At 38.7% G+C, this 288358-nt stretch overlaps 5 protein-coding genes and 1 long non-coding RNA gene across 16 annotated transcripts; 4 read left to right on the top strand and 2 right to left on the bottom strand.

Moving 5' to 3' along the window:
* Positions 1–105878: 105878 nt before the first annotated feature.
* On the bottom strand, positions 105879–115505 carry LOC148214177 (uncharacterized). The gene is made up of 3 exons (XR_015798420.1): positions 115368–115505; positions 113488–113755; positions 105879–106955 (listed from the first exon to the last, which is right to left on the bottom strand). It is a non-coding gene; the product is annotated as an uncharacterized LOC148214177 (long non-coding RNA).
* Positions 115257–127775, top strand: FOXD3 (forkhead box D3). 2 transcript variants are annotated; one of them, XM_088153736.1, is made up of 2 exons: positions 115257–115790; positions 116041–119880. In XM_088153736.1, exon 2 carries the CDS (start codon positions 116142–116144, stop codon positions 117456–117458), a length of 1317 nt encoding a protein of 438 aa, XP_088009862.1. In that variant the 5' UTR covers positions 115257–115790; positions 116041–116141; the 3' UTR covers positions 117459–119880. The 2 variants fall into 2 exon arrangements, 1 of the variants encoding a protein (XP_088009862.1); XR_015798419.1 differs by lacking the exon at positions 115257–115790 and adding an exon at positions 126538–127775 and having other exon boundaries at positions 115999–117812.
* A 6995-nt stretch (positions 127776–134770) lies between these two features.
* ALG6 (ALG6 alpha-1,3-glucosyltransferase) lies at positions 134771–171662 on the top strand. The gene is made up of 15 exons (XM_088153316.1): positions 134771–135622; positions 138110–138211; positions 145205–145289; positions 148296–148385; positions 150086–150174; positions 154796–154878; positions 157840–157904; positions 158231–158425; positions 158910–159045; positions 160673–160758; positions 161105–161189; positions 163993–164063; positions 164524–164592; positions 164727–164925; positions 165476–171662. The coding sequence occupies exons 2-15, from the start codon at positions 138130–138132 to the stop codon at positions 165671–165673; spliced, it is 1533 nt and encodes a 510-aa protein (XP_088009442.1). The 5' UTR covers positions 134771–135622; positions 138110–138129; the 3' UTR covers positions 165674–171662.
* On the bottom strand, positions 171051–214100 carry ITGB3BP (integrin subunit beta 3 binding protein). Of its 5 annotated transcripts, none has more exons than XR_015798348.1 (10): positions 213977–214100; positions 207552–207594; positions 202801–202936; positions 197230–197305; positions 191431–191509; positions 190102–190195; positions 189263–189322; positions 176931–176984; positions 171969–172865; positions 171051–171635 (listed from the first exon to the last, which is right to left on the bottom strand). XR_015798348.1 is itself a non-coding variant. In XM_025170673.2 (9 exons), exons 1-8 carry the CDS (start codon positions 213982–213984, stop codon positions 176932–176934), a joined length of 549 nt encoding a protein of 182 aa, XP_025026441.1. In that variant the 5' UTR covers positions 213985–214100; the 3' UTR covers positions 171051–172865; position 176931. The 5 variants fall into 5 exon arrangements, 3 of the variants coding, with proteins under 3 accessions (XP_025026441.1, XP_088009441.1, XP_015744602.1); XR_003085383.2 differs by having other exon boundaries at positions 171969–172044; XM_025170673.2 differs by having other exon boundaries at positions 171051–172865.
* Positions 214089–247366, top strand: EFCAB7 (EF-hand calcium binding domain 7). 6 transcript variants are annotated; one of them, XR_015798347.1, is made up of 14 exons: positions 214089–214163; positions 219672–219859; positions 224332–224543; positions 224710–224796; positions 225397–225589; positions 227190–227314; positions 229514–229655; positions 230037–230146; positions 234583–234737; positions 234974–235107; positions 240709–240857; positions 243477–243552; positions 244621–244728; positions 244827–244842. XR_015798347.1 is itself a non-coding variant. In XM_007421259.3 (14 exons), exons 2-14 carry the CDS (start codon positions 219673–219675, stop codon positions 244899–244901), a joined length of 1887 nt encoding a protein of 628 aa, XP_007421321.1. In that variant the 5' UTR covers positions 214089–214163; position 219672; the 3' UTR covers positions 244902–247366. The 6 variants fall into 6 exon arrangements, 4 of the variants coding, with proteins under 4 accessions (XP_007421321.1, XP_088009438.1, XP_088009439.1 ...); XM_007421259.3 differs by having other exon boundaries at positions 243477–243686; positions 244827–247366; XM_088153311.1 differs by lacking the exon at positions 214089–214163 and adding an exon at positions 218986–219238 and having other exon boundaries at positions 243477–243686; positions 244827–247366.
* A 4650-nt stretch (positions 247367–252016) lies between these two features.
* On the top strand, positions 252017–288149 carry PGM1 (phosphoglucomutase 1). Its single transcript, XM_007421258.3, has 11 exons — positions 252017–252326; positions 269553–269715; positions 271948–272094; positions 274256–274381; positions 275016–275206; positions 276950–277104; positions 280939–281054; positions 282481–282616; positions 284630–284813; positions 285896–286030; positions 286967–288149. The coding sequence occupies exons 1-11, from the start codon at positions 252081–252083 to the stop codon at positions 287054–287056; spliced, it is 1689 nt and encodes a 562-aa protein (XP_007421320.2). The 5' UTR covers positions 252017–252080; the 3' UTR covers positions 287057–288149.
* The last annotated feature ends 209 nt before the right edge of the window (positions 288150–288358 follow it).

The raw sequence follows: 288358 nt of genomic DNA, 5'->3' as shown, positions 1-288358 counted from the left end.
TTTTTTAGTTTATGTTTAAAACACAGGGAAGAATAATAAGCAGCATTTGTTAATTATTGCCTAAGATGTGAAAATAAAACATAGCTAGGAATAAATATGCATATGGGCTGGTTTGTTATTGAAAGCAGATAAAAATTTGCAAGTAATTTACTCTCATTTATTGTACTGCACAGAGAAAGTCAGCCAGAAAATATGACATTTACAAATAACAAATATTCTTGCTCTCTAGCTCAATTCTAGTAGAAAGCAAATAGTGATACAGAATAATTAATATATTTTTAAATGTACAATCTGGCTTTCCCATAATTAAAAATAATTGCAAGGTAGAATTCAACCTACTCAATAAAGTTTTGATGATGTTGAAAATCCTGGATATCGTTAGCCCTAGTGGTGGGGTAGGTGACTCACATGCCTTATAACCTGAAGAGCATTTTTAAAGCAAAAGAGTGAATATTCTGAAATATAGCAAAGAAATTGAAACTTGCAATCACATGAAAGAAGAAGTCAATTTATGAAGTATAAAGTCTCTTATCTTTCTAAAGCTAAATACAATGCGGAACTTTATATACTAAGCTACCAATAATTCTGCAGAGCCAACTTTGGCATTGGTCTTCTGGTGTCTTTGAAAGAAAGACAGGGTGTCACAGTCTTCAAGAGACATCAGCCCATTGGTTAAGTGTGCTGAACAAGCTGTGTACACACACAAGGTGTGTTTGTTTCTGCTGGTATGAATGGAGGCCCTATTGAAGTGAGGAGTGTTATTTTAACACCTAGTTTTGTTTTGAGTCTATGGCAAGTTCACATGAAACTGTCTTTCTGCAAAGAAGCAAATCCATCTGTGTTTTCTCATCTGCAGGTGTTGTATTTCCCCCCCTCCCACGCGTTTTTAATTAAACACGTTAACTAATATGTTGGTATTTGGTAAAGGGATGTGAATTATAGCCAAGACAAATCATGAATGGTAATGAGAAGCCCCATGAGCACCTGATGTAGCATCAGCCTGCCCTTAATTACTTTTGCTGATTAGCAGTATCACAAAAATTATAAAATCATGAAAAGTCAGTTCTTTGTGCATGCAAAGTACACAAGGACATTTCTGGCTTCATTATGAGAAATCTAAACTTTTTCAAGAAGATCAAGGCTAAAAGAAGTACTTTTTCTGATAGATGTTTATTTTTTAGCAAGGGGCAGGAATACATATGCAGTGAATAGTCTCTTTTTTCCAATAACTATTTCCATAATGCAAGTTCTGAATATCACATGTCACATGGAGATGATACGGCAGATAACAAAATTATGAACCAAATCATAAAAGTACCATACTGTAGAGGTTATCTTTGATGTGGGGTATAGAAACTTACTGGCTGTACATGTAAACTATTAGAGGCCTGGTCAAGTAAGTATGTATTGCAAAAGTGTGCATCAGATTTATTTGAATTGCACATCCCATATTGACTCAGACTGAATCTCTGGCTGCATGAGATGAAATAGCGTCTCTACAAAATGGTCCAAGCCAAAGTAGGAAACTTCAGGAGTGATGGAGTGCTTTATAGTGCTGGAGAAAGGTAGACACTCTTTTTGTAGAAACCTTTATGTCCTTTCCCTTTCTTCATAAAATGTTAGGGTGGAAAGAGAAAGGAAGGAAGAAGGGTTGAAGATAGGTCTACTTTCCAATCACAGGGAATAGTTCATAAGGGATGTTCCAGCCTGTCCTCTGGTGAAGTTTTTTGCCTTCGATAAATTGGGATGTATGGAAATGACCTTCAGCGCCCATTGCAATACATTGTTTTACTCTAATCTCTACTGAAAATCTGTGGAAGATTTTAGGGATTTATGATTTACCATCTTTAAATCATAGAACTTGCCATAGTTGAACATTAGTTTTTCTGTTTTTAAGGACTATCCAAAAATTAAAATACTTGTTTATCTAGCAGTCTTCCAAGGAAATTTAGTGTAATTCTGACTCAAAGAAGAAATAAGGAAAAGCTGTTGCTTTGTAACTGGGCAGGTTCCTTGCCAAAGGACACTTTTACACTGCCTATAGTTTACCATTCTACTCTCTGTGTGTAACAAAGGGATTAATTAATCATGTTCACTACCCAAATTTGCAATGGCTTCCTTTGCACAAAATGTTCATATCTATTTGTCTAAAACTTGGCATGATTCATGGCACTTCCACAAGGGGGTCTTTGAACCACTTCAGAATCAACTCTGCTTCTTTGTGTTCTCATACTGTTGTCTGTGTTCAGCAACTGAGCTTGATGTATTTCTGCCTCACCTGTAGTATATACAAAATCAATAAACTAAAGTTTTCTGTTTACTTCACTGAAACTCTACACAGATTGTTTGTTTGGCAGGAACTCCTGCCTCGCCTCACCTTCTAGTTTCTCAGCTTCGCAGATGTAGCATTTTGTTTACAGGTCCTTCAAGGGGAAAGGTGTCTTGGCTGCTTCAAAGGCCCTCCCCCAACAGCTGCTTAAATTTCCAACTGCACGCAACTAGACAGATGCATGTCATGCAGCTGAGTCCACTTTAAAATGCAACTAACATGTACCTGGGTCATTCTGATTCTTTGCAGGTCCTTTCAGTATTCTGGGATCCATAGTAGTTCAGATGAAGGTGAAAGGTGTAAAATTTACCAGAATCCTCTGCAAAATCCTCCAACTGTTTCTCTGAAATTGCAGTTGTTGAGAGTGGTAGTTTGGGAAGGGGTGGTTTTGTTTCCTCAGAGGTATTTCTATAATGTGTGAACATTTCATAGGAACATGTCCTGAAAAAATACAAAAAATGTATGCAGAGGCTGAATTAGCATCCTATTCAAATGTGTATAGACTACCTTTGCACAAAGCCACCTCGTCAGTTGTTTGAAATTTGGTAGGATTTCTTTCCATTGAAAAGGTAACAAGGATTGCAAAAGTAATCTAATTATTTCTAAGAACAATAGTTACACTTTCCTTAAACACACACACTCACACAAACCATATGTATGTATGTATGTATGTATGTATGTATTCATTCTTCAAAAATGCCTAATTTCAAAACCCTTGCACCTATTCATTGGTAAATGTTTATCTTTTGGTAAGTGTTTACTACGCATTCAAGGTTAACCCTATTCTGTTAAAGGTGAAAAAATTATGGTTGTGTTGTTTTCCAATGCTGGTCAAAGGGGAGTATGAATCTTTCTTGGGAAGCAATCCAAGTTAAAAAGAACAGCTTTTGATTAGTCCAAATCAAAGCAGGCTATTTTCTAAAGTACTGGATTGAACCTCAGGTTGTACACTGGCTACAAGCTTAAGATTGCACAGGGAGAGGGATTCTATCATATTGAATGAACATTAACTTGGACAAAGCTAGTATCTTGTCTACTCATTAAAAATTATTGCTCAGTATAATGTGAAACAGATGACAATCAACTTATCTAGCATCTGTCTATAAATCAGTAAAGTACCCAATGCCAGTGTAGATGTTTTAATAAAAGAGAATATATGTAGCTCAGGGTTGAACTGTCTAGTCCTTGGTGCTCTCTGACTGCCTGACCACTCAACCCACTACAGCACAGCCAATACAAGCTATGAAAAGGATAACACTACCATACATCAAAAACATCTCAGAAACAACCAACAGACTATTGCAACCAACATGGCATCACTGTAGCACACAAACCAACTAAAGCCCTCCCAAATATCTTAAGTAAACCAGAAGACCCAGTAGCCCAAGAAGAAAAAACAGTCATCTACAACATATAGTATAAGGACTGTAACAGCCACTATGTAGGACAGACAGGCAGAAGACTAGCAGAATGCATCCATGAACACCAACTAGCAGTTAGAAGACATGATGAAAACTCCATAATCTCACAACACAGAGACAGATTCAACCATAGTTTCAACTGGGAAACTCTCAGCATCCTAGACCAAGCTAAATCCAAAAATGCTAGAGAATTCCTTGGCATTCAGACAAATCAGCCATTAATAGACACATAGAAATAAACCATATTTATACACCATTCAAAAGAGACAATAAAAAAAGCTAAGAAGGAAACAAAAATACCAAAACACATTATCTCCAACAGCCAATATCCAGATAAGCAGGGATTAACACCAGGCAAACAATCAGGTAGAAAACAATACCCTAATCAAGGAACTACCAAGGAGAAAATCACACCCCCACCAACACTGGCAGGGCAAGCTACTGTATATAAACAGGGAACAAACCCCACATGCACTTGATGATGTTACGTAGTTGAGTAGTGAAATGTCTGCAAGCAAATAACCAAGCTCGGAGAGCACCAAGACTCTGTAGATGTTTTAGCATTTCTGGGTACAACTTGCTTCAAGCAAGATGTTAAAAGTTGCACAAGTGTTTGCTGAGAAAAGGAAATTACATAAGTATTTTTTAGTTGATATTAAACCAAATAAGGTAGCAGTTCCATGCATTGTATGCTTTTCATTAATTCCCATAGGTGTATATGCTATCCATTCATTCATTCTTTTACACGCTGACCAAAGTGCTGTAGAATATAACATTGCTTGCCTGCAACAAAACAGACTGTCTGTTCGACACCAGGAAGCATGTTTGTTTTTTTTAAATCCCAGTGTCAAGAACAAGTATAGCTGGCAAGACTCAGTGGCTATTTTAGCTATAGTGACAGAGGCATCATTTTCTGTGTATGTGTTCAAAGCAACATATATCACAGAAAATAATGAATGGGATTGTGATTGTAAGGTTAAATTTCTGTCAAGGAGCTGATGAGTCATTAAGACCCTCAAGCTTCGCTCTCACAGTTTATTGCCTCATCATCACCACAACTCTGTGATGGAATTGTAGCCTTTTAATTAGCAGAGGCCCATTCATTATGTCCTAGATTATTACACACCAGAAAAAGGAAGGAAACTTCTGAAATGTAAGACTTGTATTGCATTTTTGGACACTATTGTTAAGGTATTTAAAGTATTTAAATGCTTGTACTGACTGAAATACATCTTCAATCCTAAACAAACTTTTTATGTTAACCTTTATGTATGTGTTAAAAAAAAAGTTCCTGAGAAACTCTACTGTGTTTCACAGAACACTTTCTGAAATCACTTTTATGGAAGTTTAGGACCTGGAAGTGATTTGGAGGTTGAGGAATTAGAAGCTATTCATCTTAGTGCTTCTTTCAATAGAGAAACTGTAACAACCCTGTAGTTATAGAAAAAAAAAACCCTACATTACTCAGATAAAATCACTTCAATACATATGAAACTACAAACCAAAAAGATGTATAAAAATCCAAAGTATGCTGTACCAAATTCACTGAATCAAAACAGTTTTCAGAATATATTAAATGTTTAATAATAATAAAACTTACAAATCAGTAGAATCCTATACATGTACACTCCCAATAAATCCTGCTGTTGATCCAAAGGACTTAGTTTCAGACAATCAAATACAGAATAGTATCATTAAATAAGAAAAAAATACTTGAAAAAGTTTTAACTTGGTGTTATGTACCTGTAAAACATAACACACAAAGACATTCTGACCAGTTCAAGAAACAGGATCTGTGAATAAAGAATGCATACATCTTGAGTCCAATGCAGCCTTGTTTTTATGTATTTTATTTAGAAAGATAGTTTAGTCAGTTAATTAGGCCAACAGTACGAAACATATTCTATCCAGTCAATTCTACCTAAATCTTGAATTCACGTGTGTGCATGTTCACATCTGTCAATGCCTCACTGAACTATATTTAGTAGATAGTTGTGAAATGTATAGAGCTCAAATGTATTTGATCTCAAAATTTCCCCACAAATATTCTGCAATTAGCTCTGAGCAATAAACATTTTTATATATTGTATCTTTGACAATTCATATAAGAGCATGTGCAATAGCAATCAGCATTAGTCAAAATGTTTCTATATTATTGAATAAATATCACAGTCCAGATTTCAAAATTTGAAAATGACACACCCAGGCTCAAGATGAAGGACCTGGGTAAGACAATGTATAGTTTCCTTAAAAAATAACAATGTAAAGGAGACACACAAACACACCCAAATATTCCTCCAAAAAGCCAATTACAAATACTGTTGAATGCAAGATTAAAATTATCAGATAACTGGAGAAAATGGAGTAGATGGAAATGAAGTAAGTATGAAAACAGTAATGCAGAGATATTACAAATATAATTATTCATGTTTAAATACTTCCAGATCTGTTCATAGACATTTATAGACAGATTTTGATGTTGCTGGGATTGGGGATTTGTGTATCTATCTTGCACCACATTGCTCCTAAAACTGAATGAAGAAAAAATCCAAATGGTCCAATGAAGATTTTAGCATGTTCAGTAGATTTGGGCAGAATGATTTTTGCTATGAGTAAAAGAAGATAGGTATCATTCCTTAGGAAAATAATTTTTGAATCAATAGAATTCTCTAACCAGCAATTTTGAAAATAAATGGATAAAACTTTGCCAATATGTATATGACTGATTTATTATATTGTACACTCAGGAACAGAAAATTATTTAAATATACAGTTTGGTTGGAAGATCAAAATGCATGATATGAGACTTCAGAAATTCTTCTTTTTGGAATTTCTGATAGTATGTGAAATAAAACTTAACAAAGAGCAAACTTTATTGAATCAACATTCCTGTAAATTGTTCTTCCACACTGAACTTTCTTAAGTGCACCCTCCATAACTTAGTAAGCTACACATGCCTGATTAAAGTAGAATATTCTAGGAAGTATTAGTATACTGAATATTTCCATTAGAAATTTCAGGTGGAAATCTTATACATTTCCTTGGGGGAAGAAGTAATCCTATTGATTTGTGTGTTGATTGATTATGTACTATCAAGTTGGTGTTGACTCTTAGCAACCATATAGATAAATTTTCTCCAGAATTGTTGTATATGGGATAAGAGAATGATAAATACATTCTAATGAATGGTTAAATTGTAAGAAACTGAACTCTGTAGGTATGTGTGGCGTAGAGACAAGGCTATATACCAGGTATTTACGATAGATTAATTTGAATTTTAAGTTGGTTCTTACAGAATTGACAGGATGAAGTTCATATAAAAATAGATATTAACATATAGTAATATCTGCAAGAAAGTGAAGGCATCCCCATAGAAGATGGATGGTAGCAGAACTATCAGGCAGCTACAAAGTTTGTAGCTCAAGAGGATCTACAAGATAGGTGTTGAGAGCTCTGATCTTTTACCCTATGGACTCAGTCTTGCTCCTACACTAGACCACATGACCAAAAATATAATATGCAATCAGGCCTCCAGAGTAGTTGGTTCATTACATTTTGGAGGCTTCTAATTTACACACGTTCATTCATACTCTCACAGATGGTAAGTCAACACTGCACATTATCTCTTCAGTTCAACATAATGGTCTCTTAAGAAGGCTATTCTCTAGAAACTATTAGAAAATCAAAAGGTATGATGCAAAGAGGAGTAAGAGGGTTTTTTTTCCTTCACTCAAGGAAAAATAACTGATAGGGCAACTAGGCAACTAAAACTAACTGGACATAGCAACTAGGAATTGCCTACTTATTATTTATTTGAGGATAAAGTAAGACATGAGGCCACCTTAAAACTAGGTGAGTAGCCAGTCCAAAATGGACAAGACACCAAATGGCACAAGCAGTTCTTAGGAGTGGCATTTCAAAACACAAAGAGAGGGAGCAAGAGAAAAAGTATGAAATATTGACAGAAGAGGAGAGAGACAATGGAGAAGGTGGATGAGAACTGATTAAAGAAAGGGAAGTCATATTTTGGACAGTGGACAAAACTTAGTACAGAGAAAATGAATGAAAGAGAAAAATGGAAGCCAGAGAAGGGAAAGGGAAAAAGCAATACCATTTGGCAAAAAAAACAACAACAACTATGATATACATTTACTAACGTTTTTACAAAATCATAGACAAGTGGTTTAAAAAAGTACAAAGCACAGGAACAGTGAAATTCTGTTTCTGGCTGGATTGGGAAACAGGTGATAACTATGCAACAGCCCCCTAGGTTTCTCTTCTGAAATCAGGAATTAGGATTAACATTTGGTGCAGTTCGTTACAGTGCTAACTAGCCATTGAAATGCAGCCCAAGAGATTTCTCATTCTCTTATACTATGGAGAGGCTGTATGGACCATGGAGAGATTTAACATACAATCATATAGTAAGTCTGAGAGCTCTGTCAATTGAGAATTCTAAAGGATTCCATACAATTAAGCCCAAGAATTTGGAGAAAATAATCCTCATGAATGCTGTGTAAGAAAATTGGGTAGAAGAGTAAGGAAACCACAGATAGAAGAAGATAGCCAGAGATATTTACAATTCAGTATGTGTACTTTACGTCCTGTGTAGCTTTCTCTATCTACCATTAAGGGAGGCTTTGAAATTGCCACCAGAGTTTCATAAAGTGGGGCTGAATTCTCATGGGAAATGTAATGTGTAGCCAGCCTGTTCTTCATCCCTGATTGATTTTAGGACTACAACATTAAAGATTGTGACATCTGCATGGGTTGTGCTTTCAAATTTCTTCCCAGGTTTTTGCGCCAGTTTACAATATGACCATCACAGCCTTGCGGTAGTGTACTTACTGATAAATATAAATAAATATTAAGAAGGAAACAGAAATAACTGGGAAGAATGGGGAAGAAGAAAAGTCAATAACAAAGTAGAAAGGCAAGAGCATACTAAATTCTTCATTTAGCTGCCACCACCCCAATTTGATACAAATGAGATCTCCTTTAATTTGAAAGAAATCTCCCTCTTGAATGCTTTGAAAAGGTTAAAATGCAATTTTCTGAAACTAAGTTATTAGACAGAGGAGTATTAACCTTTGAGCCCTACAGACTTTTACTCTTTTTATCTCCTTTTCATTTTTGTTTGTATGTCTGTTCATTTTTTTTTCTGTGATCACCATCCTGTTGCTAGGTAACAGCTGTTTTGTGCACAGGCACGTGAGTCTATCCGTCTCTTGGCTTTGTCAGCCTGGCCCAGGGTACCCACCTCCCTAGCGCTTGCTGACGGCAATACAGCCTCTTACAAAAAGGCATTTATCATGGCCCGGCACAGTAATGGCCACTCTGTAGAGGGGAAATTGAGCTGACCTGAAGGCCAAAGCTGTTAGGTAGACTGGTGGGAAGGGTAAAAGGGTCACAGCACCCTTTCCCCACCCACTTAGTGGGCAGTCAGCGGTGCCCTGGTTTTCACTAGCACATCCCAAGGCTTTGCACCTGAAATAAATGTTTATTTGACATTATCAATAAAAGAAAAAAAATACAATTTCAAGAAACCAGATATGGATCTAACTGAGACAAGCAGCAGTCTTGTACACTGCTATTCTGCTTAAATGCCACCGAACCCAAGGAACTGAAATTTCCAAACCACAAAGGAATTGAAATGCACTTATGATTTTTTATCCTTACCTTGTCCTAAGGAAAAAAATGATCATTTCTGCTTTTTCCATCATCCTTTATTTTTTTAGAAAATAGGTCCAAACCAAAATTACCGTTGTTTGGTTCTGACCAGTCAAAGCCATCTAACTGTCAAATATTTTGGAAGGAAATTGTTGTTATTATTACAACTACTATTATTACCATTTATTTAAAAAAAAGAAAAACAAAATCCAACCATCTGCTCTTTGAAAAAAATCCTTTGATTTCTGCCTCCTTTCACTCAATTAGGAAGAATGAAACAAGCCCTGCTCTTATTTTTATGTACTGACACACTTCAGATGAGCAGGAGTTGTGTAAAATGTTTTTTTTAAAGGTAAAATACCTTTAATTTTGCTTATTTTAACAATGGCCAAAGTCATATTTATTTGCCAGCTAATATGAAAAATGAATAATTGTAATTATAGTAAATACTAAGTTTAGAAAACTCCGTGTGTTATATGAAAGGGCCAGATGTATGCATTAATTAGTTTCATTTGTAAATTCCATAAATTATCACACCATACGAGATAAGCAAGATTATCTCACTTCCAGAATATGGTACTCATAAATGGTATGCGTTATTATGGTACTCATAAATGATATGAATTCCCCACAACAGGGCTATCTCTTTATAAAAGCTCTATAATCGATATATCCATTGTGAGCTTCTCACAAATGCTTTGAGACTATGCAGGGTTATTATTTAGCTACCATTCAATTTTAATGAGAGTAGCAGATCAAAAAAGCATCACACTACTTCTGTACACTGTCTACCACCTCTATGTGGAAGAACCAGGAACAAGAAGCACCTTCATATGAGTTGAGTGCAGGCCTTGCTACATGTGTGAGCCTCAACCATCACTGGATTTTCTATACCAATCTTTCTCAACCTTGAAAACATTTTCAGGGAACCCCTACATAACAATGATTATATCTATAGCTGAGTCACGACATAAAAATTCCCCACTGCTGTGAGGGCTAACATTGTGTGGTACGTGAAGTTAAAAAACTGCATTTATTTTTGTAACTATGAACTCTCACTAGTGACCTCTCACAGAACCCTAATGAACCCCAGTCAAGAAAGGCTGGTCTGTATTATGTAATTTAGGAGTGTAAAAGATTTACAAGAGGAAAGGCCCTTGTTGTGAACATGCTATCCAGATAATTATAGTGAGGCCTCCAAAGTTTAAAAGAAAGAGTTAAAAGCCATCTATGGCAGCAAATATTCGTACTTGTTAGCAGATAGACCACTGTCATGTGCAAAAGCTAAAGTATATGCTTTTAATGCTTTTTAATTTTAATGCTGTATTAAAAATGTAATCCGTTTGTGTGGATGTAAACTCATTAAGAACATGTGATTTTCATGGACCCATAACTGCTAGAATCCACTTCCAAAGATTAAGAGTTAGTGACAGTTTATTCATTAAAAGAACACTAGCTAGTGTATTCAGTTATAAGGCAGTACGGTATACTAAACTGACAGGAAGAGTGTCTTATTTTTCAAGCTTTCAAACAACAATATTTTAGCAACAAAAGGGGCTGAGAGTCAATCTCAGTTTTAGTATATCCCCCAGAAAGTCATCAAATAAGAATGTGAACTTTAAAATTGATCAGGATTAATTTCGCTGACACTGTATCATAACATATCTCTCTTTGGAGACCCATTTGTTGAGCAGCAGATGCAAAGAAAGTAAGAAAAAAATCAGTATGCAAGAAGGCAATTAGATTTTTACCATTGATAAAATAGAAACATGTCTGATTTATTAAAGCATTCACAAGTAGATATAGCGTAAGATTTGTTTTAAAAGCCCCTAGATTGCAAAGAAGTAAACATAAAAATAATCTCTACCAAGTTATCAATAAATTTAACATTCCAGTAATACGCATTTCTGTGAAAGAAATTTTCATTTACTAATTTCCTGAATCCTAAAGCAAGAGATGATCTATTACATGCATATTGCCTGCATAAAACCTTGTATTCTAATACTTCTAATATATTCTAATATGTCCCTGCTTTCTCCAGATTAAAAAATATTTTAGGTATAAAGCACCCTTGAACCTGAATACGGGCACCATCCAGGCTAATGTATTCTGCACAGAAAAATATATTCAGCACATTTTTGTGATAGATTAACTTAAAACTGTATAATGTAGAGTTATTGAGAGGGGCCACTAAAGTGACTTTTTCAGTTTTGTGTTAACCACGTGTAGAATGTGTATTTTTAATTAAATTGCTATAATGATATTCCAGTAACACTTTAATCCAGCACCACGTATTGTGAATTTGTCTGGGTTCTAGTCAACTAGAAAGTGTTTAAATTAATTCTTACATATATACCCAAAGCCTGCTGAAGCAACCTACAATGAAACAGGATACATACCATACGGTTTGACTTAAACTGGTTAGTTAATTGAATGCCTACAAAATTATTGGAAACTAAACTATTGTCATACATTTATTTCATGCTGGTCTGCAAACATCTGGTGCCGGTCTTCATAGCTGGTCAGATCTTAGAGATCTGGCTCTTGTTCCACTGCATTAACACGGAATATCCTCAAAGGCGTCCAGCCCAACCTCCCTTACAGGTGGTGAAGGACTGTTTGCTCTGCAACAAAACTGCATTTGCCAACATGGATACCAGCATATGTATTGGGCCACCGGGCAGTTGCCTGATTATAGGATGAGAAACCGCAAGCCAGTAATTCACTGTCATTCGATAATTTCCACTGTAACCTCTTTTTTGCCTCTTTTTCAGTGGCCTTGGTAAGCCTCTTATCAGGACTATTTTTGTTGTTGGGGATAAGGACTAAATACATATCAAAGTAAAACGATTCTACAAAGTACATGTGTAGATGTGATCCCCACTCTAGGCATTGAAGACACTGAAAAAAAACCTAGTAGGCAAGAGGGGGTGGTCGCCACAACCACTCAGTCACATTCAGCATCCTCTGCCCCAGATTCTAGCACCAAAATTCAAAAGTTTTATTTAGATGTAACTTCAGTTCCCTCACAAGACTCTCCAAATAAAATTTAAAAGCTGAGCCATACACTTTGCAGCATTTGAAGGCGACGACAACAATGAACGATTGAAAGGACAGGATATAGGATAAAGGCAGATCCTGTTGCAGAAAAAAATTCCTAACATAGGATGACCAGATTTTTGAGAGTGAAAATGGGGACACATTAATTGTTATAAATGTACATACTTAATTTCCCAAGAGACCCAGGCAAAAACTACAAAACAAACACACACGCACACACAAAACTCAACGCAACCTGATTTGATCAAATTGTTTGTTAGAATGTATTATCTCCCAAAACAATACCCCTAAAGGTTGGTAATCATTGTCCTATACTTTTGTTTTTTAAGAGCATATTGTAGACTACAGAACAGCCACTGTGATTGCAGCTGACCCTCAAGATAAGCAATGAATTTAGGGTTGCCAAATCCATTTGGTTCCTCTTATGTGTGCAGGTATTATTCATACTCAGAAAATCTCCTCTACAAGTACATTCATACCAGGCAGACACATGGCAAATTGGACTAGAAGCCGAATGATTTTGAAAGTAATGTCCATATTTCCAAAATGAGTAAAAGGTTCTGCCTATCATACATCTGCTGCTTCACCACCACCACCACCACCCCGTTTCATTCTGCTACATTGACTGCACAATATTTCTTTGCATCTGTTAGTTCTTCAAATGAATATATTGCACTGATATAACCATTTTGCAGTTACAAACTACAGATAATGCTTTTGCTCTTTCCAAACAGGGATCTTGTCTAGTGGGGTCGACAAGGAAGTAAGAAGTTTGTTAAAATGTGCTGCCTATTGCTGGAGCCAGTTCTTATGAAAAGTAACATTTGAGAGCTGAAAAGGACTTCAGCACCCTGCCCACTGCAACATCAGCCAGAAGCCAGCGAGTCTTGGTCATGTTGAGAAGCAGATGACATTCCAGATCACAACATACCTTCAACTAAGTGGTTCTGACAGTGTAACATGGACATTTGTGTAGATCTGGATAATAAAGAACTCAATGACAAGATGTAGCTTGCCAGCCACACTTTACACAGCAATGTGGACAATGTGAACTGCACACCCCACTCCAGTTAAAGAGTTTCAGGCTTTGCTTCTTTCAGTTTCTGGAAAATATGGTTTTTTTCCCCCTTGCTCTTAGTTTACCACCGAAGTTAATATTTGTGCTCTCAGCAAAAAATCCAATCACTTTTTTCTTATAAATTGTATTTTCCAAGAGTCCTTCCATATTTCTCCAAACAGTGTGGCAGAGGTTTCAGCTGACAGAGAGAGAAACTTTAAAATGGTTACCTTTGCTGGCTCACAGTCTCAACTTCTTTTCTGCTAGAAGTATCAATTGACACAGTGTCACTTTTCAGGACATCCATGGCAAAAGGTTCAAAATACACTTCCAGAGCTTTCGTTTTTGTACAAGCTCAATCAAACTTCTCATCATACCGTTTTCTAATTAAAGCAGAACTGCAGTCCACTGACCAAAAGCTGTGGTTGAATATCACAGCATGGTAAACAAATGTGCCTTCAGCTGCTGCCTCTCTTAATCCATGAAGTAGATCCGGTTTTCCATGCCCATCTCCCATTCCATCAGGTGTACCCACAACGTGATGAACGAAACAAAACCCAGGCACTGATTAACTGATACCATTTCTACAACAATGGCTTCCTATCGCACCACTGCTTACTCTACCCCAAGTCCTTGCATAGACAAAATGAGCAGCAAATGCAGAGGGAATTTATCACACAGCAGTTCATGCAAAGCTACTGTTGTTCCTGCAGGTTTAGAGGTCTGCTGCTTGCAGATGAGGAGACTCCTGCTGCCCACTCTGCTATTGTCAGCCAGCTAGCCAGGATAGGCTTCTGAAAACCAGGACATTTTTCTGATTTTGGAGGATGTGCCTGGCACCCAGGATGTCTTCAACAAAACTGGCATTGTCCCAACGAAACCAGGACATCTGGCCACCCAATCATAATAAGGCAGTTCAATGGTGGGACTAACTCTCCAGAGAGATGGTAGGCTCCTCTTCATTAGAACTGTTTGGGTAGAGGCTGAATAGTCATCTCTTATGGATGGTTCCATTTGGATTTCTTGCTGGCTGGGGAGTTCTGGGAGTTGAAGTCCACACATCTTAAAGTTGCTGAGGTTGAGAAACACTGCTCTAAGGCACCCAACTAAGTCTCATTCTGCAGTAGGAATCCAAAAACTGGGCTCCTGGGTCAGATGTGGCATGGTGGGGTTGCCCGTCTGCCCCACAATGTCCCTTCACTCCCATGATGCCACTTTTTTTCTTCCTCCACACCTACCTGCTGCTCATTTTTAAATGGGGTTCTCAATGGCCTTCTTTTGTCCCTTCTGCTGCTTCTTCCACATTTCCATTTTCCTCTGCTTCCCCTAAAACCTTGTGTCAAAACTTTTGGGAGTGTGCAGCATGACTTCACACACACGTACAGCATGGACAGAGCTTGTAGCACAGTGCTGCTTCTATCATTTTGACAAAAGTGTTGGATTCTGCAGGCATGATATCTTGATACCTCCCCCATGCCCACCTGTTCCGTTCCAGGTTGTGTATTCTCCCGCAACCTCTCCACCCTACTTTCCCATAATCCTTACCCATTCACTCACCTTCTCAAAGGTTGCAGGATTATTTATTTATTTATTTATTTATTTGTTTGTTTGTTTGTTTGTCTTAGTAGAGAAAGGTATGAACAGAGACTCCAGAGCATGGAAAGCAAATATTGTAGATCTGAAGCATTTTTATCCTCCCCTTTAGCAAAAAAAAAAAATGGCTTAGTAGTTAGACAGTTCTTGCCTTCCAACATTCAGTAAAAAAGACTTGATGCACAAGGAAAAGTCTTGTGGAGGGAGGAGGAAAAAGCAAGGTTAGATATCATTTCATTTTTTAAACAATCAGTTGGGATGACAAGAGTTAAGGCATCTGATGTTGTATAGTATAGTTTTGACAGGAGTCAAGTTATGAACTTCCTGAAAAGCACTGAGTTTGTTTTGTTGACAGTAATCCAGTCTGGTGCATCGTTTTCCACCATACCAGCCCAGGATGTTGTTCTGTTTTTTTAACTGCAGTAAAGAAACAGCTTGTAGCCCACAGTTGGCAATATCCATATTGTGCAGCTCATTGAAGGGGAGACAATATTTCCAACAAACTTGTGACAGAAGCTCAGGAAACACTGTCAATATTTTTTTTCCATAGCGTTAGTTAATGCTAGAAAAATACAGCTGTCAATTCTCACATAACAGCTGAGATTTGGTAGTTTGTAATGAAATACAAGCTGTGTTAAACGGGAGGCATTTTAAAACTGTTGCTTCAAATACATGTTGCTAAAACAGTCAAGTCATAAGCTTCATATGCTTAATAGGTTGTTTACAGACTTGCATACCAGAAGTCCAAATTAATGGGAATATATACTGAAACAAAAGAATGAGTGATATTCTTTTGATGTGAACTATATACGTGCTTTCCTTTTAGAGCAGTTAAGTGTTTTTTTTCCCCTTGCTGAAGATTAATGACAAAGTTTAGAATGTTTTTCTTCACATTTGCCACTCATACATAACCTTTGCAAAAATGTATATGGAAAATGAATGGGTGTGGGCATGCATTCTGATTCAATTATTTATCTTACATCCCATAAAATTTTCGAAGTGCTAAGTAATGCCACCCTACCACCAGCACTCTATTCTTTTCGTGTCTTCTTTATTGGGTAATTCAATTACAGGACAAGCCTTGGGAATTAAAGGTATTTTAAGTTCCGGAGCATCTCTTTAGAGTCTCTGGAAGGTCCCTTTAGAAATGCAGTTGTTAGTATGTGGGGTATACAATTAATTTCTGCGAGGATAAGCCTTGCTGGCATGACTTCAGTTTCAACTAGACTCAAATTGACCTCGCAAGGGCATCCATAAACAAGGACGTCCATTACATCATTCCTATTTTCTCAGTGCAGCTCATTTAAATATAAGCTAGTTACATTATAAAATGATGTCTTTTCTTTAAACAAGCATCAAAATTTAAGAGGTGAGTACAGTATCTGAAAGTGCTAATAAACCTGTATTGGTTGTTGAACCAATAATATGCCAAATTGAATGAGAATTAAATACCAAAATATATGAATAAACTGGATGGTATTGAAAAGAGATGTGCAAAGAAAGTTGTGAGTTTGTCTATTTGTTCATAACATTTGCACCTTGTTCTTGTTATGAAAAATTTGGGATAGCAGACCACCAAATCATTGTACAACAGAGCCTTCTAAGAGAGATTTTCCTAAGCAAGCAGTTAACAAATTAAGGCTTAAATTCTATTTACATTTACCTGGGAGTGGATCCTTTTTCATTTAATCAGACTTACAACCAGACATCATTTTAAAGCCAACTCTTCAAGATGAGTTCAGTTCCTGGTGACTTAATGAACTTGGACTTGTTTTGGCATAATACAAAGGTGGTTTTTCTTTGCCTTCTTCTGGGATCTTGTTTAACTTTGATAGACTGGAATCTGGCATTTCCTGGTGGTCTCCAATCCACCAGATCTGACCCTGTAGAGACTAAAGAGGATGATCTTCATGGAGAAAGAGAAGATCCATTACCAAGGCAACAAGAAGAAAAACATTGCAGAAGCCTAGACAAGCGGGGAGGGTGTGAAAACATCTCAGGCAGGCACCGCCCTAATTCAGACAATAGATAAAAGGAGGGGAAACACAGTCAGGCTTACAAGATTCTGTTACTGTAGCCAACCTTAATAAAAGTTGTTTTAGATCTATGTGGCATCTGTTTCTTGATCCATTCTGTAGACCCTGCTTAGTTTTTCAAAATCTTCCAAGGTTAGCTAGATACTACCACCTAGCTGGGCATAGAAATCTATAGGGACACATAGTTGATGTCTTAGGAAGCATCTGAATTCAGTTCATCCAGTCCAGCATTTATGATGGTACCCAAGATTTGGTCCTGCATGAGAATTATATCTCTGTAATATTTAGGCCTTGCTGTATAGCATTGGTGCAGAAATATGCACTGCACTGAACTTTATCCAGTCCAAATGGAAAAAGTAACCGCTTTTGGTTTCTTGATAACAAGCAACTGCTTTGAGAACTGTCTATTGCAGCTTCTCTGTTGGAGTAATGATTTTTATTTTCCTGGGATCGTGCTGCCGTGGAAATCATTGTACGAAGTGAATCTATGCTGTCAGAACATTGAAAATTCCTGCGTGCCATACCATTCCCCATAGAGTGTGTCTATATTCCTCAAAGACCACAGACAATAATACCCAACCATCATTTGTAGAGTTCTGATCATCTACATTTTGCACTAGAGCAAGGATGGGCCATCCATCTTCCACAGGACACTCCCGTCTCCCTTCAGATCGTGCTACTCAAATTCAATGACCAAATGCTGAAATAGCAGTACCTGTTGGGGGAGGGTGTTGTTTATGATTTTGCGGCAGAAACACATGGAAATAACAAGCAATATATGTTCAGCGTGCAGTTATGCTTTCAACTTTTTTTAAACATTCTACAAAGGCAAAATGGGGGACAGCGGGGAGAGAGAGATTTTGTCCATCTATCTTTGTATTTGACTATCAGATGCCAGATTTAATACAAAGTTCTAATCTCCAGTTTGTTGTAGTGGTTAAGTCACCAGGCTAGAAACTGGGACACCATGAGTTCTAGTCCCACCTAGGCACGAAGCCAGCTGGGTGACCTTGGGCCAGTCACTTTCTCTCAGCCCTAGGAAGGAGACAATGGCAAACCACTTCGGAAAAACCTTGCCAAGAAAACTGAAGGGAGTTGTCCAGGCAGTCTCCAAGAATCAGACACGATTGAATGGATTAAAAAAAAAAAATCCATGCATTAAAGCATAACATTCCTGAATTTTGGATGCTGGAAGATTGGGAAATATTAGCCGATGTCTGTATGGAATATTAATTTAAGAAAAAAAATATTGTTTTGGCATCTTTTTATCACATTTCTGTCCAGTGCAATAAAGCTGGAACCCAAGTATGTCCATAATTTTAGAACTCCTAATTTTTTTTTCTCTTTGAAGATTGATTAAATTGATTACTTTTTCTTAGACATACTGCACTTCAGGCTCATTTTGCTTTGTAATTAAGAAGAAAGCCAGAAACATCATTTGGACATTAAAAATTTAATAGATATATTTTTCTAGCTTTATGCATTAGCACAAGACAGCCTATTAATGAAATAAGTCTTCCTTCAGGGTCAATTTAGATGGGCTGCAATCTTCTACAAATATATTGCAAATGAGGATAATTTAATGGTCTTAAAACTAACTGCCAAAAAAGACTGGCTTAACTCCCCTGACAACACCACTGAAAAGGGAGGTGGGGTTTGACACGACTAGCACACTCTTTATAATTAACAAAATATTTAATTTTGATCCTGCTGAATTATATAATTGCAAATATTATCTTCTTGTTTAGGTCTGTCTCAGCCTTTTTGACCCGGGAGGTTAATTCTGACTAAGGGAAAGCTGAGGTTTGCATTAGAAAGTCAATAAAACTATAGCTAGGTTTTAATTTCCAAAGCCAGGGATCACAAGGATCTCAAATGCTGAAATGAGGAAAAGCTGACTTTAATCATACAAATGATGGGCTTGAAGATTTACAGTTCTGTAATTACTGGTAAAGGAAAGGGAAAGTGTCTTAAAAACTAAACATAGGATTACATAACCTTTTTGGGATTAGAGTCAGTGAATCTAATGCCGTGAATTCTGGCCCATGAAAGCTTGTAGCTGCAATAAACTATAGTGTGGAAGTTACGATGGGCATAGACAGCTTTTAGCCCTCTGCTTACCATACAGAACAGGATTCAACGTACAGCAGTGTTAAACTATTATTCTTAGGTACAGGTGGCTTTTTATGTGAATCCAGCCACTTAGTCAGCAAATCCAGCCACTTGAGTCAGCAAACTCAGGATAAACAAACCATGACTTAGCATAAGAGTTGCACCCAGCCACTGAATAATACAGGAACTGTAGGTTTTTTGTTTTATTTTTTAATAAATAAATAAATAAATAAATAAATAAATAAATAAAAATAAAACTGTAGGATGTAGGATATCTGACTTTTTTCTAAGAAAAATATTCTTACTACGGACCTTTCTTATTTTTTTTACAAAATCTTTATTGTAGCTGAGACATACATTACTAGTGCTCCTTTAGCCTGCTAATGCTGGCCAAGACATTTGGCTGCCTGTGGTTCAATGGCAATTTGAAACCAGATGCATTACTTCATTACTTATTTTATTTTAGACATTTCTGCTTTAGCATAGCTGCTGAATCAGTTTAGAATTGTTAGCAAAAAGAAAATGTTTATATTCATACGCAAATGTGAATTTTTGGATAAGATTAGAGTGCGTATGAGAAGACCACAATTGTCAAAGTATTTTTAAAATTGTAAAGTTATATGACATGTTAAAATTTGGATGCATCCCCTTGAACAAGTGAGCAATTCTAGTGATATGTCTCTACGGATCTTTGTTGGGGCATTGCTTTCCTGGTAGCCATGATGAATCAAGAGCATCTTTAAAGAAGGCTGATACACTGCCCACATTGTTCCCCTCACTTGAACTACTTAAAAGTGTAAACCTTTGGGCCTCACCGGAGGCACTTTGCGCTTCCCTCTGTTTTATGGCACAACCTTAGATACAATAATGCAAAAAGGTCAAGACATCATGTAGGCTTTGGCATTAGACAGCAGAACACTAATTAGTTTTAGAGACAATGACGTTTTGTGTACTCATTCTAATATTTTGGTGGTTAAGTTTTGCTTGAAGATGAAGATTTTGCAAAGTAGACAAAGAATCTTCTATTTGCTGTTTTCCTTTCCCTATGATACTTTAAAATGCCCATGAGAGATTTTTTTTAATGTTACCGGATTCCTTGGAAGCCATGTCCATTACTAATGTAAAAGAAATACAAAAGTGGTTGGTTTGCTCATCATGTTGGTATGCTTGATTAGAAACAGGGCAAGTAGTTTATTATGTATGCTTACCCCCGTTTAGATATATTTACTTATTTACTTATCTATTTACATTTATTAAAGCCACCCAACTCCCACAGATTCTTTACAGTAATATAGGTGTTGATTCCAAGATAACTATTATTGAATGGTTCTTATTGCCCTCCAGATGCCTGGGACATCAGCTCCTGTGATTCCCAGACATTCTGCAAATAAGGTAAAAACCACATAACCCTTACACAACAGCTAATTATCAGGACACTCAGGGTAATCCTGCAATTTATATGGATACAGAATAGTCTTTTTTAAAAAATACGAAGATGTGAATCTCAAGAAATGTTCCAGTGGTAGCTCAGAGGTGCAGGATATTAATAGATTAAAAAGGAAAAGAGAATGGATAATCAGGAGGAAGAGACCCAATGACATAAAAATAATAAAGATAACTATTTCTGGCTTTAAGAAAATTGGGGTTGTTCACAACTTTTTCCAGTTGTGAGCACTGCCCCTTGCAATATCCAGTTTTACTGTTAACAGGATTCAGTTGCAACATGAATGAAATTGTGTCAATGACAATGCTTATGTGGTAACCTGCAAGGGATGAAGTAGCATCTTTTATGGACTGGGGAAGGTTACAGTTCTTTTCCAGATCTGCAGGGATGGGTTATGAGGACACAAACTGCAAAAGGCCAGGTTCTAGTCACCTGAACCCTGTACAGTACTAGAGTTTTGAGGAGGAAAAGGTAGGGGAGCAGTAGGAGAAAATCTAGATCCATTTTTATGGTCTCTCGACTGGTAATTTCATATTTGGTACCCTTTTGTACCCAGGGAATGGATAAAAAACATGCAGCTGTGCTTTTAAAAACTTACCACGCAATAATAGCAACTTTGTGAAGCAACTGTCTGCAAGCATCTGCTGAAATAAAGAGTCATTGTCAACTTTCTAAAATTAAACAGGAGTTGAATAATCTTCTCTGCAGAAAGAGTTATACTCAGAAGGCGCCATGACTGAAAGGCTGGGCCTTTATGACTGCCAACTTGTCCAAAGAAGACAATTTATTTATTTATTTACTTACTTACTTACTTACTTACTTACTTACCTGTCCATCGATTCATTCTAATTGTATGCCACCGAATAAATAAAGACTCACAGCAGTTTACTGCAATCCAATAAAAACATATAACCAATTAAAATGACCATGGGAAGCATCACTGAAATCAAAATCAAGGCCTCCCCTGATCATCCAACACACGCTACTGTTGACTTCTAATGCCCTTAGGTCCTGTCTATTTGACAGAAATGCCATTCCTATTATGAATTTTCCCAGTTACTTAGATCAGCAGGAGGTGCTATTCTGAAGATCTCCACCTCTGTCAAAAACCCTGCTCTTGAACATACAGAAGGAGCCTTCTCCTGCATGGCTTCCAGACTATAACATTTAATCCCTAAGTAGGTGTGTTTCATCTGTTGCTCAGTATTTAAGAAAATGGCACCCCCCCCCCCAGCAAAGAAAGAAACAACTCTTTCACCATGCTTTTCATTGTTAGTTGCACTGATTTTGATTTTAATTATACTGATTTTATTTTTTTTCTTGGTTTTAATTGTATTGCTTTTATTCAGATGCTTTATCATTTGTATTTTTAATTGCTGTTAGCCACCTAGACTATTGTATAAACAGAAAGGCAAGATATAAATTGAATATAATAAATATTGTTACTTACCTGTATAGAAAGGATATCTTACAATATGATTGGCAGGAAGTGAAATATTGTAAGTTGTACCTACTAAATTTTAGCAGAGAGAAGGAAACCTTGTTTAAGCATAATGTCAGATTAAAACAGGAAAGAGTTTCAAAATGCAGTGAAATTAGAACATTTAGAGTGTGAGATAAAAATTGAAGAGTTAATTAATTTGAGTAATAAAGAATGGAGGAGATTCATAAGCTAAAATACAGGGCAAATGTTTATAGTGGATGAGGATATTCTAGTTCAGATAAATTTCTGAGTCAGAGACAAAGTTATATCCTAAAAATCACACTACCGCAAGATATAGACATCAAGAAATATAAAATAACTCCAGCCTGTTAGAACTGATAGGAAAATTGTAGGGCTTCAAAAAAAAAAAAACACCCCAATACTTCAAGCAAACTATACCAATAAATCATATACACTGAGTTCACAGGACTTATAGAAATCAAATAAAGACATGAACCAAGAGTATTTTTCTAAATTCAAAACTGATTACATTGACTCCTTTTTCATTTTCCCAGAAAGAATCCACATGAAATTATTGGATTAGGGAACTGAATTAGCAACTCCTATTCTAGTTTTTGTGTAACAGTGGAGTTGTGTATGTTCTCAAAGTTCACCCGTCTCTGGCTGATCGCAAGAGAATATAAGGAAAAGTGATACAGCCAACATACTGTAGTTGTGGTATCACAACTACCACAGTGGAAATATAGACAGACTGTTGTTCTTGGATGCAAAACATCCTGTATTACTTTTTTAAAAACCCAATCTAGACCTACTAGCACAGACATCCATAGTATCTATCAGCCCTACAGTATCCAAAGTTTTCATCAACAAAACAGTGTTGTGCTGTTGTGAGACCTGCCCTTTCATCCATGCATGCAATGTCACAAAGGGGTAGAGCTTGTGGCTTGACAGTGCAACACTGATTTTGCAATAGCCACACATACTGACACAGCTTCAATGGTTCTAATCCAAATATATCAATATTGTGTGTGCCAGCGTGTATGTGTGTCTGAAAACACATTGTAAAAGTAATCATAGGATCCATATGGCAGCACAAATGAGTCTCCTATATGAGGAAAAGATCCTTTCTGGTGAACAAGGGCTTCCCCGCTCCCCAACAATGCCCATTAGTTAGGGCTACTGTATCTGAGCTGCAAAGAACAGACAACCACTAGATGGCACCAAAGAGACTTTTTAAACTCTAGCTATTTCCTGCCCTCTAGCAGCCATTCCAATGTTTGCAGCTCAGATACCATAGCCCTACTTGAAGCATACGGTATTCCAGAGAAATTAGCCATGCAAAGCATCTTATTTCCCTGTTACCTTTGCAATGGACATGTAGGAACCTAGACTTCTCAGGTCAACACTCCAGATGGCGTTCAGTATTCAGCAATTGCCGCCTCTGAATAATATCCTTGCTGGGACTGTCTTCCCGCATTACTGCAAATGTCAAGGAACAGAATGGAAAGAGTGTTGGATGGCATCTCATGCTTTAATGGATCTTTGGAAATTGCTTTTCCCCCTTCCTTCTCCAGTTTACATTTCTTTTTGTTTTATCCATTGTATGTTTTAGGGAGCAATATAATAGATCACTGGGAAAGAATGTGCTTTGTAGTGCATCACAATGCAGTAAGCGTCTTGTTAACTAACTCAATATTTTTAATTACTCGCCTTTATTATTGGTGAGGCAAAATGTAGAGTCAAGTTTCAAATAATACCTTTTATTGGGTTAAAGCTGGAATATTGACAGTCAAGCTTTAGAGATACAGAAAACTCCTCTGCAGGTCAGAATGTGATTGATTCTGAAAAAAACCTATATTCAAGGAAGCTTGTTTGTCAATATTCTGCATTTAGTTCAATAAAGGTAGTCTTTCAAACTTGGCTCTGAAACTTGTCTATAAAGAAAATATTTGAGCTTCCAATGGCTTCATGCTTATGACTTGTATTGGATGCCTAATTTGTTGCATGACATCACATATTTGAAATTTACCTTCCTAATAAAAGTGTAAATTATCAGCATGTCGGGGTTAACATATCTATTTAAATGAGCAAAACTGTTCCAATTCCATGAATCTATCTTATAAAATAGTGTGATCAAAATGCCAGATTGGTTTTTTCACTAAATTATAACTTTATGGTTCAAGTGTTTCTATATCAGCTTTAGAATCACACCTATTTCATTTTGGGAATGCTCTGACATGATAAAGAGTGCACTCTGTTCTTCTCATACAACAGAACTCTAGATCTGTTGCGTAATGACATAACATTCAATACTTTATGGTGCACAGTTAAAAAGGTTGGGTAGGATCTAAGTCTGTCAGTGCAATAGGCATTCTTTTTTTTTTCTCCCAATGACTATTTTTCACATGCACTCAAAATCTGATCCAGTGGAGAACATGGAAGCCATATGGAGAAGTAGAATCCTTTTTTTCTATCGTATTGAGAGAAACTGCTTCAGCTTATGGAAACATATAATTGGTTCTCCCCTTTGGGTGTAGCTGGATAAGCCCAACAAAAGAAACGGTAAAAAATCCCGCAACAATTAGTCATAAGCAAAAGTGATCAACAGGACAGATTCAGAATTGCATTTTTCCCATTTATATGAACATCCATCCAAGAATGTAAATTACATCCAGATTTTGTTCAGAACCTAGTCATACTCAAATCTATCCACTTCTTAAAATATCCTCAAAATATATGGAAGTATAACTTTGATAATTTCCTAATTCACCATTTCCTTCCATGTTTGGCTGGCAGTGCTCAGGACATCCCGAAATATACTTTTGCTCTGATTATTTTCCATTTGCTCTTCTACCATCTTAAAAATGAGGGCCTCTGAAGGCCATATATCCAAGACTGGAAGAGGTTGTAGATTGTGGATTCTGCTTTAGGTATAAGGTGCAAATTCATGATGCAAGATCTCATCATAAAAAAGAAGATTAAGTACAACCAATACATATTCAGACAGCAAAATTTCTGATCTAGAGGTAAAAATAGAATGGAGACAGAGGGTGTGAACTGATATAGTTCTGCTCCCAGTATTGCACTTGTTCGGAGAATGGTGATGAATATCCTTATGATTTGCTATTCTCATTTTCATATGACTTAACAAAGCCTCAGAAATACAACAGACCTATTTAATGGAGAGATGATTTGCATATATATTTTCAAAAGCAATGCAATAGCACTTCATGACTCACTCCTCAGTAGGCACAAAATTTAGAATAACTCTGTTTATCTGTGCAAACTTTCCTTAGCCTGCTGCAACTCCAAATGTCTTTACAGTTACACATGGGTGTTTGGTAGAATATCCCAAGTAAAGTAGACAAAGACTTATTTTTCCTCCTGTCTACAAAGGACTCCAAATCTTTATTATTCAGCACAGCTGCCTAGAATAGGCCACACTGGTGCTTTTGTTTAGTGATTCAAACTGAGTGGGAGTGAATACCATTACCCCTTAAAACATAATTATCTTATTCTTTTGATTTTTCTGCACACTATAATCTAGTTGTGGCCATATTTGGAACATATCCGGCTTGGTCTAGAAGGACACAGGAATAATTGATATCATTTAGATCATAATTAGCCTTGCAATAGCTGGATGTAAAGCAAAGAAGAAAACATTAAAATTTTGGTTTGGGGGATTGTGACAAAAGGCTTTTTAAATGTGTGGAAGCATTTTTATTGCCTGACTCATGTCTGAAGGTCTCCACTTTCCAGAATTCTTCTACTCTAGTGTATACGCGTGCGTGTGTCTGTCTTTGACAATTAAACCTTCACATCTCTTAGTCTTCTACCACATTCAGGTGCATATTTCTGGCCATTGTTTTCTATTACCAGAGACATATAATTTAAGCACAGTGGTTGTTTTAATTATGATCATAATTTAAAATCATAACTATAATTAGGAGAGTATCATGTGCCAATATATTAGTTTATTTTTAATTGAATGAGTACACATGCATAAACTTTTGACGTTCAAGTCCGTTAGTCTTCTGCCAGCTGGTTATCTGTCAGAGAAATAAAGTTAAATTATTGACTTCTTTATTTTGAAAAAAACCTCTTAATTTCACATGCTCTTTCTTTAAAAAATATAGCATCATTACAAACATTAAGAAAACAAAAGTGATAGAGTTAATAGAACTATAACATTAATTATTGAATGAGAAATAATATCCAGTGTCACTGGATGAAGCCCAAATTGGCAATAAGAAAGTGCAATATAAAAATGCAAGGTGACAGTAACCAGTTCAAGCCTCTGTTACAACAGAATATTCGTCAGAAGTCTCTAAAATGCATACAGAAAAAAGATGCTTCTTTCACCCCTGCCTAAAATAATTTGCATTATTTTCTTTATCTTAGCAATTTTCTCTAACCTGCAACCCTTCAGATGTGCTAGGAATACCAGTTTCCCCAGGATCCCCAACACATCTGGAGGACACCTGCTTACAGAAGAATGTCTTAAAATATTGATCTTGAATGTTGAATGTTTAGCAAATGAAAGTACACAGTATAAACTATATTTTATTGCCTATTTCCTGAAAGTTAGGGGGAGGATGGTTTAATCAAACAAACCTTAAAATGATAAAAGCTGTATGATATGTACGCATATATATATTGCTATTTATTTATCATTATTAACATTTTCCCTAAAGGGTTGCTGGAGTTCCTATTTTAGATAAGGGAAGTAGCAAAAAATAAAAAGCCATCTCTTAGACAAATGGGATAGCCAGTTCCATTTTGTCTTTCCCTGACCAGGAAGGGTTCATTTCCCCCTCTGACTGCCAATAACGGTAATGGCTAGTCCCCAGACTAATCAAGATTCGGGGACCATTGGATAAATTGCAGCCTATTGCAAGCTTCTTTATTACCAATGAAAACAACTACCTCCCTGGAGGGTCAGAGCAAGGCTGTTGGAAGGAAACTAAAAAAGTCCCCATCCTAATGTATTAGGGGATAAATTGGCTTTAAACGGGAACAAGTTCAGCCGCTGAAATTCTTGTAGACCCATCCCTTTCATCCCAGTGAATCTTGCTAAAGGCAACTCTGTGGGAATCTACCTTAGAAAGAAACACTGCAGCTTTGAGGTAGCTGGCAAGGAGCCTGACACTAACTCTTAACTCCATCTTCCCATCCTACTGCTCTGCAGAAGTGTAGGACTACAAGCACCATGACCTCAGCAAGAGGCAGTCAATGCCAGCTTCTGTTAAAGGATGTCGTAATGTAATACATGGATGATTGGAAAAGGGTTCTTGTACAAGAGATACAAGAAAATGAAATGCTGTGACTTTTAGCTCATTTGCTCAATGCTACATAAATCACTTATGTAAATCACTCTCTGTGAGAGCTGCGTGGTGAAGGGTGGGATGTGTGTGAGTACATGTATACATTCATGCATATATATATATGACTGTATAAGTAGATCAGTCCGACTTTATATGAAAAAGGCCTTCAACCTTTTTCTTATTGCCCCCATCCTCAATCCCTTTTATCCTAGCCAGTCTATGTCCTACTTCCACCTATTTATCAATACCGGTCCTATTCATGCTTTGGGAAAGGCCCATCTAGCAGCACTGGGGGAGGAGGGAAGGAGGGCTTTCAGAGTGACAAAAGCAGTGGTGCTAAACTGGAAGTTCCCCCCTTTTCTACATGCGATGCAGCACTGCTCGCACACCCCAAAGGGGCAGAGCTTGCAGCATGACACCGCAATGCTGCTTTCGATGTTAATCTCATCGTGCCACTCACAGGCAAAATGTGGCTTAACTTGGGACAATTACTTTTCCTTCTCTTTCTCTTGAATATTTATAGCCTGTGTTTCCAACAGCATATTGCTTAAAGTAGCTAATAATAATAATCATCATCATCATACATAAAAACACGCTAAAGTATTTTTTAAAGTTTACCATGATAAACATCTGCCTAGTCATCCAGCTGTGAGTTGTAAGCAAATCTTAATTTAGGCTACTGTGAGCTGAAATAACCATTTAATAGTGTGTTAAACCCTACTTACAACTGATTCCTAGATACAGTTACCCCAAAACAAGATCCGCTGAGGCAAATATCAGCAAATAAGCAGGTAGAAGATTGCAGTTTAAATAATGGTGTTTTCTGGAGATGGATACTCCCTCTTTCCTTTCCTTTGTGACTGAAAACAAAGAACAAGCCAAAAGAATTTCATCCATAAAAACCATTCTAATAATCAATTAAGATGATCCTGAGTTCTTGTTGGCATTGTGCAAGGTGAATCTTATAAGCCAAGTGAAAAGGTTGGCAACTGAGCTCAACAGGAGCAATGGTATGTACCAATCATTAAAAATGGTTGTCTTGGGCCACAGGAATTAAGGTGGCATGAAAGAAAGAGAACAGGATAGCAGGAAAAAGCAATGACTTATCAGAATATCAGGATGAACGGAGGAAAATTGATGATAAAATGGATTTTCCAGATTGCAGAAGCATTGTACAGTAAATGGAACATTTACTTCATTCAGTAAATGAAGCTAGTGTAACAAAAACACCCCGAGGCTAGGAAGTCTCTCGTGAACATTAAATTAAATGATTAACTCAAGCAAAAGGGTTACCAATGGGAAAGAAGGCACAAAGAAAGACAATGATCATAACAGAAGGAGGCCTACAATGGGTTGGTATCTGTAGAACATAATATAAAGGCTGTAAAAGAAACATTCTCATGGACCGTTGCCTCTGAAAATATCTAGAATCAGCATTGCACAGTTTATATCTTAAATATGAAACATTTTCATTATGAATAATTAGTATTATTTCTTTTGGATAGTTGGGTTTGACTCTGGGTCTTATTCCTTGAGAAGCACTAGGCAGCTTCCAACAACCTTGCCTAATTTCCTAGAAATTTAAGGAGGTTTTCCAACAATATCAGTAATAGAATTTCCCATGTATAGCAAAACAGCAGAAAAAGCCATGTAGCAATGTAAAATGTTTTAAACACTTTTCTCTTTTTAAGAAGATGGAGTATGTCAAATAGCAAATAGCAAATTAAACTTGCTGGGCCACCATATTGAAAGAGTGATCGAAAATAAGATGACACCATTGTGAAGGAATCAGTTGCATCCCACAAGTGAGAGCACAGACTTGTGTACCTGAAAACACTGCTATTTTGTTAAGAAACAACTGGCCTTTGGTCATGCTGATTGGGACTGATGAGAGTTGTAATCCTGGACAGTTGTACATCTGGAAGGTACCATCTTGAGATAAAAAAAAAAAGGCAATAGGAAAAATGGTAAGAAACAGCCTACATCTGTAGCAACTACAGTGCTAAGCATGGAGTGGCTTTAGATTACTTTTATATTGTTTTCCATTTTACTGAGGAAAATTGCTTTTTCCAGAATAATTCCATTTTACTGGAGAAAATTGCTTTTTCCAGAATAATACGATTTGATCCATGATCCTTCTTACCCATTCTTGGCTAGTTCTTACCCATTCTCAGCTGGTGGCTCATGTGCAATATGATCCAGATCTATTCAGAATTTTAATGTTCCTTAAAATTCAATGAGGCTTATCCCCAGCTAAATGAATATAGGATTTCAGCTTACATCTAAAAAAAGATTATTTTATTTTGTTTTCAGATAATTTGAATGATGATTATCAAGATCTGTCTCTGTCTAAGCTTGGATCTTTCTTTCTTTCTTTCTTTCTTTCTTTCTTTCTTTCTTTCTTTCTTTCTTTCTTTCTTTCTTTCTTTCTTTCTTTCTTTCTGCCATGTCTCAGGCACAGAAATAGCAATATTTGCAAGAATGAACAAATATTTAATTTGTGAAAAGAACTTGGCCAAGTGGTTGATCATATGCTCTGCATATCAAAAGTTCCAGGCTAGACATGCAGTTCAGGAGTTAGGACACACCCCTACGGTTTAAGGTTGTCCTACTATAGCCATATGAGAGTCCTCATTTAGTGACTGCCTCGGACAGCAACTGTTCAAAGTTATGACAGTGATGAAAAAGTAACTTTGCGACCAATCCTTGCATTCATGACCTTCGCAGGTCTGTAAAGCAATGGAAAGCTGAAGTAAGATCATAACCATAAGCATGGTTTCACTTAGCAATCACTTCACTTAACAACCAAGTTAGCGGTCCCAATTGTGGTTGCTAAACAAGGACTATCTGTATTTTGGGTAGAAATTCATAGGACCATTATCATGGCTTCAGACTGATTGCTATGAGTCAGAGAATTGTGAGAGAGTGCTTCTCACCAGGGCCATTAGCCACCTGTGAGTGGTGGAGTGCATGTCCTGTGGAATATAAGCAAGCATATTTCTGAAAGCGGGAGATAAAGATGAGAATAGGGAAAATTGACAGCTATCTGAAAGAAAGCTGTAGGATAGAGAAGGAGTTGCTGTTTGTGAGAGCATCAAAACTGTGAGCTGGAGATGGCTAGAGAGAGAAAAGAAGAAGAAAACAGAAATCACAAAGTCCATGGAAGATAAGTACCTCAAAATTCAGGAGACATTCCCAGAAGAAAGAGAATGAAGTACTGAACTAAGATAGGGAGACTGTTGTTGGAGATTGTGTGTGTGTTAAAGGCAAGACTGGAGCACAGAAGCTGTAATCAGCAATCCAGCAGACTGAAAGCCTCAGAAGTTCCAGGCAAAGTTGACCTGGGAGTGAAGATCAGAGTGAGGACTATTTTGCGGCTTCCCCAACTGACTGTTAGGCAGAGTCCATTGAGAGTGGTGATAGCTTCCAGGCCCCAAAAAAGGAGAAGCTGCAAAGCAGCAATGTAGAATTCATGAAGAGCCAGCACCAGAAGAAGGCCAGCAAAAGAGGTTCCTAAATTCATTTGGAGGAGAGTTCCCACTGAAGCCATGGAGAGATGGGAGATGAGTGAAGGCTGAGAGGGAAGGAGGTGTCGTATCAACAGGAGACAAACAACTGCTGTCTTTATGGTGAGCCGCCAACCTCAGACCCAGACGCTTGAAGAGAAAAGCTGAAGGAGACAGAACGAATGATTCTGGGGAGAGAGGGAGAGAGGGAAGAAAAGAGATAGTAAAAGTAATAAAAGTCTAAGAGGTGCAAGCAATAAAGGAGTCAAGAAAGTGCTAACAAAGACAAACAATCAGGGAGAGGTGAGACCAGGAGGGGTGATATGAAGAACTTAATGTTCAGGTGGAGATAGATACTAAGTTCAGAGAAAGATTCAAGGTTAAAAAAAAAAAAGTATTTTTAGTTAAAGGCATTAGGTTAAAATAAGATAAAAGTAGGTAATCAGAGAAGTTTTAAAAATGACGCAAATAAGAATTCAGTCTTTTATTATGTGAACTCCCGGTATATTTGGTATATAATTGTACAGTAAAGCACTTTTGGTAATAAAGACTGTCTTTACCCTCATCCCTTAAGCCAGATATTCTTCTGCCCACTGCAATTTTATTATAACAATCCTGTGAAGTAGATTAGACTAGTAGCAGGCTAAGAATAGTAACAGTGACCTTGATACTGAGAAGGTTTTGACTCTGGAAATCCTGTCCTCACTTTTGTGTGCAGATGAGTTCATATTAAATATTTTTTGAACTGTACACAGGTAATACAGTTGAAGCTGCACAGTAGTTCCATGTTATTCCCTAGGATAGGGAGATAAATTTAAAACATAGGGTGTCTCCAACCCTTTGGGTGCATTTGAAAATTTGGGGAACACGCAGAAAGTCCTTGAACTTGCAGATGCATAAAGTGGCTGCAAAGGAAGACATAATCAGTTATGAATCATCAACTGACCATACTGTAATCCTACTTGCCAAGTCTAACCGTCCCCCCCGCCATACAAAAATCAGATACTCCCTATTAGTCCTTTCTCTGAGCATGTAGACAGTCTTCAAAGTACTGGACAGATTTTTTTCTTAATCCTCATAAAACCTATGGAGCCCATTTGGAAAGAGGCAGCAGGGAACTTCTGCTGGATCCCTGTGCTTTCTCTGAGTAGAGGAAGCCCTTCCATTCTATGTGTCCAAACTATCTTGGATCCAATCCACTTATTATTCATTTTGTGGACTTTCTTAATAGTCCTAATCAATAGAGCATATTCAAGCAATGCATACATTTGAATCCAATGCTATCTTTCATCAGTATCTCAAAACGTATGGCAAACTGGCATACTTGTGAATGAAAAGCAAAAACAAAAAGGAGCAGAAATTACTGTCAGTTTTTTTAAAAAGGCAATTTGTAGCTTAAAGGTCAGAGGCAATGAAATTAATCCTGTGTGAAAACTGGCTTCCCCATTCCTGAGAGATCTCTACGATACCTCAGGACTGTAGGATTGCTCAAACCATCATTGGTAATAAGGTTAATGTTGGCCGGTCCTACTTAACTTATCGAGAATTATATGAGAGGAATGGTCAGAGAGCAAAAGGCAGTTAACGGGAATATGCTAAAGCTGATTCTCCCTTGCAGCAAGGAATATTAATTGTCATCAAGGCACCTCTAGCTGAACAGAGAGCAGGGGAAATCAAGGAATATTGGAAAGCAGTTGCCTTCTTGTTAAAGGGCTAAGCCACCTCAAATTTCCACCACACCTCCTGTCTGTGCTCCTGCTCTCTGAAGATGCCGGCGAAATGTTGGGAAACAAACTTCCAGAACACGCCCACACAGCCCGGAAGACCCACACCAGCCATCGTATTCCAGCCATGAAAGCCTTCGACAATACATGTTTCCACTTCCTTTCCCCACCATAACTACTATGTCCTCACCGCAGCTATTCTCAAATCCAAAGCTGCAGCTTTCGATTTGGACCAGGGCTTGGACCATTTTTAGTCAAGCACCATAAACCTCCAAAGGTCCAAGATTTGGGTTGCCACGGAGAACACTTCACAAATGATGAGTTGTTTCATAGGGACTAATATAAGTTAGGAGACAAAATAGTAATTTCTATATTGCACTTTACAAATAGTGTGTTCAAAGCAACTCAGGCAATAAAGTTTAGATACAATAAGCAAACTATATTAAATTACATTAAATTAAGTTCCTGCTAACTTTTTAAATGAGCGTAAGAGAAGCCAACTGATTAGTTATCACTGTATAATACAATAACATTGACATTATATTCATATAAATCATTTCATTCAACAGTTTATATTGGGAGACCCTAACAGCAGAGTAACTACTGTTACTCTAAAAATCTTGTAACTAAAAAACTTCCTGAGATATAAAACACTTACTAACTACAGTATTATTATGTTGATGCCTCCAGCATTTGGTTACAAAGATGGTCCAGATATTACATGGAATAATTCAAATTTTTAGAAGCCTCAACCTGCTAAAAGTCACTGTAAATCCCCAAGTCCCTGTTGGGATGGGGAGAAAATTATAAAGATATTTATCCAATATAAAAAAATTTGAAGGAGTAGACAAGATATTTCCTGGGATGTTGGTGCAGAGAAGATACGACTAGGATCTACCATGAATCAAAATATCTCTCTGTATATAATCCTGCTCGAGTATTATAATCTGCCAAGGGGACTTTTCTCTGTATCCCATTATGGGGAGTAGTAAATTATATGGAGATACAAGAAAAGGATTTTTTGTGGGGTGGGGAGAGGGAGTTGAACCGCAATTGCAGAATATCCTCCTCAGTGTCAAGGGCAGCATGAACATTTGCTCCATTTAGTAGTTCAGTCACTGTTTTGTTTTTATACAAGTGTATTTATTTGAATTCATTGTTTTCTCTTATTATTTTATATTACACTCCATGTTAACACCTATTGATACAACCAATATAATAAATAGATTTCATTAATTAACGTGTCTCAATGGAGGGAATCATCAGCATTCTTTACACAGTCTGAAATACAATATTCTGTTCAAGGATTTCTTTGTGTAAAAAAAAAATGTTTCCAAAAGTTTTTCAGTCAATGCATTGTAGATTCTTTGATGATACTCAAAGTACATGGGAGCAAACAAAGGAGCAATAAAGTAGTGCTAGAAGTCAGCACTGCAAGCCCAACCACCAGGTGGTTGGGAATTGTATGACATATGGATAGCTTAGAAGAAGTTCAGATGGCAAGAGGAGTGATTGAGTGGATGCCAGCAGGGAAGAGGCCACATGAAAGACCAAATCCAAGAAATTGGGTCTATGTATCCAGAGCTTTAGGTGACAATGTTAGAGCCATGTGATAAATGAATTGGTTCTCAAACTATCAATGATGATGGATAGGGCCAGTGGGATTAGTAGCCAGGAGTGCTGAAATGCTTTTGGAAGAGAAATCCAGAAATTCTTTTGCCTTAATTTGTTCTTGCTCTTTTCTTCAGAGGGAAAATACCCTAAGCTATGGGTCAGATCAGATATCTCCAGGAGGAAAAAAGTGTGGTTGCTTGAAAAGAATATTAATTTTCTATTTAAGAATACTAGACATTAACCAGTAGATCCCTAGTTCATGTTTTCAAGTAAGGATTCCAAGTGCCAGCTCCAATTACCAAAATCTGTGCAAAAACGATTCTGTTGTCAACTGTAGATATTAAACAAATATCTCAGAAGGGTGCCCATTTTGCTCACTCTTCCAGTATTTAATCCTGCCCTTTTTAAGGAGCATGGATATCCATGTCAGAAATGAGGAGATGTGCATACAGTGGTAAGGCTCTGACAGCTGAAGTCCATTGTAAATCCCAGGTATCAACTGGGAAAATGTATCATAGTGACTTCTTCATGATGCCTTGGTGGTCTTCAAAAGATCACAGCATTGCTGAAACATGCCATGTTGTCTTGCAACCTGACTGTGTCTGGATAGATGCCTTAGGACTTCTATAAGAGCCTGTGAAGATGGTTTTCTCTGGGATTTGATTCTTTTTTGTATGTATTTATGCAATATTCATTCCACCTCAGTTGCTCCCCATGTAATTCAAATTGAGAACAAGGATATAGTTTAATTAAATTAACTTACCACATATTTCCAGGAAACATGTGCCTATGCATAAATATAATTAATCCAACATGCTCAATGAATATGTTTGTCTGAAACACAAAGTGATTGCGGGACAGGGGCATCACCAAGGATGGTCCCAGGCTTTGAAATGGCAGGCACAACGAGGTGATCAGAGCTACACCTCCTTTTACCATGCACTGCGTGCTTTACACATATATGAGTAGGGAGGGGTTTCGAAGTCAGTGATTGTTCCTGCAGTCAAAATTCAGCTCAAGTGCTAGAGAAAATGCTTCTACCTATGACCAGAATTCTGGGCAATCTACTATGGCTTGACCAGAAACTATATCCCCCCAACTAATATATTTTAAAAACACAAGAGCAGCAGCACATGTGTACCTTATACACAAGATACAGAAGTAACCTCCTAAGGTATTGAGGAAGCATCTGAGATCTTACTAGAACTTTCCCATTCTTGAACATATCTTGTTTCATGCATTACATGCTGCATTAACAATATTCATGCGCCCTGGCATGGCTGAGCAAAAATCCCACCCCCTCAAAAAATTTCGAATATCATTTACTTACGTACCTGCAATGTAATAACAAGCTTGCACTCAGTACTTAATAACCCTATGTTAAAGGATCAGGAAGCCAGATCTTAAATAAAATATTGTAATTAGTCGAAATTCAGGACTTGTAAGAAGAAATTCTGCAAATCAAACAAAAGGGACAATTCTTCAAAGTCTCTCCCATCCAACCCTTTTTATTTCAGTGATGATGGGCTACAATACCAGTGAATTAGAGTAGGGCCACCACCACAGCTGATACAGATGAATAGTTCAATAAGCTAAAGCAAATCTTCCATATCTTTTTTATTTATCTGTTGGCTTCTTCTAAACAGCCAAAACATAATTTCATTAAATCTGACACCATGTTCACCCTACTGCATAATATAACATTTCCATATTTAAACTCACCTTTGGTGTAGCTCATCAACTTTGCACTTGAGATATCATTGGTGAAGCAAAGCAATTCCCCATCGCGCTATATGCAGAAGAAGGGACAGATGTTAACCAAACACTAATATTGGGCTTTATGTCTTTCAAATGCTCACAGATTTATAAACAAATTAGCAAATAGATGAGGAGGTAAGGGATTGAACTGGGACCCACTTAAACATGCTGGGAAGGCAGATTCAAGAAGCAGGTGATGTGTCCCAAAGTGCCATAAATGTAAAAAAGCCATTTGGCAGGAATCTCAAAAAAGCATCCAAGATTAACTTTAGGCACCTGGTATGTTATCATTCACGTGTGCTGTGCATGCAACAGACCGGACCGGGGTGGGGATGCGCATGAAGCTTTCACCCATTAAATGGTTAATAGGTAAAGTTACCCATCCAAGGAACAGAAAATGAAGGTCCTCACTTTGATGGACAACCGCTCAGAGATCCCCAATGTCCCAAAATATTAGGTTTCTCTTCTAATAATGTTGGAAATATTGCCTACTGTCACGATTAATCTGGGCAGCAGCACGGCCTGATTACAGACGACGCAGTCACAGTGCAGTGCCTGTGATGCTTTCCACACCCCGTCAAATCTGCTACACATGCAGGGGTGAAGGCAAAAGAACTGTGATTCCAGGTTCCTAGGTGGCTAATAGATTGTGACATGAGAGAAGGAAACCTTTATTTTAAATCAAAAAACAAAAGCCAAGTAGCCACCCTTCAGGATGTGCTGAACTTCTTCAGTCTCCCCTCTTCCCCCACCCTTCTGGCCCACGTTGTCTTTTTCTTCTCCCTTTCTTGAGTGGAAAGTATTCAAATGCAAACAACTTTTGGCTGGCATCAAAGGAAAAGGGAGGTATTTGCAGATGTGGAGGAAGGCACAGAAAACATTTTTCAAATCAAAGGCTTGAATTATTACATGGGCTTTGAGAAGTTTTGCAGGCAATGTAGACACGCCATTGTGTGCAACTCAGAACAAGCTTCCCTTTCTTCCAGCAGGGGGGAAAAAAACAACCACCTCAGCTTTCTTGCAGCCCAATCTGTATGTACCAGGGAATAATCTATATTTTGAAATTCTTTGCATTGTCTGGAGTATGGGTGTCCTGTTTGGGCCCAACAATAGCAACATTGATTTTAGAATTTTAGAATTTTGGTGCACAGAACAAACTGCGGAACAAAAACCTCCCGCTCACAGTAGCACAACAACAGTGCTCTTATATAAACTTGCTTCTTTTCACTGTTTTTACATAGCCAGAGATCAATATGCCTCATTCATCTGGCATTATTAAAGCCATTTATTTGCCATTCCCCTTTTCTCTCTCTCTTGTTCTCTTTTGTTAATAACAAGCAACTTGCCGACAAAATTATGTCATCTTCCGCTCATTCAGGGGCAGCACGAGATAATTAGCTTTGTTGTCCCCTTCCAACAATTGAGCCTTGTTTATGAACTTACATTTATTAAGTGAAAGTATTTTGAAATGGATTGTACATTGAAGTTGGGTTGCCATGGGCAATGATCATCCTCAGAAAGCCGTGACCTCCCTGTTATGCAGCTAGTAACTAATTGAAATTATACAAATTACTCCGATTCTCTGTCTGCCAGTTTAGAGGCTGGTTCTGGTCAAGGGTCAAATGAGCTCCTATTCATGAAGCTATGTTTGAAGTGGCTGCTACCATAGCGAGGGATGGAGCAAGGAGGCTGTGACTCCTCTGGATACGACCACATACTGGGGGAAAGAGTGTTGTGGTGCTAGTAAGACAATAAGGCCCAGAAGGCTACCTTTATTTCACACATCAAAAGCTCTGCCTTGTCACTCAGCTTGGTTTCTCGACAGCAGTCTTGTACACACTTTATGGGCTCAGGATAATGTTGCATTCATCTGTTGAGAAGGTCCTTCATTATAGACTTAACTTGTTCCCCAATCACTGCATATTAAAAGAAGAGACAGGAAAGAAATGATGGAAATCACTCTTCATATAGCCCCCTGATTATAGTACTAATGATTTCTGTATAAATACAAGTAGCCACATTGTGATAAATGCCTACCAGTGAACTTCCCTTTGGGCTTCCCTAATAAAGTCCTAAGAGGAGCACATATGTGAAAATGTGCAGAAGAAATGAAATGATGAACACATAGTCAAATATCTCTTCTTCAGGTATTGTTGGAAAAGTGGGGGGAGGGAGTGGGAAAAGCACATGTATGAGGTATCCACACATCTGTTTGTTGGTTCCTCTTGTAATGGCCATAACCATGTTTGATTTTCAGCAGATAATCATGGGAGACTCAAAGACAATGTTGCAACATGTGAAAAATTCTCCTGGAGCTTACCAAAGGCTTGTCTAATCTCACATCCTACCATCTACCAGCTTTTGCCCTTCCTGTTGCCACGGATCCTAAATGTAGGTATATCTAGAGCCCCCTGATAGCTATTGACTGGTCTCACTAACTTTTAAAATTAATCTGCAAGGCAATTCCTTGCTCTCCCCTGCCACCTATTCTGCTTTTGTGCTTTATTGCCAAAACAAGCAAGCATTTTAAGCCCTCCCATAGAAGACCTGAAACGATACAGGAGAATTCTACTCTCTGAGGTGGCTGTCATCTTTCATCCTAAGGGAAACACACCAGTTGTGGCCCTCACTCCTTTTGATAGCTTCTTGAGGTCATTCGTCTGGCAAATTGCCTATGTACAGCAGCATGTTTTCTGCTTTTCTAAACAAATTAAAACCTAAGGAATGAAATGTTTGTGTTAAACTTCCAACAGGACTAATGCACCTACAGTATTCTACTTAAACTTCCTCTTCCCCAAATTTTAAGAAATGGAATGAAAATCCTAGATCTGCCCCACTAATGGCATCACTGCCCCACTGATGCCTGTTGTGTGGCCTTTAGACTTTTTTCTTTTTCTTGTTCTTCTTTAAAAGTAGCCTGGAGCATCCTGACATAGACGGCCAGGAATTCAAGAAAGACTCAGAGTTTTGGGGTTCCCATGCATTTGTGCAAAGACGAAATCCCTGAAAATGCCCAATGTCGATCACTGAAAATGAACTATGCAAATATCCTTTTCTTAAATTACTGCATCTTGAGCTTATGCTAGCAACATCCCACTTTCTCTTAGTAGTGAAGTTACTCTTGAAAACTCAAACCACAACCTATCGGCCTTCAACCTGCCATTACACTACTTTATTGTTTTAAGTTCCAGATAAGCAAAAGGTCAGCAACATATACGGTGCATCTTCCTTTAACAAAAAGAAAAAACCCTTACAGCTTGTCAGTTCAAGAGTAACGATGCTAAATGTTAATCTAAATGAATCTGGAGAAGGCGGCAATAAAAGTTAATAATTTACAGAGAATCTGTCCTTTAAGAAATCTTGACTGAATGCAGGGAATTCTGCTCACAGGCGTATTAAACATGCGCTAAATGCAAGAGTTTACAAGATGCAGTATTTAAAAAGCACCAGAGATGTTTCTTTTTCTTTTGTTTAAGCACCTACTAAATCTATCTGTGGTACAAGAGAAGCATCATATCACATGAACAAGACTTCAGTTTTGTGATAATGAAGATTTAACATTTTTTGAGTTTCCATATTACTGTCTGAAAGATTTGCCCACCTCATTTTATTGGTGTTATGTTCCAATAGATGAAGAGAGCTTTAGGGCAGATTAACGCCTTTTCATTGATTATATGTCTATAAAGTAGGCTCTCCCATAGTCACCAATATTCATGTTTTGAAACACCCAAAAGAGGGAGTGAGAAAGAGATTTAATACATCAAGGATGTGAGCAAATACATGGTAATAGGGAAGAGCTCAGACAGGGTTAGCATTACCTTTCACTAGGCTGTTGGATTTAGTTAATACTATAAACAGAATGCCACCCCCCCCAAAAAAAACCAAGTTCCACAAATCCATGATGCTAAATGGTGTAAGTAAGTAAATACAGTAGTTTAAATCAATAGCAAGCTACATCTAGTACCCTATCAATGGGACAGTACACTGTTCATTTTCCAGTCTTTATGTCAAAAGGGCCTCTGATGGCTAAAGGGGAGAGTATGGTAAATAACAATAAATAATAGAAGTAAATAATGTAAATCCTAGCTTTTAGCTGGGATTGTGAAGCTTACAAGTGGTATCCAGGCAGAAGAAGGTACATTGCGATCCAAAATCGAAGTGAATTTATTTGGAGAAATAACCCAGTCATCAGATAAACTTGCTTGTGTTTGTTCCTGGGAAGGAAAGAGGGAATCATCTGTAAACAAATTAATAGAGACCTGTATTATCATGATTTGCACCTTAAATTCTGAAACATAATCATGCTTGTCCAATACCAGGTGTTATAACTGGAAGGAATAACCTGTGACCTGATAGTAACATGGCTTTCCCAAGACCCCAGTTCCCCCTCCAAAAGTTTCCACTGAATTGCAATTCTTAATGCTGAGAGAAGAGGAAAATTATTAAATAAAGAGGAAGTAAGCATATTTACACAGTCAATTAAATACAATGGAAACCAGTTCTGTTCATTTGTCCCAGCACTTAAAATCTCAGGTTTGAGTGAAAGACTCTCGCTTTTTCCTACCCACAACAATTAATCTTAGAGTTGAATAGGAACAGATATACTGGGATCCAAACCTCAGCGTATTAAACCCTAAATCGGTTTTTCTTAGTTTGCTAGCTTCAAGGTATCGTGGGGATTCTTTCATTTAGAGGGACCACATTGGGAAGCAATTTAAATATATTCCATAGAGTGGGGGATCATTCTGATGGAAAATAATATTTTGTTTTCCATAGACTGAGGGTTTCTCATAAATGCTTTTAATCTGCCTGATAACTCAAGATCTCTAGGCACGTTGCAAAGTTTCTTAAAACATCAGAAGTGTCCTTTGAAAACAAAAATAAATGAGTAAAACAATGAAACCTATTTTTCTATGCAAGAAAGATAAAAGCCACTATTCCAGCATAGAACAGGCATTTAAAATAAAACTAGGTACAAAACTATAGAAAAGTCTAGAGGAATCAGGCATTTTTCATACCAGAATTATCTTTTGACTACTTTTGGAAGCGCTCATTTTCACAGATACCAGCAGTTCTGTTGGGGTTTCCAAGGTTCATATTGAAAAAGGATTCTGCAGAGGGATCAACGTCATCCCTACTTTAAAAGCAATCCTAGGCATTGGGCTATTACTGATGCTTTTTCCATTAAATTGATGAAACTATTTGTAGTTCGAGCTGCACACTTTACATCCAGAGCCAAGCAAAGTTCTCACATTTCTCCTTCTGGAGACCAGTGAGAAAATCAAGTGATAGAGAGCATGCTGAAGGTGACCTTTCAATCACAGGCTGATTGGCTTCTTTCTGAAATCTGGAAGCCACTGTCGATTACCGTAGCTAAGGTTGAGTCCAATTTTGGACCAATGGTCTGACTGAGTCTATGACAGTTTCCATGTTAATTTACACCTTCTATTTCTCTGCCATTCAAACATTTTGGATGATCTATTTACATACTTTGGCTCATTAGCAAATCTCATAATAGACCTACTACATATGTCTAAACACATAGTTTCATATTGCAGCTATCCCCCTATATCCTGCCACTCCAGTTGTTTAAAATCTATTCTGATCTTACTGAATAAAGTTACAAACCAATGCAAATCTATTTATCAATCAATTAATCACATATTGCCCAAGGACTTTAAAATTCATTTAATAGGGGAAACAAGATAGCAGCCACAATACTGTAGACTCCATTATTAACTGTGACATTAGTTTAAAAAGTACATCATACATATCTGTCATCTTTTGCAAGAATTTGAAGAAATAATTGCAAAACATAAATGTCCTTAGTTCAGTGGGATATCATCAGTTAGTAAATTAACTACCTAGGAATTATTTTTAGACATGTTATCAGATGGACAATGTCAGATAAGTTCAGTAAAATTTAGAGAGCCAAAAGGCCTCAAACATTAACAGTACAATTGGCTGCTGTTTAATGGCAGGTTATTAACACATACTTATTAACAAACAAGCAAACGCTGATCTTGGAAAACATGGTAGAAGGAAGCACTAACAAGAAAAACACACACTTCTCTTAAGCATTTTGGTCTGAATGGCAGGAACTGCTTCTGTTACAAAATAGTCCAGAATTGTTCAGCTGGATTTATCACAGGAGTGGAGAAACAATCCACATTTTATGCACTATCTCCGTACATCATAATCATGATGGACCATAAACTCATAAAAAAAAGAAGCGATGGTCCATCAAGTCAGTGATATAGTTTCACCCAAGCTTCCTAAACCCAGTACCTAGGTGTCTAATCTGCAATTTAAAGAGTTCTAAGTAGGTATTTACATAATAAAACAGTAACTATCTGAAAGAGCCTATTGTATACTGTGTCAACTAATCCCTCCCTCCTGAGAAGCTCTTCATCGCTCCTGGAGATGCTCTTTTTTATTTTCATTTGCTAGTTAGCTTTTTTTCTAAATCCCTCTTTTCTTCAAGCCCCTTGCCTTTACAATTATTACAGCCTCCAGGCATAAGGCGGGGGGGGGGGGCGGGATTGGAATCCCTCTTGATGACTGAGCATGCCAGTATCCTGAATTTTAAAATAAATCTAAATAAATCTAGTGTTCATAGAAGGGCAGGAGATATATTAAGTCTTCTCCTCAAAGCATAGTATTACACAACAAATGTTAATCTAATCATGCCTAATTTTCTATTATCCTTCCATTTTAAAAGCATCCCCCAAAACAGCTTGCATACATTATTTGTGCTAGAGTTGAAAGACAACTCAACATATCTAGGGTACATTCAAAGATAGATTAATAGGGCAGTATGAAGTGTTCTGCTAAGATTGTAGACAAGCACAAGTAGAACAGCTATTATGGGTAGGGCATAGGACATAAAACCTAATGAAGTCAGGATGAAATGCAAAACTATACACAACTCTGCAATGTCTTGTGGAATGGCTTATGCACAAGGTTAGCCAAAGACTTCTAGTTTAAAGTGACATCACTGACATTTGCACAAGATAAAAATAGAAAAGCTTTCTGCTAGAGAATATCACCATCAGACGCAATGCACTGTCTTCTTGAAACCATGACATACATTGCATGGCTTGGCCACAATAGAAGAAGTGTCTTGTACCAAGCAGAATTAAAGTGTATGATGATCCTCTGCATTTTGCCCCAATGATGTGTTTCAATCGTTATGTATATCATTTATTATGTTTGCCATCTTGAGTTATACACAAGCAGATATAAAAGATATTATTTAAAATCTAATAATAATAACAACCCAACTGTTTTTATGATATTAGGAGATAAGTTATTATTATTATAATTAATTAACTAAGTAATTGCTTATTTAAGTTATTGGCCACCCACACTCTGGGTGGCATACAAAACTAGAAAAAAAACATAAAAACAGCTAAAAACATGCAATCAGACAGATAGCCTGGACTAAAATGATGCAATAAACAACAAAATCAACTTTTGGCCTTCAACTAATAATAAACATCAACCCCAGGCCTAGGACCAAAGCCAGGTTTTCAAAGCTTTGCGGAACCCCAGAAGATAGAGCACTGTCCTTATCTTTGGGGGGGGGAGGTGCTGTTCTGGGGGGGGGGCAACAGAGAAGGCACGTTTCCATGGTCCCACAAGATGACAGTGTTTAATGGAGGGACCTGGAGCACACCCACTCTGCTGGAACATACTGGGTGAGTAGAAACATCATTTTTTTCCCAAATCACTAGATAACTTAGCTGAACATGAATTAAAAATACAGATGGTGGGAAAAGACACAGAGTGCATAATGTTCTTTCAACTTTCATACTGACCAGCTGGAAGGACTACTAATGGCTCACAATGTTCTTGACATTTTGAGGTCAACAGGAGTACACCCTTCTTTTGAGTGACATGGAGGGAAGTGCTCAAAAGAAAAATCATAAAGTTGGAAGAAACCTCTAAAAGGAAAAGGGAATTAAAGTAGGTATAATCATGTGGGAAAGAATAAATAATAAAATTAAATGTTCCTCCATGCCTTTGGGCCTTTTTATGTCAGTCTGCTGACATAGAACACTTCCACTGTCTCCATGGAAGTGCTTGTGGGATTAAAAAACCGTTTCCCCAGCTATTTTTCTTCTGGGTCTCTGTTTATTAAATCATTTGGCTCAAATTCAATGAGAGATGAAAATAGATACAAAATGAAGAAGCAGGCATTAACAATGTGTCTCCAGTCACACCTCCCAACGAATAATGATGGTATGTTTATGCTGCATTACTCTTGTCTAATCTTCACATTTACCATAATTATTAACTACTAGTCCTAAAATCTATAGAGTTATCATTATTGTTATTATTATGAAACTCAATCCCATTTTCATGTCATAAAGATAAACCAAATCTCATTTCAATTAGTTGCAGCAGGAGGGAATGAACTTTAAACAGACATTTAATTTCTGGGAAAAAAATTAGGAAGTTCTTCATGGAAATGTTATGGCATTTTGAAACAGATTAATAGTTCAGAATGAACACATCCACCCTGCAGCGATATGATGGCTGTGCTGTGATCGGAAGACAGGTTAAATGAGCAAAGCCAGTTGATACCACTGGCTTGGATCTAATCATATAGTCTTTGCTTTTTATGACTTTTATCTATACTGTTTTCTTATTCCTGCTACAGTTTAGAACTGTTTCAGTGGGTGATTTGATTTGTGTTGGTGAACTATTTGTTCAGTTATATAACTGGTTTATAAGGATGTTTTGGTGTAACACAAAAACTGGTGCCATGTTACTGTTAAAGAAGCTCTGGGGTATCTTTTCAAGAGTAGACAGGCCAGTTGACACAGTATATCAGGTGAACTAAAGGAGAAAAAACCATCAGGGCCAGTAATGAGAAAAGAGCTATTTACTGGAAACCATTATGAATGGTTGCCTGCACGATCAATCCATTTTGTTAGACCAGTCTCAGACTCTGTCATTACAAAGCCAGGAAGAACCACTCCATTACAGTTTCAGTGAGAATTAATCCATAGTGAGAATTAGTCCACAGTAGGGGGACTCTGGAAAATCAGGACCTTTAATGGAGGAGAATCTGCTTGAGTAGAGAGGTTATTCACTGGAGATATTCACCCCTACACATGGAAGAAGAAGAAGTGAGCAGAATGAAGCTAACATTCTAAGTGAACTGGATGAGAAGTCTTACATATCCTTACTTTGGAGTGAGAGATCCTGAGTTCAGTGGTTAACATGCATAGTTTTCATGGGGCTCATTCCTGATCCATGTTGAAAACTGCATTAAAAAACCCCTACTTCACAGCCCAATTGCCTCTTCCCCAGTTTTCACTCCAGCTTGCATGAAGTAAATGGGGCTAAATGTCCCAGCATCACAGTACCTAATGCATTATCTAGGTGTAAGCCACTGAACTCAGCGGGACCTCTTACAGAGTAAGCAGACATAGGTTTATACTATCGAATCAAAACTTCAACAATCTTTTTTCTGTGTATGAAAGTGCATGACAAGCATAGTTTGCCTCTGAGCGAATGTTTGCGCGCATATATATGTATGGAGATGGGTGATCTACTAATTTTAGAAATAGGACTCTTGCTTGTTCTTGCTTTTTTTGAAGTGTAGCCTCTGGCCAATGCTTGTTTACATCTCCATATATGCATACACATATACAAGTGGGTCAAATGCATACCTTTATGGAAGGAAAAATAATCTCCAGGATTAGTTTCAGTGGCAATCTTAACTGACAAGGTAGGGTAGTGTCCAAGACTTTTTCTGTGGGAGACAATCTTTCTAGGGGTGGGGATGTCTTTCTATGGATAAATACAGTCTAGTTTTTGGATTTCTAAATCTCATTGAGCCTGAGATACCTCTTCCTCACATGCTTAATTTCTGAGCGTGCGCATCTACTTCTCAGTTCTTAAGAATATTAAAGAAATGTTCCTTATGTATTAATCAGATATTTGGGCTCTTACATATTCATAATTGACTAACCTTAAGATGGTAACAATTCTACCCACAAAATACATACAAGGGCTACCCGGTAGCTTCGAAGGAGTGTCCTGCAATTTGTTCTGCTTCATATTTTTGGAGATAGTAATGCCTATTTGTCCCAGATGGGTTTTTTTTTCATTCAACATTCGGCAACACAATTATCACCCAAATTTCAGTGGGTAATGTAATCAGAACCGATACAGAGGTTTTCATGTCACAAACAAAAGATAGTACTGTTTTCAAAAGCTATACTGAAATCTCATTTAAAATTTGTCACCTAAATGACCATCTTCAGGGAGGGTGGGGGAGAATCTCTGCCTAGGGCTTTCCGAAGCAACAAATGATGCTCCTGCAAACAACTGCATTACATGGCTCGAAAAGGATATTATTCCTCTGGCTTCCAGAAAGCTATTGTTTCATTCTGATAATAGAAAACTAGTTTGCAAAGAGTCAAGAACAATTATTTCTCTCATAAGGTAGACTTGGGCCAGTGAAATTATTTACTTGCACTAATATTAGGGCTACCAGATCAGGGTTGCAAAAATCTAGACCTTGCTAGAAGGCAGGCAAAATCAGAAAAAAGTTTACTTCTTTGCTGGGCTCTTTTGATCATCCAGATTTTTGCAACCCAGATCTGGTGGCCTTCCTAATAACTAATTGATTCTGGAATCACTTCAGTGATTTCCTTCAACCGCAGCCTCACCTTATTAATTTAACTAAAGAAAGAAAAGAAAAGATTATTTTTGATATTCGTGTTGGATTTCCCCTGATCTTTTTTTCTGCTGGGCTGAAAAAGTATTTTATGATACTTACAAATCCTGCAGTTCTAGTCACAGGAAAATGTGATTTACTGTAGTTGTTCAAATAAAATGGAAGGGGAAAGTGTTATAGGCCTTGGGAACTACAGAGAACTGCCATTTAAACCTCCATGAAATTTCAAGGGGAAGAAGGTACCCTCCAGAGAATACATAAAGGAATTTCTCCCCTGAGAGTCATAGAGAACCAATGGCAATTCTTTAGGGTGACCAATTGCCAAAAAAGAAGAAATACGTCACTTAAAAAAGAATGAAAGAAAATGCAGATTTGCATAAAATTTACACAGGCTGATTTATGAAGAAAGACATATTGGAAAAATTAAAACCAGACCGCCTGCTGTCCAAAGCTACTGGGACATTTTTAAGGGTATGGCTCTCCTTTCTTACAGGTCTTAATCATTAAGCTGGTCTTAGATTGGGCATCCCATTAAATAAATGACACCTTCAAATACAGATTTGTCCTCTATCAAATAGGCTCCTATTATTCTTGAGTGATTGTTTTTGAGGAAATAAATATGCAAATTACTGCATATTTATATTGCTGTTAAAGGTTAATGTATACTCTCCAAAGTTGTAATTAGGATAATCACAGGGTAAGCAATCCGTTCGGACTGGTAGGTACATTTGAAATTTTGAAAGCGTGTTTTGGACTTTTTTCACAAAATAGTCATCAGCCATGAACAACATGGCTGCCATGGTGGGTGTGGCAAGATTCAAAACACTAATTCACTGGAGGGCATATGGATAAAAAACCTACCATTTTTATTTTCTAAGAATGCTCCTGAGGCTTTCTTGTAAATAAAGATAATAGTAGAGGCTGGTGCAGTTTTGCACCATGATAGCTTACCATATATTCATATACAGTGGTACCTCGGGATACGAACTCGCCTCGACTTACGAACCGGATCCGTGGCCATTTTCCCTGCTGCCACGCGGTTGCGGCTTCCTGTGGGCGAGGTCGCGGTAGCAAGGAGATGTTCGGTGAGGCTTGTGGTGTGTTTGCGAAGGTTTTTGGTGTGTGTGTTAGCATGGCTCCAAAGAAAATGCAGAGCAGGCTTGGCGGGAGTAAGGCTCTGAAGAGAAAATTGCCTCGGGTTGCGACCAAATTCGGGCGGAGGGCGGAACGGATTAACCAGATTTACATTGAACCCTATGGGGAAATTCACCTTGGGTTGCGACCAAATTCGGAGGGCGGAATGGATTAACCAGATTTACAATGAACCCTATGGGAAACTTTACCTCGACTTGAGACCAACTCGAGTTGCAACCAGAGTCACGGAACAGATTAAGTTCGTATCCCGAGGTACCACTGTATTCTTATTGAAAAGAATAATGAATACATTCAGCTGAGGAAGGCGTGGGCACTAAAGGACATGTCCACAGGCACATTGCTTTGTAAGAGCACCATGTTGTCTATTCCACCAGCACCCAAGTTCAAGCTTTGCCCATAATGCCCAAAATGTATTATATCTCAGACTATAGGCATTGAGAACTTGGGTTCTTGCAGAGGAATCAGTCCCTTGAAAGTGGTGTGAGGAGGCTGCTGCTGTGGCTTAGAGATACTGGCAAATGGATGCTTCTAGATTCTCTCTTGTTTCTCACACTTGTCACTTCTATATGAAAGTACCAAGACAAGCTCATACAGGGATTTGGACTTGCTGTCATTTATGCACAGATTATTCCCTGCTCTTCCATCTTCTTTTCCTACAATGGAAGGACTATTTGGAGCTGAATGAGTGTGAATAAGATAAAACTTAAAGCAGGCAACATGAAAATGCTCACGTTGAGTCTTTTGCAATGATTTACTCCGCCAGATTCACAGTTGCATACAGAATGTGCCTGCACCCCTACCACCACCACTACAATCTCATTCTATGCATCCATACAGTGAGAAAAATATCTGCAAAGGAGAACCTGCTGCTCTGCATGAGCTACGCAGGTCTCCCAATCATATGGAAAGCTCCTTTTACAGCTGAGCTTCTCCTTCACCCTCAGGAGCACAGAGCAAAGAAACAAGTTTCAGTTGAAGGTCTATTTCCATTAGAGTTCTTACTCCAGTCATTACCCATGTTTTTAAAACCTTCAGGATCAGTTGCTTGAATTCTTCTTCCTACAACCATGAAAAGGAGCATCATAATATCTACTTCCACTTTCAAATATGCTAACATTTACCATTATTTCCAAACTTCAACAATATTATGATTGGTCTAAACATATCCTTTTTATCATTCTGGCTTGTTGTCAACCACACTTTAAACTAACCATGTTTTTTTTTAGTCTGGACATTATGGGGAATCATAATTTATATAAACACAACAGTCAGTATTTCCAAATTCTTCCACCTAGTCACACCACATCATGAGGAACAACTCTCTGAGACTGTTCATATAGTTCAAAACTATGAGTAAAATGGTTCAATATCTGTACTTTTGAGGACTCTGAGGCAGGACAAGGTTTGAAAGAGTTGATTTTTCATACCAACAAAAAGCCATTGAGGAAGAAGCTGTGCTGGTAGATCTTCTGGTTGTATTCACCCAACATGCCCAAAAGCATGATTAAAAACCATCTTGCCACACACACCATATCACCACATGCATGATTTTAACTAATGTCTTAGGTTTATCATGTTATTTGAACTCAGAGTAGCTGCCATGGTAGCTTTATAAAAACTACAGTTGGTAATCACAGAAAATAAAACCATGGCACCCACTAATTAACCAAATGCACCATGTGTTTTCTGCAAAGTTCTGCCTGAAGAAACAAACCAACCCTACCCATAATCTGGTAATTCAGTGACAGAGAGAAAACTCTCAGGTGAATATCATGTCTTTTTGAAACCACTTAGAATTATTTGGGGAACCCCAAATCACATATTTCCTAGTAAAAGAATGATGTCTTTAGTTGCAGCATGACAAACAGAAATCCAATACATATAAGTGTTTGGCATGGAGATGTAGCATTTGAAAGAGTTCTCTAATAAATGTTTGCCTAAAGCACAGATCTTAGGTAATTTAGGTCAAAGATCAATATCTACTTTACTCTGGAGTAAGCATCATGGAACTCAGTGAGAATTACTTCTTGAGTAGTCATGGATAAAACTGAACTAAGACTTTGGTGTATATTTGTTGGCAACTGACAATCGAGAAAATCCATTCCATTCTAATTATTCAATGGAATAGCTATTTGACAAAACATATTATAGTTTTATAGTATAAAAATAGAATATTTGTTGCTCTAGCTGAAATTATGTCTTAAACAAGCTTGATTTACAGGAAGCAAGATCAAATGTTGAATGATTATAAAAATATTCTTGTTGGAATGCAATAACTGAAGTTGTTATATTTCAGTAACATTTTTGCTAATCAATTGGCCTGTAATTATCCTATAATAACTCTTATTAATTGAAAATTAAATCTGGACTGGAGCCACTTAATTTAAGCTGACTGCAACAAAAGAGAGTGTATGTCAATGCTAGCATAAACAAATCACTTTGAATGATAACTATTTAGTCTGTATTAGATTGAAATGGCAGTGGATATGAGGTCTTTGCATCAGCCTTATTATTCCTGTGGAATTGCATAGGAACTTTATTACCCCATTGCCCTAGCAAACAAAGTGAGAGGTTGCTAAGTGGAATCACTCATATTGGAACATGTGAAATGTACTGTGGGTAGTTAATGGTACTGTGATACTTTCACCACTTGTACCTAATCAGGGAACTAACATCCCCAGGCCACATCTTTTTTCTACATGGCTTTATGACCTAGCCTTTATCTCATCAACAGCCCATGAGTGAGACAAGTTTATGTAACCCTTAGTTACTAGTGTTTTCTCTCTTATAACACAATCCAAGGAGAGGTATGAATTATGTAAAATCTGTTTGGTTTTGTCAGGTGGGAAATCCAGTGACTCCAAATGTGAAGTAATGATAAATGGAAGATAGAAGAGGTATGGCTTGATACCATCCATACCAGGAAGAAAGCCTATTGTGGATTCTTGCCTTTAGGGGTTCTAAGACCACATGGAACTAAGGCATGGACCACGAGGATCCTATGGATGACCTGTGGCAGGATCAAGATAAAAAAGGTGGAACCCTCTAGTTCTGCTTGAACTCTCAGCTTCCTTCAATATTATCATCTTTGAGGGTTTGGAGTAAAGGGCACTATTGGGCAGTGGCTCTTCTCCTTCTTGGGGAGGCAGTTCCAGTTGGAAAAGAATTCAAACCCTAGGATCCTCCCTTGTGTGGACACTTAGGAGAGGTTTTACACTCTTGCCTCTCTTATTTAACTTTTACATGAGCCAGTAGGGGAGGTTGTCTGCTGGCACAGAATCGGATGTCATCATCTCAACTCCTGGCTGAACAGGAGATACAGTCAAGGTTCTGTCCTAGTGCTGGAGGTGGTAAAGGTCTGGATGGAGAGTAATCCCAGCAAGACAGACTGGCTTTATGTTTGGAAGCCTTCTTATGCCATTTTTAGTTCTGGTCAGGGTCATGCTTTTCTGTGCAGAACTGGTTTGTAATCTGGGGTCCTCCAAGACTCATGGCTCCTGCTCTAAGAGCAAGGCCTTTCCTGGATTGGGAGGTCTTGCTCACTGTCATTTATGCCTTTGTCCCTTCTTGTTTGGACTCTTGCCCTTGAAGGCCACCTGGAAATTACAGCTGGTCCAGAATGCAATGGCTCAGGTAGTTGCAGGCACCAGCTAGATTGCCCATGTAACTCCACTACTTTGAGAGCTGCACTGGTTACCATGGCTTCCATGTGCAATTCAAGGTTCTGGTTGTCACCTTCAAAAACCTACATGGCTCAGGATCCAAGTATCTTCAGGATTACCCACTCTCAGTAGCTTCTGCTTGACTAATAAGATTTTATTTATTTATTTGTTTGTTTGTTTATGTATTATTTATTATTAAATTTATGTGCCACCCATCTCCCCCAGAGGATGGCTCTGGGTGGCTCACAATTAAAAGATCTGGAAAGGAAGACTCCCTCCAAGTCCCTTCCCCTAGGGAATGTCATCTGCAGGGGCCAGAATAGCAGGCATTCTCAGCTGCTGCACCACTTCTCTGGAAGAGCACCCCCTCCCCCAGAGAGCAGACAACCCCAACTCTCTTGGGTTTTTGAAAAGCAATTAAAACCTGGCTTTTCCAGCAAGTCTTCAGGATCTAATGTGTTTGAATCTGATTTATCATTTGCTGATTAGTTATGAGTTGATCATCAGTGCATGAGATAGTTAATTTTATTTACTCTTTTGTTAAATTATGTTTTAATGTTATTGAATTTAGAGATATAAGCCACTCAGAGTCTTATGTGATTGGTGCATTATATAAGCCTAGTCACGAAGTACTGTAAGTGAGCAAGCAAATAAATTAATTAATGCTATTTACATGCATACATGAAATTGAATGTGAAAACATGTCTAGATGGACATTGGAAAACATGTCTATATGAACATAGATATAAAAGGATCTTTTCCAAAGGCATGAGATACACCAACAATCTTACATGTTTTAAGAAAGTAAGAAATTTCTATTTCTAAAGTGGGGAATTATAATTCATAAAATCATTCAAGGCCCCAGTTACAGACTTTAGTTTAAACACAGAGTTTAATTTAAGCACAAGTTACAATCAAGAGAATTGGAATGGTTATATATCTAGTGGCACAACTAGGATGCAACCAGAGGCACAGGTCAAGAGCCCAGATGCAGACTGAGCAAAGACAATTGATAGAATTCTTTTCCTCTGTTATTTTTCAAATGGGCTGCTATGAACAGAAGCTCCAGGCAGCTGGGTCCCGTATCTTCATTTCCCAGAGTGCTTGCGCCTGAAAAGTGGTACTTTAGAAAATGAAGGTGGTAAGCATGACTCTTAGATATGATCCTCAGCAGCTTGTTCATTCTTCCAAGAAGGAAGGAATGGAGGGAGTGGGGGAAGAAAGGAGGTTACTGTGGTTCTTTCAGATACTCGAAAGAAAGAAAGAAAAGGAAACATTCATTTTGTTTCCTGCCCACTCACTTACCACACAGTATGTGTAAATGATTTGTTTTATGCTGCTCTTCAATTCCAGAAGAGGCCAGAGGAACAATTAAAACAATCTTCAATAATTTTACAAAACAATCAACAAGAAAATCACCAGGTCTAAAGGACAATAAAAATGCAAACATTGAAAACAAAGTTCCTGGATGAACAGGTGTGTCTTACTTGCTGTTAAAAACAAGCAAGTTTTGGACCATCCATACTTCTCTTGGAAGTGAGCCCTGTAATAGGGACATGTCCTCCAAGCAGAATAGCACTAAGAAACCTATTCTAATATATTCTGTACCAAGCTAATCATAGGTCAATGTGACAGGCCTGGTCTCCAGCCCAGTGGTTCACTGGCTCTTCATGTACCCATGTAGACACCTGGACAAAACTGTTTGGGCTTTGGTTTGCTGGTAAGAAACTGAGAGGAGGGCTATTTTAGCTTCCCATAAGAAGCTGTCACAGAAAAGAGGGGTTGCAGGTGGACTGGTATCAGCATGAGATGCCACCCTGGCAGATAAAACATAATCAGAGATGATTCTGGGGAGAAGAAGCTGAGCAATGGAAGAGCTGGCTGACAGCTAAAGGACTACAATGGCTAAAATTGACTAGCACCTATTAAGATGGACTATTGGATTGTTGGTCTCTTTCCAGAGCACAGGCATCCACAGGGAGATTAACAGCATCAAAATGGCAGGCATGACCAGACAAACAAAGCCCTGCTTCATTTTAACATGTGTTCTAATGGAGCACACAAATAAAAGGGGGAGGGGCTTTGATCACCCTGGTCATGGCTACTATTATGCTATTGACCTCACCTCCTGACACTCCTGATCCTGAATAAGATTGGCTGGTAAACCTCAAATGGATTGAACAGTTGACACAACTGATGTCTAGACATTAAGTGCAGTTATAGGGATCAGAACAAAAGGATGAATGGTTTGATCCTATAAAATTAAAGGAAATGTTGAGCATGTTATTTAATTATTGGCTACTTGACTGAGCCAAAGAGCTGATCACTATCTCTACAACCATAGTAGAGAACATACTAATATGCAAAATACAAAGTATCATGAGGGGTGTACAGCAGATTCTCTGATCAGCTGATATCTTTGGGGAGGGCTAAACTCTCAATTGGATCATGTTTGAGCCTAAACTCTGGACTGGCCAATTTATAGATAACTCATGGCCTTTCCATATACCAGAAGGCTATCCCTTTAAGCAGTGGAGCATTTAATCAATGGGCATTCAGGCCACATTGACCTGCTAAGATGTTTGTGGGCCTGATCACCATGGGCAAAAGGTTCTCCAGTTTGCTATGAAGACATCTATCTGTGTGCAAATGGTACAGAGAATATGTACATATTGTTCTGAAGTGTTCAGATAGATTATCTCAGAGTAATCTTTCCAAAACCTCCTTGGTATTGCTATTCCCATTATGGATAGAGGGAAGAAGTTGAGGCAGAAGGATAGTAATTTTCTTCAGTGCACTAGGAACTGATAACCATTTTGTATGTGACAAAATGGGAAATATACGCAAGAATTATTCAGTACGTTTTAGTAGATCCAGGATAAGAATGGCAAGCCAATAATATCTTCAAAAAGAAGGAAATTCCGTATCTTTCTTTAATGTTGCCTCTGTACATTTAATCCTAATTATTTTAATAATAATAACAACAGACTTGATTTCCAAGCAGGTTTTTGTAGATAAATACACACACACATACACATACTGAAAAGCAGAGAAGGCCGCGCATTGCAGTGCCAATATTTCCTCCCTATCAAAATTGTGAATTGTGTGTGATGTCAAATGAAAGTTCCCATGCCTCCTGAGACACAAAGACAAACTTTAATTCTTTTACCATTGAACGTGTCCCTCTGCACACAGCTTTAGTAAATCATGCTCTGGCTGGGCTGTGTCCTAGTATTACCACAACTGGTCTAAGCGCTCGCCCTTCACCATTTTTACATCATGATTCATACACTCTGCCTGCACTTTTGGACTGCTTGCAATTGCTCTTGACAAATGGCTCATTGGTGTACTCTCTGCTTTACCTTTTCAAAGCGTTGCTATAGTTCAGAGATAAGTCAACTAATGTACACTCTGCTGCCACGCACAAAGTAAATCCCCAAGGTACACAAAAAAATCGATCCGATGCCACTTCTTCAGCAGAGCTCCTAGAGCCACTTAAGAACTGAGCATTTTGGTAGCTGAGGCAGAAAACCCGAATAGTGCTCAGCTATAAAAGTAAAAAATAATTAAACCCCCAAATAATTGATGGTTGATGTTTCTATCTGATCCCCTCAAAATTGTGTAATAGCAGGACTGGACTTTCATCTGCTTCCCGTGTCACCTTATGATCTTATGCCTATTTATTTATTTAGGTAATCAAATTTATTACAGCTACCAACTCCAGAAGACTCTGGGCAGCTTACAAAATCAAATAAACAGTTAAAAGCAAGTTTTAGAGTATGATCTTATACCAATTGTAATAATGTTACATTTGAGGTATCAATAGAAATCACACAAATATTTTCAATGCCTATATCAAGATTGGGCAAGCTGATACTCTTACAATATTCTAGATTTCAAATCTCACCAGCGCTAAACAGCATAGCCAATGACAAAAGATTGTGGGAGTTGTAGTCCAAACACCTGGAAAACATTTGGTTGCCTAGCCCTAGATCTCCATAAAGCTGGAGCTAACCTTGCTTTTGTTTTCTTCCCATAATAACAACATGCACAGCTGGATGCAACTAACACAATTTATTCCCCCCCCTAATGCAAACTAGGAGTTTAAATAAGCAGTTAGCTCCATTCAAACATGTGCTTGCTATAAAGTCTTTATAAATCATTTAAAAAATGAAATATACATTTTCAGTTCTTATACATTTTGTATAAGTATACATATACATATACATTTTCAGGCAGAAAGCTTGCTGAGTTTCTTCAGAGAAATCCTATTACATTTGTTTTTAGCTAAAAAAAACCCCAAAGCTATTATCCCCCAAGAATGATATATTTATCTCATATGCAGGTATGATGAACTTAGTGGTGGTTTATGTTTGCATTTTGTATTTGCAAAACACAATTTACAGAGGTTGTTTTAAGGAGCCTCAACTTGCCCAAAAGGAAAAAGATTCTCCATCAAATCCAAAGAATGGTGTGGGGGCCATCTTGGTATATGGTTCAACCCATTTCCTCTCTTCAAAACACTTGCTGTAATTTGCAGAATTCTTCTAATAGTGGGAAACTGTTCAAGGATCATCACTTCTATGCATAGCTTCTGTCTAACCATTTGCACAGACCTCATTAGTGTCACTGTTTATTGGATAACTGAAGGATGCATTTGATAACTGGCCCAAATATTCTTATTCAGACAGGCTGAAAAAGTGTTTTTCTGGCTTTTCCCATCCGTTTTCTTTCTTAATGGCTAAAGACAGGAGCATAGAAATAAATGTGTCTCTGCTTTCAGATAGCCTGTCCAATCCTGACTATATTTCGTTAGAAGTACATTCTATTAATTTTAATAGGTTTGTCTTCCAAATCAGTATATATAAGATGGCAGTGATATGTGCATATGATACTCCACTCATCACAAAGTGCTGCGTGCCTGTGTTGTAAAAATCAGAGCTGGAAGAGACTAAGCCATGGTTGGAAAAACTGGGGGGAAAAATGGGTGTATTGATGTTCCAGGCCACAGTTCCTGGTCACCTCCTGTTTACGTGAGGTCCTTTGGCCTGACTGTGTTTCTGCCCATCTGTGTGTAAAGCACAGTTCCTACAAGCTGGTTAGTAAGTTAGTTGGTAAGTTGGTAAGTTGGTAAGTTGGTAGGGTTTACATGAGCAATCTCTACAACGTTGCAGATAACATCTGCCCTGTATGAAGTGGTTCTATATGCCACCCAGTGGGTATTCATGCCCACTGTCAGTGATATATTTTCTGTGCATCAGGAAAAAAAGGAAAGACAATAATGCAGAAACATAGAGCACACATGAGTGGCAGCATCCCATAAACATAGTGAAAGTACAGCACTGATGCCATAATGCCAGTATATAAGTTTGTGAGGCAACCATACTTGAAGTTCTGTGGATAGCTCTGTCTGCCTTATCTTATCAAAGAGTGGTTAACGTGATCAAGGGGCTGGAACTGTTTAATTTAGGGGGAGAAAGTCAAGTCAAGGAAAGGCAAGATGTACTAATGGAGGGTGAGTCCATCAGTGGCTTAGTCTTAACCATGGAAAATCACTATATAGGTGACTTTGACCCTCTCTCTCTCTCTCTCTGCCCAGCCTACCTCACAGGGTTGTTGTGGGGATGAAATGAAGGAAGAAACCCATGTAAGCTACCTTGATCACTTAGATAAAAGACAAGTTATAAATTGAATCCATTAATAAATGATAATATCTATATACTACTATATAGCATATTAGTCTAGGTACTATAGACCAGCGCTTCTCAAACTTGGCAACTTTAAGATGTGTAGATTTCAACTCCCAGAATTCCCCAGCCAGCATGGCTGGCTGGGGAATTCTGGGAGTTGAAGTCCACACATCTTAAAGCTGCTGAGCTTGAGAAACCCTGCTATAGACTAAAGAACATGTGCTAGCTTTATCACTTCCCCTTTAGCCTCTTCAAACCCAAAAACGAGCTGGATGTCAGCCTGACCCCTTCCAACAGTGTTACCACATCATTGTCCCTCCTGCATCCCTTGGAGGCTGAAAGAAACCTTTTAAGAAGTGCTGCGCTACCCAACTGCCAGAGATTTCTGAGATTCTGAGATCCAAATATACATTTTGATTTCAGGGCTTAAATTAACTTTCTTGCCCCTTGCTTGAGTACTTACACTGTTAGATAGAAATGGAGCAGGATTGCTGATGAATGATTTGTCCCATTGCCCGTGGAGTATAACATCTGTAGCCAGTGTCCATTCTACTGAGCATTTAAATAAGCAGGGATCCCCAACTTCACGGAGAGAGCCTATCAGTATGAAGATCGCAGCACATCGTCTCTTTCCGATATTATACTGAATATGTGTAAGCAGAACAAGCGACAACCCTGTTGCTAAGTGGTTCCTTCAGTTAATTCTAACTCGTGTGTGTGTGTACTTCGAGTCAGCAGCATAGGATTTTCAGGCTTAAGGTGGACTTTGATGTTACGCAAGCAGGAACCCACCTAACAAGGGGACTTCCGGTCTTCTCACCTGCTCAAGATTGTCCCACAATAGGGGGATGAGCAAGAGGCTGCAGTGTGGGAAGGCTGACCGAAGTTGTTCAGTCAACAGATTTGGATCCACTGGATTCTGCTGCAATAGCAGTACGGTATTATCATTCTCATATTGTAGATGGGAACTGAAACATGGGAAAATTCACTTGCTTACCTTGCAACTTTCAAAATAGGGATGGAGTATATCCCCTCCCCCCTACCCTTTCCCATTATCCCACTTTGTATTTTCGCCGTAGAACCTGTTGCAAAGGCATTTGGGGCACTTGCTAGATTCATTGCCCATTAGCAGGCAAGCATCTTCAGTTCACATTTCTGCCCAAGGGCGGAGACACTGAGCAGCTCACAAATGAAAAAGAGGTCTGTATCTTCAGCCTGTTGCAGGACCTTATGGATGTCAATGGTTTATTATTTATTAAATTTAGGTATAGCCTACTTTTCAGGCTAACCAACGTTCAAGGGGGCTTACAACCCTCCTGGCTACCAGTCCTTAACTAATAAGGCGCACGTTGCCTTTGCTGAGTCCTCTGGGCCAAAGCAAGATGGTGGCTAAGGGGACAAAGATCATTGCTTGCATTAGACTGTCCAAAGAAAGGAATAGACAGAAGGCTTTTTATGTTCACTCATAAAACAGTTTTTGGTTTTTTGGTTTTTTAACTCTGCTGGCAAATTCCAAGTTTCCTTGCCAAAGCTTCTTTCATTATTTTCCCCCCTCAGTTCAAGTTCTTGCTCCTCCCCTGTTCTGTTTGTGGGCATGAAGGACCAAACAAGAACTAAATTAGCAATGAGTGAAAAAGATACTGCAAAGATGTTCCAAGTAAAAGCCTTTTTTAAAGAAAGTGGTATAAAAATGAAAAAGGATCATCAGCATCTATGTGTTTCATGCACAGTAATGTGAGTTATTTTCCAGTCTTTCAAAAGAAGCCTCTTTCTTTCATTTCCCCCTGATTTTTACAGTTCAATAAATATTTTCCCAAGCTCCACTTGTCAAACAAAAGAGTTTAGCCTCAGTGTTACTCCTCTGACAAATATCCTTATGGTGTGGCCCCTGTGAGCCATTGATAAACAAATTAAAATTCTGTCCCAGCGCAGAGCTCAGCTGGCCCATTTCATCTTGTAGTATAGGTTTGTAAAGGTCTGGGTGTCTGTCATCCTCCCCTAACCTTGTCTTTGTCAAAGGGATACAAAAGCCTGCATGCTTGGGGGCCTTACGATACTGATTAGTGTGAGTGACAAAGTGGAGAGCAACTCCACTCAGCCTTTCATAATAAATCCATCAAAGAGTAATAGAATTCCATCAATCCTGCATCGTCCCCAAGGGTCGCTATGCAGGGATGGAAAGTGTGTTCCGTTGGGATTGTACAACTGTTATTATTCAATTACACTCTTTTCTTCCTAGTTAAAGACCATGATATCATTATCACTTAATGAATACATATAATTGGATCTGGACTCTGTGTTTGGCTGATGAATACCGTTCACTATTCATTCAGTCCCAGCTCATCTTCTGACCATTTATTATAGACTTTTGGCTGAAAACCATGATGACAAAGGGAATTTGAAATTAGCTGAGGTTTCATTCAGTGCTCAGTTAGACACAAAGGCAAAATACAATCCAGATGCCTAAATGAAGCTGAGGCCACATGGAGAAGTTTTGTCTAACTTAATAGCGATTCATTTATATGAAATAGAAAGACACATACACTTAATCACGGGAAAGCTGTCGGCTTACTTTTTTCTTTTCTTTCTTATTTCCTCTAAGGAATCCCTTAACTTTATAAAACAGACAGCCCAAGAATGTTTCTACATACCATCCAATCCTGCTGGAAGAAAACTATTACGTAAAACCTAATTAGGATTATTACAAAAATTATTACTTGTTTCGGCATTACACCGACAAAACAGCAATCCCCATCCAGGTGCTGTCATTTAGACCTCAGAAATGTCTTACTATTCCAAACACCATTTTATGGCGAAAGAGCATTTAAATTGGAGAGAAAAGAACTTTCAGCCCCATGTATTTATTACAGCTTATCACAAGGCCATCATTAAGTTTCATCAAACAGTGTGCCCCCAAAGGAAACTCGCCCTCCTCTTCATATTGTTGGGAGTAAATGTAGCATACCTCCTTTGGATCACTGGTGAACAGGGCACCTCATTAATCCTAGTTAGTCAATGCTGCTGGGCACGCAGAGCAGCCAAATCCAGATGGTACCCACAGAGACTCTCTAGGCAGTTGGGGAATCACAGAGTATCACCTCAAGCCTTCCATACATCACTTCAAATTAAATTTACATTAAGTGCTACTCCATCAAAGATGAGAGAACCTGACATCTTTGGAAAATGCAGATGATAATCCATTAAATCCTATTATATACATGTCTTCTAATTTTATTTAAGCTCGCACATATCAAAGTGTGAGTTTGTGTTAAAAATTAAAGACTCTCTTACTAGAACAAAAGACTTTATGAACTGTTGACTTTGGGAAGTTTTATTACAAGATCAGACAATTCTCTCAAGACAAGTAGTAGACTCTCTCTTTCTCTCTCTCTCTCTCTCTCTCTCTCTCTCTCTCTCTCATTTTTCCTTGCCATAACATTTCTGGTTAATTATTTGTTCCTGGAATCAGTTTCCTAATCTATAGGCTGTCCACTTCAGACTCTTTGTTCTCTTTTCTAAGAACACAGCCTCTCCAGTTAATCAAATGTTATGAATGAAACAGTGGGACACATATTGTCTCTTTTTGCAATTAAGAAAATATTTACTGGCATCCCCTGAACTGGCAAGCGTAGGAACATGCTATAAAATCATCACAGTGAAAACGCGAAGGATTTAATTACCCCATTATCACATATGTTAATCTCTTTTTATTTTCATAGTCCTCGGTTGCAGTTACTTTTACTTTGATGAGTCTTTCATTTCACAACCCTAATTTTATAATTATTTTGATTTGCAATACTTGCATTTTTATATTTAAACTGTTGTATTTTACATTCATATTTTGGATCTGAAGTACTTGAAGCTAAATGGGAAAAAAATGGAATTTAAATGGTCATTTTTTGTTCAGTTATTAGGCAGTACATATTTCAAGGAACACAAACTTCTGCCCACTCATGACAAATAGTCAGATCAGCAGTTTCAAATTTTAAATTATATCAAGGTTATCTAGTAGTTAAAATCAGTGGTTTAAAATAACTGCCCTTATCAGATAGATTCACACAATATTATAGCTAAAATGTGGCTCGCTCATTTGTGGCTGGAGGATTCAGTTATTTCAGTATACAGTGTTTCAGTTGACCCTGGGTTAGCATATTACACAAATAGAGCCCTCTTGTCTGGGTCAGGTAGAAATATGATAGGTCATCCCTGAATAGATAACTGAATATGCTGCATAAAAACAAGGATTGATAAAATAAGAAAGGGTATATTAAGAATCAGAGCCAGTGATCAGCATACAGAGGTCAGATATCTGCCTGGACTTTATCTTGGCCAGACTTTATCTTAACCAGCTGCTGATAACTGTTGAATCACTCATTCAGATTTTGGGGTATGGGTTTGTTTTTATGGATTTTGCATAATTTTATGTAAACTGCCAGGAGTCCTTATGGAGCTGGAAGTATAAAAATGCTGTAAGATGGATGGGAAAGGGGAACCCAGGAGCACTGAATTTTAGAAAAACAGTGCTGAAGGCATTTTGTCTGTAGATCCCTGCCCCCGCCTCCCAAAACTGGAATTAGCACTGATTTAGACTCAAATCCAAAAAAACATGCCTTGCCTATGCTTAAAGAACCCAAACACCATTTATTCCTGCTGTAGCAGAATAATAATAATAATAATAATAATAATAATAATAATAATAATAATAATAATAATAATAATCCTGCAAATAGAAGTAGAATGTCTATGGCAAAAGAAAGCAAAGATAGTACCAATAGTTATAGTCACCTTAGGTGCAATCCCCAAACATCTGGAGCACCACTTGAAGACCATCGGCATTGACAAAATCACCATCAGTCAATTGCAAAAGGCAGCTTTACTTGGAACAGCTTATATTCAGAGGGCAGGCTGCTCTCGGGGAAGGCGCCCCTGGCGTTTGTTACGGGTGACATATTCCAGCCCTCTGTACTCAGACCCAGGTCCCAGACAGCAGATCCGTGGTGGCTCTGGCTTTCCGCTGCTGGTTCTTAACACCAGGTCAGTTAACAACAAGGCCCCCCTTATATGTGATTTGTTCACTGAGGAGTGGGCTGACCTGGTGTGTATTACCGAGACCTGGCTGGACCCTGAAGGGGGGATTCCCCTTTCGGAAATGTGCCCAGCCAGGTTTACGGTTTGGCACCAGCCGAGACCCCAGGGCAGGAGAGGAGGGGTAGTGGTTGTCATCTGGGAATCTCTGTTGGCCTTCACAGGCGCTGCTCCACAAGTGGCTGCCTTTGAGACCCTGTTCCTGAAGTTGGGTTTGCAAGAACAGTTGGGATTGTTGCTACTGTACCAGCCTCCCTGCTGCAATCTCCCTGCCTGAGCTGCAGGAGGCCATCTCGGGGCTGGTGGTGGAGTTCCCCAGACTTATGGTTCTGGAGGACTTCAATTTGCCATCCCTGGGATGTGCCTCGGAGGTGGCGTGGGAGTTCATGGCCACCATGGTGGCTATGGGCCTGTCCCAGATTATTCGCAACCCGACTCAGGACAGTGGCCTCACACCAGACTTGGTTTTCTTGTCAGAGCAGTGGCAATGTGATCTGAAGGGGGAATTACATCTGTCCCCCTTGTCACGGTCAGATCACGCCCTAGTGGCCCTCAGATTCTCCTATACTACCCCCTCCACAGGGAGGTGGGACCCATTCGATTGGTCCCCCCCCAGCAACTGATGAACCCAATAGGGTTCCAAAGGGAGCTGGGGGCTATACACCAGGAGCTGCTGCATGGTCCAATGGAGACCCTGGCTGCCACCTGGAATAGGAAGGCAGCTAAGGCCTTGGACAAGATCGCACCCATGCAACCTCTCTTGACTCATCAAACCCGATACTCCTCGTGGTTTATGGAGGAGTTGAGAGTTCTGTAAAGGATTAAGAGATGTCTAGAGCACCAGGAATCCTGGACCAAATCCCACCAAACACAGGCTAGAGCCACTATTGGCCTACCTTGTGGCGGTAAGAGCGGCGAAACGTCAACACTTCTCCGCTCTTATTGCATCTGCAGAATGCTGCCCAGCAGCCCTGTTTAAGACCACCCAATCTCTTTTGGGAAAGGTGGGCCCAGTGACCCACCTACAGGGCTGCACAGAGGAGTTTTCTGGGCATCTGGAGGATAAAATCGCTTGGATACGTTCCCAGTTGGATACCAAGCATGTGGCATGGCCTGTGGAGATGCCTGGGGTACACACTTACCCTGTTACCTGGAAGCAGTTTGATCCTGTTGGACCTGAGGAAGTGGACAGGGTCCTCTGGGCTGAAAATGCCACCACCTGTCAATTAGATCCATGCCCCTCCTAGCTGGTTAAGGTAGCTCGAGAGGTGATGTGTGGGTGGGTCCAGATGAAGGTGAATTCATCCTTGAGGGAGGGAGTGTTTCCAGCAGCCTTTAAAGAGATGCTGGTACACCCCCTCCTCAAGGAACCATCGCTGGATCCCACCATATTGGACAATTTTCATCCAGTCTCCCACCTCCTCTTTTTAGGTGTTTAAGAAAGTGGTGGCATTGCAGCTCCAGAGAATCCTGGATGAAATGGATTATCTGGACCCTTTTCAGTTGGGTTTCAGGCCCAGATATGGGATGGAAACAGCATTGTTCGCACTTTTGGATGATCTCTGGCGGGAGCGGGATGGGAGTAGTGCATCAATCCTTGCTCTTCTTGACCTCTCAGTGGCTTTCAATACCATTGACCATAGTATCCTTTTGGGTTGGCTCGGGGAGTTGGGGGCGAGTGGCACAGTCTTGTGCTGGTTCACCTCCTTCCTCCAGGGCCGGTCCCAATCGGTATTGATAGGGAGTGAGAGGTCCAGCTCACGGCCCCTCCTTTATGGGTGCCACAAGGTTCAGTACTTTCTCTGCTCCTTTTTAACATCTACATGAAACCACTGGATGAGATCATCTGCCACCATAGGATGAGGTATCATCAATATGCAGATGATACCCAATTATACATCTCCATCCCAGGTGATTTGAGTGATGCTGTGACTACCCTTTCACCTGGAGGCTGTGGGGGTCTGGATGGGAAGCAACAGGCTTCAGCTTTACCCTGGTAAGACAGAGTGGCTGTGGGTTGGGGGCTCCTCTGTATCCGGAAGTTTACCATCCTTGATTCTGGATGGGGTTGCACTGCCCCAGACAGACCCGGTGCATAATCTGGGGGTTCTCCTGGACTCATGACTCCTGCTCAAACAGCAGGTGGCAGACATGGCCAGAAGGGCCTTTGCTTAACTACATGCTGTGCACCAGTTACACCCTTTCCTGGATCAAGAGTCCATCCCGTCAGTCACTCATGCCCTAGTCACCTCCCATATAGACTATTGCAATGCACTCTACATGGGGCTACACTTGAATAGTATCCAGAAGCTACAGCTGGTTCAAAAGGCAGCCACGCGGGCAATTTTGGGTGCCCCAAAGATGGCACATGTTACACCTTTGCTGTGGGACCTGCACTGGGTGCCAGTTTGCTTCTGGGTCCAATTCAAGGTATTGGTTATCACCTTTAAAGCCCTACATGGCATGGGACCGGTTTACCTGAGGGACCATCTCACCCCCATTATACTGACCTGTCCCACCTGGTCACGCAGAGGGGGTATGCTACAGACCCTGTCAGCGAAAGAATGTCAACTGGCAGGGCCCAGAAGGAGAGCCTTCTCTGTCATGGCCCCTGCCCTATGGAAGGTGAGGCAGAGGTGAGGCAGGCCCCTACTCTCTTGACTTTCTGGAAAGCAGTTAAGACCTGGTTCTGCCAACTTGCATGAAAAAAGGGGCAACCAACCCTGGGGGTGGCTAGCACCTTGAAGATGCTTCTGTATGTTAATATCTTTTCTACCAACAGCACCTTGGAAGATATTATTATATATGTATGTATTTGGTTTTTATTGTATTTTTACTGTATTTTTATTACTATTTTTATTGTATTTTAATTATATTTATATGTTGTTTTTATTGTAAACTGCCCACAGTCACTTTCTTGTGAGATGGGCAGTGACTAAATTTGAAATATAAATAAATATCCTGCGACGATACCTTTAACACCATCAAACAACATCTGCCTATTCCAGGTCCTTGGGAAGGGCTTGATAGGTGGATACAAATGCCAAATCCAGTGTAAACATCTGGCTAACTGTGCAACCAAACATCATCATCATCATCATCATCATCATAGATCAGCTCCTAATTGACAAGATGATTTTGGAAAACTATAAGAGAAGGAAGACCAAATGTAGTTTGGATGTAGTTTGGATTGATTACAAGAAGGCATTCGACTCCCTGCCACGTGATTGGATAATCAAGTGCCTAGAAATAATAGGAGTCAGTTGAAACATCAGAAGCTTTGTGCAAAGATCAATGGCACAATGGAAGACACAGTTGCTGGTCAATGGTGATAGACTGGGAGAGGTTAACATCAAGAGAGGAATCTTTCAAGAAGACTCACTATCAACACGACTGTTTGTCACTGCATTGATTCCTCTGTCAACAATACTGAACAAGTCAGGCCACGGCTGTCAAACATCAAAAACATCTGCCAGGCTATCCCACTTCCTTCACATGGACGATCTGAAGCTGTATGGGAAAATCCCATCTGAAATGGAATTGCTGATCAACACTGTCCGAATATACACCAAGATATTGCAGTGGAGTTTGGACTGGACAAATGTGCCACCCTGACCATCAACAGGTTAAAAATAGTGAACACTGAAGGAATCAAAATGCCCAATGGAAATAACATCAAGAATCTGGATGAAGAAGTTCACTACAAATACCTGGGCATCCTTCAGGCTGACAACATCAAGCACACTGAAGTCAAGAAGAAGGTTAGTAGTGAATACATCAGAAGAGTGAAGATCTTAAAGTCCAAACTCAGTGGAGGAAATGCCATCAAGGGGATTAACATCTGGGCAATTCCAGGCATTAGATATACAGCTGGAATAGTGGACTGGACTCAAACTGAACTAAAAGCCCTGGATAGGAAGACCAGAAAAATAATGACAATGAATCATGCCCTTCATCCATGCAGCAACGTTGACAGAATTTACTTACCAAGGAGCATAGGTGGGAGTGGAATGTTGCAAGTACACCAGACAGTTGAAGGGGAAAAAAGGGGCATTGGAAGAATATCTGAAAGACAGTGAAGAAGATGCACTGAAGCTAGTACATCATGAAGGCTTACTGAATACCAAAGAGACCAAACTGGCCTATAAAAAAGAACAAATGAAGAATTGAAAAGAGATGTGGCAAGGCAAAGTATTACATGGCCAATACACAAAAAACCAGCAGGCCAAGCAGATAACAACAAGACCTGGCAATGGCTAAGAGCAGGAAAGTTGAAGAAAGAGACAGAGGAGCTAATTTTTGCTGCACAAGACCAAGCTTTAAGGACAAAATTGAGAAGACAGCAACAGACAGCAAATGCCACCTCTGCAAAGAAGCTGAAGAAACAGTGGACCACCTAGTTAGCTGTTGCAAGAAGATCACACAGACTGACTACAAACAACGGCATGACAAAATAGCAACAATAGTGCATTGGAATATCTGCGAGAAATGCAATTTGCCTGCGAGCAAGAACTGCTGGGACCACAAAACAGATAAAGTAATAGAAAATGGAGAAGCTAAAGTGCTCTAGGACTTTAGAATTCAAACAGACAAGCACCTGCCACAAAGCACCGCAGACTTAACAATTGTTGATAAAAAGACAAAAAAGCCTGGATACTGCAATACCTGGAGACAGCAGAATAGAAGAGAAAGAACTGGAGAACTGGAGAAAATCACAAAATATAAAGACCTGCAAATAGAAGTAGAATGACTATGGCAAAAGAAAGCAAGGATAGTACCAATAGTAATAGACACCTTAGGTGTAATCCCAAAACATCTGGAGTACCATTTGAAGACCATCCGCATTGACAAAATCACCATCAGTCAATTGCAAAACGCAGCTTTACTTGAAAGAGCTTATATCCTGCGACAATATCTTTAACATCATCAAACAACATCTGCCTATCCCAGGTCCTTGGGAAGGACTTGATGGGTGGAGAAAAATGCCAAATCCAGTCTAAACATCTGGCTGACTGTGTGACCAACAATAATAAATAATTTAAAATTAACCTGCTGGAGCTTCAAAAACACATCAAGAAGTGTATTGTGCTGCCCAACCTGAAGTTCATACATTATACCCATCCCCAGAACTATGGGTGTGGCTTACAGAGATCTCCAAACATTTTCCAAAGTTAAATTCTTAATGCATCTCTTAAGACAGTATTTCCCAACAAGATGCCCTGCACATATGTTAAATTACAGCCTGGCTTGGAATTGGGGGAGTCATCTCCCAGCACATTAGAGGACACAAGGATGGGGAAGTATGCCTTAAGATCATCAGCTGTACCCGATTTTTTTAAAAGTGATCTTATAGAGCCCTGGATAGTGTCACTCATGCCCTGAGTTCTTACTGTATGACACAAGAAGAGACATTCTTAATCACTTTTCAACAAATCTTGAACCTTATAAACCTTTGCTCAGTTGGAATTGTCCCCAAGTCCAACCTTGGATTAGCTTTTCATTGTTTAATGAAACAATTATAAGATATCAGCCATCCATGTATTTTCACATTAAGTATTTTAATCATGTTACAGTACTCTAATGAGTATATTGAAAGAATTTTTAAAGAGTAGGACTATGAATGAATTGGTTGTACTAGGTAAAGTAAAGGGCTATAGTTGAAACAGTTCATAGTCATCTAGTTCAGCTTGCTAGTTACAGCAGATATGCTATTTTTCTTCCTCCTATTATTTGAACAAGTTTTAGTCTTACTGAATTTTGAATATCACAATTGTGAAATTCTTTGGCAAGGTAAGCAAAAAATCCAGTCACCATGCTTACTACCTGAACCAGCAGTGCCATTTAAACAGGACTTTGGGGCAAAGGTCCAGAGTTACACTCAGAAGAATGACCAAGGCAGCCCCAACCCAAAAGAGGTAGCTTAACACATGTTGAAGGAAGTGTTATAATGGCTCAGAAGGCTTTTGCAAAACTCCATCGTGTACACCAGTTGCAACCACTCCTGGTCAGTAAGTCCCCATTCACAGTCACTCATGGCTAAGTCACCTCTTGCCTGGGTTACTCCAATGTGCTCTACATGGGGCTGCTCTTGAAAACCGCTCAAAAGCTTCAACTGGAGCAGAATGTGGCAACATGAGTAATTATGGGGACACCTCAGTTGCCCATGTAATACTGCTATTTTGCAAACTGCACTGGTTACCGATATGCTTCTGGGTGCAATTTAAGGCCCTGCTACTTGATGCAGGACCCAGCAATTTGCAATGCCGTCTGTTTCCAGTTGTTTCTGCCTATCTGGTAACATCTGACAGGTTGGCACACTCTGGATCTTGTTGCTTAAACAGTGTCATCCGGCAGGATCAGGAGATATGCCTTCTCTGTCACTCTGCCTGCCCTACGGAACAGCCTCCCCACTGATATTCAGATAGCCTGGCCCTGCCAGCCTTTCGGAAGGTTCTTAAGACCTGGATTTTCCTCCCGGCATTGGGTCAGATGGTGTCATGCCCACCTTGATTATTCTGCTTGTTTTAGACTGTGGTACACTTTATTTTAAATTCTTTAACGGTTTTTAATGTTTAAGTTATTGTTATGCTGTGTTTTTTTATCTGTATATCACCTTATGTCTTATCTGATTGGGCGGCCATATAATCTGATTTAATAAATAAACAAACAAACCTCTTTTGGGAGCAAAGCATAAAGAAATCATCCAGCTTCAGAAGACAATAGGTCTGCAAACCACTTATTTATTTCCGTGCATGTTTGCTTACTTTTTATACTCTCCACTCCTAACAGTGTACGGCATAAATCATATAATAAAACACAGAATAAAAATTACAGAGCAATATCATAAAGTACCTGAATTATACTAACATAAGTGCTTCTCAACTAAAAGAGCTAACCATTAAAAGCTCCGTTTGTTTGCTACGTTCCTAAATATTGGGCGGGAATAAACCAAATGGATCTCCAAGACAAGGCTGGGGTCACCACTGAGAAGAACTGATTTCTGGATCCCCCCACCAAATCTCCTGGGGAGGAAGAAAGCCTTAGCTTCCCCATGCGGGTTATGCCAGTGTTGTGCCATGGCTGGCTGGGGAATTCTGGGAGTTGAAGTCCACTCATCTTAAAGTGGCCAAGTTTGGACAACACTGGGTTATGCAAACCATATAGGTAGATTCGTCTTAAAGAAGATCATCCTGTATGTATTTGGGCACCAAGCTACCTAGGGATTTATGGGTCAAAACCAGCACTTTGAAGTGTACACAAAGACCTATTGTTATTCTTCTAATTTTTTAAAACTATTTTAACCATATTTTAGTGGTTTTGTTTTAATTATGTTGATTGTTCGGCTTTGTGTTATTAATTGTGTGCACCGCCCAGAGTCACAAGTGTGAGATGGGCAGCTATATAAATTTAATAAATAAAATAATAAATTATGAGGATAGTAGTGATTCAAGCAATATGGAGATCAGGAAAGAGGAGATTAAACGTACATTCATGTTTTACGTAGTCTTTGCGAAGGGAGAAAAAAGTAAAATACTAGCCCATAATACTGGACACATTTCTGTATATATCTTCCTAATGAAATCATCATCATCTGGCTGACTGTGCAACCAACAACAACAACAACAATAATAGCTTATATCCTGCAACAATACCTTTAATACCATCAAACAACATCTGCCTACTCCAGGTCCTTGGGAAGGACTCGATAGGTGGATAAAAATGCCAGATTCAGTCTAAACATCTGGCTGACTGTGTGACCAACCATAATAATAAATATCAGATTAGTATTTATTTATTTTCCTGTCCATGAATGATTTATAGGCCTTTCTCTTAACATTCTTTTCTTTTTCCATTTATTTATTTTTTTAAATAAAATCCTTCTTTAGAATCTAACTTAAACATGAGTTACATTATAGTTGACTTACATTATGATTAACTTTTATTCTTCACACACTTTATGCAAAGTGACAGAAGAAAGCAAAAGAAATATTATAAAGAGATACACACACACACACACACACAAACTTATCTGGAAACTGAATTCAGGATGTGCATGCTGCACTAAATATAAGGACCATGACTAGTTTAAATTTAGTGCAACTAATTACTTTAGTAGGATCAGCATACCAAGAGCAAAGGAAAGCTAACAGAATTTAATAGGTCTACCAGGCTACCATATTCCATAAAAACACATCTACAGGAAGCAACTATAACTGATGTTCCTTGTAAAGTACTACTAATATTAAAGAATAAGATATAGCATTATCTGAATCATAGGAAAAACTAAAGTGATATTTAAGTTCAAGAGTGGGCACACAACTTGAGCCTCTGTGTAAACTGCTGAGATTCTATATGGACATGGCAGGATAGAAATACCGTACTGTGATAATCAGTCAATCAATCAATCAATCAATTCGCAAGCAGGCTACCAAGCCCACTCTTTAGTTGCTGCTAATTTTGGTAAGTAAATTAAAAATAAATCAACAGTTTTAAGGAGAGGCTAGGGGCATCCATGTCTAGCACATTCTAATGCAAAGAGAGCTAATTCATAACCCTTTTAGGGAGCCTCCCCGCTGGCTCCAACAAAGAAACCGGCATAGTGCTTTGCAATGACTTCAGACAGGTGGAAACTGACAGGTACAAAAATAATTGCCACTAACCCTGGTGCTGTCATGGAGTCATAAAGGTTTACAGGAGTCAGGAGCAATCTAAGATTGATTCTATTACCTCTTCATTGGTATTTATTTATTTACTTACTTACTTATTTATAATAGATGTAAAGTTGATTCCTACACAGAAGTGCAGCAATCCAACAATTTGCTTATCGCAGATGGCATTCAAGAGGATCTACAGAGAAGTGCACGTGCAAAAAATATCCTCTTTTGTTTCCTTAAAAGGCAAGGCTCTGCGTATACCAGTAGGTATATGTTCAAAGTTGTCCTCTCTTTCAAATGCTTAACGAGAACTGCATGGCACCCTAACGTTATGCACAGCATTATATTCACATGGGCTCTAGATTAGGGCAAATAGCTGATTGCTGCTGTAATCAGTGAAGTTTGAGGTACTTTTGACCAGGTTAAGTTGTTCCCTCTTGCATAATTATCATCCTTGTGATAATCACGGCAATAATTTTCCAATTATAGGCCGATAAAACTGTTTTAATTTGTTAGGATTCATTGAGGTCAGTTTTATAAGTTCCTTATCCAAGAGCAGAATGGCAATTCATTGTCAAATGTTTTAATTATTCCAGCTAGTGATCAATGTGCATCAAGTAATTTTTTAAGGTTTTACATTAAAGGTCCTTGTTAGTCAAGAACATGGCACCTGAGATCCAGTTTTAGGGACTTTCATAGATCTACCTCCATTCACTTTAATCCTATATAGCTGCACAGAGCAGAGAGTCTTTACCCTTATTTTGTTGACTCCCTCTACTTTTTTCCCCACTACTAAGTTAAAGTGCCAAAAACTATACTGGTATGAAATGCGTTGCCCCCTTTATCAATCCTACTGTCATTGCATCTGTTCTGAGACACCACCAAATCATGGTGTCCTGGTCACACGTTGACACATGATAGGCAAAGTAATTAGCTTAATCCTCCCTGTCCTTCATCTTCAATACATCCCCAGATTGGGCGGTGTGTGTGTGTGTGTGGAATATCCACATCAGGGAAGTAGGAATGGGGCAGGTTTGACTTCAGGACATTGTCATCTCTATGTTCCATCCTATGTTCCCTTCTTAAACTCTATCCTGTCATAACTCAAGTTGAATACAGTTTTTAAAAATAACAGATCCAAGTCACAAGCTGTACTTTTATTGAGGACTACTCTCCCCTTCCTTTCCTTTCTGTATAAAGGCAACAAATACCCACTTCCAGATTCCTCAGTTTTGTTCAGGAGGCAATAGGTGGGTGGGGGCAGGAGCATCCATACAGGGGATCAAGGAAGTCAGGATGGCACCCAAAACTATATGATCAAAGCTGTTCAGAAACTTTTTTTTTTTTTTTGCTTACTCAGTTTAGGTATTAACTCTTGTTTTTCTGATGATAGTTTGATGCAATTAAAAAAAATGCTTTCTATGAATCTTGAGGAGAGCAAAGTCCTTAGCTTTTCTTCTTCCTCCTCCTTTTTGCCTTCTATGTATTCTCTCCCTCCCTCTGACTTTCAAAAGTTGATTCATGCATTTCTCCGGATGATGAGAAGGATCAAAAAGTTTAGTTTTGCTTTTTTATCTTTTTTATGTTTTAATAATTATTATAATAATGATTGTTTAGTATTTATTAATTAACTGTTTTTAGCTTTTTTGTACGCTGCCCAGAGTCACTTGTTATGAGATGGGCAGCTATATACATTTGATAAATAAATAAAAATAAAATATGTTACATCCCAAACAAGAACATTTCTGTAATGTAGTGAGAAATGAGATTGCACAGATCTGTGGAATGGGAGGCATGGGACCCCAAGGAACAGATATACTTTATTTCTGCTAAAACTTTGTAGTCCATGTAGCCCCCTTGCAACTGCTTCACACTATATTGCAAGGTTGCATTTTATTTTACAAACAGCTTCTGTCTACATGTTGGATTAGTCCAGTAAATTGTAAGAAATATGCCAACATATTTGCCTCTTTTCAGCAGTATGGTTTATGCACCCACTTATGCCATATTGAAAAAGCAATGGTATAATTGCAGACAGAAATGTCAGGCTAAAATGTTGGCTTACAGTGCAATATAATCAGAAAAACCAGTAAAATATAATGTTTGCACACATTAGAACAACAGTCCTAAATATTAGAACAAAAAACAAACAAAACTGTATTAAAGCTGTGGTGCTAAAAGATCTATCCACAGAAATGGCCATAGATAGCAGTTTTAAAGGAGCTTACAATCTTATGGAAGTTTGAGGCATGCTCCTTGTAGATGTAGTCAGTGTGTGCATAAGCATATGGATTGCTTTCAGACTTGACCTATTGTGTTTGAAAGACTTCACTGGAACCTTATTCCATTATTTTGGATGTACTGTATTTAATCAGCCACAATCTGAAACAGTATAGCCCAACAAAATTATCCTTCATTTTAGTTATTTGTGAAACTAGGACCTATTATTAATAGCTTTTATGTTATGATAAACATGAGTCAAGCTAGAAGCTGCAGGAATAGTGAAGTAAATTCATCCAAACGTTTGGAATTCTGGACTCTCCATATCCTTGGTCATCAGATCGCAGTGCAATACATGCACTGACTAAACCTATTAAGAGAATCCCTGCACTGACAGGCTACTACTGTGAAGTTGTATGGTGAAGATGTAAGTGAGCAGATTTGCCTCCTCATGCAGGCCCAGGCATGTATTCCTATATAGCAGCCTTCCCCAATGGTATGCCTCTCGTAATTGCCAACTAATATGACTGTTTTTATGGAAATGCTCAGTTATGGAAGGATGCTTAGAGGAGAGGTTGAACTGTAACTTCCATCATTTCTCATTGTGGTCTGGTGGGAATGTTTGAAAGACTGTTCCCTGCCCATCTAAACTTTAAAAGAACTGATAGTGTCTTGGGCCAATGCAAACCAATCTACAGAAGGAATTGAAAATGGCAGTGCATGCTACTTAGTGGAGCATCTGTATTTTGTGATACACCACACTCTGGATTATCTTTCAGACATAAACTTCAAACGTGATATACTGTATTAAAAAAAAAATTTGTAGGGTGAGGGGTGGGCTTGGAAATAATAAGAAATAACAATGGAAATTAAATTTGTTGATTGGTTCCCTCCAAGAAAAATAATGCATACAGTTTACATTGCTCATCCTTTTGTTGCTGATTAAGTAGTTGTTCAAGAGATAACAGCTGATCTTGGATCAAGGGAAAAAACACCATTCCTATTTCTGGAGGCTATCACACATGCTATTTTTCAGTCTCTTCCTCTCTCCATACTTCTCCAGTGCTTCCTCATATTAATATCTGATCACTAGACACGATAGAAATTGCTAGAAATCACATTATTAAATTTGCTTGAATGTTAAACTTTTCACCAGTGTTTATCAGGGTTGGGAAAATTATTTTTTTTTCACGTGACTGTAATTAAAAACAACAAATAAGAGTCACATTCCCTAAGAGTATAATTACGCTCATATAAGGGAGCTGTAATTGAAAGACAGAAGATGTTTCATTCTGTATTAAAGAAGAATTTCTTTCAATGGGCTTCCTGCAGCTCATTAGCTATTCCCTGGATGGTTCTCCTAAGTAATTAGATGTTAACAGGATTTTCAACAGATCACAGCAATCTCAGTGGGTGCCAATAGGATTCACTCCCTCTGGCCTTATGAGCAGAGCAACATGGATAACACCCACACTGGGAGTTAATAGGGACCATTACTGAGCCTTTTTAAATGAGTTACATTAATGCACTTAAGCTAAATGGTTCTGTATATGATTAAATATTAACATCTGCAAAATATGAAATCATGATATGCAATCAAGGTTTGTTGTTTTAATTTTTCCCAGCATAGGGTTTCTAGCTTTCTTCAGCTGCATAGGAAGATGTTCAGTGGATGGGATGTGTTAAATTGTCAAAACTTAAACAGACCATCTTGGCCAGTTGCCTTCTGGGTGTGCTTAGTTGGTTCAAAAGAGAAAAGGGGAAGAGAAACATGGAGGGAAAATGGCTACCTTTTTAGAATTCCTTCACTGATATATAGGAACAATGCTTTAATAAGGGATGTTGGCCACTCAGATAAAGTAGATTTTGTTATAGTCCTCATGCAAAGCAGTAGTGGAATCACTGCCAGTCAATTAATAATGTTTCTGAGTAAATACTGGAAAACTTTGCTTAAGGATTTCACTAATCCCTCACTATAGTGGCCTGATTAGGCTGACTTGAAAATTTCATACTAGAATCTGGAGATAGGTCTCAATTCAATAGGGCACATATTTTTTTTTATTTATTTATTAAATTTATATGCTGCCCATCTCCCCCAGAGGGTGACTCTGGGTGGCTCACATAAGCATATATACTTTATGTGCTGAAATTCTATGAAACATGTATCTATGCTGAATATATTCTTAAGTGACACTTTGAGTCACATCACAAATCTCCTTGGATAAATTTACTGGTGCACAAATACAAGGAGTGAAATACGCAAGAATTCTAATTATTGTGGTTCTGATTATTTGGTAATTCTGTAAAGTACTATTACTATTGGATAATAGTTTACAACATATGTGACTTTTTAAAACTTTTTAAAGATATTGCCATTATTTTAAATTTGCTAGATAAATCAAGGATTTCTTTAAATATATAAATGTGTTGTGTTCTCCTCCGATTCTATTTCACTACAATTGTATTCATGTCTGCTCAGAAGTAAGCCACTACAGCAATAGTAGTAGTAACTTTTATTTAGTGTGTGCTTGTAACCCAGCACAGAATGGCTAAATTAACTCAAAAAGACTTATTCCCAAGTCCACTGAATTCATTCTGGTTTACCTCTGAGCAAAAATACACCTGATTGTGATTATTATATTTTAATACTTATTACTGAGAAGCTTCCAAATAAGACTGTTGCCCTGAACTAAAACTGAGGCAGCAGATAGATAAAACATGTTGTGCTCAGTGATGCAATATCCCAGATTTATACTTGGCAACCTTAGAAGATGTGAAAGGAAATCAAATAGATTGCTGGAATTTGTTAGAGAACTGTAATTGAGACATCCGTAACTGTAAGAGAAACAGATGTTTAATTCGCTGTTTCAGATGATTCAATGGAGTGTAATCCTGTGTCTTCTACTGGCTGGGAATGATGGGAATGGTAGCCCAACACGCATGAAAGGTATCAAATCAGAGCAGACAGATTGATGGCAAGGTCTTTGTAAAATATAGAATCTCTTATTGATCAAACCATCTCAATATCATGAAAAGAAAGGAATAAAATTAGTGGATCTAAAATCTGCCCATTAAGATTCTATATTGCTAAGATCAAAGCATAACCAAAATGAAATTGGTCAGTCAGCCATAAGAGTTTTAAATCTATTTTGCATCTTAGATGCAGGTTGTTATAAGTAAGAACTCAAAAGATTTCAAAATGCCCTTAATATTTCCTTGAAGCTAATTTTGTAATAAAATAAAAAGTAGCTTACAATAAAAATGAACAATATGATAATCAACAACAACAAATGCATTATGGAAAGAGAAAAGCAATAGCAAAATATCAGGATCAAGGGACAGCAGCAGTAAATTAAAAGGTAACAGACTTTTTTGAAATATTATCAAAGATAAAAGGGGACAACAGCAAAAGCCTGATGAATATTAATCAGAAGGGAGATGTACAGTTGTGGTGTCACCACCAAGAAGACCTGTCCATTGTTCCAACCTGATAATTTCACATAGTACTAAGCAATGATATGATTTGGTCTGGAGCTAATGTATAGTTTGCACTCAGCTATTGCAGTTAAGCAAATATAATTGTGATTTAACATGATATGGGAACCCAGACAATGTTGCCTTATTTAATAAACCATGATTAAACAACCCATGGTTTGGTATACCAGGTGGATCCAGTCATAGAATTCAAGATTTCTGATGAATTCAAGTTAATATGGAATAAACGTATAAACCACATATGGAACAGATGGTTGATATTGAAACAAGCAATTTGTGAGTTTAATAGATATGACGGTTTTCTGCATCCCATCAAAACTTGTAAGTCAAATAAGAATAATATGCCTTTTTTCAACGGAGACATTTGAGAATCCAGCAACAGTGCAGGATCCAAGCGTGTTCCTTTCATATACTGTAACCCATTCAGGATCGGACAAACTATGAACTCCTCAGGGTTGTTATCCTATAATCTTCAATCTCATCTGGATTAACTTTTAGATCATTTAACTTCATTTCCCTATTAACTATTACACATCCTGTCTGGGATAGGCACTGCTCCTAGGCTTGGCAATAGGCAGCAGAATTCAATATCTGCTAAAGGTTGCAGACTGAGCCTATTCCTACAGGTTCCTAAAATACATCTTGCTGATTTCAGTGAGATTTATTACCAGGTAATATGCACGGAATTGCAATCTTAGGAACCAGAAAATAACTCTATAGCAAAAGTAGCAGTGCATCGGCTGTACCTCTCTTAAATTTAGATTTTGGAAATAAACTGGTACTTAACTTGCCACTCTCTTATAGGCAGCTCTCTATGATCTTTCCTTTTTTCATCTCTCCTGTGATTAGACAGGCCATCAGATCTGATGAATGGGAAAGAAATATTTCCACACAATATCATAGTTTATTGCATTTATATCACACCTTTTCTCTGAAAGCTCAATGTGCCATCCATGTGGACCTTCCCTAATTTTATCCCCATAGGAATAACTCTGTGAAAAAGGTTGGGCTGAGCAAGAGTGACTGATGCAAAGTCACCTAGTGAGGTTCATAGTCAACTGGAGCAGTTCAAGGGTAGAAGTTGTATTCCATCCTCATCATTCCCACACCACTGCTCCCAGTGTGTTATCCTCTCTGCTAGTTCTCCTTCTCCTTCTCCTTCTCCTTCTCCTTCTCCTTCTCCTTCTCCTTCTCCTTCTCCTTCTCCTTCTCCTTCTCCTTCTCCTTCTCCTTCTCCTTCTCCTTCTCCTTCTCCTTCTCCTTCTCCTTCTCCTTCTCCTTCTCTTTCTCTTTCTCCTTCTCCTTCTCCTTCTCCTTCTCCTTCTCCTTCTCCTTCTCCTTCTCCTTCTCCTTCTCCTTCTCCTTCTCCTTTTTTTATCATTTAACTCCTTTTTCCTTTGAGAATATTCATCTTGGCAAAACAGAAGGAGGAGGAGGAGTTGGGGGGGAGGGAGATATCCAACATCATGTGAGAGAACTTGCATAACAGGACTTGGTTTAGTTCTCCTCTCTGCATCCTCCTTAAGATCCCTCAATTCAATTCCCCCCAACTGATCTCTCAAAATAGATTGAGAGTATATAAAGTGTAGGGGGCAGAAGATCCTAGTTCTCCAGGGATGACCTTTCCAATGGTAATTGGTCACAATTAAACACATCATCATCATCATCAAGCAAATATAACTAAAATTAAATCAAGTTTTTTTAATTTCTTTTAAACATAAGAACTGATGATTTCTGAGAGATAAAACAAAGGGGGGGAAAATGAAGCTGCAATCCTGTACTCATATACCTGAGAGTAAATCTAATGGAACTCAGCAAGGATTACATCTAAGTAAGGCATCCACTGGATTCCAATACAAGCCCATCTATTCTTTTCTGCTTTGTGTATACTTTGTATACGTATCACAGACTTCCCCAAAATAATTCTTGACTGTTCAGAGAATCACCATTTTTACAGTGTAAGTTTTATTAGTAACACACATTCAGTTCTGTCATTTATGATAAATAATGTTTATCGATGTTCACTTCCATCAGTGGAATAGTGTCTAATAGTACATCAGCATTAGCCCATTTTCTTTGCACATTTCATGTGATGTGCTTTTTAAGTTACATGCCTGATTAAAAATTTAAACATTATCACCATCAGTGTTAAAATATCCTGCCAGCAAAGCTATAATTATGCTTATTCTATCTGCTCCAAGCAGAAACTGACATTTCTGGGGCAGATTTGGCTGAAGGAACTATGCAAAAGCTACTTTTTAGAAGGAAGCTATCCTCACACTGGCAAAAAAAAAAAAAAGCCACCCCTAACCCTACTGAATCTACAGAAAAGGAAAAAGTGATGCAGATGTTTTTTCATTGATGTATTTAAAAAAATATTTTGTATAATTCTGAAATGTTAAGAACTACAAGAATTTTCTTCCTAAATCAAACCAAGAACATTTTCAAGCCCTGTGCACTTTTTCCAAACAGTAGTCAAATGCTGTAATTGGAAATGCATCACAAGCAACAGGTCCAAAAGGCAATGGTCACCCATCAACTCAACATCTGGAATACAAAGATGTATTATAGTCTTCTTTAACCCAGCACCATCCAGATGTATTGCACTACAAATCATCACTTGCAGGCAGCGATACTTATTTGGCAGGCAGGCAATGGGACTTTTGGTCCAAAAACAAATGGAAAACATCAGATTATGGAGGGTTGCTGTGCTGCTTTAATACCTGGGGATTCCATACTAATTACCTGGATAATCTAATTAACAACCAAGCTAGTTATCAGTGATACTTCTATAAATGCAGGGTTTATAGCACAATAATGTACACATGGTAAAATTATGGACCAGAAAACATTTCTATTGTTTGCCTGAGCTTCAGTGTTTCAGATTTAACTATCTGAAGTTCTGTCCTCTAAGCCTTAGCTATCTTCTGTAAAGTTATATTATCCATGGACTGATTTCCTGTCAAAACATAAAGGAGCACCAGTCCTCAAACACATTATTCAACATTATACAGCTACAAAATTATAATGAAATTTTCTTCATCCAGGAATTAGAAAGATAGTTATTAAAGATGTAGTCCTACTGGGATTTATTTCAGAATAAATATATGTTGTACAGGGGATTACTCTTTGGAAGAGAAAAATGTCCAGAAGTAGCAGCATCTAGGCTGCCAACTGGTATAAAACAGAAGAATTATATGCTGTATTAAAAGAGCTCCACAGATTGGCAGTTGTTTACTGGGCATAATTTAAGATATAGGAGAAATGGCTATATCTGAAAAATGGCTTCTATCTCTTTATGAACCTAAATAAGCTTCAAGAACTGCAGGACAAGCTGTTCTGATGCTCCTGCTGTCAAATGCTTGTCTAACTGGCACAAGGAAAGGCTTTCTCTCTCTCTAAAGCGCTATCACAGTTGTAAAGAGGCATCTCTTTCACTAGATTTTAACTGTCCATTAATTGAACATTAGTAGTATTTCATTTTTAATTTCTTTTATGTTCTTTTAAATTTTGCTAGCTGCCTTGAATGATCATCTGATGGTGGGAAACTGGCCATTGATCATAAAAGTTGGGATTCCTTGGGATTGGAATTCCACAATACAGGTAGTCCTCATTTAGTGACTGCCTTGTTTAGCAACCCTTCAATTACAACGGTGATGAAAAAGTAAGTTTGCAATCATTCCTTGCATTTACAACCTTCTCAGGTCTGTAAAGCAAAGGAAAGCTGAAGTAAGATTGCAAAATTGTGATGTTCCACTTAGCTTTGCTTAATGACCAAGTTGCCAGCCCCAATTGTGGTCACTAAATGAGGACTACATCTATCTGGAAAGCTATTCACACCAATTAAAAACTACTCTTCTCATGGACCAAAGAAAAAGATGATGGTAAAAACAAAATTATTGTGGAAAGCATAGTGTGTCTTTCAATGAAAGGTGAAGGAATGAGGATATAGAGTAAGCGTATATTCCTAATGAAAACTATGCCTGTGTGTGTGTGTGTGTACGTATGTGTGTCAATTATTCCACCAATTAATTCTCATAAAATCTGTAATTTTATCAGAGTCACAGACGCTCACAGACAGTGGGAAACCACCTTCATTTCACAGCTAAATAAATACTCATTTTTCACAGCTTCTAAAGTAAATATTCTATAGAACATTATATTACAATCCAACCCCTACGTTCCATTCACAGCACTTTTTAGCCTAGAGAGTACACTTAGGAGGGAAAGGCTGTATAGTTCAGTAAACACATTTCAATAAAGCAATTTAGTTCATTAAAGTCAGGCCATTACAGTAAATCAAAATCTTCATTGGGATTGAAGAGTGTATACAGTTGTTTGTTTGAATAGTTAAGCTAGGCAAGTCAATTCTCCTGAAGGTCAAAGACGCCATTGGTTCCACATTTAGTTATAAAAAAAGAAACAGCCCGCATCATAAGATAACATCATATTATCTCAACCTGATCAAACAACTTCCCCCTCCCTTGCTTTTCCCATCTCTGTTTGATCATGTTAGGAAGCTATCTCGTATTAAATATATTGGATATTTTGAAAATATTTCACATAAAACAATCTCAAACTGAGTGGGGATTTGTTTGTTTGCAGAGATATTTTTATTTTGTTTTTCCAGTGAACACTGCAAAGCAGTACTATTGGAAGTTTTTGTCTCTTTAATTCCATGCTAAGGATATCAATTGCTCCATATTTTTCAGGTTCCATTTAGGCAAATGTTGGGAGAAAGGGGGGATATTTTCTTTCCGTTTTAAGAGGTTCTTTCTTGCTTTTCCCATGTCAGGGGCACTCATTAAAAAATAATTTTGTTGCCATTATACATACACTATAAGACAAAGTCAGAAAATGGTGTTTGCAGAACCTAAAAAAAGGCAATGCAAAGAGAGAGAGGTACAGGTGGTGATGAAAAGAGAATCAAAGGAGTTAGCAGAAAGAGAGAGACAGAGGAAAAAAAAGAGAGATTATCTTGACCCCATTGCTGGCTTTGGCCCTGCCCACTGACAACATATGACCAAGAAATGCAGCCCTTACACACACACACACACACACACACACACACACTCATCGTTTCTTCAGAACAAGGTCAAATTAGATAGGAATGGGGGAGATATATGTGATTCAGTTTTTCCACCATATCTGTCATAGTCACCACCATCACTGCCCCATAAACACAGCACTGAATTACTGTTGTTATTCCTCATGTGAAAGGATGTTGCTCTACAGAATTGCTATCATTTCTGTTCATGCAAATGAATATCACAGTCTAATCGACCGGAAGTTGACTCCAATGATTCAGGTCCAAACTAAGGACCTATATTGTTGTAAAATATATGCTGTTCCAAGTAGGGTAGTCTTTTGCAAAGTTAGTGGTATCAAGTCCAGTACATTTAAAATTTGTAAACAGTTGATCAATCCTTTTGGTATTACACCAAGAGCTCCAATTACCATCAGTCTAACAACTGATTTCTTTTTCCTCCATAATCTTTCAACCTTAATTTGCAAATCATGATATTTTCTCCAGTTGTTTTTCAATTCAACTGTTTTTAGATACTGCCACCCACATGAATCATACCTTCTTTTCTATAACAGTAATGTCTGGTGTATTATGTTCTAAGTGCTTATTATTTACATCCCACAACATTTTGATGTCATTTTGCAAAATTTTCTCAGGTGCATGGCCCGACTAGTTTGTCCAAACAATAAAGCTGAACATCCTACATAAATTCCATTGGACACTTTTTGCAACCCTGTGATGGTGATGGTGTTGTTGTTGGTGTTGTTATTCATCTCCATTACCTTCATCATCATCACGCCCTCTCCCATTTAAAGACAGGTAATGACCGGCCCATGATTTCTCTCTTTGCCTCATATCTGATCAGGAATGCAGTCTTTACTAACATTCTGGTTATTCCATTAGATTTAAGGAAGGAGATTAATTTTTCCCTCCTTAACTTTCTCATCACTGAACTATTAGCAACTGGAAGGGATTTTAATTAAGAAAAGCATGCAAAGGAAAGGACTAACTCCCCCGCCCCCCGCTGCCAGCTTCTTATCCTGGTCCATTCTATTTCCACCACCACCACCCCCAGCATGAAAATGCTCATTGGGGATGTCCAAGACCACACCATGTTGTGGCTGTATCTGACATCAGTGAACTCCATAGCCCAGATGTTCTGGATACTGACAGATGCTTTGAATGTATGTATTTATTTGATTTTTTTATACTGCTGCTATCTAGCCAAGTTGTGCTTTTGTAACTACAGAGAAACAAGCAATTTCAGGAACATGCAGAATCAGGACTCTTATTCATGATTCCCAACAGAAGACAAATTATAATTCCATGATGAGGAAGTGAAGAGAAGCTCCTTGCTGCAAGAATGGGACCGTATTTATTCTCTCGTTTTCCCAGGCTGCTCTTTTCTGTTTGTGTTTACTTCTTCTTAGCACAGGTTCCAGGGTAATCTTTTCAATATTTAATGGGGGGGGGGAGGAAGCTCACTTTTCCTTACATAGTTTCCATTATTTTGTCCAAGATCTATTGGTTTCAGCAGAAAATGTAGGACCAAAAGGGAGCAGAATAAAAGACGTTATTCTTTCTTACAATACACAAATGGAGATGAGTGGAAAAATACTTGTATCTGCTTCACCTTGTGCAAGGTTCCTCCCATCAGTTTTATAGTTAAGGAACAGAGCACAATGCAGGAAATAATACCAGTAACCTGATATCAGCTGGGGAATTGGATATGGTCAGGAGGAAGAAGATAGTCAGGGATGATGTCCACTGGAGTTGGGGGGGGCAATAAATTTAAATAAAGAAAAATCAATAATAAAATATTTATCTGAAGGTCTGGTGGGCTTCATTTGGCTCATACTTCCCTACCCTGAATAGCAGAGCTAGAGGACCACAGTATCATAGTTTGTACAAACTATGATGCTGTGGTCCTCTAGCTCTGCTATTCAGGGAGAGGCACCTCAGCTGCAAGCAGGCATCTTCATGCTAATCAAGCTATATGTCTTAGCATCACACAAAGTGGGTTTCAGTATCAAAGTTCCTCAAAACGTTTCTATTTAGGCAATGGCATTAATCATTCTCCAGTCAATAGAGAATAGCTCCTGGCATTGCTTTCCTGGCCCTGAATGTATTTCTCCTCTGTAGGTATGTCACCTTTGCTAATGCATTAATGCACAGTAATGTTCCTAAATAAAAAGCAGCATAACAAGAGAATATAAGAAGGACCCTGCTGAACCCTCTGGTGTCTCTTCAGATCGTATAAATCTTTCATTGGATCAGGCCAAAGGCTCATGTGGTCCAGCTTTCTGTGCCACATGTGGAGCATCCAGATGCATTCAGGAAGCTCACCAACATAGACAGAAGAGCAATAGCAATGTTGCTCTTAGCAGCTGATAGGCAGTAGTATGCCCAGTCCTTCATAAATTGGTCTACCTCATTTTAATTTTTTTTTTTAATTACTAGAAATCACCACTGCATCTTCCATCATTTAGTCATGCCTTCCTGAGTCAAGCAAAACTCATGGCGACTGTTTCTTGAGAACATTGCTATAGTAATTTGCTGCTTTCTTCCAGGATGTTTTTTTGTTTGTTTGTTTGTTTGTTTTGATGTCCCAGTCTAGTCAACTGGAATTTCCAGTTGGTCCCCCAACTACTTACTAGGGTCAATTCTGCTTAGCTTTCAAGATCAGCCAAGGTGCTGTCATCTGCTGGGGTCTAATTCTGTCTTGTATGAAGAAGTTTGTTTCCCTTTCTTTGCTCTGAATGACAGCGTTTCATTTTTGTGCATGATGCTGACTGCCAGCAGAGTGAGAGAGGAAATAAAACTTCTTTCTTCCCATATTTTTACTACACTGCACACACTTCTAGCAGCCAAATTAGTCATTGCTAAATAATGAAAATATCTACATAATAACTCAATGATAGATGACGTGATAGGATGTGGTCTATAGCTTTGTTTGAAAAGGTCTCATACCAAACCATCATATGACAAGCCAGACTAGTGAATCATGGTTTCACAAGGAATGGTGGGATTTCATTCTTTATATAAGAGAGAAGCATCCTGGCAATGGCTTGAATCAAAAATTATGGGCACGTTAAACTGTCCCAGCACCATGTACATGTTTGAAATGTAAATCAAGAATAAAACTTTAAAAATTGTTACACCACACATGATTTTATCTCTTTGTATCATATCTTTCCCCTAATCTGCCTTCACACCCAAACTAAAAACCAGCAGTCACTCTAGTTGTTCCTTTAGTCTCCTAACCATTTGGATGAAGCTTTTTTGCACCCAAGCTTTCGTTGATATTTTTGTTCAGTCATGAACATGTGACTAGTCTATAATATAAGCTATGTAATATAAGCTATTAATGGTCCTTCTGTCTTGATTTCTCATTTATAATAGGGCTTTGCTTCACTCACTGGCTATTTGAGAAGAGGAAAAGACAGACTGTAAAATGCTTAAAAATGATGGACATTAGAAATGATGGATAATGTTCAGTCTGGGTTTGAAACAATCAGAATTATGTCCTCAAATTGCACATTGGCTGTCTGTATTTGTTGGGTTAGTTTAAACAAACTTCCTCCTTGGTGGGGCTATTTTAGCAGAGCAAATTTGTTTCAATGGGGATGCAAAAAGACACACTTCCTGAAACGCTGTATTCACAAAGAGGAGTGAAGTAATCCATTTGCATTCAGAATGATCTAGGCTGGTGCCCCAAAGCTGTGTACCTGGCATCAGGAATTAACACCATTGAAGATGTGCTAATCCATGGTTCCTTTCACACATCACTGAGGCTTAGCCAGGAACTCATCAGCTTCATCAGTTGCATAGCAGAACCCCACCAAGGTTTACTCATGCTAATGGAGTTATAGGCACTTCCCCTTTTGCAAAACCTTAGCTACTGTTGATCACACAAATCTGGGTATGATTCAAAAACAATGGGAACTGCACCAAACCCTCTGTGAATGCCATCTCTCCAATTCTTCACTGTTCAATTGTTTCTTGTTGTGGTGGTTAAAATCTGGAGAAGTTGTCCAGTTCAAGATTCAGTAACATGAATGAATCTCCATTCATTTCAGTGGGGTTTGTGTAGCAGATGTTATTGGAGTAAGAATAGAAAACTGTTTCTAGGAGGAGCTAAAGTATTGTTATTAATAACTACTTCTTGAATACAACGATTGGGATGAAAAGTTTATCAATCTGTCATCCATCCTGAATCTTGGGATGAGGTGACCTATAAATCCAATCATCCATTCTCTATTCACATCAGAATAATTGTTATACCTCAGAATATGCTCACATAAAGACATGGTTTGCATATTACAATAAGCCATGTTTTCTTAGCCATCATTAATTGAATAAATCATAATTAGTTTATTGAAATCATAATTAGCACAACATGCTAAGCCACAGACCATGGTTTATAAATCACACTGGCTGGATTTAAACAACATTCTAAGCCAGAGTGTTGTTTAATTATGTTTTGGTATTATGTGTGAACTGGTCAATATGAATTATGTACTTGTCTTTTTGGATGCTTGTATTTCCTGTCTAAAATATTGTTCTTGAAATTTGGACAAAATTATGTACCTTCTATTATTGGAAAATACAGCAGACTGGGACAAGTGGTTTCTAGATCACTTTGAAACATTGAGCCTTCGATAAGGATACATTAAGTGGCTCAACTACTATGAACTTGGGAGACATCAATATTTTGGAGTCTTGCCTAGAGAATGACCATTACGTGGACCAACCTCAGAAGGTAGCTGTTTACAGTTCCTCCTGGTACAATTCTAAAAGGCATTTGGAAATGAAAGTGCCAAATTAAGCCTCAACCATCATAACCATTATCAGTGTTCTAGATCTGATGAAAACAAGAAGTTAGTTACTTGTCCAGGGTGTGACAAAATTGCTGGTTAGTGCAGGGTTATTGAGCAGACTTTCCACAGCAGGCAATACGCTTGAGACCAGTAAGTTTCCGGGGCATAGAAGGTGAGTGGTCTCGGCATGCACAACGACAGATGGCAGATGAACCTCTTTGTAATAAACACTCTGGACACAGCTGTCCAGGATTGATAGCCTGCAAAGAAATGGCTCTAGTACAGATGATCTTGGCCACTGAGGAAATTCTGGCAGGGTTCACTGAAGCAGATGTGCCAAAGTTTTCACAAGGCCAAATTGCCTACTAGGAAATGGCGGCGGGGGTTGGTGGGGGAAGGGGCAGGGATATGGCCAAATGATGGCTGAGAAACTTCTTGCAGGATTCTAAGACCAAACCCCCAACATGCTTTGCCAGAGGAAAGATACATAATAGCAGGTGCTCAAAGTTGCCAGAATGAAACATGGAAGACATGGAGTCTGAGGCGACATCCTAAATATAGTATAGGCCCTAGAATTCAGTCCTCAGATATATCAAATCTGGCATCACTAAGCAAAGGCCACAAGTTCTATTTTGGGGCAGAGTACAAAGGTGTGGGGCCTATCTCCAGTCGTAAGAGTTCAGTCACATGCGTGTGTTTTATGAGTAGGGAAAGCTGAACTAGATAGCAATTGCAGGTATTTACAGTAATGTCATCTTGTAGGGCCACATTTGAAGAGCCCCTGTGCAAAAAGCCATTTAGTAGCTCTTCCAGCCAGTGCACTCTGGCAGAGGTAACCTAGTGGTGATGTGGAATAGTGACAGCCACAGAAACAATGTTTAAACAAGCTTAAGTTAGCTGGATCTAGCTGTCATTGTATTATTGTAATTGTATTTTATGTCTGTCCATCTACATGTATTCACTGTATATCTTGTCTTTCTTCTAAAAGTTCAAGGCAGTATGAATTGATCTCTTCTAATGTTATCTTCATAGCGACCCTGTAGCTGTGTTCACACAACATAGTAAACCCACAGCCTCACTTATCACTCTGCAAGACCAGTACATGAGGCAGGAAACTGGTTTATCCAACACACCCATTTCTGCCCCTTTTTCAGCTCCTCCAGATAGGCTCCATTTTCACAAGGCCTGGGGAACCCTAGGATATTATCTCTTCCATGAATGAAGAAAGACCTAGTAAACATCCCAATCAGCTGTTTTATCCCAAATATATCCAGAACTCTTACATTTACTTACTTACTTTTTCTGTTTGCACATGCCCTTCTTCCCCTACCCATCTATGACATAGTCAAGCTTATCTTGTGAACAAGTTCCTTTGGACTAACCACCAATTTTCAGCCCAGCTTGCAGGATCTGTTCTATGGTTGAGCAGGGGCTTGAAACTGTATCTCCTTGGTCTCAGCCCAGCAGCTTAACCATATTGACTCTCTTATCAAATCCCATTGAAATTCTTGTCATGGCATAGGGGAAATTAAAATGGGCTATACTCAGCTATTCAGTACTTCTTGGAGAGGCAGGTGGATGGGGGAGTATTTAAAGGAAGACCCATTGCAAATATCACCAGCAAGTCCATGTCAACTCTTGACAGTAAGCTTGCTTGTTTGGATAACCATTATTACATTATATCAGCTTTCCACAACCTGACTCCTTCCTGATGTTATGGGCTCCATATCCCATAATTCCCAGCCATCCATCTATATTCTTGTAGATTATAGGACCTGTAATCTGCTATATCTGAAGAGTGCTAGGTAGAGGAAGCTAGGCTAGATAGATATTCATTGGGTCTAAGGGCCTTATTTTATACAAATAGCCTTCTTCATGAAGATTGGCAATGCACCAGTCCACATGATTGTAGACCACGTGGAACTATGATCATTCCTTTAAATGCGGCTCTGGTTGGGAGAAGACACTGTACCTGAACATTGACCATGCGTATTCTTCTCTGTGGTGAATACAGAGTGAATTGTTATCTAAATGAATGTTTAACAAAGCAATAAACCTGCTTGAAAAATAAATTGACTGTACTGTAAGGTTATGCTTTGAGTCTGTCTATACTAGAAGAAAGGATCCTAGTCATTAGGTTTATATACAGTGTGGAACACCATGCTGCATAACAATTTAAGCAATTAGTGGTCTTAATTCTCAGGAAGAACTGCCTGCTAGTATACAGTATATTACTATAGATTTTGTTCACTTACAATAGTTCCAGTCAGCAAAAATAATTTCTGCTCTGTAACAGCATAATGAAATAATTATATGCAAGGGAGGACTTCTGATCTTTTTAATTATTCTATTCTTTTTTAAAGGAGCTATTTGAAAATGCACTCTCATAATTGATTGCTATAAATCAGTCAAAAGCATTCTAAGGATCATAAATATTCTAACTTTTAAAAGACAAAGAAATGCTAAATATTCAATGAAATCCTTCAACATTCAGAAAATTTAATCTAGGGTAAAAGGATAGAGTGCTCTTTTGAAAATAAAAAGTAAATTTGTTGTCCCGTGAAAAATGAAATATCCTGAATGTCAGTAACAGAAATGGAATTAACAAGAGATCTTTTTATTGTTTTTTAAGGTCATTAGGCTGTGAATTCTATAATTATGGAAATTGTCAGTCCAGTTCTGTAGAATGTTTGCTCCCATCCATAAGGTATTGAAATGTTCAATCAGTCTCTCTCTCGTGGGAAAGTTAGGTCATAACTGTAAGTGTACCAGCAAAATTGAATTAAGCAAAGAGATTTCATTAGTATTTATAGCCAGAAGGCATCTGTAAAAGTACAGGGCAAAGAAGTTATGTGGAAGTCAAAGGAGAAAAATGGGTTTCTGGTGACAAAGGCAAATCTGAAAGAGATATAAATGTATAGTGAATAAAGGCTATTGAACGCTGTTCGGAAGAAGGAGTTGCAAAGATGTCAAATATTGATTTTCTCGGGTATGCCGTTGGACTACATATGTAATTGTTTGGATTTGCTGTCTTCATGATACAACAATATTTGTTGTCAAAGGTTAAAAAGCAGGATAGAAAATGACTCCAAAAGTCAGGAACGTGCCGAAGAATTATAATAATTTTACAACAAAGTATCAGAAAGGGAAATGTATTCTTTTCTCTTATAATTAAATATTTCCAGAAAAAACATAAAATGTAACATTTAATTTTATAAAAGGTGGAACAGCATTCTAAAGATCATGGCAGCAGCTGTTGTTTGACCTTGATATTGAGGAAAACAGACTGTATTGATTGCAAATGTCAGTACAAACCCAACAGATTCCGCCTTTACCCCAGTGTGTCAGGATGTGTAAACCCACAAACTATGTTGTGGTATGGGCTTTGGTTTGCACATCAGAGTAACACCTGAACTATACAAAATGACTTATAAGTATTCTGTTGGATATTATTATCTATTATCTTTCTACTATTGATCCATTGTTACATTCCTGATAGGAAATTTCATTATGCTTCATATAAACAATACAAATTATATGTTAAAAATCCATATCTTTGAAGTAAAAACATGCAGTTTAACGTCTCTGCGTGTGTCTGTGCACATGTATGTGTATAGACATATTAAATTCATTCTATTAGTCCATGGACACAAACAACAATCTAGAATTCATTTTAAAACCTCTACTAGTTGCATTAAGAATGATTGAATTCACACATTACATTAAGCCAATCCATGATTTGCTTGGTTTGGGGTTAGCATATTGTATGAATCCAATCACTGTGATTTGTAAACCACGGTTTATGACTTAGTATAATATATACACCCAGCCACGAGTCTTATTCAACAAACCATAGCTTAATGTCGTGTGTGAATCCACATACCAGCTAGGACCACACATCATTTAATCATTCATTCATTCAGTATACATGCATGGCCTCCCACATGACATATGACTTTGGACAGTGAACAACAAATTAAAATAACAGAACAAAAACAAAAACAAAACCATAATATTGTACCTGAGGCAGCGTACACATCTGTATCAACAGCCCCAAAATGGGCTCACTTAATTTCATAGCTCAATATCTGGGGGAAGAGGGGGAAGCCAAGTTTTAAATATCTGTAAATCTGGCAGGAAAGCTAACTTCACTGGAACTTTCTAAGGAAGGGGTGGGGGATTGTATTCCAAGGGCCATCAAGGTTAGGGCTATCCAAATCTCACAGATGTGCTGTTCCAGAGGGCGGGCACAGTGACAGAGAAGGCATGTTTCCTGGGTCCCATCAGATGACATTGCTTAGTCAAGGGGACTTAGTCAAGAGGTCTGAGAACCTGTTAGAACTCATGGGGTGGGAAAAAATAATTACAAAACAGCAGTCCTGAAAATAACCCAGCCCTGTGCCATGAAGGGCCTGAACTGCACCTGGAAACTTACTGGGAGCCAGTACAGCTTGCACAGTAGGGGTGTTACATGGGCGTATTGAGGTGTGCCCATAATTACTCATGCCACCACATTCTGAATCAGCTGCAGTTTCTGATTGGTCTTCAAGGCCAGCCCCATGTAGAGCACACTGCAATAGTCACTTCCTAAGGAGATGGGCAGTGACCAAATTTGAAATATAAATAAATAAATAATCCAAATGGGAAGTGAGCAAGGCATGAATGACTATGAGGAGAAATGTGATCCAGAACTGGGTGCAGTTGACATACAAGATACATTTTTACAAAGGCCATCCTAGCCAGTTTCTCCCTGTCCAGGCCCCCATACCTACAGTGACCATACATCCTTTATTATAAAGGGCAGTCCTTTATTTCAGAAAGCTGTCCGTAGATTTATTTAGTTTAATTATTTATTTTCTTGGTTTTGCTCTTGAATTTTCCTTTGTAAAGCAAAGTTATAAACATAAACAATTACTTTTTTATCCTTATGAATCTCTTTCAGATTTGCCCCTTTTTCAGGGTTGTCCATTATTTTTTTCCAAGAAAATATGGTCACTCTTCCCTTCAGACCCTGAAAAAGAACCTCGACAACCCCAGTTGCCCAGCCAGGGTTCAAGATATACAATTGGGTATCATCAGTGAATTGTTGGTACCTGACCCCATGCCATCGGATGACCCCACCCAGCAGCTTCATGTAAATATAAATAGGCATGGGGATAGTATTCCAAAGGCTGCAGTCCTAAAGACCCTTATCTGGAGAAACCTAGTTAAACTCAGTGGGCTTACTTCAGAGTGAACAGTGGCTAAAGAAATCCATCATGGTTAGCAACAACGTGGTCTGTTCAGTTTTAGCTTAGCAGAAGCATGTACCCAGGCATTGCAGCTGTAAACCATGGTTTACATCATAGCGTGTGGTGTGAAGGAGTAACTGATTCAATTAACTAAGATTGAAGAACATAGCACAGTGTGTGGGTCTAGTCAGTGGCTATGACACTCTAAGCCATAAACTACCCAGTTGCATTTTAACCTAGTATCTCCCTAGACCATGGGATTAGCTTATGGTTCAGCATATCGTGCAAATCTAGGGCTACCAGATCTGGACTGCAAAAATCCAGAGGGCCATTAGATGTCAGCAAAGAAATACACAAGAAATTCTAACGTTTTGCTGCCATCTCCTGGATTTTTGCAGCCCAGATATGGTAGCCTTATACAACCTTCGCTAAACTGAAATAATTGAGGAAACGTGGTTTAATAAACCATAAGTAAACATGTTGCGCAAATATACCTAATCTCTTAAGGCATTTCAAACATTAACACACATTTCTCTACGGCATAGATTTTGTGGCCTAGGGCTGACTTTTGTGTTATTCTCAGTTGCCAGCTTGTTATACGGAAAGAAATTTGATTGTTTTTGGTCATTTTACAAGGGTGCTACTCCTCTGGAAATCCTTAAAAGTTGACAAAGCCCTGCCTTCTCAAACATCCTGGTGTTTTTACCAGTGAAAGAAAAGATGATTTTAAAACCCACAAACATCTCAATGGTGCTTTGCCAGATCCATTTAAGTGGAAAGTTGTCTAATTTAGCAAGCCATCAGCTTGCTATGCATTACAATCCCACACATTCTCTGAGCCTGCTAATCTTTCCTGCTTGTTCTGCTAGAACTAAAGAGGCTGGAAGTTTTTGGAGGCCTGCTGGCAAAATACAATGTTGCCTAAGCAAGCATTAAGAGATTATGGTAATGCTAGCTATGCTTTCCCTAAATATACGATTTCATTAATCATACCATATTGAGATAAACCTGTCAGTGGGCAGAGGAAACCAGAAATCAAATACTGTGAAAGTTCTGACAGAGTGTTAAATAGAAACCCTTTAAAATGGAATTTAATTTACTGTGATATTATAGATATTTATGCATCAATAGGCAAGTGCAAATTGAGTTCAGGGGTCAGCTGTGGTGCTTGAAAAATAAAAGCTCAGAATGAAACAAAAGGTGACAGTTACCTGTGAGAGAAATTAGAGTTTACTAACCCAAATATCAGTGTCCAGTGATTAGTATGGTAGAAGGCATAAAACCAGCTTGTAAACTGGGGCAACAGGATAGATACCTGTTAGGGAAACCAGACTAAAGGGTTGCCCATTCTAGTGCAAATCACGTGTAAACTTACGGTAAATTATGAAAGCAGGGAATGGCACAAATTATCTAGGAAGACACTCATTCCTTTATGGAAGGTGATACTTCAGGCCTAGTCAAGGTAACATCTGAGAGTTTTCACTCAGTCAGTTAGTAAACTCAGGTCCTGATACTATGGCATGCGCTGGCAAGAATCACTGTGATATGATGGTCTGGGTGTTCAGCTGGGACCACAAAGATCTAAAGTCACCTCTCTGCTATCTATGAGATCTCTTTCGTGACTATTGGTCATCCATTTAGTCTCTCGGTTTAATCCCTCAGGCTGCTTGTAAGGATAAGATAGGAAGGAATTCATAACTATGATCTCAAAACTTGTTAGAGAAAAAATAGGACTTGTGTCCAAACAAGGTTAATTTTGAATGGAATTCATCTGATCAAACAGTTGGCCTCACATATCACACAAAGCTATAATGTGATTTGTTTGACATAAAATTAGCATGTTTTGTAAACCAGCCATTGTGGTTTGTACATCAGTAGCCTAAAGTGTTGCATGAACTCAGAACCATGGTTAAAGCAGACCAGGGTTTACAAAAGTATGTGAAGCCTGTGAACCACTGTGTATCCAAATGTCAGGTAAAATTGTTTAGCTCTGCCTTGTTTGTGATAATTTCAATATTTCCCCTTTTTTCTACTATATGCACATTCAGAATAGATTTTTGTTTCTCCTGTAGTTTCTGTTATTGTTGATTCTTTGTTCTGTTTTAGAAGGAAACTTGAAACACATGTTACTTGAAAAATCTGAAAATCATGCAGTAATATTTTATCTGTGAAAAATAACCATAAGAAGAAAAAGAAATCAAAGCAATTACTGAGTCTCTTTTCACTAATGTACTGCTTTCTGTCCAGACATACAAAGAAAGCCACTGTTTAAGAATGATCAAAGTGAAAGAAGGGGGAGAAAGGATTACTGGAGGCTACCCAGTACAGTCTTATGAAAAGAAGCCATTTCTGATTCACACTGATTACCTGGCCTTTATAGGTAACCATTCTCAATTATAGGCAAACAGACATAAATCATATTGTATAGGCATAGCAGATCTATATATAATGTAACTACTTAAATCTAGATAAACTAAAACACTTTTTCCCTCTTCCTGTATCAGTTTTATTCTGAAGAAATGTTTCTTATAAATGAATGAAAGCTTAGGCTTTGTTCTTATAATAGGAATTGCCATGTTACAATGTATTATATAATTCACATTATGTGGTTTGTTAAGGGCAAACAGTTGGGACTGCTCCCAAAATATTAAGGATGCTATAAGATAATCATGGTGGTCTTGTTTAAAAGGTGGTAAAAAAAAGTTGTCTCATAGCAACAGGTGGTAAAAGTTATTATCTCCAAATAATTAAATGAACATGTATAGGCTGAGGATTCTGAGTTACACTCCAAAAGCCTCTGAAGATTCCTTGCCTCTAGGACTGTCCTTCCTTCCTTCCTTCCTTCCTTCCTTCCTTCCTTCCTTCCTTCCTTCCTTCCTTCCTTCCTTCCTTCCTTCCTTCCACAACATCAACACTGAGTAGATGAGATTTAATTTATTAAATGCGTACCTCACCTTCTTATGCAAGACTCACAGTGGCTTACAATTAAAAATACATATTCTAAAGCATAAAAATAAAAACAATTCAGTTAAACCCAGAGATTTATGGAAGATTCCCATGCAGAATGGGATTTATGGGGATTCCCATGCTTCTTCTCAGTCCCAAAGTCCAGCTGTTTCCTTACCTACAGCACCTCTGTGTTGTCTGGATTTAATTTCAGCTTGTTCTCTCTTACCTAACCCATTATCAAAGTTAGGCAATTTTCAAAGGTTTGGTTGTTTCCTTGGAGCAACATGGTAGGGAGCAGTAAAGTCAGCTGTCATCAGCATACTGATGGCAACCTATTCCAGAACTTCAAATGATCTCACCCAATGGTTTCATGTAGATTTCAAGAGCACAGGGAAGACAGACAACTTGTGGGATTCCATAGGTCCACAAGCTACAGTACATGAACATTAGTCCCCAGCATCATTTCTGGGAATGCCCTAGCAGGAAGAACCAAAATTACTACAAAATTATGCCCCCCAACTTCACCACACAGCCCAGGAAAATACCATGATCAATGGTACTAAAAGCCACCAAGAGATCCAGATAGATTAGCAGAGTCACACACACCCATCTATAGTTTCCAATGTAGGTCATCCACTAAGTGTATCAAAGGAATCTCAGCACTGTATTCTGAATGAAATCCTTATTGAAATGAGTCCAGATGATCAGTTTTACCCAGATACATCTGAAGCTGCAAGGCCACCACTTTTTTGCTTACGTTACCCAAGAATAGATTATTTGAAACTAGCCAATAGTTATTAAGTCTTCTGGATCTAGGAAGGGCTTTTTCAGTAAAATGTCTTTAATCATGCAGGGACATATTCCTCAAAGAGATATTAATCACCTCCTACAGAATCTTTAGATTGGAGTGGCATATAAACATGAGTAAATAAATAAATCTACACACTAAAAAGAAATTATATGAACAGGATAAGCAGTTGCCAAGGATACCTCAGTGACTTACCCCAACATTAAATCCAAGTAGATGCTCTTTCAACTGTCTATAAAGAATGATTAAAATTGCTCACATGAAGCCTCCAACTATTTTTGGCTCTCCTCCAACATTTGGGTGGAGGTGCCATACCATATGGAAGAACATCATCACCTGTTCTGTGTAGACACAGTGGAGGCAGACTACCTCTCTTCATTGTTCTCTCTTCCATGAAGTAGGATTGCAGACAGACCTTAAATGACCACTCCATGTTCAATCTGACCTGAGAGTTTCTTCACCTGCACCTCAGTCTCCTACAGGCAATCTCATTGGTCTCAGCAACCTAATAAACCAAAGTGCCACAAGTTCTGCTAAAGGGAAGAGGGCTCTTAGGAGTTACATAGTCAACCATCTGGGCCCTCTCTATGTATTGGCCAGGCTACAATAGCATCACCAACAAGAAAGGAAATTCCCCAAGCACATTAAGGAAACTATTCAAATCCATCAGCTGCTTGGATTAGAACATTTTAACCAGCCGTCCACCCCTACAGATTTTTATACCAATGACCAATCTAAAACTGAACCGAGAGTTACCTGACCATGACAACAAAGTTACAGGTAGCTCTTCCATTTTTGTATCACCAGCTCCAGCCAAGCAAAATTCCAAATCCAATGTACAGCCAGCCTAATGCATAGATCCAGATAGCAATTAGAAAAGGTCCATTATTATCATAATGGACATGAACTCCTGAACCATTCCTCACTGGAAACCTCATCTTAATGAAGTCCACCAGAACAAGAAGTGTAGGGCAGACTATTCCCATACCAGAGATCATGTGGGCTAGCTCAGGAAGAGAAACTGCTCTACAGAGGGTGGACAGTATATTAACAAGATTCATACATTGTCATCCAAACACAGCTACAAACACTCAAAATTGTCAGACTGTCAGATGCAGCTTCTGGATGGAACTTTCTAATTCTTCCAACTATGTCAAAAGAAGCTTCACTAGTTAAAGCTGCTAAAGATATAACAGCAGGATAGTAATTGAGGTAGCAAGCCTTGAAACAGTTATTTGTTTTGTTTTGACAGAATTATCCCTTTGTTAAATATAACTTCTCCATGCAAAAATTTCTGTTCTCTATGGAAAAATTGGTTCCAAGAGTTGATCAAGTACGAATTCAGACTTTGCAGGATTGAGCCAGAATGTATATATTCTGCAATTTATTCTCTTCCCAAATGACATCACACTAGGGCATGGGATTAGGACGTCTTTGTGAACAAAACTAAGAAAAGGATAGGTGTGGGGAGGGAGGTGGCTGAGCTTACATTCAGAATTTCATCAAAGTTTAAATTGGCAAGGTTCATTTATGACATATTGGCTATGTTCCCACAACAGGCTTATCCATGATTAACTGAGCCATGGATTATTCAATTAACCCAATGTTCTGAGTTTGATAAATATACTGAACCATAAACTAACCATAAGGGCTAGGTCTGCATAACATACTGGATTAAACTGTGGGTGGTTGATTTATGGTTCATATGTCATACATACAGTTCTGTGAAAAAGTATTCCCTTCTTTCTGGATTTTCTGAATGTTTGTATATCTTTGCTACTGAATGTTATCAGAACTTCCTGTGAGTCCTACAATGATATCAGGTGAATGAATAACATAAACATTTAGTGCTTGTTTCATTTATTTTATAAGCAAAATCAACAAAGTCAGCCAATTTGTGATGTGACAGTGTAAAAAAAAATTGCCCCTCTAGTTTAATCATTTCAGTTAAAACAATAAATAGGTCCAGTTTTGTGAATAATTTGTTGAACTATCAAAACTGATTTTGGCCAGCCCTACTCTATGTAAATCTTACAGATTTTGGCTCTTTCACCATGATGAAGTTCCCAGCACACAAAATTTAGAGGCACAGCATGTCCTATTCAAAAGAAATTTCTGAAAAGGTTCATTAAAAAGTCATTGATGCCTATTCTTCTGGAAAAAAATGCAAAAACATTTTTAAAATTCTGGGCCTCCACCAATCCGCAATCAGAGATACAGCCTTCAAATGGAAATATTTGGGACCATACAGAATCTACCTAAGAGTGGTTATCTGTCAAAATTACTCTGAGATTATTCAGGAAGTCGCAAAAAATAACATCCAGGGATTTGTAGACCTCTCTCTCCTTGACTGAAATCAGCATTCATGGCTTCAACATCAGAAAAGCACCCAGAGTCGCTTTTCAATGAGATGGGCAGTGACAAATTTGATAGATAGATAGATAGATAGATAGATAGATAGATAGATAGATAGATAGATAGATAGATAGATAGCTAGCTAGCTAGCACTGGGCAAAAATAGGATTCATGGGAGAGTAGCAAGATGTAAGCCATTGCTTACTAAGAACATTTATGTTTGTATCATGTTGGCCAAAAAGCATCTGGATGACCATCCAGACTTCTGAAGGACTGTTCTATGGACAGATGAATCAGAAGTGGAAATTTTAAGGCTATAAATGTGTCATTATGTCTGCCAGAAACCAAACATTGGATTCCACCATAAGAACCTCATATTAGCCATCAAACATGGTAGGTTTGGGGATGTTTTGCAGCCTCAGGACCTGGATTACTTACCTTCACTAAAGGGAGCATGAGTTCTGTTTTTTAACAGAGCAGTCCACAGGAGAACTCTCTGTCCATCAACTGAAGCTGAAGCCCAAGAAGGTTATCTAGCAAGGCAATAATCCCAAACATACAAGCGAGTCTGCAAGAGAATAGATAATTCAATGTTTTGGAATGGCCAAGAATCTGGATCTAAACCCCATAGAAATATTGTGTTAAGATCTGAATGAGCAATTCATGCTAGAAAACCTTCAAATATTATGAAGCTGAAGTATATCATGGAGGAATGGGCCAAAATCTTTACACAATAATGTGAGAGACTGATCACCAATTACCAGAAGCATTTGACTGAAGCTAAATGTAATGAAACTATTTATTGAACCTAAAGAGGTGACTACTTTTTTACACTGGCACATCCCATGTTGGATGTCTATTTATGAAATAAGTGAAATGAGCATCAAACCTGTTCACCCAGACTCCATTTATATATCAGTAGGACCCACATGAAACCATAATTGCATTCACTGGCAAAGAAATGCCAACATTCAGAAAATCCAAGAAGGGACTGAATATTCTTTCACAGAATAATAGCTTATGTGCCAGTATTTGCAAATTGGTCGCTATATCAAGAGAACGAAGAAAAAGTATGTAGTGAGCTGAGGAGACAAGCATATCCTATGATGTGTGAATCCGTTTCAGTTTTCCTTTGCCTCCCGGGTTTGTAAAAATACAGGCATGAACAAACATCCTACAACTTTTCAATTTTACCTGTTTGAGCTTATAGTGCAATCCTGTAATAATAATAATAATAATAATAAATGTATAGTACATCCATGCAGATGTAACTCCCATTATTCAGTTGGGATTTTTCCTGAAGAAGTTATTAGAAGATTGCGACATCAACATTATTTTCCTTTTTTTTTTCATCAAATGCTCCCCATATCAACTGTAAATTTACCAGAGTATGAAAAATTATGTAATCCCCAGGATATAACATTTAAGAACTATTTTTGACCAATAAAACCACAACAATACATGGGAACAGAAAGAGTCCCATTATTTAAGTACTCTACTTGGAATTAATTTGCCCATGTGTGTAGATCATATGGTAACTGCCAACTGAAGACTTGCATTTGCAAATGAGCCATGTAATATTGCAGGGGGAACTTTCATATGCTTTATATACACTGCTTTTTAGCAGAGCCATGAATCATTACAGAAGGCTGCACTGCTATACACAGTCTTCTCCAACCTGAAGGATATACATTGAGTGTGTTGGAATGGAAATTCCCAATAATCCCACCCAGCTAAAGGTCATGTTGGTGGGAATCCTGAGAGTTGCAGTCCTACCACATCAGAAGAATACCAAGTTAGGTTGAAAGCTACCGTCCATATTTGTACTTCAGTCATTTTGAATTCAGTGTAACTTATTTTTCTGAATAGGAATGTATAGGATTGCTCTGAATGTACTGTCTAATCAGGTAGAAAGAAATTCACTGAATATCCATCTGTCCTAAGTTTACTTCACACTGTTATGTTCTCAGTGTGGTTTGTTTATACTGATTCTGGTTTTCTACAGTAAAAGTTAATATTCCAAGCTACTGTCATGGAGATGGAACCTCTACATGGTATTTTGCCTGCCTCTGTAATTTCTAGAATGATTGTTATACCTAACTTAAGATTTCTAAGTATTTTTCACATAGAAGCTACAATTTCCATCTCAATGAACAACAGGGCAGTACTGACCAAGAAGTAGTACTGTAATTTGAACAGGTATTAAGCATTCTCACAAAAATATAAAACGAGCCACCAATAAAAACAAATCAAAACTGAACAGCAGAAAACCAATCAGCAAAGAGCTGCTTTACATTTATTTAGAACATCCAGGCCTGAAGGCATTTTCAGCATGTTTGAAGCAGGAACTGTTTCTTCTTATCATGCCAGGACTGCAAACTTGGATCACTTCCACAATGCTGCCAGTTCTGGGTTGTGAAGTGATGTAGCAGCTGGTCTGTTTTGAAATACCCTCCCTTAATGGTTTTCAGAAAACTTTGAAAATGAGTGATGTTCCATCTTTCGAAAGTAATATTTGCAGCTCTGTCATGGGTTTGAAACTCCTGGAATTATACCTCTAATTACTACCTTTTTCCAAGTCAAGTAATGGAAAGCATCACTTTAACCAGCCATCCCAAAATTGGTGCCTTTCTGATTGTTGGATGTCAAATTCCATAATCCCAGCTGAATAGTTTATGTCTGGGGATTATGGGGAGGGGATAAATCCAGAACACCTGAAGGGTCCCAGGTTGGTGCAGGATGGTTTTAGAATAAACAACTGGCTTTTTAAGCCCTGTTCCTTTATAAAAAGTTAAAGAGAGTCTTCTACCTTTGATGAATCTCCCTCCTTTTACATCTTTACAAAAAAAAAATTCAGGATTGGAAATAATTCTTTCAAGGAGGATATGCTAATGTATCAAAATTTCTACATACCTTCAGTAGCATTTCTCCATCTTTCCTGATGGTGATCACACTCTAAATTTACCTGGACATCTTCATAACCAGCTATTTAACAAGCACATCTTGTGTATGAGCAACCTATTGAAATCCATGTTCAGCTAGGAAGCTAACTAGGACCATAATCTTATGTACAGTTTTGGCAAAGCAGATACTCCTGAATTGTGACTAACTTCCAAGTAAACATGGTGTGCTTTTGGCTGTGTGGTCAGCATCTGTCCTGAATGGCTATGAATCACTGGATTGTTCTATTTTAACTTCTGATTTTCTTAGGATTTTCTTAGAATTCATTTTCTTTTTGATTGGGCTCTATGTTGAAGAATTTAGGGCTACAATGGTGCAATTCTAACCACATTTACTTCCAAATGTGTTTCCCTTTCATCTTTGGGGACATTTCTGAGAAAACATGCATGCAATCTAGTTGCTTTGATAAGAAGGTTTGTGAAACAAAGCTGGGAGCTGATGTTATGTTCATGGAAATTTTTTACTCAGCATGAATTAATATTGACTTGTATTGTATCCCTTTTATGTTTGTGTATGTATTCAGAATCTGTCTATTTATGGGCTTAGCATTTCAACACATGCTCTGTTCTGGGTAATAAAAGAAACTAAGGATGTTCTCAATGTGGCAGTGCTACAGGCTCAAAAATGTATTTGGAAAAACACACACAAAGCTTTCATTGACTCCCAGGGAAACAAGGGAACATGTGAAAGGGCAGAGCTGTCTGCATTGGAACTTTGGCCTGCTGCTCTCAAAGGACTATAGGAAAAAAAAATTAGTGAGAATGGGAAAGCGGGGAGGAGAGGGGAGGGGAGGGGAGGGGAGGAGGGAGAGAGAGAGAATAGAAGGGAAGGGAAGGGAAGGGAAGGGAAGGGAAGGGAAGGGAAGGGAAGGGAAGGGAAGGGAAGGGAAGGGAAGGGAGGGAGGGGAGGGGAGGGGAGGGGAGGGGAGAGAAGAGAAGAGAAGAGAAGAGAAGAGAAGAGAAGAGAAGAGAAGAGAAGAGAAGAGAAGAGAAGAGAAGAGAAGAGGATTTAACAGCCAGCCAGCTAAAGCTAATCTTAGAATTCCACAAGAATATCTGAACATCAACAATATAGTTTCCAGTATTTCACATAGCACACTACCACAATGCAAATTCATACACCCTCTGAAAAAAAAATTTTTTAGATTTGTTGAGGGAGGAGTTTGAGGTTTTTTTTAATTGCTGGTAAGAAAAACTTTAGTTGTCCCATCTTTCTGATCTAGTATATCCAACCCATCCTCCAAAAAGAAAACAAACAAACAAACAAAAAGGAATGAATTTTAGTTTTGACAAGGACATGGGAGTAGATTCCTCGTGTTAAATTCCACATGTAAGTTCAAGTTGCCATGACATTGAGGTTTAGCTCCTGTCTTATGTCACATCTAAGTACAAGTTCAGTTTGTACTCTGTCGCCCAATATGAGACCTTGGGAGTGATGAGAACTGGCATCAAGGAATTGTCACTAGGAAATATCAGCCATAAATTCACATGGTATTAGTCTTAAGGTAAGCTATTACTCTTTCATCCTAAGTCCCTTCTCTGCAAAGGAGATAATATTATTCCTAATTGTCAAGGTTGTGACAAGGATTACTTTAATCATTTCATATGAAGTGATTTCAAATTATGTATGCTATATATAGCCATAATGCCATATGCCTCACATTAAAGCAAATAATTACCAAAGCCTACTAGTGAATACATGCGCGCGCACATGCACACGCACGCACACACCAATAAACATATATGCATATGCTTATATTCTAAGAACTGGTGGCAATCTGCTTCTCCTTTTGGAGTATGAGATTAGCCCACAGTGAGATATCAGGGATTTTCCTCTCTAGACACCAATCGGGTCCATCTCTGTTTCATTTTACCAGTCTTGAGTTTCCAGTGAAGTTAAGGCTGAAAGATTTTCTGGAAAAAAAAATATACATTTGTGCTCATCCTAGAGTAAAACAAGGGTCAGATAAACGTATTCCTCTTTTTTCTTCTTTTATTATATTATATCATTTCAAAAGTATAACTTTGCTGCATGGACTTGTAGAAGAAAACTATGCATGGATACTATTTATGTACAACCATCTCCAAGCAGTGGGATTGTCCAGGCCTGCCAAAAGCATGTTTCCCTCACCTGTTCAATAACTGATGGAGGCATAAGAGATGTCTAGTTGTTGCCCATGACTAATGTGTCTATACTTGGATTTTCAGTCATTGCTGTGTCCCAAAGTTGAAAACAGGCTGGACTTTTAGCAGCTGGATGGTACGTTTCCAGAACTGGAAATGATCTTTATCTGTTTGTTTCTTCTTGTCAGCAAGCTTTGGGAGAGTCTCTGGTGTGACCTAGTATCTGCTCCATACCTAATAAGGGCCAATAATTTATTCAATTTATATCTAGCACATTCTCCAGGAGCTCAGAGTACTTACCTGGGGATTTCTCTTCATTTTATCACCCCAATAACCCCAGTGTGATAGGCTGGCATGAAAGAGAGTGACTGCCTATCATCATGGAAACTCCCATCATCCAGTGAATTTCAGTGGTTGATGGAGGACTTGAATCTGGGCTTATCATGTTCTAGTCCAACACTGCAACCCACTTAACCACTACAACCCACTGTCTGGAACTCCCCATCATTCCATCTTAGAATGTAATCCTCCAGTGCCAAGCACAATAAAATTTCCTTCCTCTCCTTATTCTTTTTAATAATCTTCCCTAATAAAAAGTCCTTGGAAGTTCAAAAACATGCAGGTATTTTGTAAATCTTCATTTGACTTCATTGCTTGATATGGATTTTAGACCATTGTTCACTTTTGTTCTGCCATGTTAAACACAGCCATTGTTGTTTGTAAACTATTGTCTGTCTTAGCATGAAGTGTGAACCCATACAACTATGGTTTATTCAACAAACCACCATTAGCAACATGGCTTAATGCAATGTGTAAATCAGTTCTAGGCTCTACATATAAAATTGGCTGTGGGAGGAAGGTTAGTTCCACTTTCCTGTCTAGAAACTTTTTGTCCAGGGGCCATGCTGTTCAAGAGGGTCTGGACCATCATCAGCAGTATAAAGTGGAAAAGTCCAACACTACTTTTGTCGCCTCATTTCTTATTGCAGTGAATGATGCTTCTGTGGTTAAAGCTGATATGTGGCTTTAACGAAGTCCACAAAAGAGAAACTATTCCCAAGCGTGTAGAACAACATTTCTGAAGCATGTTTAGAACTTTAGACAGGAGTTTTTCACTACATTATGGAGTGACTCCTGCCCACTTTGAGCAAGAATATGTGATCCCATCAAGGGTGCAGGCAATTCATTACATTATTCTTCCCATGAACCGGCTGCCCCCTTCTATCTCTTTGCAAGACACTACATCCATTCCATCTGTCTTGTTTATTTTTTCATGAATTACTCTGAGAGCCCTACTAATTAATATTTAAATTGTTTAAATTGTGCTGCAGATTTTTGCTCAGTCATACACAGGACTAACTCTTCCTTTTCCATTGCATCTTGAACACTCTGTCCCCCAAGCCAGTACTCTTTTCATATGTTGGAATGTACTTCTCAGTAGGACTCTTAGTTTTGCCACATCTGGGACTTGCCTTGACTTTCACTTAACCATGGCACATAAAAAGCAAGTGAAGCTTCAATTGCACCATCGTGGCTGCCATCTTGACTTTTTTAGCCATACCTTGCAAACACTCCTGATTTACAATTGGGCAGCAATTTTTGGAGGAGCTCCTGCTACCATGTAAAAGAAGGAACACGATACAGTTGTGAGCAGGAGGCTGGACATAAGCCATGAAGAATAATGAGTGGAGGGGGACAAGTTTCTACTAAAATTCAAAGCTTCCCATCATTGAACTCTATTTGTTCTGGGTCAGCTTTTGGAAAAAGTGCATCTGATTTGGCCATTCCAGCTGGCCCCTGAAGACCTTTTAAGTCTCCTTCAAGTCAAGCTCAGTTGCTGATGACTTCACGTGTTCCTTTTTTTCAGCAACATTATCAATATGCTTTGCTATTGCCTTCTTCCAGGGTGTTTTCTTCTTAGTCTCGCCAGCAGGCCAGAATTTTCCTAGTGGTCTCCCGTCCAAAGATTTTAGGGAGTCTTTTCACCCAACCTGGTACTCTCCATATCCCTTCTAGCCTATGTGGAAATCACAAAGTTGGGGAAGGTAACTTTCCAACACATAGTCATTCTCTGCATCTCCCTAACTTTCCCAACCAACTTGTCATACAGAATTTCCAGAAATGTTGATCTTTTAAACTAATCTGGTTCTCTCCCCACCAACCCTTTAAAAAAGGAAAATTCAAAACAAAAAAACTTGAGCTATGGGTCAGAAAGTTCACAAACCTTCTGACGAAAATAGTTAAAGTATGGATATTAGTTGGCTGGAAGTGGGATCAGTGGTTTCAGGGAATGGAGAGAGGCTTGGTGTTCATTCTTTGGGTCAGTTGGCTAAGAATATATAGTCGCATTTCCTATCCCTCTACAGGTCTCTCCTGAGCACAAGCCAGAGGTGAAGAGCTACAAAGTCTTGGGGGGAAGGGGAGAAGGAGAGCGGTCCAAGGGATCATCCCCTTTGGACCCCAGGACTTCTGGCTCAGCATCCTGAATCTGTTCGCTTTCCAGCCAGAATCCGAGGGAGCGCCGCCCCTCACAGTATGTGGAGCAGCAAGAGAAGACAAGATCCAACGGCAGCAACTCTTCCCACCTGCACCCCAGTTTCAGGGCTCCTCCAAATCCCCATCTTTTCCTTCCCCACCTGGCTCTGGAGGAAAAAGGATCCCCCATCAGCATTATAATTTTTTCCCTGGCAAAGGAGGGCTCCTTGGCGCTTATTCCAGCCCCCTCCCTCCCCCTTCTGGGTTCTTGTTTTAAGTGGTCCTCCGTACAGGCTGACTCTCAAACTTCCAAGGAGCTGCACATAACCCAAAGGAGGGCGTAGTTCCAGTGCCATCCCCAGAAACCTTTCTCTTTTCCTAAGGAAAGATGCTCCACTAAAATCTAAAGCCTCCCTCCCCATCCCTACCCAAATGAATCTAAACTTGAATAAACAAAGACGATCTGCCCCTTCTGCCTTCACCTTTGTCTGAAGCAGCCCATTCCCACCCCACTTTAACCTGGCGTTAGGCTGCGCCCCCCACTTTCTCATACCCTGGAAAATGACTGTGGCTGATAAAGCCGTGGGGCCAACCTAACTAAAGGGCGCCTGTTGGGGAGGCTGATAATGAAGAGCAGGTTGGAGGACACGCCTTCGGTTGGGCTCCTTTGTGCTCCCTCTCTCCCTCTTTTTCTTTTTGGGGTGTGGAGGGCTGGAGATATCCGGGAGAATAGAGTGTGTCCAGGTAGACAGTTGCAGTTGGAAAGTCGGGATGTGGGGATGAGGAAAGGGGAGCAAACAGCTGAAGCTGCGCTGCGAAGGGCGCAGGTGGGAGAGAAACCAAGAGGGGAAGAGAAGGGGCCGGGGAAGTCCAGCCAGGCGCTGGCTCTGGGCGGAACCTTCAGCGCCTTTCGCAGTCCCAGAGGACCCTGGATCGAAGGCTGGGGGGCGGGGAAAGGGCGTCCTTGGATACTTGCTCAGCGCTACTGGTTGGGAGAAACGAATCCGCGTTGGTGAAGAGCAGCCCACAGAAAACTCTGTGTGTGGGGGGGGGGGGGGAGTTTAACCTTTAGAAATATATTGGTCATAAAGTCGCGCGGCACCACCATGCTTTCCTAAAAAAGGGGAGGTGATCAAGGCAGACCAATTGTGATCTAGGCTAATGAAAGGGAAAGATGCCTACAATTTGCAGCGGTTTCAAACGAACAGCACAAGGCTAAGAAGACGTAGACAGCTCTGGCGAAAAGCCATTCGGGTTCTGTTCAAAAAGTCAGGCGGACGGAATACGCTTCCATGGAAGACCAACCCAAATCCCGAAATCTTTGCGTGTCCCGCCCCAATCGCTTTGGACGCGAATCTTCTTTCTCGCTCCTGCGAAGGAGCCGCGAACTTTCCCTTCCAGTCGAATCCAGTGGACGCGGTGCCTTTTGCGGAGATGCCTGAGAAGAAGCCGTCCTCCCTAGCAAAAACAATGAGAATAAGCCACGTATGAGATGCTGGGAGTCACTTTTATCTCGACGTTTGGTTTAGTTCGATTTTACTCTGATGCAACAATGAGGGATAGTATCCGTCCTAGCAGAATAGCAAGGATTAAAACACACGTACACACTCACACACACTCACACACACAGAGCAGGAATCATACATTGCTTTCGTCCCCAACGATTTATTTGAATAAACTTCTAAAGCCAGCCTCTAGGACACTAGATTCTGGTCCAAATCGCTGTTCACTGTCTGCAGAAAACGTTGAAATCATTTTCCTCGCGTTGCTACAGGGAGACCTCTATGCATAGTCCTGCTAAATTATTATTGTAATTATGCAGAGGAATCAGATTTATTGGCGGGGAAAGAGTCTCCTGTTTTGCCAGCCTTTCGATTCCTTTTCCTCCGCTTCTAGAGACGGCCGAGCTCTTTCCTAGTTAAGTGAGCATCAAGCAGGCTAAGATCAAGAATCTTTCAAAGGAGAAAACTGCGAATTCTCCCACAGCAGTTCAGCGTCACAAAGAGCAGTCATACTACCCATGAGTTTAAATTGTAGGGATAATTTCAATCACCTTTTATCTAGGTTTCAATCGCCCTGACGCTGCCCGTTCTAGAAAATCTGTGGGAGTCTTCCTGTAGAATTCTATGGGTCCTCTGCATAGTCATAGTTACAAATTAAATAAAAACGCCCATCCTTCCAGAAATGTGACATTGGAAGGGTAGGAAACAACACTATTCACTATTCCAATACCCTTTAATCATGGTGGGGGGGGGGCATTGGGCAGAAGGCAGATCAGAATCGGTTAGTAGAACTGAGGTGCTCTGTAATGCAATAGTAAATTAGCTATGATTCTTATTTCCTCTTGTTTCACAGTGGTATTTATAATTGAAATCAACTCAACCCCTGCTCTAAATGCTAAAGCTGGGGGACCTAGGTGCGGCTTAGGTGTGGTCTCCCCTCCCTCCTTTTAGTAACCCCCATTGCTAGCTTCCATTGTTTGGATTCGATGTGAATGCCTTTTGTGCCAATTGGCGTACTTGGGGATTAATTGGAAAAGGAATCCCTGAACTCGGCAGTCTGTCGATCTGGCCACAGTAGAAGTCTGTGCTGGGCTAACATTTACTCTGCTTTTATGAGTGGGATGCTGACAGCTATGGCTGCCTCCAAACAGGGTGCTTTTAATAGCTGCTGGACTACAAGCCCGCCATCCACTTTTAGCATTATGGGGATTGTTGGCATCTGGAGACCATCAGAGATCTTCCACCTCTCTATTCAGAAGCCATGGTTGCTGAAGTCGTGAACTCTCCGGGTCGCCATTATTCCCGGCAACTGAATGAAGGCATCGATGTTAAATCTAAATAACCAATCCATCACCCTCAATTTAAACAAGAGGAATGGGTGGGCGGTTCTAAAAATAACTCAGCGGCTGCCCCTGATCTTGAACTTCCTCTTAACCAAGACAAACGGGTTCTCCAAGGTTCAGATGTCTGAGTAGCCTCCTCTCAGCCATGGAAGTTCACCAGGTGCCTTTGGGCCAGTAGCTATCTTTCCAGCCAACCGATTTCACAGGATTTCTGTTGTGGGGGCAAATTGGAGGAAAGGGTGCAATGTATGTCGTCCTGAAGAGACGACGTCCTCTCTATGGAGAAGAGGAGGAAGGTGGCTAGAGAAGGAGAGAGATGCTCCTCTAAGTAGCTTAAGTTGCTGAAAACCCTCCCAGAAAAGAAATCATCCGAACGGGGCCGCTTCTTCTCCCAGTCCTAGCTGGGAACTTTGTAGGGAGCGGGATAATCTACCTGAAATTGACTAGGTAATAAGCCGGACTTCAGAGTTCTCTCCTTTTGGATCCACCCCTCAGGGATAGGTCCAAGAAATTAATGGGATCCACTCTCAAATCCATGCTGAATTTAAGATGAAGGATGGCGGGGAACTTTATAGTGCAATTCCCTCCATGCCGAGAAGTAGCCGGAGCGAGCTCAGTGAAATTCACTCCCAGGTAAGCGCCATCTTCCTAGTATGTTGGACTACAACATCCCTCATCCTTATTGCCCCCGGACACGCTGGTAATGACTGGGACTTGAAGTCCAGTACATCTAGCAAGCCCGGGTTGGGGTAGCCTGATCTGTGGGTCTGCAGACTCAAAGGCTTGAGGCAGCAAACCTGGGCTGGCTTGGCTGAACGTAAGTCCCATTAAATTCAGGGCCCTTCCTCCTGAAAGGACACGCTGCTCGTTCCTAAGCCACGAAGGGTTGGCAACACTTTGCCTTATCTTCGGGACGCAGGACTCGAGAGATCGCAGGGCGAAGAAAAGGAAGTCGCTTTTCGCATAAACAAGACCCGCTGCCTGCGCTCGTCGGCCTGTCCCAAGACCGCTCTCGCTCTCGGATCCAAGGCTCGCTACCCGGGCCTGAGGGTTTGCTTCCCAGCCGGCAGGCAACGGCTCGCCACATTACCTGAGACTTTATGAAGGGGGGGGGGCTCTCCTCCTCGAAGCTAGGGCCTTCTCCATGGCGGCCGCCCGAGCCAGAAAGGCCGCCCCCTTTATTGTCCTCTTTTTTCCATTGTCCAGGGCCAGGCACCGCCGAATAACTTCACAGGGCAACTCAGCCCCACCAAGGAGCGCCCGAACCTTACCCTGTACTTGTTCTCCGAGGTGCCATCCCGGTTTCGAAGCCGGGGGGGTGGGGGGTGGGGGGGCGAGCGCTTCCCAACCGCAGAGGCCGAGGGAGAAAACCGATGAAGCTGGCCGTGAGAGAGAGCTTTACGGGGGTCAACCTCAATCGGGGGCAAGATCAAGGCTCCCAAGGCGTCGTCCTTCCCTCGGATCCGGACTCCCCCGTTGCTCCTCGCCCATCTCTGCCCTGTGCTAGGGGCGAGCGCGCGCCTCAGGTGCGTGCCCGCGTGGGGTTTCGGGGGTTGCAGGTTGTTTGTTTGGCGAGCGCTCCGCGCCAGGCCCGCACGACTGGGAAGGGGGGGGGGGCTTGTAAAACGGGACGGATAAAAACGAGCCGGAACATATTGTTTGACAGAGTGATCCGGAATGATAAAGCGCCCTCTCCAAACAGGGGGCGGAAAGGAGGGGCGGGAGGCGAAAACGGTGAAAGGCCGGCCCAAGCGCTCTTTCTTTTCTCTCTCCAGCCTTTGGCCCGGAGGGGGATCTCCGGAGGGAGACGCTAGCGCAGGATCACGTCCAAGCCGCTCTTTTCGACGGGGAAGTCATTTATTTTGTTCCCCCGTCGACTCGGGCCTTTGGAGTCTCCTCTGCCGTCTCGGCTCTCCCTGTTCCCCTCCTCGCTGTCCCTGACGGCGGATGAAAAGAACAATTTTCAAGAGAAAGCCTCGTTTTGATTAAAGCTGACATGCTGCTGATAACTCCATGCTAATGTGCAATAATTAACATAATAGCCATAATTAAAAGCACGCTAACAATGCCATAAATTTATCACACCATTTTAGTAGCTTTTTGCCCCTAACTGCTCTCTCATCGTTAATTAAATGTGTTGCCTTTTACAAAATGGATGTTTATACATTTCCAGGACAAAGATATCCGTTTGGGAAACAGGCACTTTTTCCCCCCGGTTTGGGTACTCAACGTCTCCCTTTTTTCGTTGAACTGTGGCACCTCGATTTTATACACGATTTGCTATTATTCCTTTAGAGATAATAGCAGTAATAACTTTATATTACAGTATTATCACCATCATCATCATTACACAGAAACTCAGAAACGCACGGATTGATTTAGGTGGGATCGTGGCTTCGTGCGTGCGACTGTGGCGCGTGTTTATCTGCTTCTAAAAGGCCAAGCTGGACGCGCATCCCGAAGGAGCTCCGGCCGTGACCCTGAAACTCTTGGGGGGGGGGTGTCGATTGGATCCTACGCTCCCTCTTTTTTCTCCTCCTCCTCCTCTTCCTACCTTCTACCTCCTTCCCCTCGCCAGCAGGAAGCCTGGCCAGAACAGCTTCCCAAATCTCTTTCCAAGCTGTTAACAAGAAAAGGGTGCCCGCCCGCTCCAGCGTTCCAGCAACTGGACTATTTCACAGTACCCACATCGAAATCTTTCCGCTATAGATATCAGCACTCTTCTTTTTCTTTTAATGGCATTCCAGTTAATCCACTTTTTTCTTCTTCATTATTGGTTATTTACTCCCTCTTCAATTAGAAACACCCCATATTTTAATTGTAAGGGTTTAAGCCAGGTCAGCGATTTTTGAAACTATTCTGTGACAGTAACAGGGCGCAGAAGACGAGCCGATATATAATTGGTTCCTCCTTCTGTTGCCAACGATTACAGGGAGAAGGATCGTAGCCCAACACTGTTTGTTGTCCTCCCCCCTCCCCTTTTTCAGTCCCCCCTCGTCTCCGGATTCATTTTTAACTCACTTTGTGGGCAGACACTCACTTGGTCATATGAGGTTCCAAGTGAGCTGTAATTAATTTCTCCTCTCCTATCATAAGTTGTTCTTCCGCGTCTCCCCACCCTCACCCCCACCTCAGCTATGTCTCTATCTGACTCCATATCGATCTGGACAGTAGTTCTCTGCCGTTGCTAAATCGTGCGTGTGCATGTGCGTATCTACACGTAGCTTCTCTCGCACGAATCAGTTTTCACCTCAATTTCAATAAAATCTCTTTTTCAGCCATCCTCCACCACCTCGGAATTATTTATCTCCCGATCTTGGGGCAAAATAGCAACCTTAAACTCTTTCACGAGAGTTACTAACATCTCTTTGGAGAAAGTTTGGTTATTATTCTAAAAAGGTGTTTTCCTCTCTTGGTTCCCCTCCCCCCTTACACTCCATAGCCACCGTACTAGATATTGTAGGAAAGCTTCGCCATGGAGCTGAAAGACTTCGGGATTTAAAGAGCAAAGTTCACTGAGGCTTACATTAGGGTTCCCTGACACCCATTCTCTGTTGGATGGTTTGGCCTGGCCTATGGCTTAGGTTCATCCCTCCTTTGGGTGACCACTTCTTTCTTTTCACCACACACACACGCACACGCACGCACACGACTACCCCTTTCTTTTCCAAATTAGCTTTTGGATGCGGTCAGTCATTCCAGTAGCCAAGATGCAAACACTTCCTCCCCCCCCGACCCCCCTCGCCCGATGTTTGGGAAATGCCTGGTGTTTGGGGAATGTTTTACGGGAAGATACTACAAACACATTGATCCAATAAATAAATAAATAAACATGCTTTTTGCAGCGCTGGAAAAGGTTAACAAGAGATCAGCCAAAGATGGTCACCAAATCCAGGCGAACCCCACGCTTGCTCTCCCTCAAGGAGGCCCGCGACCGAATCAATCCCCGCTCTCCGGATCGCGCCTGGCTTCAAACTCAGGCGCCCCGCGCGATCTGCCAAAGGGAGCCCCAAACTTTGTCTCCACGCTTTCTCCCGCCTCCTTTTTCTCTCCCCCGCCACCCCACACCCCCCTCTGGCCGTCGCCCTCCCTCTTCCTCCCCGGCATCAGATGGTAACACTGATGGAACAAGAGATTAGCACAATAGAGTCCTAATCGAAGGGAAACGTTTCTTTCACGCTAAGCACCGTAATTAATGGTATGAATCAATTAATTTGACTTCGGTTGTGTCGAAGCAAAAGCTCAACAAATGAAAGCGACGCGTTCGAGAGTGATGTTGTCCCTCTTCTCTCTCTCTTAAATCACTTGTTACAATCCCCGGTGAGATTTCACAGAAAACCACCCAAGAAACGGATGTTTTTGTAATCGCGTTAGTATATTTGAGAAAGGAATTCCTTTTTCACAGAATGACGAAATCGCCCCGCTCGTGCTCGGATTCCTTTTGGCTGTAAACCCGACTTGAGATCTCAGGAGGAATAATTCCATGTGTGTGTGTGTGTGTGTGTGTGTATACATACACACACACATACACACACACTGCTGTAAACACGCACACGGACATTTGCAAAGGTTTTATGGTCCAAGAGGCAGAATTCACCCTGGGATCATTGAAACGAAAGGCCCCATCACTAAGGAGTTGAGAAAAGGGTCAGAGAAAGCCTCCCACGGCCGCCCGCAGCAACTGTAAAGGGGAGCGCGTGTTTGTGGGATAGGGTAAGTTTAAGGGATTCGTTTAAGAATCCCTCCCGCGAACAGGCATCTCACATCTCCTAACCCGTCCGAACTAGTCAGTCTGGTTTCTTTCTTCATCTAATCAAGATTTAGAAACAGTCGCCTTCTCCTGCTAAGGAGTCCCGGCTGGAATCAATCGCTCCCAAAGTAGTGATCATAGGATGGCGCCGAGGATCCTCTTTGAAGCGCAGAGGTGAGCTTCCGAAAGGGAGCGAACGGAAAGTCCCTTTCCTCTACCGGCGGCAGCGCTTTGCAAAACAGAGGGCAAAATACAAAGCGTCACATTTCCTGAAGGTCCTGTCCGCTTGTTTTGGGATGTCCTATGGCAGATCGAGTTACGCTGCTGCCCAATAGGGTGGTCACCCCTCCACGCCACACCGATTGGCGCGGCGGGGGGAGAGAAATACAACTTACGGATGCCGGTTTTTCCAGAGATAAAACTCGAACGCCCTTCTCGTGTGAACAGTGATCTGGAAGTATGGTCTACACGCAGAGAGCCAGATTTCCCCTCTCATCTTCCCTTTACTCAGAGCATAAATCACTCGCTTTTTTCACTCGGTGCCTTCTGTATACTATTCTTGCCATTTCTGTCTTCATTAGCACATTTCGACACTCGGTCTTAGCCAACTCCCCTTTTCTCCTCGCAAGACGGACCCACCTTTTTTGTTCGTTTGTTTCGCTCCTGTAAATATAAAGATGTCCCACTTTATCCGTACGCCGTAAAATGTTCTTTTGAAACAAGCCGCAGCGCGAGGGAGATCCGGGGAGAGAGATTTGGGCATATCTTTTCGAGATTCAGAAAGTAACAGATCCCTCTTTTCCGAGGACTGTTGTTATCAACATTTCTCCGAAGTCATAAGCGATCATTACAACAATACACAGGACGAAAAACAAAAAGAAAGCCACCTACCAAGCTAATAATTTCCTACCTAAACCCAAAGTACGTAATTGTTCCCTCTGGAAATGGAGGGTTTTGTTTAAAGAGGAGGAAATAGACATTTGCAACAAACTTTGAGAACTTGCTCCCCCCTGGAGTTTGTTTTCTTGGGACAAGGCTTACCTTGTGCTGAGGTGAATAAAAATCTTTCTATTCACACAAACTCCCACTTCCCCATTTCCTACTTTTTAATATGCTAATGAGCTATTATTACGTCGTTAACACCTCTGCAAGACACCACCAATAATAATAAAGCTACAGCCGAAACACACACTCTCTCTCTCCCCTTTTTGTTATTTTTCTTTCTCTTCCGATTTTTTTTAGGGGGCGTGGTTATTTTACGTCTTTTAGTCTTATTTCGCTCCCCAACTGACCTAAAAGATGAATGGATAGCCATTTTCTGATCTTCGTTTCCCAGCTGATGCTGGTTTACATTTGGTAAAGGGAGAAAAAGGAGAAAAACAAAAAGAAATACATTTTCTCCGAAGTCGAGGGGATAGGGGTATTTAAACCCTACAAATGGCATTTTTTAAAAAAATCCAGGATAGTATAAGAATTGTATTTAGAGTGGCTCTACCATTCAATTCCTATTCCGGCCTGGCTGGCACAGTTGAAGACTTATTTGTTTTCCATCCCCTCCCTTTAAAAATATTATTTTCCCAGGTTGCAGGGAAGATGGCCAACTCTGAAAACATCGCATGGGCCACCTTGTGTGTGTGTGTCCATCGAATTCCAGCATGGTTGTTTTGCTTTGATTTGTTTTGATGCTCCATCCATTCCTATTAGAATAAACTTAGCGACCTGGGAAGATTTTTATTTTATGGGACAATATTGGGAAGGCTTTCCACGATGCCACGGGGCCTGTTTAGGGAAGTTTTCCCTGAAGGGGGCTGAGCTGATCACTTGGCGGTGACCAAGGGGAAGGAAGCCACCGTTGTCTCTTTGTTGACAATCCCATGAAACAACTTGAGTCGGGCTTGGCCTGCCAGGGGGGCGCTGACGTCAAGCCATCACGTGGCCCCGCCCCCTAGTATATCTTTAACTGGAAAGTAATCTATCAGGCAGCCTTTTAAAAAGGCACTTTCTAAGTGGCAACCGAGTTCCTTATAACGCCCGTTGATTCCCCGCCCTCTCTTGCTCGCTGGGCTGCCAAACCTTTCTCCCCCCGCCCACCTTCCCTTTTGGGATAGAAAAAAAAAGGGGGGGAACCTAAACAGAGAAGACCGGGGAGGGGGTGTTTGTGGGATTTGAAAGCAGGGAGGTGGGGGGAGAGAAAGGAGTAAAGGCAAAGAGAAAGAGGGAGGATTGGAGTGAAGACAGAGAAGAGATGGATACTCTGCATCCGAAGAGAGCTAACCTGCAGCTATAGCCTTGGCGGCGGCGGGGACAATTCGGATGAGTCGGGAGCGGATCGCCGGTCTCAGATCGCTTCGGCTGGAAAAAAGCCCCGTCCAGCACGGTAGCAGCTGGGAGGCGCGTGGAAGCCGGGAGTCCTCCCAGGCCGGGGGAACCTTGAAGGGCTCCAGACTAGGAGAAAAAAACGGTTCAGAAGCTCGAGACGCTCGCCGGGTTTTGCCGCCGCCGCCCCCTCGGCCTCCGCCTCGTCCCTGCCGCCCCGTCGTTGCTTCTGCTGCTGCTTAAATGGTGGTCGGGAGAGGCTGGTGAACGGAGCCCCCAGAGTGGCCGCCGCGCTTGTCAACGTCGCGCTCGAGCTGCGTGCAAGGCTTGACCGGGAGATCGCTCGGCGCCCACCAGCGCAGTCACCGCCGAGGTGGGAGAGGTCTGTGTTCTGCTCTCCGATGCCTACAGCTGGGCAAGAAGAAGGCCCCGTGGCCGGCAGCTAGCGGAGGAGGAGGAGGAGGAGGAGGAGGAGGAGGAGGAGGAGGAGGAGGAGGAAGACTGAGGGGAGGGGGCTCGCTCCTTCGCTGCCGACACCGCTACCTGTTGGAAAAGCACCTCGCAGAAAGAGGGGGCGGATTTGCGTCCAAGTGTCCTCAGGATCCCCCTTCCTTCTCTTCCCCTCCCCACAGATACACTTTCAGCCCTTCTCCTCTTCCAACTCTCTTCTTCCGGTTCTTCTGATTATCGCCGCTGCAATTAATTGCCCCCGCTCTCCCTTTCCTGAGCTGGGATGACCCTGTCGGGCAGCCTGAGCGCCAGCGACATGTCCGGCCAGACGGTGCTGACGGCGGAAGATGTGGACATCGACGTGGTGGGCGAGGGGGACGACTGCCTGGAGGAGCGGGAGGGCGGCAGCGATGTGGAGGCCGGCGGCAGCCCCGGCAGCGGGGTGGTCAGGACGGCCGCGGGGCTGCCCGCCTCGCTGGCCCTGGACGAGGCGACCGAGCTGCTGATGGCCAAGGAAGCGGCGGAGATGAGCTCGGGCAGCAGCAGCGGCGGCGGCGGCGGGAGCCCCGTCGAGGAGAAGGGAGGCGAGGAGGGCTCGGCGCCGGGCGCGCCGTCTGCGGCGGCGGCTGCGGCGACTGCTGCGGCTGCTGCCTCCAGCGGCGGCAAGCCCAAGAGCAGCCTGGTGAAGCCGCCCTACTCGTACATCGCGCTGATCACCATGGCCATCCTGCAGAGCCCGCAGAAGAAGCTGACGCTGAGCGGCATCTGCGAGTTCATCAGCAACCGCTTCCCCTACTACCGGGAGAAGTTCCCGGCCTGGCAGAACTCCATCCGCCACAACCTGTCCCTGAACGACTGCTTCGTCAAGATCCCGCGCGAGCCGGGCAACCCGGGCAAGGGCAACTACTGGACGCTGGACCCGCAGTCCGAGGACATGTTCGACAACGGCTCCTTCCTGCGGCGCCGCAAGCGCTTCAAGCGGCACCAGCAGGAGCAGTTGCGCGAGCAGACGGCGCTCATGATGCACAGCTTCGGCGCCTACAGCTTGGCCGCGGCCGCTGCCGCCGCGGCCGCCTCCTCCTCGGGCCCCTACGGCCGCGCCTATGGCCTGCCGCACGGCGCCTACCCGCACCCCGCCGCCCTGCAGTACCCCTACATCCCGCCCGTCGGCCCCATGCTGCCCCCCGCCGTGCCGCTCCTGCCCTCCGGTGAGCTGAGCCGCAAAGCCTTCAACGCCCAGCTCAGCCCCAGCCTGCAGCTCCAGCTCAGCAGCCTCGGCGCTGCCGGGTCGGGCGCGGCGGCCGGCGGGGTCAAAGCCGAGCCCAGCGGCCGGCCCTCCTTCAGCATCGAGAATATCATCGGGGCGGGCGCGGGGGGCGGCGGGCCGGCCGCCAGCTCCTCGGCCGCCAGCGCCCAGACGTTCCTCCGGCCGCCCGTCACCGCGCAGTCGGGCTTGCTGGCCCACCAGCCGCTCTCGCTGGCCAGGAGTACGGCGGCCATCGCGCCCATTCTCAGCGTGCCTACAAACATTCTCTCCGGACAGTTCCTGCAGCCCGCCGCCTCGGCCGCCACGGTCCAGGCCAAGTGGCCGGCGCAGTAGCTCCGCCGGGCGAGCGCGGGACTCGCCCTTCCTTCCTTCCTTCCTTCCTTCCTTCCTTCCTTCCTTCCTTCCTTCCTTCCTTCCTTCCTTCCTTCCTTCCTTCCTTCCTTCCCTCCTTCCCTCCTTCCCTCCTTCCTCCGCCTTTTTCTCCGATTCTGCGAGGAATCGAGGGAGTTTGTAGCCGCCTCCCCGTTCGCCAGAGACTCCTTTCTTGCCACGACCCTCTGCGGACTCGTTTGGCTCCAATTGCCGCATCTCTGCCTTAGTCCTTGGGCTTCGCGGGGTAAACCGGAGGCTTCGGAGCCCCGAAGCAGGCTGGCAAGCGCATAGAAACGAAGGGTTCTGACGCTGCAGGTAAAGCTAACACGCAACCCGCGGCAATCTATTTGTTCATATTTGTAGTGGGGAGGGCGAGAGAGAATGACAGACTTTCCTTTGCAGTTTTTATTTTTTTTAATGGTCCATATTTGGAAAAAAAATCAAAAGCAAAGAAAAAATACAGAGAAAAAAGGAAAACGGGAAGTCAAGAACGGTCAAGCTTAGGAGTCCCGAACTTTCACTTTTGTTGAAGGTTCTTATTTTCCTCTGGTAGTTTTCTTCGAAATAAATCCAAATAGGCAGCAAACAATAAGGGAAGGCATTTTAAATATGAAAGAACTGAGCAGAAAGAAAGAAGGGGAGAAATATCCCTATCATTCTATTATAGAAGTCTGTTTATATATGAATGAATATATGTATTCTAAATGTTATTCCTTCGTGTTGTACACAGCTTTGTAAATAAATTTTTAAAATGGCACTTTTGGTGTTTACTTTCCAGTTAGTATGTCATATGAAAGAGAGAGTTATGGAAACAATTTTGCTCCATTGGGAAAATTCTGTAGTCATTCAGCTAGATGAGAATAAAAAAATCAATGGAATTTACATGTGAGAAACAATTTTTCTCTTAAAAAATACAGCAGATCAAAAATTCTAATCCCTTAAGAAGCAAGAAGATTTCTCCCAAAGATCATCCTTAAGATTTTCCATTAATCTATTTCTAAATCTAGATATATCTCACAACAGTCTTCTCTAAAATACTTATAAAACTGCCACTGACTGGATCACACTTATAGACAAATTATTTGGATATTATATAAATACAGTACTAAGATACCAAGTTGGTAAAGTAACTTCCAGAAATAATAAAGAAATATGATTGGGACAATTTGCTGAAATCAGATGATCTGGTGGTAAAAGCAGCCAATTAATTCTGGAGAGAGAGAGAGAGAGAGAGAGAGAGAAAGAAAGAAAGAAAGAAAGAAAGAAAGAAAGAAAGAAAGAAAGAAAGAAAGAAAGAAAGAAAGAAAGAAAGAAAGACGAAATTACACTGAATACCGAATCAGAAAGACAAATCTCACATCCATTTTAATTATATTTAATAAGTTAAAAACATGAATTTTCCACCTGGGTTTCTTTTTTATATTAATTACATTTTCCCCCATGTTCAAAGAAGTGTGGAACGTGTCAGGATTCTGTTTATCTTCAGATTAGATATGTTTTTCTTCTGTTTCAATAGCATCTAACTTTAGTCTCTGGAATGAAGTTCAAGAAAGCTTGTAATTCATTTCTTTTGAACTGCAATCAAAGTCACAAGACGCAGAATTTGATACCAATGGTCAGTTACTAACTGACATGCCACTGTTGACAGCCTGCCACTCCGCAAAATTAGGAGAGAACCTAACTGCGTATTCCTAATTGAACGGTGGTGAAAAATGCTTTGATGTACGAAACGAGTTTAACCTAATTAAGTCTTCTGGGCCTAATAGGGGGAACTTCCTTGTTCATGTTATTTATCAGCCTTGCAGGCAAAGATCCGTGGCATCTTTTAAATCAGGATCGGCCTGGGAAATCAGGGTTCAGTGTCGAACCGTTAGAATCCATGGATATGACAACAAATTTAGGAGAGGTTTATGTTTCCGTTCTGTAAAATAAAAGGGAGATCAGGAGCAGATCAAAGAACGGAGGATCATTCCGTTCCTTTTTTGAGGAGGCCGCGGGAATAGAAAACCCTTTATTCGCAACAAAATATGAAGCATGTGCCCTAAGGAAGGGAAGGAAGATGCCTTTCCGCTCAGCTGCAAAATCTGCCCTCTCTCGTTAGGAATAGGCGGGCTGGAGCGCACCTGCTGGACAAGGGCCGGGGGACGTGCCTTCTCGAGTCGTCCTTGCCCGGGGCCCGATTTGTTTTCTAGATAAACCATAAATATTATTCCACCCTAAGTAAACATTTATACCCGTGGATATGCGGACGAAAATAAAGTAAGCTGACCGGGGGTGGGAGGAAAACAGCTTGAACTTTATAAATAAGGACCTGCTAATCATCTGACACTGCGAGGCAGGCCAGGTGGCCTCGCAACCAAGCGGGGGATTCGGTGTCAGCCGCTGGTCCAGCAGGTCCCTACAAGGAACCCCCGCCCGCCGTCTCCCGCGCCCCGCCCCGCGCCCTCCCTTGCCCAAGCCCCCCTCCGCCCCTCCGGGTTACCGAATTTCCTTTTTACAAGGCAAGCAAGGCCGGGGGAGGGGGGGAGGACTGCGCCTCCGCCGCCATTAAAGTCCCGCGGCGCTTCACAGTTGTGTCTCGCTAATCGTTTTTTACACAAACAGCAAACGGTCCGGGGGTTGGGGCCAGAGTCAGGCCGGCGGCCTATATTTAGCTGATCACCCTGGGAAAAGAGAGCAGAGGCCTTTCCTGACTTCCCTAGCGGGCTCTCCGGGCTCCGCCGTGACATTGGATCGCAGGGGGCTCGCTCCAGGCCGGAGCCTTTGTTACTCAGAACAGCGCTCCCTCCGCGTTCCTCGCATAGCTTCAATACCCCGCGGCCGGCCTGCGCACACTGTGCGTCTCTCGATGCGGGGAGGGTCGGTCGCTTCGCCAGCCTCAGGTTCAGTTGAGAAGGTTTTCCCGTCCTCCTTTGACGGCGGGGGAAACAACTGAAAGAATTCGGGGCTTTTTCCCTTGGACTTCCAGGGACCCGAAGGGGGCAACCGCTTTCCCATGTGCAGATCAGCAGATGTGGGGTCGAATCGCAGGTTGCCCCACTGAGGCTTCAGGGCAACCCCAAGCACGGCCGAATGAATAAACTTGAGGGCACACTGATAGGTAGACAGGTAGGTTGGCAGGTAAGGTAGGCAAGTAGATGCCTCATGAAGGAAAAGCACCTGAAAGCTTCTTCATCTGAGTGCCCACACAAATAGACATGTCTGCATCAATATAAGCCCTTCTGCAAACACCTAGGCTGTGTTCACATGGCACAATTAACTTGGTGACTAGGCTAAGTCACTTTTCTGGATTTGCACAGTGTATTTGCCCATGAATTAGCCAACATGGCCAAATCCAGAAGCTGCCAAGCTTTTCTCAGATGTAAATTACTGCCTTGCTGTGTTCAGTTGTATAAGGTGAGCTTTCTTCCTTGGATATTAGCTTTAGGTGACCACTCCTTTTAAAGAAGCAGGTAAGAGTCCCCATTTTCATCTGGGCAAGCTGCCTACTGCTTGTTTTGGGGAAGATCACTTGAGTGCAAGGGAGGAGAGGAAAGATGGGGAGAGGTGGAGGAAGGGCCCTTACTGATGAAGCCCAGAAAGCCCAAGGTCAGACAAAAGAGGCAGTAAGGAAAAAGGAACCAGTGGTTGAAGAGCGGGCAGCACCGTAGTGGTGGTGTGGCACCCCTAGGGGGCTTCCAGGAGGGGCAGAGTTTGTTTGCTTTTTTAATTTCCTTGGCTCCTTGCCTGCCCCATTCAGCCTGGAAGCCCATTGAAGAGAAGTTGGAAGAGGGCATCTCATCCCTTCATTCTGCCTTTCTCAGTGTCAGAGGTATTAAGGAGACAACAGGTTTCTCCCAATGTGGGGGTGGGGTCTTCCCCACTGAAGGGGCTTCAACTTCCAGCCAGTGTGCTGCCTGCAACGATGGAGTGGTGGCCTAAGCCATGGGGGGAGGGGGAGTTCAAGAGAAAAAGGTCTAGAGAAATCAAAGATTCCCATTATTGTGAGTCAAAGGTGGTCATCCTTTACTGCCTTACTAAAATAAAGATTTATAAGACATAGAAAATAGATCTAATTGAGTAGATATTTTAATACTTAGCAGAGAGAAAGAGCAAGAATTTGAGAGAGGGAACATTATATACATCCTCGAGCTCAGTTATAATGGCAACTAACAAAAAGAGAGCAGTCCATATCTACAGGCTGAAGTTGTTGTGATTCCTTTGACTTCAATAGGCTCTTTGATCAACCAGAAGTCAGAGAATCTCATTCTTCACAGTCTGAGAACTCAGATTCATAGGTAGCCCCTGAAAGTCTTGGGTGCAATCCCTGGAGATCTCCAAAAGTTTATATTAACTTGTGACTTCTAAAATTATAGAAAGGAAAATTATTAAATGCATGACTGGAAAGTAACTATTCTTTTTAAAAATCAAATATGATTAATTCTAATTACATTTATATGTAAATTAATTCAAAACATATTTAATCTTTGATGTGGTCCCATCCATCCATTATTTTTTGGACAGTGATCTCTGGAATGCCACGTAAAGCTCAAGAGAAGTCTTTGGGTTTGCTTTTTTAAGGCCATGGTGGTAAATTCCTATGGACCTGATTTCAGATAACAAGGGAGCTATACGGGTATCATCTGATAGGAAGCTGTAGGCCTTAGATCTGAAGTTAGAATCCCATTCTGCTTTGATCTGAATGTATAGGCATCCTTTGCAAGTATGGCAATGTAGTGTGATGGATGGAAAGCAGGATTTGGCAACATGAAAATACAGACTGTTTCTAAGAACCGCTTTATAGGGCAAAAGAATTATATGTCAGTACTTTCCCTGCTAACCTCTTTAATGAAGCAAGTATTCAAGTTGGTTGCAAGTTGCCTGCCTGCATGTCCAAATATACAGTGAAGTTGTACCACACACATTTACCATACTCATAAGCATTTGCATGATTCTTACGACAAAGAGGACACTGGAAATGACAAAGCAGTTCTGGGGGCCTTTTCTTAAATTATTTTTTTTAACTACTTAGCAGAAGCCTATTCTAATCCAAATTACACAGATACACCATAAGTAGAAAGGATGCATGCGTTCGACATTCCAGTTTAAAATACATGGATGGTCCTTTTCCTTTCCTCTTTGTGTATTTTAAAAGGAACATACAAAAAGAATAGGAGTTGCAAATACTTGCACATAAATGCTCTCAATCACTTATGAAAGGTTTACAGCACTTCTAAATTGTAACTGAGCATGCAGATGACTGCAAAGAATCTAGGAAGAATTTCAGTGGGTGCCCATAGGTGTCACTATTTTTCAGCCTGGCTTATCACAAAAGACTGTTACGAAACAAACATTTCTGAATTTCTTCAAGGAATGGCATGATGGAAATGCAATTAATCATAACACTATTCACTTCTAGTTCTTGCCAGTAAAATGGGAATAATAGTTATGAAGAGCTCTGATGGTAGGCATTGTGATAAATTATGACAATCATACCTCAGTACAAGCATTATTGTTCTATTAATGTTGTTAAGGATGCTATTTAAAGCACCTGTCCATTAATATAGGGTAGAAAACGTATTTTGTCAAAAGTAAGACTTTGAATGAAATTCTGGTACAAGCCTTTTAAGCTACTTAATCATTGCTCCAGAAGTTTTTCTGCAGTCTAATCTTTGACAAGGTACAAGAAGAGGAACCTGAAATGATAAGGAGGGGTGGAGAAAGCTCCTATGAAGAAATCCAAGCAATGCTGTTTAGTTTAGAACAAATATGACTAGAAAACCAAACAAACATTCATAAAATTATGCATGGCACAGAAAAACTAATAGTAATAGGCTCAGGACAGGCAAATCAATGTGCTTCTTCATGTGACGCATAACTCATATATGGAATTTACTCCCATAAGTTAGGATGACCATTAGCTCTGATGGAGTTTAAAGGAGACTCAGGAAATTCATGAAGGGTGAGTCCATCAATTCCCTCCATATAATGAATTCATTGACATAACTTAAAAAAAAATACTGAGAAACGCTGCATGCTAAAGTGAATCCCAGGTTATTTAGAAGAATTAAAACCACACACCCTTCAAACAGACAAGAAACATGCAGACTGTACATGGAAGTTTTTTCCAAAAGCCAGGAAATGCTGAAGGTCAAGGAGTAAAAATAACAGAGCTAGATAAAGAAATAATTTTGTCCATAATAACATAAAGGAGGGAATGGCTATTGAGCCTGAACCCTCATCAGAAACTCTTCAGGTGGATGGGAGGAATATACGCTGCAACATTTTATGGAATATCCTATTTTGTTAATGGCTATTGTACTTCTCATACTAGCTATATGAAACTTCCAGAGACATTTCCAGAGGGACTGGATGCTGGTACTAGTACTGATGTTTATTATACACTGCAGTGGAGATTAGGAAAGGCATCCAGATGGCTTATATGGGAAACAAGATTAATTAAATGGGAATATAGCCTGGTCCCAAAGGATATGTGTAAACTTGCATCAGATCAAATCAATTCTTTTATTTCCTCTATTTGTGTCATGAATGCAAAATCTACGTGGAATAGAATATACAATCAGTTGACAGTTTGTCTCTTCCACTTTGTATTGTGTGGCTATTATAGGAAATCAGTGACTAATATGGCTTACAGAGAATCAAACGAAGGACCAGGAGGAGATGGAAGAGAAGCTTTATCATGATGGAAGTCTATATCCCCAGTTATTGGACAGAAGAAAATTGCTAATATATTTTATTCCAACCTGGTTGAAGCCTCTGTTGTGTTATTCTTTGGCTTAATAGAGATGATTCAATGACACCTTTTCTCCTTAAAGTGTAATCCTATGCATGTTTATTCAGAAGTAAAGACACGCTGAAATAAAGTTTGATTCCTGGTAATTACATGGATGTGTCCATGTAGTTCTATTGACACAGTATGGAATGGTTTGCCTTGCCTTCTTCCAAGATGTTTTTTATCTTCCCAGTTTAGCCTACATCCCTGGGATCTCTGGGTGGTCTCCCATGCCAGCTTAGCTGTTTTTCAAATCAGCCAAGGATGGCTAGGTGCTGTCTCATTCCATCAGTCTCAAATGGACATAAAAACCATGCTTGTCCACACAAGCTAGGAATTCACTGTGCTGAACTGAGACTTCATTCACCATAGATGTGCATTGCAGGATTGTGCCAAAGGGACCATAGTTCCCATCTTGCAAAAGGAAAATTGTAATAACCTTGTCTCCAATTCCTAAAACAGGATAATGTCTAGCTGACATTGCAATTAAAACCAAGTAACAAGTTTGGCCTCCAAGTACATGGAGATTTCCCACCAACCTGCTTCTGCTAGTACTATAATTTACGATCAACCTTTAGCAGCATGGGAATTCAGTTATTTCTTTAATTCGGATTGGGAATAAGCCTCATTAAGCTCAACAGAACCTCTTTTTGAGTAAATGTAGGATCTTCCTGTTACTCTTTTATCCCTGCTTTGAGTTCATTCCCTTGGCAATTTTTTTAGTTATTTATAGAGCAGGTGATACTATCCTACTTTCCATCATGATGATATACAGGGTCTTTTCAAAGGGGGAAGCCACAAAACAATAACCCCAGGTCCCACACATATAGGGGGTCCATGGTAAGTAGAATTCACTGTTTGAAATTATCAGATGGATCAATATTTTTTCTTCAAGACATTAAAACCAATCAGTTAATATATAATGCCAAGAGCTATTTCAGTATTTCTAGTTTCCCTATTATTGAACTCCTGGCTCCAATGGATAAAGAGCAATGGAGCAAAATACATTATCACAGGATACAGGAAGAAGAAAGTGGGATGGGGAAAGAGTGCTCAAATGAATATTTTGCCCCCAAGGCCATCTGAAATCTTAAAATGGTCCTAATGGAATGTCAGATTTATGCATATGGAATGGATCCCTCCCCCCCAAAATAAGTTTGGTTTTGCTCACATGTAAATGTATTCACATATATACATGGTACATCTATAAATCAGCTAGGAATAGGAAGTTATGGCATAGCACACTATCCTTTCTGTGTATCCAACCAGCAGTGGCTCTACCCAGCAATGAACTGGCTGACTGATTTACACTGCAAACTGATTTGTGTCTAATTAGGAACCAGTCCCATTTTGTTTAATAGGACTTTCTCCCCCATAAGTAGGCAGAGGACTGCAGTTAGAAGTTGACATAGTTTATTAAGATGTCTATGAATGCAAACTGTGTAATCATTCTGCCTGCCTCTGAAACTTGTCCTTCTACAACAGCCAGGATAAGCTTCAAGTTTCTGAGATCACTCACTTTTGGTTTCTTTGTTTGTTTACTGAAGTGCTATGCTCCATCCGCTGAAAACATGATGCAAAGGCTTACATTTAATAATAAAAGATTTCTGAGCCCAATCATTTAGGGTCCCTTCCAAACCACGTTACACTTCATGTTTCATGAGATCCTGGTTATACCAACCTTTCCCCATTTCATTGTCACCATGGATGTTATTCCATTGTGGCATTGCTAAACATTTGGGTCAGGCCTCCTTGCCAATATATTGCAAATCACCAAGACAACCACCTGCTCTGCAAGATTAAATAATTCGGGCCCTTTCCTCACTTGTGATTTACTGCATTTTATAGGATCATCCAGCCGAGCTCTGATAACAGTAAGAAGAACAAGCATTGGGCTTTTCTCCACTTGTGTTTAATGCAGCAGAACCATGTGCTGGCAACGTCTTTTCTCTGCCCTGGCCCTGCGATGCTGCCTTCATCTTCCCAACCCATAAATAAGGAGGTTTAAGTTGTCCTTAGGTATAATTGGTGCTGAAGTGGTTATCCCCCCCCCTCCCCCATTCTGACATCACCCAAGGGCAACCTCAATAGGTTTTCAATCTGTCAGGCTTTGTCACTCTTCCCTTGAACAGAAGTCAAGGGATTGCAATGACTGGGAAGAAGCAGGTTAGGGATGATATAGTTTCCTGCTCACTCAAGAATGGGTGGGATGACACTACAGTGGGGAAAGACCCTAAATATTCCTGTTGTTTTGCCTTTGTTTTTCAGGCCCGTCTAATAGGCTATTGGATCCTGTTCTACCTGCCTGCCCCACTAGGCTGCCGATGGGCCTCATTTCAGTCTTGCCTGCTTGGGTTAGCCTGCTGCATCTGGTTTCTCTCAGACCGCAGAGGGTGTCTTTCTTGGACTGCTTGCTTAGCAATTGCGATTGTGGTGGACTGGGAAAGGAATGAAGGAGGACACTTCAGGACACTGCAGAAGGAAGATGAGTGGAGAAAAGGACTGGAAAGGCAGCCCCTGTATGCTAACTTTCCACACACTGGGTGGTTTTCTGGACCTGTCCTCCCCTTCCCACCCCCACCCACATGCACCCTGGATTCCGAGTTCAGCAAAACTGGAGTGGTGGAAGACGTCAATCCTCCGGAATGAAATTCAATTATAACTGATTTAGGTTGCCAGCAAGGAAGTATTATAAGAACTTTTCTAAATCAGGAGAAGGGGAGTATTTGTAGCAGAGATCACTTTTAAATTCCTCTTGGATTTAGAGCACTCCTGAGTAGTGAGAGCAGAGCATAAAATAAATATATTAGCAAGTACACTGGGGTTCAGACATTAACAAGAGCCTTGTCGACTGAAAGTACATCCTAATTCTAAAATATTGACTTCTTGGGAAATACAAATTGTCTTGATACAGATGGGACTTGTTGTGAGAAGTCCTATATTGGACTGTATAGTTGAAAAATTATATAATGGCTTATTTTCTAAAGATGTGATAACATTCAAGCAGTACTTGTAAAATAAATCAAATGAATAAAGTTTATCCATGATTGTATGACCAAACTATACTCCTGAAAAGAACTCTTAATCGTACAGAACAAATTCATTTTACCCAAGCAGACCAATCTTATAATGTTTAGAAAATGTGCCAAGGCTAGGTTTCAACGTGCCCTCAAGTGATGAATTGCTTGCCTGAAACAGGTATTGGGTTGAACACCACTATAACCAACTAGCTTTCCCTATTATGTTCAGCACAAAACATTTTAGCCAACGCAATTTGGACATGGTGCTATGAATTCTACCCAATGAAGCTGCATTTTTTTTTGTTTTTAATAGTAATCTTATTAAAAATTACAATTACAAAGATAAAAACTAATACAAACTAAAAAAAAAAAGAATAGAAAGAAAAAATAGTGCAAAAAAAATAGAAAAGAAAAAATAAGAATATAGAAAAGAAAAGAAATATATAAAGAAATGACTTCCCTCTTCATCACAAGTAGAAACAATTTTAGTAACTTATTGCCATCTTTTAAAATATAATGATCCCATATCCCATCTTTTACGTATAAAAAAATCCTTAAAGCCTCTATTTTAACCTTGATCAAATAAATCAACTTTACATTACTTCCTTTTACTTTTAACAATCTTGATCTTTAGTCCCTTCAAATAATGTCCTAGAATTTGATTTCTTTTTTTTCTTTGTTCCTTCTCACAAAATTCTTCAAAGCTTTAACAAGCCTCTGTTGTAAATCCAATATAGGAAGATTATCCAGGTCACTCTCTTGGTTTTTTATTTGTATATCCCTTTTAATTATGAAGACACTAGCTGGTTTCTTTTGTATGTCTAGTGTAGCATCTTTTTTCATATCATTCTTTTAGCCTGTCATTTTTAAATCCACTTTCAGATCAGTCTCAATCTTGTCAGGTAAAACTTGTTCCTCTTTCATAACATCTTTTAACCATAACACTCTTAAAATTAACTTCTGGGTCCATTGTTCAAAAATATCCTTCAATATGTCCAAAGTTAAAATATTTTGCTTCATTCTGTATTAGTAAGTCAAATTTAAGTGTTCTTCTCCTTTAATTGTAATCCTTAGCTTCTTCTGGTTCCCTCTAGTGTCCAAATTCTCATCCTATCATGTTTTTTTTTAAAGAGAATTCAAAACAAAAGCATTTTCCCATGGGAAGGATTCTTATAATTAATTCCAAAATCTTATTTCAAATCCATCTGGACCCTTAGTCCATTTGTAATTTTCCAAAATCAAAGTTCTTATCACCCTTTTTCTGTTTAAAAAGAATTTTTAAAAAGTTCCTAAACTTGTATTTAAAACTTCTTTTGCTAAGGATTGAAGGAAACTTAACCGGTGCTGTAAAACTTGTCAATTCAAAGGTTCCTAATAGCTGAAAGCAGTTAACAAGCAATTTCCGAAAGTGATTAGAAAAGGAAGTATGTGAACCCAGTGTCATTTTGAAGGCACCGAATGTGGTTTGAGCAAGATGGCTATTCCCTCGTCTCCCAGAGCTCTAAACCCACTGGAGACCACTGTCTTGCAGTCTCCTCACAAGAAACAACTGTATGGAGCACTTGTGGGTGATCTCAAGTCCTCTCCTTGTCTGGAGAGGAATTACAATTCTGCTGCAGTCATCAGCTCCTCAGTTCACCATTTCTTCCCCAGAACTTCTCTGGAATGGGTTGAGAACTCCGGAAGTTCCCTGGAAGTTTAGTTTGCCATTTCTATCCAATTAAACTGCATTTTGGAAGTGTATGTGTGAGTTGGTCTTGAGGCTGGCTTGTAGTCAGCTTCTAGAGAAAAGATATGTCAGCACTGCCCTTAGTTCAGTGCCATCCTTTCTGCTTGGAGTCTGCAACTGCAACTTACAGGAACAAGAACATTTGCTAGATCCATTAATGGTGGGGAGAAAAAACAGAACTACTGCTCCTTCTTTCAAAAGCATGGCCACTTGTGCAAATTTAGAGCTGCCATTCAAGCCCTGCAGATTTGCACTGAGGGAAAGAGAAACTGGTTGGATCTCTTGCCATCCAAACCTGTACAGAAGTAAGTCTATGATAATAATTGGAGATCATTTCTATGAGATCTACTTAAAAATAAACACTCTGAGTAGTGGGGTTAATTATCAGGGAAGTATGAATACAATTCTTAACAATGCAGGATATCTTACTCATGTGCTAGTCTTATTACGTTCAATGGGATTTTGTGATTTGTGAGTGTACCAGGCATTATAGGCAAGGTGATTGGCTTTCTCCTCTGTAATCTCACTTCAGTAAATCACTAGCCAACAGAGAAGATTCACCATTCAGGATTCTGCAGCAGGAATGGGAAGTGTTTGTTTTCAGGATTCTGATTTTTCTAGATTGGTTTATTTGCCACTCTTCCCAAACCCCATCTTGGAATCTCATAAGTTAAAGTAATGTGAACTAAAGAAACATGCAGGAATACAATAGATCAGAAAAAGGCCCTAAAAGGATGTAAGCAAACTCTTTCAAAGGAGCACTAAACCCATAAGGCCATAAAAAATGACACTATTGCTATGGAAAGTGCCAGTGGGCTGAAAGAGCACATACCTGTATTCAGAAACACCTTGATTGACAAGGTAACAGGCACAGAGGAGGAACTGCACCAAGCAGAAATACTGAGAGAGATCCATTCCACTTCACTTACACCTCCTGTACCTGTTACCTGTCAGCGGGGCTATTTCTGAATCTACATTTAACAACATTGCAGAAGAGCAGTATGCCCATGTTCAGACAGGTAGCAGGTGCAGAGAATGGGGTGCAAACAGCTCACTCCTGCTGTACCCCACACACCCTCTTAGTGCTTGCCGCTTGTTGGGCAATTTGACAGGGGGCTAAACCTGCCATTCTAAGCATCCAACTAACTTCATCCCACATCAAAACAGTGATTATTGTTTTCACACTGGCAGGATGGGGAGGAAACTAAAGCTAGGGAATCCACCAATCCCTTTCCTCAGCTTGGCTCACAATAACCGAGTAACATAGCACCATTCACCAGTTTTGTAATTATAGCACAATGTACAGTATCTCAACCTTGGCAAGTTCAAGATGTGTGGATTTCAACTGGCTGGGGAATTCTGGTGGTGTTAAAGTCCATACATCTTAAAGTTGCCAAGGTTGAGAAACAGTGTTATAGTAGAACAGGGACTAGCAATAGGATCAGCAAATTTTATCTCAGCTGTTAGAAAGAGCTTTCAGTTTGGGGAAAAGTTTCTCAAATCTAGTTTTTCCCTACTGGAGAATACTATATTTCTCTTGGCAATTTATGTCTATTGTAAAATAAGATTCAATGACTTCAACAAGACTATCTAGTGTGTCTACACACTTATGATTGCAGTCTTTGTTCCTTTTTGGAACAATAGGCTTGGGAGAATCAGAACACTTTCACTGTTAAGTGAAAGACATTGAACAGATTTACTTTTAACCAACGGCTTCCATCTCACCCTTCATTTTTTTTTATCAAAGAGGAATTCAACTGAATCTTGAATTCAAGGGTATTCTACTCTGCCAATAAAATATGTGGCTTAGCTTTCCTTACTATCTCTGTTGAATTAATTCAGTTTACTCAAGTTCTTAAATATCATCTTTTGAAGTGTTGAAGGCAATCTTTATGTTACTGACCTGTTTTTATTTTTTTAAATTTCTCATTTACAAAAAAATAGAGGCTGGATTAGCATGGATATTGTATTTTCAAGGCTTTCACCACTGTTAATTAGACTGATAAGTACATTTTATGACTAGAAAGTCTATTCTTACTTCTGTCTGATATGATGCACAGGCTAAGTTCATGTCTGTCTATCTGCTACATTATACACTTACTAAAATATTTCCTATAGAAGTAATATCAATGCTCTGTATCTTCTTAATACATATCACTAACTATTTTAATGCTTGTAAAACTGGTCATCATAAAAAGTTCCAAATTCCTAAATGTTGCTCTCTAGAACAAAAATAATATGTACAGTTCAGATTTTGATAATTATATGCATCCTTGGCTTAATTAAGGGGAGTTGGCATCAAATGATTATTCCTTTGTGGGAAAACAAAAGAAACAGATTTTGCAATAAATCCTAAAGGTAGAGAGAAATCAAAATTGAGGGGATTTTACTTTCTGTATGTTAGACCTGATTCACACCACATAGTAGAACTAACAGCTCTTAAGTGATTGAAAGTTAAGCAGAACAGATTTATTGCTATTCAATTCTAGGATATTTTCCAGCTCTCTTCTACATTGCTCTGAACATCTTCTGGAAGGATGATTAATAAATACAACTAATAAATAAGTATATTTAAGCATGCAGAAAGTATTGGTCTTTCTAATATCTCCAAACTTCTTTGAGATGGCATGTGTTCCAAATTAGAACACACAATTTTATAGCATGTTTCAGTTCAGAATATGGTACTCTAATTTGAAAAAGTTTAATAAATAACAAGGATTTCACATGATCAGTTTGAGAAATGAATTAGATGATGATGGCAGTGGAGTGCTGGATAGATAAAATAAGACAAAGATGAAAGTGAGAAAGGAAGATCACAGAGAAGATAAGAGATGGCCAGAGTTCATAGAATAGTTTTTGTCAGAAAACCAAGAATACAGCCCATAGCTTTGCAGTTCTATAAACTTTTCACGAGGAAAGTGACCTTACCTACTGATTGACTGCATGCACAGGTGGGAGTAAGATAATAAAAGCAAGTAAACTGAGCCTTTATATTATCAAAGTAAGCAATTTAAAGGTTACAGTAATCCTACTCCTAGAGAAAAATCACATGTGTAAGTGGATAAATATATAGAACATAAGCAAACTAGGTGAGTGAACATTTCCATAAAACTCTAGCAACTTCAGCATCTTGCTCTTATATTAATCATATTGGACAGCACTAATGGAGTGCACATGCAGGCATCAAATTTTTTGCTAGGTAGATACCCTTAATTCAATGTCTGGAGGTTTCAGAGGATGGGCTTTCTAAGATGAGAAGACTGGAAGCTGAATGTTCATATGAGCTTTCCCTTCTCATTGCACGCTATGTCAATGATTTTTTCTTCCATTATTTTTCTCCAAATAAATGAATTACTTCTTGGACTTATATTCTAACTAATTAGTTGTATTCAACATGAATAATATTGCTCCATCTGATCATTCAAGTACTGAATGCATACTGAACCATACTTCAAGCAATTCTCCATTACCTCTACCAAAAGGTCCTGTTTCAAAGTAATTTAGACATTACTATTTGTTCCTTTAAAAAAAAAAAAAACAAGAATCATTGACATTGATCCCATATAAGTAAATGTAAAGGCCAAACTCTACACATTTTAGCGAGCAGGAACTGGGATTTTGATTATTTCAAATGTCTTATATATGAAGTGAAATCAAAGTTTGTTTACCACTGATATCCACAATTCTCTCCCCACCCCTTTTCCCCCCTTCTCATATTATTTAGCTGAGTTGGTTACCGGGGAACAAAACTTGATTGCAACTGGGCAATGCCCATGTTGTCTGTTGGAAATGCATTAAAACACATATTACCATCTAAGAGGTGAGCAGAGAGCTGCACTAACATTGTTGGACTTCTTAATGTTTTTATACATTCTATCAAAGCTTATCAGAGTTAACCTTAAGAGAAAGAACTAAGGTTAAAGAAATCCACTATCTTAGATCCTTCTAAGAGGATCTAAGTTGCTAAGTTGGCTAGCAATTATTTTTTATTTTAATCTTGAGGTTACCAAAAGAATTAGTAGCAACACAGTGCTAGAGGAACAGAGCCAATACAAATAGAAATCTACACCTGAGTTACCATAAATAAGGATTCTCATACCGGATGGTAAAACTGATCAGCAGAATTACAAAGAACCTGACCAAAGGCAATTTAATATTAATATTGTACAGGTAAAAATCACTAGGCAGAAGGAGATGAATTATGACCAGATCAACCATGGCAGAACATGTCATCTATCTTGCAATTTTTATTTGCTTACTTTTTATTAATTTGCTTAACTTTTAGGACAGACTTTTAAAGACCCTTACCAATGTAGTTCAAATAACTTATATATTTGATCAGATTCTGATCTATTTCTGCTTGTAGTGTTCTGTAGTGGTAGAATATGGCCTGAAGATACATGACAGAGATTTTATGTGGCAGCGAGATTACCCATCTTCTGTGCATGTGCCAAAACACCTCTAATGCACTTTTTAATTTTTTTCCGCATATTATTATTCCCATTCTGATGGGCGCTATGATACCGAACTACTATAATGTAGTTTGTTTAGAGCTTAACATATTGCAATCAATTGTGGCTTACTCAAGAAATCATGATTAACAAATCCATAGCTTAGTACAATATAATGTGTGATCCCAGTCTACAATAAAGTAATAACGAGCTATATTTGTGTTGTTTATAAAATAAACAGCATAATGTTGCCACAGTAAATGCACACATATTTATCTTAATCTCCTGCGAGGCTAGCCTCACCTAAAATCAGCAGCCACAAGACAACGTAACTACCTCCGCTGACTTTGACGAGTCTACTGAAAAACAACCTCGACGGAGCAAGAGCGGGAAGTGTAACGTCACGACGCGCGCGCCACCCACTCAGGAAATCTGTTGCGCATGCGGCCAGCGAGTAAGGCGGGACCAATGAGTGGATCGGACGCGCGCACGCCCAGTGAGTCCCTTCACGTGCCTGTCAGTTTCGGTGAGTCGGAGAGAGTTCGATGGCGGGTGGGGCGGTCGATTGGCTGGCTCGCGGTGGAAGACATGGCGTGAGACAAAGGCGGGATTTATAAACGCTCCGGAAAGGGGTCGAACGCGCGCTTCTGAGCTGGAAGGGGTTTGGCGTTTTCTGTCAGGAGGAGCGCTTGTATCCCTTCGGGGATCAGGAACTGCATTTTCTCACTTATGGTTGTTCAGTTTCGTGCCTTCCAGAACCGTTGAGAAATCCCCAACAGCCTTGCCAACGGCCGGGAGTTACGCCAATGGTGGTGGTGATTTGGAGGGCGCCAGGCTGGGGAAGGCTGTGCTGCAGGCAGGGCAAGCGATACAGAGGCAGGGCGGCTTTTGGTACGAAGCTGGATCTTCCATTCAGGAAGGGAGGAGCTTTCGTGGACTGTGACAGGACAGAGATCATTACCAGCCTCCTCTTTTCTTCAAGAGCTGCTTTGCCTTTAGGAACTGTGTTCCTAACTACAGCGTTTCCTGGTGTGGGATGTGACTCTTATGGGGTAGAATGCTTTGCCTACTGAAAGTATGGGGGTTGAGGAAATTTTAACTGTATGCACAGGTTGCATATGGGGCAATGGTTAAATGTTCACCAGAGCCCTAATCTGGTTTCCTTCCATAAATACCAATGATGCTTCCTAGATAATTGTGCTACATTCTGTGGAATGTTTATACATTCTTGAATAAATATACATTCTTGTATAAGCATACATACCCATCATGCTGTTCCCTTTGAGGTATGTAATGTTGTGTAGGAAAAGAGCAAGAAATTTAAAACATGAAATAAAAATAAAAGGAAATACTGTATAGCTAAAACTAGTTTACATCAATACCATTCATGAAACTACTTATCTTTCTGTCCATGTGAATCATCCTCGTTTTCACCATGTCCATATGTTGTCTTTTCTTCTTTAAATTTCTCACCTCTCCATTTTAGAGGATTTCATCAACACCATCCAATCACAACTTTCTGAGTCTTCCCTTTTCTCTCAGCCCACTCTTCATATATTTATTCTGCAGTACAATTTTACTCTTTCTCTATGATCAAATCACTTCAACATACTACTTCATGCTAGTCACTAATTTCTTTATTTGACCCACATTAATTTGGCACCCACTTCTTGATTTTATCTCTTCTTGTTTTAATGCCCAGCTCCCGTGCATACTTCTTAAATACTACATTTCCATTGCCTTCACCTTTTTTGTTTTTCTTGACATATCAGACTTGTAAGAAAGTGAACAGCTATTTTTTTTGCTTCTTTTGATAAGTGTTTGTTCCTGATAACAGACCATGTATTACCTACTGTCTTTATACCAACATTTATCCTTCTTTAAATTTCTTCAACCATTTTCCCATGCTACCAAGGTATGCAATTTCATCTGTTATAGTTTTATAGTTATAGTTTTTCACCATCTATAACCTGCATTTCACCATCTATAACCTGCATTCACTCCATATTCCCTGTCAAACACAACTACTCTGATACTGTAATTTCCAGATCCATACTCCTTGTTACATTGTGCATTCTGTCTAACATTGTATTTATTTATTAGATTTCTACATCACTGCAGTCTAATCAAACTCTTGGTGTCTTGCAAGTAAGGTAAAATCATATCTTGTTTTATTTGGTTATAAAAAAATAACCAAAAATTAATGATCCAACAAGCATTCCTTATACATTTATCTATAAATATATTAAACAATCAAAGGACATTACACATCCTTGTCTTACTCCTTGTTTAATGTTGAACCATTTGCTAAGAATTCCATTTATTCTCAGGCATGCTTCATTGACATTCAGTTTTCTGCATGGGTATAAAATGAATCCTAAAGTATTTATATAGCTAAAATGTGATTGACTACTTTGTGATTCTGTACATTGCATAAATATAGTCATTGATATGGTAACCAGGATTGATGTGACTATCAGTGTACATGATCCTCAGCTGGAGAAGGTTGCTTGAACCAAAGTTAGAGGCTGGATTCACACAAGCTGCTATACCATGGTTTTCAGGCAACGATAACTGGGTTTAATACAGAATGCCAAATCGTAATGTCTGGTCTATCCTATTATGAGATAGATAATCTGGTTTAATTAAATGGGTGAAGAACAAAAATATTTTCTGTGTAGGTATGTCAAAATCAAGCTTAATTTGCTTTGAAATGTAGCACTTGTCAATGATTTGTGAAAAGTACTCCATTTCCATTTGAATCTTACAATATTTAATTCTAAGACTGACATGTGTACCCATAGTATACCTGACATTGGTTTAGTCAACCCAATTTTCTGGTTTTATGTGACACATTGAATCACAAATTAACTACACTGGCAGGATTTCTAAAATGCACTGCTTTGGATGATTTGTATTTAGTATGGCCCTTTCCCCATGGCTCAGTTAAAATGATATTCACCTGCCTTTGAGCCAGCAGGTAACTAAAATCAGCACCAATTTTGCTATTCCCACTGCTTATTCCAATCTTGCAGAAGCCAGTTGCAGTGGACTAAGAACAATCCTGCAGCTTTACCAGGCAACTCACACATGCCATAGACCAACTGTCCAGTGTCTTTGCAATTATATCTGAGGGATTCAGTTGGCTGCCTGGTAAATCAGGAAAGGCTCACTTTTCTTACTAGGCAGTTTGCCATCAAGAAAGGGAGAGGAAAGGAAAGGAACCCCATTTCTTACAAGTCTGATTGCAGTGCCAACAGAATCGTAGTAGAAAAACATTAGAATATATTCACTTGTTATGGGTTGTGGTCAGCTTAAGTAGGAAAACATGGGTTTAAAAGTGGAACAGCTAAGGATTTAACCTTGTGTCATGCATTGGCTGGGGATGAGATGAAGATGCCTTGGGGATATGGTAAAATAAACAAGTCCCAAAAGTATATTCATCTTCTGATTAAATGCAAGCAGGACAGAAACTCTGTGCCCTGCAAAAACAATCATAAACTAGTACAACCAGCCCATTATCCTTTGGACAAAAATTAAGATACAATTAGGTTATATTTCTAAAGTAAAGAAGGTAGGGACAGACATATGTATGTTTCTCAAATAGAAACAAAGGCTGGGTTTGCACAATACACATTTTAGCCTAGTGTTGTGCAAATTCAGTCTATTAATTAGTTTATAGTTCAGTGTGTGTGTAGACACCAGAAATAGAGTTAATTGAATAATTTGCCATCTGGCCTGGGGATCTGGTGATGTTGGTGGAAGGCCCACTAAATGGCTATATGTTTAGGAAAATGAATGGTACTTTACAGCAGATTGTGTTTTAATGGTTTTAAATAGTTTATTTTTTAATGTTTTTAATTATTTTGTGGTTATTTTTTGTTGTTTTTATATTTGGGGGATAATTATTGATGTTGTAATTAATAAGATGTAATATGTATAATAATGAGATGTTGTAACAATATAATATTAATTTATAATAAAACATATATTAAAATAAATTTAATATAGTACTTCAGCTCCCTTTCTTATCTTTATACCTGTATTTGGGAGTAAGTCATCAATAGAATTTATTTCTTAACAGAATATGCATATAATTATATATACATTTTGGTCATGACTGAGATTTCATGTGTACTCTAACTCTTGTTGTTCAGTATGCTATGCAAACATAATCTCTGCCTGCTATAATTTTTTAGATGAGGCAGTTCTTGTAGAATTTTGTATCTAGAATTGAGATGATTACATTAACTATACTTTTAAAAATGATTACAGAGGCTCACATTCTATTTATTTATCTTTTTTAGCTCACCCAATTTCTCTCATTATCAATAGCCCTAACATTTAACCAAGTCAGCTACTTTTTCCTCCTCATAAAATGATATCAATGGATCATGATTGTTTCAATAGCATTTCTGGCTACTACAGAACAGCATTCTCTGCTATTGTGCTGGATTCACTCTTTGTTTTCACTGGTTTTATTTTTCCCATAATAGCTTTATAAAAAGGCCATATTGGGTTGCTGCCTTTAGGAACAGAATGGTGTGATATCACAGATAAATAGTTTTATTATGGTCATAGACTAGGACAAAACTAGTTAAAATAATGTGTAGTATAATTGTTCCTTTTCTTATTTCCAGGTCTGGACTGAAGACCAGCTATGGAGAAATGGAGCTTAATCACAATTACTGTATTACTTGGACTTACTGTCCGTTGGACTGTGTCACTTGGTCCTTATTCAGGTAGTACGCATTCAGAATTTGAGCCAGTGCACAGAGATAATTTTTTTTAGAAGTTCAAATTATGATAGTGGGAAATCTTAAAATCAAATAAATATGGGATAGTTGCACAAAATGTATGAAGCATGAGCAACTATTTTGTATCTTTTATAGAATTACAAATACTAGCATAACTATACAAATAAACAAAAATATCTATCTTATGTTTGCTCATTCTTCAGTATTATTCAGGTATATCCTGAGCATCCCATGTTTAATGTTTGTTTGAAGTAAATGAATGTGGTATTATTTTAGCATCTTATAAAGCTAGGATGATGTTAGAAACTTATTGAAGAGTGGTCCACATATGAATAGACTAATCTAGTATTTCATTATTGTGTTAGTAGTTATATAGGATTAGGTCCAGGATGTACTACGTTAGATCTTTTATGCAGAAATACAATAATAATACAGGTAGTCCCCAGTTTAAGAATGAGTTCCGTTCCCAAGGTCTGTCATAAGTCGAATTTGTATGTAAGCTGGAACAGTATTATTGTATCATACTGTATAAGTAGTATTGTGTAATGAACTCGAATCATTATGTATTTAACTCGAATTTTGCTACAATAGGCTCCGTTCTTAACTATGGGTCACCCTTAAACCGGGCATTCTTAACCTGGGAATTATCTGTATTAAAATATTTGATGAATTTAAGTTTAATTAAATTTAAATTAAAGCAGATTTAGTTTTGTCCTGACCTTATCCCACCTACACTTTAAATTGTGCCTCCCAGGCACACAATTGAGAGATCAAGTATGGCCTTCTGCCTCTCCCTACCCCTCCATTCTATTTGTTTCAACTTTAATATGATTGAAATCACGTGAAGAAGAAAGTAAGCTCATACTTGCTGACCCAGTTTATTTCTATTTCTGCCATTGTCCGTATGTTAAAAGCAAAGATTGGAGGAAGTGAGGGGGGAGCATTCAGTTCTACATATGTAGCCTCCCTACTGGATCACAGTTAAATCTCTTGCTGGGATGCTATGCGCATAGGGTAGAATTTCCTCCTCAGTTCTGCTAGTTGGTATAGGCTTAGTGAAGGCAGCTCCTCTCTCCAGTTCCACTGATTATAATGACATATTTTTAACGCCTGAATATGTCTCTGTTCTTCAGACACAGTCCATTTTATGGGAATCATTTTTTAAACAGGAAATGTTATTATGAAATCTTGCAACTGTAGACATTTCAGGAATAAAAACTGAAAGTGTGATATTAAAAATACTCCAGTAAAAAAAATATTTCTTATGCTCAGAAGTAGAAGTAAAAAATAGAAAGACTTGTATTCAATTTTGTTGTTGATGAGGTTGTCTCTTACTTGTTCAAGTGAATTACAGGTTGTCCTCATTTAGCAACCACAATTGGGACTGGCAACTCGGACATTCATTGAAGCAGTTGCTAAATGAAACTGCGACTGTGCTTATCATCTTACTTCAGTTTTCTTTTGTTTTACAGACCAGCGAAGGTCGTAAATGTGAGGATTGGTCACAAAGTTACTTTTTCATCACTGTTGTAACTATGAATGATTGCTATACGAGGCAATCACTAAATGACTGTCTGTACCATGCATTTGTTTACCCTAGATTTTATGAGTGATTTTCTCTAAGAAAAAGACATTATTCTATCTTATTTGTAGGAGTATAATCCCCTCACACCTTCATGTACTCTCCCCAACCTGCAACTCTCACGCACCCTCCCCGACCTGCGCAGCGCTTCTTGCACACCCCCTCACACTATCGCACACTCTCCCTGACCTGCACCATGACTCTCGTGCACCCTCCCTAACCCACGCGGCACCTCTTGCACACCTTTACACACCCTCCACAACCCATGTGGCACCTCTTGCACACTCCCTGACTCTCCCTCGCACACCCTCCGTAACCCTCTCCTGCACCCTCGCGCAACCCCTCCTCCCTCCCCCATCTGGCAGCAGCCATTTACATGCCTGTGGGGCCTGGGATTTGCAACTTTCTGCTGGATTCCCCACTGACTTTGGTTGTGGGAATCTGGCAGGAAGTTGCCTTGCCTAACAACTGTGGGATTCAGTTAACGACGGCAACTGAAACTGCAGGGATTGCCATCACTAAGTGATGTGGTCACATTTTACAACCGCATTGCTTAGCATGGAAATTCCAGTCCCACTTGCCGTTGTAAATCAAGGACTACCTGTAACTGCAAATTTGCTATTAGATTGGAATTTTACTACAATAAAGTATAGTTTTAAGTACAATAATGCTTGGATGAAGTTTCATATCTGATTCTAAAGTTAGCATAGCTATTAAACATGTCTGCAGAGCAGTAATCCTGCAATAAACCTTCAATATGTAAAGAGTTAAACTGAAGCTGTTGGCAATGATGTGTATTATAGTTTGCATCATATTTGGTGGAGCCAGTTTGGTGTAGTGGTTAAGGTACCAGGCTAGAGACCAGGAGTTCTAGTCCCACCTTGGGCATGAAGCCAGCTGGGTGACCTTGGGCCGGTCACTCTCTCTCAGCCCTAGGAAGCAGGTAATGGCAAACCACTTCTGAAAAATCTTGCCAAGAAAACTGCAGGGACTTGTCCAGGCAGTTGCCAGGAGTCAAGACTGATTTGAAGGCAGGGGGGAAAAAAAGGCATATATAACTCAACAAAATATGTGGTGTAAGGCCCAAAAACCTTCCAGAAAACTCCATCTTCAGCCTTTTCTGAAAGGCAGATAGTGTTGGAGACAAACAGGTCTCCAATAGATCATTCCAGAGGTCTGACCCCTTTGGAAAATAGTGCTTCTGGGCTTCACTCCTCCCAACCTCCCCAAAATGGGGAACATATAATTGCTTCTCCCAGCATTAATTGAGTGGTTGGGTGAACTCTATGGGGAGATGTGGTCCTGTACATAACCAAGCACCAAGTCATAAAGGGCTTCATAGGTTAATACCAGCACTTTAAATTGCACTTGGAAGCTAATAGGAAGCTAATGCAGCTTTCAAAACAAGAGTAATAGGTGGCCAATAGTTAACTCCTGTAAGCAGTGGGCCACTGGAGTTTGCACCAACTGAAGCTTCCAGATAGTCTTTAAAGGCAGTCCCATGTAGATTGGGTTGCAGTAGTCTAAATGGGTGGTGATGAGAGCATGAGCCACTGTAGTCAAGTCCTCTCATCCCAAGTAAGGTCACAACTGGTACAGCAGCCACAGCTGGACAAAGCCCCCTGCCCCCGTCCCCGCCTCCCCAGTCATGGCTTCCATCTACTGATCTAGCAGGAGATGTGAGTCCAGGAGGACTCCCAAGTTGTGGTCCTGCTCCTTCAGGGCACTGACATCCTATCCAGAGACAAAATATTGGGCAAAGAGTATCCTTAATGTACAAACAGTAGCTCTGTCTTGCTAGGGTTATGTTTAAGCCTGTTCTCTCCCAGACCTGCACAGCTTCCAAGCACTGGGACAGGACTTTGACAGCATTTCTGGCCTGGGCTGGGGTCGAGATATACAGTTGGGTATCATCAACATATTGATGAAACTGGACTCCAAACTGTTGGATTACCTTCCCTAGTGGCTTCATGTAGATATTGAATAGCAAAGGGAGAGCACTGACTCCCACAAGGGAGCAACCAGAGCACTGACCTTTCCACCCAACTATCAGCAGTTGGAACTGACTGCTGAGGAAGGAGAGGAATCACTGCAGAACAATGCCTCCAATCCCCAATCTCTGCAGCCAGTCTAGAATGATACCATGGTTGATAGCATCAAAAGCAGCTGAAAAGTCCAAAAGAACCAGGACAGGTACATTACCCTGATCCAGGTCTTCACATAGGCCATCAACCAAAGTGACCAGTGCCATCTCTGTCCCATCTCTGGGCCTAAACCCTGATTGATAGGGGTCCAGATAATCCACTTCATCTAGGTTGCTCCACAGTTAGTCCCATACCATCATCTGAACAATCTTTACCTCAAAGGGGCAGTAGTTATCTAATACCTCCATATCCAGAGAGAACCTCTTCAAGAGAGAGCAGACAATGCCTCCTTAAGGGCTGAAAAGAACCCCAGGTAACCTAGCAAGATGATGCCCCAGTCATTGCACAAGACCCCGACTGAGTGGAGTCCAGACTGGAGCAAATCTGAGTGACTTTGCCAACTGTTGAGCAAACATTACAGTAGCCAACTGGTAAATCAATGAGATGGCCCTTACCCAAAAGAGAGTTGGCCATCCAGGAAAAGGGCAACAATCAGAAGATGTAGTAAGAGAGGAGAAATACTTACATTTCACCTCTCTTACCACCACAGTGTGGGTATGTACTTGGGCACATACCCAGGCTTGGTCAAATTCAGTCTTTGTTGTCTGCCATGTGCGCTCCAGGTGTCACTTCTGCTGCTTCATCCCCAGAAGCTCCTCAGAGAACTAAGGAGCCAATTGGAGCATCTTTGTCAAGAGCCTGAGATGCTGCTCATGCCAATAGCAAGATTGTCAGGGAAATCCCCAAGTACTCTCCAAAAACCAGATGGATCCATACAGCGCCTGGGCCCGGCTCTGTGGAGGGAATGGGTGGCAGTCAATCACAGGGAGTGATCTGTCATGACAAAGGGCAGATGGTAATACCCTCTACTTCCAGATCTCAAAGCTGCTTGGAGGCTAAGACCAGATATAACATATGACTACATATGTGTCAGCCCCACTAGGTAGACCAAACCAGGAAATCAATTCCACATAAAAGCTAGAACTACTTTTATTGAGACTGGTTATTGTCAGTCCACCGAGTAGACCAGACCAAGAATCAGTTTCACAGGAAGGCCAATTTGAACAAACAGACACTCATACCCAGCCATCTCTGGGATAGTGATCCTGGTCACAGATAAGGTGTTCTGATAGATCAGTGCAAGCCCATTTCCCCAGCCCTGGCATCAAGGTTCATACAGGATCTGAAACCTGGCTGGACATGCTAGGTCCACCAATTCATCCACCACAAATCATGGATGGACATGGTCTTGTTACCAAAGACCCTGACATCAGCCAGCATCAACTTGAGGTTTGGCCATGGGTCCCCAGGTAGCAGTCACTAGAACAGAAGAACAGACCACCAACAGATTGGAGGCTTTCCTTCCCATGAAATGGTCTAAGTTACAACAGATTGAGGCTGTGATTGCCAGATCAAACATTAGAGCCACTCTGACAGATTAATAGATACTTTTCTTTTTTCTGGATGCACATATTTAGGCAGCCTGGGAATTTTCTGTATGTAAGTCAGGGAACATGATATAAAATACTGTTAGAGAAAGACACATTTTATACTTGTTTCTTATATTTATGTGAATGTAATGCTCATGGCTCTTGCAAAATCTCAAAATGTTCACTTTAAAACTATGTATGTAATTTGATCATGATCCTCAAAATATATTCAGTTTGTGCTGCCATACGTATGTTTCTTGTAATTCCTTTTCTTTGTCTCCAAAATTAGATTTAGTAATTAGAATGAAAGAATCTTAACTGACTAATGAGATTGAATATTTTATGGTTAAGAATGTGATATTAATAATTCTCAAATCCTTATATCAAAGTTGGGTCTGCACATTAATAGCATTGTTTATTGTCTCTACTGTATATGTCGATAGTTTAAGCAGCAGGTTAGAGTATGCTGGTATTTGACTGATTTTGGGGGAAGTTTTATAATTGCATTTTATACGTAGGGACCTTATTCTGAGGGCATAGGCTTCTATAATTACTTTAAAGTAATAGTGGTGTGCTATTTTGAAGATCTGCATCTGCTTAATAATAACTTTAAAATGTTATACTTTGCAGCTTTTTCTCTCAATCCCCACCCAAAAGGGTTTATAACATGGGTATATGTGTCTCTGTTCTGAAAGCAATTCTTCACCAAGAAGCAAGGCAGTAATCTTCTGTCTATGCTTTTTAAAATCATCAGATTTTAATGAGATTTAGTTGCTCCAAAAGGTTATTTCTTGTGGAATTTGTCCCCATGTTACAAAGGGACAGATGTTATCCTTCTCTACTTACATATATGAACTGTTAAAAAATAGATTATATGAAAGAATTATAAAAGTCTTTCCTAGATTTAAAAGAAACTCCTCAGTTTCTGTGAAGTTACAGTCAATACGTTAGCAGAAATATGTATGTGCTTTCATTAGTTAATCAGGACGCAGGAAATGAATAATCTGTATGTATTAGATATTTACTTTGATGTTACAACAATTACATTATTTCATATATCTTGCTTAAGAAGAAGCCTGTGGAAGTTATATATATTTCATAAGAAATACTGGCTGAGAGAGAATAGGAAACAGAATTGAGCAGAATGGAACATAATTTGTTAAATATAAAACTAGTACAACTTCCAACTGAATTTGACACAAGCATATTAGAAATGAAGCATAAAATGTTACAATAGCAAAGCAACTATTTATCTGTGTAAAGCTTAAAGGAAAAGAAGGTGACTTATTTCCTTCTCCATTGTACATTAGTAAATGAGTGATAGTATATAGCAGTGCATTAGGGATCATGTTTCTGAGGAAACCAGACATTATGTGTTAGGTCCAAAAATTGTGAATAGAGAACACCTTTGTGTTGTAGGGCTGTCCTTTTGCACCCCTGTGGCACACCGTTTTTTTCTTGAAGGTCAGAAGATGAAGCTGTATGATATTGCATGCTTTTGGTCAGAGGATTCTGTGAAATGGGTCATGGAATGCTGCATTAAGAAAAAACAGGACATGGGACGCTGCATACAAAGTATCATGTATATGATTGTATACATGACTTATTGCAGAATACAAAAAAAGTTTTCATTTCTGTATTTGAAAGAATTTGAAATGTTTTTCTCTTTAACACTGAGCACACATTTAGAATAGAAAACATTAATTTCTGAAGTATTAAATAAAAGGTACTAGTAGAATCATAACAATGCACAATATAATTTATAGTTTAACAAATAAGCACACAAACATATCTCTCATCTTTTCTTCCTTTTGTGTTTTAGGTGCAGGAAAACCACCCATGTATGGAGACTATGAAGCTCAAAGACACTGGCAAGAAGTTACTTACAATCTGCCAGTCAAACAGTGGTATGTCTTTATTTCCATTTATGTAAGGAGTACCCATATATTGTATCTACAATGGCGAGGAAGCATTGGGCAGATTAATAAAAAAAATTAAACAGATCTGCAAGTGTTATAATATTTCTAAAATATGGAGTTGAAACCGAAGCCACTGGTTTCTCATCTCTGGCTTTATATCTGATGTCTCTATATTACGCTCTGCCTTTGAATAGAAGCACATATCTTTTCTGTGCTATTGCTTTTCTTTAAGAGATCTAGTTTGATTGGAATCTGAAAACAGGGAAAAAAAGATTGCTATATTACATTCGTATTGACCCACTGGATGAGCAAGGCACAGGAGAGAAAGATAAAGCATTAAAGATACAGTTAGGAAGAACTGGTACCTAGTATTCACCTTTTCTCTAAAAATATCATGGATCAGGAGAAGATTATGATTCAGGATATATAATGGATGTTCGGGGTATGCTAATGGAGAGTCTGCTTGAAGGAGAAAGCCCATTCTCAAGTTTTTCTCATCTTCCAGCTGTAATAAACTATCTAGAAAGATAAAAGAAACAGTGATATAGAAGTTCTCTCCCTCCCCCCTACCCCTTTTTGTTTATTAAGGCTGTGCATATTTTGAAAATGAGTTGAAAGGTGCCGTGCTTTGAACATTGCAGGAATGCAGGCACAGCAAGTAGCCCCTTTTTTTCAAGCTTCTATATCAAGATTGAAGGTGAGACTGCATAAGAATCACATTAACTTGAATGAGTCAACTTTTTTAAGTGACTGCACCTTTTTTCAGGCTCGCACAACATTCTGAAGATGGACTGCTTTGATGAATAGCAAAAAGATGCTGTGCTCACACGAAGTTAGAAACATTTTCAAAATAATTTTCAAAGTGTGCACAGCCCTAGTGTTTATTAAATTTATTATACCATCAAATTATCAATAGCCAGGTTGTAATTGATCTTTAACAGTCAGTCCATAGGTAGAGTACATAAAGATTCAGACTCAATATTTCACTTCTCCAGTTAAAACAGAAGACAGTTGTAAGACTAGAAAATTTGGGATTTGTTGCCTATCAGAGCACACAGTCCGGAAGCTAGTGGGCTAATGTGCTGTCTCAATATAAAACTTCTTTATATAATTATGGTAAATGTTTTTGTGTGAATTCTATTTATATTCAATAATAAAGAATATTATATATAAATTATGGACAAATTGGGTTTAATAAAATGATGAGAAAGAGAAAAGAATTGCTTCAGTTCCAAACGATTAATAAATCATAAGAATTTACAAGTAAGGGAATAAGAGCCAGTGAAAGTGCACTTATCTGCCATAAAAACATATAACTATGGTTACTGAACCCATTCTACTGGTTTAATATTGGGCAATTAGAATTTTCTTCCATATATTGCTGAATAATAAGATATAACAGTTTGGAAAGTATATTTAGAAGCAATTTTATATTAGCTTTGTTTTGCAACAGCAACAAATATTTTGTGATTCATTATACTATGTGCAACTTGGCATTTCTAGAAAGTTGGTCACCAAAAGTCTTTGCCTTTGAAGAGGCTACAGTGTTAACACTATGCATATATACTCAAGTGATATTGCCATGTACTTCACGTTTGCCTCCTTTGTTCAGAAGCAAAGTATATTAAAAAGGTGGGCAATAAACTAGAAATGTGATTTGTATGTAGTTTTCCTATATGTGGTTTTCCTGAGCCAGAGGCATGAATTTAAATCTTTCTGCCTTCCCTATCTTGCTTTGGAGTCCATGCATATATTTATCAAAGACAATCTTGACAGCATCTTTTCTTCCTTATTGCTAGTTAGAAATATGGAACTTCTTAGCCTTCTCTTCATCAGTATGCACGAACCTTTTCTAATAGAGTCCAAGACTGAATTAGAGGGCAATGCTGGATGAATAAATGAGATATTAACAAGTAAAATGCAGAATATTAATACTGTAATGAAGAAGTTAAAACTATCCTGGTGTAAGAAATTTTAAATGGTGGGATAAAAGGGTAGAGATGCAGCTTTAAGAAATATGATTTATCATGAATTGTTCATAAGATACTTCAGGCTGCTTATAAGGTATTCAAGAAATATCATTTATTGTAATAAATGTCAGAAACTGGCTGCATTTGACTGGATAGACTGGAAAAACTAAGGACTTGCCCCTGGCAATTATAAAATACTAGTCACTCTGTTTCACAGAGATTTAAAGGTTCTGATATCTTATTTTTGTAATTTTTATTTTCATTGAATAAAATCTTCTGAAGCCTTTCAACTTGAAGATGTGTCTAAATTCTGATTATTCTCCACTGAAATGTACAGTACAGAAGAATCATACAGATGGAAATTCTTTGCCTTTGCACTTTTGTGTTGTTCTCTAGAGGATTTACAGGACCAGTTGAATTTGTTACTATTGATAAGTCTGAGCAAGTTCATGATCCTTGTGCTGACATTCCTATCGGGTTGAAATTCCTAGTGTGTCTACAATTTTGTTACATTGTGTTAAGGTACATTTAGTTTTCAAAAATCCATCCTTTCTACAAGCCAACAGTACCATCTGGATACGCTTTGACATGGAACAGTTTTTTCCTCTAAGTGCGGCAGTTTGTGTGCTGACAAAAGCAGGCAATCATTCCTCTTTATCTCTGTTGTTTTGGTGTTTTTCCAGTGAAAAAAATGGAATTAGATTTGGTTTTTCATAAGTATAGGGCAACCTATATTGAAGACTGGCAAACTTCTGTGAAATCTTATGCCTATATTGAAGATTTCAAAGCCACTGTGGAGTCTTATAAAATTGTGTACAATTAATATAACCAAAAGTATATCACTCTACAATCTATTATTGAAGAAACACTTGTTCAGAAAGTTGTCCAAAGATGATTTGGGGGAGAAGAAAAAGTTTTTCTGTTCACAGAATAGCCTCAGATTTGTATAAGAAAACCAAAGTGATACTGTCCCTAAAATATGCTGAAAACATATATTTATTCAGGATTTTACTTTATTTTTCAGGTACTTTAACACCAGTGACAATAATTTACAATACTGGGGCCTTGACTACCCACCTCTTACTGCTTATCACAGTCTTCTGTGTGCTTATGTGTAAGTTAATTATTATATAGCCATTATTTGAAACAGTTCTTAAAAGAGAACAAATGGAAGCTAATTCAGAAGCTCTTTACATCCATAGGTGTTCTGTGGTACATTCAGAGACTGTCATCTCTAATAAGATGTCTTTTTTAATGTAATGGAGAATAAGGAAAGTGATTGGATATGGACATTATATACAACATTTGAATTCCTGGGTCACTGGATTGGGGTCACATCAAGAAATTATTTCCATATTTTCAGGGGCTTGATGCCCAATTTGTTGCTTAACTTCCACCTCCTCTAAATTGGGGGAAAGCCCTCCAATTTAAATCCTTGAAATCTCCCCAAAAGCAACATGCCAGCTACTCTGAAGGGTTCTAGAATAGAAGCCATGCTTTGGGTGCAGGAGGCAATTGTGGGCTGCAAGTTACACATCTCTGTAATAGTTTATCTTTCAATACATTAGTTAAGGCATTCACATTTATTTCACATTTTGCTAACAAACTGTACATGGAAGTACTATCCATATACCAAAATTGATACAGATGAGACAGAGAAGATTATACATTGCAAATAGATCTTGTATGTAGCCCAGGATTTATGTATTCTGTTTAAGCATCTAATTCTGTTTGTCCAATTATATAAACACATGTATCTTATGTTTACAAAGACTGTATTTTATTGTATATTACTGTATATGGTCACAGGCATTTTTAATTAAAATACTGGAACACTCTAGAACTTTGATCACATAATCCACTATCACAAGCCACCCAGAGTTGTTGAGAGTTGAGTGGCATACAAGTTTAATAAATTATTATTATCATCAATATCATGGTAAGAAGCATAGGTTTTAAGTGGGACTTACCTGTTTTAAACTATAGCAAGATAAAGAACAATGCTTGTTCACAGTGATCAATATGTACCTATGTTTCTAGCTTGCAGATGCCATTTGGGAAGCAGCTTTAAAGAGATATCACTTTAAAACTTGAAAGTCACAGAAATCTTGTACTGAAGGACACTTTTCTTATATTCTGTCTCAGAGAAGGGCAATCTGGTGCTCTCCAGATGTTTAGAACTTCAATTCTATGCTGGTGGCTATTCTGCATTGTGCTGATGGGGACTGAAATTAAAAATATCAAGAGAACAGAAGCTTACCTACTCTATTATATATGAAATTGTAATGAACAAAATTAGTGGCTACAATTTCCTCTTTTTCTTTTATAAAAGAAATATAACTAGCTGATAAAAGTTCTGCATAACTCAAAAGATTGTATGCCATTTTATTACCTTGAACTGGCCCCATAATGCTACTGCTACAACATGGGTTTTACTTTTTTCGTATGGTCAACATACCTACTTTTTGGTCTTATAAGAAAACACTGGAATGGGTGTGTTGAAATTATTATCAGTGTTTTATTGTTACTTTTAGCTTTCAAAAACTGGATTAAATATCAAAGAATTCTTGTAAATTCATCGAAGGTGAAAAAAATCATTCAAAATTTGTAGGTTTGCTATCTTATTAAAAACCTAAGGAATGTGTTTTTACATTATACAAAAGAAAAACTACTATGAGGTTTTTTGACACTTGATGATTCAGTACCATTAAATGAAGTACAGTTATTATGAGTTTAGATTAATTTGTGCTATCATACCTTATAAGTATTCACCTCTGAGAATTATCTACTTTTTCTCATTTTAAACTTTTTTAGGGCAAAGTTAATAAATCCAGGTTGGATTACGCTGCATACATCTCATGGGTATGAGAGTCAGTCACACAAGTTATTCATGCGTGCATCAGGTAGGAAATGATTTTTTTTCAATGTAAGTATACAAGGCATTTTATTTGATTCTATACTATTCATTTGGAGCTGCTCCATGTAAGAAGAGTTTGCAGAGTATGAGAGATAATCATGGTATCTAATGACATCACTTTGCTAACATTAATACAGCTTTATGCTAGCAAAATACTATAATGAAAGGGATTGTTCAAGGTAAGGAACTGTATTATATGATTCTGAATGACTTGCCAAATATAATGCTAACATTTTTTTATTAATATAGGTGAATCTTCATCTTCCTATAGGTTCAGTTTTAAAACTGATTATACTGAGAGAGCAAAAGAGATCAGATATTTCAGTATTCTCCATATTGTGGAACTTCTGTTAGTGACTATATGCTTGACCTTATTCAGTTTTGACTAATGTAACAGGTAGCTTTATTTCACACAAACATACATGATTATGTATAATAGCAGTTACGTTGTTTTATTTTACATTATATAATTGAATCTGCTTTGCCTAATATACAAGAAATATTTGAATACAAAGAAATCAATAAATAATGGCAGCAGAGTTACAGCTTACCCTCTACTGTATATTATATAAAATTAAATTTTTGATAACTCTGAAGTTCATGTCAATTATTATCTACAGATGTCTGCTTATGTACAAGATGATGAGAATGCTAAATGAAGTAGAAGCTTTGACTAATTCTAATTCCATACACACACACACACACACACACACACACATAATGTGCTTATTCCTTCAAGTGTTTCCAGTTTTCTGGAAATACTAGACTAGACATTTATAACTAGACATTACCCTCTGCACTTCCTGAAAAGATGTTGTCAGGGATCTGGGGCCTTTCCGTAGAGGACCGGAACAATAAAGAGAGAAGAAACAAATAGCAGTGTGGCTTCTCCAGTGCTCTTCTTGCAGCAGAACTGCAACTGGCTACTAGTACTTTCTCTGCTGTTCACAAGTTGGCTAATTTGGGCCCAACATATACTTTTAGGGTGCTACTGAAATGGATGCTAATGTGCACATAAAAATTAAATGCTTCTTACAGGATATCAATATTTTTCTTATTATGTAATAGCTTTTCCCAGCCATCTAAAAACTGCTAGTATTCCTATACACAATCATGACATTCAGTAGTGATTACTTTTACAATTAAACCAAAATGATTATTGTTTTCATAAACATATTAATTGATAGTTAATAGGGTGGTTAATAAGGAAAGAAAAATAAACCCAGCAATATCATATGAATTATTTATTAAGCATCCTAAACAACATATCAATTGGTTTGTGTTATTCTTTCTCTAGGATTGAGTAGACCTGTAATAAAAAAATCTTATGACATGTTAGCTTCTTCTTATTGCTGCTTATCTTGGGCAGAATCAGACACTCCTCCACATCACCTCTTATGCTGGCCACAAACCTTTCCATCTGGTCTCTAGTAATTGATTACATTTTAAAAATCACTACAACCAAATTACCCTTGAAATGGTCTTTAATAATGCTCAATTCAACACGCCTGACAAATCATTGATGTATAAACTAAGCAAATGGATAGGCATTCTTTTAACAATAGCCATTAAATGAGTGTTATCAAGGTTACAGAATTCAATATTATTAAACGTTGACCATCCATTTTAGAAAATTCTCCCTCTAGTGAATGTATATACTGAAAAAAAAATAATGTCTTGAAAAATCACTCATATCATAATTTGGCATTATAAAATATAAAATAAAAATTTAAATAATTAAATAACTATTATTTACAATAATTATATAATTATAGTAAAATGAGTGTGCCACTCATACTGTGAGGTGCATGTACTCAAGTGAGCTGGTATAGTAACAATAATTGAGCTTGGCATTATGAAAATAAACCTCTGTCCCATATACTGCTTGTACTTCTCCCTTTCTTTTGAGGTTTTTTTTTAGATTTTTTATTTCGCCTTTATTATTTTTATAAATAACTCAAGGTGGCAAACATACCTAATACTCTTTCCTCCTCTTATTTTCCCCATGACAACCACCCTGTGAGATGGGCTGAGAGAGAGTGACTGGCCTAAAGTCACCTAGCAGGCTTTCATGCCTAAGGTGGGACTAGAACTCACAGTCTCCTGGTTTTTAGCCTGGACCTTAGTGCCTTTACCACTACACGAAACTGTCTTGTTAGTCAACAGTTCCATTGGATTAATATCAGCTTCATCATATGTTTTGTTTTGGTATCTTTTGCTATAAATTTCTGTTACTGTATTTCCTATTTTTATAGCCTACTCCAATCAGAAAACTCTGGGTCAGTTACAACAGAATAAATACAGAACAGTACAGAACAATAAATGAACTGTAAACACCTCCCCCCAAATGGATGCTTCTAGCAATAAAGTAGGGTCCAAATCTTGATAGTCTCCAGATACCTTGATAGCCTCCAACCTCCCAACATTTGCAGGCAGCCCAACAGAATATAATGACTGATGGTATCAAAAGCCAACAAGAGGTCCTAAAGGACCAAGAATAACACACTTCCCTCTCTGAGATCCCAAAGGAAGCCCTGTTCACTTTACTGAGTGTAATAAGTTAAAAAGACTGTCTGATAACAGTACAGGATCCAGATTTGCTCACCATATTGGATTCTGTCCAACTCACATCCAGTCCAGAGGGGATGTGAGTGATTTTATCTGCCAAGAAAACCACAAAATCATTCACTGAGCCCGCAGGTGTCTTATCCCACCCATTTTTCCCTAAAAAAACCTCTGATAGCTGTGAATGAGGCTGCTGGGAGAAAATCTGTGAATGCAGTAAATGCAGAGAATTCATGCTTTGCTTCTCTTATTGCTGTCATATAGGCTTAGAAATGAACCCTTACCAATACACAGTCTTGTCCACTTCTGATTTTCTGCCACTGCTGCTGAGGGTGTCTTTTTAGTCACTTCATTTCCCTAAATTCTTCAGTCAACCAAGGGGCCACCCAGGATCAGCAGTTGGGAGGAGGCCTTACAGGAACAATCCCATTGAGCACTCTAGTAGCCTCCATGTTCTAGAGGTCCACCAGACACAAGGTGGTGTTGTGGTTGTGGTTGTTTTTCCTAGCATTTTGAACATTAGTGATACCTATAACTTAAGAGAAATTGCAAGGTGATGTTAAGATAACTTGGAGGAATGTTGGAGAGAGGGCAACATACACACACATACACATATGCATGAACATACACATGTACCTATGTGTACCTTTGTGTATGTGTTTGTGTATGTGTTTGTATGTGTGTACTTTACACATACACAATCACGCAGACACATGTGCATGTACCTTTAAACAGATTTTACTGACGGGAGTGGTATATTATTAGAATTCAATTTCTTTGCTGGCATTTTTGAAGTATCTACTTTCTGAAATTCAGAAGGTTATATAATACATTCAAAATATATTCCAGAGACTGTTCATGCCTTAAACATCAAGACATTATTCCAAAAAATTAACTGTTTATTAGGTTTACCAAGGTTTCTGTTAGAGATGGCTTCTATATTCTTAATCAATTATATAGATTTAACAGCAGCTATCTACTCTGTTATTCCTATTACCTTTTATCCTGCCATTTATAACACAAGTCCTTTTTCATCCCACTGCTCATAAGGGAGAAGGCAAAAAAGTGCAGTAGGGATTTAATGGACTATACACTGACCTCAGCTGAGAAGTAGCAAGCACAATAGAAAATAGTAAATAAATACATGGCTGGATTCTTTTGCAGCCACTAGGTTTTGACAAGGGGTTTAATATTGAAGAAAGTCTTGCACAAGAATCCTGACTGCTATATTAAAAGTTTGTATTCTAAGGTTTGTTTCTGTACTGAAGAGTTTTAGTTAATGGGCTGGATTCAATGGATCCAAATAATTCAGTGACTCACTCTGGATGCTATTTTGCCAATAGAAAAGATTCTTAATATCCCAGATTCTCTGACATCCCTAGAAGTTTCTACAGAGTGACAAGTGGGAGGAAAAAGACTAGAAGTCTTATAGCACAAGCAAAATTGCACTCATTTTATATAATATGATGTACAGGATTCGTTTGACATGTTTAACTATGCTACATGTGAAGTAACTAAAGTAGCTTCCCCTAGTCAGCAGTGTAATGCAAACCCTCCATTAAATTTCTCTTTTCATGTTGGCACAAATATGAGTACTTAAATCAACCCTAAAAAAAGAAGTCTTCTCTAGGAACTCCTTCTCTATGATTTTGGTAACCATACAAATACACACACATACAGACAATATAGACACACACATGCATGCACATATCATAGTCACCTAGGTGTGTGTGAAATGTGGGCAGAAAGAGTAGGAGAGGATAAGCCTTCTCCATTTTGTCCATGGTGGTTTAACCTTGATTAGGTTATTTCCATGGAATGTTTATAACGTTTTTTTTTTCAATAAAAAAGAGACAAAGTGGCAACCTCTCAGCCGTGGCTGGTCTCCATTTGATCAGGGCATCCCTGAGCCATAACATGCAGGGGAAAAGTATGAATGGAAATTACATAAATGATTCATAATGATAATAATGAAAGAAAAGCATAATAGAGTCATGAGAAATATTGGTTTAATTCTTGTGTATAATTTTTCTGTCTTGCAGTTCTTGTTGCTGATTTGCTAGTTTATGTTCCTGCAGTAATTTTATACTGCTGTTATTTAAAAGAGACATCGGTGAAAAAGAAGGTTAGTATGATTTTTTTCCTTGCAACAAATAATAATTTTTCTATGAGAAAAAAGGAAGGAATGTAGTGAATAATCAAATAAATAATAAATATTAGTTCAATTATGATTAAAAACATTGATCTGACAATGTTTATTGCAGTGTCTCACAAGAAACAAATACAAGTTGACCTATCTATATATAATAAAAGAAACAAGGATTGCAAAATTAAAATATGCAGCATGATCCTAAAATATATTTACTGAGAAGTAGGTTCTATTAAATTCAATAGATTATATCCAAATGTGGCCTTAGTTGTTTTCTTTTGTTTTTATTATATTATTTTTACTCTATTTTTTTAAAAAATGCCCAAGGAAGCTTAAAGTATATTAAAATAAAATTAGAACAAAAAAGCAAAGAACAAAACTTTAACACTTATATGAGATATATCTGTACAAGATCAGTGTTATATATTTGACATAGTGCTGATTAGTACAGGGGTAAGCAAGGCTTGGTTTGTATTCCTTAGATTTTCAATTGATTGATTAAATGTGACTCTTATTCATGTTTTAAGAGTAGCCTGTGTACCAACTGAAATTCATAAAAGGCCTTTCTGACTACTGCTGCCCTGTGCTTCCACAAATAGTAAGAATAAAGAAGCACTAAGTCCTTTAAGACAGTGGAACCCCATGCAAGACTGTTGAATTCCTTTACAGGAAATTTTCCTACCCACATTACTTTTATCTTGCTTTAGCTTATTCAGTCTTAACTACTGTAAAACTATTTCAAGTACGTATTCAGCTATTCTGTAGCCTGAGATTAAAAGATGGGAAAACAGAGGCAGAATTGCCTGCCATCTCATATTAATTTGTTTAAAAAAATTATTGCAGTTTTAAATACAGAGAAAACAATGTATAAAATTAAAAGAAAAATCATTTAGTTATGAAATTATAAAACAAATAAAATAACCCCCCAAATAATTATAAATTGCCTACATATGTGTCATTCCTTTCTAATGACAATGCAACCCAAATTCCAGGTATTTTCTCCCATCCTCAGTGTGCAGATATTAAACAATCAATGGCATGAGGATAAAATAAAACTTTGCACTACTCCACAGGTCAGTGGCTGCTGAGAAGAGCACGTGTTTCAAAGCACTGTCTCAAACTATTCTGCCAGAATGGATCAGCATCACCTTTCAGTTCAATCCAGCTAGGCTACGTAGAAGGATATCACCGTTGATTCTATCAAAAAATGTTGAGTCCTGAAAACTAGAGGGTTGCCTAGATCTAGAACTAGGCCTTAAATCAAATTTGCATGGATTAAAATTGTGCAGGACTGCTCCAGAATCTTATTCAAGACTTAGGATGGATAGCTGAATCAAATTTGGCTTTTTCAAGAAGTTCTTAACTATAATCTCTTTAGGCCTGGGAGGCAGCATTCTTACTCTCAAAATATATATTATTTCTCAAATCCAAATTCTTAGTCCTGTCCTGATAAGAGATGGAGCAGCATTTAAAATATAGGAAGTAGACATCAGCTCTCATAAATCTTTTCCACATCTTCAGATTGCACAAATAATTATAGTCATAAAAACAGAAATAAACAGTGCTTGGCATGGTATTGCCTATACCAGCTTTAACTGCATCCATCTTTAAATCTAAATAGAATTCAGATTTTGGCAAAACATAAAAGAAGATCTTAGAGTAGGAAAAGGCAGTTAATGAGTCTCATGAGGCCTCACTGAGTGCCCCAGATCGTGCAGCTGAAATTCAGCAGTATGAATTTTGAAACTTCACTGGGTTTCCAAAAAGTGAAGAAGAAATCCCTTAAGCTTCTGTGATGCTTAACATACCTATTTTGTTCCTATAACCTTTCCCATAACCCCCCCCCAAGAAAAAAATGTCCATATTTGATCCCACCTCCAACAGCATGATCATATACATCTCTTATGATCCTTAAGGACTGAATTTTTTTTTTTTAAATAAATAAATTATAGCCCCTAGCTGGGGCAGATTATTCACTTTTTGTTTATGAATTTAGAAAAGGTATACAGAAGTAATAGGCACTGCCAATTTAATAACAGCAATATACAATAACAGCCACACAGTGTAAGATGATGATGATGATGATGATGATGATGATGATGATGATGATGATGATGATGATGATGATTTATAGTAAACCTTACAATTAATATAATATTCCTGGCACTGAAAGTTTTGTATGGGATTGGTGGTCTCAAAGATATCCTGTTTTAGCTAGCTAGCGGGGTTGGGCAAGTCCAAAAATGGCAGAGGTAAGCCAACAGAGAACCCTGACCACTTCCTTGTGAGTCACAGGCTCAAAAGCTTCCCAGGTAACACTACAAGACACTACCTCTGCCATCTCATGAGATCCTGTCCACATAGTGTCCACCTCAGAGCAGCTGTGAGTGGTTTTGTACATAAAATAATCAGTGAGACATGCCATTCTTGTCTAGTGTGTGCTTGTATCAGATAAAGTAGTATTTTACTGTTGCCTACTATACCTTCTAATTCCTTGGCCCAAACAAATCTCAGATCTTCTTGTAGTGAAATGCTGTGTGCCATAATAATTTTATTTTGTTTCTGAGTCTCACATGTCTACCCTCAGCCATGAAAGCTTGTTGGATGACTTTGGGCCCATTATACTCTCTTAGTCCAACCTCCCTCACAGAACTGTTGTAGGGAAAAATGAAAGGAGGGAGTGTCATATACACTGCTTTGAGTTTGTGAACAAAAGGCGGGATATAAATTTAATAAACTTTAAACGTGAGGTAATTGAGTTGCACTTTTGAAAAATAATCTAAAACAAAATAGTATCCATTGCAACACTGGATTTTAACACTATTTTGGATCTTTTTAGATGGCAGAAGTTAAATGGGTTGACAATACCAGTTACATAATCTTTCTAAAGAACAATAAATATTTTGTTTTGTTGATTTTTTTTTTTTTTGTTTCCAGATTTCTAGTGCTCTCTGCACATTGCTTTATCCAGGTCTCATTCTGATTGACTATGGACATTTTCAGTATCTTTTCATATTTTGTGAAGACAATTTTTTGTAAAGTATTAATTTTGTGAAATAAGTCTGATGCTGTGTGTGGGTAAGAAGGGGAGGGGAAATGAGGACCATCAAAGCAACAAGTAGCATATCTAGAGTGAAAGCTGCATTTTTCTTATGCCCTGTTTTATTATTTTAAAACATCAGAATTGTTTTCATGCCATCTCGGAATTATGCTGTGCTACCTCTGTGGTGTGGAGAGTAGGTTTTGGTGGCAGCAGACAAGAAGAGAATTCTGTTACAGTTGCATATTCTCTATAAGCAAGTTCTTTACAGATCGTTGTCCTTAACAGAACAAACATATATAATTCTGTGAGTCTTGGTTTTGCTTTGTGGGGAGTGCTGTTTCTCTCTTATGACTTTGACCTTTCGGGCTCAATAGCGTTTTGTTTAGCTATAAACTACAAACAAATGGAGCTCTACCATGCTCTGCCCTTCTTCTGCTACCTGCTGGGAAAGTGCTTCAAAAAAGGCCTGATGGGCAAGGGGTGAGTATCTTTAAAAGTTGACATCCAGAAAATGGTCCTGGAATGCACTTAGGCTGTTTTGCCTTGGGAATTTGTGCATGTCATTCATTTCTTGATTAGCTTTTGGAATAGGGATTCATGTCATTATAATGCTTTATCCCCCTTCCCCCAGAGAAGCATGTTTCTCCTAAGTCATTAAATAACATACTAAATAGTTTTAAGAGTGTCCATAGTGTATCAAAATACACACAACTATCTTTTCTCTTCAACACCTGTCATTAGTTAAGCACAGGTCACAAATGTATACCCATATTTAGAAGATAAGAGTTTAGCATGTTTTTTTCTTATTTCGGGGGGCGGGTGGGGAGAGCATACTTAACAGTTTTCTTAACTCTTCTAGTAGATTTCCTACTTGGGAAAGTAAGCTTTACGTTTGAAAGTACCTTATATAAAATTCTTTTTCTTCATTCAGGGCTTGATTTTTTTTCCTCTCTTTTTCTTACAGGTTATGGTTGTTGATGAAACTGGCTTTTATTGTCATTCTTTCTTTTGCTGTCTGCTGGTTCCCATTTTGTACAGACATTGAACAAATTTTGCAAGTGCTCAGAAGGCTCTTTCCAGTAGATCGAGGTTTGTTTGAGGTATGCCTCACGTCCCCCCTCCCAAGCTTCTCATAAATGTTTTATATTTTTAGCTCCCTTGAGAAACCTTCACTTTGACCCTTAGGGATTTCATGTGGAAGATACACCAGAAGGCTAGTAATATGATCTGGCTTCTCTGGCCGTCATTTCTTGCCAGTTATTTAATCCAGCATTTAACCCCTAGCTCAGCTGACATCTTCTAGGATATTATACAAATAGACAGCATTAATCCCATCGTCAGATCTATAGTTCAGACATACATTTTTGAAATATATTCCACATTAATATATGGTGGTCCTTGCACAATCTAGAGGATTTTTTAAAATTAATCAATTAATTAAACATGAAAAATGAATTCAAAATTTCTTTTTCTTTTTCTTTTAAAACTCTTCCAAAATAGACATTGGGTTGATGCTCAAATTTTGCATGGTTTAAATTTGTCCTGGTAGAAATTTTGCAACTTGCTTGGCTGAAGTAAAACCTGAAGATGTTGACCATAAAGTAGATGGTTTTATTACTGGTGTGACATTTATTAATTTGTTTGCACCAGACAGAGGAATAGTGATACAGTTTGCAGCAGACTTACATCTGAAAACCATTAAGAAGCATAGCAGTGGTGCTGGCACATTTAACTCTTAAGATCTTATCCCCCAGTTATACACTGACTGAAATGTTACACGATGAAATCGAAATAGAAATGTTACATGAAGAATAGAAATCCATAAACCAAAGAACTGTCAACCAGTTTGTTTTCCTGGCTGTTAATCTCACGTTATGCTTTAAAAACAAAAGAAACACACTGTAGATTTTAATGAAATGGATCTACGTGATTTAAAAACTTCACACAATTTATTCAGTGTAGGCTGAAAAATTTTTAGAGCTGGCAGAGTGGCTGATTGGGATATTAATCTGGATAAACTAAGAAACTGTCTACCTAAGCAATCCACAGTAAGTTTATACTGGGTTGCTTATGACAGGTTCTTTGAATGGATTCCCATTTACAGAGATGTCTTCAAATGCTGATAGTTGTAAAACTTCACTGGCCATTAAGCCGGCACCTTATATGCCAGTGGGTGCTGCCAAGCACTTGTCACCTTCAGCAAATTTGCAGGGTGCGTTCTGTATTCTTGCAAGAGAACAAGGAGATTGTTCAGTTGTTTGTAGTAGCTCTTCTGCTGTTATGTCTACACAGCTGTGATTCAAGCAGCTGTTTAGGGATGAGTTTCATGAGCATGCTAGCTGTGTGGTTACAAATTTAATTTGGAAAGTGATCCTAGCACAACTGCTAATGTCTTTAGACTTCTTGATTTATTAGGGGTTAACTCTGTCATTGCTGGCAGCTAGCAAGCGGAGCTAAATATGTACTAGTAAGAGAATGTGGCAGAATATAGCGTGGCTTCACATTTGGAAAAATGCTTCATGTTTCTTTTTTAAAGTATCGATAATGCCTAGTTATAGGTAGTTGTATAGTATCCATAGCCTGTGGTCTCCTCAAAAATCCATGATTTTGTGACAAGAGCACACATATGCACTTAATTTCATGCAAATGGTCTCTGCCATTCCATGTATATAAAATTATGCACATCTCTACCTTCAAATGAATATAATATGTTAAATGTATTTACAGGATAAAGTAGCCAATATTTGGTGCACTATAAGCGTCCTTTTCAAAATAAAGACATTCCTGACAACAGAAATACAACTTAAATTAAGGTATGTAAAATTCCTCAAGCAGCTTTATATTATGGTTTTGGCAGAAGATGTATTTCAAAGAACATAAATAATTTACAGTTTTGATACTAGTTAAACAACCTTAATAAAAAAGTGATTATTTTAACATTTTGTGGTGCTGTTCTCTGCTTGTTGGTTTATTAATTTGCGATTTTATAAGGAATCTTATTTCTTATTTATTTCTCTTATTTATTTCTCTTCAATAACTATAAAAACTGAGCAATACCAAGGTGTTCTTAAACAATGCTCATCTGATTCTTGATTTAGGGTTAATCCAGTTATTGAAATCAACAGTTGTAATGTGATGAAATTATTACTTTATTTTTAGTTTTGCTTTAACATTCCTGACCGTACTTCCCAGTTGCATAAAACTGACTCTGCAACCTTCTCTCAGAGGATTCAAATATGGCTTGGTAAGTGTATGATAACACATATTTAAATATAAAAATTCATAGTTTTGTAATAACATAATAGTCTCTGTTCTTCCATTTATCTCTATTATTAGGGATGTGGAGAAGTGAGGAAGGACAATTCCCGCCAGTGAATCCCTATAAGAGTGTCAGTTGGGCAAAATGCTGCTGACTGTTCCATTCTTAACCCTCCTTCCTGCTTCTACCTGATTGTGTGATCTAGCATGGAGACTAAGGGGTTGGACACACTGTGCGCTTTCTCTAACTTATTTATTATTTCCAAAGTTGAAGAAATTATGTAAAGGAGCCTGGGATTCTGTCTGTCCATCAGCAGGATAACTCTTTAAAAACTGAATAGAACAAACCAAATGTGGAGTAGTGGGGAGAATTCAGCAAAAGGATCAAATTAAAAAATGGGCTGGACCTATCTGAAGGCTGGAGAGAAAAAAAAATCCTGAAAAATGTATCCAGTCCAATCCTGTGGAAGAGATAGCTGGGCAATGGCCTGAAATGCTACTGACTGTTCCAGTCTAAGCCCCCTCCCTCTTGGCCATGTAATCCAGAGCTTCCCAGTGCACGCATACACACAGATACAGCGCAAGGAGAGAACAGAAATACACACCCAAATATTCGCATTATTTTGTTACACAATAGAAAATGTAGAGAGCCAGTGTAGTATAGTGGTTAAGGAGTTGGACTAGGAGATCAAGTTTCTAGTCTGTCCTCAGCCATGGAAGCTCACTGAGTGACTTTGGATCAATCAATTGCCCTTACCTTGGCCTACCTAACAGAGATTTTGTTGTCGGGAAAAATAGGGGGAGGGAGCACTATGCACACTGCCCTGAGCTCTTGGATGACAGGCTGGATTAAATCTAATAAATAAATATGAGAATATAGATTATTCTTATGGCTACAGCTGGTAGAAGCCATGTTCTGCATGCATTATCTACCTTGTTTAATTTACAGCTTTGTCTAGAAAGTTCTTTAACTAGTCTTCCACTATTGAATATTGTCTAGGGAATTGAGTATCTTCACCATTTCTTCAATGAAGCATTCCTAATAATTGTAGTCCTTCAGCCTTTGGCATAGGGAATGTCTCTCTGTTGTTATTATGTTTATTATTTTATATCATACTTCCTCCGAAAGGAGGCTGTCAGAGGTAACTTAAAACTCCATATTTTATTCCTTTCTTTCACCAACAGTTCCTTTAATTTTCCATTATTAAAGCAAAATATGAAGTAAAATTGGTAAAAACAAGTTGGGATGAAATATTTATTTAGTGAAGGTACAAACTGTATTGTATTGTTGGGAATCATCATAAAGTAGAAGGGATCTTACTGGTTATTTTGTGCAGAGAATCCTGAGTTAGGAAAATATTCCAAATCTATCTTTTATAATGCTTTGTCTCCCATCTTATGGTATCTTGTCCATTTTTAAAGATTTGTGTTTTGTTTTAAAGATATTCTGAAAGCACTTCAGCAAGTTCTTTTAGTATCCTAGAATGCATTTTATGAGAGCTTAATAGCTAACAATTTGTGGAGTCCTTGGCACTGATGATGTTACCTAGTTGGGTAATGAAACGTCTGCAAGCAGACAGCCAAGCTCAGAGAGCACCAAGGACTCCACAGTTCAACCCTGAGCTACATATATTCTCTTTTATTGGAGCTAGATATTTTTCTATCAACTCTTTATGGATCTTCAACTATGGTCCCTAATCTGTCATCATCTACTTGCACAAAAAGTTAGGAGATATTCACCTCCATAGACATTACTACAGGAGTCTATTTATCACGTCCCTGGATATCGTACATAATCCAAGGAAAACCTCATTCCCAATGATATCTTATTGAACAGTAAAGTTGGGTAATGAATAACATGGTCAAATGATAGGCCCATATCCTGTTAGTGGTCCTTGACATGGGGCAGCTACCTACCTCCATCATATAGCAGAACACTCAAAAGCTAAAATGCCATTAAAACTGACCATAAAATCTCAGCCAAATTTCTAATACTATATTTCAGATCAGAGAGGGAAAGTAGAGGGCTACCATATCAATTTGTCTAGATTGGTTAGTTTGTACATCAGTTATTTGTCTGTTGTGCTGATTAGTTTAGATGCACTGGTGAGTCGCCTGGCTGATGGCTCATGCTAGGAATTCTCATCAACAGCCAATCAGATAATAAAGGCATCCAGGAGTATATGCTACTAATTTAAAGCTTTTTATTATCTTTTATCTATTATTATTATATAATTATCTATTATTTTTATTATCTTTATTACTTGGCCAAGTAGTCATATTTTATGATATAAATAAAAGCTTTGGTGATAAAAGTGCAGAATTCACCATGTACTAAAATATCGCTTATTGAAATCCTGAAATAATATTTTTAAAAACTAGTAACACTTCAGCCTTCTATATGTTTAAGTGTGTCATTGAAGGATACAAGTATTTTTTTGTAACGTATGTTAAGAACTTCAGTTTAAACTAAGTTTCAGGCTAACCATGTAATCACCAAGTGAAGCCAATAATAGATTTCACATTTCATGCTTTTTAAAATGGCATTACTTTCTTTGAGATTTTTGTATATACAGTAATGGCATATACTGTACAATACTTACTTCAGAATAGTCTTGATTCTGTTGTCTGATTTCTGAAATGTACTTAGATTTAGCATAAAACAGTTTTGAATACTGTTTGGCCACGATTGACGAATAGCACAAAAATCCTCTACATAGACCTGTCAATAAAAGTAAAAGCAGATCTTGTTGTCTAGCATTTAACATTGTTAACTTCCTTTCTCAAAGGTTTGCTGTGCATTGTCTTTCTTTCTCTTCTCATTCCAAGTGCATGAAAAATCTATTCTTCTTGTTTCAATGTAAGTAGTATTTTATACCTTTATAACACTTCACAATGGTACCTGGAAATATGTGTGTGTAAACTGTAGTGCTGACAAAGAGGTTCTAGAATAAGGCTCAAGCTCCTACACAAGGACTAATAAATTTTTATAGTCTGTGAGCTGTGTGTCTATGTGAATTTCTGCTCTCCCATTCTGATAGAATCAGGAATGTGAAATCATAGACTTTTCTTACTTCACAGAATACTGAGTGTGCATTGAAGCTGTAGCTGATCAGCAGTGACCATGCAGCCAGATTCTTGTATTGCAGAGCTGTCAAGGGAGAGTTGGAGAATTGCTTATCCCCATAGAAAGATGCAGACTTCAGTGTTATTCATTTTATTCTTTTTATTATATAATAAATGGGAAGTGTGAGCAGCAGCTGAAATTATTACATTTCTTAAACAATGCTTTTGTGCTTATATTTCTGTTTTCTCCTTAGACCAGTCTGCTTAGTTATACATGAAATTCCTTTTATGTCTACATGGTTCCTTCTAGTTTCAACTTTCAGGTGAGTTTGAATGTTATGTCTAAACAATTCTTCATACTTTGAGAAGACATTTTAAGATTTATTTTACATTGTAATTTTTTTTTTGGTTGTATAACATTGCTAGAATTCACAGTAATTCATGTTTCCCTTTACAGCATGCTTCCCCTTCTATTAAAGGATGGCCTTCTTTTGTCTTACACTGTAACAATGTTGGCTTTTCTCATGGTGTGTACAACTTCTTTTTCAATATTTGAAAAAACATCTGAAGAAGATCTGCAGCTAAAAAGACTTTCCACTTCCATAAGAAGATACATTCCTTGGTTTAAGACATTTTCAAAAGTTATGAAGAGTTTAGTAAGTAACTGTTACAAAAATATATTATGTGCACTAATTTTACCAAGAGTATATTTGTGTTTTGCATTTGTTTATGTTTCTTACCAAAGCATAAACCACCAAATAGATTTGACAAACTTCCCAGTTGCCCTGTTGAATTCCATTGTATAGAAATGCTGTTAACGAAGAATTGCTAGAACATGTATCTTTTCAGTATCACTTCTGGGCAGCATCTAGCAGCTTATAATCATAATCCTTCAAGGTGACTGATAAAATGGACTCCTTCATCCCTGTGCACTAGCGCGTTCCTAATGCAGTGAGCACTTTATATACATTAGCAATATTAGGATTTTTTTTTTTTACTTGAAAAATTCGTACATTTAATGTTATTTTATTGGCACCAACCTTGGCAACTGGTAAATGTGATGTTGTGCTGCAGAGACACTGAATTCATTGAAATATCTTATGTAAGGATGATAAAAACGACACCTAAGCAATGAAACCACTAATTGGGCATTGTAAAATAGTGGTAACCATAATGTCTTTTCTCTTCTCCTACCCCAACATTCAGTTCTTCATTTCAGTAACTCTGATGGGCATCCTGACTCTGATCAGCGCTACGATGGAACCTCCAAAGCGACTCCCAGATTTATTTCCACTAGCTGTCTCTGTTGTATCCTGCTTGCACTTTCTCTTTTTCTTACTGTATTTTAACATCATTGCAATGTGGGAATCAAAAGATGGCCGAAACCAGAAAAAAATAAGTTAGTTAGAAGTGCCAGCTTGGAAAACTAATGGCTCTTATTGGGGGCACACCATTAATATTTCCATAGACCTTTGTCTTAAAGTGTTCTATAATGGAGTGTAATTTTTTTTTGTAATTTCATGTATTTTCTAAGAAAACCCAGATGAAAATATTTACATGTCAATATGTGCTGTTTCACAAGAGATTTGTGCTTACTGCGCTTTTCTGCGCAGTAAAAAAGAGGCAGAACACTTGACAACTCATTCAAAATAAATCTTGAAAATAAGAAGCATCTTAGCAATCTGTGCGAGTTTATTTTAAACAGATATAACACCCAAATAATTTAATAATGTTATGAGTGAATTGGTTTAATGAACTTCCCAAAATAAAACATGTTGAAGTTACTGATTGTATGTTACAGTAATCACTCATGACTATTGCTACTAAATGCTGTCTCTTACAGTATATTTGATTACATACAATAAACTTCCTTATACTAAATTTCAGTATCCTCTCTATTACATGCTTAAAATCATCAAAGTTAGTAATCATGATTCAGTGTCATGGTTCATGCTTTCCTGACAGTCTCATTTCAGTATTAACCTCTGTAGTATTTGAAGGCCCTAACAAGAGTTATGGCTAATATTTTTCATATATCAACACGTAAACCTGGAGATCTACACACACACACACACACATCAGGATAGTGTCATGATGGTTCAGATGTTGGATTAGGAGTAGGAAACCTGGGTTCTAGTCCTCCCTTAGGCCCAGAAGCTGGTTGGGTAATTTTGGGCCAGTCACGCTTTCTCTTCCTTTGGAAAGCTGAAAAACATCTATCTACCAGTGTGCTGGACTAGCACGGTAGATTATGTAGAGTATGGTCCATAGCCTTTAATGAAGAGGCCTTTGTCCTTCAGTAGACTGAGAGAGAAAGAGAACCTCAGTTCAGCACTAAAACAAGAATGCTTAATTAATAGATCACTGAGAGAAGCTCAAATCAGGCTGCAAAATCAGGTTGTTTTGTAAATCCTCTTGTAATGGACTTGACTTTTCATGGTGTGGCTGATTGAAGGGGTCTTTGGAATACAAGGCTCTAACAAAAAAATTGTTTCTTTGATTTTTTTTTATTATCTTACAAGTTCTGACTAATGGAACACTTAAAATAATTTTGCATTTCTGTTATATATGCATATCCTCAATAGAGATGCAAGTAAGTAAATCTTCTTAGCCAAAGATCCATGTTCAGTTGAGCTTGGGTATCATTCTCTCTTTCTCTTCCCTTTTTCTTATTGTATAGGTATGTATGTATGCTTGCTTGTTTGTTAGCTTGCCCTAGGCTTTAGATCATAATTCTCGGATGTATGTAAACTTGTAAGTTCTGAGGAAATGGATAGGGTTCTCTGACATCAGCTCCACCACCTGTAGTCTGGATCCCTAGCATTTCTAATTGGTAAAAGTGACCAGGTAACTGATTAGGGGCTGGGTTGAGGTACAGTAACGGAAAATGCATATTTGCAGTGGTTCTCTTCCTTCCTAAAGGGTTAGTTTCATTTAGTAGTGGTAGGAGGGAGATATTGTTTTAATGGTGCCGTAGGGCTTGATGGTCTACCTCTGTTTAACACCTGCATGAAGCCACAGAGTGAAGTATCATCAGTCTGCACATGGTAGTCCACTTACTGTATATCTTGACCCCAGGCCAAATAGATGATGTCATCAAAGTGTTATTCTGATGCCTGGAGACTGCTAGGAACTGGATGGGGAGGAACAGCCTCAATTCCAGCAAGACAAAATAGCTTTAGTTTCAGTATTTATCCAATTGCAGAGAAATTTCTTCTTTAGTTCTGGGCAGGGTCACGCTCCCCTGTATGGAACTATCCCATAATTTGGGAACCCTCCTTGACTCACAGCTCTGTTTGATGAGGGGTGCCAGTCGTGGTTAGAAAGGCACTTATACAGCTCCATCTGGTGCCCCAGTTGTGACTCATCCTAGAGTGGGAGAATTTCTAAAATCACTTCTGGCTTGCACTATTGCAATGTGGTCTTCATGGGGTGTCCTTGAAAAGAAGCTATAAACTGGTCCAGAATGCAGAGGCTCAAGTAGTATTGACTATCCAGTAAGATCTGATACAGCGGGCTCTCTTTATTCCTTTTCTCAGGAAAGGTAATTAACAGGGATCAGGGAACCAAGACTTCTTGATGGCTGGCATCTTTCTGTGGAACAGATTTCCTCTGGGTATCCAAGTGGCACCTATGCTATTGTTTTTTTAGGAAACCAGTTAAAACTTGGTTGTTCCAGAAAGCCTTGGGGGTTGAGAAATTTGTTATTTCCTCTAGCATTGGAGTGTTCGATTAATCTAATTGATATGTGTATATATGCTTGTTTTTTTTATTATTGTAACATCGATATTTTTCTTTTAATTGGATTTCTGCATGTTGGATACTTAGCCTGCTCAGAGGCATCAATGATGAGTATACCTGTTATTAAAAGTAAAGTTGCCACAGATCAAGTGTACTTAAATGCATTAAATTAAAGCAAATTTGTATGATCCACCATGAAGGATGCCTTATGTAAATGGGCCAGTCATGCAAGACTGATTTTCACTGATGTCCCAGATCCATTCTCAGCCTGTACTAGCAATTCAAGCACTATTCCAAGGATTGCCAGACCCCAGGTTTGAGTTGGGAAGCTGGACTACAGCATAGAGGAGCCTAGCCCAGATCTTGCCTTGCTGCCTAGTTTTTATCCACAAACAAAGGCTTTTAGTTTAGGCGGATGCATGTTATAGTACTTCAGAAGAGTATGTAGATGGGCATATATTGATAATCTCGTCATTCTGCCCAAGTACTTATTTTGGTTAATTTCTTCAGGGTAGGAAAGTGTGCACAGCAAGCACTTTTGGTGACAAAGTACTAGTGTCATGTTTCTATTATCTATTATCCTATTCTATCCTTTTCCTCATGCAGTAATCAGAGATCAACAGCAAGTATTCTTCAGCATAGAAAAACATTAGTTTTATGTGTATTTGTCCTTCTGATGGCCTTCAATACAGTGAGAGTTATCTGATATACCTTATGTAGAAAAATGAAATGGTTCTTAACATACCCAGCTATTATTGAAAAGGGGAAAAGCTTAGAACTGGTAACCATGATGCTTTACTAGACTAAGGTTGAAATCCTTTGGAAACCTGTACGGAAGTAAATTCCACCAAAATCAGTTAGACTTAACTTGTAATTAAGCATATTTAGAGTTAGCTATGATGTATACTAAAGTTCTGTCACAACTTAAAGGATGTAATACATTAAACTCCTTGAAATTATGTTGTCATAAATGATTAGCAATTACCTTTTATGAATAATCCCCCTTTCCTGCTTTTAAAACTATGATCAACCTCGTCCTTCAGTGCATATTTTGATATACATACATTTCAGTAGAAAACTATCTTCTTAACACTGAAATGTCAAAATGAAAACAACTGGTAACTGAAAAATTATTAAATAAAAGTGCTACTGTATTAAAATAAAACTTTCTTGTTATAATTTATCAGATTTATATCTTGCTTTTCCTCAGGAACCCAATGTGCCTCCTCCCATTTTTCCCTACAACCACCTTGTGAAATGGGTTGAGCTGAGAGTGTGATTGGCCCAAGGTTATTCAGTGAACTTTCACGGCTGAGGTCATACTTGAACCCACTCCTAGTCCAACACCAGAATCACTACACTAAACTACACTAATTCATACAATTTGAAACTTGAAAAGTCATACAGGTGATGACTTTCTCCAACCATGCCAATATGGTACAGAATAGTCTATACAAGCAGAAGGCACTTTCTACTTTTTGGTTGGTGTTTTTTTTTTTTTCCTTTTATGCTGTTTCTATAGTGCCTTGTCATGAGTGGCTGTTCAAGAAGCATAAACAGCTGCAGCATGAAGGGAAAAAGGGCTACAATAAAGAATGGTTTATGTACAAAGAGCAAATGCAAATTTAAAGCACCAGTCTCCTATAGGGCTGATATCTCTGTGGTTGGCAGACAGCTACCAATCATGTCAGTATCAAACCTGTATGGAGGAATTATGTAGTCTTGGCTTTTCTCCTGAATATATAGGCTGGTTAACCCTTATGGAGGCCAAATCAATGGTAAAGCATTCACCCATGCTCATGAATTTTATCACCCAATGTTAGACTGCTACAAGCCCTCTATTGCAGTGTATTTACAACCCTGAGTAAGTATAGATGGGCTTTTTGTAAAGCTTGTTTTAATGCTTTTCTGATTTCATGAAATTCCTTATCCTCAGCGACTTTGCCTCTCTGGCTCTAGAGATACACATCATATTATGGTGTCCCTTATATGGTATCCTGAGATGCGCTTTCCTCTTCCCAATTATTTCCAAATGTGAGGGTCATACAGATAAACGTTATGTTCATTTTTTTAAAAGAGATGTTAACTCTTCACTCCCATTCCAGGTTGCCAAACACCTTTATTAGGCTATACAACTACACAAAACATTTGACTTAGATGTGTTCCTCTATTGTTTTATGATAATTGTTGGTAATAGGTTTTCTGTAGCAATCTATTTTCTTTCTCTTATTTGTAAGAGACAGACCATAATAAAGACCGTAATATAGTAAATTTCAAATTTCCAGTCTGCTATACTTAAACTATTAAGCTATCAGTAATTTGGAAAAGCATGTTTTTATAAAGCAAAAAAAATTTCTTCGCTTTCATTCAAAATAATCTGTCTTGAAAAATATTGTTCTAATATGCAGACTGAAATGTGAAATTATTTGTGAGTCCCAATGCATATATGGGTAGTCCTCACTTACCAACAGTAACTGGGAGTGGGAACTCTGTCACTAAGAGATGCAGTCATAAGGCACGATGTCACATGACCATGCCAACTTACAACGGCAGTTCCAGTTGCTGTTGTTCGGTGAATCTGATGCGGTCACTATGTCCTGCAGTCATGTGATCACTATTTGCAACCTCCTGCCAGCTTCCCCATTGACTTTGCTTGTCAGAAGCTGGTAGTGAAGGTTGCAAATGGCGATCACATAATTGCAAGCCGGTTGCAAAGCACCTGAATTGCAATCACATGACCGTGGGGATGTTGCGATGGCTGCAACTACGAGGACCCATCGTAAGTACCCCTCATTCAGTGCCGCTGTAACTTTGGTCACTGAACAAGTGGACATTAAGTATATATGACCTGTATATTAGAACTAGTTTAATTCATTTTTATACCTGCAGGTACTATTTCACAAAAATACTTAATTTTTACAGGACTGAGTTTTAATGTATTTAGTAGTTAACGTTCAAACAACACAAAATAGATACTAACAATTAAAAACTGAACTTCACTGGGAAGCCAACATTGCTAAAATGGCAGTTACAAATATAATGTTTGGAACTCATAAGTCTTTATTAGCAAATGAATGGTTATATCCAAAGATAAATGACACATTTGTTTGAATTTGTGTGTGCTGATAAGATAAACAATGTGCTGTAAGTTGGCAAGGGATCTTCATTGTTTGTGGTAAAATTGGCAGGCCATCAGAGACAGCATGGAGCATATAATTACTGTGAAATTTGCAGTTTGTTTGAAGGCCTGGGAAATAGCATCCATCTCTGAGAGTAGTCCTTCTTCCTAAATGTAGTGAAAAGCTCAATGCAGCATTTTACCAATATATAGCAAGTTTTCTTACTTTTAACTATACAAAAGGAATACAATTTGTGCCATTACATATTTGCATAAAAAGCTATTGCAAAGTGTATTATTTACATTGAGATTAACTGGTTGTACAGATTGTAAAGTTTAAATTAGATGCAAGAAACTGTATCTAGATGTGCACCTGCCTAGTAGACTGAGCAATCCTTAGCTGGTATTTGCTGGAGAGATAGATTTACAGGCGTTTTTTTTAACCTTTTAAGTAGGATCAGGCAGTTGTAGAATCTTGCAACCGAGCTTATTCATCAGATAAGGCCTCTGTGGGTTTTAAAAAAAAGGTTAAAATAACAGGAAATAGCACCAATGTTACACAGTTTACTACTGTCATTTACAATTAAAAGACACACATACAAGCACACACAAACCATGGAAAATAAAATATCCTGTTTTCCTTGAAGTGTGATAATGTATATAAGTTACAATACAAATGCTCGCTATTATTTTAGTTTATGATTTAAAATGGGAGCACAGCCAAATGTCTTAATATTTCAAGAGAATAAAGATGACAATGTTTCATACAATACTGTTATTTTCATGCTGATTATTTGGTCTATGTAGCAAATAAATAAATAAATAAATAAATGCTCTTACTTAATTGTTCTGGTAATTGGCAAGTTACAGGTACTAAGAACCAGCAACAACACTTCAGTGTTGGAAAGTCTGGATTCTGAAACATGCATTATAAATTACTATAATACATACATATACAGATGAAAAATGTCACATGTATTGAGTTTGTCTCTTCAGTGACTTCAGAAAATTACTTTTTTTTTTTTTTTTTACAATAAATGGAAGTTATTTTTCTAGTAATTATGCAGTCTGCTGACTAATACAAACTGAAAGGTTATGAGATACAGTGAGAACATGCACTCATGTTCTCACTGTATCTGCAGCTGCTGCTGTTGGGGGGCCACAGAGTCAACTGTCAGCCCGTTGAGATAGACTAGGTCAGGAAACAGATAACACACGATCTACTGGAACTCTATCGTTGTCAGGTATACAGTGGTGCTTCAAAGTTTATGAACCCTTCTGAATTTTCAATATTTCTCCAGAAAAATGCCCGTTGTTCTCTTATTGGAAAATACTTTGGCTATCTCTGGAGAAGCTGCTTGCCAAGGATGAAAAAGCTTTAGTAGTCCCACTTCATACTTGAACCACATACCAGCTGAAATTCTTCAGTAATGAGCAAGCATTTGTGTTAGCCTGTGCGATCTGAGAGCAAAAGGAAGTATAATCATATTAACAATCCCTTCCTCTGTGAAGAAAACTCCTGGTTGCAGACATGACCTTGAAAGAAGAAAGGAAGATGGCTGCATGAGCCACTCAGCAGATACTCCACTTCATTCCAGCAGACAGGGTCCTGCTCCATCTAGGATTCTCATTGGTGGACCCACATATACTATCCTCATGCTTGGTATATCATCGAGGAGAAAAGAGATTTCATCTGTTGGCTTGAATAGTAACATTGAACACTCTTTTCTGCACTACCTGAGCAAGAAGATGAGAAGATAGACTCACTTCAGTTTTAGGCAACCAGTGCTCATATCTAACTAGATCTAGCAACTGTTGTGGTTCTGTCTCTTATCTGCTAACCAGCACCCTGAGCAAGACTGTTCTCTGGAGCAGGTTACATTGTGACACTCCATGATTTAGTGGCACCGCTAAGCCATGCTTCCTGAGACAAAACTGCCTCTATGGATTTCTTCTGGAACTGAGAGCTAGCTCATTGGCAGATCCCTGGCAGTCACTTGCCCACTGTCTATCTCTCAAAGCCAATGGGAATGCTGTTTCGTAGACATTAACTCATCTGGGTAACACACACAGCAGGGCATTGACTCACCTGAGAAAGTCATACTGAGATACAGTGGGGCAAAAAAGTATTTAGTCAGCCACCAATTGTGCAAGTTCTCCCACTTAAAAAGATGAGAGAGGCCTGTAATTTTCATCATAGGTATACCTCAACTATGAGAGACAAAATGGGGGAAAAAATCCAGAAAATCACATTGTCTGATTTTTAAAGAATTTATTTGCAAATCATGGTGGAAAATAAGTATTTGGTCACCTACAAACAAGCAAGATGTCTGGCTCTCACAGACCTGTAACTACTTCTTTAAGAGGCTCCTCTGTCTTCCACTCGTTACCTGTAGTAATGGCACCTGTTTGACCTTGTTATCAGTATAAAAGACCCCTGTCCACAACCTCAAACAGTCACACTCCAAACTTCACTATGGCCAAGACCAAAGAGCTGTTGAAGGACACCAGAAACAAAATTGTAGACCTGCACCAGGCTGGGAAGACTGAATCTGCAATAGGCAAGCAGCTTGGTGTGAAGAAATCAACTGTGGGAGCAATAATTAGAAAATGGAAGACATACCAGACCACTGATAATCTCCCTTGATCTGGGGCTCCATGCAAGATCTCACCCTGTGGGGTCAAAATGATCACAAGAACAGTGAGCAAAAATCCCAGAACCACACGGGGGACCTAGTGAATGACCTGCAGAGAGCTGGGACCAAAGTAACAAAGGCTACCATCAGTAACACACTATGCTGCCAGGGGCTCAAATCCTGCAGTACCAGATGTGTCCCCCTGCTTAAGCCAGTATGTGTCTGGGCCCGTCTGAAGTTTGCTAGAGAGCATTTGGATGATCCAGAAGAGGATTGGGAGAATGTCATATGGTCAAATGAAACCAAAGTAGAACGTTTTGGTCTAAACTCAACTCGTTGTGTTTGGAGGAGAGAGAATGCTGAGTTGCATCCAAAGTACACCATACCTACTGTGAAGCATGGGGGTGGAAACATCATGCTTTGGGGCTGTTTTTCTGCAAAGGGACCAGGACCACTGATCTGTGTAAAGGAAAGAATGAATGGGGCCATGTATCGTGAGATTTTGAGTGAACACCTCCTTCCATCAGCAAGGGCATTGAAGATGAAACGTGGCTGGGTCTTTCAGCATGACAATGATCCCAAACACACCGCCCGGGCAACGAAGGAGTGGCTTCATAAGAAGCATTTCAAGGTCCTGGAGTGGCCTAGCCAGTCTCCAGATCTCAACCCCATGGAAAACCTTTGGAGGGAGTTGAAAGTCCATGTTGCCCAGCGACAGCCCCAAAACATCACTGCTCTAGAGGAGATCTGCATGGAGGAATGGACCAAAATACCAGCAACAGTGTGTGAAGACCTTGCGAAGACTTACAGAAAACATTTGACCTCTGTCATTGCCAACAAAGGATCTATAACAAAGTATTGAGATGAACTTTTGATATTGACCAAATACTTATTTTCCACCATGATTTGCAAATAAATTCTTTAAAAATCAGACAATGTAATTTTCTGGATTTTTTCCCCATTTTGTCTCTCATAGTTGAGGTATACCTATGATGAAAATTACAGGCCTCTCATCTTTTTAAGTGGGAGAACCTGCACAATTGGTGGCTGACTAAATTCATTTTTGCCCCACTGTACATTGGTCTAATTCATGTTAGGAATGTGCAAAATGCTCTGATATCAAAATAGTAGCTTCAATAAAATATATTTGTGGTGAGCTGATCTGAACAAAACCTGTTTCGAACAATGTTTCAAATGTTCTGACCATTTTGAGGGCTCTGTCTGGGTTGTTATTCTGTGGCTTATGTTTGAGTTTCTTTTTCCAAAGTTTTTCTCATGAAGCCGATGAGATACAGCAGCAGGGGCAGTCATATCTGCTACTGCTGATTTAGAGTGAATGGAATAATGGAGGAGGGGAGCGTTGAGAGGAAAGCAACAGTTAAGCACATGGCCAAATGGAAGACGACTGCTGCAAACGCCTGTTGGCCTGCTTGGGAAATCTTTTTTTTTTTTTAAATTCTCTTCTGCATGGAAAGTACATATGGATGAACAAGCTACACGTTCCTGTATGCTTATGTGCTATACTGCGTTTTATTTTGCAGGCAAGTAATGCAAAAAGTGTGTGTTGTGTGTTCATACATGCATTACTGTATTTCACACAAGTTACTAATGCTGTTTTGGTTTATTTGTTGAGATCTGGTGTACACCTACATTCTGTGTAGCTTCTGGCATGCTACTAATGTTGGGCTTCAAGGTATTTTTAAGATTGCCAAATCTCTGTCAACTTGTTGAGTGTTTAGTATATATATGCACTTTGTACATGCTCTTGTGCTGTCCTGCTGAGCTTTCAGATTGTATTTAAAAATGCCAAGGATGAAGAATTGTATTGCTTTGGGACTGGCAGCAAATAACCTGTTTTGTGGTGCACTGTTTTGTTGCTCAACTTTCGCTGATTCAGCTCTAAGTATATATGCTTCTTTCATCCATTGAGCATTTCAGAACGCATTTTTCTTGGTAGTTGAACAACCTAAGACAGTATTGTTTGTTGTTTTTCTTTTACTATTGTACTGTTCAATAAAGTTATATTTATTAATACAAGAGTTATAAGCAGCACAGCTGCAGTGCAAACTGATTTTTAACTTTAAAAAAAAATAGAAAACAATTTTCAAATCTGAGGCAAAGAGTACATTTTGGCTGGGCTGCTTCTGCTTGTTCTTTTGTGGAGATAAATGGTGCATCTGCTAACTTTTTTGTGGGGGCATGTTAGATATCCAGCAGCAGCCCACTTCTTCTGGTGGTGCAGGGGTAACAAATAAGGGAGCAATATTTGCTTTGCAGAATGAGAGGGTGAGTAGGCCACTATGCAATTCAGAATCACTCACCTTTCAGTGATGCTTAAGCACAGTGCTGCCACATTAAACTCCAAGATATTAATCAGCCTGGGATGATGCAATACTGATTCGGTATTGTGTGTAAATTTTGTTTAATGATAAGTATGGCCCTGAAAATATTATATACTTAAATGGATGCAACATTATCCCGACTCAGAAAGGAACCACATTCAACTTAATGGACGTTACTTCATGAAAGTTTGTTCTAATTAGTACTGTCTAGCACAACATTATTTTACAAAATTACAAAAGCAAACATTGTTCTGAAATATGACCATCTCATCAAAGCTGAATGAAATCCATTTCTGAAAACAAATGTCAAACTGTACATCTTGAGCGCTCACATAAATGTAGAACCCTCCAATTTGGCAGAAAAAAAAATGTTTGAAATCCTTGGGAACTTCACTTTGATGTCCATCCAAAATTTTAAAAAATTAGAAGTAATATCCTAACAAATATTTACACATACAAATTCAAACACATACAAAAATGGCATTCCCTTTGAACAATGCAAAGATGGAATTAAAACCTATGAATATACAATTGGATTAAATAATGCTTTTTTGATTACATCATATCTGAAGCAGTACAATATCTTTATTGTGAAATATTTTGGGCATTAGAGAATCACCAATTTGCAGAGAGAATAATTATGATCACATTTGAGTTGTTTTTCCATTGATTCCACATTCAATCAAATAAATACCATTGAAACAGGTTTTTCCCCGAATACTGTTAACACTAAAAATTTAACACTCAGAAGTCTATAATTCCTCAGAAAGTTCCCAATACATGATTTTCTTTACTGTATTTTTAAAGCATTAATGCCTCCTCACCTTAGCCAATGAGAGATTTCAGGAACTCAAAGCTATTGACAGGTTGGGGATTCTCTGCAGAACAAGAAAAACTTATGCTTAACATGGTGTTTTAACACACTTAAGACACAAAATACAGCACAATCTAGGTTGCAGTTCTTCCCACTTATTTACTGATTCCAATGGGCCACTATAGAATATAACTTACAATTAAATTCAAATAAATGTAAAGGCTGAAGATTTTTCATCTGAACAGCAGTGGCCAGAATAGATATTTACTTTTTTAGGATTACTGGTGTCCCATAACCTTGAAAAAAGGTTAAAAACCTAAAAAAAAAAAAAGCCCAAAACACTCCCAAACCTAATCCATTCCATTTACTCTGTATTAGTCATTTTGTCATGTTTTTATTATAGTCACCATTTTTTTGTCTCACAAGAAGGTAAATAGTGGGAAGATATTACCTTCTCAAAGATAATACGGGACATTCAACTTCAAGTGGTAATTGTATCTATTGGGTGAAGTCAATAAGAATCTCATCCATATCACAAGAGACCAAAACTCTCTGAAAGTTTACTCTGGATTTTTGCTTTGTTTTTTGCAAGCACATGCAAAGTTTGAGCATTTTAAGCCACACGCAACTCCAAAGTGGATAGTGAAGAGGGATACAGGAAAATGGTCACTTGTCTGCTGATATAAAACCTCTTTTCTTAAATGTGCCAGAATAATTTTTCTCCATAACCCTCAAGCACACTTAAAATCTTTAGTCTATTCATTATGGTTCTTTTATAGTATTTTTATTTAATAAAACCTATTAAGACTACCATACAAATCTCTTTACTTATGCTTTTATCTTTTAACTGATCAATTTTTATATTGCTGACATCTCCTCTTCACCATTTGCTCATTTAAAAATTCATAGTACATGAACTATGTCTCTGGAGAAAATGTCTATAAAATTTGTTACAGCTGGCAAATGTGTATGAGTCAGTGATAGCACATGACTAAATGCTTCACAGAAAATAAAACTTGTTTCTGTAGTAAGCAGAACTGTTTAAATGTTATTTATTTTTATGTTTCAAAGAAAATATATTGTGAAGTGCTGCATTGATTTAATACGCAACATTGTCTGTGTACACGCTGTACAAGGAAAATTTATGAAACCTTTGCACAACTCCTTTAATTGAATTTTCCAAATCTCTCACCACACACAAATAATCAATATCTTCTGCAGAGAAAACCAGTCAGAATTATTACCGACTTTCTTTTCAATTTTGTTGTCATCAGCACATAGAGAGCACCTGGATATTTATAATGCCTGGATAGCAAGTTATTTACACCTCTTTAAATGTAATTGCTATTAATCGCCTCCAGTGTGCCTTCCCACACCCTGTTTTATTTTAAATAACCATTACATGTCTGAAAGAAAAGAAACTGGTATTCTTTTGGAGCGTTTGTAGTCATGTACACTGTACTGATAAAAATTTATAATTTAAATTTTCATTTCACTTGATATTCATATTTCTGTGTTATTGTAAAGCTCACTGAAAGAAAAAAAATTACAACAAATGAGAACGTACAACAGTTGGATCCAGGTTCATGATGCAATGCTGGAAGGCTTGCCTATAAGGAATGCAACTTGATAAGTCAGTGTATGTTTGGGAGTATTTGTCTAGTTGGTTTTGAATATATCTGAAGACACTCAGTTATATATCTTATGTAAATGTGTATCACAGCCAACCAGATGAATAACATTTAATCTACAAAGTATAGAACATTATTGAAACATAGTTTGCTTTCAAAATAGCTAACATTACTGTAATCTATGATGCTACATACCCTGAAAGCTGTATTTTAAAATTAACATCTCAACTACTGCTATGCTAAAGATTAAGACAATCATTTTTTATACAATGAAAAAAGCATTATCCTACAGTATTCAGAGGTCAAAAGAATAATGAAGTACTAACCATTTTTCTTCCTACTAAGTAGCATTTCTCTGCTAGACAGATTAAAATATCAGGTAAAGCAAAAAATGCCACACGAAAATCAATACAGCCCAAACTTAGTTTCTTTACAAAATAGTTTCAAGAGTGGTTCAGTCTTCAAAGGGAAGTAAGACCACAATATTGTACACTCACTTTTCTGAGAGCCTATTGAACTCCAAGGAGTTTACCTCTGAGTAGACATGTATGGGATTGCAATGCAAAGTTTCTGTCTTACAGCGTGCTATTGGAATGTATTTCTGAGAAATAAACCACAGTATTAGCCATACTGAATATACTAGGGATTGCTTTTGAGGATATATGCATAGGATTGGACTCTAAGAATGTATTAAAATTGTAAAAGTATTAAGAAAAATATTGTAACAAAGATAATGCCACAGTGAATGGTATTATTTTATAGGTAATCAAGTTTGATTTGCAAGTGTAAAAAAACCCATCTTTGACAGACAGGCATAAAATGCTGAAAGGTCATTAAACAAGAACATCAAACCCCTCTTATTTTGGCTAAATTTATAAAATGTCTTACTAAGTTACACAGTGATTTACCATGAGCCAGTTTTCCATGAGCCAGATGTGCTGGACTACAACTTCCATTATTTCCAGCCAATGTTATTTTGAATCCCTTACACAGCAAGCTCAGAATATACTTTTTAAATGGAGAAGATAACAGTTTATCAGGCAACTGCTTGCTATGACCTGTAGTCTGCATTCCAAACTTCTCAGCTGATGCAGCACCTGGCTGACCTTGGCTGGACTGGGAAGTCAAGCAGGGTCAGGCCTGGGGAGTATCTGAATGGGAGGCCACCAGAGAATTCCAGGCAATAACCTGTTGTGGGGAAAGGAAACAAACTGACCAAGCGTCTTGGTAGAAAACAAAGGCAAACCACTTCTGTACTGTTGATAAGAAAACTGCATGGATGTGTCCATGTAGTCATTAGGAGTCAAGCTCAAATAGAGGTGTCTTAGTTTTATACCACCATTAATAAAGAGATAAAACTGTTCATTCTGTCCAACATAGGAAAGGAACCCTGAAGCTATGAATGCATATCAGAATGGGGCATGCTACTAAAAAAGTGCCAATGCAAGCTTTCAGCAGTCTATGAGCTGTTGAGTGATCCAGCCTTCAAAACTCTCATTTCTGTCCTGAATCTCTTCTCTCCATACTCATTTTAAATATTAAAGATTACAAAGTAGACAACAGAAGTTGAAGCTGTTTTAAACACAGTGGTGCCATCCATTGCCTGTGCTGCAACAGCCATTGCAGTTTCTTTGAACTGCCACACAATAGAGGAAACCATAACCCTAGTTTTCAATCAAAAAGATCCATCATCATCATCTTCAAACAGGATTGGGACAGACTTCTGCCAAAGCCTGGAGAACATGGCAAGTTAATGTAGGTAGCCCTGAACTAGATGGACCCATGGCATTTTTTTAACACAATGTGTTTGTGGTGCTTTGTCTTGGACACCACAAACACATTGGTAACAGATACTTTTGTTTCCTAATCAACTGGAATTTGCCCAGTGAATAAGTACCGCTTTTTCTATCTGGCACAAGACAGACGCCTCTCCCCAAGTGTTCAAGTACTGTCCAGGACTCAGCAGGATAAAGGTTAATTGTGTTTGGATTCGCTCCTCCAAATGCTGAAACAAAAATTCCCCTTGGAAATATGCAGCGCCCATCCTACACATATACATAGCATGCTTTAGGCAGCAGCAACACAACTAGATTTCATCTCCTGGCAGCTGCTCTCAAGTTTGCTTACATTTTCTTCAAAAAACATTTTGTTTACTGTAAATGCTAGTCATGGGCAAACAATGGTGCTATTTTTTATGCTGCTAATACAAAATGATATGCTAAGATCAACATAATGCTGTCCATTGATGAAGGAATGTTCTGAATTAAGTTGTTTTAAGTAGAGGTTGTTTATGTAAAGTAAATAAATTTCATGCCTCACCATGTGATGATAATGTGACATTCCATCGGTACCAAGCCAAATAATAGTCCAAAGTTCTATGCCCTGAACGTAACTAATTAAAAATAATTATGGAAAACCACATCCAAAAGTAAAAAGCAAAATAAAAGACTATGTTCCTTCTTCAGTTCCCCTTCCTTCTTTGCACAATTATTTTTAACACTCCCATTCTTATCAGGACAGCAAAATAGATTTAATTTAACTACTGTAATGGGGACACTTCATCAAGGCCAATAGCCATTGTTCTGCATGACTTCCATGAATTGGTCCAACCTTTTTTGAAATCAACCTACTCCCATTACAGTCGTTAAAATTAATGATGTTAAAATCTAAAAAAAAATTTTTGTGTTCCACAACCGATTTCATATACCATGCTAAATTCCAGATGTTTTTTTTTTGTTAAATAGACCTTTAGCATTCAAGATGGAAGAAATCATCTCAATTCAACATATTATTAATAGCTGTTCTTGAGCACAAAAAAAGTCAATATTTTGTTTTGTGCTTGTGTTAATTAGTAACCATATTGAAAGGAAGTTTTGAGGAGACTACGGTATTGATAATTAAACTTGGAATTTACTATCATGAGATGTGGTGCTGGGTACCAGGTTGGTTGATTTAAAAAAAAGTTGGACCAATTAATGGAAGTCATGCAGAACAATGGCTATTGGCCTTGATGAAGTGTTCCTGCCTCTGAAGGTCATCTACTGGGAGACTAGTGGGCTTCCTTGTGGAGGTGGTTGGCCACTGTGAGAACAGACTGCTGGACTAGATGGGCCAGGGGAACAATCCAGCAGGCCACTGCTTATGTTCTTCGTTCTTTTCATTAGCTAATGGCCAATTTTTAAAATAACCACTGATTTCAAGACCAGAAGAATTCCATCATGTTAACATTTTAAAACCTCAACTAGCTCCTTTGATCTGCTTTTATCTTCACTGGAATTTGAGGACTGTATCCAGTTTGACTGATTTTTCTGAAATTATAAAATAGTTCATTATTATCCATAGATAATATAGTGGGGGGGGGTGTTTCTCTTGTAGCTATGCTATACTTACTAAATGTTTGCTTGATTTTTTCCCCAATGATCAGGAGAGGGGAAAAAAAAGAAGTTTAGTTCACACATAGCACTATCCTCAAAGCTTGTATGATTTCTCTCTCCATCACTCCTGACCTAAACAATTCAGAGCTGGAAGCCACAATTTGAACTAGTTTTTCAGCTGTGGTTTGAAGCCTGGCTATAATTATAAAATAAGGAAAGTTTTTATGTTATGCTCTTTGTTTAGTGAAAAAGGACATCTTTCTGAATAAAGCTTCAAAGTGGCCCACAATAAATATTAAGAAAATACTGAAAAATAGAAGCATAATCACAGAAAGGAAAATTAAAAGAATACCAGTAATAAAAGTAACCATCCCAAGATAAAGTGATCCATGTAAAAGTGACACAGTGGTAACTCGGTCTGCGATCCAACAGGTGTGGGTGGCTAAAATGACCAGGAGAAATCTCTAAAGTAACTCTTAACTCAGATTTAACTGCCTAATCACCCTTTCACCATTCTGTTCAATATCAGATAAAGACTGTATACTACTGTCTACAACTACAGTGGTACCTCGGGTCACGAACGCTTCTGTTCACGACCAATTCGGGTCACGAACAGCACCGTTCGCAAAATTTTGCTTCCGTTCATGAACGCCGGATTGGGTGACGAACAGGATCCGCGGCCATTTTCCCTGCCGTGACACGTGGTCGTGGTTTCCTGTAGGGAGAGGGACTCTCCCTCCAAGCAATAACCGCCTCCCCACGCGCCTTTCTGTCCTCCACGCCTCAAGCAAGGTTAGTGTTCTCTCTCTTCATACTGTACCGTACTGTACTTTGTGTCATATTTTTGTGGTTTAAAAAAAAATATACATATGGTTCAGAACGGATTAACCGTATTTACAATGAACCTTATGGGAAAATTTGATTCGGGTCGCGACCAGAGTCGTGGAATGAATTAAGTTCGTGACCCAAGGTACCACTGTATATGTAAGATTTATACCAAGGATAAACAACCTTTGGGGCTCTGAAGGCTGTAGCAGCTTCCTGATCACATATTAGGGGCTGCCTTTGCACATCACAGAGCATGAACACCCTTACACAAAAGCCAGCAATGAGAAAGGATTTTTAGTCCTTTCTGTTGTGAATAAATGAGAACCCTCATGGTTTCCCATTCCTCCCGGCAAAGCAACTAGTGATAGAGATGTAGCAAAAGCAGGAAAAGAGAAGCCAAGCCAAACCATCCTTTGAAGGGGTTCTAGATTTTTGCAATCAACTGATTAGTGGCTTGCCTAGAACCTAGAAAGGTTATGAGAACTTCAGCAGGCCACACATATCATCCAGAGGCTTTCAATCTTTGGGCCATGCTCATTCCTGCTTTATATAGCTCGGCTCTCTAATGAACTATACTCCATTCTAAGCTAAGGCACAAACTGCTACTGTGATGGTCTTATCTTTAAAGAAATTTTTATACAGCAATAACTTTTACTAAATGTAATGTTTTGATTAAGAACTGAAAAGTCTACCTTGAAGATTTCTATATACAGACACAAAGCATGTACAAAAGAATGTAGAAAGATGGGGAAAAAAACAAGGAAAGAATGTTATCTGTTCAGCACATGTTAACAAAAAAGAATGAGAAAACACCACTCAACACATCTGACACGAGCAAGCTAAGTCTTCATTGCTGAAATGTCCTTTATTCTGTTTCTTTTAAAAACTAAATCATAACCACAAGGGAAAACTAATCTATTTGATCAAGATGTGTGGCTGCCTGTCTGGCAGCAAGAACACACTGCTGAGCTACAGAGATTTCAGATATCAATAGAAATGCGAAATGACTTGGAGCTCAGGAAAAAGGAAGTATTGCCTTGAGTTTAAGACACAAGATTGGGAGTCAGCCGTCCTCATTTCATTCTTTGCCTGTGAGGACAGACAAGCCACTTATCTTCCTAGCCTTTAACCAAACTTTGTGAAAGAAAACACACATGCTCTTTTCCATATCCTTGTATTTGTCTAAGGTTTTGCTCCTAATTCATATCCATTACTCACATGTATTTAAGTAGTGGGTACAGTGCCAAGAGTAAAGTTAGGCTCACAGCTTATGTAAGGGCATCTCCAAATATTTTTGAAACAACACTATATGGGCAGCTATACTGTTAGTTCACTGCATATGGTGAGATATCCTTTTTCTAGGTGATGGGCTAACCACAGCTTGGGCTCAAGTCTTCCTGTAAACATGATCAGGATAGCAAAAAAGCAGACACACACTTATGCCACAGCAAGCATGATCCCATTAGTCTTGAGGAAGTGGACACGGGTGGATCAATGCCCCTTCTGGCTGGCAAAGACTGCCTGGGAGATACGATATAGTTAGGTCTGGGCGGTGGTGAATGCATTGTTGAGAGAGGGAGCAGTGGTCCACTCCCTCCTCAAGAACCCATGCCTAGACCTGTTTTAGACAACCTTTGCCTTTGCCTAACACTCCTTTTTAAGGAATGTTATTGAGAAGATGGTTGCCTTGCAGCTTCAGAGGCCCCTGGATGAAACTGATTATCTGGTCCCCTTCCAGTTGGGTTTCAGGCTGAGGTATGGAAGTGAGATGGCATTGGACACATTTGTGGATGACCTCTGGAGGGATCAGGATGGGGGTATTGCATCCTTGATCTTCCAGCAGCCTTCAATACCTCCATGGTATCCTTCTGGACTGGCTCCAGGGGTTAGGAGTTGTGGGCACAATATATGCTGGATCTCACCTATACTTCAGGGTCAATTTCAGTCAGTGTTGATGGGGGGGAAGAGGTCTGCCCCACAGCCTCTCTTATGTGGGGTGCTTTAGGGCTCAACTCTCTCTCCACTCTGTTTAACATCCATATGAAACCACTGGGTGAGGTCATTTGACAGCATGGTTGAGGTATCATCAATATGCTGGTGATATTTGGCTATATATCTCCACCTCTGGACAGCCAAGTGATGCTTTGGAGGCTGTTTCAGAGCCTGGAGCCTGTGGGGATTTGGATGGGGATGAGCAGGCTTCAGCTCAATCCCAGCAAAATGGAGAATTAGGGCATTAGAGCCTCCTGGATCTGGTGATTCTCCATCCTTACTTCTGGATGGGATTGCACTACCCCAGACTGAACCTGCATGCAATTTGGGGGTTCTCCTGGATTCATGGCTCCTGTTCAAAGAGCAGGTGGAAGCTGTAGTCAAGGAGACTTTGCACAGCTTCATGTTGTGCACCAATTGTGTACCTTCCTACATCAGGAGGCACTGAGCAGTTATTTATGCTTTGATCACCTCCTGAGTGGATTAGTGCAATGTGCTTTACATGGGGCTGCCATTGAAGAACATCTGGAAGCTTCAATTGGTCCAGAATGCAGTGGCATGGGCAATAATGGATGTGTCTCACTGTGCCCACGTTATACTTTTGCTAGGCAAGCTGCACTGGCTTCCAGTTTGCTTCCAGGTGCAATCCAAGGTGCTGGTTATTGCCCATAAAGCCAAACATGGCTTGGGACCAGAATATTTGAAGGACTGTCTTACTTTATTGTTTCTACCCATCCCAGTAGGTCATGCAGGAGGCGCATTCTCCAAGTCCCAGCTATTAGAGATTGTCATTTAATAGAAGCAAATATGTGTAGCTCAGGGTTGAACTGTGGAGTCCTTGGGGTTCTCTGAGCTTGGTTGTTTTCTTGCAAACAGTTCATTACCCATTTACATTATTACATTACACCCATTACAGTGCACTGAAGATGTTACCTAGCCGGATAATGAAACGTTTGCAAGAAAACAACCAAGCTCAGAGAACCCCAAGGACTCCACAGATTGTCATTTAGCAGGACCCAGGAAGCATGCCTTTTCAGTAACTGCACCTGCCTTCTGGAACACCAATAATGCCTGAGATTCAGCTGGCCCTAACTCTGCTCACTTTTCAGAAAGACTTGAAGACTTGCCTGTTTTTCCAGACATGGGGCCAGAAGAATAATCAAGCCCACACTATTGGAGAATGGTGTTTTCAGGAGCCACTTTGTGTTAGTTGGTTGGAAATTGTATTTTTTTATTTTTTAAATATATATTGCATGTATATTGTATTTTAATTCTTGCTAGCCACCCAGAATTACATTGGTGAGATGGGCAGCCATATAAATTGATATAAATATACAGCGAGAGATAGAGAAATCAAGCCCAACAAAGAGCAACTGAGAAAACTTGATAGATTTAGGATTGACAAAAGATATTGTATTTCAGTTCAGAGAGCCAGTTTGGTGTAGTGGCTAAGGTGCTCAGCTAGAAACCAGGAGACTGAATTCTAGGCCTCCCTTAGACATGGAAGCCAGCTGGGTGACCTTGGGCCAGTCACTCTGTCTCAGCCCAACCCACCTTGACAGGGTTATTGTTGTGGGGAAAATAAGAGATGGGCATATTAGGTATGTATGTTGCCTTGAGTTGATAAAAAATGAAGACAGGATAAATCAAATAAATTTTCCATATACAAAAAGATGACACACAGAAAATGACAAGATTGCCTCAACATATAGGATATGGAATTATGGTTTTAATATGAAAGAAGTCATATTCTGATTGAATGTTCGGAAAATCTTCTTTAGAGTAAGACCTGTTTGTTAAACAATGGAACAAATAACCTTAAGAAGTGGTGGGCTCTCCAGTGCTGGATCTGTTCAAGCAAATAGTCATCTGGAAGGGATGCTTTAATTTCAATTCCTGCACTAACAAGAGATTGGATTTGGTCTAAATAGTCCTTCCAATTTTATGAATCAGTGTAACACATGGTATATTTATGTTTTCAAGCGGGTTTTCTTTTCCCTCCATCTGTCAAACTTAGACAACATTAAGAAGAATCTCTGTGCAAAGAAATGATCAGAAATAGTCCTCAAGACCATGGAAACAGATAATTTATCTCACCAGCTCAGAACCACCTGATTTTAAGCCACTGAAGTGCACAATATGAAACAGAACTATAAGGTGCTTATTTTTAAATAAGATATGCTTAAACCTTCAGGTGGGTCAGCTAAGCAGTGATGTCAGTTATGCATCTCATCTTTTTAAGTGCCTTGCTGAGATTGGACTTCATAAAATAGAGTTCATATGTCTCTGCAATGTGGCAAGGCTGTATTCATAAATGTTTAGTGCTCTCAAGTCCTCCAGTAATAGACATTAGAGAAATATTATCATTATGAAAGCCTTGAGTTGCACCAAGGCTGAAAGATTTGAACTTAAGAAAAGGTGATGTGGGTAAGACAGAAAAGGTACAAAAGTTAAAGCGGGGGGTGGGGGGGAGTCCAGGCATTAACAGAATGTAATCCCTCTCAAATATGTTGCTTGCACAGAAGGTGTGAAGAATACTGAAAACATTGTATGTTCTGGCTCCTATTTGTTGTAAACCTCCCAAAGAACACTGCAAAGAAAGGTAGCTTTTCTTGAAATCAGTGAATTAAAGATACCTGAGTGAAAAACTGCAGCATGTATTTTCTTAAGTGGAGTCAAGTACTAAGTGGGGCTTAATCTGTATTAAAGGCCAAGGCAGGATTCCAGTGGATGAAATAATAAAGAGAATGGAGTTTGTGCAAAGTGCTCCTCACCATAAATGCCCATATCACTTCTTTTGTAGGAAAACTGCACCATCGCCTTAGCATAAGGAGGGGCAGCTGAAGGTGCTCTAGGACCACATGCAGTCTCTAGAGTCTTCATGATTATGATTGCTGAACTACATTTCCTAGGATTTTGTCATGTTATCCACTATTTCGAAGTGGGTAACACAAACACTGTTGTATAAGTCCTAAAATAAAGACAGCAATTTTTTTTTTTTAAAAAAGGAACTTCCCAATGGTGTATATTTGGTTCTTCTACATGGGTTCAACATTATGAAGAAAAAGATTTTGGATTGAAAATAATTTCATAAGAAACAATTCTAAGTAATCAGCATGTTTGGATTCATGAGCAGGACCTCCAGAAAGCACAAAATAGCATCCAAATAGTGGGAGGCTATAAGCACCTGTGCAAAATGTTCCCCAATTTTTCCTCCCTCTCCAGCTCTCTCTCCTACAGTTCCATTGTTTTATGAGGGCCTGATCATCTTCTACAAAAAATATTTTGGAGAATGCAAGGGCTCCACGGGGAAGAATATAATTGTACTTCACTGGATATTATTTATGATCTCTGGATGGCCCTGGTATCTTTTTAAAAAAACTGCTGCAAATTTATGTTAGAAAATAATGACACTTGGCAATCAAAGAAATAAATAAAAAGTCAAGAGCCACTGTAACTGTCAGATTATTGCAGATATAATGCAGACTCAATAAATAATAAATACCAGTGCTCATCCTAGAGGACTAAATCTTCCAAAGATATAAGAATTACCACATTTCATGCAAACTGGATTTCATGCAGCTCATTCAAAGACATAATAGGTTGCAAAACCCAATGCCATGCAGTAAATTCTATCATTTTATTATGTGCAGGCAAAGCCACAATGCAAATTGAAATTGTCCCTGATTTCTTGATCCTCTAAAGTTTCCCACCCAAGGCTTCCAATGAATTTGCAGATATATAACAAACAAACAAACAAATATTTCACTTGTGGGGTCACTTTGTGATGCCCTACAGTAGTTGCCTTCCCACCAGCCAATAATCCCTGTAAGAAAGACAAACCCAGCTTCCTTAATGTGGTCTCTTCAATTGTGTTGGACTTCAACTTTGCCACTCCATACCACACGTTGATGGGAGTTGATGGAGAGAGTGCCAGTTGGGGAAGCTTGTAATAACTGATTATAGTGAAAAATGGGAATGCAGTTTTTGAAGTTCATTAGCGGTATCTTTCCTTCCTATCCACCCAGTCTCACTCTGGGTGACTATGTACCTGCTTAGAGAAAACTGGGTCTGCTATCTCTGTTTCAGTTGCTCTCAATCACTAAGAAAAGATGCCCACATCACAAGGAGCTGCAGATTCTCCTTCACCTTGATAGTCAGAGGGGGAAGAAGTATGAAAATAAACATATTCAACGTCTCATTTGGAGTTTTAAAAATGAAACAGCTGCCCAATATATGTAGCCTCTTGCCGTTTGATAAACGGCAAAGTAATTAATACCAAACACAGCTTTTCAGACCACATCAGTTCAGTTAGACCCTTAAATGTGACAATAGAAACAGACTTTTGTCTTTATATAATAGCTTAAGTGCTTGAGGAAGGGAAGAAAGTGACATTATCCTGCAAGAAGTGGGGGGGGGGATGATGCCTTGTGAAACAGCGGGTCAAGAAATGGAATCCTCTGATAAGTTAGTCATCAAAGCAAATGTTACACAATATTAAGGAATAAAAACTTCACCTTGGGCAGAAAGTCTTACAGCATTCCATTTTTGCAGCTTTCTTTTTCTGACTTGCTCAACTAAAGAAGAAATAATATTTAGATATTATGAAATCTCTACTCATGTGATTCCAATGTATAAAAAGGTGTTTATGTACCATCCAATGAAATCATTAGATTAAAAAGTGCTGAATTGGATCCAGACTTCTACGAGTGATATTCTCATAGAATAAGTTGTTTCATATAAAGAACAACAATATACCTTAATTTAACATTTAGAAATACACACACACACATACATGTATTTCTCTTACATGTAGTATATATTATTACACACAGTGGTAAGGTTATTAGGATACATTAAAGAGTTTGTAAACAAAATTCTACTATTAGAAGAAAATATGCAGATATTGGTATTGGCTAAATTGAAATCTACAGTCATATATGAATGGGACAGTAAGTTGAGAAATATAGATAGGATACCAAACTTGGCAATTTCATCTATGAAGAATTAAAAATGAAGTTACTTTATAACCTCAACAGAACACTTTAATTTAAGGGTATAGTCCTATATGCATCAAAGTGAGTCCCACTAAATTAAATGTTTAATTAGATAAATACAAGATTGAGCTATGTTGCCTTAAATGATAAGTAGCAAGACATACATAATAGAAGTTATCTTTTTAATTGTTTTGTTCCATGTAAAGTGTCTTTAGAGCCTTCCAAGGTATATGAAATAAACCAATGAAGGGAAAATAATACATATTACAATACGTATCAATAATAACTAGAGGCCCTCCTACAAAATGTAAAATCTAAATTCTGTCACAGAAAATGAAATTAGGTAAAATCCTTCTTACTCAGTTTCCTGGTTTTTCTCACTTCACTTTTTAAGTTACCAGACTTGTCTGAAATGCCTAGAATATTGTCCAGCTCTCTGGTGCCCTCTAAAGCCTAAAAAACAGATTTTTTAAAAAAAAGTTAATCTGAGTGCTGAAGCTTTTAACTTAAAAATAACATTCTTTCCACTCTTTTTGCTTCATAGTTTAAATGGCTACACAAACATAACATATTACTAACATGTGATATTAAAAATATACCCAACATGATTAGCACAATGAAGTTGAAAGTCCTGGTTATAGTTGGCTGGTCAGAGAACTGAGAAACCAGGAATCCCATTCTGGATATGATTTGAAGTTTTTGCCTGCTGGGGAATCTTTGGATTATTTGGCCACCTCTCTTGGAACCAGTTAGATAGAATGAAAAGATCCCCATAACTCTGGCTTAACATTATGTACCAACATAGCCACATGAAGTACGGGGATGGTTGAACAGGGATTTCGATTCAGATGCTCCCCAATCCAAATTCAACATTCAGTCACTATATCAGAGATGCAACATTTTTGGGGCTAAGGGAAGCACCAGACTTCAAAAGCATGTCAGAGGCAGCACTGCAAAAGAGCAAGGTTACCTATATATTTTAAAGATGTTTTACTATTATTATTTATAATAAATTAAATTATTTAATTGCTACAGTTTAACGCATAGTCATCCCCATATTTTCAATTATTACCAACTTAAAAAAAGTTAAAAAGTATGAGCAACCCCTCCCCCAAATTCTCTTACACACACGTGCGCCTCTCAGAGAGTGGAAGTAGCAGGTGAAAGCAGAAGGGGGCAGCTAGTTAGCAAAGAATTTGTGAGGAGGTAGAGGGCTGTTCCAGACCCCCTAGAAAGCTGTAATGGGAAGAAGGAATAACACTGAGGAACAGGAGGAAGATCAACACGCAAGACAATGGTCAGATAAAAAAAATCTAAATCCAGGGCAAAACTGTAACCTGAGTAAGCATCTCAGACAAGACCCTCCCTAGTGCTCACAAAGATAAAGGGAGGGAGAGGGGAAAAGCACTCAGGCTTGCAAGATTCTGTTACTATAACCTTATAATACATGTAGCACTAGCATGCACAACTTTGGTTTCCTAATCTGGTCTACCTTGAAGGGACGGCACAAGCACACACAGCCCCCAATTTCAGGTATGCATCTATGGAACATTTTGTATTTCCGCTGAACTCAATTCCGTACATTTCCACAATGAGAAAATGAAGAACATAAAGACTAAACTGGAATAAAGAAAAGAGCTCAAGAAAAAATAATTAACTGAATAAAGTGGAAAAGAATAATGATAGACCTGCAGATTGACTAGGTTTTTTCGGATCTTCAAGAATCTCTCTAGGGAATGTTCAACTTCAGACTGCAGTATCAAGAGTCTAAGTGAAAAGATAAATGTGACATTAATGGCACAATACTTGAAACAACAATAAACAAAATACAAACAAGCAAAAATAAGACTTTGCAGGTAATATTGGGCTTCTAGCAAACAACCTCTCCCTGCCCCAATTAAGGTTAAAACAACAATCATATAAAGTTGCAACATTTACATTATGGCATACATCTGAAAAATATTTCTAGTTTATCAGGTTTCCTTCCTGGATGCATTAAGGTTGCAAACATGCTTCAGTGTACTAATTTACTATCTATATCTTACCAGGTTACTCTATATCCCAGCGATAGTACTGTACATAAGGATGCCAACCAAGCCCCATTCCAAGTACATGGTTGTTCAAGATCAAGGAGAAAGCAAAGAGTGAATACAAGAACAGAGAAGAAAGAACAATGGAAAACACAGCACTGTTCTGAAGGCCATCAGAAGGTCAATCCTCAGCAGAAGCACAACACTGTACAAATGTATAAAGTGAAAGCTCAAGGAGCAATTGCTTGCTCTGAACAGCTGAAACAACCAAACTGATATTGTAGGACAAAGATGAGGATTCCACAGATGTTGCTAAACTACAACTATTAAACTCTCTCATCATCAACCACATTGGATGGGATTGCTGCCAAACCCAGTGCAACAGTATGTGAAGGAATATCAGTTTTCCATCCTTCTTGCAGGATAAGGCAACTTATTATGCAGGTAGACCTCAGTTAACAACCATTTGTTCAGCAACTATTCGAAGTTATGGCAGCACTGAATGAATGGTACTTACGCCCAGTCCCCGAAGTTATGGCCATTGCACTGTCCCCTGGTCACATGATCCAAATTCAGGTGCTTGGCAGCCCACCTGCACTTATGACCGCAGGGGTGCTTCAACTCTCTCCCACCTATCTCACCCCATCTCTGCCCTTTTGGCTGGCCTGCACAGCAGCATTCCTCAGTGGCGGTGGCGGCACCAGTGGGGCTGAAGTAGAAGCCTGGGGCCTTTAACGGTCTCAGCCGGCTGCAGCTACCCTGGGCCTCTACTTCAGCCCCAGTGCTGCCAGCACTGTTGAGGAGCGCTGCCTCAAGCCCCGTGCCATGGCCAGCCACCCCAGCGCCAGAGCACAAAGCTCCAGCTGCCTCTGCAGCCCTGCACTCCAACAGCCCTGCCATGGTCAACTGACCTTGTCTTCTTCCTCCTGCTGCTGACAAGGCATGCCCAGCCTGGCCCTATGCGAGGCAGCTGCTGACCATGCCAAGCCTTTTTCCTGAGGTTGCATGCACTGTTCTCCAAATCTGCGTGGCCTTCTCATGAAGCTTCAGAAGGCCTCAGAAACCTCAGAAGCCTTCCGAAGTATCATGAGAAGGGCGCACACGCTTTGGAGAACAGCATGCATGATTTGGAGAAAGGCAGGTGCAGCCTTCTCATGAGGTTTTGGAAGGCGGTGCAGGGCTTGAGGTGGCACTCCTTGGCAACGGTGCCAGTGCTGGGGCTGAAGTAGAGGTCCGGGGGCAGCGGCAGCTAGCTAAGACTGCTGAAGGCCAGGGCTTCTATTTAGCCCCAGTGCCTGCTCTGCCACAGCTGCCAAAGAATGCCACTATGCAGGACAGCCAAAAAGGCAGAGATGGGGGGGATACAGGCGGGTGGGGAGAGTTCAAGAGGAGGCAGAGGAGGCAGTACCTTACCAAGACTCGGGGCTGGGAGGGACCAAGCCAGGAATGGCTTGGATTGGGGTGGGTCCTCGCCTAACGACTAGTCCGATTCAATTAACAATGGCAATGGGGACTGCTGGGATTTCTGTCACTAAGCAATGCAGTCACGTGACGTCGCACTTTACAACCACATCACTTAGTGATGGAATTTCCAGTCCCAATTATCATTGTTAACTGAGGACTACCTGTACAGACAAATGATTTAACATAGCTAAAGATGACCACATGTAAATGCAAGCTTCTACATCATTGATGCTGCAGATTAAGCTTCAACAGTGAACTAATAATTAATAATAATTTATTACACTTGCATGCCACCCAATTCTCAATGACTCTGGGTTGCTCACAACAATCAAATAAAGAAAACAAAATCAATAAAACATAAAATATAAAGATAAAATATGGCAAGCACAATAAAGTGAGGGTCTTACTAATAGAAGTGAGTATGTGTAGCTCAGGGTTGAACTGTGGAGTCCTTGGGGTTCTCTGAGCTTGGCTCTTTTCTTGCAAGAAAACAGCCAAGCTCATGAGAGTCTTACTCTCCCTTGCCAAAGACCTGGGTGAATGTGTCCTTCAGAACATAAAAAGAGAAAATACTAGTGCAAAAAGTATTTGTATATATGGCATCTAGCTAAAGTGCTATTGCTTTGAACACTGTTAGCGCTTTATACTTTTTCTCCCTCTTTGGGATAATTCCATGTACCATCTCTGAAGTTTCATTACAAACACAAGTCTATTCTTGTAGAATTTCATATGTAATTCCTATCAACAGAGTTCAATCCTGAGAATGTTTAATGCTTTAGATCTTACTGAAGGCAGCATGCAACAAAAATTATGGTTTGAATTGCTCTCCTACTCTGCCTAACTCTAGAGAAATAAGAAGCAACAGATGACCTATTCAGCCCAAATCATCCTCACATCCTCCCATGTACCTGGCTTATGCAGACCTTCATAACAATCCCCCATTTCAAGATTACCCCTTATAATATTATTAGAATACCTACAAGAAATGCCCCAAAGAAAAACCAAAGGGAAAATTCCAAGGAGTAGGAGTTTTAGGCTGGACTGTAAAAACTTGGAAAACAATTTCCATATTACAGGAAATCCTTGAGTTATGACCATTTGTTCAGCGACTGTTTGAAGTTACAACAGTGCTGCACAAAGGGACTTATGACTGGTCCTCAAAGTTCTGGCTGTTGCAGTGCCCCTGCGGTCACATGAACAAAATTCGGATGCCTGGCAACCAGCTTGCACTTATGACCAGTTGCAACATCCCGCAGACACATGATCACTATTTGCACCCTTCCCTGCTGGCTTCCCCCAAGCAAAGTCAATGGGAAGTTGCTGGGGTAAGTCTCCCCCCACCCGGCCTTTCTTCGCTCCCACACACTGCTCCCTCCTTTCCCCTTCGCTCACACAACCCCTGAGCCCTTTTCCCCCAGACTCCCTGCACTTGCACACACGTATGCACACACCCCGTGCCCTCTTTCCATTGCCTCCCTACAATTGCACACATGCATGCACCCCGTACCCTCTTTCCATGGCCTCCTTGCAATTGCACACACACACGCACATACCCCATGCCCTCTTTCCTTGGCCTCCCTGTGATCTGACACACATACCCCACGCCCTCTTTCCATGGCCTTCCTCTGATCACACATATGCCCATACTTTGTGCCCTCTTTCCATTGCCTTCCTGCAACTGCACACACCCTGTGCCCTCTTTCCTAGGCCTCCCTGCACTCACACACATGCACTGGCCTTTCTGAGCTTGCAATGCAGTGAGCACCCCCTCCCCTGACTCGCATGCAGCCTATGCTGGGCCTCCCAGTGCTTCCCCCACCCCCCTACGGCACCCCCATGCTCCTTACCTGGGACTCCCTCTGCTTCCCGCTTAACAACCCATGCATCTTGGGTTATGCTGACAGCCAGGACTGCCGTTGCTAAATTATGTGATCACATGACATTGCACTTTATGGCCGCATCGCTTAGGGACGGCAATCCTGGTCCCAAATGCAGTTGTAACTCAAGGACTACCTGTACTGCCAAAAAATCTTAGACATGTCTATGAAGTCCCCAGGAACAGAGCTAGACATGAAGGAGACTTTCCCTTACAAGCAGCAGACAAAAGGCATGATGAGCTGCCCAAATATTATTCAAGAACAAATAAGGCAGGAGTGCTACAGGTACAGTGGGGCAAAAAAGTATTTAGTCAGCCACCAATTGTGCAAGTTCTCCCACTTAAAAAGATGAGAGAGGCCTGTAATTTTCATCATAGGTATACCTCAATTATGAGAGACAAAATGGGGAAAAAAATCCAGAAAATCACATTGTCTGATTTTTAAAGAATTTATTTGCAAATTATGGTGGAAAATAAGTATTTGGTCACCTACAAACAAGCAAGATGTCTGGCTCTCACAGACCTGTAACTACTTCTTTAAGAGGCTCCTCTGTCTTCCACTCGTTACCTGTAGTAATGGCACCTGTTTGACCTTGTTATCAGTATAAAAGACCCCTGTCCACAACCTCAAACAGTCACACTCCAAACTCCACTGTGGCCAAGACCAAAGAGCTGTCGAAGGACACCAGAAACAAAATTGTAGACCTGCACCAGGCTGGGAAGACTGAATCTGCAATAGGCAAGCAGCTTGGTGTGAAGAAATCAACTGTGGGAGCAATAATTAGAAAATGGAAGACATACAAGACCACTGATAATCTCCCTTGATCTGGGGCTCCATGCAAGATCTCACCCGTGGGGTCAAAATGATCACAAGAATGGTGAGCAAAAATCCCAGAACCACATCGGGGGACCTAGTGAATGACCTGCAGAGAGCTGGGACCAAAGTAACAAAGGCTACCATCAGTAACACACTACGCCACCAGGGACTCAAATCCTGCAGTGCCAGATGTGTCCCCCTGCTTAAGCCAGTACATGTCCAGGCCCGTCTGAAGTTTGCTAGAGAGCATTTGGATGATCCAGAAGAGGATTGGGAGAATGTCATATGGTCAGATGAAACCAAAGTAGAATGTTTTGGTCTAAACTCAACTTGTTGTGTTTGGATTAGAGAGAATGCTGAGTTGCATCCAAAGAACACCATACCTATTGTGAAGCATGGGGGTGGAAACATCATGCTTTGGGGCTGTTTTTCTGCAAAGGGACCAGGACCACTGATCTGTGTAAAGGAAAGAATGAATGGGGCCATGTATCGTGAGATTTTGAGTGAACACCTCCTTCCATCAGCAAGGGCATTGAAGATGAAACGTGGCTGGGTCTTTCAGCATGACAATGATCCCAAACACACCGCCCGGGCAACGAAGGAGTGGCTTCGTAAGAAGCATTTCAAGGTCCTGGAGTGGCCTAGCCAGTCTCCAGATCTCAACCCCATGGAAAACCTTTGGAGGGAGTTGAAAGTCCGTGTTGCCCAGCGACAGCCCCAAAACATCACTGCTCTAGAGGAGATCTGCATGGAGGGATGGGCCAAAATACCAGCAACAGTGTGTGAAAACCTTGTGAAGACTTACAGAAAACGCTTGACCTCTGTCATTGCCAACAAAGGATATATAACAAAGTATTGAGATGAACTTTTGATATTGACCAAATACTTATTTTCCACCATGATTTGCAAATAAATTCTTTAAAAATCAGACAATGTGATTTTCTGGATTTTTTTCTCATTTTGTCTCTCATAGTTGAGGTATACCTATGATGAAAATTACAGGCCTCTCTCATCTTTTTAAGTGGGAGAACTTGCACAATTGGTGGCTGACTAAATACTTTTTTGCCCCACTGTAGCTTGTTTAACTCTTTGGGAAGCATGACTGTCTAATATAAACATTTATCATTAGCACTATCCAGGAAATCCTTTTCACAGATGCTGTATTCTGATTACATGCCCATTATCACCATTTGTATGATTTAGGGTAGTAAATGTTAAAACATTGGTACATGTAATCATAAACCTCCCAAATCACCTGCAGTTGGGGCTTTGTGATAATTACCCAAATAGGAAACCTTACTTGTCATTGTTTTCCATTTGATGTTGCTCCTTTCTATGTGATTGGATTGGCAGGTTTTTGGAAGGCTCTCTATTTTCTAGGAGATATTAAAGAAAAAGAAACAAATTATTTGTTTTTTGTGTCAGTAAAGAACATTTCCCAATTTGCTGACAAGACAAAGACAAGCTCCTCTCATATTACTGTTAATTTTTTATTAACAAAGTAAAAACTTATTTTGCTGGCCCGAAGACTCCAAAAGTAAAAAAAATAAAATAAACAAAACCTGCACTTCTTTCTGCTTCCTCCCTCCCTCCCTCCAGAATGAAAAATCTGGACTATATTTTTAAACACTGGAAATCTGAAGTATCTAAGGGTTAGGACGCTTCTAATGGAGCGGATTCTTAACATCAGCCAGCCTGATTCCACTCACAGTTACTGTGTCGTTATCCCAGGTAGAAGGACCGGGATGAGCAAGGAAAATAACAAAATATTCAATTTATCTTAGGTTTGAAAAAGTGTCAAAAAGAATATAGAAAAAACAAGAGGATTAACTCATATTTTTGAAACCACTGAAAGGAAGCAGTGCACAGACTTTGATTTTAACTCAAGGTCATCACAACATACAATATGCGCAATCTCACCAAATAATGGGAAAAGCCCTAGGAAGGTCAATCCTTAGTAACTGGATAGTTTTTTTAACAGTCAGTCTCACTACAAGATGAGATAAGATAGGCAAGCATTTTCTACAGAACAGAGGTTTAAATCCGACAATAGTGGCTTTTAAGTTAGGGATGTATTTTCCCCCTCTATCCATAGAAAGCCCAAAGGACCTGAAAAAGGAATTCAACATTCTAGAGAACTAGAAGATTTTGTAGCAGGGAGATGGAGAAATGTTCTTCCCCCAAACCCAAAACCTATCCATTACCCAAGAAATCAGTATAGAGCATGGAGGGGATCCAGGCGATAGTTACTTCCCTCTCTTTTATTGCTTTCTTCTCTGGCTAAGATAGTTTAAAATCAATCCTTTTCTGATGGGAATTTAGAATTAGACATGTACAGCATGAAAGGGTTCTGCATGCTTTTGCCCAGCTTTGACTAGTGCACCAGAGTGTTATTGGAGCCAATGCTCTGGCAATAGGCACTCATGCCCTCATCACAATACACTTGAATTACTGCAATGCACTCTACACAAGGCTTCCTTTAAAGAATATTTGGAAGTTTCAGTTGGTCTTATCAAATGTGCCAGCCAGTATGCTGACAAGCAAAAGCCAGGTCAGCTAACACTTTCTTTGGTCCCTGAACTGGTTACCTATAAGTTTCTAGGCACAATTCAAAGTTCTGGTTATCACCTATAAAGCATTTCATAGTTTGAGTCCTAGTTACCTTTAGGCCCACCTGTTCCAAACAGAATATGCCCATCCTACGCTTTGGAATCATAAAGCATGCTGCGTGGACCAGGAAACTTGCCTTCTGTGGCTGTCCCAGAGTATCAACTAGTCTTCTCCCAATATAAAAATGGTCCCCTCCTATTAACTTCAGGAGGAAAGTCAAAACAATCCTTTTTTGCCTGGACTTTACTTATAATTCATAAGGGATTGCTGCTGCCACAGGCTATTAATTACCTTTATTTTATTTTCACTCTTTTAATAATGGTTAGGGTTATGGCTTTATCCTTTTATTTATGGAAGCTGCCCAGAGTCACGAGAGGGTTGGCACAGAAATACAAACAAACAAATAGCTGCTGTTGAGCTTCTGGGCAAGTGTTATCCTTTCAGTCTATCTTGATGGCAAGTTGAATAAGAGGCATGCCCATGTCCTGACTCAGGATGTGCTGATCAAGCCATAGCAAAAGTAAGCAACAAATGCGTTCACACTTCACCCATGAGTTAAGTTTAATAACTGTTCATTAAAAACAGTCGCAACACAGTTATATTTACAAAATTGTCATAATTTGCATTGTACTCAAATTAACAGGAAGGGACAATGCAAACCAACATGATTGGGCTCATACCTCTAAATTATTGGGCTCATACCACTCTCAATCCTGGAGCCTGCTGGCTCAACTATTCTTGCTGTTCTGCCCTATCTAAGCAAACACATTGAGGAAGAAGGCAAAGAAATAACCACTGTGTGGTCTATGTCGCCTCCCTCTGGGAAACAGAATGGACTGGGCTTAAAAGAACAGGCAATCAAAATAGTGCTTAGCATAGGGCACATGTAGGAGGTGGAGATCCACTGAGCACAGCTTGCTCCCAAGTTTTGTGAAACCAGATGATCCCAGCTAAGGGAAAGTTAAAGCCTATCTGAAATTGAAAGGGGTGGGTGATAGGTAGAGTAGCAAGTGAATATCATAAGGAGTGTTTTCCTGCACTGCACTGTATCTACTGATCGTATGCATGTCAAAGTCATGGCTTAAAATCTATAACGTTCTGTTATTTTACTCCTTCAAGAATATCTCTTAATTGCAGAACTAAAGTACAGAAAGGCCGCAGGATCTCTTCACGCAACCTTTCTGCAGACTGCAACACATTAGATCCCATCCCAGATTTAAATTTTGTTCTAAAAATGATCAGATGGATCTTATGTTTGATTCATGAATAACAATGGCTTTTATACTGGACCTAATCTGAATGTCCTGAAATCCTAGAAAAGTGTTCTTGAGCGTTTGCAAAATGCGTCCTCCTGATTCATGAATAACCATTATTAGCCTGACAAGTCTGGCACTTTCACATATTTGATACAGAAATTAAGCTTTCTGTCATTAAAGTATTTTAATTACCTTTCTATTTGGTCACTGAATTTGGCACTCATAGATTTCTGCATTTTATGTATAGCCATTAAGAGATTTTCCTAGTAGGGCTAAAAATCAGTTCTTAAAACATTAATGCTTAGAAGTCTAATTAAATTAGTAAGATAGCCTGTTGTTCATTATATCATGCTAATATAGACAGAATAGCAGCTATGGGATCATATATTAATTTATTTTATTTTGTTCTAATTTATTCAATTTAGGCACCTCCCAAACTGACTCTGGGTGGTGTATAATAAAACAAAATAGAATAGAAAACACAATATAATAATTATAAAAAGAAATAAAGTGATAAAGAATAAGAACTGATGGCTAACACACCAACACTCTCAAACAAATCTGACAGGGCCCTGACCACCCTAATCCAAGGCCTGGGAGAACAGCCAGATATTTAAGGCCTTCCGGAATGCCATCAGGAGGAACCTCATTCTAGAGTTTGTGTACAGAGTTTGTGTAGAGTTGAGATACAGAAAATACAGGTAGTCCTCAGTTAACGACTGCCCTGTTTAGCAACCATTTGAACTTATGATGGCACTGAAAACGTAGCTTTATGACCAGTCCTCAAACTTACAACCATCACAGTGTCCCTGCACTGATCACAATTTGGGTGCTTTGCAACTGGCACTCATTTACGACAGTTGCAGCCAGCTTCTGACAAGCAAAGTCAATGGAGAAGCCAGCAGTAAGTCGCAAGTTGCAGTCACGTGACATGCTTAATGATCTTGGGTGATTCACTTAATGACCACAGCAGAAATGACGTAGTAAGTCTGGTGCAGTTATGTGATGTTTCACTTAACAACCGTGTCACTTAGCGATGGAGTTGCTGGTCCCAATTGCAGTTGTTATATGAGGACTACCTGTACTGTAATATGCATTAAAAAGAAATGTGGAACAATAAGAGATTTTTATTTAAAACCTTGTTTCAAAACCATGCTTAAGGCCAAGTAACATGTAAAAACAGAAATGATACAGAAATACTAAATAGAATATCATTTAGGATTGTTAAAGTATGTGTTTCAATTTCCAGCTATGTATTATTACATCTTTATCATAATACAAACATTATTTACTTGTGTTCACACATACTAATAAGAAATTAAATTTAGCATTAACAGTACAATAAGAAAAATAACAGTTTAAAATCTGATTCTTTGGCAACATTTTTGCAGCTTGGTAGAACTAAAAAAAGGAAAGCTATTGAGGCTTTGCTGAATAATTATCCATCTAAATGTCAGCTGCGAACATGTGATTCCTTCTTTTATGTGCAAAGGACTGTTCCCTTATGCCCATATTTAATTACAGTATGGAAATATAGCATACACTCACCTTTGCCTTTGGCACCTAATGTTCAGGGATTTTACTTCAGGCATTTCCCCTTTTTCCCCACTCAGATTACAGGCATATGAAAAATTCAGTCAATCTCTATGTCACATACATGTGTGCTCACATACACAAACTAGAAATCATATAGTTGGTAAAAGCAAAAGCTATGTATATTGTCAATAAAAGATTGATTCAGGAAATCAATATTTGGAGTTTTGAAATTGTAGATTACACTATAGATTATAACATAAATATAGATAAACCTATTATTAATATTCAACTAAGACGACAGGAATTACTGAGTGAATATGATAAATTATTTGATTTATGTAATTGTTTGTTTTTACAAAGTAGCTCTAGCTTGCAATATGATGTACAAAGAGTGCAGATTCTCCTTATTTTAACTGGTCCGCATTAAGCCACAAATTTCTAAATCGTATTTTCTTTCTGTACTTGACTTACAAGATAAAGGCTCCTTCAAATTTTGCTCAACTCCTGGTGATTTCATGGACATGTCCATGTAGTTTTTTGGCCACAATTTTGATACTGAATTTTTCTGAGACTTTTTTTCAACTTCCTAATCTATTATTCCATTTTTGTTATTTTTATTATTTTTAACAACCTAATATTTGCAACACTTGAGTGAAATAGTGAGTAGATTTCAACATTGTGGGAGTTTACCTTCTTTTTCTACTGGTACCTTAAGTTCCTTCAGCTGTAGCTATTGCAAAAGATATACAATTTTCAGTACTGCAGCTGAATAGATGTCACAGTTTTTCTACACAGAACTTCCCTTTGTTAAAGCTATCAAGGAAATCTAGTTGACCAATTATTACTTTCCCTCAGGAGCTTGTCATCTGAATTTTCCCATCTGAGTTTTAAATGAAAAGGAATTCAACCAATCGTTCATGGTTGAATTTAGAGAGTACAGTGTTCATTTGAGAACATTCTGCCTCAGGGAAAAAAAAAAAAGTCAGAGCTCCCACAATAAGAAGCCTTCTGCTTAATCAAGAATTTGAAATTGATACATTTCAATTAATCAATTAATAAAGTCAATTAATAAGGGCATGAAATTGTTTTGCAGTTAATTAATTGAAGAGGTAGTAATGTATATTTTTAAACAACCTCTTGAGTTTTGTTCATTTAAATGAGTGATGCACAGAGGATAAAATAAAACTCCTGCAGATTTCTGCAGGGACTCTGCCAAAGGATTCGACAAATATTCATTGTAAAGAACTCATACAAATCTGGCAAGCTTTTTTATTGTCTCCATTGAAAACTGTTTAAGTATGTTTGTGAAACGTTGGCCCTCATAATCCAAATTCACCATTAGGAGGGAGGGCAAAGAATTATAAAGAAACCATAGCTATTGTGTCAGACATAAATTACTAAATCAAGAATTTGACTTGATCAATAACCAGAAAAGTTCTATAGTAAGTAGAAGAGAATATTCAACTAACCATTTGATAGGCCATTTCTCTGCTCTTCTACATGATTACTCCTGGGACTTGAAAATGGACTGATTAGACGTGTTCCTGTTATTGGTGAAAAAGAAATGCCATTTTTCTTTCCTTTTAGTGATGATGTTGCTGGCACCTGGACCAATAAATAACAACAACAAAACATTTTGTATGTGCAAGATAATGCAGTAAAACGCACCATCACATTCTCCCTTTCAATGCTGCTATATTTATTTGTTACTCAAAATAGTTATACCCTACCTATCATGCAATACATCTCCTTGTGATCCACAGAGTTAAATACATTTTAATGTAATACCATAATATAAAACACATTCAGTACACAGTAATATGAAAGCATGTCAGATAACAGGGGCCACAAGCAGCTCAGGATTACCATCAAAAGCTCTAAGTTGCCAAGGTAAATAAAAATATTTGCAGCATGTTCTTGTTTTGCATCAAAATGAACTCATGTTTTAGTTCTTGGGAGAGAGTGGTCTAAGTTATGGGTGCCACAACAGAAAAAGATGGTTTGATCTCAAGTGAATATCTACAAGAAGTGGCACAAATGCCTCTTGATGTGCTTTCAGATTTCTATAGATGCTGGATTAATATCTGAAAACTCCACAAAATCTAGCCCTTATTGTGGTAGCATGTGCCTTCTGAATGACTCCCAAGACAACCCAAAGCTCATCCTATAGCAAGAGTGATATGTCATTTTTTACAGCATAATCATTGTCTTCCCCAGCCTAATCGGTTGTTCAATGAATGCGTATCATAAAGGGGGGCAGGGGGTGGGGAAGGAGAATGCATGAGAAAGATCTAGCCCAAATGTTTTAGAAACTAAAAGCAGCACTTTTGAATTACACACAGAAACCTCCTGGAAGCTAATGAAGGGCCCACATATTAACAAAATACTGTTACTTGTATCAAAATGCTGAAATATGGGTGCTGTTCAGGATACTCTATTCCACCCCCTCTCCTCTGTTTCTGGTTTTATCCTAATAGACTGGCCCTATTCTGGCAAAACACTCACTAATCAATATTCCTACTCCACCTCCCAATTAAATGACTTTACTTCTAAAGATTTTCTCTTCTGGCACTTCTGCAAACTGTTGGATTCCTCCAAAATTGCTTTGTTTTCCTCTTGTGCTGCTGGTATTGCTTGATAACATAAGGACTGACACTCAGCTTAAATCACTATTAGTAAACCCACACTGAACTGATTTAGTAAATTCAGACATCAGTAGTGCTTCTACAGTCACAAGCACAGGTAGCATTTGCCGAGAACGATATTTAGCTGGACTTCTGCAGGAACATTTATGGTACAATCCAACACCAAAGTAAGCATGCATAGTATTTTTGTATTAATCTCCTCCTATAAGAAATTAGAAGATCACAATTATTCACTGACTCTGGAAGGAAGAAAAAGCCAAGCCAAACCAAGGAAGTATTAAAATAGATTACTTTGGAAATGACCACCAAAAGAAATAAATGACTGAAAAATAGCCCAGACAGTATTCAACAGTGCAAAAAAAAAGTGGGAAAACAACAAAACAAGGTAGGGGAACAACAAACAATTGTCTCCTACCACACCATGATTCTCACAATTGTAAGTACCCCTTTACTTAAGAACAAGCTTGCGGTATACCACAAGAAAGGAAGACTCTACTTCCTCTTCGAAGGAGGTTGAGGAAAGACAACACTTGCCCACCTCCATATCACTCAACAAGATTTGTTAGTCCTAGCTGCCATCAGCCATGAAATACTGGAGGGAACAGAAAGGAAAGGCAACACAAAAATTACTCTTCAGAGACCATTCCAAAGGCTTTAGGAGAGCTTTGTTTACTTACAGGTTCCACAGCTATGGTCATCTTCATTTCCCTAAACGATATCCAGTCTAAACTTGATAAGCTCATTCAAGTTCTAACAACTCCTGGTGCTAGTAGTTGCCATGCCACAACATCTAACGATGCAAGGTTCTCTACTAAAAATCATTCTGAGGGTACAGCTAAAATACTTCAAAAGAACCAGGCTCTGCTGTCTATCCCTGTTGCTAAGAATTTTACACATCGGAAAGCTGTAATAAATCTGCTAAGCAAGCTCCTAAACTGTCATCCCAAGCATATAGATCTGGATACATATCACTTTTTGCCTAGATTTCTAGGATTTAAAAGAATCTGTCTTCTTTTTCATAAGCCATATAATATACAGAAAATTTTAGGATGCCAGAAACTCTTTGACAAAAATACAGTGTTTTCTCTTCTAGAATTTTTAAAGACACCCCAGTCCAGCCCCTGATTCAACTACACCCTCCTCACTTGCTTAAGGCTACAGCCTTCTGCCAAGAGCAGAGGATAATTACTACAGACCCCAGTGCTTCAGTACAGAGAGAATGCAACCATCCTTCTCTCTCCCCCTTTGACTCATTTTATGCTCAGTTAATAGATCTTCAGAACAGACTCCAGATTTTAAAACAAGTCTTCCCATTGACATCTCTTATGCCTCAGCTGGACCTGACAACTTAGAGGAGAGTGTAACTTCCCAACTCACCTCTTCAATGCAGTTCCAAGAAGGGGAAATTACTGCTATAGGCTTAGACCTACAACAGGACCCAAGAATTAAAGCAGTATATTCCTCAAAGGCAAGATTTTCTCTTGCCTCTGATATTGACTCTGATTTGGACTCTGTTATACAAACTAACTTGTTAGATAATAATGAACTGCCATCCTACCTATTTAGAGGGAACCTGCTAACTTACTCCTCAGATTTTACTCCAGATTTTATTTCAATTTTAAAAAAAGCTGACAACAACCTAGCCCTCCCTAATCAATCTACCACATACCCTCAGAATTGGATGAAGCTGCTAATCATGAGGAAGGGGTCACCAAACACTCAGAAGCTGCTTATAGATGATCCAGAAGACAGGGAACCTTCGACCTCAACAGCTGCATTACAAAGACAGAGGCAGGCTAGTGTATCCCAAACGGAACACACCATACCAGAGAGGTCCCTAAGAGAGCCGGAATCCTCCTCCTGCATCTCCTCTGCATATGCTGAACTATTTTTTTTCCTCCTTCACCATCACTTCATAACTAAACATGACTATTTAATATAAAATTCCATATTCCTTTCCACACTTCCATATTGATAAAAATTAAAGCATTTATATATTTTAAAATTTGGATAATGTTTATGGCTCATTTATATATCTTCTGTGCAAGTTTTTATTATTATTAACCTAATATTTATTAAACACTATATAAAGAGCAAGACATTTGTAACCCCAGTCTCACTACTCAAAGTATAGGAAACAAAAAAAAAAGGGGGGGGAGTATATGTAGAATGAAAAAATGAAGAACATTCAGGATTTAATCCTTAGAATTACAAATTAAAGTTTCTGTCATCTACATATATTCTCAAAACAGGTCACAGAAGCTACCTCTGGATGAGATATATTATAGCAATCTTGTAATTTGAACACTTCCTTGCAACATTTAACAGTACGGTTTTCATTCTAAGCAAAAAGGTGGCTCTCCCAAGTCATATAAAGTTTTCATTATTAATTTTACCTCTGAATTTTGAAAAACTAATGAAATTATAAACTTGCAGCAAGAGATATGATTCAGCAAACATCCCAAATAATTATTCTTAAAATAAACATTTTCCCCCTTTTAAATTTCCATTTCAGAAGAAAAAACAGCTTTAGGGTAGAATAAAATAATTTCAAGCTGGATCACTTGCTTCCAAAAACACCCCTCTGACTTAGGAAGCAGATGCAAAATTACAGTCACAGCTGTATTACAGCACATAATGAATAATGGAAAATGAAATTGCTAATTACATTGCTAATGATTGTTATTACATTTTATTTGTCACTTTTGTTTCAATTCAGACAAAGAAAAAGTATATAGATTTTAACACTGTCAAATTTTCAGTTTAGCTAAGCAATAGTGGGTCTTCTGTAAAATAAAAAAATGACATGTGCAGACAAAACTGGAGGTTCATTTTATTCACATTTTGACATGTTTCCCCATTATTTCCTCTCCCACAAGCTACCTGCCTTAGCTTCACAGCAACACCCACAATTGGTATTGGAAGAAAATAAACTGGCATATGTCATGGCACAGTGGGTCTAGAAATACACAATGCCACATTTTACCAGTGAAAGAGAACAAGAGAGAAACACAGAAACAGTATAATTTCATTTTTATTGTGATAACTATATGGGAAATTTATTATAATGTTACAGTGTATCATTTTATGTTAAATTACTTCTCTCAGCTAATTACATTCTCAACATAAAAATGTCTTTAATGTTTTGCTTTCAATTTTGCAGTTTATAATATGCAGATTATAATATTATCGTAATTGCATATTGTTATATGTATATTCAGATAGCAGTACATTTATTTCACCAATTATAAAGCTAATTTCTAATAAACAATGTCACAAAAGACCTTAATTCATTTGGTGCTGGAGAGAGATTTGTATATAACAAAACAAAGGACGCTACTATCGTTCCTTAGTTATAGTCAATTGTTTCATGCAAAGTCAGAATATTATACAAGAATAGGATTGCCCTCAGAGATCTCCAACAATCACTTCTATATTTTCAGAGGTATATTATCATTGATTGCTGTTTATGAGAATTTCACTGAAATGTTGATCATTTATACACACACACACATATGTACACACACATCCTATAAAATAATTTAATCACAGGAACAGAAACACAAAAATCTTACTTTTTCTGTGATAAGCTTTTCCAGCTTCAAAGCTCTTTTAGCACTAGAAAAAAAGGAAAGCAAGTTTTATTACTGCTCAAAAGGAAATTTTAATCTAAGGACATCCTTTACTAGTAGCTACCATCCATATACAATCAACATTTTTTTTACAATATAACAGCTAGCCTCATACAAGGATACATGAACAAGCTGGTAAGTACTGCTTTGAAAACTAATCACATTTGTGCCTATTTCTCACATGTGGCATACAACCTGGAATCAACACTTTGATTTGGATACGAATATCAGACTACCCAAAACATATTTATGAACTATAAAGTACTAATAACGAACATAATTATACAGAATTGCATAGTAACTTACCTTGTTATTTTTCAAGGTGAAAAAAGCAATTCTTATATTTTAGCTCTTAACATGATTCAGTGCTGCTAGACTATGTCTGAACTAAGGAACAGATGCTCTATGCCTTTACAGGTCCCTAAACCATAAGAAAATATTTTCTCGCATTCTTCACTGTACTGATTCAAGAACATGCCAGCTTCCTCTGTAAAATCTGTTCTCCTGAACTAGATGACCAGCTGTTAATGGCAATACTAGGAATGAAAAACTGAATATTTATAATACTTTACATCGTACAGCTGTCTTCTAAAGAGCAGTCATCAAAATTTTATTGAATGCAGACTAAATACTTTAAAGAAAGAAAGGTCAACATAAATTAAGCCTATTTTTCCCAGAGATAATTCCAACTTTCAATGTACCTTCTTAAGTCTTAAAGAACAATATTTAAAGGGGTTTTTTTTCCTGTAAAGCAACTAAGAACCTTTAAAATCATTCAATAAGTGCATCAGAATATTATTTTAGATTAGACAAGGTTTACAGAGGGTTTTCATTTCAGAAAAGAACACTGCAGGTATATTGGAAATAGGCCATTTTGATTTAATAACTACAATGCTAAAAAGAGTAAAACTCAAAAAAATTACATGCATAAATGGCACTTTCGAGCAACGCCAAAACCCAAGCTAACCTCCCACAAAATATTTTTACTTTATTCTTTGAGATGAAACATATGAGGAAAGTTTAAGAATATCTTTGAAGTATGACTGTATAATGCTAGCTTTGATTTTAGAATTATTTTGAAGAGGGATTACTGAAAAACATTTTTGTCTATAAAAGAAACAAGCTATGTTATATGGTATTTACATTTTTCATGTTAAAAGCCGCTGATATTCTTGCCAAGAGACAATCAAAGCTGAAACAATTTGACAAAATTCTTAACAGCGTGTCCTTTTTTAAATATAGTGCCCTGTATTGCTTAAAGAATGCAGACTCCATTACATCTTCTATCCCAGTGGCAGCAAGGAACCATTGTATACATTAATACATTCACTCTGCAAAGATGCTCTAGGGGACCATGTATTTGCATTCTACACTAAGGCATGTTATGATGGAAGTTTTTATGATGGACTTCAAAGGAAGCTGGAAGCAAAAGTACAGTGGAATCTGGACCCAAGATAGTTTTATGATTAGGATAAATGGAAAACTACATGAAAATCCCATTAAACTATAGCAACCTGGAAAAAAATATTGAGAAAAAACGGCAGACCGGTCAAGCAGTATGCTATTTAAATTCTGTCAGAGACTTTGGGTGGTAGCAGAGTTACAGCATACAGTACCCAAATTTTCTTTCCTCTGCCTGTGGAGATGCTGAAAACTTGGAAATAATTGAGTTCATTAGCTATTCACAGTCCAAGAAAGTATCACTTTACCAGGAGAAGCAAAATCATGTCACCACATCTCTGTTACACAAATATTTTTAGGTGCATATTTCCCCAGTGCAATAATAGTAAAACTCAACAGTTGCAGAGACCTTTACAGATTTAAGAAATGACATTTCTTAAATGGAAAAGTGAAGGGGCATTAATTCAAGCTATATTGTGAAAAAGAAAGCATAATCTGAGAAGCATTTATTACATTTCTTTTGTATTGCTCTTCTATATCATACAGTTACAGGAGGAGAAAATACATTTTATTTAAGCAGGACTGGTTTATCATTCAGATCAAATAGCCACATGGGACAGTAAATCAATGAAATGTATAATAGTGTGCATTATGTGTTTTGGCTAACGCTGCCTACTAGTTGGAAAGAGCTTATTCTCATCTTCTCAAAAGTTAAGTCCCACTGAATGTAATGAGACATACTTCCATGTAAAAACACATAAGCAATGCCAAAGCCCAAGCTAACCTCCCGCAAAATATTTTTACTTTATTTGTTCTTTGAAATGAAACATGAGGAAAGTTTAAGGACATCTTTGAAGTATGACTGCATAACGCTAGCTTTGATTTTAGAATTATTTTGAAAAGGGATTACTGAAAAACATTTTTGTCTATAAAAGAAACAAGCTATATGGTATTTACATTTTTCATGTTAAAAGCCGCTGATATTCTTGCCAAGAGACAATCAAAGCTGAAACAATTTGACAAAATTCTTAACAGCATGTTCCTTTTTAAATATAGTGCCCTGTAAATATAGTGCTCTGTAAAAATATATAAGCCTGATTTAATTATTATAATTTATTTGACACATTTGTCACATTTATAGAGCTGCCCATCTCACACAAAGCGACTCTGGGCGTTGTACAACAATAGGTTTGATGACATTATAGTTCCCCAAGAAATCCAGTGAAGTGAAAGTCAAAACTATCTTGTTCAGCTGATTTCAACAGAACCTATCTTAAATTTGATTAACAAGCCTGGAACCATTTTCTGTCTTCTGAGCATAGTGTCAATTGTGATACACAATTCTTACATTATGTGGTAAGGTGCACATATACCCACTTATTAAAGCAGGTGTGACGACATAATATTGGAAATTTGGCATACTTCGAATGTTTTAATTTGTCTCCTACCATCTCTCAGCAGCAAGTCTGAAACATATTAAATTATAAATCATGGTATCTTCATTTCTTTGGCTCTCTTAGGAATCAGCAACCCAAGAAAAGCAACATATAATTGTTCTGCTCATTAAACTTCAAGGAATCTACCATTGTTATATCCATATGTCTACATGAAAAACACGTAGAATCCGCATTACGTGAAAATCATCTAGAATCCATATTTCTATGAGAATCATATAGCTTAAACACTACTCTTTAAAGAGCATCCATATTGGATTTTTAAAACCAGTTGTATTCTTTCTTCCTTTAATATGTATTGCTATACAGGTAGTCCTCATTTAATGACATTAGGGACCAGAAAATTGGTCATTAAGCAGGGTGGTCATTAAGGAAGTCACCACATGACCGGACCCAATTTTACAACCATTTTATGACAGTCATTAAGTGAATCAATGCAGTCGTTAAGCGAATCATGTGGTTGTTGAGCGAATCACATGGTCATTAAGCAAATCCAGCTTCCCCAATGGACTTTTTGCTGGAATTCGCTTAACAGCCATGTGATTTACTTAACAATCATGATGATTCACTTAACGACCATTGTAAAAACAGTTGCAAATCACGATCATGCAAACAGTTGATGGTTTGCGACAATCATGTGAGTACAAGTTGTAAGCACTTTTTCCAAGGCTGTTGTAACTTCAAACTGTCATTAAATGAAAGGTTGTTAAGCGAGGACTACCTATATACTGTATATAGGTAGTCCTCGCTTAACTTATTGATTAGGGCTGCATGTAATTCTGAATCCCTTTATTAGAGCTCCCCCAACCTTCAGCATATGACCCCCCCCCAAAAAAATTGATGGCATAGTTTTCCATCATTTTGAGCAGGTGTGTTCAACTTCTATTACTCTGATGTTCACACCAGATTTTGTGTAGCATGTCCAGGGCTACATACCCAAAGTGGGCGGAGCCAGCATCTGCCTTCTAGGAGGGTTCAGGAGAGTTAAGGAATGAAATGGATACTTTAAGCTGCAACGCTATGGGTTCTCAAGAGAGGCCATTCTGATGCTGGGCTACAAAGGGGCACTCACTGCACTCAAGCAAGGCACTAAAGATTTGGAAGCCCAGTCAGATCAATCTGCCCTTCCCAAGAAAGTTTTCCTGAGCAGTCAACCCCTTTTTTTTAGGCCAGCACAATATTTAAACCAAATAACGGTCCCTAAACTCTAAAGAGCACTAACATTAGCACTTTTCAACCTCCTCCCAACAGCTGTTTTCAAGAGCAAATACAAAAATTCCCTTAGGAGTTAAGATCATGTCCTTGTGAAAAAGGATCCACTGAATCCATAGTTCATGTCCTGTAGCTCCTTCTATAAGGATGCAAAGGCTCACTTCATAACTCCCTATTTGGCATAGTACTCAGACAATTCTGATTTATTTTTGGTACAGTTACTTTTATCAGACCTGTATGATTTTATTTCCTTGAATGTAGTTAAATTTTGTTACACCATCGGTAAATTAGACATACCCTGATTGCCTCAATGACTAGTTATAATTTTATGTTGTTCTCAATTTTATTCAAAATAGAAACTTTAATTATTTTATTAACTCACATAATTCTGGTCAGTGACCATAATAGATTATTACTATCACTATTTCTATGGATATATTAAGCTTCTGAAATACCTCAGGCATCCAGTCTACCTTATAATCCCTCACCAATGACCCTACTCATTCGGGGGAAGTCTGAAGTACTAATGGGTCACATAAAGATTTTAGGCCACACTTTCTGCAGCCCTGATTTTAAAGAATGACAAAAATGTATTGTAAATCCTGAAATAGATTAAAAATAAAAAATCTTCACACTATCAGGGCAAAATAGAAAATCCCTGTCTATCACCTGTGTAATGGAGCAATTTGCCTTATTACTCCAGCAATGTAAGTCCTCAGCTCTCCTCCATCATGTTAAGTAGAACTCCCACTCAGTAAAAATTGACTACTTGGTGAACAAATAGAGGTCTGTTTAAACAGTTCACATATGTACATGTGCCTGAACATTTTTAGAGCTCTAGTTAATGAATAGGTAAGCACATTATGGCTGGGTTCACATAATACTTAAAGCCAAAATCAAACAAGCTATCACACAGATTATGGTTTAGCATTTTGTATGAACCCAAACTTTGATGTTGCTCACCTTTTACTTTAGTTGCACATCTTACCTGGATATTACTAGCTATGTTTGCATGCCAGACTAAACCATATTTTAGTATAGCACGTTGTATGAATCCAACCCCAATGGTTAGTTAGTGGTCAATGAACATTATGAGTAAGTTCTACTTACTCTGTGGATCATCATTATTGTATAGAGAGTTTCCACCACCAGCAGCTGTCAAGAGGAATGTTAGGTTCAAAAATAGAAACTTTACACACTGGTTGGGTTCATATATTTTGGTAAGCCATGATTTATTTAATCATGGGTTGCTAAAGATCCTAATGACATAGTGCTAAGCCACTATAGTTTAATGTGATTGTGAACCCAAAGAACAGGATTAACCTTATGTATCCTTTATTATGCCAAATATATAATAAAGTGGAACTTTTCTGAGATAATATGAATAAAGTCTTAAAAGTAAATGTTTAGGACAAGCACTTAAGTGGGAATTCTCATCAATGCTAAAGTATTATAAAATGAAAAGGGAAGTGGAAAAGAATGCTTAAATTCACACTAGGAAACAAAATGACACATATAAACAGCATTTTTTTTACCTTTTCAAGTAAAAAAAAAAAAGGAACGCACAGCCTAGACATAAATCTCAGCATGACTTTTGTCTGATTCATCAAGATGAAACCTGTTTGGCTCTCTAACAAGCATGTGGAAAACAACACTTTTCACCTGAAAATCCTATTCCACATGCTCACTGCCAGCTTTTCACAATCTGGTGCCCTTTAACTTTCGTTCCCAGCCAGCAAACCCAATGCCACTTGGGCTAGAAATGATTGGGCTGGTAATCCAATACATTTGAAGCAGTGTTTCTCACCCTTGGCAACTTTAAGACTTATGGAGTTCAGTTCCCAGAATTCAAGAGCCAGCCCTAAGAAGCAGGCAATGGCAACCGCTTCCGAAAAACCTTGCCAAGAAAACTGCAGGGAGTTGTCCAGGCATTCTCCAAGAGTGAAAAACTGACTTGAAGCCGCGTACACACACATACAAAAATTAGCACCCTACCTACAAAAGCAATACCTAAATGACCTCCACTCTCAGTGTAGGTGTAGTTGAAAACATTAAGGCAATAGGGAGAAAGGTCCCCGTCCGCCCTCCGACTAAGAGATACTCTTAACTGACACTCCGTGGCACTATCAAACCCCGTTTGTCTTTGGTTGCGTTCGCAAGACCCACTGAGCAGGATTCGCAGAACGCATTCGGTTGAAATGAGTCGCACAGACCCGACCTCGGCCCTGCACTGCCAGCGAATCCTCCTGCAATGGTCCCTCTCTGCCGCCCGCCAGTCTCCCTCTCCAGCTCGGGACTTACGGCGGCATCGGGACCGCTCCCAATCTCTTCCTCACCAGACTCCCGCCCGAAGTCACAACGGTGCACCACTCAAAAGGGGCCGGCCAGGAACAGCGGCCCCCAGTCTAAAGGAGGCGTTCCTTTTCCTGGCTTCGCATGGCGAAGCGAGTTGCTAGGTGGGCACCACAAAGGAGAGCGGCTGCAGCAGGTAAATCAGGCGCTCCAAAGCTTCAGCGGCCAGGTCTCTTATATTCTGCTCTCTCTCTCTCTCTCGCCCTTCCTTGCTTTGTCTTTCTCCTTGCCCTTTTTAAACACCATCAGATTCTCACCAGGATAAAAATTCCCGTGGTTATTGCAAGCGAGCAGTGGCAAGAACCAGAAAAGAGGCAGTCATAAAACTCTGGATTTCATCTTTGGAAAGATCAGCAGAGACAACGAAAATAGCCAGAGTTGGGTTGTTATTTTTCCTTCAGTGGTTAAGACAAATTCTGCTAAGCTGTAAGCTTTCCTGAAAAGAGTTGCAGTCTCTTAGGTCTTTCCGTGTTTCACAGATGAAAATAAGGTTGCTGTCTTCTATTTTTAATACAGTACACTTTCTCCTTTCATTCTCTATTTTTAAAAAAAGTTCCTAGAAGACCAGTGTCACTCTGCAGCTATTCATCTCTCAGTTCTGTCAAAGATGAGCATTTTATTGCATTATTCTTCTAATACACATGTGAGCACACCAACAAATATTTGAAAGACATCATGAATAACTGAAAGGAAAACTAGTGATGGTTTTTTACCAGGTACTGGATATGAAAATACAGGCTTGGTAAACAAAAAGTGAATGTTCTCAGTTATCTCAGATATCTGGAGGGTGGCTATGCTTATGCTCAGAGAAAGAAAAACTTCTCTGTAGGTGTCTTGAAAATGTCTTGTTTTGGCTTACTGTACCAGTTCCAAGTGTAAATACTAATTTTGTAAAAAGGATTTTGGAACTGATCTCTAACAAAGATTAAGTTTTTCTTACTGCATAAGTAAGCCATTGCCTGTGTGCTGTCTTAGGAATTAGCTGTTTCCCTACAGCCAGTGGGATCTGGGATAGGTTTTGAAGAGAGGCACTGTAGCCGATGGCCAAGGAAACTACAAAAATAGTTGCTTGCAATACTAATATTAATTAAATGATAACAATATACAGTGGTACCTCGGGTCACGAACACTTCTGTTCACGAACAATTCGGTTCACGAACAGCACCATTCGCAAAATTTTGCTTTCGTTCGCAAACTCCGCATCGGGTGACGAACAGGATCTCTGGCCATTTTCCCTGCTGTGACACGTGGTTGTGGCTTCCTGTAGGGAGGGGGACTCTCCCTCCAAGCAATAACCGCCTCCCCACGTGCCTTCCTGTCCTCCACGCCAGAAGCCGCGTCGAGCAAGGTTAGCACTCTCTCTTCATACTGTACTGTACTGTACTTTGTTTCATATTTTTGTAGTTTAAAAAAAATGCATATGGTTCAGAATGGATTAACCGTATTTACATTGAACCTTATGGGAAAATTTGATTTGGTTGGCGACCAAAATCGGTTGGCGACCAAATTCGTAGGGGTCAGAATGGATTAACCGTATTTACATTGAACCTTATGGGAAAATTTGATTCGGGTCGCAACCAGAGTCGCGGAACGAATTAAGTTCGTGACCCGAGGTACGACTGTATTAGTGTTGCCCTCAATAAACCCACTGCAGGACGATATCCTCTTCATTGAAGGTTATGGACTGTAGTCAACCACAGTGATCCAGTCCAGGTTGGGAAATAGATTTTTTTGACTTCCCTGTCCAGAGAGATTAAGTGGCCCAAGGTCACCCAGCTGGTTTCAGTGCCTAAGGGAAGACTAGACCTGAGTTTCTCTATTTCCATTCCAGCACCTTAACCACTATACCACACTGGCTCTCAATTATGTATAAACATAAGATATAATTAAATGTTAAATGAGTCATTGCATCTGATCCTCCCAAACAACACCTATTTCTTGCTAATATGAGATGATTTATAGATAATCTTAACAACATGACATGGAATAAGTTCCAAAAATGTTTTTAAAAACTGTCCATTTCATAAATTCCCACATTAGCTGATTTGCACAAAACCTTTTGCAGATTATCTTCAAATTCACTTTTTTCCTATAAAACCAGATTACTGGATAGTCTATGCAGTGTGTTAAGCAATTGGGATACCTATGCACATGACAAAATTTCCATAAAACAGATATTTATGCTGTGTTCCAGTATGAAGTTGAGATTCAATGTGTGGATCGGTTAATATGATAGGCACTTCCCCTCAGTTATCTAGGCATACAATTTGTGGGTGCTATTTTATACAGTGGATATTAAGTAGCAGCCAAATCCTCCCTCCATGCCTTAGGGCTATACAGATGTTGAATATCTGAACAGACTCATAGCTACAGCTTTACATACTTATTCGAATAAGCCTGCAGAGGATGTGTTTTTTTCCAATAGAAGAGAATATATGTGGCTCAGGGTTGAACTGTGGAGTCCTTGGTGTACTGATGATGTTACCTAGTTGGGTAATGAAACGTCTGCAAACGACCAACCAAGCTAGAGAACACCAAGGATTCCACAGATGTTTTTTTGTGCAGAGAATATCTGAGTTCATAAACTATTGAGCACATCAACATTTCTGTACAGTGAAATGTATACCCTGCAGTTTCCCAGTTCAGATGAGTTACTGGAAGAAAATTATTTCTCCACTAATATCAAAATAGTTCTCATTATGTAAAGCAGCAGTTTCCTCTTATAATGCCTCCACCTACCCTTTTCCTTCAATGATCCTGTCATTCACTCATCTCTCTTAGATACTATGGAATAAAAGTGGGTTCCCCTCCTCCCCCTGGCCATCAATTAGGATTACTCTTGAGTAATATTTTCAGTGTCAGATGCAATTGATTTTTTTTTTTTTGCTGAGATATATTTATAAGCATACGCCTTTATTAGACTGAAAACTTGTGCTATAATATGAAACATAACAGGATCATGTTCAGATTGTTTGCCATTTTCATTCAGTTATGGACATATTATAGGTAATATCTGAGAGAAGACATGGCAGGTAGGCGACAGTTATTCCCTAATCCTGCAATGCTTCAACTATGCAATGTGGACAAGTGTAAGAACTGGCACACTTTCCTTTAGTAGAAACCAGATGTACTACTTTAGTATATCAAGGTGACATCAATAACTTATTGGGAGGACTATTTGGCAGAATATTCATATGATTAGATGTGTATGGTTGTGTTCTAGTCTTGCTGGAATGACTCAGAAGAGCAATATGAAGGGAAAGTAGTTTTAAATATAAATATGAGTATGACATATTTAATTTTCTGTGAAGAAATAATAGGAATTAGAATTTGAAAATTCCATTTGTCTGGCTCTGCATCGTACTGGGTTCTCCAAAATTATTTCCTGTAATATATTTCTTGTAGTGAACTTTCAGTGCAGTTTTTATTTGAATAACCTTAGTGAAAAAGCTTTCTTCCACTAAATAATTCTTACATGTTTTGCTTTAGAAACATATTGGAAACATCTTCGTACTGCATAACTGCCCAAATAAGAAATGGCTAAGTAATCAGGGAGTTCAGGAGCATAAACAAGTGGTCATATTTGATGCAATGGGTTACTGGAAAATTAACATTCTTTTTTTCCCCTCATTGGCTAGAACTCAGTGTCCTTTGTATGTGCTAACACTGGTCCTTAATTATTACAGTGACACCCGTTTGCAGTAATTGGACTGTGTCCCTGTGGGGTCCCTCTCACACCACTATAGTATGAAACTGCCAAGCGAGGCAAACTGTGTATTATAGATAGGGTACTTTATCTATGATAAGTGATTCTTTCCCAAGTGTAAAAGACCTATATAATTCAAAAAGGTGCAAGTGATTTAAGCCTCCCAAGAAGGCTCCAATGAGTCCTGAAGGGGACTCAACCTTTGTTGTTGTCTTTTTACTGAATTTGATATATTCAATTTATTACACCAGAATATATTTTTCAGAAGTCAGCACTGGATAAAATAATGTTACAGGCTGTTAGACCAACAGTACGCTGCAATTTAATGCACTTTGTAATGGCCTTCTAAAAGCTTTCATCGCTTTTGGTAAAAAAGAAAATGATGATTAACATTTACTAGTCATACATGAGAAAAAGACTGTACTGAATTATTATAATTATTTAAAAAGAAATGCTGTTCAGACTGAATCAGCTGAAGCAGATTATAAGTTGCCCTTTTCCATAGACCTATTGAATTTATATCCACTTGGCTCTTTTTTGGGAAAAAAACAGCAATTAACTCTGCACTGAAGATAATCAAATACTAATTCTGGCAATAATTGGCAGAAGGAACTATTAATTTCAACAAAACTTATTTTCATTTATGCATGCACAGCAATTAAATCATCTATATATAGACTCAAATACCACTATTTATTTATTTATTTATTTATTTATTTTCAAATTTATATATGCAGCCCATCTCACTGTCAACTGCTCCCATTCAGGTGCTACAACTGTTTTATATTTCATCTTCCTCTGAGGAACTCAAGGGAATTTCCCATTTTAATCTCAGAACAATCTTGTAGGATAAGTATAGTGACTGAGTTTCATAGTTGGTTGGGGATTTGAATCTGGGTTAGTTCTAGTCCAACAAGAACTGAAATCTTAAGCATTCTTTCTAAAAGGCAAGCCCCATTCACTTTGGTGGCACTATTGATTAAATACATGGAATTAGATTGCAAAAAATTGTAAAGTGTTTTGTTTTGGCCTTAGCATGATGTGTAAATCTTACCGCTGTAGCTTATCAACGGTGGTTTACAACTTAGGTTATGCAGATCCAATAACTTATTCAACCCATGATCAAAACAAGCCATGACTTAGTAGGAAGATAAAACCTAACAGCTTGTTTGTGAGTAGTACTTGCCAGCATATCTATACTATTCTTTTTCTACTTTGCTGATGGAGCATTGCAGCAGTGGAAGAGCTGAATCTTCTAATCTCCAGGCCTCTGTGTTACATGGCCAGCAGCTGGCACAATTGAAATTTATTTAATTTTTGCATTCTGATCATTTAATCTTCAGAAAAGCAGCACAGTGTGTGAGACCCCTACCTCTCACCTACGAGGATTAGGGAAACGATGCCAGCTGACGTACCCCTCGCAATGGGTTGCAACAGGAACTGTTTGTGCATTACCCCCAAAGCAAGAGGCAGGAGCACAGTGTGAAGTCCCCAGGAAAGAAGAGGTTTGGAACCTTCAGGCTTCTGCCCTGAGGGCCTTAGCAATTCACTATAGAACATTATCTTGTACCAATTTCATTTTCATTTTTGCATGATATAATGATGCTGTGATTTTCTTTAATGAAACATGTTTTGAAATTATACCTAAAATCTGGATTTATCACTAAGAGGTCAGAATGATTGACTTGTGAGTTTGATATTATTATTGTGAACTGTTCCAGAATCACTGTGGTTCAACAGCAGTATACTAATATTACACCTTTATATGAAAATGTAAATATACATGGAAATTTGTAAATGTTTCTTTTTACAGAAATGGAAGTATAGTGCTAATTTTTAATGTATTTCCCATAATCAGAGGAGATGGACAGATGGTGATGCGTATTGAAGCTTCCAAATAAAAGGAATGGGCTCTAAATATATTTGCATCATTCACAGGATGTCTGGCAGTCAGAAGAGCAATACATTGCCATTCAGTGAGCAAATGCCACTCTCAGAAAATTCTGAAGTAAAAAAATCTCAGAGTTATGAAGAGGAAATGTTTTATAGAAACTGCAGAGCAGCCTATTTAGCTGTCTTTAAAAGCAGCTTAGAAAACATTGAATCAAAAGAACAGCTGTGTTTAGGTAAGTGGTTTTTTAATTTAAATTTCATTAAGAAAGTTGTAGAGTTATCTCACTCTGTGGCGATACATGATTTCCCCCAGCAGTTTCATGCAGATGTTAAACAGGAGCGGAGAAGCACTGAACCCTACGGCACTCTACATAGTAGGGGCTGAGGGCAGGATCTCTCACTCCCGATCAACGCCAACTGATATTGGCCCCTTAGGAAGGAAGAGAACCAGCATAGTACTGTGCTGTCCATTCCCAATCCCTGGAGTCGATCCAGAAGGATACCAAGGTTGATGGTATCAAAAGCCACTGAGAGGTCAAGTAGAGCCATGGATGGATGCACCACCCCCATCCTGCTTCCACCAGAAATCATCCAAAAGCGTGACCAATGCTGTTTCCATCCCATGTCCAGGCCTGAAACCTGACTGAAAGGGGTCCAGATAATCTGCTTCATCCAGGGACTGCTGAAGCTGCTGCGTGACCACCTTCTCCACAACCTTCCCTAAAAAAGGGAGGTTGGACACTGGATGGAAATTGTCCAGTACATTGGGATCCAGACATGGTTTCTTGAGGAGGGGGAAAAACAATGCCTCCTTAAGAGGAGAAGAGACAACCCCCTCTCTCAAGGATGAATTCACCACCACCAGAACCCAACCATGTGTTCCTTCCTGAGCAGCCTTAGCTGGCCAGGAGGGGCATGGTTCTAAGTAAGCCTGGGGAATTCTACTGCCAACCCCAAGACAGAATCAAGGAGCTCAGGCAGGAAGGTTTCTACGCAGCAGGGAGGCTGGTACAACAGCAACAGTCCCAACTGATCCTGCAAGAGACTCCCAGATGACAACTGCCACATCCCCACCCCTGCCCACACCCAGAACCCAGCTGGGCACATTTCCGAGAGGGAACCCCCCGCCAGGACCCAGCCAGGTGTCAGTAATACATGCCAGGTCAGCTCTCTCATCTGTGATTAAGATGAGAGAGCTGATTTGGCGTTTAGCAGCAGCAGCCAAAAGCCAGGGCCTCTGAAGGTCTGTTGACTAGGAACTGGGGTTGAGAAGTGGGGGTTGGAACAAGGAACCGGTACAAGACACCAAGTTCTTGTTTCCCAAGAGCAGCCTGCCCCTGGCCTCCCACCATATCTTCCCATACCTTTCACCACCAAGATGTTCCAACCCACTCCAGACCCCTCCAAGATCCTCATGCCCCCAATCCCATGCCCACTGGTTTCCAAAACAAGGGATCCCCACAACACCTCCCTACACTCATACATCATGGGGAGCAGGAACTGAACACCCTGAGCACTTCAGCACACGCTCTGTGCCCCAAGGAACCCAAAGACCCACCTCCCATCCACACAGTAGCATCCACCGACCCCCCTCACCAGTCACTCCCACCAACTAGCGAGGAGTTGCCTCCCAACCACACGCACCAATTCCCCCCACATCAGCTCTCACCTAGGGAGAGTAATCAGCTCTACCGGTCCCTAACAGAGAGGAAAAATCCCCCCGCCAAACACAACCCTGCTAGTCCTCACTGAGCCACTTGGGAGATGGCGTCTACATAAACCCCTTCAAATGCTTGCCAAAAGAGGGCAATATGGCTTCTATGAGGGGGGGCTCCACAGTGGCCTTCAGACACCTGCCTTCCTTCACCGCTACCCTGTCCCCCCAGTTTTTGAGGTGCCACAAAATTCTCCATTGATTTTTGCAGTGACAGACTAAGTTGGCTATGCTCAAGAAATTGTTGGTAAAGTAATTTAAAAAATTCCAAATTATCTTTTCACCAGACAACCAACCAACCAACCTTCCTTCCTTCCTTCCTCAGGTTATTATACAATGTTGGTGGATCTTAATTGTGAGATATCAGGTGGAGAGCATCTGGAAGGATTAGTTATAAGCAAATGAGGCCAACGAGGAAGAGAACCCTTTTTCAGATGATGTTTACTTTCCCCTTCCCCCATCCAACCAAGCTTTAGATATAAGAACTGCCTCATGCAAAGGCCCATAATTGAATTTGTGGAAGCAATTGAACTCTTACTGTCCAATAATATTAGAACTTAAGAACTCAGAAAGCTTTGCTGCTTTATTCACACATTTCCTGGAAGATAGCTTATGAGATATATCCTGCTTTGTTCTTCTAAAGCTTATTCAGGAATATCTCACCAGTTTGTAGGAACTCTTATGCATCAGCAAACGTTATACACATACGTAAATGGAAGATATCTGTACATTCACTTACTTGGGGGAGAGTTTGGCTCAAAATAGATGCATTAAGCCTACCACAGGATTAACTCACCTGTTTTAGGCTTATTTAATTTAATTTAAAAACTGAAAAACAAGCAAACAATTGCCCAAAATTAGGGATTTGCTGCAAATCACAAATCACTGCAAATCACTAATCAAAGCAGCATACAGTATTCCTACAGGTTTTTGGGGGCATAAGGGTCATGGGTTGGCTACCCCTCATTTAGAAGAACGTGCTGAGTTTTCAAGAAATTGATAATTGTGCAGAGCAAAGGATAAATATAGTGAACATTTTAATTTTTGTGCATATTTAACTAGTATGTTGGTTAGTTTTAATGTCAACATTTTGTAGTATCCTTACATGGTGGGTTTTTGTAGGCTTTTACAGTTAGTACTTGGCAAATATCAGCATAAGCTTTAGCTAATCTGCATATTAAAGATGAATGGTATGAATGTTTTCCCTGATGTTATTTCATCTTTATCCACATGTCCCTTGAGTACATGGCAAACATTTGCCATGACCACTTAAAAGTCTATTTAGGACAGGTGATATTGAGTTCAAGCTTTTTGTATTCTTAGAGATGTGGGGGACTTTGAAAAACATCTGTTAATATGTATCAAACTTCTGAAAAGGAGTCAAATTACCAGAATGGAGTAGATTGTATTATATCTGATAAATAAGATAAATTCTGGTTTATAATTTATAATATTTATAACACGTATTACCTGTATTCTTCAAATATAGGTACATAAATGAATTGTACTTACTTGCTGAAATAGAACATTATGAACTAAGTGAAAATGTCTCAAGGCATTTACCAGTATCCAGCTGTTTTTTACAAGTACATTTAAAGAGTAATGTACAAGACCTTGTTTAAAAAGTAGTCTTTGGAGACAAGTTAGCATTTCACAGCAAGTATAGTTCCCAGGAAGTACAAGTAATATCCAGGTAGCAGAACTTTACAGTAACTCTCTAGAGAGTGGGGTTTTCCCCAGAGTTTGTTTGTTTTTTTTAATGAAGATTGCGTCAAAGAAGGATAAAATACCATATAGTCATTAATCGCAATATATGAACTGTTGAGAGTGGATATAAATGCTGCCAAGCCTTTAGAGCTTCTCACAAACTATGCTGGAAACTTAGCAGAACTGAGAAGCAGTTAATCATTTACCATTGGAGGCTGCTGTTAACAAAAAAAAAAGGTAAAAGTTTCATTAGGTAATGCAGTGCCTAAAGGAGATTTATGGATTGTGGTCACTATTTCTAGATATGATTAAAAAATGTAAATAGGTGCTGTAAATTGTTCAGATGCATGTTTTTTCATATGCTCCAAACTATGTTGTTGTGCTGTGTGTTGATAAAACTGCTAGGAATCAGAGATCAAAAGCTTCCATACAAATCTATTTCATAAGCACTTCCATCAGCAATGAACAGGTGTGTCACCTATTATACCTGCATATAAGGCTTGGATTGGAACCAGTAAAGCAGAACTATACCTGTAATTTCAAAAACAGAATTGAGACTCTCAGGACAATGTGGCAATTGTAAAAAGATAGTCAACATAATTTTTGTACCAAAAACTGTTAGTTTATTTATTTTTATTTATATATCAAATTTGTCACTACCCATCTTCTTGAAAAGTGACTCTGGGTGGTTTACAAAGGAGATAAAATCAATTAAAATAAAATATAAAAACAATCTTAAAAATAATAAATAAATTCCAAGAGTGATGGAATTGGCAAATAACTCAGGAGTGACATCAGGGCGCCAGCCACCCCCAGGATGGGTTAAAACTCTTATCGCTCCATACAAGCTAGCAGAACCAGGTCTTAAGTCCTTTCCAGAAAGCTGGGAGGGTAGGGGCCCGCTGCACCTCTGGGGGGAGGATATTCCAAAGGGTGGGGGCAACAGCAGAGAAGGCTCTCCTCCTGGGCCCCACCAGCCGACATTCTCTTGCTGACGGGGTCCGCAACATGCCCTCTCTGCCTGACCGGGTGGAACGGGTTGATGTAATGTGGGTGAGACAGTCCCTCAGGTAACCTGAGAATGATTGCATAAATACTAGCTTTTATCTGGTTTCTAGTATTGTATTGATGGGCTTTAAATAATTCACAGTAGAATTAAAATAGTACTATAACCCAAGAAGTGAAATTTAAATCACTACAAATTTGGATTGCTTTGAAAAAAACAAATAGATAATACAAATGTATCAGTTTCAACAAATGTGAATATTTTGCTTTATTGTATAGTCCTTCAGCAAGCTGGACAAAATCCATCTCAGAAGACTGTTAGTAAATACTGGACACTCCAGACTACCACAATGAATTTTGATGATTTTTGTTTCATTTTAAAACAAGAAAAACTTATTAAAGAAACAGAGCTACTTGAAGCATTCTCAAAAATAGATGGAAATAATGATGGCTATATTTTGCATTGTGAACTTTATAAAATTCTTGAAACTGTAAGTGACTAATTGGGTAATTATAATTCTAAACTGGAATGATTATTGTTTTAAGAATTCAAATATTCTGCAAATATACTGTATTTCACATTACTTATTTCTTATATATAATATATTATGTAGTGTTATTTCCTGATTATTGACTGATACTGGTATTGCTTTGTAGAGAGGTGAAAAAATGTCTCTTGATGAACTTAATGCAATCTCTAGATTGCCTGAAGTGAACAATGATGGAAAATTTGACTATTACAAGGTACAGTGAACAGGACAACATAGAAGTATTGATAAGTTTAACCATATTGTCATCATCTAGCAATTTTGTTCTAGAAAAGGTGATATTAGTGGCTTCTAGAAACAAAGGGCTTCCATGATCATCTGCTACCTTCCTACCTTTATGAAAGTATGTTTCCCAATTGCAACTAAATCACTACATCTTGCTGATATATGAGTAGATTAACTGGGTTATTTGGATAAATGTTTCTTGTTTATTCTAGCAATCAACCTATTGAATCCTTTGTTTGGTGCTATGCTGGATATGTTCAAGTTATTAGTTTTTTTGCATCCTAGTCTGAAGTTTAACTACTTTGGAGTAAAATCTCCATTTGAGAAACTTGGACAATATAAATCTTCTATTTGGGTAACTCAATTTTTACTTTCTGTCAGATGCATGATCTTCTCATGGCTCCATTTGACTGTGTCACTGGAGAGTGATCAGTGGGATTCATGAGAAGAAAATGAAGATTGTGCTTTAAGAGAAAATCACCTGGTGATATTTTTTTCTTAGTATTGCCTGCATTTATTTTTCTTCTAAAATACTTGATAGACTCATGTGTATGTCTGTGTTTGTTTATAGTTTTGTCATTTGTATACGACAACCCGTGAACAGTGTCTCAAGAATGCACTAGAGAAACTGGAAGTTAACAATAAATTGAAACTTCACCAATTTGGAAGTCAAACTGCAATTTTATCAGAAATGATATCACCAAATTCAGAATCATTGCTAAGTAAGGAAAAGGAAACTAAAAGAAGTTCAATGCAAAAAAGAGGTATTTATCTTTCAAATAGGGAAGCTTCATGCCAGAGGATATCCATGTCTTTTCTCCAATGATACTTTGGACAGAGTCGGTTTGGCACCAATATTTCGTTAATAACTTTGGCTTCGCTAATGCCAGAAATTATAGGTTGTCAGTATTTCCACAGCCTTAGACTTCAAAAACTTTGGTTATATCTGTCATTCTAGTTATTTTCTTTGTATAACATTAGTTGACTTAAATACAATTATGTTAAGTTGAAGAAATAATTGAACATAAAATATGGTATATCAACAATCTGTTTATCACTCCACTGATTTAACAGACAAATTGAGTAGGTTTCACTTCAGATATCGGTTGTGATGCAGCCAGCAGAAGCACTTAACTGTGCCATTGATTGTAGTGGAATAAGTTTAATTAGATACTTGACTATCCCTCTGAAATCAAGTGGACTCAAAACTACTGAAATATCAGCAGTGGCTATGATTTGTATTTTAAGTAGTCTTGTTCCCTCAGCTGCAAAGAAAGTAGTATAAACATTTCATAAATAAGTATTTCTGTTTTGCTTAAATAAGTACAGTTAAGAAAATAGTAAAAAAGGTTGTGGAAATATACTAGCAGTGCTCTGCTTTTATCATCCAAATTCAAGCAATAAATGTGTTATTGGGAAAATGGTATGAGCTTAGGGTCCTTCATTATACCCAGTCATATAACAAATTAATTCATCTTATTCATTAATTGGTGACAACCTTTTTGGATTTCAGAGAATATTCTATTCAGGCTTTATCTTGATATGCCAGGTCAGAATCTGGAGAAAAATGTAAGCTAGTGAACTTTCTGTCATGATGAGAAGGCATACAGATAGCCCTCACTTACCGGCTACCTCATGCAGCGACGGTTCGAAGTTACAACGGGGGAAAAAAACCAACTTTGAGACCAGTCCTCACATTTATGGCTGTCACGGTGTCTGACGATCATGTGATCGTCATGAGGGCACTTCACAACCAGTGCATATTTACGATCATTGCAGCATCTCATGGTCACATGATCACTATTTGCACGCTTCACAACCAGCTTGCAACAAGCAGAGTTAATAGAGAAGTTGGAAGTAAAATCATAATTCTATCGTGTTATTTTTTTCTTAGTGACCGCGCCACTTTACTGAACAATTGAAGGGAAGTAAGGTCATAAGCCTGTCACGATCACGTGATTTTCTGCTTAGTGACCGCAGCACTTAGCAACCAAGTTGCCAGCTCCAATTGTGGTCACTAAACGAGAACTACCTGTAGTATCATTATGGCACTGATTTCAAAATATGGATTCTGATGTTTATTAATTCAAACCAGATGGATTTGGTAATGTTTTAGTACAAATGTTGCTTGGCAGATATAGGATGGAGGTTTATTACCAACACTCAGTGAAGTCAGTGCAAATCACATCTACTGCTGTAGATGAATATACAGAATTCTGGCCCAACAGTTTTACTAAAGCTGATGAATTAAATTATAAGTTAAATCAGCTGACAGTAGGGCATTTTCTTATTTTCTCATTTTTAGGAATGTGAATATTCAGAAACAAATACCAGGTAGTGTATAAATAAAACTCTGTGTTACAGGTGATCACAACAATTCCTTGCAATATTCCTCAGCTCCCAGTTGCAAACAAAGTGTTTCTTCCACTATTAGTATGGATGCCAGGAGCAACAAAAATTCAAAGTTTATTGAGGCAAATGAGGCAAAGGTAGGGGTTTTGTTAACTCAAGTCCGTACTTTTCTCATCAGGTATAGGCTCTGCATTTTAAATAAAAAACACATTTTCCTTCTTTTGTAGCTTATGTTTTATTAACTGCTTGTCAAGGGCAGCAATAGACCACACAGACTGCTGGCTGCAAAATGTTTTTATATAATGTTGGTTTTGCTGACTTCCTGCAATTTAAGATCGTTGTTCAGGTGTGAAAGTTTGGTAGAACAATCTAAGTCTTTCCATAAAGGAAAGCATTCTTGGATAAAATTGTTAATGACTGTTTGAGAAATGCAAAATTGAATAATTTATTAGGACTTTAAATGCTTAAGTAGCCTGAAAGATTATATATCACAACCATCTATAGGAAAGGTAATTGGAAAGAAATATCTTCAAACCTACTCAGATCAGAAGACGTTAATTGGTAAATATATACTGTTGCCTGAAAATATTGACTGTTATTTAGACTAATAAGTTTTACAAGTAATTTCTTTTAAATAAGTCATTCATTCAATACCCATTCCTGTGGGAGAAAAGCAACAAAGTCACTTTGCTAAGTCAATATTTGTAGAGTGTTAATATTGATCTTTTCCCATTTGTTTTCCCTTTCCTGATTCAACCTTTACTAGTTTTCTTTCAACAGAGAATAATAGCTAGCGAAATAAAAAACATTAGTTGGAAACTGTTAAAATGCATTAAAAATGTGCACCTTGAGACCACTGTGTAAGGGAGAGAGAATGGTTATGACCACATAATATAACTGCAGCTAGAAGACTGAACTGATTGTTCTCTGGAGTTACATTTTTGTTTCAAATAACAACTCTCTATTTGTTATTGAACTCTGAAGTCCTTTATATCTTGAACATTGCTAGGCAGTGACATTTGTTCTATATTAAAATTTTAAAGCATCCTCTCTGAGGATATTTTTTCTGTGTGTTTAGGTATTTGAACCCCTACACAATTTAGCCTGTAATTCCAGTATGTTCAAAGGTGATATGTTGTGTGTGAAAATATAGAGTTTTGTACTGCTAATAACAGGTTCTATTTCAACAGCCTAATAAAGAAATAATGAGAACTAGCTTTCCAATCTCTTGCTAGTGAACTATCAAACTGGTAACTATAAGAAATGTGTTTGGTTTGTTCAACTTAGGCTGCATTTCTGTGTAATCAGTAGATTGTAGGATGTTGTGGAAGTGTTCTTTTGCACGGGGACAGAGTTTATTTATTTGTGTTGCTTCGATGCTGCCCATTCCCATAGGCTAGGTGACCAGTATAAACTATAAAGGTTTCCAAGAAACTCTTTACACACCTAAGCATAAAAATTTAAAAACAAGCACCAACAAATACCACATGCCAGCAAACCCACCTCTCGGGCTAAGAGCACCTTCCTTCCCCGCAAGACAGAACAGGTAGATCTTCAAAGCTTTCTTGAAGCCTAGGAGAGATGAAGCTGTTTGAATTCCCACTGGAAGCCACCAAGAATGGCCAGAATTTTTATATCTTTGGAGAAGTTAGTAATGGGGTTGAAAGGGGCATATAGGATTATACTTTGGATCCAGAGGACTTGAGGATTCTTGCTGGCTGGGAATTCTGGGAGTTGAAGTCCACACATCTTAAAGTTGCCAACTTTGAAAAACACTGATGTATATGAACATCAACTCTCAAAATCCGCCAGGTAGTATTGCTATTCTGAGGAGCAGGAATCCACACATCTGGGAGATGCCAAAATTGGAGAAAGCTGTTGTTAGAGGTTTAAGGTTAATTTGTAAAATAATGGAGAGTATTTGAGAGTATAAAGAATTGACTGTAAAAATCAGTTTAGTGTTTTCAAGCAAGACAAAATAGGACCTATTGGTGTTTGTTACACTGGGGAAAAAAAGATTTTTTTAAAATCTTATTTTTTATAATAAAGGGGCTGATTATGAAATAAGGCAGACATGATGAGGCTTCTGTATAAGTTCAAGATATTTACGTTAATGAGAAATGTTTTATTTTCAGTTGCAATTGTCTGAAGGCCAGTTAAAATCATGTATGTGGGTAATCCAGTTTAGAATGTAAATCTGCAAAAGAGTCACAGACCCTAATATTTTAACACTTTTAAAATATTCCAGGCTAATATAATTGGTTTGACCAGCAAGATTGCTACCATACTGAGATTTAAACAGCCTCTTCTATAACAATTATGTGATTTGTCTCTAGGAATGGCAAAGTGCACAATCCAAAGGATGCTTCTTCATACAGGACAACGGAGAGATAATTAGTCATAAATATAAATTGTTCTTATCTCAGAAATCTACAGTGTGTATTACTATTCAGCCTATAAAGCTTAGCCAAATGGAAGGTAAGAATATTTGGTTTTATCGGATAGATACTGTTGAAATTTAGTAGAATTGTATAAGAAGTGGACAGCGAAAGCCCAAGATAAACTAAAAACATTAGAAATAATTATTTACAGGGTCACTTATTCAAAAATGCTATACATGTGATATATTTCATATTTTATGTTAAATATTTTCAGTGGAGTAAAACCTTGATTTGACACATCATTGTGGGGGATTGAAATTTAGATCAAATCCAAATTTACATCAACTGTGTTAATTTTATTATTTACATAATTATGTAATTGATGTATTTTGCATTCAGCCATAACAGTGAATTAAAATTATCTCTTTAGTTATGATAGGGACTAATAGGGTTTTATTTGTTTTGTGTTGTTGTTTAGGAAAATATCCCACATGGTTAGCAGTGGACACAGCTTTGTACATATTCAAAGAAAATGAAACTGATAAAAATATACAGCTTGTAAGATTTACTGAGCTACGAAATAAAAAGGTCAGGAACATTTTAAAGTCTTCTATAATGATAAAAGTATCTGGTCTTCATTCATCATCATTATCATCATCATGGACTCTCGGGTCTTAAATTAAGGCTAAATCAGAATCCTTATTAATAAGCTCTTAGTGAGTTAATAATGTTTCTCTCAGGAAGGTGACTAAATCACTAGTAAAGTCAATGAAATGTAATGTTATTTCTAGGATAATTAAATTAATTGTGAACTGTTAAAATATTGTCTGAGTAAACAGAAAGTAAAAGCCATCTTAAATCATATGTAACCTATGTAGACTCTCAACCCAACCCAAAAACCATGCAGTGTTCTAGCAAATAAGAATGTCTAAATAAGCCTCTCAACTTGAATATTTTGGTTTGGGACATACTTTACAGAAATGTACACATCTCTATGATTTTCAATTTATAAGAAGCTGGATTTATGACATACTGTATTTATCTGTAAGTACTGTATAGTAGGATTGTTTAACACCGATTTGGAGTGCTTGTTTCTTAAATTGCCAAAGAATCTTCATATTCTTAAATGTACACAGGACTCACCAATTTATGTAGTTTTGTGTATATGTGTTTTCAGCATTTTTTAAAATGTGTGATTCAGTATTAGGTCTGGGAAATTCAGACAAATGTTCTTACTTAGAGCTACTTCATGTGGTCCAAGGTCCACCATAACACTAAACATTAAAATTATAATAAGAATACAGTTGCCTCCAGGCATGCAGGGGACATTGCTAGGGGACTGAGATCAGGAAACTGAGTCCTGAACATACAAACAGGGGACTTTTGCAGAGAGATTGTGCAGGGGAGATCGAATGAACTCCAAACAGCATGGAGAAAAGACAGCTTTATGTGATCTGCAACGTATGTGCAATGTTTGTCCTCCTGCCTGAAGAGATCCCCTAACTATTCCTGCTGGAAATGCAAGCTTGTGTCCTTATTGGAGGTGAAAAAAAAGGGCTTGAGGTGAGTGTTTCCATACTGCAACATACCAGGATAGCTGAGAAGGTTTTTTGCAAAGGGCAGATGAAGCTTCTCAGGAGGGGCAAAGAATGGAAGTAAATACCATAGAATATGAAGACAAGTAGAAGCATACCACCCAGAGAAGCAATAGGATCAGGATACATTCATGCGTCCTGATCAGGATACAATTTGTAGCAGTTCTTGCTCTAGAAAACAATTCACAGCCACCAGAGTGAGACACACCAACATCAGCTTCACATCACATGGTGGAAAACATTTGGGTTACCCGACGTGTGTAGATATGACATTGTGGGAGGTATAATGACTTCTGTGTCCCTATATCCAATATGTGAGGGGCTGTTGAGACACTTCAAATCCCCAGTAACTGTCCTGTCGTAATGATTCATGGGGGGACTAATGATAGTGCCAGAAGAGATCTTGAACTGATCTCCAGAAACTATGAGGTCCCCATGGACTATGCTACCCACATGAAGTACTCCTGGCAAAACACAGGCTACATCTCAGAAAGACTGGGAAGGATGTGTTTGATAGACCCCATCACTCATTAAGAAGTAATTACATTAGAGCAAAAAGGGGAGGGTTGCAGCCTAGAACTGAATATATCACTAAGGAGTTGGGCCAACAACAGAAAAGACTAAGGTGGGGGGACTTAGAAATTGACAAGAAACTACATCAGCAAAGCTAATAGAAAGTACCACTCACACTGGTATGTAGAATATGGGAAACAGAGAATGAAATTTTAACATGGAAGGATTAGTAGGATGTCATAGCCATCACTGAAACTTGTTGGGATAACAGAAATGATTGGAGCATGGGCCTGGAAGGCCACAACTTATTTAAAAGAAACAGATGCAATAGGAAGGGAAAGGCATTTTACATAAAGAAAGCATATATCTATACAGAAATTCATGAATTGTAGCATGGAAGTCCTGCTATGAGTGTTCTGGTAGAAAGTGATAAAAAGTGATGTTGACATGGGAGTTTATTACATACCACCTGGACAAGCAGAAGATATGAATGAGGACTTTGATGACAGATGACCAAACTTTTAGAGGAGCGTGTAGTAGTGATAGTGGAAGACTTTAACTACACATCTGGTGGAAATATAATTCTAACAGAAGTCAGATGCTCAACAAATTCCTGTCCTTTCTTGCTGACAACTTCATTTGTAAGAAGGTGGATGAAGGAACAAGTGGAGGGTGAACAGGGAAGAATTAGTTGAAAATGTGAAGGACCATAGGAAAATGTGACCAAGTTTTCCTTTTCTTGATATCGAAGGGAGGAAATACACAGAGGAGTCAGATTTGTATACTGGGTTTCTGAGAAATGGCTTTTGATTAACTCAAGTAGAAGGTAAGTCTGATCCAGTGGTTTGAAATTTTGGAGAAGAATATCCAGGAGGTATGGGAAATCCTACAAAATGACACAATGAAAGCACCGTCTCAGACAATTCATACTGTTGGGTAAAATTGAAGACATCTAAACAGACCAGTGTGGATACCCAGAAAATTTTCTAAAATTCTGAAAAGAAAAAGAGACATGTATAAAAAATAGAAGAAATGGCATATAACCAAAGAAGAATACAAAGCAGTTGCCAGAAACTGTAGAGATTAGGTTATTAGGAATGTTAGCTGTCAGGGACCAGGAGACGTGCCTTCTCTGCTGTAGTCCCTGCCCTTTGGAACATCCTCCCTTCAGAGATTAGGATGGCCCCGACCCTGTTGGCCTTTTGTAAGGCTTTGAAGACCTGACTTTGTGCTTGGGCCTTGGGCCCCGAATGTGTTAAGGGCCTTGTCTCTTGGCTATATTGATAATTATTATGATAATTTTCTCAGCTGCTGTATATATTTATTTTTGTATTGTTTTTAATTGTTTTTATTGTCTTAGAATTGTTCACTGTGATGGGCAGCTATAGAAGATAAATAGGTAGATAGGTAGGCAGGCTAAAGTGCAGAGTAAGCTAAGGCTTACAAGAAATATCCAAAACAGCAACAACAAATCCTCTTTTTTGGATATATCAGAAACAAAAGAAAAGACAAAGAGGCTGTACATCCATAGAGAAGAGAAAGTAGTGAATCAGTGACAGGTGACTGCAAGAAGGCTGTATGTCTTAATTCCTATTTGAAGTCTATCTTCTCAGAAGAGAAACTAAGCCCTAGCTAGCTGTCATTGTGCCATAATTGGAAGGAGGAAACTGCAGCTTCGAATAGACAAGGAATTAATCCTTAAGCAGATTATGAAAACAACATATTCATGAGCAAGCCTCATTTAGAATACTAATTCTATTTCTTGGTACCTCATCTAAAAAGATATTGACAAACTGGAACAAGTTCAGAGGTGGGCTATCAAGATGGTGAGGGGACTGGTAACCAAGTCTTCTGAGGAATAAGGAATAAAGAAACTGGGTATGCTTAATTTGCAGAAAAGAAGACAGTTTTCAAATATCTGGAGGGCTGTCGTGGAGAGAAGGAAGTAGACTGGAGGGGAGGAGAAGAACTAGTGAGTTAAAATGACAAGGAATTAGATTCAAGTTAGATATTAGAAAGAATTTCCTGATGTTGAAAAGAGACAAATAGTCAAATAAATTGCCTGATGAAATGGTATAATGCCCTTCACTGGAGATCTTCAAACAGTGTGGACAGTAATCTGCACCAAGCACGGGCATTGGACATATGACCTCTGAGGACCTTTCCAACACTATGATTCTATTATATCCTCAGAATATTTGGAAGCCGTGGAAGCTCTGTGTTTACTTCAGCTAACGTTAGCATACTCAGGTGATTACATAAAGGGTAAAGCAGTTTTATGAGAGAAATTAACCCAGGGTTTTTTCCCCATTTCTAAGCCCAAGAACACGTTCATTTTAGTGCATTTCTCTAGTTTCAATTTTATTACCTTGATTTTCTTTTTCTTTTCTTTTCTTTTATTTATTATTTATTTTTATTTTATTATTTATTTTCTTGATTTTCTTTTCTTCAGATAACAGTGAGGAAGAGCAACCTTTTCACACCTGAAGGCCATGCACATGGGCGTATAAACATCTGCACATATACACATGATGGATAAAATGTTTTGTATGATAGAATCTTCTTCACCCAAGGGGAGACAGATCACACTTTTCGTAACAAGCAGTTATTTGAGGAGGGAAAAGTGTGATCAATGCTAAAAGATCTGGAACAGTTTAACTTGCTTTCCTCTTCTGAAATTCCAGTCTAAATTGTTATCCCATTGCTGCTAGAAGAGTGTCTCCTGTCCCCATACCCCAGCTGCTAATCTTTGGTCTTGTCTGTAAAAGTGGATATTCTCTGCAGGTTACATGAAGAACATCCTTGGACCACATGGCAGTGTCAATTTTCTAACCTTGGAGCTCAAATCATATGAAGTTAAATCATGATAGTAATAAAAATTTAGAACTTACATTTTATCTCTTATTTTGTGGCTAGGCTTTTGGATGGAGGGGGGAACTTGAAGCTGGTATCTATTGGATAATTCCTTTCACAACTGGCTGCAGATTCAGAAAGGTGAAAAAGCAAATTGAAGAAGTTCAACTTGTATACAGAGATGGGAATGGAGACTTGATATTTACCAAGGAGTTAAGGTAACACAAGTAGCTGTTGTGAAAATTTGGGCTTGCCATACTTTTTATATTGTGTATTTGGGCTGTTTTTTATATATTATATTGTTTGTTTACCATGCACACTAATACCTTAATGACACTCTTATGTTACATTGTGATTTTTCTCTTAAAACAAATCGTTTGAAGTCTATTGACAAGTCCTGCAAATTAAAAGGAAAAGAAAACATGTTGAATTGCTTTGTTACTTTACTTTTCAGAGCAACCTTATCACAGATATTTGAAATGATTGATTTGGATAGCAATGGCTTCCTCAGCCTCGAAGAATACAACTTCTTTGAAATGAGAACTAGTGGTGAGAAGTGTGATGAAGAAGCTTGGGCTGCATGTAAAGGTCAGACTGAAATTATCTATATACAGTTAATTGTCGTACTTCTCTGTATACAAATGCAGTCTCATTTATCTTTCAGACTTTGGGCCATATTTAAATAATATTTTGATAAATGTATTAAATATAAGCGCTTAACAAAGTACATTACCATGAGGTAACAAGGAAACAAGAAGTTCAATTTATGTAGATATATTCACATCAATTTATAATTGATGTGAATATATCTACACATATTACTTTATAATTGAAATGCAGTGTTCAATCCCTTAGTGATATAACTTAGTGTCTTAAAGTACAGGACAGTTGTTTCATTTTCATTTTCTTGTCTCTATTTTTTCTGTTTCTTCATTAGTTTATTTTTTCTTTTCTTGTTAGATTGCATCTCTCTAGAATTATATCAGAGAAAGCATCTTCAATCCTTGGACTGTCATCCTCAATCTCTTCTCTAGCTTCTCCATTCCCTCTTGCTTTACATTTTATTTTATTTTATTTTATTTTATTTATTTTAGAATGATTGTAGACAAAAAAACACTGTCAAAATAAAAGGCTTAAAAAAACAACAGGCTTAAAAAAACTCTGTTCATAACAGAAACTAAGCATCACTGGGTTTTTTTGTGCTGCAGGGGTTGCTGATAGAAATCACTGGATTTTGTTCAGATCCAGTGACTTCTGCAACAATTGCTATATCACAGAATGTAGCCACTTTTCTGGAAACTTAACACTGATCATTAAGTAGGAAACACATAGTATCTGTGGGGTAACCCTTGTAGTTTAGGATAGGAGAGTAGATTTGCTCCAATCTCCAAGAATGATATATGGACAGTTCAAAAGTACATGGGCAGCTGATTCAGTTTCAGTATCTGAGCATATACATAAATATGCTTCAGGGGGAATACTGTTGGCTCTCTCCATCAATACCATTGAGAGGTATCTAGGCATGAGAGCATAAGCACCCTTCTAAAAAAGGACCAAGAATATATGATAAATGTATTGGGGAGTAGTAAGGGACAGATATAACCTTACTGAAGCAGAGGTTTGCATTATTGTCTCTGTCCCTATCCATATCAAGCTCTAAGATTTTCTGCTTGACTTCACTCTGAGCTTTTTCTAAACCCAGCATAGATACAGACTGGGGACTAAATGAACCAGATCAGTGAACCAGATCAAGCATAATTTGGCTCTTCAATGAGGTGGTGGATCTGCCAGTACAAACTGGACCAAGGACTCATGCCTGTGTATTAAATAAAACAAAAACAAGCTGTCCTTCCATTGCTGCATCTTCTCAGCCACCTGTGCTGCTGCAGCTTCAGTAAATCTCACGTCAGTTGTGGAAGGAATTCCAGATGATCATTTTATTGCACTGTAAATAAATAGGCAGGTTTTTTTTTTGTTTTTTTTTTGCAGGGGATGTAAATTTGTTTCCCTTAAGAAACTCCTTCATTTTCCTAGCATTCAAGCAGCAGTATTTTGTTCATGGAAAAAAAACATTATCCTCCAACTAGCACACCTTGTACACTTAGAAGTATTTTTTGGAATATGGGTTCACATTGAAGGCACTAGGTGACTTATGCTCCTGACATTATTGGCAATGACCAATCAGTTTCCCATCCTTCTTTCAGCATCATTTTGAAAGTCTTTTCTAATGTCATGTCTAAATGCTTCAGTGGCTCACATATCCTTTCAAAGTGAAAAGGAAAAAAACGTGCCAAGTAGCAGGAAACCTAGCTCCTGTTCCATAGTAATTTCTTGCTGTTTCGGGTCCACTATTATGCTGCTAAAAAAAGTGCATGGATGTAGCCACCAACCGTCTAAATCAACTTGAGAGCAGCTTTAAAAAAAAAATTTCTAAATCATTAATTTTAGGTCTAGTCCAGAACATGTATCTTCTCCTTTTTCAAAGAAAAGGGTCTTGCAAACAAGGCTACATCCTTTTGCTTTGTGTACAGACAAAATTGTGGTTATAAGCACTGAAAAATAGGGAGGACTCTTTTGAATGGAGAGATCCCTTGTCTACTGCTTAGAAAAAAACAGGATTCTGTTAAGAACTTAAAAAAAAAAATCTGGCTGCATAAATGTTTCTATATGTCTCGATATATTTCACTACAAACATTCAAGTGATCACATGCAAAAGTATACATGCCTTGATTCAACAACAACAACAAAAAATTCATGCCAATCTATTCTCTTTTGGAATTATACCACGAGTTTGTACACTAAAGTACATATCCTTAAATGGAAGAGAATAAGCTAACAGAGCTCCATATGCTGTCAGAATGGCTTAAGTATATTATAGCTCAATTATAAAGCTATAAAACCATGTTTGCCTTCTGATTCTAATGAAACTATATACAGATAATCTCCAGATACAATTCATTTTAACACTTCTATTCGGTCTTCAGTATAAGAAATTAGGGAAAGCATTCAGAGAAGAGATTCTCTGGCACACTGATGTCATATCGGTGAATTCATTAATGTTGATAAGAAACTTTACAATGCAAAAGAGAAACTGAAATTAATGAACTGTATCAGTAGGATTACAATAATTTAAACAGACTAAGGAAGAGCAGCAGCACTATTCAGTATTTGACTGAACCTCTTCCATATTGTTCTGCAAACTTTCAAGGCTTTTAATGCCCTGCACAAATGTAGATCTCCATGTTATGCAGAGTGCAGCAATACTCCCAGGAAATGGCCAAAAAATACACACCAGCATTAGAGAGATTTAAAGAATGCAATGTCCTTATCTTGTTCTCCAAAGAAAATCCAGCCAGAAAGTATAAAATATCTGGTTGTTTATTGATAAAAATGAAAAACTCCATAAAATACAAGTTTAATACAAAACAGAGTAAAAATCACTTCTTCTCATATATGTGGCATCCAAGATTTATCTACTACACAAGTTTAACAAAGTCTCTAGCCAAAAAACTCTCAGAGAAGAGGTACACTACTTGATTATTAGTTACTACTACTTAACCCATAAAAACTGATTACATGATGGCTAAAATTCTACTGAGCAGCTGACCATGTAATCCTCCCGTTTTATTGCCACCCCTTGAGTAACTAACATACAGACGCCAATAGGTGGCAGTAAATAGCAGTATACGTGTAAACCAACAAGGCCGAACTAAGTCACACGATTTTCCTAGTCACAACAATATGTTTTGAAGATAGCGAGATGACTTTCTTCCCATGAGAAAATCCTAACACTCCAGTGATATGGCTCTGATGCAAAGAACAGAGTGACTAATTCCATACGCCCAAATGAGATTGAAACAGTGGTTTAAAATATGGCAAATAAATCTGTAGTTCAAATAACAAAAGGTTAAAAATAGTAATACGTAAACCTAAGCAGACCTAAACATTTCAAATGTTCCTTCTGAGTAAAAGACAAGATAAAGTCCTTTTTCCTTTGTTTTGCATTGTCTGGGGGGAAAAATATTCATAATCCATTGGGTATATGTCAAAAGAAAGCAGTGAAGAAATCTGTGGATGGATTACTTTGCAATTAATCAGCAAGAGGGTTCAGATGAATATCATACATCTAGAGAATAAAGTTCAAGCTGTTTATAATGGCCTGTTTATTTCAAACAGTACATAATAAATATTCAACATTATTATGAAATGAGAAAACAATTTTTATAATTATGTCATAAGAACATTTTGAATTTATACACTGAACTCAGTATTTCAATAGCTCATTTTCTAGCAAGAATGTTAAGTGAATTATATTGGAAGTGTGATACTTTTTACAAATTCTGTGACTGTTGGTATAGGTAGGATATAGGACCTGCAACTCTTTTAGCATAAAAGGCTATTCTTTTCTCAGCGTTGAGAATGAATTATTATATTCTCCAAAATGTCATAGATAATATTGGGGACATGGTTGTAACAGCCTGATTCTCATTATGAACATCATAAACCCATCCTTTATTGCACCCTATGAAAGACTCTAGTTATACTTTATATTCTGTATTGTTTTACTCAGCTGTATCCTATCTTCCATTGACTGAAAATCTGAAGGATGCTTTTAAAAACATAGAAAAAAAAATATCATACAGAAGATGTAGAATAATTGTCTCACCTGCAGTTCCAGGTAGTCCTTGATTTACAACCATTTGTTCAGCTACTGTTCAAAATTACAAAGGTGCTGTGCAAATGGTCCTTGGACTTATGGTTGTCCCAGCATCCCTGTAGTCACGTGATTGCAATCTGGGTGCTTGGCAACCCATTCGCATTTATGACCAGTTATCAAGCAACTTGCAATCATGTGATCACCATTTGCAAACTTCCCTGCTGGCTTTCCCAAAAAGTCAATGGGGAAGCCGACAGGGAAGGTTACAAGTCACTGGGGTAAGTCTCCCCCACCCATGCACCCCACCAGCCCCTCTGCACTCGCACCGCACCAGCCATTCACACACCCCCGCGCACCCTCCCCAACCTGTGCCACACCCCCACTCACTCTCCCCCCTACCCATGTGGCATCTCTCGCACCCCCCCGTGCACCCCCATGCACTTTCCCTGACCCACATAGCACCCTTCATGCACCCCTTTGCACCCTCGCACACCCTCCCCAATCCATGCAGCACCTCTCACGCACCCCCTTGCACCCCCTGCCTGACTCACACAGCATCTCGAGCAGCACCATGTACCATCCCCATCCTGTGCAGTGCCTCTCACACACCCCCATGCACCCCTGCACACCCCCCCAACCCGCACATCACCTCTCATGCACCCCCATGCACCCTCGTGCACCCTCCCCAACCCTCCGCCATGCACCCCCTCACACACTCCCCCACCTGGCAGCAGCTACTTACCTGCCTGCCAGCCTAGGACTTGCAACTTCCTGCCGGCTTCCCCACTGACTTGTGGGAAGCCAGCAGGAAGTTGCCTCACCTAACGATCGTGGGATTCAGTTAATGACAGCAACCAGGATTTGGGTGTTTTTTTATGACTGCATCACTTAGCAACGGAAATTCCAGTTCCAATTGTCAGCATAAGTCAAGGACTATCTGTAACGAAGTAGCAGACTGTATTGGTGTTAATTTACAGTATTGTTACTGGAGATCATATATCTACTTTCCACTGGGTGATTTTTGGAAGCTCTGGGAAGATAATGGAATCCTAAACTATAGAGAGTGATGATTAACTGGAATCTTCTGGAATGAAGGGATTATGCACAGTAAATAGTACTCTTTGATAATTCATAATTGTTTTGTTTTTTAAGTTTTTAAGACTGTAACTGTTTTTGCAGTATTTTCCATTTCTTTTCCTGTTCTCACTACCCACTGGTCCTAGTATACTGTAATTTTCTGCTTCCATCCCAGTATGTTTATCATGTGTACTTAAAATAAGCCCCATTGAATTCAACAGAATCTCACTATATGGGATTACAGTCTTCGAGTAAGATTTGGATGAAATAAGATTTATGAAAAAATTGGTTCCCCTAAAATTCATCCATTACCTCAAATTCTTTGAGATGAATATGCTGTCAGTTTCAGTAATGGAAATATTTTCATTGTCAACCATAAATATATACATTTGTCCCATAAGTAGTTTTGTTATAATTCTTCACATATAACTGCCTTGTGTTTTCTTTTTAAATAGAAATGGTTGATATGAAGAACAGTGAACTCACAAAAAAAGGCTTTATGGATCTGAATAATATGGAAGTTAGTGAAAAAGTTGAGGATCTCAGAAGCCTGTGGTTGACTTTGAGCTCTATGGGCTACAATAAAGCAATGGAATTAACTGAGGTATGACTGTAAATTGTTCAAGAAAAACAAATATCTACAGTACTGTGCAAAAGTTTTAGGCAGGTGTGAAAAAATGCTGTAAAGTAAGAATGCTTTCAAAAATATATATTGTAATTGTTTATGTTTATCAATTTACAAAATGCAAAGTGAGCAAACAGAAGAGAAATCTAAATCAAATCAATATTTGGTGTGCCTACCCTTTGGCTTCAAACCAGCATCAATTCTTACACTTGCACACTTTGTACACTGGCACAAAGTCAGGGATCTTGTAGGATTAGAATCAGGTGTATGATTAGCCAATTATACCAGCCAGGTGCTAATGATCATCAATTTCATATGTAGGTTGAAACAGTCATTAACTGAAACAGAAACAGCTGTGTAGGAGGCTTAAAACTGGGTGAAGAACAGCCAAACTCTGCTACTAAGGTGAGGTTGTGGAAGACAGTTTCATGTCACAGGTCATACACCATGGCAAGACTGAGCATACACACAAGGTAGTTCTACTGCATCAGCAAGGTCTCTCCCAGGCAAAACTTTCAAAGCAGACTGGGGTTTCAAGATGTGCTGTTCAAGCTCTTTTGAAGAAGCACAAAGAAATGGGCAATGTTGAGGACTGTAGATGGAGTGGTCAGCCAAGGAAACTTAATGCAGCAGATGAAAGACACATCATGCTTACTTCCCTTTGACATTGGAAGATATCCAGCAGTGCCATCAGCACAGAACTGGCAGAAACCAATGGGACCCAGGTACACCCATTGACTGTCCAGAGAAATCTGGCCAGAAGTGGTCTTCATGGAAGAATTGTGGCCAAAAAGCCATACCTCTGATGTGGAAACAAGGCTAAGCAACTCAACTATGCACGAAAACATAGGAACTGGAGTGCAGAAAAATGGCAGCAGGTGCTCTGGACTGATGAGTCAAAATGTGAAATATTTGGCTGTAGCAGGAGGCAGTTTGTTTGCCGAAGGGCTGGAGAGGGGTGCGATAATGAGTGTCTTCAGGCAACAGTGAAGCATGGTGGAGGTTCCTTGCAAGTTTGGGGCTGCATTTCTGCAAATGGAGTTGGAGATTTGGTCAGGATCAATGGTGTCCTCAATGCTGAGAAATACAGGCAGATACTTATCTATCATGCCATACCATCAGGGAGGCGTGTGATTGGCCTCACTTATTCTGCAGCAGGACGACGACCCCAAACATACAGCCAATGTTATTAAGAACTATCTTCAGCATAAAGAAGAACAAGGAGTCCTGGAAGTGATGGTTTGGCCCCCCCAGAGCCCTGATCTAAACATCATTGAGTCTGTCTGGGATTACATGAAGAGACAGAAGGATTTGAGGCAGCCTACATCCACAGGAGATCCGTGGTTAGTTCTCCAAGATGTTTGGAACAACCTACGTGCCGAGTTCCTTCACAAACTGTGTGCAACTGTACCTAGAAGAATTGATGCTGTTTTAAAGGCAAAGGGTGGTCACACCAAATATTGATTTGATTTTTCTTCTGTTTGCTCACTTTGCATTTTGTAAATTGATAAACATAAACAATTACAATATATATTTTTGAAAGCATTCTTACTTTACAGCATTTTTTCACACCTGCCTAAAACTTTTGCACAGTACTGTATATGTTCAGTTGTAATATTCTTTCAGAATTTCTTTAAGTTAACCTCTTTTTAGATCCAGGTAGGCTGTTATACAGACAAGTTTAATTGTACAAATCAGGCTTTGAAATTTTGTTTCTAATTATTATATCATAAATTGAGTTGCGATCTGTCATGAAATATTCATGTCCAAAGTCATTATGTTCATTATGCAAAGGGAAGTATCAGTATTTTGTGCAGTCTGTAAAAGAAAAATAATCTAATAATTGTATTTATCTATTATAATATTTGTATGCTACTGTCTTTATATAAATTCTTAGCAGTTTGTATATTACCAATGATATCATTGGCAACATGGAGTTATGTCCAACTTAATTTGTAGCAGGACTTTCCATTAATCCCTATCAGCTCTGGAAGATCCTCCAACTCTCTGAAACAGAGGGGTGAGTATGAAGACCCAAAGAAAAAAGGAAAGCCATTCTGCTTGCTGGTTTTTGTCCCAGTAGTTCCTTTTGCCCAAAAGATAAGCAGCTGCAGGGCATGAAGCCTTAGATTGTAGGTTCAGCTTTCTTTCCATTGATCTACCACCTCTTTTTAAAACCTTTATCCATTTATGATAAATAATAAACATTGGGAGGGGAGGGAGGATTCATTTCAGAACAGACTTAATCATCAAACTATATTTAGGTAATCACAGAACTGTGATAAAGAACTAGGTCAGCAGTGTTGCCTCTAACCAAGGAAGATAACCAACCTCTAACCAAATTGTTCTAACCAGGACAACTTCCTCTAACCAAGGAAAACAGGAGTATTTCAGAGTTTCAAATATATTATTTTGGCTATATTGTAGTTTTTGGTCATTAGATCAAGGCGGTCAAAAGCCATTTCATTTATATTTTTCCAAATCTTTATTTTCAAAGGATAATTCAGTATTTCTGTAAATGATATTTAGAATGATAGACAAAATATTGTAGTAGCAGCATGATGGATCTAATAAATGTTTCTCCCTCATTTTCAATAGGCGTGCCCATTTTCTATTCACATCTGTGCAGAAAAGTGCAGACCTAGGATTAAACCTGTTTGCCTAGAAACTGGTGGTGAGCAACTTAAGAATCTGATTTGTTTGAGCGTGGTTAATAAAGGAGACGCTAAGCCAATGAATCTCAGTGAAAATATTATTATTCACACATATAAAAGCAATAATCGGATCACCTCTGTTATTGAAAACAAGGTACCTTATGATGTGTACAGTGGGAACACTTTTTACAAATATAGACCTATTTAAACCATCAGGGTTTTGGATATTCCAGTTTCTGAGCTTTGATATCCAGTGGCACATGACATGAAGGAAGCAAAGAATGCTGATTAAAGGCAGAAAATTGGGTATTACTGTATAAGCAAAGTCCCATGAATGCGAAAGTTGTTAAATATGTGCTGTTAACATCAAAGTCTCTTCTGTGTTTGAAGAAGACTCTGGTATCTATGGGCACAATCTACAGTAGTTCACTAAGATAGGTCACGGACATTAGCCATGAATTAGATTTCATGAGGTATGTCCAATGTACTGTTTGATCCTCCAGTTTTTTATTTTTTTCAAAGCCACTACTTTTTCATTTCAATTAGTAATTGAAGACCCAGAGGCAACTGAAGAGGCAAACAATGTTTAGTTTAAATGATAAATTTTCACTTTAGCAGTGTAAGTAGTTGTTCTGAGATCATGAAGTACTTTGAGGATCATGAACTATAGCATAAGAATTATTGGCTTCACATTTCAGATTCATGGTGTCCTTGGTTATCCATTTCCAAACCATCCCTCAACAACTTTAATCTTCTTTTGATGGATTGTGATATATTAATCTTGCAACTATTTTCATTTTTCTTAGATTTTGTTTTAAGGGCAGTAAGAGAGGGGAGAAACACAGATTATAGATTAACTTAAAAGGTGGAGTTTGGTCTTAAGAGTTGAAATTGCTGCTTTACAATCAATGCTAGATACTTTTAAGAGGCAACCATGTCAGATAAGAATTAAGAAAGCTGAAGTGTAGTACCAGGTTGGGGAAAGCTGCATTACATTATTTCATATCTTTCCTATGTTGTTAATATGTATGATTGCCAATCTTACTGATTGATATTGGTCCAATGGTTTGATTTTTTTCTCTTCACAGTCTGAAAGCAAACCAGTCATTTATGTCAATAACAAGCAGAGTAAAAACTGTGTAAATAATAGAGGGCTTGACACTTTTGCTATTGAAATAGCTCCAAATTCCATGATGGTAATTAAATGTATTCATTCATTCACTCATTCATTCTATAGTTCTTTGGCACTTGGCCAATAACAAGTTGATTTCCGTTTTCCATGTTTTATATGCAGGTCTGTCAGCACGTGACACCATTAAATGAAAAAGAAGAATGGATATATAGCTGTGTGTATTCCATCTTGTCTTAAGTTGTATTTTGGAAATGGCATTAGTAAAGGCATTGATTGCACTCTTGAAAATGCAATTTAAAATGCATTAAAAAATAAAATTATATTTTAAAAGTTTTTCAAGTCATATAGAGTATACACCAGCCTTTCCCAACTGGAGTTCCACAAGAGATCATGATTGAAAAAAAAAACCTTTTTTTTAACTTCTCACAACGCACAATACTAACACAGTGGTGAGAATGACTCAAATGCTGCTACTTTGCTGTTGTTGTAAAACGTGGATTGTGTGGGTTGGAAGAGACCTGTGCTGTGAAGTTTTCATATTTTTGGTGATTTTTATGCAGGGGTCCCCTGAGGCCTGAAAGTTATTTCAAGGGTTCTTCCAAAGTAAAAAGGTTGAGAAAGGCTGGTTTATATATATTACTTGTAGCATTTTGGTTCCAGATTAAAAAGACTGAAAAATTGTGGTTCTGTCCAGTGGTTATGGATCTTGGAAGTCTCCACATCTGTCATATAGATATGCAATATAGGATGTCTTTGTGCAACATCCTATATTTTCAATTCAAACTGATTTATTTATTTATTGTAGCTAAACCAAAGAGGAAAGAATGGAGATTTTTTAAAAATTCAATGTTTCTTTACATTAAGGACATTTCATTAGTTTATATTGTTTATTCAGTCTAAAGAATTATAATCTTATCTATTGCCTTCTACAAACAAGCATAAAATTTCAGTAAGATATCAGATTTATATAACCTTCAAGAGCAAGAAGTCTTGAAAAGCTATATTTATCTCAGAGCCCCTCTTGTATTCTGACTTCAGAGGTAACAGAATACTAGACAAGTAAATGTCAGTTCTGAAATTAAAACCATGCTTAGTAAATTCAGAATCTGCCTTTCAAGTCAAGCTGAAGGCATTCATACTGATGCTTAGCATAGCTGTATTTTAATTTATGGAAGAAATGAAATTATAATTAGAAAACAATTTTTGAGCACACAAACTAAGCCAGTACTTCTGCTTTAGGTATATCAGTTGATTGATAATTTAGCATCCATAGTTTATTCTGAAAGTATGAGGCAGGTTTCAGAGCTATAAAGTAATACAAGAAAAAAATCCTCCAGGGAGGCCCTATTAAGAGTCCTCCACCTTTTTTAGGTTATGTTCGCATTCACACAGAGTGTGCAACCCTTAGGCTCAGTGCTGTTCATTCACATAGCTTTATAATTAGTACTACTATATTGGTCCCCCTCCCAAAATTCATAATTAGATGAAAATTAACACCTTATTTTAGAAAGAAAAGCAAGTGTTTGTCTTAACCAAGAATCATGATACCAAATGAGGCACAAGCAAATATTAGAATTTACATTCCAGGAGAATTATATATGCAAGTACCAATTTCAGAATGGAATTTAATTGTGATGTTCATGGGGCATGAATGAGACAACAGCCTTTCTCCATGGTTACCCCCACATTTGCAGCAAGCGGCCCTTGGAGATACGTTTGGCTTTATCCCTCCTTATATTCTATAAGGCACTTAAGACCATTTATTTCATTGTGCCTTTGCCTCAGATCATCTGGGTGATCATAATAGTTAGAATTATTTATGTTTTTCTTATTGCTAATGTTTTTATTGCTTTTTGCTGTAAATTGCCCATAGTCTTTACAGATTGAGGCAGTTGACAAATAATGTTAAATAAATAAATTCTGGATGCTTGTTTTAAACACTTTTAAAGTCCTAAATTTTCTGCAACCAAAGTACCTTAAAAATTGTGTCCTCTCATACAAATTCACTTTTGTTCCATTTATAAGCCCTTCTCCATCTCTTTGGTCAGATGTTCAACATGTGGAAATGAGGCAGAGGTCTATTTTAGCTTCCTTAGAAAGCTTGGAAACATTACTAGTTTTTTATTCAATGATATCCTTAAACAAAGCATTTTCTTGTTAAATCTTTCTTATTTTAAATTTGTGTTACTGTCTGATTTTGTTACACCCTTTTGAAAGCCATTTTGGACATTTTTGTAGAAAGGTAGATTAAAATCTGGAAAATAAAAAATTGCAACACAGCAGAGTGAATTGTACTTTGTCTCTTAATTAATGTCAGTCTGTTAATCAGTACAATATAGTTTAATTTTTTTTAATCTAGTTGATTAATCAATATGAAGATGTATACTTTGCCAGAGTAAAATATTGTTTATGTTCATACTGTACCTTAAGTTAGAATTCTGAAGAATGCTAGCATAGCAAAGGACGCACCATTGCATTTGTATGTCCCCATGTTGTGCAGCATCTAACCAACTTGGAAAACCAAGCCAAGCAACTCGGAGACATGGTTTACCATGGTTAGCATTCCTACCTCATTCGACTTCTGGTATTTTCCATCTCTCTTTCTGCTCCACTAAGCAGAGGAATCACTTTGCCACTCACCAGATTGTAGCCGGTGTCCTTTCCCTCTGCCCTCCCCTGCTGCAAAAAGTAAATGTGGCAAGATGAAGAGCAAGTACAGGGGTGAGCATCAGCTGCCTCTATTTTTGCTTGTCCTAGTGGCTGATTGGAGGGGCACTGGTTGGCACAGGGAAAATTGGGGACGATTTCTGATACTACAAAATATAAACAGGGAGCAAACCTCACACTCATTAGCACTGATGTTACCTAGTTGAGCAATGAAATGCCTGCAAGCAAATAACCAAGCTCAGAGAGCACCAAGGGCTCCACAGTTCAACCCTGAGCTACATATATTCTCTTCTATTGGAATTTGGGACAGTGCCAAGCATTTGGGACAGTTTTAACAGAGACCCTGACAGTAGAAAAAGGGTGAGAATTGGCTGTGCTGGGTCACACTAAACATACCTGTACTTCTAGCAGTCACTATGCAAAAACAAGAAAACATTAAATATTATGGTGGAAAACTACCTTTCTTCTTTAAAATAGTAGTATGCCATCTTAATTTGTAAAGCATTTTTTTCTTCAAGAAAAAATAGGCTTTTTTCACCTGGGGAAAAATCACTCTTCAAAGAGTAACGTAAGATAACGTAGGAGTGTTTTAATATGATTAGGTCATGTGGAGAGATTGACATCTGTATGCTGTAGCAGCATTAACAGCACAAGACAGCACTGAGACGTGGCTGTGAGTAGCAAAAGATATTTGGACAGTGTCTGGTCACCCTGAATAGAGATAGTGAACGGAACCAATGAGCAGCAGATGTCTTCTAAGGAAACAGAAAAATGAGTCTGATCACCCGGGACAGTTAACTTTAATTGCAGAGGCATCCTGAGATTTTAAGTAGAAGTTCTTCCACTTCTACCTAGAGATGGCAGGAACTGAATCTGAGATCTTCTTGATACAAAGCATGAGTTCTATCATTGATCTATGGACCTTCTCATTCAAGCCCAGCTTTTAAGATCAAAGCTTTCAACGTACCACTTTCATCCTTTCTTTCAGAGTCCACAGAACACTATACTGAGCTTTATGAACTATTGGATATCTTGTAAAATGGGTCATTATTTCCCTGTCTATAAAACATGGCACAACAAAGTGTTAAAAAAAGACTGAAGCCGCTATTGGAATACATCCATTATAATATGTCCCACTGAAAAAGAAAAGCCCATGCAGCATTTTCATTCCAATAAACTCATATCTACGGTGTAACATTGTCAGGGAATAAGAATGCTTGGTTATGGAGTTCCCTGTTACAACCTCACCAAAGTGGATAGTCAGGATCCCGACTGAGTGAAAAAACAGGAAATGAACCATCTGTCTATTCATTGCTGTATGAACTTACTGAGGAAAAAAAAAAGAAATTTGTTTCTAGTTTTCATCCATACAAAACTGTACTTAAGGAACAAAAATTCTGCTCTTAAGAGTTAAAGATCCACTTTGCTATTTATCAAAAGTCAGATCAATCACATCTATAAAATCTGAAAGCACTTTGTGTGATATGATTGGATTGTATCATGACTTTGTGAGATTTTCTAGTTTATTGCAGGTGTTGCATTGCCAACCTTTGGTGTAGTGCTGCAGATACTAAAAAAAGAAATAATTGTATATGGTAAAATGTCCACCAATAGAAGCTGGACTGCTAATCTATGATATCCATACCTTTATCAACTGTCCAAGGGTACAGCTCAAAAACTTCATTTTGGCTTTTACACTTAAAGAACACAGACCTAGACAAGCAAAAGCTTGGACTTTTCCCCTTATAGTTTGCTACCTGACTTAATTATTAATATCTTACCATTATTTGATTTTTAGGTTTACATGTTAAACACAAAGGACATGTATCAGGAACTGGGAATTTATTTCACATTCCCAGGCTGCAACCTCTTATTCATCCTCAAATTTTACTCCATGGTAAAGAAAAGAGAGTAATAATGAATGTTACTAACATTCAAACCTGGAATGTATTATATACTGCATGTGTAAGTTAGTCATTGGGCATATCATTCATTTATTTTAGAACTATGCACCAAAAGAGACTGTGTAGATTCACATATCATGCTAAGTCATAATGTGATATGTTTTGCTTTAGCTTAGAACAATGTGTGTTACTTAGTCTTTGGTCTTACTAAACCATTCTTTGTGCAATGTTTACACCCAGCCATTCTCCAATCTTTCGGGATCTTTTAAGTATCATACCTGTTGTTAAATGTCAACAGTGGAATAGAAACAGTAATTGATTAACTGTTGGAGAATTCTATCCAGTGAAATGGGTTTGCACAATATGCCAGGGCAAGATGTAGTTGGCTAGTTTATGGCTCAAACATAGTTTTATAAACCCAGCCACAGTGACTAGTTTATTTGTTGTGCAAGTCCACCCAATTGGGTTAATTCCCTAAGCCATGGTTCAATTAAACATAAGTTAGTATGTGATATAACCACAGCCTGGTCATGTGTCTGATTGATCATTTTTTGCACCACTGGTTACTCAGTCTCTTTCTTTGGGTGATGAAGCAGAAAGGATTTGATATAACAAGGTTAAGCTAAAGGTAATGGTTGTAGCATTTAGTGAATTTTGATTAATCTTGGAAAAGTAAGCATTTTCAGACCCCTTGATTAATAGTTGGATGGGAGATACCTAAGGAATTCCCAGGCTAAATGGGAAGTAAAAAAAAAAACATTCTGGAAGAAAGCATGGCAACCTAATTGTGTATTACTGCTAAGGAAACGAAAAGAACAGGTCCACGTAGTTACCAAGAGTCAAGTTCGACTCAAGAGTTTACCTTTTTGGCAGTAATAAAGCTGTAACGTGGATCTGAAAATAGGAAGCCCAAATGGGAAGCCTGGCGCATCCACTCTGTAGGGTGGAGAAGAAAAGCGAGCTGCTTTGGGCCATCACAGTTTTAGTGAGAGAAGGCAGGTAAATGAGTGAGAAAGCATGAGGCACCTGGTTGCTCCTTCAAAGCCCCATTCTGTAATGGTCTGTGAGAATGTCCTTGAGAGACAGGAGGAAGAGGAGGAGCAGAAATCAGGCCATTTCTAAAACTCCAAGGGGGATCTTCTGTTAGGAAGAGAGGAGGAGACTTGACGTCAGCCTTGCAAGGTAGTCCAGACAAATGCACCCAGAAGCTCTACCTTGATTGTAAGGTTAACAGAATCTTGCAAGCGCATTTCTCTCCCCTCACCTTTACAGTCCAAGAAACTAGGGAGAGTCCCTTCTGAGATGTTTGCCACACCTTCATTCCTTCTGCAGGTGTTGCTTTTGAATGCCAGGTTGGTGTGTAATAAAGCTGCCCTCATCCACAATCTTACCTTGGAGGAGGGTGCTGACCTGACACATCTTACCGAGACCTAGTTGGGCCTGGGGGGTGGGATTCCCCTCTTGGAAAGGTGTCCACTCAGGTTTCAGGTTTTGCACCAGCCAAGAGCCCAGGAGAGGGAGGGGACGAGTGGCTGTTTTCATCTGGAAGTTATTACAGGCTTTCAGGGGCTCCGCTCTGCAGATAACCAGATGTGAGGTGCTCTGGCTGAAGTTGGGCTCAAGGGATTGCTGCTGGTATACTACCCTCCCTGCTGCTCAGTGGCTTCCCTGCCTGAACTGCTGGATTCCCTTGCTGGATTGGCAAACAGAGTCTCCAAGGCTGCTGGTTCTTGGGGATTTCAGTTTGCCACCCAGTGATGTTGAGTCTGAGGCGGCTCAAGAGTTTGTGGCCTCCAAGACAACCATGAACTTGTCCCAAGTCACTGATGGCTTGACACATACTGGAGGCCGCACATTAGATCTGGTTTTTTGTCTCAGGGCGGTTGAGATGTGATCTGGTAGTGGAGGACATTAACATCAGCCTGTTGCCATGGAAAGATCACCCATGGTTGCCTTTCAGCTCACTGGTGTCACTCTTCCCTGCAGGGAAACAGGCCCATCCCAGGTGATTGATGGACCCAGTGGGGATCCAGAGAGAGGCTGGGGTTTTCCCTGAGGATCTGGTGGGTGGTTCGGCTGAGGCCCTAGTCATCTTGGGGCATCCTGGGAATGTCAGAATAAGGGATGAAATACTATTTTAATGGCAGTGCAGCTAAGGGCCACTTAAGTGTGTCTCAGTCATGGGCTGAGGGTGAGACGAAGACAGTGTCATGGGCTTATGCTAGAAGATTTCCAGGTCATGTCTGTACGCTAGTTAGATACAAGTGGAGAAAAGCCCTGAGACTGTCTTAAGTTGTCCTTAGCTGTACCAATACTAAAGTAGTATTCCCCTTATTCCTACACCAGTGTTTCTCAACCTTGGCGACTCTAAGATGTGTGGACTTCAGCTCCCAGAATTCCCCAGCCAGCATAGCATAGCTATGGGAATTCTGGGACCTGAAGTCCACACATCTTAGAGTCGCCAAGGTTGAGAAACACTGTCCCACACCATCCAGCAGCCTCAAGGTGTGTAGAATCTCTTAAGCTTTGCCACTACCCATTAGCCTGGAGGCACTAGGTAGGCCAGTAATAAAGGGAGGAGGGGTCGTGCCAAGATCCTTTTCATGCTTGATTGACAGATCAAGCCATGTCGTGCCAGGATCCTTTTCTGCAAACTCAAAGATGGGTGCCTCACAAGCCTTTTTAACTCGGTCGTGGGGAAAGGTCCTCTGCGACTTTAAATTTAAGTGGGAGGAGATGGCTGCTTGGTGTAAACCCAGCCCCGTAGCTACTACGAAAGGTGAAGGAAGAGTCAGTTCGCAGCCAACCCAGCTCCCGTCCAGCACGCCCGCCCGCCCCGGCCACCATGGTGAAGATCGTGACCGTGAAAACCAAACCCTACCTCGACCAGAAGCCGGGCACTAGTGGCCTCCGGAAGCGAGTCAAGGTTTTCCAAGGCAATGCCAACTACGCCGAGAATTTCATCCAGAGCATTATCTCCACCATCGAACCGGCTGAGCGGCAGGGAGCCACTCTGGTGGTGGGGGGCGACGGGCGGTTTTACATGAAGGAGGCGATCCAGCTGATCCTCCGGATTGCCGCCGCCAATGGGGTAAGTCGGGCGGCCGTCCCCGTCGGTCTGCCCCGGATCCCTTGCCGGATGCCTGCCGGGTTTGCATACCCATTGTGGGAACGGTTGCGTTGCGTGTGCCGGCGGTGACTCTTTCCGGTTGCCTCCCCACCTCCGCCTAATTCCGTATCTTGCAGGGCTGGGAGCGACGGCAAGGAATGGCTTTCGGGAGAAGCCAGCGGCGCCTGGGGCGATATTAAGCGAGGATCCGTTCTCTGCGGCCGCCCTTCGGTCTCCTCCGTAGACTTGGCTTGGGTTCTGCCTGCGCAGGGCGCCTCGTTATGCTGAGGGGAGCCTGTGAGCTTTGGAGCCGGCTGGGATGGAAGCGCAAGCGAAATGCACACGTTTGGGACTAGTTTTCAGATCCTTTTCTAACGCATTTCGTTTCCGCACCGCAGGCCTTCTTAACCATGCACCAAGGCCCAGCCCTGCTTCTTGTATCTGTCAGTCAAGCAATAAAAATTACATTGGGGGAAGTGCATTTAGTTTACAGCGGGCCTTCTTCTTTAGTGCTAATTTTGCAAATGTATGTTCCAGGCTGGGTGTTCCGGCATCGCGGCTGCAAATACCGTTTCTGAGGGAGGTGACCTCTATCAGGGAATGGAGGCAATGCTGAAACATTAGGGCGAGCTGGGATTGTGGTACTGCCGAGATAATTATTTTTACACACTGGTTCCTTACCAGTTTTGAGGGGGTGTCTGTGATGGCACTCTGCTGACTAGCTGTAAAAGGCTCGGCAATCTTTGACATTTAAGTTAACCTTTCAGGCATTACAGATACAGTTTCTGCCCGGGGGGTACCAGCAATTCTTACAGAGTCTGTCTGAAGGTTATCCTTGTTTTAAAATAAAATAGGATTTTCCTAACTTAGGGAAATAGGCTTCATCTTGGGTTCCTTCCTGATTGCAGGAACTTTTTGGACAGACTTAGACTTCAAACCTTTGCGTGCACGTGCACAATTGTGATACTTTTGCAAGCACTGGATTGTGCAAAAGCCTGTTGTTACATCGTCTGTGATGGTTAAAAGAGCAAATCTAATGTTTTAAATAAGTCTATGGATTATATTCCTCCGAGTAAACATTTGTTTGAAGACTTGGCCTATAGACTGTAAAACATACTTGCTTTTTCAGCAGCAGTTGATGGCTTCTTTCCAGTCTGGAACTGCAGTAAAAATTAGCGAAGGTTCAAAAAAACTATCCTATTGGGAGTTTCATACAAGAGCTATTGAGCAAGATCAGGGTGCAATTGCTGCTTCCTTAAACTGAACAGACTTTCTTTCCCAACCTAGTGCTCACCAGATGTCTTTGTTTGCAAGTCCTAGCCAGCCAGAAGCCCCTTGGGGGATTTATTATAGGTGAATTCTAACATGTTTGAAAGGCGCCAACTTGAAAACAACTGAAAGATGGATTTGCATTTGCTGTGGAAGGGGATGAAATTGATGGTGTTCTGATGTATGAGTACGTCAGTCTTCTTGCAGCCCTTTTTGCAATCATCTGTTAAGAGATTCTCAGCTCTTGGATGAACTTTTTTTTGTCAGATCCAGAAGGGAAACTATTAGGATCCTAACCAGTGGTAGACAACTTTTTACATCTAGTGGGCACATCTGGAAACCTTATATACAGTGTTATGGTTTCTTTCATAAAATGGCTATTACCAAAACATAAACTGGCCATGGTAATCTGTACTGCTTCCACTTTCAGAAGTTCCTACATACCCAACATTTTCTTTTTTCTGGGAAGCAGGCATACTTCCAGGCCATGGCTATGCTTATAACTAGAATAGATTATATAATTCTTATCACCATTTATCTAGGTTTCAAAATACTTCACATGAATTATTGTAACCCTCACAATAACTCTGTAAGAATAAGCTGATATTATTCCCCCACAGCTGAAAGAGAAGACTAATAGATGCTTTTGTAGAACATGTTAAACTGCTCTGCCTGGTTAACATGATCATGCCCACCCCATCCCATGAAGCTCCTTAACCACTGTAGATAGGATTTCTATGGCTAAGCATGATGCGCAGTTGCAGAGTAGCTGCCATGTTATCCAGCATTTATCTGAATTGAAATCAACAGTCCTGATTTTAAGTTTCTGTTATACAGTAGTTAACTGGAAATGGTGGCTAGTCTGCATTTGTACAACACATTCAATCAACAGGGGTTAAAGAGCCACACAAGTGAAAGTAAAAAGGTAGCAATGTGTTCATATGCAACAGATGTACCAATTTAACAGATCATGAGAATAGACATAAAGAACAGGCACCTACAATTTTTAATTCCTTTCACTTAGCCATTGCTTATAACCTGTTGCATCACTTTCTTTTTTCTTTAACTTCCACATTTTCTTGGCATCATAGCCCAGAAGCAACATCACTTGTTACCACCTTATAGTTCATTTGCATCAGATACATCAGACTGTGAGCTAGTAGTTGGCCCAAAGATACCCTATGAACTTCACGACTGAGTGCGATTTGAATAATGTTTGCAGTCCTAGTCCATCACCTAATCACTATACCACACTGCTTTTCTTAGGTTATCTTACATATAAAAGATTGAAAACTTAGCAATGCACAGATCATATTGATGTGTTTGGATCCCCTTGATTGTACTTACTTGTTTACACACACACACTATTTTCCAGATAAACAGCCAGAAAGTGGCTTGAGAAATACTCATATGCAAAGAAATAAGTATGGACTATGGATGGATTCACCTAAAATTCCCAAAACTTGAAACTAGCTCATAGCTTAGTACAATGTGTAGAGCTTGGTTTGGACAGACTGACTGGGACCTTACAGATGAGAAATGTCTTTTTGGCCTTGGAAATTGATGCTTTCTGGAAAAACCATTGAGCAGTTTGACATTACCAGTAGTTGATTCTATATTATTCATTAGCAGAATTTGCTTACAATACACAGAACTAAAAAAAAGCCATAAAGTAATGCAACATCAAAAGAAAATCAGTTGCTTTCCTAACTAAAATCTTCCAGTGAACTGTCCTAGGGAAGAGGATTGTCTTCACCAGTTTCCTGAAGGACAAAAGGGTGGAGGGCAGCCTGGCATCACGGAACATTCTATTCCCAAGTGAGGTTGCTGCCACTAAGGATGTCATTCTCTGGGTCCCAATTGCCCAGTCTCTTATGGGGTGAGCTCATGCAGTATCCTGTCCCTGCTAGAGTAGGTAGGGTGAGCAGATTCTACCTGCATAAGGTAGAGGGTAAGAAGAGCCCAAGCCATACGTAATCACCAGTGCCTTGAATTGGGCCTGGAAGCTGACTGGCAATCAATGCAACCCCTGCAAAATTTATGTTATTCTACTGAACCAACTGGCACCATTCATCAAGTGGGCAGCCAGGCAGCCACATTCTGTGTGAGCCGTAGCTTTTGAATTTTCTTCAAGGGCAGGCCCACATAAAGGAAATCATAGTAGTCTGAGAGATGTCAAGGTGATGAGTCACTGTCTTCAGCGATTCATGGTCTAGGAAGGGGTGCAATGACCAACCTGCCAAAACTGGCCAAAGGCTCTCCTGGCTATGACTTCCATCTTCTGTTCTAGTAGGAGTCATGAGTCCAGGAAAATGGCATACCAGCTCTTTCAGGGAAGTCCATCCCTATCTAGAGTAACGATGGTTCTATTGTTTTGTAACAATTTAGCTGTGTCTTACTGGGACTATCTCACCCATTCAGCCCCTCACAGCCTCCGAGCACCAAGTCAGGATCGATCGATCTATCTATCTATCTATCTATCTATCTATCTATCTATCTATCTATCGTGTTTTTATGCCGCCAATCTCACAGAAATGTGACTCTGGGTGGCGTATAACAAAATCATAAACAACTAATTGCAAAAATACTCTGAAATTAAAACATAAATACTATTATTATAAAAAACTAAAAAATTAATTACTTTTTATCCTTTTATAATGATTGTTTTATCTATTTGCTGTTTCATGTGATTGTTGTACGCCGCCCAGAGTCAGTTTGTGTGAGATGACCATATAAATGCAATTAAAAAAATTGTAGGGAGAGCATAGATGTTGCACACAGTGTAGGCACCTCATTAAATCCCCATTTCTATGAGACTCTTAAGCCTGTTGACATACCAAGTTTTACAGGACTTCTGGAAGGACATCAAAGAGGAGGCCAGTCTCACCTCGGGGGCAGGGAATGATGTTTCACAGGGCAGGCACCACGGCAGAAAAGGCCCATCCCCTACATCCCACCAAATGTAGTTCCTTAGCAGACGGGACCCGGAGCGTGCCTCTTCTGTAGACCTGATGGGATGGGGGAAGTAATTGGGAAGAGGCGGTCCCTCAAATAACCCAGCCCCATGCATTTCCTGCTTGGCTTGAAATGTGAAGTTGGATATCATCAGCATATTGAAGATCTCTAACCCCAAACTGATGGATGACTCCTCCATTGATATCATGTATATGGAGGAGAGGGCCAAGCCCTGGGGCACCCCCCCATTGGGTGACCCAAGGCCTCAATTTCTCTTTTCCACTGACAGAGACTGGAACCACCCGCTCAGGAAGGAGGGGAGCTACTGCAGAACAATGCCTCCGATCCCCAACCCTTAATAACCGTTCATGCCTGACTGCCAACAGGTCAGTCTACCGAAAGCAAGAAAAAAAATCTTCCCAGCATGAGCCGTACCCCTTTCATACATATATTGTGTTAGCGCACAATACGATGCTGCTTTAGTCATTTTGATAAAAGCAGCAGGAGAGTTTGCAGGTACCCATGATGCTAGTGAAAGTTCATTTTAAACTCATACAGTTCATTGAGGAGCCAGTATAAAAATGAAATGCATCTCTAGTGTTTCTTCAAGGTTGCAGGAAAATTGTTCCCTTTCTTTTATGGTACACTGTAGGCGCTTTTTTTCCTTATAACCGACACCTTCCAGAATAAGAGCTGTTGAATAAGGTATTTCGTTGAAAGTTAGAGAGATCCTTTAGAAAAAGAAATGAATAGTGCAGTATTACCTCAGTTTTCAGACCACAGCTATGTGGTTGTACAGATCCCTCTGCCTGCAGGGAGCACGCAAATGGGCAATCATTGCAATTAGCTAAATAGAAAGGCTGGTTTGTCTTGAGTCTGGGAACAAGAATCGTAATGGAAGGTGGTACATTTCCAGCAGACTGAATAGCAGTCCAAGAGTAGCAGTCACTCTTGCCAAGAAGGACCGACTGAATACAAAACTAGGCCATGTTCAGGCCCCAGGTTTCTTCTTTTGTCGCTGCTTTTTTTTGTGGGGGGATAGGAACATAGAAGGGCAGACTCCTCAGTATCTGTCAGTAGGATTTTCGGCACTTTTCTGAAAATTCCACAGGAAAAAAACAGATTCCTCTTTCATATATTCCAAATTTCATTTTTATGGTTCAGAGAGACCTGCTTCACATACTGAAATTGTTGAAAGCTAAGATCAGATTTCTCAGTCACATCTAAAAATAGCAGGTTTATTCACTAATAATTTTGTCTGCATAATTGGTTCACCAGATGCTTATTGGAGATCAGCCTTCCATGTTCCTTAGATGAAGGCCAGGTATATGACTGTTCATTGAAATCTTGAAAATAGTGAATTGAGGCATAGAATGCCTCGATTCTGCTAAGACTAGATTTGAGTTTTCTATTGCTAGTGGATGGACAGAATGAGTTTTTGCAGGAATAAGACTCAATAGTGCAGTTCCTTCTATAAGGAAAAAAAATCAACTTGGCCTCTTTTCATAGCACAAATCTGCTGTAAGATCTTAACACTCTGGGTTTCTCTGAGAAATTGCTTTTCATTTCTGTACTTCCTGGACTGACCATCATAGGAGTTTCATAGTGCTGTATGTATGGCATTTTTGCTGTGAAAAAAGAGTAAAGGCCAAGAATCTTAGCAACCATGTATTTTGTAAAAATAACACCAAATAGCCTCTAAATAGATAAGCAACAAATTCAGACAAGTCTTCTGGAACAAAAATCCATCTTGTAAACTAGGTAATAAAACAGATTGGATTTACTCTGGTCTGCACATCCCTGCCTGAGAATAAACACACTGAACTCAGTGGGAGACTTCAGATTCAATAGGCTCAGATTGTGCTGTAGAGCTTTCTTGCACTGTCTCTACAAACATGTTTGTGCATATGTAGCTCTTCTGCTGAGAGTGCCAGCAAAGCTAAGCAGCCATAGGGAGAAGATGTAGCTGCTTTTATGTCCCAAGGAGGGATGCTTCACTTGTGTTGATGCACTGTAATGGGCAGAGGTAATGGCCTTGAGGGGCAGCAAGAAGAGGCACTACCAAGAGAACAGTCAAATAAAACCTGAGTCCGGGACGGAACCATAACCTTAGAAAACATCTCAGGCAAGACCCTTCATAGTTTTCACAGAGATAAAGGAAGGGAGGGGGGAAGTGCATTCAGACTTACAAGATTCATGTCAGCCCTTCAGTGTAGATCAGACTAGGAAACCAAAGTCATGCAGGCCAATATTACTTTTATTGTAAAAATATAGTAATGGATTCTTGTCTGAGATGTTTTCTCAGGTACAGTTCTGCCCCAGACTCAGGTTTCTTTTATCTGACCATTGTCTTGGTAGCAGCTCTTCCTCTTGTCCCTCAAGGCCATTCCCTCTTTCCACTACATGCACACTGTAAACTGTTCCTTTTTAATGCTTTTCACTGTCGTAGTAGGCACCTAGATTTTCATAAGGAATGTTGGATGCAGAAGAGGAATTACATGCTAAAATAACTAGATCAGCAGGATTTCTAAACTGTGGGAAGCTGTAAAATCCAGTTAACTACCTCCTAACCATACTAGGATTGAAGTGGGACTCTGAGATCACAGACCCTAACACTTCTGTAAATACTTCAGGGCTTTCCAGTGACCTCTTAGCAAAGATTTTGACCTATTGAGGCCTAGCACCTGAAATACCTTCTTCTGTCATTAGATGCTTTAATATCCATCAAGAATGTTCTTTGCATTTGCTTAGCTTCTTTCTTTGAGACTTTCCTGTAATTCATGTTTTAAATACTGATAATACCATTGCTGGAGCGCAAAGGTCAACACAAGCTATAGGAAGAGAGGTCATTGCACGACCTCCGGGAGAACAGACAGCCTGTTTAAAAGCTAAAGCAAGATATCATTTGTGAGTACAGGTAGTCCCCAGGTTAAGAACACCTGGTTACAGACAACCCATAGTTAAGAACGGAGCCTATTGTAGCAAAATTTGAATTATATACACAACAATTCGAGTTAAATACACAATGGTTCAAGTGCATTACCCAATACTATTTACACAGTATTATACAATAATACTTTCTGGCTTACATACAAATTCAACTTAAAGACAGACCTTGGGTATAGAACTCATTCTTAAACTGTGGACTGCCTGTAGAGAGTAACTTTAACCTCTGAATTGGGCTGCAGTGTATTCTGATTGCAGGAACTATTATATTGTATGCAATGTGAGATAATTAAAGAAATAATTAGTAATTAATAGTTACTTCCATTTTGATCATTCTACTAACACATGTTACTTTACACATTGTGCTAAGTCATGGTTTATTTAACCATATTTTGTGGAGTAAGTCCCATTTATCTGGCATCACACATATTAAGCCATAAACTGTGGTTTTTCAAACCATAATGGCTAGTTAAGTTGCTAAACTGAATTAGTTACAAATCTTATCATGACTGAGTATGATGTGGGAACCTAGCTAATGCGTTACACCAGAGATAGGTGGTTTACTATATGAAGTACTGTAAACGATTGTTGGGCATATACAATTTAAGATGCAAGCTTAAGTATTCTTTACTTAGAATGGGACTAGTACAAATGTATAGGATTACTCATGGAATTCATTAATATTTTGCTAAACCAAATTTGTTATTTATGGCAGTACCACAGATCAGTAGTAGGCTAAATGCTTGGTAAATAAAATATTATATAATTCTGTAGGCCCAATAATTCATTTCTGTAGTTTGGTTCGTATACTGGAACTTTGGCTCAGAGCATTGTGTAGTGTAAATGGAGACACTGTGGTTGGTAAACATGTTTTATGATTTGGTGTGGTTATGATTTGATGTGGGGTGATCTTACTAGTTATGGTTTGTTTCAAACCATGCTTTAGTACAATATACAAATGATATCAATAATTATTGTTAGGACAACCTAAAACAATAGGAACGGGAAACAAGATGTTAATGAAGCAATCCTATTCTGTTCTTTTCAAGTTGAAATAGAAGGGATGCTAAGCAGGCAGTGTGATCCTAGGCATCACTATACAGAAGTAAATCTGATTAGGTTCAGTGGACCCAACTCTTAGTAATAAGGTCTAATTTTAATTAGTGAAAACAAACAAGGTTTCAACTGTGGTTTCTGCTCCTGATTTTTTTTACTGAATTTTAAACATGTCTCAGTTCCTTGGAAACCCAAACCCAACTTATCAGGCTATCAGGTTTCACTTAGTTGTACAAGATCAAGGAAGTATAGAAAATACAGATTTATGTAAGGTGTCTTACTGAAGATAAATATGGAATCTATGAAATCATAAGAAGAATTTCCAACCCCCCTTTATAATGAATTATTTCAGGTGGCATCTCAGTTATTTGAAGTGCTTCTACCCAGGTTTCTTGCCACTGGACTAAGTTGCCATTTATGAGATAAGCTGCCAATGGACTTACCTTCTGTCTTTTGATTGTTCTCTAGTATCCCACACAATCTCACATAGGTCATTTTTAAAATACAAGTTTCTTTCCTACTGTTCTTATAAGGAACTCAGGGTAGCAAATACACATTTCTTTTGTTCACAAGAATTTGGTGAAATTGGAAAAGGATATAGTTTCCCAAGGTTGTGAAGTGAGTTACAGGGGTGTATAAGAATTTGAATGCAAGACTCAAATACCCCATGTTGCCTTCAAATCGCTACTGAAAAAACTCTTATCACTGCAGTGAAGAAATATAATTTAAATCCCACTCAGGGATCTTAAATGTATAAATATTGTCTGCAAAGCTGTCTGCTGTTTGACTAATGTAATGTAAACTAATAGTTACTATTGACTATGACAATAGGGTTTTAGTTAACTTTCAGTAATTAAATTGCTGTAAATTATTCACCAGCTTAGTCTTTACCGGTCAAAACTCTGAATTGTATGGTTGCACTGTATACCACAAGAGGGCAGCTTCTACCTGTGAATTTAAACTACATGTATCCTAGCATTTTCAATAAAGGCAGCATTTTTAAAAAAGAATATTGTTTCTCCTTTATGCCCTCAATTAGTCATTTTCCATACTATGTATAGACCACCCTTTTTTTTTGAGAGAGAGAAAGAGTTTGCAAAGTGCATAATGTTCAGGATGTTGTGCTTTGAATACCCTTAGTAATCAGATTGTATGTACCAAGAAGAGGAAAGGTGATATAATCCACATATTAAAAAATATAAATCTGCAACAGTAACAAAAGAAAACAGGGTTTGTTTTGCATCATCTTTGCATCTACTTTGGATATATTCTGAAGATAATCTTGCGCTGTAGTATTTCATTCATCTGGGTTTAGCAGAAAAGAGACAAGAGGCTAACTTATAAGGTATATTAGTTTACAAGTTTTCGTAAGTTTGATCTCTTTCTCTGCAAAGGATCAAAGAATCGGTACTTTAACAATCCTGTATGTTACACACTAGTTTTATGCTTGGACAGCCATGATGGTAAGAAGGTTTTCCAAATGATCACATTTGGAACGGGACAGGGTGTGCAAAATTGAGGCAGCAATCAGTATTTAGTGGGCGTGGGGCAGGGGAGAAAATACTCCAAAAAATACCAATCGGGAGATAATAATTCAATTGATTTAGATTAACTAAAATGTCATTATATTTATCATGATGACACCCTGTGTATTTCCCCCTTCTCTTAACATTAAACATTTTAATTCAGCAGCATTATTTAAAACAGATTTGGGAGATAGATTTGAATCTCTGGAGAGACCCAAGCTGTCTAGGAAAGTAAATAGCAGGAACATAGATTTGTTGTGAAAAATGCTCAGATTGTTTTCAAGTCTTTCCAAAGAATAAAAGAAATCTGTGTGTTCAAGTTGAGAAATCTGCAATACAGTTTATTTTGTAAACATGTACATTTCATTATATTAAAATGCTATGAAAGGCATTTTTGCTTAAAATGAACTTGAAACAAACTGGTTGAAATCTGAATATCGAGCTGTGCTTTATATGTGAGAATGGTTGAAAATTAAGAAAAAAATTGACATTGCTAGATAATTCTTTTGATTGTCGTATTGTCTAATTAATATTATAGCTAACATTATAGCCTTTTGGCCCTGAAGAACCTTCTGGTTATTAAAATAACAGAGGGATACAGAAACTGTAAGTAACTGAGAAGTCCTGACTTCCATTTTAAGAGTGACCTTTAAAGTCTCCATGAAATAACTTTAGCACTTGACTGGCATGCTTCTGTCAAGACTTACCTTTGTGGCAATCACGTCTGGATGAGGACTGTGTGAAAATGGGAACCACAACTGGAAACCAGGCAGTCATTTATAAACCTGCTTGCCTGGCTAAAGCAATTTAGCTTCACCTTAGTTTGGACTTCTTGGCTGGAGCAGTTCATCAGTGCTTCTGACTGAGGGGCAGAACTCTAAAACTCTTCTATACCCATCTCGGCTAAAAAAGAAGAATACCAGGCAGAATTTACCGCAGTTGAATCCTGTTGGTGAGGATACAGGAGATCCAGAATCCTGTTACCGCAGCAAACAAAAGGCTTTCAAAGTCTTCCAGAACATCCATTTTCCTGAGGGATCTCTGTGTGAAATTGTATGTATTTTCTCTGACAGTGATCTTTCAGAGCAAGTGCAAGAAAAGCTCTTCAGTTACAGAAACCACATTTGGCTGAAGGTTCAAGGAGCTATTTTAGGATATAGAACTACTTCACTGAGCCTCTATCTGCTATTGCTGGTATCAAAGTTGATCTTAAATGTTCATCGTTAATATAATTCTTTATTTTTAATGTATTTATATCAAAAAGGATCATGGAAGACAACCCACTACCAGTACTGACTTTGCCAACAGCACCTTATAATGACCAGAAGCCAGGAACTAGTGGTTTACGGAAGAAGACTTATATTTTTCAGACCAAGCTAAACTACCTGCACAATTTTATTCAGAGTATATTTTTTTCCATAGACCTAAGAGATCGACAAGGATCTACCGTGGTGGTTGGAGGAGATGGGAGATATTTTAATAAGGTTGCAATAAAACTGATAGCTCAGATGGCTGCTGCCAACGGGGTTGGTATATCATAAATATTATATCACTAATGCTTAATATATGATTGGCTCATTCAGGAGCATGTCTCTAATTTTTGTAAATGTGCCAATATATATTTTTACCAGCATGACTATGAGGAGCTGAAGGAAAGAAATGCCTAAATTAGTGCTGAAAACAATTATCCTATATTATTACATAGTCTGGTTTGAAAAGTAGATAGAGATTATTGCAGATAAAAAAAAAATTTTTGGTTACTTGTTACTTTGTTACCCATAGCAAGTGACTGATTACTGTATGAATTTAATAATATATCCAAAATTTGTGCTTAAGTATATGTCTGTGTATGCTTTTTTTTCCTGTCATAGTTAGAATAGCCAAAGTTCTCTCACTGTGCATCTGAGCAACACAGTAGATGACTTGACAAAGCATATGTTTAGTTTCTCAATGAACATAAATAGTTTTGTCATGAGAAATATTGGTATGCTTGAAAACTATGATCTTGAATACATTAGCGTAATCGGGATTCTCTCTTTATCTGGTAAACTTCAGTTGTGGCAAAATTCCGTTAGAATTCTGCCATTTAATGTAAGATAATACCTTTATCTTTGGTTTCTTTGAGAAGTTTTAAAGAATAGTGTTAAAAAGTGTATTTGAGCCCCTTGCATGCCAATTTTTGTGCCAGATGTGAATATTATTAATTTGGAAGGGAAATCAATCATACTTTTGAAATGAAATTCTCTTATGTAAAGGTTTCCTTGGTTCTACTGGTGCTTAAATTAGTTCAATAGCAAATTTGGGTGGAAGCCATCTATAGTTCAGAATGGCTTGTAGAAGACAGTGGCCAAGTCCAAACATATACAACAATTTAGCTGTAATTAAACCATTGCAAGCTCTGAAAGCTCTTATGGTCTCAAGCTGAACTTGAAGTTTTCTGAAGTTCATTTTCAAGATGCCAAACTATAGTTTAATGTGATATCTAAAAGGTGGTGATTTCTTTTGAATGGGGAAATAAAAAAAAAAATCAAAAGGATACACCTTCCTTCACAATCTAATGCCCTCCATGTAGACTAGTCAATAACAGGTCTCCCTGAACCTCAGATAAAGGTTCTTATTTTGTGTAATCCCCTTTCTTACCCTCCTGAATCTCTCGTACTTGATAGTACTTTAAACCAGACTGCCCCAAAACTCAGCATAAGGTGTGGAGCCTTTCTTTTCTCTCCCAACACAAGGAAGAGAGAGGAAAAAGGACTTGGAGATGAAAGACATCAAAGTAGCCACAGCTGGATAGCTTTTAAGCCAGTTCAAACATGTGGATCCCAAGTATGCTATCAATTTAGGAATATAAGAGCTCTATTGGGTTAGACAAACTGCTTATCTGATTCAGAATCCCATTTTCCAAAGTAGCTAATTGGAACTTTAGGAAGCAGATACAGTACAGTATTTAGAATGGCCATATAGGCTATCAAGCCAATGCAAAAATCATTGAAAGAATACAGTAACAGTCAGGCTTAATGCTAAAGAATTAATGGACGCACATGCTGTGTATTTCAGATATTTTATGACAATATAAGGCTGCTCAATAGGGAAGCCTTTCAGTCTTGCACATTATTCTGTAAATGATAGATTGGGTGTGGAAGCTCTGCTTTAGGAGTGACCCGCATCTAGCCAGTTGCTCTGCATCATTTCATTCTTCCTTCTACATAGAGCCCATGTGGAGTTGGCAGTATAAAAATACTGTAAATAAATATAAAATAGATTGGCATGATATTTGGGGGTGGAGAGTTATTTCAAAATCTTGAAGCCTTACTGTCTCATATCTGGAGCCCAAGTCACCATACATAGCATTCCCTCCTATTTTTCCCCATGACAAGAACCATCTAAAGTAGAATGTGCTGAGAGAGAGAGAGAGATTGGTCCAAAGACACCCAGTGAGCATCCATGGTTGAGGATGGACTAAAAATTGTGTCTCTCTTCTCCTAGTTCAACACCTTAACCACAGTGGCTGTCTTGTGCTAGGCATGGCTTAGGAGCAAATTTTGCATTGGGTTGCATTTCATTCCCTGTCCTTTTTCTTGAAAAAAAACATGCGTTATATACAGAAGTTGCTAGGTTCAGTCCTAATATCTCCATATGGAGAACTGCTGGTAATCTGTATCTTTTCTGACCAATAGTCTGACTCACTGGCTGGGTTTATACAATGTACTAAGCTATAGTTAGCTCAAGCATAATTTGTTGAATAAGCTGCCTTGAGCTGGTCTGATACAGCAGCCCATGCTAGAGGTTATAAACTAGAATGGCTGTATTACATATTACACTAAATCTTAAGAGGATGCCCACGTTATGGCTTTGATGCGTGAACCTGGGCAACATAAGCTAATTTCCTAGGTTCATGCCCAAAGGAGCAGTCAGCTTCAAAGTGCTTCTCTCCTCTGAAATGGCTGAATTAAAACTAATTCACAAGTTTGTCTTAGCAAATCCTGATAATGCTTAGCTTGCTACAGGAAGTTTTCCCCATTTTAGATGTTCACATTACTGAACAGGGCTTGGGAAGAGTGGAGAGTGGGCTCAGTCATAGCCATCCTATGTATACCCGATCTCCATTTGAATGGATTTCATATTCATTTTTGATCTAGATAGTATTGTGACTCACTTCTGCCACTGCTGTTATTTTATGAGTTTTAATTTATTTGGGTACCATTCCACTTGGGACATTTCGTGCATTGATCACATTGATCAATCCAGTGAGGTAGATCTTGACCTATGAATGTTCAAGGCATTATACATTTCTTAATCTAGCTGGTGCAGACATTATGAAGGGTTTTTGTTTTGTCTTATTTTTGCTTCACCAAAATTGAGCCTTTTTTTTTTTAAGGTTTTCTTACCCAAGTGGCATCTCGACTAGTAATCCATGGTCAGATTTAATTAAAATATATTGATATTGTGCCCATCTTGACACACATTGATATTGTGCCTATCCTGGCACATAGCTGCTATCCAAATGCCTCTTCTGTTGGAAAGCTCTTAAAGTTAAATTGGTTTGTTGTTTAATTTGCAATTCCTTTTTATTAAAAAGAAAAGCTGCCTTGAGTACTTATTCGAGTAGAAAGGCAAGGTATTAATAAAATAAATTAATCCTTGGCAATCTTGCTTGGTAGCATTTGGGATAATTAGCATTTAAAAACATGATAATTTGCAGTGCAATAGTAAGCCTGTTTTCCAAAATCAAATCTCTTGTACAATACCTGAAAATATATATTTAAGTTCTTATCGTCAATAGTTGGGTGAAATACAGGGTATACCTCTAAGGATAGTTACACGTGTAAACTTTTTATTTTGAACAAATCCTATCAATATATGAGAGATGCAGCAAGTAGAATGTATAATTTAGGAATGATGAGTCCTACTTTCCAAATAAGATCATATCTTATTATCTCTTATATTAGTTTTTTCTTGCTGATTCATTAATTTATATACTAGATTTTGTTATTGTTGTTGTTGTAACATATGGATTTACATTGCCAGAAGTGATGAATCAGTTAAGTAATTACGTTCTATGTTTTACACAGTGATTTAATTTAATTAAAAGAAAACTTAATATGCCAGAACTCCCTTAGTTTGCATGCCTACATAGGGAAATCTATAATTAGAGTTACAATTATAGCATGGTCCGGGGCTGCTGAAGCCATATTTAGAATGCTGATCTACAGTTCTGGTTCCCTTCCTATCTAATAGATCTTCTGAAGAAGAAGAAAGTACTTAAGGCAGCTAGCTCAGTTGGGAAATCTGATCTTTACTATTTACGGTCCCAAGAAACAGTGTTCCTGAGGAAAAGAAAATGAGATATGTACCATGACAAATAATTTGCGAAGAACTCAGAAAGTACCACGTAATTCTAGATGGGAAAAAAATCCATCTCAATTAATTAGTAGATCTATTTTGAACTGAGATCTGAAATATTCTTTTCCTTTATAGAAGATACAGCAAATAAGCATTTCAGCCTTGCTTGAACATTATTTCTTGTCCTACAGAAACTTCTCAAACGGTCCTCAAAGAATGCTATCATCTGGGTAGTATGGATTTTTTATTTGCAGTTCAAATAAAAAATTCTTGAGAATCACAAAGCAACTGCTTTGTAAATATTTTACATTTACAGTTGTATGCGTATTTTCAGTGGACAGCTGGAGGAAATAGGGATTGAAATGTGCATGTCTGAAGTCTAAATTATAAGTGACACCAATTTCCGCCCTCACCACCCAACCAGATCCTAAATGAGAAAGTCTTCTTAACTTATATAGAGTCATAGCAGACTATCAATATACACTATCTCTTACAGAAGCCTCCTGAATATGGCAAGTTGAGTTGAAGTTCACATACCTCACACCCCACAGGGCCAGGAGAGAGGCATGATGCTCTTTTTTACCCTAATAGGAAAGCACCAGAATAACTTTGTGTATGTATGGGTCGGTAGGAGATGGAACTTGCTCCTACTTTGCCTTGCATGCAGGTAGAAAATTACCTAAATGTTAAGTCTCACTGGAGATGAAAAATGCCCCCAAGTGTAAATTTTAAATGGTTTTGATTAATTTCACTGCAGTGATTAAACTATCTGTTCCATTTGGGAAGAATATCTGATCATCTGGGATGGGTGGATTGATTCTTAGACCTGAGTGCCATCTTTGGCAAGTGAGTAGATTTTATAATGGGGTTAAAGGCATAGCAGCAGCAGACACATTCCAAATTGGGGGCCATCTCAAGGGCCTTTTCCTATCATGGAACCTACTGGTTAGCATGAAATACAGCTCCCATAATTTTGAGATCCCATACCCACATATCTGGGAGTAATGGGTTGTTTACAGACACATATAAGCTTTGAAAGCATATTAGCATCTTAGTTTATTTTATAAATGAAGTATTGCTAATTACAAAAGTAAAGACTAACGTGTTTAGCTTTTGGGAAGAGATTGGAATCTAACTGCTGTGAATCTACTACTGTATATTGCAGTGATGGCAAACCTATGACATGCATGTCAAAGGTGACACACCACAATGTTTTGGGTGACACACCAGTGTTCACCAACACCTGACAACAACTATTCTTCCTATCTGAATTACCAAAGAAACTGGGTTTGTTTTACTCATATTTCATTTTTGTAATTATTTGATGTTTCTTTATATAATACATAGCACCAAACATGATTGGACTGTATTTTTAAAAATAAATGAATATGTAAAGAATTGTTTCTCTTTTGTTTGTGGGAGGGAGTGACACGCCAGCAAAGTCAAGTTAGGCATTTTCCAAATTTTTGACACGCCGAGCCCAAAAGGTTCGCCATCGCTGGTATCATGCAACCTCATTTCTCAGGTACAGTATGGCTTAGGAGTATCATTACGTACATCTGGCATGAAGCAACAGTGAGGACAAAAAGAAATACAAAAAGCAATACAATAGCTTAAAGCACCTGTAAATGAAACATTTATTGAAAATCTTAATTTTATCAGAGGATATCTTGATCATCAAAATGTATTTGAATAACATTCTCTTGGTTTAGATTCGTTTTCTAGAACATGAAGGTGCTGTTAAGTCCAGAGATTTTTTGAGCATGTAAGTTGCATAATTTTTATAAATTGATTAAAAAAATAAGCTAAAGAATAATGCAAACTTGGTAACTAATGAGAGATTAGGGCCTATAGTAACTAATACAGCTATTTAAGATAAAACAAATTCATTGTGCATAATTTGGTAAATGGAACAAATGGTTAAGATAAGCAAACATGTAAATGCTTTTGTCTGCCCAATTTTTTAATAGGATGGTCAGATGTGAAAGAAAAACTGACTGTTGTAAAAGCTGAAGAAAACATTGGTAAATATTGTAACCTTTTTTTAAAAAAATTGCAACCTGTATCCTAACACACTCTTGTGGGTTTTGCTTTTCTTCCATTCTTGTTTTAGATTGGCCGGTTAGTAATTGGACAGAATGGAATTCTTTCTACCCCTGCAGTGTCCTGTATTATTAGGAAAATAAAAGCCATCGGTGGTATAATTTTGACAGCAAGTCATAACCCTGGTGGACCGAATGGAGATTTTGGCATTAAATTCAATATTTCAAATGGAGGTAAGTAAGACTATTCTAATTCCATTCTTCCACAGTGAACTTCTCTCCTGCTATTGTTGAGTGCATAAACATTACCCATCTGTGTTATGTTGGTGACCATAGTATGTTTATGAATCAGTGGTATGATTTGGGTCTGCTGAAGGAACCCAGTTTGGCTTCGGGAGGAAAAGCATTTAACTGAAGGCAAGGGGCAAGGAAAAGGGAATACTTCAAGAGAGATGAGGAAGCAAAGACCTAAACGTGCAAGACAATGCCTAGGCTCTATTCTTTCTGAAATGTATTATTGTCACTTTTTGCTAGAAATTATCTGTAATCACTCATTTACAATATCATATCTTAATAAAAGGCATTAGAAGCAGTGTTTATATGTATAATTATACTCTTCCTCTTCCTTCCACAACAAAAGTTATCTCCTGTCTAGGCCTGCATAGAAATAGGAAGGCCTTGGGGGAAAACTGAAAAATTGCAGGAGAAAAATTTTCCATTTTCCCCCTTTCATTTCTCCTTAGAACTTTATTGTTTTTTTCTGTCCCCCTCCATGCCTCCTCAGTGTTTCTAGACCTTTGCAACTCTTAGTCCACGTACAGGTAGTCCTTGAGTTATGACCACTCATTCAGCAACCTTTCCAAGTTACGATGGCACTGAACGAGAGGGACTTACAACTGGTCCTCAAATTTGGCCATTGTAGTGCCCCCACAATCATGTGATCATGATTCAGACGCTTGGCAACTGACTCACATTTATGACAGTTGCAGCATCTCGCAGTCACATGATTGCCATTCGCAACCTTCCCTGCCAGTTTCTGACAAACAAAATCAATGAGGAAGCTGGCAGGAAGTCACAAGTCGCTCCTGCAAGTCACTTCTGCTCCTGCCACTTTTTCTCCTGAGGAGCCCCCAGGCAGCAGGGGGATCTCATACCCCTTAGAGCCTGCCAGCCCGCCTGCACTGACACCCACCCATACTGGCCTGTAGCACCTACCTACCCACTCACCCACCTGCCTGACCATAACATCCGCACTCAAACTCGCACCCATCCATAGCACCCACCCATGTGCCTGCCTGCACTTGCACCTGCCCACACTCCATAGTGCTCACCTACCCACCTGTAGCTCTTGCCACCAGCCTGCTTGTGAGCTACCTAAGAAGGAAAGGCTTGTTGTAACCACAACTTGTGACTTCCTCCTGCTTCCCCATTCACTTTGCTTGTTGGAAGTTGGCAGGAAGTTGCAAGTCGCAGTCATATGAGGTCCTTGCTTAACAACCTGCAGTCCTCGCTTAACGACAGCAACAAGGACTGCTGGGATTGCTGTCACTAAGCAGGATGGTGACATTGTGCTTTACAACCGGATCACTTAGCAACGGAAATTCTGGTGCCAATTACCAGCATGACCCAAGGACTACCTGTACATAAACTTCAGTAATGCTATAATAGTGTCTGTTTCTAAGATAATATCATAGTCACTGCTTGCTTACGAAGGTAGTTGTTATTGCCTTGGAAGGAAACCATCTAGATTATATCTTTTTAAAGGGACTAGCCAGATGCAAAACATGATAGGGCTGTTATAATGGTATAGAAGAAAAAAATTCAACAGAATATGGACAAGCCAAGTCTGTTGCCATTTATACCTTGAAACACTCATATTGATTCATTCTGTAACCTACAGTAGAAGATGTTGCTTGCATGAAATCCCCCCTGACAGAAGTTGATTAACACATATATTTAAAACTTTCTGTGTCTACATAAGTTGTTGTTGTTATTACACCCTTTCCTTGTTTAGCAACCGAGTTCTGTTCAAACGAGCAGGTCATTAAGCAAAATGGTCACTAAGTGAACACATGATAGAGAGAGGGAGACACTGTGAAGGTAACTGGTTGCTGTTCTCACATACACCTATGCTAGTGTTACTCTCACTCCAACATGCGTTGTTGTCAGGCTCACAACATTTGGTTGTAAATGCTCACATTGGTTGGAAAATGAATTTTTTGCTACCATTTATTACTGTCGTATTTGTGAGTGGTCGCTAACCAAAGTAGTCGCTAAACAAGGAGTGAGTGCATTACTACTACTACTTTGGATCATGAGATTAAAACTTTTTTTTTACTACAGTTGTTTTTGGAATGTGATAAATAGTCTCTGTTAAATTTACATTCAACTCTATTAAAATATCCTTCATTTAACATCTTTTCTAGAAGCCTATTTGCCTCTCATTAAAAAAAATTTTCTCACTAGGTCCTGCTCCTGAAGGTATTACTGATAAAATTTTCCAAATTAGCAAGACTATTGAAGAGTATGCTATATGTCCAGATCTAAACGTAGACCTCAGTACTATTGGAAAGCAGCAGTTTGACTTGGAGAACAAGTTTAAACCATTTACAGGCAAGTAAAATCTGTCTCTTCACTCCTTCAAAGGGTTCCCACTTGCACTGATAACAATTTTTAAATTGTTGCAATGTCTCAGTCAAGAACAAGGCACCTGTATTTTTAATATATGTGGAGAAGAACGTTCAGCATGTATATTGCTATCACCCTGAATTTCTGTATTTTTGAATCTTCCCTTGAATTAGATGATAACTAGGATGTCACATACAAAGGAGACCTTTACATTTACTATTTAGTAAGAAGGAGCATACCTTCAAGTTATAATTACTTTTTTTTTTCTTCTGCAAAACTATTATATAAGCCCCATTCTCATATAAAAGAGCTAAGGACTCCTGTACATTTAATAGTTCTGTAAAAGGTAGAATTCCATCAAAGGTAGATTTTGACCTGATTATTCATTCTTCCTGAGACCCTTCTACTGAATCCTTAAGTTACCATCCATTTCAAAATTAGTAGGGATTAAGTCCAAGCTCCTGTCTTAGCAGCTTCTTCCCCCACCACCCACATGTATACTCTCAAATGTTTATGGGACCCTCCACACAACAAGTTTTGAAACTATGGAGGAAATCTGCAAGAGAGAGGGAAAATTTTCAATTCTACTGACAGAAGCTACCAGCAATAACTGTATTTATATCCAATGTGTTTATTTCCAAACAGTGAATATTGTTTGTTGATTTCAAAATCCATTTAGAAACAGCAGAATGGCTTAGGTGGACTTATGTCCAAGCCTATATAACTTCAATAGTGCCCCAATAAATTGAAGTTCCTAAGATAATGCTACATTTGCTGCTTCAGTCTCATAAATATATTTGTTTTACTGTCTTTCCTCATATAAATAAATTTAGGGTTTGGGCTAGATTTTTACATCAGTTCCCTTTAATACAGTAATTGCATGGAAGAATTATTACTAATAGCAATGTTTGTTGAATGGTGTATTTTAGTTGATTTAAAATTAAGGGAAATCTTCAAGATTATATAAAAATCTTACATCAAGCAAGAAAGTTTCTTTTGAATGATTCAAATTCTGGGAGGATGATTGGGGATTCAGACTTAATCTTCTTGAAACCATAGAATTCCTTTTAAATCTGTTTGAGCAAGTTATCAAGTATTCTCTATCCTTCTCTACAAATCATATAGTATTTATATGATAAACTTTCTAGATTGTAATGGAGAAGTTATAAGTTCATTAGTATACATTACTATCTTTGGTGAGAATGTTCAGTTAGTAATTTCCTTTGGTCAAAAGTTTAAGAAGAAATTTCTTGTATACTTGCCAATTTGTCCATGCAAAGCAGGAACAAATTCGGATGGAGCTCCAGTTTTGCATACACAAGTCTCATGGCCTGTGCACTCAAATTGCTGCATGGATTGCTGCAAAATGTGTTCCTGGTAGCAAAGTTATAATATTTTTACAGTTGTTGTTATAAAGAACAATTATCAATCCAAAATAAGTGTGGAATGAGAAATGAGAGTGAGTCTCAAAAACCCAGATTTTAGGAATTAAGCAAATCTAAGCAGGCTCTTCCTTCTCATTAACATTTTAATTGTTTTATTACTTATTTCCAGTGAATGGGTTTTATTTTATAAAGTTGCAAAATTCCATCATTGCTTTATGTAACATATAAACATACCACTCTTAATTAGGTAGTGTTAAGTTCTTCAAACTCCAATAAAATTATACATCTGAAGAGGTCGCACAAATTCCTTCATCATTTATCATTCCTTATTTTGAGAACCATTGATCTAGACAAATGTATGTCTAGAGCGAAATACTGACTATGGAATTAATGTATAAATATATATATTTTCCTTAAGATTATATATTATGCTCTCTCATGTACACATAGACCCCACATTTTGTTTATTTTTTGTTCTTTCTAGTTTTTGTCTTGATGCTATGCTTGTTTCAATAAGAAAGCAATTTTTAAAAAGTTTGGCGAAATAGAAAAGATGAAGCATTCATTCATAAGTTGCTTATCTTGTAGATACTTGAAGAGGTTTGTAGTTATACCCAGATTTTGTGCAGTGGTCAGAAGTGAGGCAACTCCATCTTTTGGTTATTTTTTCTTGTAACTGTTATCAAGGCACTTATTCAACAGCAGTGGCTACTTTGATCTGATCAGTTTCTTCAATTTAATTTCTTGCTTTTGTTTTTCAGTTGAAATTGTGGACTCTGTAGAAGCTTATGCAAATATGTTGAGGAATATTTTTGATTTTAGTGCACTGAAAGAACTATTGTCAGGTCAAAACCATCTAAAGATTCGGATAGATGCTATGCATGGAGGTATGTAAGATAATGCAAGTGCAGTAACGGTAAGCACTGGCTTTCAGTCTAATCCACGGATCATCATCCAGTCCCTTCCCTTTTCCATATTCCAGGAATGAACTAATCTACAATCTGGAATGGAGCTTATGTATGTACATGCAACACGCACAGACCTTCCCCAGTATGGATAAGGTTTACTTGCCTTAAGGCTAGGACAGGGAAAGGTCCATTTCCCCATGTATTGGTGGGCAGCACGTGCCCTCTTCTCTGATGTATAAGGATTGCCATGTCTTTTTGTTTTTCTAGATCTTATTGATAGTATAGATAGAAAGTGATAGCAGAGCTACACTCTGTCTTTACTATAAAAAAAAAACCCTTTGAGTTGCAGTATTTGTAAACTTTCACTTTTTCAACTTTTTTGCTGACTTGAGGAGTCCTCTTGGATATCACAGACAAAAACTTAATGGATATTAACTTTTGAAGCTCTAGAGAAAGGAATATTATAACTTACTAAATTTATGCTTACAAACCTTCAGTTGTAAGGGGGAGATGGGGGAAAGAAAAATATTAATATTCTCCAGTATACTTTAAGATTTTAAAAAAAAGATAATCTCTACCACTTATGTGTACTTTTATTCCTTTGCTGAACCAGTTGTTGGGCCATATGTAAAAAAGATTCTCTGTGAAGAACTTGGAGCACCAGCTAATTCTGCTGTGAATTGCATACCTCTTGAAGACTTTGGTGGCCATCATCCTGATCCAAATTTAACCTATGCTGCTGATCTGGTGCAGACCATGAAGACAGGAGAGTATGATTTTGGTGCAGCCTTTGATGGAGACGGGGTATGTATGTGCCTTCTGGGTTTGTTTTTTCTTCCTTTTTGTGAACATGGATCATGCCAGGAAGTAGAATTTGGTATAGCTGATGCATGCATAAGTAGTTGGACTGGACTTGATAGAAGTAAATGGAATTCAAGTTGATAGCTTTACATGATAGTGTTGTATGGGGAAACATGTTTGGTGTTGAATATTATATTAGAAAAGTATTCAGATTTAGGCAGTGACAATTTGTTCAAGCTATGAGCAAAGTCATAATTATCCACAAGTGATAAATTATATTATGTTTGTCTGCATTAGTTAAGGCTTCCATTCATCAGAGGCAGGGTTGGGTTTTGCTTGAAGGGGTAGAGGCCACAACTAAATTTTCTGAAGAGCATCAGGAGGCCATATGTGACTCTGTGGCTTCACCAGAGGAGCATGGCTGAAATATTTTGGTTCTTTGGAAAGTTTTAAGGGTAGGATGAGAATGACAGCCTTTCAGAGGTGAATCATTCCTATTAGCATCCTTAAAATCATTCAAAATAGAACCAAAATCATGCTTCCAAAATTCAACTATGTTGCAGCTGAATTTCAGCAGCAGAATCTTGGGTTACTAGATGACCACATTGCCCCAATTATGTATTTAAACAAATTATTTATTTAAACAATTATTTATTTAAACAAATTATATGGCCTCCTATCTTGCTGCAGTAACACCGGGCAGCTATAATTACCAGCCCATGGGTTACCTATTCCTAATTTGTGGCAACCTTCCCTAACTTGCTACTCTTAGAACTGATATGGTTGCAAATGGTTTTGCCCAGTGCATTTGGCAGAGGGTAGTGCTAAGTTGAGGATAGCTGAGCTAAAGTCTTGGGGTTGTAAAACTGGGAATCCAGATATTCCAACTCCTATTACATTAAAAATCAAGTCTTTTTCTTCAAAATTAAGTCTAAAAAGAAGATTTTTCAAAGAGTGCTGAGATGTCAGAACTCCTTGAGAAATAAGCACTCCATTAATCAATCTTGATAGTTTGTGCCATTTTCAATGTTCTTCGTTTGGTAAGGAAAGTGCCATTCCAGTTACATACTCTATTAAGTGAATCCCTTTTTCTTCTTCTTTTTTTTTTGGTCATGTTACTAGTGGCAGAACTGGTCTCAAAGACAAAATCTGCAGTGCAAATTTCTGAATATTGAAGGAGTATAGCTGTTCATTATTCCCCTTTCATCTTCCAGTAAAATATATAATTAATAAAAAAAAATAACATTGCCTTAATTATTAGCTCCAGTGCTTATAAATCATTTAAATATATGTATTTCAGTTTAAAGATAGGGTTTCTGTTCTTTAATAGTTGGATTACAGAGTTAGTCAAACGATTGCAAACCAAATCTGCTGAAATTCTCCCTTGCGCACAATCCTTAAAGATGGGGGAATCCCAATTTCTTGTTTATGTATTTATTTAAAGCAGTTATAGTTTCTGTTCGGCCAGCATAAAAATATATTACAAATTAGGGTATAAAATAACAGAAGAAGTTATTTACTTTATGGAGCTACCATAAAAGAGCTGATTTAAAAGACCTAAAGAACAATCCTGTGAATTTTTTTTTTTTTTTACAAAGAAACTGACATCAATTTTGTAGCCTCTGATCACTTAAATTGGGTGCTTCTTTTCAAATTGCAGACATAGCAGCATAGGAAACCAGTTAGAAAATGAATTTTTTCAGCAAGGTAATTTCTGCTACCATTTTGTTTTAATGTATTCATTAGGATCGCAACATGATACTTGGAAAACATGGGTTCTTTGTTAATCCTTCAGACTCGGTTGCTGTTATTGCTGCAAATATTTTTAGTATTCCTTATTTTCAACAAACGGGGGTTCGAGGATTTGCCCGAAGTATGCCTACGAGTGGAGCAATTGACAGGTAGATTTTTTAAACAGGTGGAATAGCTGGGGCTGAGCGACAGGATCATGAGTGGTCCTATCTTTTCCTATCTATCTATCAGGAATATCTGTAACATCTGAGTATAATAGAATAGAATTTCTTTTTTAAAAAAATTATATTTATTGAAAATTTTCATACAATAATAGCAAGCCAAAAGGAAAAAGGAAAAAACAGAAAGTGCAAGAAAAGAAAAAGAAAACAAAGGTTAAGAAACATACAGATGACTTCTGACCTTCTTTTCAATAGATAATTACAGTCTTATTGTCCGTCCTCCCTCTTAAGTATTTTACAAGTCCCTTCACTCCTTCATTTAGTCTTCATATTCCTTAGTCTTCAAATCCATAAATCATCTATTTATTTTTTCTTCTTTCAGCAAAAAGTCCATATAAGGCTTCCGGTCTTTCAAAAAAGTTGTTGTTTATTCTCTGACCAAACAGGTCAGTTTCGCCGTTTTTCCAAATTCTGACATTTTTACAATCCACTCCTCCACTGTGGGAATTTCATTATTCTTCCATCGCCAAGTATAATTTCTGTTCACAGAAATAAATATGTTTTAATAGCATCTCTAATCTCTGTATTTAGATATTTTTAGAGCATTTCACTGGCATTGAACTTCCCTGCCAGAGTAAAGTGCAGGTGACTACAGGTGATTTCTGGGCAACTGAAATGCAGATTCTGTTCAATATATGAGAGTGGAATAAAAGTAGAAAGCGTCAGACAAGTGAGATGAGGAAATGTATAAAGAAAGAAGAGATGCAGTTGGAGCATGTTATGGGAAGGAAGAGAAGAGAGGAGACAGAAGAAGAGAAGAGAAGAGATAGGGGATAATTGAAAATAGGATAGCTAGTTATGCCTGAATTGTAGAGTAAGTTGCTGAATGAAATTGGTAAATGAGAAGATTTGGATTTTTTGAAGGCTCCTATTTTGCAGCAGGCCATTGAACAAGAGTTTTTTTCTAGAGTTTAGTAAAAAGAGAACTTTGAATGTGTGGTTTGCATGCTTCAGGAACTAGCTGTATGTTTTAACATCTATTATTCCCTGGGATGCTTTTAGGAATTTTCCAGATGTGTGGCTAATTTTCCAGATGTGTGGCTAACTAGCTGAGATCAGACAAAGCAAGAGTGTGGTCATAAAGACCTCTCTTGACACCTGTCAGATTGCCTGCCCCCTCTGGCTTTTAAAAAGTACAATTTTCCATTTTAAAAAAAGGAAGCAATATGTCACAAGCTGGCAGTTTGTAGCATCATCTTTATTAATAGGAATATCTTTAACACTCACTAAGGCGTTCTTATAAAATGGGGTGAGGCTTCCAGAGGAAGAAATGACAGACTGAAGATAGCTCCACGAAAAGCGGAGCTGACGACCGCAGCGGAATGAAGAGCTGGTGAGTAGACCAAATCTTCAGTAATTCCTCTCTGGATAAGGAGAGGACCTGAGAATGTCCACAAGTGCTCCAGACATCTGCTCTTCATGAGACTGCAAGATAGTGGTCTCTGGCAGGTTTATTGCTCTGGGAGATGAGGGAATAGCCATTTTCCTGAAACTGCTGTTGGTGCCTTTGAAAGAACGTTAAGTTCGCATACTTCCTTTTCTAATCACTTTCAGAAATTGCTTGTTAACTGCTTTTCAGCTATCAGAAATCTTTGGATTGACAAGTTTGACAGCACTGGGTGAGTTTCCTTCAGTCCTTAGTGAAGGAAAGTTTTAACTACAAGTTGAAGAACTTAAAAAAAATTGGGGGGGGAATAAATAGTAAAAGGGTGATTAGAACTTTGATTTTAGAAAGTTACAAATGGACTAAGGGTCCAGATAAATTTGAAATACGATTTTGGAATTAATTATAAAGAATCCTTCCCATGGGAAAATGCTTCTGTTTTGAATTTTTTTAAAAAAGCATAGGATACATTTTAAAAATTGGACACTAGATGGAGCTAGAGGGAACTAAAATTACAATTAAAGGAGAAGAACGCATAAACTCAACTTACAGTTACAGAATGAAGCCAAATATTCTAACATTGGGTATATTGAAGGATATTTTTGAACAGTGGACTCAGAAGTTAATTTTAATAGTGTCAACAAGACTCTCTATGGAGAGACTGTCTCTAAAAGATGTTATGGAAGAGGAACAAGTTCTACCTGACAAGATTGAGACTGAGTTGAAAGTGAATTTACAAATGACAGGCTACAAGAATGAAATAGAAAAAGATGTTATACTGGACATACAAAAGAAACCGGCTGATGTCTTAATAATTAAAAGGGATATACAAACAATAAACCAAGAGAGTGACCTGGATAATTTTCCTATATTGGATTTACAAAAGAGGCTTGTTAAAGTTATGAAGAATCTCATGAGAAGGGACAAAGAAAAAATGAAATCAAATTCTACAATATTATTTGAATGGACTAAAGATTAAGATTGTTAGAAGTAAACAAAGGAATATAAAGTTAGTTTATTTGATCAAGATTAAAATAGATACGTTATTATCTCTGGTAACCCTTAATGGACTTTTGCTGACACCAGGACTGAAATTATGATGCTTTATGGATTTGTTTATAGATAAGAGATGGGATATGGGAAGAAGAAATCATTTGTTGTATTTTAAGAGGAGGTGATAAGTTACTAAAATTGTTTATACTTGTGATGAAGGTGGGAAGTCACTTTATATATTTCTTTTCTTTTTCTTTACTATATTCTTACTTTTATTTCTTTTCTATTTCTCTTTTTTTCTTTTTCTGCACCTTCTACTCTTTCTTTTTATTCTTCTATCTTTTCTTCAGTTTGTATTAGTTTTTACTGTTGTAATTATAATCTTTAATAAAATTACTATTAAAAAAAGGCATCCTTAGAAAATGAAAATTGGGGCAGTGGCACCCACAATAGATCAGAATCGCAGATGTGCACAGAAGGCTCCTTGTGGTTGAGCAGAAGAAGGTACATGTGATTATCCATTTAAGAGCCACACTGTCTGTGCACCATCGAGATTAGCTTTCCCTTTCAAATGTGTTGGATTACAGCTCCCATTTCTAGAGAATAGCCAACCATTGTGCTACCTTGGGGGAATGGGAGCCAGAATCCAGCCTGTCTAGAAGAGATTGGTTTGGAGTAAGCTGTGGTTGAAGATGATTGGCCTAATTCCCTACTCAGATTTAGGAGGATGGGGAACCTTTCTCTTCAAGGAGACTTCTATTTTAAGATAGCTTATGAGTGATGTCCCTTAGCTGTGACAATTGGGTGCTTTTAATATTATAGTGCCACTGAAATCAATGTATGGTTTAACTTACCTGAACTGATTTCATTATAATTTATTAATTTAAGCCATTGGTGGGGAGGAGTCATTTGTTAAGCAAGAAGGGAAAATATAAAAAATAAAATTAGGCACATTTAGAAGAAAATGAATAATAGTATTTATTGCTAAATATTGCAGTGGATCAATAACCTGGATGGGCAGCCAGTGAGGTTATGACCTTTTTCTTTTCTTTTTAACAACGGAACTGGACAAATAAACTGCTTTAGAAACTCTTCTCCAGTTTCGTATGTAGCTTCTATTCATGAAATATAGACAAACGATTACAGCATTCTTTGAGATGTGGTTTTCCTCAGGAGTGTGCTTTAAAAGGTTGAAATGTGATTACATTCAGCTTACCGCTGGCTACCTGATGACTGTGTACAATAAATAAGCACTTATAAAAGGGATGACTTCTAAAATGAGATTTGTGATCTTTGTTTATTAAATAGGATGCCCAACAGCAGTTACTATGTTTCTACAGTAAGGCGTTCTTCAATAACACTGCTATTCTTCCTGTCTTTTGAAGGGTGGCCAAAGCTACAAAGATTGCTTTATATGAAACTCCAACAGGTTGGAAGTTCTTTGGAAATCTGATGGATGCAAACAAACTCTCTCTGTGTGGAGAGGAGAGTTTTGGTACTGGTAGGTAAACATTCCTACTATTAATTATTTTTGTTACAACATTAGTACCTCATATTTCTTCCCCAAACAAGACCTCTAGACTTTTTAGACCAACAGAGAACACATTCATGTAATAGTGGCTAGGTTTACACATTGCAAGAAGTCAAATTGTGGTTTGTTTGGTTTAGATGATAGGTAAACCCAGTCAGTGCTTTTTATAAAACTTATTATGTGCTTTAGCATTGTATCTGAAACTAGTCATGATTTGTACAACGAACTATTATTAACACAAGCCAGAGTTTACTGTAAAGTTTGAAAAGCATGGCTTGGAGGTCAAATGCAACTCCCTTTTGTGGCACCTAGATTGGTGGACTCCAAAATGTTAACAGCATTATAAATGTGCTAAGCATTGCCAATGCTTTCATCCCTTAATGTCCATGTACCCCTCCCCAGTTGGGTCCTGAACTCTTACTGCTTTGAGTGTAGCCCTTGAGTCAGACCTAGGCAGCATTCCTTTGTAACCCTAACCCTCAAGCCAATGTAAGTTGTTCAACCCTAGGTCAACATGACAGATGAACTTAGCCACTACCTGTGATGTAAGACAAAGTGGTGGGTTGAGAATCATGGACTCAAGTCTGTTTGACCCCTGCTACAGAGTTTAGATTGATGTGTTTCTATGGGATAACAACAACTGAACCAATTTGTTTCTGTGAATAGCTGAATTCTCTGTAATAGAAAATAAGGCACGTGATCTGCAAAATACTAGATCCCACCTTCTAATCATGTATCTGATATCAGATAGTGAAACATTACTTAGCTAGATTTTGTGTTTGTCTGCATTTTTTCTACAACGACATCTGTCACTTGTATTTGTGTGCCTGGATTGCAGGGAGGAGTCATTCTGTTCCAGGGATGGGGAATGAGAGGCCTAAAATGTTTTTATTTATAAGATGTATATAGCCACCCATCTTATGCAGCATAACACTGGATGGCTCGCAAACAACAATAAAAACTGTAAAAACATAAAAACCAATATAGAAAATTCCTGGCATCACACATACACAAGAAAACTTTCTGGGCTTCAGTCTCACATCACCCCAAGGCTTGTGGAAAACAACAGATCTTTATAGCTTCTCAGAAGGCCATGAGGGTAGGGGCCTGCCAGCTCTAGGGGGAAGGAGCAGGGGCAACTACGGAAAAGGAATGCTGCCTAGGTCTGACTCAAGGGCAACATTTGAGGGAAGGGACCTGGGGCAGATAGTCTCAGGGAGAGTCGGTCCCACAGATAACTTGGCCCTGTGCCATTCAGGGCTTTAACGGTGGATTATACCTGGTGGGCCACATAGCTGATGGACCACAAGTTGCCCAATTCTGCTCTGTTCCATCATTCTTCACATAGATGAAAGGTTGGTTCCATTTGTATGGTGTTTATTTGTCTGTGCTGCAGGATCAGATCATATCCGTGAAAAAGATGGCCTCTGGGCTGTCTTGGCATGGTTGTCAATTATAGCTGTCCGAAAACAGAGTGTGGAATCGATCCTGAAAGATCACTGGCAACAATATGGGCGGAATTTCTTCACAAGGTAGTAATGCCATAGATCTGAGATGTGATTAATTAGAATGAATATATCTAAGTTCATCTTCCATGAAACAGTTAAAGGACAGACATTCTTGGGAGTCAAGAACCCTTTTTTAAACTCCATTATGTAAACTGAATGCAGAATTTGCTATTTTGAAACATGAGATTCTACACTGTAGGGGTGTAGAAGCTGCCTGAACTCAGGTTCCAGGTTGCCACTGTATACTGGACCTGCTTTTCTTCTATCTCCTGTAGATTTCTAATTTAGATTTAGATTTTCTGGGTGTCTAATAATAAAAAACTGCAAAAATCTCACATTGCAAGATGGATAACATGATTTTTTGAATCTACCCATTTCTGGGATGATTATAGTTGTTTCTACAAAAACTTAATATAATGCCACTGTTGCTAAAGCTGATTAAAATTTTTGGCCAATAGGTCTAGTAGGTACTTTGACTGATTCCTTGCTCTTTGTAGAAGGAATAAATGTATGTGAAAGTTTGAAAATAATTTGGCTTGAATCCAGGCTAGACCAATTATGTACCCCTGAAGCAATGGAGATTAAGTTAGGTGTGCCTAACTCTTTATATTGATTTCCACTCAGTTAACTTATTATCCAACCCTGTGATATCACAAAATTATGTGCTCTGTCTTTGACAGTGACAGTCTTAATGAAATTTCCTGGGTGGGGAAGATATATGGTTTGTGGAAGAGAGAATTTACCATATAACTTCTGGGGCTGTATTCTTCTAGCTCAATGTGACTAGTTTGGGAAGTATGATGGGTCTATTTTTGGCCTATGTGTTCTGCATTCCCCTCCCACTGATATCAGCTTCGTGGCTGCTCTACTTCCAGGGCTGGTTCAGGGACAAGTGTGCAGAGTGAGAGGTCTTTAAACCCAGCATATCCAGTGCCTCCATTGATTAGTCCCAAGATGCGCCTCCCTCTTAGGAGTGATGGTGGTGAAGAGGTCTCTAAATGTGGATTTTATCCCTACCTATGGATTCCCTTTCTTAAACTTCTTTAGCTTCTTCTTAATGTTGCTCATACCACGCCTATATTTGTCAATATGTGCATATCTCAGCAGGTGGCAGTGCCTGGCTGATCTCGTCTTGCCTGAGAAACTAAGTAGGGTAAGGCTTGCATAGTACGTGAAGGGGAGACCACTGAGGAATCCCAGGGCTATAGGCCAAAATGGAAAGCTGAAATTGCCTGAAAGAAGGCAATGGCAAGGCATGTCCTTCTTGTTCCTTCTTACTGAAAATTACATAGAAGTATCCATACACTCACCAGGAGTCAAACTCAGCTCAGAGAAGGCTTTACCAACAATTACATGCTAAAAGTTGGCATTATATATAGAGAGAGATTCTTTATTACAGTCAATGACTAGGCTGTAAAACATATTGCATACATAAAACTAACACTTATTAATTAAGCATATCAATCAAACTGCTGCACATCTTACATATTGCATGACAAAATTTGGCCACACTTGAAGAAATAGAGTCCTTTGAGTCTGAAAGTAAGAGCTGTAAATAAAACTGATCGGGATGACCAGGGAATTTAGTTCCATGTGGGGTCAACAGCAGCTCATGGCAAGTATCAGCGTAAAACAAACAGTATAATAACACATGTTTGATGGTTTCAGTGGCTCCTTCTCCATACGGGCATAGACTAGATATTATGTGTATGTGTGTGTGTAAATAAATATCCATCAAATGACCCTATTCAAACTTACAACACAAGGACAGCTAAACATCAGTTTGCTGAGAGAGAAATAAGGCTAGTGCATAGAGGGACAAAAAGGGGATAGAATTCTACTATATATTTTAAATAATGCTAATGAATGCTTGATTTATGATATTGGTCTGCGGCATCCTTGGTCCTCCTTTTTCTGCCTGGAAAGGGGAATAATAAAGAACAATGATTGTATACAAAGTTCTAAAATCAAACCTAGGAGATGGAGGGTTGGTTGCGGGCTGCGTTTCTATTATCAAAGTTTCCTGACTGTTCCTAGATATGATTATGAAGAGGTGGATGCTGACAGTGCTAACCAGATGATGAAAGATCTAGAGACGCTGTTCTTTGACCGGTCCTTTGTGGGGAAGCAGCTATCAGCTGGTGACAAATCATACATTGTGGAAAAAGCAGATAATTTTGAATACAGTGATCCTGTGGATGGAAGCATCTCCAGGAATCAGGTTGGGGAAAACATTTAAACTGGAGGCTTTAATATCTGGGAACAGACATTCTTCTTTTACCAGTATATTTAATGATATTACCCTTAACGTTATGCACAGTTTAATAAAACACAAGGTTCACTTTTTAAATTATTTTTACTTGCAGTTACCATAAAAGTGAAAAGAGCTTTTACCTGGATTTTCTGTTTAAGGAATTGAGATGGATGGTGGTGGTGGTGGTGATGATTATTTGCAGGATACCAGAAGCACTGATAATTATGTTTTGGTCTTTAGAAATTAATAAATGTTTACTAATACATTAAATGGCTCAGTGTACTTGTCACTATTGTTAGGAATAGTTCAGCAAAACAAATCATAACATAATCTTTTCATATTATTTATCAATATCTAGCTGGCCTTGGCTGATCTGGAAAAAGCTAGCAAAGTTAGACTATCATTATGGGAATGGGAGACCAGGAGATTCCAGCCTATAGACTAGGCTGGGGGTTGGAAGAACACCCTGGAAGAAGGCAAATACAGATAGATCCATATTGTTGCCAAGAAAATGGCATAGACACATCCATGCTGGCAGCAGGAGTTGAGCTCAACCCAAGGGAGATGTTACCAAAATCCTGGCAATAACAAGAACATTCTCTTTGCTGTGATTTTGGTTCTATTGCTTATTTTAATTAAAGCCTGGCCAGGCTTGGTGGCTTATTCTGAAAGGATTTGGCAAGATGAATTATATTTGTCATTGTTAGGATCCTACATGGGCTGAACTAGTTTGACCAAAACATGTAAAGATACTTAAGAAATGTATTTGTTTGGGAAAGAATGGTATATGAAATACATAAATTAATGTTTAATTCCTACGTTTTTTGAAGCATCTGCAGCTCTGCATAGCAAAATAAAAATTAGGAGCTTATCTTTTCTTGTCAGGTATATTATTAAGATTGCCACATAGTAGCCAGCAGTCAGTGAGGGTCAGATAGTATTTTATAGAATAGATTCCAGGAGTCCTGAAATTCATTTTTCTTTTTTCTTTTTTCTCTCCTCTCCTCTCCTCTCCTCTCCTCTCCTCTCCTCTCCTCTCCTCTCCTCAGGGTTTGAGGCTCATCTTTGCTGACGGTTCTCGCATCATTTTCAGACTTAGTGGCACAGGAAGTGCTGGAGCCACTGTGCGACTATATATTGATAGCTATGAAAAAGATGCACCAAAAATATATGAGGATCCGCAGGTAGGTTGAATTGCCAAGCTGTGTCTCTCCTTTCTGTTCCTTTTTTTCCTAGGTAATCTTTTTCATGCATGTACCACTACTGAAAATGTCATTGGTTTCAGAGAGTCAGGAGCCTACGTTATTTAAATTATTGGGGCATAGATTTATGGGCCGTGCTGATGCTGTAATTCTAATTTATAAACATAAAGAAATTACAACTCATTTTGCTTTGTGAGGTATACTAAATATTAAAGGCTGCTTTTCTATCTCTAATTCCAAGACTTCAAGGAGATACTTATGCCAAATGCTTCCAAGGTTGCTGTTTCATAGTGTGAGAATTTGAAACTTGTTTACTGAATTAAAGCTATGCAGGGGGTGTTCAGAAAAGTCAAGATGCCAGCCATGATGCTGTCTGATGCACATTTAAAAAATTAAGCTTTGATTACACTTGTCGTGGCTGCCATCTTTGACCACACCCTACCGACACCCCAGTGTAGATTTTGAAGTATGCAGTGTGACTGTATGTAATGGAAGGCATGTGCGAGGAGGATACTAGAATGGAGGTTCAAGGTTATCAGGAGGGAGGGGGAGCATTCCAGGGGAAGCACTTTCTCAGCCCACAGCAGGATCGTGAGAATAGGAAGAAGCTGAGACTGGCCCCTCCCCAGAGTCTCACAGGGTATGTCCACTAGTTGCTTTGGCATAGATTTAGTCTGGCGAGATTCTGTCTATTAGGTGCAAGTTAATAAGGGAACTATACTGGACTGGATCGCCTCGTTGTTGTTCTTGGGCTAGATCTGACACTGTGTCCATGCAGGTTTCTAGATCCCTAGTTTTATCCTTCTGCAGATGGCAAATAAGCAAGTTCTGAATATCTTTGGAGAATAGCCAGCAGATGGTTTCCAAAATCTTGACTGGTATTCCTCATTTTTCTTTCTCTCTCTCTCTTTTTGGTAGGTCATGTTGGCTCCCCTCATCTCTATTGCACTGAACCTGTCCCAGCTTCATGACAGAACTGGCCGCACCGGCCCCACCGTCATTACATAATGTAACACTTGAAGCCATCTGAATAGAAACGCTTTGGGTATCTGGCTGCTCCCCATCGGAATTAGCTACTCTTACCTGCCGTGATCAATTGTCTCCATCCCCCCTAAATGTTAACACTGTATTCAAAAGCATTACAAAGTGATAAAAGGGTAGACATATTACAAGTTTACACTATGTGTATGCTGATATACATTGTCTTTTTAATGTTTCTACTACTAGTCTATGCTGCCTTTTGATTTAAGCGACCATGGAAAAGATGACTATAGAAAAACAGCAGGACTAAATAGCAATACAGTGGTACCTCGGTTCACGAACGCTTCTGTTCATGAACAATTCGGTTCACGAACAGCTCCGTTCGCAAAATTTTGCCTCCGTTTGTGAACACCAGATCGGGTGACGAACAGGATCCGCGGCCATTTTCCCTCCCGTGACACATGGTCGCGGCTTCCTGTAGGGAGGGGGACTCTCCCTCCAAGCAATAACCGCCTCCCCACCCGCCTTCCTGTCCTCCACGCCAGAAGTCGCCTCGAGCAAGGTTAGCGTTTTCGTACTGTATTTTGTTTCATATTTTTGTGGTTTTAAAAAAAAACAACATGGTTCAGAATGGATTAACCGTAATTACATTGAACCTTATGGGAAATTTGATTCGGGACGCGACCAAAAATCGGGTTGCAACCAAATTCGGAAGGGTCAGAATGGATTAACCGTATTTACATTGAACCTTATGGGAAAATTTTATTCGGTTCACGACCAATCCGGTTCGCGACCAGAGTCGCGGAACGAATTAAGTTCGTGAACCAAGGTACCACTGTATAATATAACTTTATCAAGAGTGATCCAAACTGCCTCAGCACACAATTTGGGTGTGTGTATGTATGTGGGTGTGTATCCATATATTTGCAGGCAATGTGTAAACCTTCTTTTAAGTTTTGTGCCTCCAAAACTGCAATCACTGTGAATTATTCTCTTCGCAGTCCCCATGAAATGAATGCCTATGATTTGCTGTACAAATATTTAATTGTGACTCCTGGACAAAATTAATCATGAATAGGTGTTAGAACGTATTAAAATGAAATAAACCAGTGTAACTTGAGTGAGTTCAGTTTTCAAAAACAGAATTCCGGGTTGTGCACGTACTATGCGTTAACCAGTATCTCTTTGAAAAACGGTATCCCCTGCTGCAAGTGGAGCAAAGAGCTGGAGATGTTTATTTTTTCAGTCTGCATATTCATCTCATGCATTGCTGTTGCTTGTCACATTATTATTTATAACATACCTAACATGGGCTTGGCTTCAACAAAA

This window comes from Python bivittatus, unplaced genomic scaffold (assembly GCF_059951505.1).
Source record: "Python bivittatus isolate LINGU-HERP-01145 unplaced genomic scaffold, Pbiv_v1 ctg000700_np1212, whole genome shotgun sequence".
NCBI lineage: Eukaryota > Metazoa > Chordata > Lepidosauria > Squamata > Pythonidae > Python > Python bivittatus.
Note: the sequence above shows the minus strand (reverse complement) of the source record. Positions and strands in the feature narration are given on the sequence as shown.

Bases quoted from the DNA above. Each gene is read 5' to 3' on its own strand.
- FOXD3 (XM_088153736.1), top strand. From the start codon at position 116,142: ATGACCCTGTCGGGCAGCCTGAGCGCCAGCGACATGTCCGGCCAGACG.
- EFCAB7 (XM_007421259.3), top strand. From the start codon at position 219,673: ATGTCTGGCAGTCAGAAGAGCAATACATTGCCATTCAGTGAGCAAATG. The intron at 240,858-243,476 runs GTATGACTGTAA...CATTTTCAATAG, and splicing joins AAGCAATGGAATTAACTGAG to GCGTGCCCATTTTCTATTCA. The intron at 244,729-244,826 runs GTAATTAAATGT...TTTTATATGCAG, and splicing joins TAGCTCCAAATTCCATGATG to GTCTGTCAGCACGTGACACC.
- PGM1 (XM_007421258.3), top strand. From the start codon at position 252,081: ATGGTGAAGATCGTGACCGTGAAAACCAAACCCTACCTCGACCAGAAG. The intron at 252,327-269,552 runs GTAAGTCGGGCG...TTCTTGTTTTAG, and splicing joins GGATTGCCGCCGCCAATGGG to ATTGGCCGGTTAGTAATTGG. The intron at 275,207-276,949 runs GTATGTATGTGC...TGTATTCATTAG, and splicing joins CAGCCTTTGATGGAGACGGG to GATCGCAACATGATACTTGG.
- ALG6 (XM_088153316.1), top strand. From the start codon at position 138,130: ATGGAGAAATGGAGCTTAATCACAATTACTGTATTACTTGGACTTACT. The intron at 158,426-158,909 runs GTGAGTATCTTT...TTTTTCTTACAG, and splicing joins AAAGGCCTGATGGGCAAGGG to GTTATGGTTGTTGATGAAAC. The intron at 164,926-165,475 runs GTAAGTAACTGT...CCCAACATTCAG, and splicing joins CAAAAGTTATGAAGAGTTTA to TTCTTCATTTCAGTAACTCT.
- ITGB3BP (XM_025170673.2), bottom strand. The intron at 190,196-191,430 runs GTCTATCATTAT...TCTGTTTTTTAG, and splicing joins AAAACCTAGTCAATCTGCAG to GCTTTAGAGGGCACCAGAGA. The intron at 176,985-189,262 runs GTGAAGTTTTTA...CTTGTTCTGCAG, and splicing joins TGTAAGACTTTCTGCCCAAG to AGAATCCCCAACCTGTCAAT.